The 245395-nt window shown below is 51.4% G+C and overlaps 12 protein-coding genes and 1 long non-coding RNA gene across 41 annotated transcripts in view; 7 read left to right on the forward strand and 6 right to left on the reverse strand.

Moving 5' to 3' along the window:
* CD5 (CD5 molecule) overlaps window positions 1-4561 on the forward strand; it is a 19935-nt gene extending 15374 nt beyond the window's left edge. Inside the window, exons 6-11 of the mRNA XM_048216422.2 lie at window positions 1-259; window positions 936-1061; window positions 1831-1884; window positions 2737-2856; window positions 3434-3525; window positions 4176-4561. The exon at window positions 1-259 is cut by the window's left edge and continues 35 nt beyond it. Coding sequence (XP_048072379.2) covers window positions 1-259; window positions 936-1061; window positions 1831-1884; window positions 2737-2856; window positions 3434-3522 — 648 coding nt within the window. The 3' untranslated portion in view covers window positions 3523-3525; window positions 4176-4561. The remainder of the gene's footprint in view (window positions 260-935; window positions 1062-1830; window positions 1885-2736; window positions 2857-3433; window positions 3526-4175) is intronic.
* A 3669-nt stretch (window positions 4562-8230) lies between these two features.
* On the reverse strand, window positions 8231-35571 carry VPS37C (VPS37C subunit of ESCRT-I). The gene is given in 7 exon segments (XM_026487747.4): window positions 8231-10373; window positions 10375-10563; window positions 11403-11485; window positions 12279-12450; window positions 15570-15667; window positions 26509-26620; window positions 35353-35571. Coding segments are annotated over 5 exon segments (1071 nt in total). The 5' UTR covers window positions 15663-15667; window positions 26509-26620; window positions 35353-35571; the 3' UTR covers window positions 8231-9839.
* A 12274-nt stretch (window positions 35572-47845) lies between these two features.
* Window positions 47846-56779, reverse strand: LOC125282429 (uncharacterized). Of its 2 annotated transcripts, XR_008961079.1 has the most exons (4): window positions 56617-56779; window positions 55288-55484; window positions 51671-51764; window positions 47846-48157 (listed from the first exon to the last, which is right to left on the reverse strand). It is a non-coding gene; the product is annotated as an uncharacterized LOC125282429 (long non-coding RNA). The 2 variants fall into 2 exon arrangements; XR_007189559.2 differs by lacking the exon at window positions 56617-56779 and having other exon boundaries at window positions 55288-56600.
* Window positions 54382-62224, forward strand: LOC113246924 (pepsin F-like). Its single transcript, XM_026487669.4, has 9 exons — window positions 54382-54434; window positions 55448-55610; window positions 56429-56546; window positions 56632-56750; window positions 58123-58322; window positions 59782-59898; window positions 61266-61410; window positions 61499-61597; window positions 62043-62224. The coding sequence occupies exons 1-9, from the start codon at window positions 54382-54384 to the stop codon at window positions 62193-62195; spliced, it is 1167 nt and encodes a 388-aa protein (XP_026343454.3). The 3' UTR covers window positions 62196-62224.
* A 15353-nt stretch (window positions 62225-77577) lies between these two features.
* On the forward strand, window positions 77578-86356 carry LOC113246975 (pepsin A). The gene is made up of 9 exons (XM_026487752.4): window positions 77578-77685; window positions 78127-78283; window positions 80285-80402; window positions 80957-81075; window positions 81814-82013; window positions 83498-83614; window positions 84591-84735; window positions 84828-84926; window positions 86048-86356. Exons 1-9 carry the CDS (start codon window positions 77630-77632, stop codon window positions 86195-86197), a joined length of 1161 nt encoding a protein of 386 aa, XP_026343537.2. The 5' UTR covers window positions 77578-77629; the 3' UTR covers window positions 86198-86356.
* Window positions 86357-92874: 6518 nt separating this feature from the next.
* On the reverse strand, window positions 92875-117784 carry VWCE (von Willebrand factor C and EGF domains). Of its 2 annotated transcripts, none has more exons than XM_026487751.4 (20): window positions 117412-117784; window positions 114857-114951; window positions 114644-114733; window positions 114180-114308; window positions 111908-112024; window positions 109659-109775; window positions 108633-108761; window positions 107369-107802; window positions 107193-107286; window positions 105892-105974; window positions 104431-104518; window positions 102892-102977; window positions 101499-101616; window positions 100906-100971; window positions 99515-99607; window positions 98418-98500; window positions 97237-97327; window positions 97072-97154; window positions 96673-96763; window positions 92875-93879 (listed from the first exon to the last, which is right to left on the reverse strand). In XM_026487751.4, exons 1-20 carry the CDS (start codon window positions 117519-117521, stop codon window positions 93278-93280), a joined length of 2799 nt encoding a protein of 932 aa, XP_026343536.2. In that variant the 5' UTR covers window positions 117522-117784; the 3' UTR covers window positions 92875-93277. The 2 variants fall into 2 exon arrangements, with proteins under 2 accessions (XP_026343536.2, XP_026343534.2); XM_026487749.4 differs by having other exon boundaries at window positions 99515-99611; window positions 100886-100971.
* A 3817-nt stretch (window positions 117785-121601) lies between these two features.
* Window positions 121602-151567, reverse strand: DDB1 (damage specific DNA binding protein 1). 2 transcript variants are annotated; one of them, XM_026487643.4, is made up of 27 exons: window positions 151280-151567; window positions 149930-150078; window positions 148595-148711; window positions 148023-148244; window positions 145685-145799; window positions 144657-144754; window positions 143736-143894; window positions 143049-143132; window positions 142346-142462; window positions 141654-141756; window positions 138120-138195; window positions 137924-138032; window positions 135774-135952; window positions 135516-135679; window positions 135326-135433; window positions 134974-135181; window positions 134090-134185; window positions 133859-133970; window positions 132910-133033; window positions 132374-132538; window positions 131570-131664; window positions 125402-125572; window positions 124918-125027; window positions 124483-124652; window positions 124157-124259; window positions 123025-123148; window positions 121602-122423 (listed from the first exon to the last, which is right to left on the reverse strand). In XM_026487643.4, the coding sequence occupies exons 1-27, from the start codon at window positions 151497-151499 to the stop codon at window positions 122340-122342; spliced, it is 3582 nt and encodes a 1193-aa protein (XP_026343428.2). In that variant the 5' UTR covers window positions 151500-151567; the 3' UTR covers window positions 121602-122339. The 2 variants fall into 2 exon arrangements, with proteins under 2 accessions (XP_026343428.2, XP_057173133.1); XM_057317150.1 differs by having other exon boundaries at window positions 121602-123148; window positions 151280-151563.
* TKFC (triokinase and FMN cyclase) lies at window positions 150810-164166 on the forward strand. Of its 4 annotated transcripts, none has more exons than XM_048217748.2 (18): window positions 150810-150844; window positions 152956-153071; window positions 155650-155839; window positions 156763-156873; window positions 156948-157129; window positions 158408-158486; window positions 158812-158901; window positions 159643-159677; window positions 159757-159841; window positions 159933-160022; window positions 160567-160683; window positions 160989-161108; window positions 161269-161406; window positions 162547-162653; window positions 162759-162862; window positions 163000-163033; window positions 163138-163227; window positions 163600-164166. In XM_048217748.2, the coding sequence occupies exons 2-18, from the start codon at window positions 153069-153071 to the stop codon at window positions 163759-163761; spliced, it is 1737 nt and encodes a 578-aa protein (XP_048073705.1). In that variant the 5' UTR covers window positions 150810-150844; window positions 152956-153068; the 3' UTR covers window positions 163762-164166. The 4 variants fall into 4 exon arrangements, with proteins under 4 accessions (XP_048073705.1, XP_026343430.1, XP_057173134.1 ...); XM_026487645.4 differs by lacking the exon at window positions 150810-150844 and adding an exon at window positions 151498-151669; XM_057317151.1 differs by lacking the exon at window positions 150810-150844 and adding an exon at window positions 151613-151857.
* Window positions 164167-165271: 1105 nt separating this feature from the next.
* On the reverse strand, window positions 165272-174368 carry LOC113246915 (lysosomal membrane ascorbate-dependent ferrireductase CYB561A3). Of its 10 annotated transcripts, none has more exons than XM_048217754.2 (9): window positions 174137-174222; window positions 172374-172466; window positions 171602-171709; window positions 171139-171198; window positions 170338-170536; window positions 169005-169213; window positions 168207-168361; window positions 167343-167499; window positions 165272-166680 (listed from the first exon to the last, which is right to left on the reverse strand). In XM_048217754.2, the coding sequence occupies exons 5-9, from the start codon at window positions 170519-170521 to the stop codon at window positions 166657-166659; spliced, it is 729 nt and encodes a 242-aa protein (XP_048073711.1). In that variant the 5' UTR covers window positions 170522-170536; window positions 171139-171198; window positions 171602-171709; window positions 172374-172466; window positions 174137-174222; the 3' UTR covers window positions 165272-166656. The 10 variants fall into 10 exon arrangements, with proteins under 10 accessions (XP_048073711.1, XP_026343432.1, XP_044235861.1 ...); XM_026487647.4 differs by lacking the exon at window positions 174137-174222 and adding an exon at window positions 173965-174116; XM_044379926.3 differs by lacking the exon at window positions 174137-174222 and adding an exon at window positions 173965-174116 and having other exon boundaries at window positions 171036-171198.
* TMEM138 (transmembrane protein 138) lies at window positions 174266-183711 on the forward strand. Of its 2 annotated transcripts, XM_057317154.1 has the most exons (6): window positions 174266-174583; window positions 176470-176735; window positions 178010-178181; window positions 179344-179419; window positions 179694-179802; window positions 182914-183711. In XM_057317154.1, the coding sequence occupies exons 2-6, from the start codon at window positions 176608-176610 to the stop codon at window positions 182966-182968; spliced, it is 540 nt and encodes a 179-aa protein (XP_057173137.1). In that variant the 5' UTR covers window positions 174266-174583; window positions 176470-176607; the 3' UTR covers window positions 182969-183711. The 2 variants fall into 2 exon arrangements, with proteins under 2 accessions (XP_057173137.1, XP_026343441.1); XM_026487656.4 differs by lacking the exon at window positions 182914-183711 and having other exon boundaries at window positions 174363-174583; window positions 179694-180426.
* A 6032-nt stretch (window positions 183712-189743) lies between these two features.
* On the forward strand, window positions 189744-196811 carry TMEM216 (transmembrane protein 216). 3 transcript variants are annotated; one of them, XM_044379933.3, is made up of 5 exons: window positions 189744-189832; window positions 190419-190520; window positions 191067-191162; window positions 193505-193706; window positions 193972-196811. In XM_044379933.3, exons 1-5 carry the CDS (start codon window positions 189820-189822, stop codon window positions 193985-193987), a joined length of 429 nt encoding a protein of 142 aa, XP_044235868.1. In that variant the 5' UTR covers window positions 189744-189819; the 3' UTR covers window positions 193988-196811. The 3 variants fall into 3 exon arrangements, with proteins under 3 accessions (XP_044235868.1, XP_026343466.1, XP_026343468.1); XM_026487681.4 differs by having other exon boundaries at window positions 191070-191162; XM_026487683.4 differs by having other exon boundaries at window positions 189756-189846; window positions 191070-191162.
* A 712-nt stretch (window positions 196812-197523) lies between these two features.
* On the reverse strand, window positions 197524-220217 carry CPSF7 (cleavage and polyadenylation specific factor 7). 10 transcript variants are annotated; one of them, XM_048217740.1, is made up of 10 exons: window positions 220130-220217; window positions 219395-219513; window positions 212724-212942; window positions 211787-211890; window positions 211263-211408; window positions 207956-208370; window positions 207330-207448; window positions 204927-205095; window positions 204113-204280; window positions 197524-199522 (listed from the first exon to the last, which is right to left on the reverse strand). In XM_048217740.1, exons 2-9 carry the CDS (start codon window positions 219446-219448, stop codon window positions 204118-204120), a joined length of 1389 nt encoding a protein of 462 aa, XP_048073697.1. In that variant the 5' UTR covers window positions 219449-219513; window positions 220130-220217; the 3' UTR covers window positions 197524-199522; window positions 204113-204117. The 10 variants fall into 10 exon arrangements, with proteins under 10 accessions (XP_048073697.1, XP_026343456.1, XP_048073698.1 ...); XM_026487671.4 differs by having other exon boundaries at window positions 211236-211408; XM_048217741.2 differs by having other exon boundaries at window positions 220057-220158.
* A 27-nt stretch (window positions 220218-220244) lies between these two features.
* SDHAF2 (succinate dehydrogenase complex assembly factor 2) lies at window positions 220245-233584 on the forward strand. Of its 2 annotated transcripts, none has more exons than XM_026487678.4 (4): window positions 220245-220395; window positions 223944-224167; window positions 224252-224361; window positions 232814-233584. In XM_026487678.4, exons 1-4 carry the CDS (start codon window positions 220360-220362, stop codon window positions 232942-232944), a joined length of 501 nt encoding a protein of 166 aa, XP_026343463.1. In that variant the 5' UTR covers window positions 220245-220359; the 3' UTR covers window positions 232945-233584. The 2 variants fall into 2 exon arrangements, with proteins under 2 accessions (XP_026343463.1, XP_026343465.1); XM_026487680.4 differs by lacking the exon at window positions 220245-220395 and adding an exon at window positions 220417-220557.
* Window positions 233585-245395: the final 11811 nt, after the last annotated feature.

Consider the following 245395-nt stretch of genomic DNA (forward strand, 5'->3'; position numbering starts at 1 on the left):
GGCGGCGGCTTGTGTGAAGGCTCTGTGGAGGTGCGCCAGGGCAAGCGGTGGGAAGTCCTGTGCGACGTTCCCTGGGCCAAGAGCACAGCGCGGTGGGAGGAGGTGTGCCAGGAGCAGCAGTGCGGCAAAGTCAACTCCTACCGGGTGCTGGATGCCACCGAGAAGACCACCGGCGGCCTCTCCTGTCCCCAGGAGAAGCTGTCCCAGTGCCACCAGCTTCAAGAGAAAAAAGCCCACTGCAAGAGGGTGTTTGTCAAGTGTGAGTTGACCACAGCCCCCGGGGGGCAGAGGACAGTTGCGAATTTTCCCTCTAGGACCTAATCAGTGAGCGTGTTTCTGAAGGACAGGCTGCAGGACTAGACAGAGAGCTGCGGAGCCCTAGGAAAAGATGGAGAGGTGGCAAATGGGGGTGGCAACGGTGCTCAGACAGCAATGAGCATGAGCCATAAAGAGGAGACTGGCCGTAATGGATGAGAGAGCTTTCAGTCTACCTTCTAGTCTTCCAGGATGGAAGATAAAAAAGCAAGGGAGAAACGGTAATCGAATAACGCATGAAAGAGGGATGGATGGACGGATGGATGGATGGACGGATGGATGGGAGGATGGGTGGATGGATGGATGGGTGGATGGATGGCTGGTTATTAGCATATGATGGCAAGGTTATCACTTATAAGCAACTGGCAAAGTGTAGAACGTTAAATAGTTGGTAACAAGAGTGGCCAATGATTGCTGGATGATAGGTGGTGGCCAGATGAACCGGTAGCAGAGAATTCGAGAGACGGGTAGAGGCAGGTGTGTAACTGCGTTCCAACCACGCTGGTGAATTACTGCAAGGAGCAAGGTCGGGTGGGGGAGGGGGCCGCCAGCAGCCTCCCTCTGATCCGACAGTTCCGATGCCCCAGGCAGGACCGCCCTGACCTCTCTGCCTCCCCCAGGCCAGGACCCAAACCCAGCAGGCCTGGGCGCAGGCACCGTGGCGAGCATCGTCCTGGCTCTTGTGCTCCTGGCACTGCTGCTGGTCGTGTGCGGCCCTCACGCCTACAGGAAGCTGGTGAAGAAATGTAGGTGTGGGTGCCCCAAACCCCCTCCCTTTCAAACCCCTGTGATGGGAGCCAGGAAGGGCGGAGGAGGGCACCTCTGCTTTGCCACCCGGCCCCGCCCCTCTCCTGCCCTTAAGAACAGAAAGAGAAAGTCAGGAACGTAGTAAGCGCTGATGGCCCACACCCGAGCCCCCGCCCCCAGCCCCTCCGCTGCGACTTACCCCCAGGCCGAGGGGGCGTGGTCATTTTCAAACTAGGGCACGCCCCCAGCCTCTGGTTCTGGGTTCCAGGCCTGACTCCACCCCCTGGCGACTGCGCAGGATGCTGATTGAGCCACTTCCTCTCTGAGCCTCAGTTTCTTTATCTGCCTGATGGGCGTTTGCACACGTTGTGAATCTAAGAGGCCGGTATCCTTGGCTTGCAGAACTCTGGAAAAAATTATCCAGAGACAGGAAGTGGATTAGAGAGGCTGATAAGAGAAGGCCTGGAGACGCACAGTGTCAGCCAGGTCCCTAGCGCCCTCCGAGGCTTTATTCTGGTTCTAACGCCCCGCGGTTGTTTCTTCTGAAGAAGCGGCGCTCAGCACATTCCTTTAGCCCTAGATGGGTCCAGTTACCTCTTGGGCAAGTCAGAAAACTGAGCCCCGAAGGACTTCAGGGGGCGAAGTCCAGCAGTCCCTCCTTCAGCGGCACCTGCCGCCTCCTGCCTCCCCCCCCCCATCTCCCCATCCTTCCCTCCCATGATCCCTGCCCACCCCTGTCCTCATGTGCCTTTCCTGTCTATCTCCCAGTCCGCCAGAAGAAACAGCGCCAGTGGATTGGCCCCACAGGAATGAACCAGAACAGTAAGTGTCCCGGGAGGCAAGGTCCTCCCTCAGCCCCATCCAGTATCCACGGGGGTCACAGCTCACAGCAGACCATCATCAGAGCCAGCAGCTACTTGAGACCTCTGATCTCCACCATGGTCATCTAAGGTGGGACTGTGGTCAACAATTGTTACTAGGTGGTACCTGAAAGAGGACTCCATGATCACATAGATTCAGAAATCAGTGAGTTAAGTAACATTAGACTTGGTTCTTTATTTCAGGACTTATCAGAACCTTAATTGGTATTTTTGCAAGAAGGGTCGTCCGAGCCTTTTCTCACGGAACAACTTAAAAAGGCCAGTTCTAAAACATTAAAACCGTTTGAAGCAGCTAGCCCACCCCGCACCCTAGTTCTTCATCCTCTCTCCCTCTAGCCACAGCCAGACCACCCTGATGGATAGAACCATGGCCCTCCTCCCACTTCCCACTCCACATTCTTCCTTTACTTTTGCAAGTCAAGGTGCGTTGTGAAGTCTCTTTTACAATATAAAGCCCCTCAGCTGCAGGAGGGCAGGGACGATATCTGCCCTTCACTTGAGTTCCAATTCCCTGCTTAATAAATGCTTGATGAATGACTAACTGACCGGCGAAGGCCCGCCCGTCCAATCAGATTGCTGGCCGACCCTAAGCTGCTCTAAAAGTCTGGCCCCTGCAAGAAGGAACCTGCCCAGGAAGAAAGGACAGAGGGATGCACTGAAGGAGCTGTGGGTGCCCTTGCCCTCTCCCCCATCACCCAGGGGGAACAAGAGATTTAAATTCCGTGGCCCTGTCGGGAAGGAGGAGGAGGAGAGAACAGCAAGGCTAATGACACTCTCTCCTGCCTCTGCTCAGTGTCTTTCCATCGCAACCACACGGCGACCGTCCGGTCCCAGGTTGAGAACACCTCCGTCTCACATGTGGAGAATGAATACAGTCAGCCACCCAGGAACTCCCACGTCTCTGCTTATGCAGGTAAGCGGCAGCCCACGCTTCCAGGTAGGAAAGCGGCAGAGAGCACAGGGCTCGTGATTGCCCAGAGAAGGGATGCCCCAGGGGAGAGGGGGCTCTCACTGCCCTTTGACAGTGGTCACAGCAGGGTATGGAACAGATCCAGCCTTAACGGGCCTCAGCTTGCCCCCCCCCCCCCCCGAGACCGTGAGCCACTCAGCCAGAGAAGAATACGCAGAGATGCCATTAACCACAGCACTGCTGTGACCTAACAGGCCTGTTTCTCCGCAGGGCCTTGTGGGCCGGATGGTAAATGAGGCCCCTTGGATTCCTTCCAGGCAGAACAGAGCTAGTGGGGGCCTGCAGAAGCCCTGTACTGAATGCTCCCTGACTGGCACGAACAATTAAGCCCCAGGGAGCCTGGAGTTCAGTATCATTAGTGAACACTGGCTGATTTGATCAAAACAGATACAGGACTGTCAAGCCACCAGCTCATACAGCCCCTGTGATCTTCAGACACCCGCGGGGTCCTGGGCTCTGTGGGGCTCTCTCTAGCCTGGTGGGGTAAGCCTGCTGCAAATGGCCTCTTTTCTTTCTGCAGCTCTGGAAGGGGCCCTGCATCGTGTTTCCACCCAGCCTGATAACTCTTCCGATAGTGACTATGATTTGCACGGAGCTCAGAGGCTGTGAAAGGTGAGCCCGGTTCCCTGGCCCCCTGGGATCCCTGAACAGCCCTGCAAATGGGAACCAGACCCTCAGTTCCTCATCTCCTGCCCATCCTGCCCGTGCAGAATGGGGGGGGGGGGGGCTTTGCACATCTTGACTCTTTTTCTTTTTTAAGATTTTATTTATTTATTTGAGAGAGTGAGCGAGAGAGTGAGCACAAGCTGGAGGAGGGGCAGAGGGAGAAGCAGGCTCCCCGCTGAGTAGAGAGCCAGACACGGGGCTCCATCCCAGGACCCTGGGATCATGACCTGAGCTGAAGGCAGACACTGAACTGACTGAGCCCCCCAGGTGCCCCACATCTCGATTCTTGTGAACAGAATAAGCATGAGCAATTCAGGTGACAGGTGATGATTTGGCAATTATAGGAGAAGGACTGTCAACCTTCACACCTGCTCCCAAAGTCCATCTTAGAAGGCCACCCAAAAGAGTCCCGGAGAGTTTCCCGATGGACTTACACCCCTATAGAGCTGCCAGTGGAAAGAAGCAGCCCATGACCCAGAGGGACAGCCTCTGTCCCTGACATCAAACCGGGGGCTGGGGGCCTGTCCCCCACCTCGCTGAATGATCTCTGGGGTGTGAGGTCTCCTCCTCTGACCTGTTTCTTTCTCTCTGCACAGAACCAGGCCCCAGGCAGGAAACACCAAGAGCCAGACCTGTCTCCTGAGAACACTCTGCGTTCGCCGCCGAGAAGTAATTTCTGCCCCAGCCAGAACATGGACTGAGGCAAGGGGGCCTTCAGCTACGTCCCCTGTCCCTGCAGCGGCGGGCTGCTGGAGCCTGGCCCGGGGAAGACCCCACACACAGCTGGGCTGCCCCTCCGCGTGTGGGAGACGTGAGAGGCACAGCCCAGAAACCAGACCCGCCCCCCCAAGCAGACACGTGGGGAGCAGCACCCAGAGGAATTGGTTCTCTCCTCAGACTCTGACCCCAGTGAGGAAGGAAGCTCCCCTCTGGGGCATGGGGCGGGGGGGGGGCTCAGGTCTCTAGTGTCTTTTTAATATGTTCTTTGTAAATAATACTTCTTCTACTTCCTGTGAACTAGAGGGCCTCCCCTCGTCAGTCCACGGTCCAGCCCCTGGACCCCTCTGGGGACAGTGGTACAGCCGTCGTGGCCAGAGGGCTGCACACCTGAAAACGGAGTGGCTCAAAGGCAGCTGTCCCCTGACGCGGAGCCCCGTCACCACCTTGATTCTATGGCTACCTCTCAGCCCCTCGCCCCAAGACGCCTTCCAGAACAGACAGCACTGGATCTCTGGGACCGCTGGCTGCCAAGCCCAAGGGCACCGTTCCACCCCAGGGCCTGGCACCAAGAGGGTGCCTGGTACATCCTAGACGATGTGGGGTTTTGTTTCACCCAGCAGTTTAAAGTTCAAAGCTAAAGTGCTTTCAGCCCATCACAGCAAACTTCTAAGCCGAGAGTCTGAGACTGGGGCTGGACATTCCTGGAAGTTAAATAATTCATTCCCTCAGCGGAAACTGTCTCTGCCAGTCAGGGTGTGTAGACACACACGGTACCCTGCAGAGCCCGGGTTTCCTTAGCGAGGAAGGGAGGACGAGCGAGAGGGGAATGTCTCCCTGGGAGCTTGAAGATCCAGAAAAGGCAGAGACTGGGCCAGGCCCCAGTAAGCCCTTGGGCACCAGTCCCCTAAGGAGGTATCTTGGGTCTGGGGCCTTCCTCCACGCACTCTGCCACTGTCTCCACTGGGAGCAAGAGCTCCTCACAGCCCAAGCCACAGAAGCCAACACTGGAAGAACCACGGGGAATTACTAGAAGGATATGGGGGAGGGGTGCTCACAGAATCAGGGGATCCGGGGGCATTAGCGTGTTACAAGTGTCTGGTCAGCACTCTGCCAACACCCTCCAACCCGGCCTCCCAGCCTCCCCTGCTCAGGACCCAGAGTCCTGGCAGAGCCCAGGGGCCAAGCCAGGTCTCGGATCTGCCCCAACCATGCTAGGGATCTGGAAACAGGGGCACCCAGTCACCTTCCTACACGTGCCAGGGGTGAGGGGCTCCTCGAGAGGGAACTGAGACGTGGCTTTTAGGGAGAGCCGTTGGCGAGCAAGAATTCCTGTGTCGTCGTCCCCCCCCCCCCCCCAGAAGTCCTACTAGCTGGACTAAGAATCAAATTGACGTGAGACGGAGTAACGGGAGAAAATCAAATTTAATAGGAGTGTGTACGGGGAATCCACACAGACGTGGAAATTGCGAAGACAGGCCGAATGAGGTCTATGTGTCGTTTTGAACAAAGGAGAAGGGTAGGGCTCCGGGTCTTCAAAGGGAAGGAATGCTCTTCACAGGGCAGTAAGAAGAGCAGATGTTGGGTAATTAGATGTTTGCCCTGCCATACAGACGGGCCACTCAGATAAAATTTATCTCTGGTAATAACACTCTGGAAAGACCTCCAATTTAGATTCTTCTATGTAGTTAAAGGAGGGCAACAGTTTCTCGTGAGCCCTCGGAGTCTCGATTGCCTTCAGCTCAAGAGTCCACGAGCCAAGTGGCCCCTCTTGGGGAGGCACGCCCCAGCCCCTGCAGGGCAGAGACTGTGACCCAATGTCGCCTGCCGGCACCTTTCCTGATAAAAGCTCTCTACCCTCCAGCATGGCCACCGTGCATGGCCTCAGCACAACCACGGCCCACTTCACCTCCACCCCACCCCCCGCAAAGAAAGGAGCTGCACGGAGGTGTCAGTCTCTTTAGAAAATGGTTTCCCAAGTGGTGGCAGACCTGGGTGGGGCACCCCACGAAGATGTGTTTGGTTAACAGTTGAATAGGAACCATCTGGGCCTTGGAGGTGCCTTTTGTCAGGCTCCGGCCTTAGCAGGAAGACTCAGCCCACAGGCCTGGGGTGGGCGCTGCTCCCCCCAGCGAGCCACATGTGGGCCGCCTTCCTCCCTGCAGAGGGGGCCGTGCTGAGGCCTGGGGCCCCCTCGGGCCCACCCTCTTGCCTTACAGCAAGCTGCCAGAGCCGAGCAGGGGCTGCCCCGGAGCCAGAGAGGGTAGTTGTCACTGTGTGTCCAGCCCTTGTGAGCGTGTGGCCTGATTCCAGCACATTCTCCTCCTGTTGAGTCAAGGAGACTGAGGACCCCGAAGGAAAGCTCACTTTGAGTACCCAGTAACAAGCCTGGCTTCGAGGTCCTTATGCCGCTAGACGCTGGGAGTACTGAAGGGGACCAACATGACAGCCGAAGGGACATTTCAAGTGGCCTCACCCCAGCTGACTCAACAAAGTGTCGTTCTCACTAAGCTAGGAATCTAAACTTGGCACTTAGGGCATGTCCTCGGGCAGCTGGCTCTGCAAGCAAGTGGCCCACCACGGTCTGGGGAGGGCGCCTGGGGATTTCATAGGGCAGGGGCAGGGCGGGGGGAGAGGCGTGGGGAGGGCCTGGGGAGAAGGGATAGCAAGGAGCAGCAGGGGTGCCTGTGCATGGGGGACCAGCTGAAGCATCTCTCCATCAAGCCCTTTCATAGAAAGTGGTACTTCCTCCCGTCAGCCCCTCTGTGCCCCCCTGACCCCCCATCCCCCTGCCACCACTGGGACCCGAAACAAAGCCAGCGACTGGACTGTGTTGCCAGAATGCGATTTCTCAGCTTCTTCCTACAAAGCCAAGTCGTCTTCTAACTTTCCCCAGTGTCCTGTGCCCTTAACCCTGGACACGTGCAAGGTGCAACCAGAGTTCAGGAGGGGGAAAAAGGCAGGAAAAATTTGACTAAAGCCCAGGGATTCTCAACGTGGGCTTAGATTCCACACACTTTCTTCAGGACGGTGGCCTCTGGAGGGTGGACCACTTCTGACACCACAAAGGCATGGCATGGTGGCAGAGCAGGTCAGCCAGCCAGGTGCCAGCCCGGCCCCCGCCCCTCCAGGCCATGTGACCGCATCCTGACCCACCCACCCTGCAGTCTCCTCCCTTACTTAAAACTGGGGATCAAAGGGCTGTTGAAAGGACCCAACGAGATAATGTATGTCGGGTGGCCCTGTTGCATATTCAGTACTGACGATCCACAGCAGCTCCGCACGTTGTCCACAGGCAGCCTGTCCCTGTCACTGCCTGGAAGGAAAAGCTGAAGGGTTGACTGGAGGGTCCATCGGAAGCCTGGTCTCCTGACGGCTCCGAAGCTGCCCTTACCGCTGAAAGCAGAAGACGCCCTCCCAACCTCAGGACAGAACCAGCTGAGCTCAGGGTGGGCTGGAGAGGGGGCAGGCTAGGCGGCGGCTGAAGACCACGTGGCTCACAGCCAGTGTCGTGGCTCCTCTCTATCCATTTACAAACTGGACGGGCTGATGGCAGGTGGCTGGAATGTGGCGCCGCCCCCGCTAGGCTGAGCCCCGCACGCCCCCTGGCGGGGGCCTGTGGCCTACGACGGCCCAAGCTCGGCCCAAGGAGAGGCAAATCCGCAGGCCCAGCGTGAAAAGGCCTAAGATGGAAAATCAAAGTGTAGAAGAAAGGAAAAGGCCGTAAGAGCCAGGCCCCGGGGCCAAGGAGCCAGGGAGGGCAGCCGCAGGAGAGAGGATATCCAGATAGATGAGGCTTTGTGGACATGAGGATCAAAGAGGCCTTTCAGCTGAGCGTGATCCTGACTTCCATGCCTGACACCCCCAACCCTCCAACCCCCCCCCGCCCCCACCTTCACTTTGCAAACCCACCACAGCCACCGCACGCACGACGTGGAACTCATCAGTTTATTATGGCAATTATACAAACATACCAGCGATCGTTCACCCAGTTCAGAAGCTCCCGAACCAGTCGAGTCCATTAGTGATTTCTCTTTATAAATAACTTACAAGCAAGCACGACTGGCAAGCAACCAACAGCGCGAATGGAGCGTCTCCTGGCGAATACCCACTGATGGCGCGCAGGCCGGGGGGGGGGGGCAGGCACCAGAAGGTCGAGTTTCCTCGTGGGCCCCCAGCACCCCAGGCCCACCAGATGCTGGGTACTCAAGTAGTGGACATTTCAAGGCACGTGTGACTTCCTGGCTGACAGCAGCTCCAGAGCCTACCCTTGAGACCGGGTTCACACCCCAACAATCAAGTTAATGCTTCGGTCATCACACCCCTTTGGTCTATTGCCTTTGTTATTACTGAACGTGCTTAAAGCCCCCCCGTGTGCCGGGGGCTGCGCATGGCACGGAGTCACATCCCTGCCCTGTACATTCTGAAGACGAGAGAGGAGCAAAGAAAAGGACTCCGTCCGACAGAGCGATGGTGTCTGCGAAAGCACCAGGTGGGAAGTCACTGTTCGGGCGTCCTCCGATGTCTGTCTGAGAAGGGGTGCTTGGGGGGTGGGAGTAATGCCAGGGAGCCAGAGGACAGAGATGAAGGGGGGGGCTGCTGTGGATGAGATTCAAGGCACTAGAGGAGTGGATGGATGTGGGGGTGGGGAACCCCACAAGTCAACCGGAAGTGGAGGGCCCCAGAGAAGAGAGGGTGGCTGGGGAGGTGACCCAGCCCTCCACTCCTAAATGAGTCCGGTGTGACCACTATCTCCTGGGCCAGAGCTGCTCCCTCCCCTCCAGCCAAGGCAAACCGCCGCCCCCCCCCAATTCTCCAACCAGTGCGAGCAAGGTCTGGGGTCCACCTTCACAATCCCCAGCGTCCTCACTGCTCTGGTTCCGCTGCCGCCATTCAAGCCAGCTCACAGGACACGCTTCTCTGACACCAGCCTATCACAGTTCAGTTATGGCTTTATGGGACTTAAAAATCAGCAAGTGTTTTTCCTAACCGTGCCCTCCCCCTGATGCGACTCCAGCCGTGGTGCGTGGGGCAGGCCATCCCTGACAGACAGACGCACAGTTGTATCCCTGGCTGCGGGCACCAGGCTGAACGTGCCAGATCCCAGGAGAGAGGGGTGGGGGTGAGCAGGGGCCGGGGACGAGCCCCCTCATCACTGAGATCACTGCACTTGGTTCCAGCATCCATGAGCGCAGGCGCAAGTAGACGGCCACCAACACGTGCACCCGCTCACTCACACAGACACCCGCGACGAGGGACCGAACTCCCCACCTGGCTAGCACCAGAGAAGCTGAAGCCACGCACCGGAAGAAGGCGCTCCCTTCCCCTGGGGAGGCCAGGAAGTGCTTGTGACCACAGGCGCGGGCAAGCCAGTCACACTGCCTGGTGCCTTCCAGGCCCGCACACTCCCACCAAGGTCCTCCCCAAGGCCCCCGTGTGCTGACACAAGTCCACTTCCAATTGAACCTCGAATCTCAGCGGCAGACAGGCCAAGGGCTGTGGTACAGGTACAAGTGGAGAAGGGCCGAGGGCCTGGACGATGTCTAATACCCAGGCCAGGTAGGACCCTGAGGTGGTGGAAACCCATAGGGCGGGGCGGGCCCAGGGGGGTAGGGTGGCTGAGGGGGGCCTGAGGGCTGGGGCTGGCCCGGGAAGCTCGGGAGCGGGGACTGCGTTGGGTACGGAGGTCGTCCTCCTGGCGAGAGGTAGGAGGCCTGCTGAGGATAACCAGGACTGGGGGCCCGGCTCCCCGCCAAGGGGTACCCGGGGCCGGAGGCAGCAGTGGGGGCCGCGGGATAGCCTGGCCGGGGGTGTGTGCTCCTCTGCGGGGACCAGGAGTAGCCCGCAGCACCCCGGGGTCCCGGGTGGGCTGACGGGTAAGGGGGGCCCAGAGGCCCCCTGTAGGGAAAGGAGGGCTGGGACACCACGGGGAAGGGGGCCGGCTGGAGCGCACCCTGGGCGGTGGGGCCCATGGGTATGCCAGGAGATGGGCTGTAGGGCAAAGGGTAAGGAGGCAGTACTGATGGTGGTGGGGGCGGCTCTTCGGCTACAGGGGGTGTCGCCTGGGGGGCTGGGCGAGGCGGGGGGCGGCGGGCGTGGAGGAGGGGCGTCGCCGGCCGGCTCCTGGGAAACTCTGGGCTTCCTCATCACATCCTGGAGCTTCTCCACGCGCACCCTTCGCAGATGGGACAGCATCCTCATGGAGGAAAAGTTCTCCAGAAACGTTTCCAAGGGCACCTCGCCCTCCAGGAACTTCTCGGCCATGGCCTGGAAGACATGAGGTCTGGTGACAACAGGGGCCTGCCGGAGATCAAGGCTGCCCGTGTTGCCCGGGAGCAAAGGCCAGCTGTGTGCCCCCACCCCTGCTCAGCCCGCTGCAGACACTCCCTGTCTTCTCTGGCCCCCACTTGGGACTTTCTCCTTCTGGCCCGGATCACTGCTGACACATTCTTTTTTTTTTTTTTTTAAAGATTTTATTTATTTATTTGACAGAGAGAGACAGCCAGCGAGAGAGGGAACACAAGCAGGGGAAGTGGGAGAGGAAGAAGCAGACTCCTAGTGGAGAAGCCTGATGTGGGGCTCGATCCCAGAACGCTGGGATCACGCCCTGAGCCGAAGGCAGACGCTTAACGACTGCGCCACCCAGGCGCCCCTGCTGACACATTCTACCTGCACTCGCTGGGGTGTGCTGTCTCCCTCACAAGAATGGCAGCTCCTGGACGGCAGGGGCTGTGGTGACCACTGCTGTCCCCCCCACCCCCCGACTCCTGCATGTCCGTGATGAATAAATGGATGAACACTAGCGCGGGCGGGCCCTAGGCTGGGAGGACCTGGCAGCTTCCTCCACCCAGGGCACGGAGAACTGGGGGGAGCCCGTCTGCCCACAGACTGAAGAGATGGCCAGGGAAGCAGAACAGGGAGGCCAGGCAGCCGGGGTGGGGCTGGGCGCCAACAGGGCCTCCACGGGGACTAACCGTGTCATTCGCCTTTGCTGGCTACTAAGGCCCCTCATCCCAACTTTGCAGACACCCGGTGCTCCTTCCAAAGGCTCCCGCTCCAGGGCCTGACGCTACCCACAGAAGAGGGCGTGACCACGGCCATCTTACCTCAGACTCTTCTTCGATCTTCATGCCTTCGATCTGCAGAAGGTCTAACAAGGTCTCCGGCTGCAGTGCTGAAGAAAATTTCTCTGGAAGGGAGGGCGGAAAGATCAACATTCTACAAGTGCCTTTCGATTCAGTGTTAGAGGCTGAGCTTTCCACAAAGACCCTCAGAGTGCCCTCTGTGCGCTCCGAGGCCCAGCCATGGCTCGGGGGGTCTGCTGCGGAGCCCCACGGAGCCCCACGGAGCCCAGTTCCCTGAGGTCACCTTCCTGAGCAGAGAGGGGCTCTACCAGGCCCAGCCCAGACCTTGGCTAGCCAGCCTTCCCCATGCCAGCGGCAAGGAGGACTCCCACGTCAGAGCCCACCGAGCAGCCCCAGCCCTGTGCTGCCCCACAGCGGGGAAGTTACTGCACCCTCTGAGCACCACACCTCTTCACGGTCAAGACCAGGACAGCCTTCCCCTCCCAGACGGCAGGTCCCAGGAGACACAGAGAGCCCAGCCCAACTCTGTAAAGCGCAGAGGCTGAGCGGGCCATTCCGGCCAGCAACAGTGCAGGAGGCAGGCTCTCCAGACTCAAATCCCGCATCTAGCCATAGAAGCCTGGCCGTGTTCCTGACCCTCTCGGAGCCTCATCTTCTCATCTATGAAACAAGAACATCAGTACCTCCCCTTCCAGGCTGTTGTGAAAAAGTGGATGTAAAGCACTCAGCACGGGGCCGGCACGGGGTCATCCTCACACCTGACCCTGTCCTGTCCCGGGGAAGGGAGAGGAAACCTGTCCTTCCACACTATTCCAGGAGCTCTTCCCAGGCCAACCTTGAATGGACCTCTAAGTTAACAGAGGAGCACCTTAGAGCATGCTCCCAGGCCGCCCCTACCCAGCTTCGCCTTCTGCTCCTGGCACCGCTCCACGAGCTTCCGGAGCTCCTGGTACTTGTCCGAGAGGTTTGAGCGGCTGATCTCCAGGGGGCCCTGAAACTCCAGGTTCCGCTCCGCCAGGCTCCGGTTGGTGGCCAATGCCATCTCTCGTTCCAGCTGCAGGTCCTGGACCTAAAAGAACAGGACATTGACCGTAAGAACCATCACCACCATCACCACCGCTCACCTAGCAGCAGGCTGCACCTGGGGCTTCTGGGACTCATCGCTCCCGGGGGGGAGGAGGGGGGAAGGGGGTAATACCCCAACTAGGGTCTGATGGACCTGGGTTCAAACCCTGAGCCAAGCGCTCTGACCCGGGCACCTCCCTGAATCGCTAATCTAACACCCCATGCGGTGGACACAGGCGGGACATGCTGAAGGTCCGCAGCTTGCCCAGGGCCACGTGAGGAGCGGGAGGCGGGCCCGCCATGGCCCCGCACTGCAGCCGCCACGGCCCCGCAGCGCGCCTGCAAGCAGGCGGACCAGTAATATGACCGAGTCAGAGGCTTTCTAGGAGGGAAGGGGCCAAAATCCCCAACTACTTCTCCCCAAGATTCGGAGGCAGGAGGCCTCCAGTGAGGTGCACGAAGGCGGCCCGAGTCAGACCACAGGCCGGCCAAGGATGAGGCCCCAGAAAGTTACGCCGAGGGGTGAGGAAGGCAGGGCCAGACCACGACACTGGTTCAGGGGAGACTTGTCCTTGCTTCCCAGGCCACAGGCAGGTCCCACAGAGAAACTGCGTGCAGATGAGCTAACGGCGGGGCCCCTGAGAACTGGAGGGGCCTCAGAGCCAGCAGGGGCCCCCCACCGACACGGGAGACCTGAGGCCCTCAGGCCAACCTCTGGCCCTGGCCGTGCCCCCCTGAAAGCATGTCCCCAAGCAAAGCAGCGCCTTGCCCTCAGCCAGATTAGCAAGTGAGGCGACGCCCGGGAGCCCTTCACAGACCTGCTCCGGCCTGAAGCTCCATCCCTGTGCCAGGGAGGAGGGCGGAGAGTCGGACCTACCACCCCAAGACAGGGACAGTCCGCTGGGAGCCCTGTGCGGCACGAGAAGAGGGCGCTCAAAGGCCCGCAGGGGGCTCAGGGCACGGCTGCGCGAGGGCGGCTGCCACGCGGGGGCCACCATGGTCAGCACGTGATGGACAGACCAGCTCGTCCCCCACAGGCCAGGGCTATCCCGGACGCCTGCCCTCCTGCTGATGCCGAGCCACGGGGCCTTGAGCTCCGAGCTCCGGGGCAGGCCTGACAGAGGAACGCCACACCTCCCTCCCTCCACCATGCGGCCGCTGGGGCCCAGGGATGGGGCCTGCCTGTGGTCTCCCCAGTCTCCCCACCACAGCAAGCTGCCCCCACATCTGGGCTGCCTGGCTTGCTGCCACAAACCCCTTTCGGAGCCATTCGAGAGCTCCAGAGTGGGAGGCCTGAAGCCCTCAGCTCGGCTGCCCCTGAGGGGGCCCCACTGGCCCTCCTAGGTGTCCACGGTCTCCTCCCTGGGTCTCAACCAATAAATCTAAGCTGTGCCATTCAGCCCTGCACTTTGTCCTACACGTTCCTGCCTGTTCTCCCACAGCCTCCCCCAAATCTTTCACCACAGGGGGCTCACTATGAAGCCCTCCGCCAGTCATTTAGAAGAGATCAATCAGACAGTCCTAGCACCCGGCCCAAAAGAGCTCACCAGCCTGTGTGGACCCCACCATTCACTGCCCTCTGTGGAGAGAGGCCCCTACCAGCTAGCTTTCTTCTCTCCAAGCAACGTCCGCACCCCACACCGAACCAGCTCCCGTCTCTCTGCACAGCCATGCAGCGACGAGGGTGTGTAAAATTATCTTGGACGGACCATGGTGGAAACCTCGTCCAAGGGGTTTTGCAAATCTAAGTAGCGCGCCCTACTTCGCTTCCCCCGATCCCAGAAGTGCTCTTCCCCTCCGAGAACGCAAACGGGCTGGTCGGGCTGGCCGCACGCCCCAAAATGCCAGTTGCCTCCAGCCCCAGACGTTCTGCGCGTCGGCATCGAGTCTACCAGCCTGCTCAGCTCGGAAGTCAATGCACGCTACTTACGTGAAGGCTCGCTTCTGCCAAGTGTCAAGCACTTTAGAGCAGGCCTTGGAATTCCTAGAACGCCGTGCTCACAGCGGAGAAGAAACACGTGGTGCTTCATTCGTGACAGACAAACGGAGGACGAGGAGTCCGGCACGGTGCCGGCTCGGCCAGAGCCTGGCCGCGTCATGGCCTGACTGACCACTGAGGTGGGCTTGGGGCTTACCCAACACAGGCTTTGCTTCCAGTCCTTGCTGAGCGAGGCTCAAGGCAGCAGAATGTGCACACCGAGTCCCCCTACCTGTCCTCACACCCTGCCCTCTACTCCATCCCCTACCCCCAGCAAAGACTGCTCATTTGGGTGGAGGGGCAGGTGGGGACAGCCAGAGCACAAGCTAGGAAAGGGCACGAGAACACGGCCTCGCTGGGCACCCCTTACGGAAAGCAGGGAGAAGCTGGACGGCGTGGCTTCCCTTGGGTTGAGAACACACCGTGAATCCTCAGCAGAGACACAACATACCTGTTCATCAGTGAAAATAAAAATCTATTCCGAACGCTAATCCAATGAGCTTGGCGTTGCTTGTACTTGTGTCTGTCCCCAGCATGAGGGGCAGCCAAGGTAGCTTCCAGAGCAGGGGACAGGCTGCAGTCACTGAGGGTGGGACTGCGGGTATACCCAGCTCTTGGCCACATCCGTGACCCTCACAGGGGTCACAGGGTCAAGGAGACAGGAAGGCCTTTATGAAGTATAAAGCTCTACACATTCAGAAGGCTTATTTTATTCCCACGGGGACTGTGACAAGCTAGGATGGTTAGGTGCCGGTTTTGACGGGAAGCGGAATCACACAGGAGATGAGCCCACACCACAGGCCAAGCATGGCTCCTCCCAGAGATGCAGGGCCAGACAAGGCCCTTGGGGAAAGGCAGCCACAAAACGGTACGAGTACTTTTAGAAACCACCTCTAGGGTCAGGCTGGAACAATACGTGGGAACTCACAGAGGGGCCCCGGACGCCCCAGCACTGTCCCCCAGAACTGCCAGAGAGCCCAGGAGCTGCACTCAGATCTCAGGGATTCCTCTGGCTTGGTCCCAACCAGGGGGAAGGCCACAGAAAAGGGAGAAGAACATGGCCCCAACTCCCACCACGCCAGCGTCCCGAAGCAAGGCCGCAGCCCCATCTGCCTTCCTCGGGCCCCAGGACAGCCTTGCTCTACCTCGGGGGCCTCCTGGGCCAGCCGGTGAATGGCCTCCGGGTCATTCTGCATCTCCTCCAGCTCCTCCAAGGTCTTGTCTTTCAGGGTCTCCATCTTCCCTGCGAACACAGAACGGAGGGAAAGACACACTACAGTTTCCCACAATGCTTCCACTTGGCAGGAAGCCTCAGGGAGGAGCTAGGGTCCCACCAAACACATCCCGGCCACCTTGCCATCCCCTGTTCCCAGGGAGACCAGGGAGCCAGTCCTTCCACCAAACCATGAACAGCAGGATGTGTGATAGCCCTCGGCAGCCAGAGGCAACACCACGACTCCTTGGAGTGCTAGATAAAGCTGCCCAAGGAGCACACAGGGAAGGGTGGGAGGAGAAGCCAGGCAGCCGGGGACAGAGACGAAGATGGGCTCAAGGCCGCCTGTGAACCCCGATGCCAGCAGGCCAGCTGGTAAGCGTCTATTTCTGCCCGACCCAGAAACACACCCAAACTTCACACGCGGGGGCTGTGCGGCTTCAGCATCCCAGGCTCAAGGGCATCGCTGTTTGTTACGCTTAGTGCCCCAACAACCCGTTTCCCTCGAGGGGTTTGGCGACCGCAGTCCTCTCCACGCGCTGCAAAAACGGACGGTGCAGGGCCTCCTCGGAGAAGAACAACAACAAAACTCATCACACTGGCCCTCAAGGCGCTCAGAAGGAAAAGAAAACTGACTGACCCCAACAGAACACCTGCTTGGACAGAAGAGCTGGTCTCAGCGGTCCTCCCCCTCCTCTGTCACTCTGCCAACAGGGACATCGACTGTCTGTGTGACAGACAGGGGGGTCACAGCCAAGCCCCGGGAGGGAGCTCCGGGGACCAAGAGGAGGAAGCACCGACAGAGCCAGGCCACTCTTCCTTTCTGCTGACAGCGTCCTCCGTTACCTTTTCTAGACCTGAACCCTCCAGCCCTGATGTCGAGCTTTCTCATGTCAAAAGTGATGTTCGTTTTCAAAAGATCCCAGGGTCCAGAGGGACCGAGACCGGGGGCCCCCGTCCTCCCGCGCACCAGTGCTCAACCGGCAGGAGCCCGCGCTGCTCTGGGATCAAGGACCAGCACAGCACTTGTGTGGCCAGAAGTGACCTCCGGGTCCTAGTTTCCCCGTCTGGAACAGAAGGGAATGGCCTCTCCCAGGTCATCGGAAAGATGAAAGGAGAAACTGATCAACAGGGACAGCCTCCCATTGGCCAGCAAGGTGCTGGTTTACTCCTCACATGCCAGCACGGCTGTTAACGGTGCCCCCTTTCCGTGCTCAAAACTAGTTTCGACAACAAATTATAGGGTCACCCTACTGAGAAAGAGCTAGCCAAACAGAGCTGTCACCACCGCCTCTTATCTCCCGAGGGTTGAACGTGGTCCCCAACCTCTAAGGCAAGGAATGCCGAGAGTTTTGCACATGTGGTCTCTCCTGATCCAGCCGGGGGGGGGGGGGGAGGGGGGGAGCAGCAACTGTGCCTTTACAGGTAGGGATCAGAAAGGTTTGTAAAGGGGAGTGAGAATCCAAACCTCCCTTCTGTCCCCATCTCACCCTGCCACTCCAGAAACCCTTGGTCTGAAAGCTGGCAGCCTGAACAGGCCCTGGGAAGGAGCAGAACTCGGGGGGCATGCTGCTTCCCCCCGGCAGACCGAGTGGGTCCACCATGAACAGGACCAGCAGGGCAAACAGGACAAGTGGAGCAGCGGTCTAAAGACAGACCTGGTCTGAGTCCCGGCCCTGCTACTTCCCAGCCAAGGGACCTCCCACAACTGGGACCTCCCTGAGCCTCAGGTTCTCCATCAGCAAAATGGGCTAGTGTAAGGTTCAGTGAAATGAGGCCAACCCAGTGCAGGCTTAGAACAAACCCTGGCGAAGGTCCCCGACACCACAGAAATTACTTATTACTACGGCCTCCAGCAAGGCCCAGATCCGGCACCGAGCCAGGCTCCAGCACAGAACGGGGTGTCCGCTGGCTCCTGCAGTCAGGACTGCGCGCAGAGAGCCCGGGGCCCAGGCAGCTGGCTGATCACATGCCCCCGGCGCGGTCGGCAAGGTGTCTGCGGAAGCCCAGGGCAGGTACACTCCCACACATGGTGACCCACGGCGGGGGTCACTGTCCGTGCTCGGTAAGCCGTGGATCACACACTTTCTGGTCTCAGGGCACCTTTCACCCCTAACATTACTGAGGAACCCAAAGAGGTTTCCCTTATGTGGATTTTAGGTATTAGTATTGACTGTATTCGATACTAAAAGTGAGAAGATTTTTTTAAATTTATTTTCTTTGAATGTTCATAGCAGCTTTCAGTGGAATAGCCTGGAATTGGAAACAACCCAAAAGATCTCCAGTTAGTCAAGAGTGTCACAAGCTGTGCTACAGCTGTATGGTGATGCACGGCTCTCCAGGAAGAAGGAAGAAATCCACGTCTGCAACTTGAATGGATCTCAAGGGAATTTTTCTGAGTGAAAAATCATTTATAGAACATTCTGCTTATATAACATAGCATTCTTTTTATATAACCTTCTTAAGATGAGAAGGTTGTCGAGATGGAAAACATGCTCGCGGTTGCCACGGGGAGACATTTTTAAAATACAAGACTCTGCGCGCACCCATGTGCCAGAAGCCACCAGAAGGATGATGTAATCGCGTGCCATGTGCCCTCCGAAAAGCCCACCGTATACTCATGCAAGAAACAGTAAAAAGGAAAATAACACCTTAGATTACGAGAATGATTCTGACCTCACAGGCACCTGAAAGAGTCTCCAAGACCCCAGCACCACCCAGGGCTCCTGGGAGCACACTTTGAGAACCACTGGCCTCGAGGCTAGGAGAATGGACTCTGCAGCCAGACTGCCTGGGTTTGAATCCCTCCCTGTCACTCACGAGCCCTGTTGTTAAACTTCTTTGTGCCTTAGTTCCTCCGTCTGTTCGAACAGCCGTGCCCGGAACACAGCGAGCACTGCGTTAAGTCCTTGCATTACAAGGACCCTCACCACCGGCTTATGCAGCAAGAACTGCCAACCTGACCTCACAGAGGCGGCTCAGGCAGGGGAAGTCACCTGCCCACGGTCACACAGCTGGGCAGTGGCAGGCCCCTCCCCGGGCAGGGGGGGGCGGTTCGCAGCATGCCCCTCGAAATCACCAGAGTCCCGAGTCCTCCTCCAGACCCGGAACTCTCCAGGACTCTTCATATGACTTTTAACGCAGTTTTCATTTTAACTAAGCTACCCAGGGCCAAATGTGCGTGGCATCTGTGGCTTTTCTTTCCCTTTCGTCCCACACTCTGAGGGAACTCAGCTTCCCCTGACAGAGGAAAAGCAAAGACCCCAGAGAGGAGGGGTTCGTCAAGCAGTCCATGCAGAGGCAGGGTGCGAAGGCGGGGCTCGATGTGTTGTTTCTCCGGAGTGAGAAACAGGGGAGAGTGTTTCTCCTCTGCCAGGACCCCGAACGCACTTCCGTCGGGTGCCTGTGGCTTGCCTCCTGTGGGCGGGGGGACCGGGCATGGGACAGGGGTCTCCCCTCCAGGACCGAAGCTCCCGGTCTGCAGCCCATGGCAGGGCCCAGGCGAGGCAGCGTCGGAGGCGGCCTAGCGCAGCGTCAAGAGCGCCCAGCAGGGCGTCGAGGCTACAGCTCCCGAGAACACAGCGCACGCCCTGGCCAGCTCCGTGGGGACAGCAACACGAAGAGCACGCCTGCGACACCGCCAGGCTTCTACAGGCCAGCAGACCCGCGCGACCCAGAGGCCAAGTCAGGGGAAGTCCATGGGGAGGGTCTGCGCTGGGCTCGAGGCCCACAAGGCACCGGGGGCACCGGGAGCTGGCCTGACTGGAAGGCACTGACGCAGAACCCACCCTGCCACCAACCGAAGACTGGCTTCCCTGACGGGCTCGCCTTCACCAGCCACTTTCTTCCCCCACCCCCCAGACAGGGAAATGTTTTCATTAGAGGAAAGTCACCAAGATAAAATCTCTGTAGAACATTCAAGTATGCTGTTTTCTCACGGGGGCTGACAGAAGGCTGTCACTGATACCGCTGTGGGTCTACCGTGTGCGTCCGTCCCGGCACCGGCAGTGCGTCTGGGCGCTCGATGGATGTCTGTGGAAGCAAGTCCCCCCGCCCCGGGTCACAAAAAGAGGGGCCCAATGTCCCTACAACCGGCGTGGGGCTGCCGCTGCTTTCGAGAGGGACAGGGACGGCAACAGCACCAAGCATGTCACTTGTCATCAAAGCTTGGCAGTAACTGTAGACATTTAGCCAGAAAGGGGACTTTGCTGGGTGGAAGAGTGGTGGCCAATCAGAAATAAGTAAGTGTGCTCCCCAGATAATTCTGGGGCGCACTGAAGTGCGCGGCCCCTCCACCCACCGTCCCAGACGAGAGTCTTCCTCTCCAGTCTAGAGCCCCATACCTGGCTCTGTTTGATGGCCTTGAAATCCCAGAGACACGGATCCCTGGGACATGTAGCTGGTGATCCGAATAATCACCGTCTTCAGACAGCGGGAATTCTCCCCAAAGTGGGCAATGCATGAAGCACACAGCTCTCCTACTGAGACCTTCCTTCCCCAGCACGCGTCCCTGGTGGGGGAATCCCATCCCCAGTGCTAAGGTCACCCCCACTTCCCTAGGAGGTCTGGTATGCACCTGCTTGAACTCGGAAGATCAAAGGGACGGGAGAATGTTCTAGCTCCTGTCTGTGATGACTCCCTCTGCCACTCCCTGATTGGGAAAGATGACCACCCCCATATTCAGAAAAGAAACATTGCAGCCCCGTGGTTGCAAAAGACCTCTCTCCTGTGTCAATCCCCTTTCGTGGCAGACTTCAGAACAGGCCACACACGTTTTAACACTTGAGAATTTCCAGTCTGAAACACCTCCATGTTCCAGCAGGTCAACCCCCTTAGATGGAACTCTCTAGGGCAGCCTGTATATTCTGGCATCCCGGATGCGATGGAAAGTAGGCCCCCTGCACACAGCAAGCAGGAACGGGATGGGTGCCACAGCACTTCCAACTCTGCCTTCTCTGGTCCCTAACTCAACAACCCTCCTGCTTCTACCACGCCCATTTCACAGGTGGTGACACTGAGGCCGAGTGGCATATAGCTTGCCTGTGCTGACAGAAGAGGGGACACCTGGCCTAGGAGTCTGACCCTGGCCTGCTGCTCCTTCCACCAGTCTCCCCACCTCCTCTGTGCCCTGGTCTCCTCACACTGCCTCACGGGCACGGCGGGCACGTGTAAGCCACGCATTCCCACTTCTTCCAGAAGGAGGTGTGCTCGGGATCCCACACCCAAATGTGCCACCCATTCCTTTTAGGGAGTCAACTTTCCTTACCTGGGAAATGGGTAAACAATCCCTGCCAGTCACGTGGCTCCTTTCTTCTGAGATCAAAGCCCTTTGCAAACTTCCCCATTAATTTATATAATTGCTCCAGGAACTAAAGCAAATACAGGCTTAATTACCCCAATTTCAGAGATGAAATGAAGCCCAGAAACAAATAATAAAGGTATTGCTCAAGGTCCTGTAAGCTGTTGGGGGTCAGACCACTGGAGATCCAAGTCCCCTTCCATCCCTGGTGTTTTAACAACACAAGCATCTTTGCCCCCCGGCTCTGCCCGTCACAGGACAGCCACGAAGCTAGTTTAGTTATAAGCTTCTCCAAGGTGCAGAGCTTACGATCCCACGCGAGCACGCTGGTTACCCAGGCCCATCTTCGGTCCCTGCCCCCGGCGTGGAGGTGGTTCACGTCCTCGCCCTCTGACAACAGTTCCGGGCCTGGGCTTTACTGCGGCATCGCCCACCCCTGGAAGTGACTGATGCCTTTCTTTCAGAAGTCACAGAGACCTCTCCTGATCCTTAGGGCCACCCGGTGAGGCTGAACACAGCATACACTTCTCTGGGTTCGCAATTCTGAAACGGCGGGGGAGCACAGGACATTCTGCCCGAGCCCACAAAGCAGGTGCCCCTGAAGCCTGGGCACCCGCTGCCAGCAGTGTTCTGCCTCCCGGTCACCCGGTGTGCTGAAAAAATCCAAACCGGCACCTCTCAAAATGGCCACAACCGCCAGGGATGTCACCATGCAGAGAACTGGAACATTACTGAGAAGTTACTTGGGGATCCAGGGTCCAGGGGCTCTGTTTCTAAAGGGGTTGACAAATACAATTACCAGGCCCCTCAGCACCCCAGGCCCTGACCTGCACCCTCTTCTGCTTACCCAGGTGCCCAGGAGGATGCTGGGTACTTCTCAGGTGGTGTCTGGAGAGTGCGGCTTAAGGGAGGGGACAGGAGGGAAGACACGAGCCCTGTTGAAGGCAGGGAGATAGTCTTATTTACCTCTGCCTTCCCAGCGCCTGGCCCAGCCTCTGACCTGCTGACAGCTCACAGCAGTGCTTGCAAAAAGACGGACCAAGGCAGGGAGGGAGAGACTGAGGCAGGGACGGAGAGAACAGGCCGGTCAGCTGGCAGACGAGTCAGACAAGACATGGAGGTGCGAGAACAGGGCTCCTTCCCCTTTTTCACACCCTCCTTCATTTCTCCATGCATTCATTGAGTAAACATTTATGGAGCCATTACGACACGCCAAGAACTGCACCAGACCCCACTTCAAAGGAGCAGGATGAATGAGGACGGAGGGGTGTAAATAACACCGAGTTCTTACTACGTGCCCGTAGTACACCCAAACATGCTAACTCTCCCTAGCTCAATTCTGTTTTTAAAAAGCAAAAACTTCACCACCACTCACAGCAAGTGCGGGTACGAGGGGATGTAACACAGGTGGGGGCCAGTGGAACAAGGAGCGGGGAGGCGGCCGGCTCTGAGGGCTGGGGTGTGAGAAGCCCGCCAGGCCTCACAGGGACAGGAGTCAGAGGGCCAGGGGCAGGTGACAGCGGGGCCCTGGCAGGAGCCACTGCAGAGCCACACGGCTGGGAGAAGGGGAGCGGGACGCTGCTGAGGCGGGCACGTGGCTACACAGACCTCACAGGTGCAACGGGACAATACCTCTCTTAGCGGGGTGATAACATCGACTCAAAGATCAGACGGGGAACAAAGTGGGAAAGGCGACACGTGTGTTCATCTGTGTGCCCTCTGCAGGAAGAGAAAATCTGTTTCCCTATCAATAACCCAAGAAGGAAAGAAACCTTCCTTTCTTTCTCTTTGAGCTCCTCTGCAGCTTTCCCCTACAGCAGAGGTCACAGACCTGGGCACCTACAAGGGCTGGGCAGGCACTTGCGACCAAGGCCAAGTCGCTGGGTACAGAGTGTGTCCCTCTGGAAAGCGGGGGCTCAGCCCAGCTCGAGTATATCCTGCAGGGGGAGGGGGTGGCCGGGCTTGGCCAGAAATCCAGATCCATGTGACACCTCTCCACCTTTAAGTTTTAGTAGCCAATTCAAAAGTTGTAAAAAACAACAACTGGGCGGAGTGTGGTTTGTCAATACTGCTCCCTAGACACGTGCCTGGAGGACAGATTCCATAGCAAAGGAGGCGGGGCGGGGGCGGCCACGAGGTGACAAAGAGCTTTCCCAGGCATCCTGGAGCTCACCTCCTGCCACCAAGGCCTGCGTATGGGGTCAGACAAAGCTGGAGTAGCAGCAAGCAGAACCAAGGGGGCAGGCTTGGGGGTGCGGCCGCTGGGCCTCTGTGGCGCTCACACTAGGACAGGAAATGAAGCCCCGGGCCACAGGCCCCGCAGCTCACAGTCCCAACTTCTTTCTACCACTTGGTATCTTGACTCCATCGATCTCACATGCCTGGACCATAGGGAACATGATGAAGATAGCAGGCCCAAAGGCAACTCCACTACACCCCAGGGGACTTAGGCCAGAGGCAGTGACCTTTCCCACCACTCCCTGGGGTGAAGTGGAGGGGGCTGAGAATGTCGCTGTGGAGAGGGGACACTGGGAAGGGTTCAAACTCTGGGCCGTCTTCCAGATCTGCCTTTAATGGGGGTGGGGGGGACCAACTTGTAGGGATGGTGCTTGCTCGATGTGGAACTTTGCCAGGACTGTTTAGCTCAAAATCAAATGGTCTCAACTGACATCAGATCCTTTACAAGAATAAATTAAAAAAAAAAAAAAAGTAAAGGCAGAAAGCAAAATGCAGTCTTTTCTAAGCTCAGATCAGAGTAAGGTGTGCCAGCCTTGGAGATGGCTTGCGATGCCCGGGGCCCCTTGCGTCTGTCTGAACAATCAGTGCCAGCTCTCCCCCAACAGGATGCAGAGAAAAGCACAGAATGTGGACTGATACTCTGGGTTTGTGCTTTGGCTCCACAACCCTTTAGCTGTGTGACCTTGATCAAGTCTCTTAATCTCAGCAGTTTCCTTATCTGGAAAATGGGCACCATGACGGTAACCCCGCCTTAGGGGTTGTGTGCCTTAGGGGTTGTGAGGAGCGAATGGCCCTGGAGAGGGCTTTGCAAGTTCCTGAGCACTGAACAAATACTAATTATTCTGCCTCCTGGGGGTAATCCGATGATTAGGGGAAATTCTTGACACCCCTGGGGCTCGATATTGAGTCAAGCAAATGTGACTGCTATTACTGAATCAGAAGAACTGGGACTGAGCAGGGTGCCTCTGCTTCCCCGGCTCCCCCTGGCAGACAAAGCACAGGTTCTGATCACTCCCCTCCTCACCGTTAGGAGACCACACCGACCCGCCAGCTACTTTAAGCCCAAAGTCACACTGCAAGCAGAGTTGCAAAGTTGGGCTTCTTGTAAATTTCCCACATCCACTTATGGCAGCTAAGAAGTAGTTACCATAGCAACTTGCACAGTTCAGTGTGCCTGAGTTAGAGAGACCTGGCGCCATCCTATCCCTCCTGTCAAAAACACCTGCGGTTGCCTTAGAAACCTTCCTATCCTACTGCTTAATGAGAACAGAATTGTTGACCTGATCTAGTTTTCTTTCCCTAGAATGAGTCTGGCCGTGCACCGAAGTATCAGACCGTTCAGTCACCTGACTTCCCACAGGAGTTAATAAAAACAAATCAAACCATCATGTACTCCTCACCTGGTCCAAAGCACCATGGACCTGACCTTCCCTCCCTTCAATTTGAAAAGCTGGTGTGTAAGCGCCAGAAGGAAGCCTTCTTAAGTTTTCTCTCCAAGGTATTTCTGGGATTGGGGCAGGGAATTCCTTCCCACCCCCCAGTGCTGAACAGTTAAGACAGCAGGAAGGGAAGCGGAAAGAGTTCAGGGCTTAAGAGCCAACTATTCGTGGATGACCTTTTACTAGCTCTGTGACCTTGGGCAAATTATACCACCCTTCTTACTCTGTTGCTCACTGGTAAAATAAGGCTAACACTACCAACGTCGTGGGCCGTTGTAAGGACTCAGAGAGGTAAGCGAGATAACCTCTAGAGGTGCTAGAAAAACCAGGCGCTGGGGAGCATTAATTCTCACACTCGCATCTTACCACCGTGGCAAAATGCTGCCGGACCTGGCCAGGCACCCAGCTAGGCTCGGGACGGAGGGCAGGTCCTCAGGAAGGCAAAGGGTGTAGCTTTCTGAAACAGGCTCCAAACCAATCTGAATAGAAATCCTCGAATGTAAGTACGCCAACACATGGGGGCGGGGCGGGGGGCTGGAGAGTATGTAAGCTCCCAGGACAAGGCTTTTTGAAGGCAACTGTCATCTTTACCTAAATATTTACGTAACAACCACATGCTCCTCAGGCCCACTGAAGAACTCCGTCTGACACCCCCCCCAAGCCCCCAGAGGCAAGCCACTAAGTGAGAAGACCCAAGAAGGATGAGCCCCTTTCCTGTACCGAACACGGGGACACTCGGGAGTGGCGCAAGACTGGGGCAAACTGCTTTCCCTACTCCGTGGGCTGTGGGCTGCTGGCCAGGCTGGGGCGGTCCATCACCAGAGGACACCTGAGGATCGGAGTGGAGCCAGAGGGCAGGGCTGGCAGGGCGTGGGGCCCCTGGCTACTTACAGTCCTTGGATGGCCCAGCCCAGCCCCTAAAGGGCCCCTCCCAAGCCTGCTGAACCTCCACCCCTCACCCGCATTCCAGGGGTGACTCCACTCAACTCACCCACCTTTCTCTTTCCCCAAACCACCTTCCCCACCTGACCCCCTCAGCTTCACGCCCTCACTCCCAATCCTCCTGGCCACCCCGACGCCTCTCCTGTCCAATCGCCAGATTTCATCTAGTCATTGCTCCAGCGGGAGCAGTTCAAGTTCTGCTCCAGGTGCTCCAGGCACCTCTGGATTCATTTTTGAAAACACTGCTTCCAGCTCCCTCCGCCTTCCCTGCAGCCAGCCATCTCCTCTCCTTCCCTCGTCCCCATCCCTCCAGCTGTCAGGACCTTCACCTCCACCCTCTCTACCCACTCGTCTGGTGTGTCCTGTTGTTTTCCAAGTTTTCCAGTTTTCTAAAGGAGGTCTCCTTTAAAATGTTACCCCAAGCCCCCAGAGCACAGAACAGACGCCAGGCATGGGGTGGGGATGGAGGGAGCCCTGCTCTTCCAGCTCAGTCTCCCCCAAGGCCTTAAGGGGGTCCCCAGGCCACCTTCCCAGAGCACAGATTGAAAACCACTGCCCTTACCCCCCCAACCGCCCAAGTCCCCCTCCTCCATTCTCTTTCAGCTGTGAGATCTCACCAGCACAGCACAGAGAGAGAGGGTGCTACTGTGCACTTCCAGAGCCCTGTGGGGGCCGGCTGAAGTCTCCAGCAGAAAGAGCAAGGGACACGTCCCAGAGCAGCTGACATGTGAAGGTCAGGCAGGCATTTTCAGGATGGGGAAGGCACAGGGCAGAGTATTCCAGGCAGACGGGAGGCAAGAGCAAAGCCTGGGTGCTACGGCTGGGAATGGCTTGCAGGACAGGAGTCGAACCAGGCTTTACCACCACCACTCAGCTCCCTCTGCAAGCCTCGCTGGGCCACCAGTGAGAGAGACACAATGACGGTCGCCACGCATCACGTGCAGAGCACTTACAATGTACCGAGCAGTGTCCTAGGCGCTCTGTCCGCAGCAGCTCGTGTGATCCTCACACCGGGTCCTCGTGGCTGTGTCGCCTTCGGCTTTCCTCATTTTACAGATGAGAAACCTGGGTCGAAGAGAAGACTTGTACCTGATCCCAGTCTCACGACAAGGAAATGGCAGAACCCAAATTTCATTGCGGTGGTCTGGTCCCTGGGGCCTATACCCTTCACCAGGGCACCACGCCACCCCTTAGTCAAGTGTGCGCCCTTGCGACACTGCGCCCAGCTCTGGGGACAAACTTATAACGCGGTCATTCCTGCTGACGTCTTTCCATCAGACTTCTAAAGCATGGGGGCTGGCCACACAGCGCCCCAGGGCCCCAGAGCTCCCAACGGCGCCAGAAACAGCGCCTCCTTCGGGCTGTGGCCCTGCAGGGAAAGCCCAGCCGCCAAAAGCTCTGGGAGACAGACAGCCCCACACCCTCGGTCACTACTGGCTGGGGAGCTTGTGCGGGCTACTCCTTCCCTTTGGACCTCAGTTTCTCCTCTCACACGGGGCTTTTACAGGGCTGAAATGAACTAGCGCCTGGGAAGTCCAAAGCCCGGCGCTCAGGCCGGACTCAACAAATGGTTGGGCCCTTCTTCATCAGCACGGCTGAGCTCCCACCCGGCCTATCCCCTCTGCAGATGCGGAGGACAAAGAACTAAAGATTCCTCCAGAGACAGCATCCATCAACCGTGCCACGGAAATCCGGGGGCCGGATGTAACACACATCAGTAACGCTCCACAGCAGTCAATACGATGGCCAAGAAACAGGTTATTTAATAAGTAGCCCATCCGTGAAACTTCCTGACAGTAAAACACAAGCGGGACACTGCAAAGCCTCCTCCTCTTGTGGCCCACGGCTTAGTGAAAAGAAAACCATCCTAAGCTACCCCACACCCAGTGGCCACTTGTTTTCCCTTTGCCCAACCGTTCCGATGACTCAGAAAGGACCTCAGGCTGCAGCTGTCAGCCTCCCCCCACCCCCCCTTCCTAACCGGGGCAGGGCAAGCTGAGCTAAGCAGGTTCGACCATCCCTTTAGGAGGGATCAGGATTAAGGTCAAGGCAAACACCCGGGAGTCTGTAGGAAGTCACTCAAGGTCTGTCTGTTCAAAAGCCAGGACAACGAGACCACTGTTCTCACTGATTCAGGGCCATCCTAGGCTGGTAGAAGGTGGGGCACCTGTAGACCCTCTCCCTGCCAGTGAGGTCTGACGCTAGGAACTTCTGAATCCCCCACAGGCAGGCGTGCTGAGGGCAACAATGGAGCCAGAGAAAAAAAGAGAAACTAGGCCACAGCCTTCTCGTATCTGCTCTTGACTCAAGCAGGGATCCATGAAGGCCATTATCAAACCTGCAAAGGCCATTATCAAACAGGCGACACCATATCAGCAACTACACCGGGCTCTGGACTCAGTTTTACCGTCTGGCAGAAGGCCTCATCTGAGCCAGCCTCTCCAGCAGCTACCCGCCTGGTTCTAACAGACTCCACCCTCTCCAGCCCTCTCCCACCTACCCCAGGAATCTCTAGAGAACACAGCCAATCAGAGCTCTCACATCCCTGCTAAGAACCTTCCATACCTCCCCAGTGCTTTGGTATTACACTCAAAACCTTGTGCTCCTGGGCTTGGCATACAATGCCCTGTATCAGCTGACCCCAAACCTCCCTTTTCAGCTAGATCTCCTTCCACTCCCTCAGAGGCTGCTCACTCCACCCCAACTTTCTGTTCTACCTACTATTCCCAGAACAAGCAACATGCTTCCAATGGCTTGACAAAAATTCTGCACCTACAGGGATCCTGCCCACAGGAGTCACCAGCTCTGCCACCCAACCTTTGCTCCTACTGTTCCCTCCTCCTGGAATACTCTTTCCTATGCCTTCTCTGGCTTGAAAATGCCTGCCCATCTTCAAATGTCAGTTCCTTCTCCCAAAGACTTCAACCTACCCTCCCACGGTGCTCTGTAAGTACTACCCGGCATTATTATATAGGAATTGGCATGTTTCTCCAGTCAGACTGTGAGCTGTGTCGCTCAGGTCTGCATCCCAGCACTAGATCAATGCCTAGTGGCACACAGAAGGCACTCAATGACTGCTGACTGGACAGGGACACCCACTCTGGGCCGACATAGAAGAACAGGGACCAGATTTCTCTCCTGCCTCAACCAACCGAAAAACCAGACAGAATAAATAGAACAACAGTTTTCAGACACTGGACATTAGGCATTGCAGGAAAGTGATTCTTGAGAGGGGAGAACAAATGATTGCCCCCAGCTCACTGCCCAGAAAGAGGTTCCAGGCCATGATACAGGGACAGAGTGCCTAGGCAAAGCCTGACAGTCTCGGAGGCCACCAGTCTCCCCAGGTTGGGGAAAGGAAGTTGGGAGACCTTGGAGGCCAAGGCAGGCAGACTTTACAGGGTCTATACCAGAGAGGAGATAGTGACATAAAGAGAGGACTCTGGAAATCTGCAAAGGGTCCCCTTCCATTTTTCGGCTGAGTGCTGACAGTACAGAGCAGGATTAGGGGGAAAACTCCTTGGACCTCAAGTTGAGCGAAGAATAATTTGTATCTGAGCCAGCATAGAAAAACCTAGTAATCCACAGGGCATCCGTGGAGCACTGAAGAAGGTACTGTGTTGTCAGTGGGGAAAAATTAACCCTGATCTAAAGATTGTTCTGATCCCAGGTAACAAAACTGAAGAGCAAGCCTTTAAAGGATGAAACTGTTTCCAAGTAACTTACCAGTGTCTCAGAACGATGCCAAGAATATACATAGATACACAAAAATACCCAGCACCCAATGGGATAAAATTTGCACCGTCTGACATTGATCAAAAATTACCACACATACAGGGGCGCCTGGGTGGCACAGCAGTTAAGCGTCTGCCTTTGGCTCAGGGCGTGATCCCGGCATTATGGGATCAAGCCCCACATCAGGCTCCTCCACTAGGAGCCTGCTTCTTCCTCTCCCACTCCCCCTGCTTGTGTTCCCTCTCTCACTGGCTGTCTCTCTCTCTGTCAAATAAATAAATAAAATCTTTAAAAAAAAAATTACCACACATACAAAGAAGCAAGAAAATGGAATCCATAACGAGGGAAAAATCAATCAGCAGAAACAGACTCAGAAATACAGATAACAGAATTAGCATAAAAGGACATTAAAATGGTCACTACAACCATATTCCACATGTTCAAGAAGCTAAAGTAAAAACTGAGCATGTTAAGTAGAGACATGGAAAATATAAAAAAAGACCCAAATGGAACTTGCAGAGACAGAAACTCTAATATTGAGATAAAAAGTATGCTGGAAGTAACAACAGAGTAGGCCCTACAGAAGAAAAGATTGGTGAACTTGAAGAAATAACAATACAAACTACCCAAAACAAATCACAGAGAGAAAAATAAAGACCGGGGGAGAAAATGAATGAAGCATCAGAGAGCTGTGGAACAACTTCAGGCATCCTAATATACTTGTAATTGGAGTCCCCAAAGAAAAGAGAGAAAGGAAAATAGAGAAACTATCTGAAGAATTAACAGTGTGAAAACTTTCCAAATTTTTTGAAAGCTATAAACCCACAGATTCAAAAAACTCAACTAACCCAAGCACAATAAACATGAAGAAAACTATACCATCCATCATGATGATTAAATTGTTTAAAACCAGGGATAAAAGGCGGCACCTGGGTGGCTCAGTCAGTTAAGCATCTGCCTTCAGCTCAGGTCATGATTCCAGGTCATGATCCCTGGGATCAAGCCCCGCAATGGGCTCCTTGCTCAGCGAGGAGTCTGCTTTTCCCTCTCCACCTGCCCCTCACCCCTGCTTGTGCTCTTTCTCAATCACTCTCTCTCTCTCTCTCAAATAAATAAATAAGATCTTTAAAAAAAAAAAAAGAGCGATAAAAGAAAAGCAGAAAGAAAAACGGCACACTGGAAATGGAAGAACAAAAAATAAAAAGGACAACTGATTATTCATATGAAACAATGCAAGCCAGAAGACACTGGAACCACATCTTAAAATGTTGAAATTAAAAGAAGCAACTTAAATTTCTATACCCAGGGAAAATACCTTTCAATAACAAAGGCAAAATAAAGACTTTCTTAGACATCCAGAATTCATCACCTGCAAGAAATATTAAAGGAAGTCCTCAAGTCAGAAAGAACGTGAAACAAAATGGGTCTACCCAGAAGAATGAAGAACACCAGAAATAATAAACATGTAAATAAATATAAAATATCTTTTCTTTTTGATCTCTTTACAAAATAATTGTTTACAGCAAAAATAACAATAATATTTTGTGGGATTTATAACATATGTACAACTGAAATGTGTGACAACAATACAAAGTCCAGCAGGGAAGAAATAAATGTATACAAAATGGTATAATATCATTTGATGATAGACTGTGACAAGTTAAAAATGCATACTATGAATTGTAAGGCAACTGCTAAAAAACAAACAAAAAAGTTGTAGCTAATAAACTAGCATAGGAAACAAAATAAAATCATAAAAAATTACTCAACCCCAAAGAGATCAGGAAAAAAAAAAAAGGAAATGGGAAGAAAGAATATTGGACAAACTGATAACAAACAGCAAGATAATAGTTAAGCCCAACAATACTAATAATCATATTAAACGTAAATGTTCTAAATATCCCAACTAAAAGGCAAAGATTGTAAAATTGAATTTTACAAAATGTAAAACCTATCTATATATTTCCTACAAGAACCCACTTAAAGACACATAATTTAAAAGTAAAAGGATATAAAGAAATACACCAAGCAAACATTGATTTTTTAAACACTACCCATTTTTAAATTGTGATAAAACATATATAACATAAAATTTACCACTCAAACCATTTTAAAATGTACAGTTTTATGGCATTAAGTACGTTCAGAATTTTTTTATCATCCCAAACTGAAACTCTATACCCATTAAACACTAATTCTCCATTCTTCCCTCCTGAGCCCCTGGCAACCACCATTCTTCTTTCTGACTCTGTGAACGTAACTACTCTAGGAACCTTACATAAGAGGAATCATGCAATATTTGTCCCTCTGTGATTGGCTGTTTCGCTTTGCATTATTTCTTCAAGTTTCATCCATGTCGTAGCACGTGTCAAAATTTCCTTCCTTTTCAAAGCTAGATGATGTTCTATGTATGTGCCACATTTTGTTTGGCCATTCATCTGTCAATGAACACTTGGGTTGCTTCTACCTTTTGGCCAATGTGAATAATGCTGCCATGAACACTGGTGTACCAATATATTGGTTGAGTCTCTGCTTTTACTTCTTTAGGGCATATACCCATTATGGAATGGCTGGATCGTAGGGTAATTGTGTATTTAATTTTTTGAGGCATTGCCATACTGTTTTCCACAGCAGCTGTACATCTGATATTCCCACCAGCAATACTAAGGGTTCCAATCTCTCTACATCCTCTTGCCAGTACTTCCGGCTTTTTGGGTAACAGCCATCTTAATGGGTGTGAAGTGGTATCTCATTGTCATTTTGATTCGCATTTCTCTAATGACCAGTGACAGTGAATATCTTCCTGTGCTTACTGGTCATTTATATATCTTCTTCGGAGAAATGTCTACTCAAGTCCTTTGCCTATTTTAATCACATCATTTCTTTTTCATTTTGAGTTGTAGTACTGTATATATTCTGGATATCAATCCAATAATTTTTTAAAAGCTGGATTGGCTATATTACTACGAGATGAAGTAGATTTCATTACCAGGGGTTAAAAGGGCCAATTCATCAAACAAACGACACTCCAAAATGTTTATGTACTTAATAACAGAGCTTCAAAATACATGAAGCAAAAACTGATAAGACTATAAGGAGAAATGGACAAATCAACCATTATAGTCGTAAGTTTCAATGACCCTTTTTCACAAGCTGATAGAACAAGTAGACAGAAAAGCAGTAAGCAGTTAAGACTTGAACAGCACTACCAACCAACCTAACTGACATTTATACAACACTCCACTCAACAAAGCAGGAAACACATTTTCCCCAAGTGTTCACAGAACATTTATCAGAGAACACCATATCCTGGGCCATAAAACAAGTCTCAGTAAATTAAAACATTTCAAATCATACAAAGTACATCCTTTGTTTACAAAGAAATTAAGTTGGAAATCAATGTTTACTGGACAGAAAGAGAATAAAGTCATAGTATAATGCTGACTTTGTGTCTTCTACTGCTTGTAAACCTGCCAAGGGGGGAGTGGATACATTGGCAGTGGGACTGAAAGTACTTAAATGTCTTCAATGCTAGGCATACCTGACCTGGGCTATCTGTTTGATAACGTGTTCATGGTTGAATCTCTCCTTCTCTCTCCTCTCCAGCCCATCCTAAGCCCCAGGGGCCCCACTTGTCAGCACCACCTAAATCACGACAAACCTGTTTGGTATTTGCTCAAGTCTCTCACAGAAACCAGCAAGGGGAAGAGAAATGCAGAAGGAGTACCTGCAAAGTAAACATGCCTTATAAAGCACCCAAATCCTCAGAGACATCGCCACCACAGAGATCTCTGTGTTACAGGGCAAGTATCCGGGAACAAACCAGAACCTTATAAAAACTCTAGACACCGAACAGAAACTAAAAGAATTTCAGAACAATAGAGATCCAGTGGGATTAAAAGAAGGTCTTCGATGACCTGATTATGTCAGCCTGGAAAAACCCTACTGGTACTGGCCAAAAGTATCTGGAAATGATCCACATGGCCAGCTACCCCAATGCCCTTTCAATGGCAGATTTATGCCAGATTAGCTCAAGTCACAGAAATAAGTAAAAAGAAAACAAGAATCCTTAGAAATAATCTCACTTCCAAGTACAGAAAATCTACAAACTCCTTAAGGTGGTGCTTCCCAAATTTGACTCTCAAAATGAATCATGCAGTGCATATGTAAAAAATACTGATTCCTGGGACCCCTCCAGACAATCTCCAGGGGTCTGGCTCCGTATTTTTAACCACCATCACAGATGATTCTTTTTTTTCTTTTTTAAGACTTATTTATTTATTTTAGAGAGAGACAGAGAGAGCAAGAGAGGGGAGGGGCAAGGGAGAGAGAGAAAGAGAATCCCCAAGCAGACTCTCTGAGTGCAGAGCCCAACACAGGGCTTGATCCCAGGACCCCAAGACCATGACCAGAGCTGAAACCAAGAACCAGATGCCCAACCTACTGAGCCACTCAGGCTTCCCTAAGCATCACAGAGGATTCCTAAGGTCCAGCATGAACATTAGCTGTGAAATGAGACAAAGGGGTTAAAAATCCTGACTGGGCACTTCCTGGACATGTGACCAAATTATGTAACATCTCTGCAGCTCCCTTTCTATCTGTAAAATGGGATCACCACCTACCTCGAAGTGTTCTCAGAATTCACTATGTTCAGAAAGCCCCTAAAACAGTGCCAAGAGCACATGACAGTCAGGCAAGAAATCAGAGCTACTGCTACCTCAAAACCAGCCAGCAGAAGCTGCCCAGATGAAGAAATCTAAAATGAAATGTTCTACCTAATGGAAATTACAAAGGCACCAAGCCAGTTTCCAAGATAATCGAGGAAAAAAAGCCTTTCTGGGCACTATGACCACCAAGAACAAAGACTTTCACTTCAGCAGCCAATAGTTCACCCAAGCCCTTCCTCCCACCCAGAACCACAAGGTCCAGGCCTGGGCAAGGCTGCAGCTTTGCACAACAGCCAGAGAGTCCTTCCTCCCCAGATCCCTCTGTCACTGCCACCTCCAGCTCTAGGGCCGACAGTCCTGAGAGTCAGGTGGCAGCATCCTGGGTACACCAGTAGTAAACAGGAGCCTAGGAAAGAGGCAAGGAGCCAATGAAGGGAGTGGAAAAGGCCTGAGTCAGCAACAGGATTACTGAGTGAAGGGAAGGAGTCTGTGAAGTTTCCAGGGCTAAAGGAGACATTTCTAGGGTGGGTGAGGCCAGACACTGTGTACTGAGAAAGCACTGTCTCAGGGGCTGAAACCCCAAGATGCAGGGTCAACTCTGCGAGTAACTCACAGCACAGCCCCAGGTAACTTCTCCCATCCATAAAGTGGGGAAATAAGCATCTTATTGGCTGTGGGGAAGAAATGAGGAGGAACCAGGCACCTATGGGAGATACACAGACACACATATGCCCCACTGCCCTTTGTACCCAAGAGAAACCGAACACATACTGGAGAGAGAGACAACTATATACAGATACACACACACACACACACACACACACACACACCAATGCCCTTTGTACCCAGCCGCTCCAGGGGTAGGGTTTGTTCAGGGACGCTGGGCGCTCCTAGTCTGGGTACAGAAAAAAGGAGAACAGAGCCGAGGCTGAAAGCCCCTTTCTTTCACTGTCCTGGGGAAAGGGCACAGGCAGAGAGTCAGAGACCAGAGTCCCTGTGACCCTACTCTGCCACAGGCCTCCCGTGTGACCTCTGGCTCCCACTCTTAGGCCTGCTTTCCCATCCGTACAATGGGTAAAAACTAATGTCACTAGACTTCTGCCCAGCAAGATGCTCAACTATGGGGTGGGGGTGCGGGGTGGAGAGTGGCGCTGAGGGGTGGGGCGGGGCCTGAGGCGCCACCTGCACGGGGAAGGGACGGGAGGGCGCTAGGGGCAGGGGCGCCGGCCTCCCTCCCTCCGGCGGCGAGGGGCAGAGGCGCCGGCGGCAGTCACGCGCCCCTCGCACCCAATCACCGGCCTCTGCCAGGATGAGGCCGACAGGCGGGGGCGCGCCGGGAGCCACTGCCAGCGCCACCCCCTTCCCCGTCCTCGCCCCTCCCCGGGTCCCGCTCACCTGCCCCGGCCGCCGCGCCGCCACCGCTGCCGCCACCGCCGCCGCGGGTTAAACCACGGCCCGCGCCCACACTTCCGGGGCCCGCAGGCCCGCCCCCTCCCGCCGGATGTGACACCCCTCCAACGTCCGGGACTGGGAGCGGGTCCCGCGCCGCTCGTCCCGTGCTACGCTGGGCGGCCCGCGGGTCCGAGTCACCACGACACTGCTTCCCCCTGCACCCCCCCCCACCACACACACTCGCAGCCCCCCTGGGCCACACCCACGGGAGGCCCCACGAGACCCTCCCGCGAGCGGCGGACGCCCGGGTGGGCCCCGCCCCCTAAAGGCCTCCGCCCCGCCCCTGGGGGGCACCGCCCATTGGGCGGAGACGCGACCGCCCTGAGCGAGTGCGCCTGCGCGGACAGACCCCGGGTTCTCTGGGGGGCGAGCACGGGGTAGGTCTGTTTTATCCGGCTCGGCTTTGGAGAAGCTGTTCAAAGCGGACCAAAAGGGGCCGAGAAGAAACGAATGGAATCCCAGCACCTCGGGAACGCCCTAGGTGGTCTGAGCTCAGGCTGAGGAGCCTCCACGTCAACTATATGGCTCCAGGACGGGAGTGACCACGGATCTGTGTCCTTCCCTGGCAGAGAGAAGCGCCTGTCCGTCTGGAACTGGCTGGCTGGTTCCTCAAAACAACTCTGTGTGGTTTCTCGAGGCCCTAGATTGCACTTTTAGTCCATTCTGTGTGGGTAGTGCTTGACAGAGGTCCTTATACATCCTTCCTTGCCCGGAATCACGAGACCGATGACCTGGGAAGAAGGGCCCTGATGCCAGCCAGCGCTCTCTTCCCTGGGCAGCCAGGCGAATCCCAGTCCCTGTTTTGCCTCTCAGCAGGGTCCGTGATAGCAGCTTTGCAAAAGTGGGATCCCAGGAGGAGAGCTTCTTAGATCAAGGAAACCGTACCACCCAAAATTCTCAATCTTATTAGGTGTTGAATTAAGGCCATCATTGCTAGGGACAAACCCAACTCAAACCAACTTTTGCAGATCGGAAATTATTGGGTCACAAAACCATAAAGTCCTGGGAGGCGGATGGTAGCACAGCAGTATTCAAGGCCTCATCCTCCTTATTTGACTCTGCCCTTCCTTTTGTGACGTCAAAATTCCTTTCAGCAGATAGTCTCAAAATTTCTATTTCAAATCTGGAGAGAATGGATCTGATTGGCTATGGTGATCACCACTGCCCCTATTGGGCGAAGCTTCCTCTTTCTTGCTGCCTCCTGGCTGCCAGGTAGCCTTGGATGAATGACCCTTGGGCAAGGTCAGTGATCACTCCTAGAGCGCAGAAGGGATCATGAGGAAGGCAGTCTCAGCTACTGACTTACCTGAGGGATATCATGGTTGGTTTTTGCAATCATCTCACTCCGAATATAGCGTCAGAGCGGCTCCAGTTCAGAGCAGCTGTCAGAAAGCTGGGTGAAACTGTTTCTGAGGGGTCCGGACGAGAGCGGATGACCTTCATTTTGTGTCATAAACTTTCTGTGCTGTATAATTTTTAATCTGTGCGTATGTTACTTTGGTCATAAAAAATTAGAAAACACAGGGCTCAGACAGTTGAACATCCAACTCTTGATTTCAGCTCAGGTGGTGATCTCAGGGTCGTGAGAGATCGTGATCTCAACTGCGAGATAGAGATCGAGAGAGAGAGAGAGAGAGAGAGAGAGAGAGAGATCGAGCCCTGCATCCGGCTCAGCGCTGGGCAAGGAGCCTGCTTGGGATTCTCTCCCCTCTTCCTCTGCTCCTCCCCCCTTCGCTCATGCACACATGCATGTGCACTCTCTCTCTAAAAAAAAAAAGAAAGAAAAGAAAAGAAAAAATACTACTGATGGACTAACTTGAGTTTATATTCTGCAATCCTTCACTCACTGGTACTGTGTTGGCAGGTGAAATAGGCACGTGATGCTTGGAGCGAGAGTGGTCATCTTGACCTGTGAATTGACCATGGGTTGGAGGCCATACCTGGAGGCAGGACAAAACAGAAGGAGGCTGAGCCCTGACATCCATCGCCAGGCTGCTGGATGCTCACCTCCAGACTTTCACAAGAGAGGGAAATAAACCACCTTGTGTAAGCCACGCTTGTTTGGGGTTTTCTGTCACTGGTGCCCTTTAGGTGTTAGACTCTACTTCCAGAAGGCCCCTCTTGTACCCCCAAGACTGGGTAAGTGCCCCCTTGTCTGTTCTTTAAACACCCCACACTTCTTCTTTTCTTAGCATTTACTACATTTTTGTGTAGCTGACCATGCACTCCCCCTGGATAGTAATTTCCATAAGGACAGGCAGAACCTATTTTATACACCATTTTCTGCAAATGCTAGAAACTCCTAAAACAATGACAGTAATAACTTGTGAAGGTGACAGACGCAATGATTCCACCCAGGGTGTTGAGGGGAAATGACAAACTGACTGCTACATACTTTCCTAGTCAAACGGGTCATTGCCAAGTCATCTGGGTTTGGGGGGTGGGGGTGGGGCTGGCCCTCCTGAATAACCAAAGATGGAAAATTAGGGCAAAGGAGGGAGGGAGGGAGGGAGGGAGGGAGGAAAAAGTGGCAGGAAATTTGAGTCATCTGAGGCAGCTGGCACTGGAAGAGGGTGCCCTTCCTACTTTGTTTCCGCCATTTTTCCACTCCTGGCTCTTTTCGGCTCCCCCGGGCTCTAGCCCACCCCCTTTGGTCCTGGCGTCCTGTCATTGACACTTACGTCCCTATACCGTGCCTCAGTTATACCCAACTTCATTCACATTTCAGAGCGACCCTGATACACACAAAAGAGGAGAGAGAGCGAGAGCAAGACAAGACAGCTCCTTATTCTTCTCTCATTCGTTCATTCCCCATTCATTCACTGCCAAGAACTACAGATACCAAGGTGAACAGACACCATCTCCAGCCTCAGGGAAGTTACATTCTTGGTTGGAACTGGAGAGGACACAGGAGATCTCCGTTCCCCAAGATTTCTCAGTCCTTCAGACGATCAAGAACAAAAAAACTGCAAATTGAAATATTCATTGTGTTTCCTCTCTACCCCCTTCTACAAAGTGTTTGTTGTTTGTTTGTTTAACTCCTCAGCACTGGGTCTTGTTATGCCCATTCATTGGATGGAGAAGTCATGTCCACGGAAGTGAGGAGCGCCAGACAAGTAGGTCAGAGTTTGAGGTGGAACAAAGAAGATATTTGAGCAGCTGAGGTATTGGGGGGTGAGGATTTGGGAACTGGTTGGAAAAGCAGTTTTTAAAGGAAGTGTCGCCCTGTGGTACACAGGACCCCCAATTCGGTCTTCAGGAGATCTTTAGTGAAGACTTTGTCTTATTTTTTTCTGGACTTGCAAGTCAGATTGGTCTGGCTGGTTTTCACTGGGGCTCCTTCCTCCTGGCTCCCCCTCTACGCTCAGCAGTTCTGCCTGTATGACCCAGAAGAAATTGTGCCACTGAGGCAGGGGCTGGTAGCTGCCAACAAAGTTATCCACTCTCTGGCTTTCCTTAAAAAATAGAGTATATTTTATTTTACAGCAATGTGCCCAGTAGCTAAAAAAAAAAAAATCCTGCATTTTTCAACCTCCTTTGCTGTTAGTAATGACTGGGTGACTAGGGGTACTCGGTTGGTTAAGCATCTGACTCTTGAGCTCAGCTCAGATTTTGATCTCAGGGTCATGAGTTCAAGCCCTGCAGCAGGATCCCACTGGGATTAGAGCCTGCTAAGTAAGTAAGTAAATAAATAAAAACTGGGTGACTTTGTGATATAAGCAGAAGGATTGAGAAGAGTTACTTGGAAGGCTGTTTAAAGGAGCTGAGTCAGCTGGGAGGTGAGTCCTTTTGCCTTCCTCACCTTCTTCTTAGCTGCTGCTTCAATTTCAGATGTGATAGCTGGAACTCCTGCAGCTATATTGGACCATGAGGTGACCTAGAAAGTAGAAACCATTCAAGCTCTGGATAGCCTACCCTCAGACCGATTTAAGTGGGAGGGGGGGAATCAAGTTTTATCTTTTTACGGTTACTTTAGGTTTTTCGTAATGTATCCAAACTTAAACCTGATATGGTTATGGTTAATATGGTACTACTTTATTATTATTTGGTTGGGTTTGGTAAATGAATTTATATTTTACAAATTTCTTTCCTTTATTATTTTATTAAATTTACACAGAAACCACACACACACTCTTTTGTCAATGCAAAATTGTGATTATAAACATACATGCTTTCTTAAAGTATAGCTTTTGGATTTTTTTCTTTTCATTTTTTTGCCCAGGATTTCCCTACTTATTAACAGCCTAGTGTATGTCCTCTCATATAATCTCATCCAAATCTGAATCTACTGGCTGAAAGAGGCTGAGGGGCAGGGTGGGGAGAAGCAAAGAAAAGTAAAGTATAGGCATGTGAATGAAGGTGGAGACCATTATTGCTTGTCATAAATATTCTAGCTGGATCACACTTCCCCACCGCTGTCCAGCCCCCGCCCCAGGATTGCATGACTGTGGAATTTACTTCAGCCACTGCAATGTGCACAGAGGTTACTATGTGTCACTTCCAGGTAGAAACCTTCACAAACCAGAGTCCAATTTGCCACCCATCCCTTTCCCTTTCATCGAGAGGGCACATCCATCAGCTTTTCTCCCTGCATGACTGTGATGAGCAGGGCCCCCTGCCAGGCCATGTCAGATGTGAGTGAGCAATAAATCTGAGTTGTGTTGACCCACTGAGATCTGGGGGTTGTATGTCTTCACAGTGTAACAGCTGATCTGCACTGAACTAGGAGAGCGTAACAGGGGATGTTAATTGTCTCCTTCTTCCTTTAGTAATCAAACTCCTAGTCTAGGGCCACCCAACTAACAAGTACATTTCCTAGCCTCTCTTTCACCTAAAAGTACTCCTGTGACTTCATTAGAGCAAATAAGATATAAGTGGAAATAATATTTACAACTTCTGGCTATGTCCTTTAAGAAACGGGGTATATCCTGCTTCCCCTTCTCTACTTCCTGCTGGCTGGAATGCAGATGCAATGGCAGGAGCTGGAGCAGCCACACTAGACCAAGAGACAAATATCATATGTTGAAGATGGCAAAGCAGCAAGAAAAAATTTGAGTCCCCTTCACTAGGGAGCCACCTGGAGTATTACATGAGAGAGAAATGAAATTGTATTTTATTTAAGCCTCGGTTATTTAGGCTTTGGTTACAGAAGCTGAGCCTGTAACCTAATACCCAACCCATGTGTTAGCCTTGTTTTGACAATTAGAGTGTGGAGAATAAAAACCATATCTCCTGGGGCGCCTGGGTGGCTCAGTTGGTTAATTCTGACTCTTGGTTTTGGCTCAGGTCATGATCTCGTGGTTGTGAGATCAAGCCCTGCATCAGGCTCCACACTGACCATGGAGTCTGCTTCAGATTCTGTCTCCCTCGGCCTCCCCCTCTTTCATCCCCTGCACCCCCCCCCCACTAGCTTGTATGCTCTCTCTTGCTCGCTCTCTCTCTCTCAAATGAATAAATAAAATCTTTTAGAAACCAAATGTCCTTCCATGGACTTAGGAATGAGTCAAGTGAAATCCTGGCCCTCCAGAACATGTGGTCTAGCGGGGGTTTCAGAAAATCAAGCAAGGGCAAAGCCACATGGCAGAGAAAACTTCAAGGTGCTCTTATTTCAAAGTTGCTCTCAGAGAAACCAGTGAGAGGCAGGGGAAGAAGGACCCGGAAGGGACCAAGCGAAGCCTGGGTTCTGCACAAGTCCCGTGGCGGGAAGCTCAGCCTGCTCCCACAGGGGGTGCTGGAAGGTAAATCTGGCCAAGGTAGGGGAGCTGGGCTGTCACGTGGCCACAAGCTCCTCTGAGAGCTGCCCTGTGCCCACGGGGCCATTGGAGTAGATCCTCCCAAGACAGGTCACAGGTGCTACTAGAAACAAAAGCACACCAGAGCCGGGGACATGCAACCTCAGGTAACGTCGACGTGTCATATACCCCCTGCTCTCACCAGCGTCGGCTCAAGAATCCCACCAAGGGGAAGAGCCTCTTCTAGACTCTAGAGTGAGCCGTTCTGGCGAACTAGGGAGGGGCCATCAGCTGGAGCAGGGGTGCTTATCACCGGGGCGCCTGGGTGGCTCAAGTCGTTAAGCATCTGACTTCGGCTCAGGGCGTGATCCCAGAGTCCTAGGATCGAGCCCCATATCGGGCTCCTCCGCTGGGAGCCTGCATCTTCCTCTCCCACTCCCCTGCTTGTGTTCCCTCTCTCGCTGGCTGTCTCTCTCTCTGTCAAATAAATAAATAAAATCTTAAAAAAAAAAAAAAGGAGTGCTTATCACCCCAGTGTTTAAATCCCCCCACCCCCACCCCCATGTTCATACACACACACACACACACACACACACACACACACACACACCAGTTTTTTAAGAGCAAGAAGGAGGGCATGGTATGATAGCTGATGAAGTGCTCAGCAAGCCAGGCCAGGCTCAGGCTCCAGCTTGGGCCCCCAGGAACTTTAAGCCTTGGTCTTCTTGCAGCTCCCCCCACTTCCATCCTCACCAGCCTTAGGATGGGCCATGATAAGCCCCGGTCAAACACAGCTCCCCAGGTCTGAGGGCCAGCTGGTGTCAGAATGAAAGGACAGCCGACAGCCTCTCCTCCAGGCAGCAGGGCCCAGGCAGACCCCACCAGGGGAGGGGAGGTCAGGCAGGTTCCGGCTAGAGGCCCACAACTCAACCCGTTCGTCCCAGGCTGGACAGCTCCCCAGAGCCAACATCACAGGGAATGGTGGGGAGAGGCCCAAGTCAGGGAGAGACCGACTAGGCCTCAGACGTGGGCCTCACCCTGCCTCTGAGCTCCAGTCCGTTTTGTCACTTAGTGGCCTTGGTCCGGGGTGACCTTGGCCAAGTCCTTTCTGTTCTCTGGGCCTTGATTTCTCATCTGTAAAGCCAGAGATGGAACCAGATGGCCCCTCAGTCATGACATTGCGCTAAGAGACAGCTCCCTCTTAACCCCTAAGTCTTGGACAGGCTTCCCACATACAGCAGTCTAACAAGTATGAACTTAAGTCCAAAATACATGATCAACTTTATGTAATATTCACGTAACACCTACCAAGAGTTGAAGCACCCTACACATGTGAACGCATGAGGTCCTGTTTTTATTTCCTATTTATTTATTTATTTATTTATTTATTTATTCAAGATTTTATTTATTTATTTGACAGAGAGAGAGACAGCCAGCGAGAGAGGGAACACAAGCAGGGGGAGTGGGAGAGGAAGAAGCAGGCTCCCAGCGGAGGAGCCCGATATGGGGCTCGATCCTAGGACTCTGGGATCACGCCCTGAGCCGAAGGCAGACGTTTAACGACTGAGCCACTCAGGTGCCCCTATTTCCTCTTTAAAGATGGTGACAGGTGCCTGGTTCGGTAGAACAAGGGACTCTGGATCTCAGGGTCCTGAATTCGAGCCCCACGGAGGGCATAGAGCCTACTTAAAAATAAACAAATAAAATAAATAAGATAAATAAAATAAAATAAAAATAAAATAAAATAAAATAAAATAAAATAAAATAAAATAAAATAAATAAAGATCGTGAACAGGAGGCACAGAGAGAGGAAGCAACTTGTCCAAGTTCGCGCAGCGAGTCAAGGCCAGGCTAGGATGTGAACGCAGTCCATCTGGCCTCTAGCACTGTGCTCCTAACCGCTCTGCTCCCTCCTTCTGTAAGCAACGTTTCATTTCCCTAGCGCAAGTGCAATCTTGTCTCCCTTCCCAGCCACAGAATCCAGTGAGATTTGCAGACTATTGTGGGGTCAGGAACAAATGGGGGTGGGGTCCAGACGACATGGGGATCACCCTTACAGTTAGAGCTCCCCCAGCAATGGACGGTGACATGCCAATGCCCTCTGTCTCTGGCCAGGTCACACAGGTGCCCCTCCCAGGGCCAGCCCTCAGGGGTCCCACCAGCTCCTCGGAAGGCCACCCGCTTAGCACCCACCTACCTACAATCACTGTCTCTCTCTGCAGAGCTGAGCGGGTGCAGAACCGGCCTCGGCCCTGCACGGAAGCCACCAGCCCCTGTGTCCCCTAGAGAGGGCCTCCCCCTCCTTTCCATCCTGGCATCTTCTCCTGTGCCCACCCACCCACCGGCGGGCGCTCTCGTCTAACTTCCTCTCCCAAACCGGGGCTGGGGCGGGAGTTTTCTTCGGGATGGCTCTGCAACAGGGCAAAGCTGTCCTTCCTTCTCTCCTGCTGCTGTGAGAACAGGAAGGAAATTAACATTTCCAAATATTACACACACGCTCCTTTCCGTGCAAAGTGCTTGGCAAATAGTTCAAGTAACAGGAGAAGTTGATAACAGAAGGTGTTACAAAATTCAAGTTAAATCTGTCTTCCCACAGTTTAAACTTGGTCCCGTTCCACTGAGAATATTCGCCATAGAGTAAAGTCTAGTCCCTCGTTTTGGTGAAAACCTTTTGGATTTGAGATTGGTCCTTCCACCTCACGGAAGTCTTGAGTTTCCAGGGTCAACAGCCCCCCGGGATGTCTGTGTCCTCTCCCTCTTCCCCTCCCTCCAGAGCTGCAACCTGTCCGCACACTCCCCCACCCGCTTCCACAGCCCCCCTGCTCTGTCTTAGGTACTCCCTTCCTCTTAACCTCTTCCTGCTCTTGCAGCTTCTCCTGGTCAGGCCTCCTTCGCTCTCCGCGGTCTGACATCTCCCTCACCTATGCGGCGCTCCCCATCACGCCTGATAAATTCCACGCTCTTGAATGTGGCATTCAAGGCCCACCTGTGGCCTGGTCTTTGCTCTCCTTTCCCGAGTGGGTCATTAGTGCTATCCTCCCAGATTTTTCTAGTCTTCATTCTCAACACATGCTGGATTACACTGCCATGGTCCCTTGTGGCCGTGTGACTTGCTCAGACCAATGAAATTCGAGCAGTAATGGCACGTGTCACTCCGGGCAAGTGCTGTGACAGCCAGCGTGCGAGCTGGCGCATGCCCTGCCCCCACCACTGGCACTTGCTGATGGCGAAGTCTCTATCGGTCTGCGTCCCCGAGTGGGGGCGTCTCCAATCACAGCCCCACATGCTCTGTAATGGACACACAGGAAGACCAAGAAAGAAACATTATTTTTAAATGGGGGGGTTGTTTGTTCCTGCCCATTCTGACTGATATAATGTGTCTCTTGGACCTATGACCTTTGCAATTCCACCTTGCCTGGCTACCGACCACTGCTTGGGTTCACAGGGATGCCGAGGCTGCCCTCGTTGACTGCCATTCTCTGCTCCCCATGCCCACTCAGCAAAATCCTCTGATCCGTTGAGGCTCAGTACAGTTGTCACTTCTACCGGGAAGCCTTCCTAACTTTCCACCCAAGTCAGCTGAAGGGAAGGAAAAATTCTTCTCTACCCTCAAGGTCTTCTAGCCGGACTAGGAATTCAACTTACATGAGATAGACTAACAGGAGAAAAAAAATCCTAAAGATTTATTACATGCACTCAGAGGCCAAATAATGAAATTGGCATCCAAAGAAATGACCCAGGCAGGCAGTTTTTATACTTTTTAGACAAAGAAACAATAAATCTGTGAGGAATTGACAGGACAAAGAAAACTTAACTTCGGGAGCTTTGATTAGGAATTCTAAACAGGATTTGGGCTCGGGGTAAATTAGTAAAAAGTAACAAGGCTCATTTAGACAGCCTTCTTGGATCTAAATTTCCCATCAACAGCGATGAGGCTCTCTTTAGCTCCTAGTACAGGACAGGTACCTCTCACAAGGGAGATCTCTTTTCTGCTTTCACGGGGACAGAGGAGGGTGTGAGTGTCCTTCTTGCACAGACCATCTGTTAAGTAACTTCTATTTAAAATAATATGCCAGGGCGCCCAGGTGGCTCAGTAGGTTAAGCTTCTGACTCTTGATTTCAGCTCAGGTCATGATCTCAGGGTCGTGAGATCAAGCCCCGCGTCAGGCTCCACGCTTAGCACAGAGTCTGCTTGAGATTCTCTGCTCCTCCCTGCCTGCTCTCCCGTGTGTGCTCTCTCTCGCTCTAAACAGGGCAGTGTTCACTGAAAAGAAGAGTCTCTAACATATCTAATAATTATGCCCTCCATCTCCCATCCCTCCCCGCCTGTCCCCTGCATTGTTTCCTGACCCCCATGCCCAGCATGAATTGGCAGCAGAATAGTCAAGAGCGTGGAATTTGCAGTCAGGCAGACCTGGGTTCAAATCACGACTCTACCACTCACTAGGAGCCATATCTCCTCAAGGGAGTGCTTGAGTCCTCCAAGCCTCAGTTTCCCCATTTGTAAATTGGGAACAATCTCGACCTCATAAGGTGTCCATGGGAAGCACATGGGAGAGGGTATCTAGCATCTACGGGACTCCTTGAATGAGTCAGGCTTGGGGACTGGGAGAGTAGAGTGGCCACAGAAGGTCTTGCTGAGGAGGGGACAGCGGAGATGACAGCTGAAATGTGGAGAAGGAGCCGGTCATGCAAAAGGCTGGGAGAAGAATATTCCAAACAGGGAAGAGCCCTTGCAAAAGCCCAGGGTAACCGAATTCCATAAATGGCCACTTTTCCACCTCCAGTCTTCCTCCCACACCTGGATGTCCCACAGCCCACCAGGGGCATCTAGGCCACATGGCACCCAGCATGACCTCGTCGCATACTTCACCTGCGCGTTACCAGCAAGGGGCTGCCGCAGGAGGAGACGGGAAGATCAGGGCGGTACTGCCAAGTGGGCTCTAGGCCCCGGGCCGTGTGGATACGCTGGCTATCACTGGGGGCTCAGGGGATGTCACTGCCACCAGCAGAGGCTCTGAGTCTCAGTTTGCTTGGCCTCCCGGGTGGAACTTCTAGCACACTGACAGGGCCACGAGGAAAGTAAACGCTCTTGTCTAATCTTCCCCCGTGTGATCATAGGGCCTCCAGAGGTGGCCACTCTCTGGGCAGAATCCAGGTCCTCTATTCCTTCTCCAAAGGCGGCCATGGGGCATCAGCATCAGCACCCACCCCCGAGGCCTACTGGCTGGAACTCAACTCGCAAGCGTTGGAACCGAGGTAATGCCCAGCCTGTCCTTATGGGTCTGCCCTGTCCTCCAAACAGATCCACACAGCACAGTCCCACAGAGCATGAGCGGTTCCATCCCCCATCAGGGCCCTCAAAGCTCCAAGGTCTTTCCTGAGCATCAGACAAGGTCCTTGGCCACAGGCTTGTCGGAGCCTCCGGACTTGGCCACGTATTCCCTGAAGAGCGAATAAGACATTGGGCCAAAGTTGCCAAAGGCTGAGCAGAAATGGTTCATCGCTCTGAATTCAGGCCCGTGTGTGCAATCCAGCAGGGCCAGTGTCGCATGCACGAGGAGGGGGAGCCGTGGGGCTGTTGAGCTGGCTTGAGTCAGGTGTCAAGACGGCCTCCTGGTGCCGCTCCAGCTGGGGCTGGGCCCACTGTGCCTGGCACCTGGGAGAGCCAGCTCCCCACGTCGCTTTCCTGCTGCCCCAAGAGGCAGGGCTGGTGACAGAAGCCGGCCAGACTCGAGGAGGAAGAGGAAGGACCTCAGCTCTGGGACCTGCGGGCCTCTGAGCGTTGCCCACGGAGGCGGGCAGCAGCAAGCCTTCTCCGAGCTGTCCCAGCTCAGAGCCCTCCCAGCCAGACTACCGGACACCGGGAGCCCCAACGCTTCGCTAACTCCCCTTGCAACTTTTTGGTAAGTGACACTTCCCGGCCTCCCATTTCTTCCTCTCTAGAATGAGGGCATTGGACTTGTTCCAGGGAAGCAGCCAGTCCAGACTGCGTGCCAACGCTGGTTAGAGTGACAAGTGGCTGGGGGTGCACGTTGCTCGGACCTCAAGGCCACATCGGGCGCCCAGATTGCCTGGCGGTGTCTGCCCTGCACTCGGGGTGGGAGGGGCAGAGCAGGTGCCCTGTAACTGACACCCATGAGCTGGAGGGCCTCTGGGCCCCATCCTGTGGAACATTCTGCCCCTCGGAATCTGTGGGCTGAAATCAGGTAGTTAAAAGCAGATGTTACTGACGGGAAGGTTGTGGATGCTTCAACAGAAACCCAGGTCAGGCTGATGAATCACCTCTCCTAAAGGAATGAATGCCAGGAAAAGGACTCTGGGGACAAGATGCGACAGGAAGGTCGCTAATCAGACAATATTTTAAATGTTTTGGATGACCAGCCCTCTTGCTGTCCAGCTTGAGAGGATGCCGTCAGCAAGGGACTAATTGCAGGGCCACCGAGTGTGGCTGTCCCTCTTCCCCGTGACTCACTCCAGCAGGGCAGGACGCCACCTCCAGCATTTACTGGGAGACCCAGGGGGGCTGGACCCCTGGTCGATACCTTTCTTTCTCCAGGGCTTCTTCCACGTCCCTCCTGGGTCCTGCACAAGCCGGCCCCTCTCTGTTACTCCCTCCCCCCCTTCCTTTCCAAATCTCCCCCCACTCCCACCCCTGCACCCCCAGACTCCCTCCCTACCCTGGCCTTTCCCTCACCCTGCAGATGGCACCAAAGAAGAGGGGTCCAGGGAGGGGGGTGCCCAGTTGGGTTTTTCCTAAAAAGGTCTTCATCCCTTCCACATCCAGGCCCTGGCATGGTTCCTCAAAGTCTCAAGCTGGATGGTCAAGCAGCCCCGGGTGAGAGGGAAGGGGGCAGTTCTCGGGGGAGAGCTGGAGGGATACGCGGCAGAACCTTCCAGTGACTCAGAGAGGGCCCATCCACATCTGCTCTTCTTGGGCCCCTTGGGGTAACACTAAAGGCAGAAACTTCAAAATGCAAGTTTTCAAACTTCTGATCACACAAAATATTTCAAACCTAACAAAAGTAAAAAAGGACAGTGTCACGAACCCCACAGTACCATCACTCGGCGTCAAGAATTACAACACCACTCCCGAGTGTTTCATTATGACCTCACCGTAATGAAAGACCACACACTGGAGGCTGGAGACCAAGACCAAAGCGCCGGCCAATTCCATTCCTGGTGAGAGCCCCCTTCTTGGCCCGCAGACAGCCCCCTTCTCACTGTGCCTCCACATGGTGGGGAGATTGAGGACAGCTCTCTGGGGTCTCTGCTTTAAAGGCACTAATGCCATCACGAGGGCCCACTCTCACGGCCTCAGCTAAACCCAACTCCCTCCCCACCAGCCCACCTCTTAATACCATCGTATTGGGAGTTAGGCTTCAACATATGAATTGGGGGGCAGGGAGGGAGACAACTCAGTCCACAGCGATTACACAAATCTTTGTTTTATCTAGACCCCCATTTAAAAAAAAGTTGTTACTCATTAATTTTTGCTGGTGCATTTTAAGGCACAGATTACCATTTCATTTTAAGACTTTATTGTACATCTCCAAGAGGTAAGGATTTTAAAAATATGTGTAGCCACAATGCTATTGTACCCCAAACAAAATTACCAATAACTTTAATATCATCTCATGTCCAGTCCATGTTCAAATTTCTGTAATTCTCTCAAGAAGCCTTTTAATGGTTTATTGATTTGAATTAGGGATGAGGATCTTAAGAATATAGACATGTGTTGCGTTTGGTTGTTGTTTATTAAGACTTTGAATAAATAATAGTCTTCCCCTTTTTATGTTTTTTTCTTTTTTTTTTTTGCTTAAAGAGTGGGAGTGAGGAGTGCCTGGGTGGCTCAGTGGGTTGAGCATCCATTGATTTCGGCTCAGGTCATGATCCCAGGGTTGTGAGATCGAGCCCCGTGTCAGGCTCCGCGCTCAACAGGGAGTCTGCTTTTCTCCCTCCCCCCCCTTCCCCTGCTCTCTCTATAAAATAAACAAATAAATCTTTAAAAAGTGGGAGTGGGTGGGGGTCACTTATCTTATAGAATGTCCCAAGTGTTGGGTGCAGATGATGCTTCCTTGTTCCTTTATCTACGTACTTCCTAAAGACTGCTAGTTAGATTCAGACTTAAGCTGAAAAACTTTTACCGTTCCACGGATCTCTTACCACATCATTTCAATAGGCACATAATTGATAGATGCTAGGGTCGATCAGTGGGTCCTAATGTGATCAACTTCATCTGTTGGACTTCGCCCTTCGACCTCTCATCGTATGGGTCCAATATCCACTGAGCCTCTTCCCCTAGATCCTTTGTTTTATTAGAAACTGCGAAACAGTGATTTCTTCATTCTGCCATTCCTTCTGGGTTTACTTGCTAGAACTCTTCAATAAAGAAGAACTTTCCTTCAGCATTATTTGTAGTTACCTGAAATATACCTGAAATATTCGCTCAGACAAAAACAGCATAAATATTGATGATTATTTCCCTTTCTCTATCCATGATCAGAATCACGACTTGGTGCCCTAGCAATCCTCCACGACAGCAAAGGAGACACTGTATACTGTACGGAGCTCGTGGCTTTCTGTATATTTAATCTGTTTCAATTGAGTTGATGTGATGCTCAAATTGTCCCACTTGTGGCCACTGGAAGCCTCTTCCTACTGATTCCCGAGCCTTTGCAAGGACTCCAGTGATCTTTGGAGGCTCCCAACTTTCTGCACCTTCGAGACATCCTCGGCCCCTCCTGCACATTTCTTGGCCCAGCGCTGGAATCTGTCATCTCTTCCCGAATCCCCAATCCTCTAGTGGTAAATGGTATCTAGAGGCCACAAGCTGGGCCTCAGGGTACTCCATGCTATCATATTATCATGGCTTCTAGGTTTTTCGGCTGCCAGAGCCAAGAGATAGAGTCAACTCGTGAACAGCACAGGTCTGAGCTATGCGCGTCCGTTTACACACGGAATCTTTCCAGTACATACGGTGCAGCGCTACCAATGGATTTTTCCCTTCCTCATGAACTTCTGAATAACATTTTCTTTTCTCTCCCCACCTTATTGTAAGAATACAGGACATAATACACATACCGTACACAGTATGTGTTAATCGACTTTTTATGTCATCGGTAAGGCTTCTGGCCAACAGCAGACTGTTAGCAGTGAAGTTTTAGCGGAGTCAAAAGTTATATGTGGATTTTTGGCAGCCTGGGGAGAGGGGGTCAGTGCTCGTAAACCCCACATTATTCCACAGTCAACTCTACATATTTTGATAGAAAGAGAAAAATAATCAGTACAAACTTAGACTTCCAGTTCAAGTTTTAAGACCGTGGGAGTTTTATTTAACTTTTTGTTGTGGACTTACGTCTCTTTTTTCTTCCACTGAAAGCCTTGCGTCAGGACAACATTGGCATAATTACTTCCTTACTGGCTTTAACCTCTCACTTCGGGGTTTCAAAATAACAGTGGCAACATCACCAATAATAAGGTTACTAGATGCAGTTCCAGATTTCTTGGTTTTTTCCTTGTTGTCATTATTGTTTATCCTTGGAAAGTACCCCCCACTCTGTGAACGTGGAGTCAAAATTCGGCATTTTAAAGCCATTTGAGGGGCGCCTGGGTGGCTTAGTCGGTGAAGCGCCTGGCTTGGGCTCCGATCATGATCCCAGGGTCCTGGGATCAAGCCGTGTCAGGCTCTCCGCTCAGTGGGGACCCTGCTTCTCCCTCTACCTGCACTCCCCCTGCTTGTGCTCTCTCTCTGAGTCAAATAAATATATAAAATCTTTAAAAAAATAAAGCCACTTGAGGCCATATTTTGCTCTGTGTGGCTATGTCACCAACTTGATAACCATTGGGTTCATTTGTTTTATTTTATTTTATCTTAAAGATTTTATTTATTCATTTGACAGAGAGAGACAGCCAGCGAGAGAGGGAACACAAGCAGGGGGAGTGGGAGAGGAAGAAGCAGGCTCCCAGCGAAGGAGCCTGATGTGGGGCTCGATCCCAGAACGCTGGGATCACGCCCTGAGCCGAAGGCAGACGCCTAACGACTGCGCCACCCAGGTGCCCCTATTTTATTTTATTTTTTTAATGAGCAGAGAGCCCCATGCAGGGCTCAGTCCCAAGACCCTGAGATCATGACCTGACCCAAAGGCAGACGCTTAACTGACTGAGTCACCTAGACACACCGGGTTCATTTATTTTAGTTCTCAATTTCGAGGGATGTCTTTTTGATCAATGGATTCCGTAAAACACTTACCTGGCTGCAAAATCAAACTAGAAAACAAGGGAAGTCTCACTTCTATCCCTGCCTTTCCCCATTAATACCTAGTCTTATTAGTCCTGGGTTTCTCCTTGCTCTGATTCTTATTAAGAACATGTATGTCGTTGTAGGTAAAAGCAGCAAGCTACAAATACTGTACTCTTCTGCCCCCTCCTTTTTTTTTAAACAAACAATATACCCTGGAGACCTCAACCATCTCCTTGTTTTTCCCACCTACATTATACCCAGTTGTGCGGCCCGCACTGCAGCTTACCTGACTGATGTCCCCGGTTGTCGGTCGCCTTGGGCACGCTGCTAATTTTTTGCTTTTGCAAATAACGTTGCAGGGCAGAGCTGGTGTGTGCATCCTTTAAAAAAAATCACAGGCTCAAAATGGCATCACTTCGGCCAAGTCCCCAGGCCAAGCTTAATACATAATCTAACTGCAGTTTCAACCTCCCCCAGAAATGTAATCTTAACTGGTCAGTCAGGAATTTTTCTACCCGCGCCAGTGAGTCTGCCAAATGGGCCATCTCCATCCCCTAAAGGAAGACGAGGTGATCTGCGTGATAAGACCGCTTGGTTTCCCACCCCAAGGGAAAGCAGCCTCACCTGGAAAATCTTTTTCTTTTGCTGGTAACTTTCTTGCCCCACCGTCCTTCCATGAATACTTTCCACATTGTGCCAACGCCTCGGGACTTCCCCTCTGTTTGCTAGAGAGGATGCTGCCCGAGCCATAAATTGTCTACTAAAGCCAATTAGATCTTTAAGATTTACTTGGTTGAATTATCTAACAGTAGTTTTCTATTTTTCTCAAAATGTATCTTTGGATTAGAATCCTAGAAGTAGAATCGCTACATTGAAAAGGGGCGTGTGCGTGCGTGTGCGTGTGTGTGCGCGTGCGTGTGTGCGCGTGCGCGCGTGTGCATGTGTGTGCGTGTGTGTGTGTGTCATTTGCTAGATGCCGTCAAATCCCTTCCATGAGGTTGGACCACCAAAGCTAAATTTTAACAAAGTGGAGAATTGAGGGGTAAGATGCAGCCCCCCCCTTCCATCCGCCACCCAGGCCTGGGGACCAGGCCAGCGTGTTCTCAAGGGTCAGGCCGGGACAGATCTCGCAGAGGAACACCAGGGTCCCCAGCAGTCCCGGAAGGAGCCGTAAAATGCCATTCTCCTTACTTTGGCTGGAATGATACCAGTTGAATGGGCAGCCCTGTTCACCTCAGGCTGAGCAGCAGCTCTGGATACTCTTTTTTTTTTTTTAACCTTCTTTGATTGACAACCTTAAAAATTAATTATTCCTTTCTGCATTTGGTTTGGCAGCCAAAATGGTTCAAGGTATGGATCCCATGGGAGAGCTATGTCAGGTGCTCAGCAAATGGAGTTTACTGGTAAGTTTGTTGGTTGATCTGACCCTGGTGGTCTTTCTTTACCAATGCAAGGAAAGCTCGTGTGGCTAGGATGCATTCAGTCTCTTATTCGTCCAACCGGCGTGAACTGAACTCCCCCTCACTCTGAGCTCTCCTCCAGAAATAAAACCCTATACAGCCTACATGTTGATTCCAGCCCACGTTGCTTGAGGTCTGGCTCATGCTATGTTTGGGGGTCTGTTTTTTGCTTTTGTCTTTGTTTTTGTTTTTTAAGAAAGTAGTTGCTTACATTTGAAGATAAGGATTTCACATAAATATCCAGACTCTAACATCTCTTGAAAACATTGCCCGTCTGGCATCACCAGCCAGACATGGCAACTGCTGGCAGGAGCAGGATAGAAACTGCCTCCTTGACTATGGACTATGAGAAACAAACTGAGGGCCACAGAGGGGAGGGGGGTGGGGGAATGGGATAGGCCGGTGATGGGTGGTAAGGAGGGCACGTATTGCATGGTGCACTGGGTGTTATACGCAACTAATGAATCATCAAGCCTTACATCGGAAACCGGGGATGTACTGTATGGTGACTAACATAATATAATAAAAAATCATTATAAAAAAAAAAAAGAAAAAAAAAAAAAGAAACTGCCTCCTTGTGGTGGGGCGTGAGCCTCCCCGTGTCCATGATGCCGTCCAGCCGTTCCAGTCATCTCCCTCACCTCCTGGATCATGAGTTTGTGAGTCCTGCCCTCGACTGCAAGCTTCCTGAAGGCAAAGACCACTAGTGTCTTTCTGGGGGTTTGTTTGTTTTTGTAATCTCTACACCCACCGTGGAGATCAAACTTACAACCCCCCAAGATCAAGCGTTGCCTGCTCTTCCAACTGAGCGAGCCAGGCATCCCGAGGACCACTTGTGTCTTATCAGACCTTGACTTTGCAGCATCCAGCCCAGGCCTCAGCACACAGTGGGTCCCCAGTAAGTGTTTGTTGTATGAATAACAGGTCTCTCGGATGCACGCGTCACATCTCTTCTAACATTAAAATTATGCAACTGTGCAAAGCAGCATCATGGGTGCCCCTGGTCTGTGCCATCGCACCGCCTAAAGTCGCCTGTATGCCCGTGTGCTGTCCTCGGTGTCTTTACGGCGACATTTGACACCTCCCCCCCTTCCTCCTAGCAATCTCCTCTCCAAATGAGGATAGCAATGCATCCCTCACGGGCCCTGGGAAGAGCACACGAGATCAGGAAAGTCAAGCATAGCACCTGCCACTTATTTTTAGCACGTTATTAGCAGCACCCTTATCTCCAAGATAGGAAGAGTCTCCCCACTCTTTGTTAGAATTTATGGTTGAGGATTATTTGTTTGGTTAGGCTTTTTTTTTTTTTTTTCAGCCAAGCCCCAAGGAAGAGATCACAATAGAAATCTCTGTATTCTGTGAATTTTCTAAATCCCCTCCTCACAAACACTGATGGGGGTAGAGATCTTATCAGAGAGGGTCATATGTCTTATCAGGTCCATTTAGCAGCCCTCAGGGGCACAGCTAAGGCAGGTCGGAGCACATATAACAAGCCACTCATGCTGGCCATTGCATGCTCAGAACCCAAGAAGACAGCATGAAGTGGTTTGGGGTCCTCGCGCTGGTGGCCCTCTCAGAATGCTTAGTCACGTAAGTACAGGGACTGCAGGTGGCATCAGCTCTCTTTCTGGGCTCCTTCTTGCCTTCTTATTCTTCTGCTCATTCATGGGTAGAGAAGAGACTATAATCATTCCCAGACTCTTAAAGTTCAAGTTTCCATTTATTGATCAGTAGCTTACTACGTGCACTGTGGGGTCCAGGTGTCTTGAGGCAGGCCTGCAGGGTTGTTCAGCTCCAGGAGTGCCAATCATATCAGGAGCCTTATGAAATGGTGCCCCTTGGAATTGTGCAGTGCACAACCTTTGCAACTGTAGGGATGGTCCTATCTAGGAACAGCATTTCTCCCGCATTTGTTTCTAGGTCTCCTCTCTGCTGTCACTCCATTTTCCTATGTATATGTCTCTGTCCCTTTGGATGTCTCTCTGCATGCAAAACTCTTTTTTTCTCTGCCCTCTTAATTTCTCTAATTTATTCCCCATCACCTCACTTCCTTCATAACCCCTCTCTTCTGGTTGAACCCTGGAAAAAGATCAAGAGGACAACTGGCAGGCCCAGTTTTGCCTCTAACAAGCAGTGTGACCATAGCCAAGTTACCAACTCCCTATAAAAACAGGATGATGATTTCCATTCTACCTCCCTCCCAGGGCTTCTTTGAGAAAGACACAGTAAGATGACAGTAGCAATAGTGACAACTGCCATTGTCAAGACCTCTTATAGGTCAGGTGCATGATAGCCGTCATTTTGCTTCACACCCCAAACGTTCTACATGAGGGGGTTCTTCTCATACCGCCTTTTTACAGGTGGGGAAACTGAGGCACAGAAAGTCCACATGGCTTACCCAAGATGACACAACAGAACCGGTATTCAAACCTAAGTTTATTACCGTAGTCTTTCCATTGTGATGGGCGGCCTGTCCCGATGATAAGATGACATCATAAAAATGTTTGGAAAATACGCGGTAGGATGTAGCAGTTACATTGTAACACGGGGCAGGCGAGCTCACTGTCTCTCATCTGTTTCTCTTTCCCAATGCTGGCTTAAAGAATCCCTCTGACAAGGATCAAGTCCATCCGAGAAAACCTCAGGGAGAAAGACAGGCTGAAAGATTACCTGGAGAAGCATCCTTACAACCTGGCCTACAAGTTTCTTGAGTCTGGAGACCCGGACCCGGGGATACATTATGAACCCATGAGGAACTACCTGGATGTAAGTGCTGGGGGGGGGGGGCGTTCTCCAGAGCATAGTGCTGGGGTTCATCTGTGGGTGTGAGCAGGGGTGCTGGGGCTCCTGCAGGAAGAGACACAGGAACGGGGACCCCATCCCCAGAGGAGAAGGCACCGCCACCCTCAACTCCTGGTCTGCGGTGACCAGGTCCAACGACGAGCAGGTGGCAGGTAAGCATCCACTTTAGCATCAACGATACGTCAGTGGGCTCCTGTGCGCCCCGGCACTTGGCTTGAGGGATTTTGTTCTTTCTGAACTAAGCAAATCGCTGAGTTACAGTGGGAGGGTGAGCCATGTCTGCTCCAACGACAAAGCCCACTTTTGACACCCCACACAGAGGAAGTTCAGCCTCCACCGCCCCAAGAATGACACCAGTAAAAAAGCTATTGAGCGCCCACAGTTATCATTATTGTTAACACAAGGTCTCGTCTCTTCTCCAAGAATGCATAGCCCAGCCTGAGAGACAAGCAGAAAGCAAATGAATGTCAAGTAAAAGGGCCAACTGCATGGTATTAATATTATGTTTTGAGTTTAGAGGAAGTGGTCTGGGGTGACCCAGGGGGGCTGCCGAGAGGAGGAAGCACTCAAGCTGGGCCTTGAAGGGTGGAAAAGATTTAGTGAGCAGCAGGGGGACACTGAAGAGCTTTTCAAATGGAGGCACTGGCCTGAGTAGAGACTATAAGGTAGAGTGGTTGAAAGCTGATTTCAGGAGACACGGGACACCCGATGGAGCCAGGCACCCTGGGGGTCAGGGAGGACTCGGGCAACCCGCCTTAACCATCCCTTCCCGGCCCCTGCAGCTGGCCTACGTCGGCACCATCAGCATTGGAACGCCCCCACAGGAGTTCAAGGTCATCTTTGACACGGGCTCGACTGACTTGTGGGTCCCTTCCATCTACTGCTCCAGCCCAGCCTGTGGTGAGTGCCTGCACCCCCGTCCCGTGCCCCCACCCTGTCCTCTGCCCTTGGCAGGCTAACAGATGCTCACCTCCTGTGTCTGCAGCTAATCACAACGTCTTCAACCCTCTGCTGTCCTCCACCTTCCGGATCTCGGGCCGGCCCATCCACCTCCAGTATGGCTCCGGGAGGATGTCAGGATTTCTCGCCTATGACACCGTTCGGGTAACGTGGAAACCAGAGGCTGAGGAAGGCTGGCCCGGGGAACAATGACAACTTATATAGGACCAGATGTAGGGTCAGCTGGGAACACCTGTCTTTCCCAAAGTCCCCCAGCAGCTGGCTGACTGCCTGTGGGGCTGTATCCCTAGGGAGACAGTGCCTCCCGCTGACACAGGGACTCCTAGAGTAGCTAACCCAGAGGATGGATCATCGTGCTGGCGGGGGTGGGGGCGTGGATTTGCAGCTCCCTTCCCCTTGGTTAGCTCAAGACTGATTTTCCTGGGAACAGGGAGAGGTGCAGGAAAACTGCCCACTTTTTTTTTTTTTAAGATTTTATGTATTTATTGGACACAGAGAGAGCACAAGCAGGGAGAGCAGCAAGCAGAGGGAGAGAGAGAAGCAGGCTCCCCGCTAAGCAGGGAGCCCGACGCGGTGCTCGATCCCAGGACCCTGGGATCATGACCTGAGTTGAAGGCAGACACTTAACTGACTGAACCACCCAGGCGCCCCAACCGCCCACTTTTATATTCTCAGACTGTGCCAAGCACGGTGCTGGGTGCTTTCGTTGTGAGAACTTGTTTGATCCCACACCAGCCCTACGTGGCGGGCACTGTTACCGCCATCAGGCAGATGGGTGACCTGAGGGAGACTGAGTGCCTTTCCCAAGGTCATGCGCCTGTTAAGTGGCAGAGCTGGGATGCGAAGCAGGACTCACACAGATGGGGGATGTCTTAGGGGAAAGGGCAGAACTGATATGGGGTCTCTGGGGGCTCCAGGCACTCAGGCAAAGAAGCAGGGGCCACAGAAGTGGGGGGGGGCCTGAAAAATGGGTCCTTACCCCTGGGGGCCTCTGAGACTCTAATAAAAACTATGGGCTGTCTCCCCTAAAGTGCCTGAACACACACACACACACACACATACACACACACACACACACACAAAAGCATACTTTCCAGGCAGAATTTTCATAAGAGCTCTGATGGCATGTGGTGTAACAGGCTTCCCTCCTTGAGCGGACATAGAATCCACAATGAATTGCAATGAATTCACTCCATTTCTGTCATCAGAGCATAGTCATGCCCAAAAGAAGACCATCCTCCTCTCTATTCCTTTTGTCCTCAAGTGGAAACAATTTGGTCGCACTTTGAGTCTGTTTCCTCACCTGTAAAAAAGGGATGACGTCAGCAGGAAGAGCAGGTGTTGGTTAAAATCCACAGGGTCCACGCAGACAGCACCCATATCTCTGGCTTGTCACAGGCAGCTGAGGACCCGAGGGCACAGCCACACCTCGGTTTTTCTCTGTGCTGTTAGTGGCATCTCCCAGCCCAGCCCCACTTTCCAAACCTCTCCTTAGCAACACCCTCTTCTCCCACAGTTCGGGGGCCTTGTCGACGAGTCCCAGGCCTTTGGCCTGAGTCTGAGGGAACCCGGCAAGTTCATGGAATATGCAGTCTTCGACGGCATCCTGGGCCTGGGCTACCCCAGCCTCGGCCTCAGAGGGACCATCCCTGTCTTCGACAACCTGTGGAGACAAGGTCTCATTTCCGAGGAGCTCTTTGCCTTCTACTTGAGCAAGTAAGTCTGGGTTGCACGATTTGTCCAAATCAGCTGTTAAATGCTTCCAGTTACATGAAAAATTGCAGACTACTTGATCCTGAGGTTTCTTGAGAGATAGCCTCGTCCAGGGTCAGCAAACTATGGCCTGGGGGCCCTATTTGGCCCACCACCTGTTTTTGTAAATAAAGTTTTATTGAGACACAAGCATGCTCATTTGTTTCCATCTCGTCTGTGGCTGCCATGGCTCTACAGCGGCAGCATGGAGCAGTCAGAAACTATCACGCAGGCTGCCAAGCCTAAAATCATGGTGACCTGGCCCTTTACAGGGAAACTCTGCTGACCCCTGTAGTCCAAGTCCCTCATTTGACCGGGGGGAACTGAGTCTCAGAAGGGAGCTTTGCACAAGATTGCCCAGGCAGGTGGCCACAGACAGGCTGCAGCAAAGGCCTCTCTGAGCTGAGGCCTCTGTGATGGGAGAGAGCCAGGCTTCGGAGGCCAAGTCCCAGGTAGAGGGAAAAACCCATGCGATGGTCTGAAGGAGCACCCAAGGCCCAGCGAGGGAGCCAGTGTGGCTGGAGCACTGGGGGAGGAGGGGGTGGGAATGGAGCCTGGCAGGGAGGCAGGGGCAAGGTTCCCCTGGGGTTCTGCGCCATGTGGAAGTGGAGGCCTCTGGCAGGGGTGAGGCAGGGAAGAGACATGATCCAAATTCCAGTTTTGAAAGCTCACCCTGGTTGTCCGCTGAAGAATGATGCAGTGGAGTGGAGGCAGGGAGGCCAGAGAAGAGGCTACAACAGCCTCTTTAGGAGAGAGAGGGTGGCAGCTTGGTCCAGGGAGGTGGAGGGAAGAGGAAGAACAATGTAGAGTCAGGATATATGTTGGAAGAAGATTTGCCCATAGATTTGCTCTGGAAGGAAGGAGAGGGGTCGGCAGAGACGTGTCCCCCCTCACTAACATCTTGCATGCTCCCAGGACCTACTAACGTAATTTGCGAGAACAGCGCAACATGAAAATAGGAGGCCCCTTGTTTTACAAATATTAGGAATTTCAGGACAGGGACAGCAGAGAGGTAGGACCTTGCTGAGCATGGGGCCCTGCAGCCCGCACCCTGTGTGAGCTTTTCTGAAAGAGGACAGGCCAGACCTCTCTGGCTGGCGTGGCCTCCAACTGCATAGCCAAATGCACGATCGCTGAAGGGGACTGGCAGAGGTGGTGGTCAGAGCCCGCCCTGCAGCCAGACTGTCCAGGTTCGATCTCGGTTTCATGGTCCATTAGCCAGGCCTCAACCCCTCCGTGCCTCAACCTTCCTATCTGTAGAATGGCGAGCAGAGGAGTGCCAACTCCACGGGGCTTTGTGACATGTGGACAAGTGAGCCATGAGAAGCGCGCCCTTAGACGGTGCCTGGTGTGGTGCTGAGCTTGAGAAAAGCAAACCCCCCCTTCCCCTCACAATGAGCCCTTCCTCCCCTTCCCCCCTCAGAAAGGAGGAGGAGGGCAGTGTGGTGATGTTCGGCGGTGTGGACCACTCCTACTATAGCGGAGACCTCAACTGGGTGCCTGTGTCCAGACCCTTCTACTGGCAGTTATCCATGGACAGGTAAGCCCGTCCTCTAAGGACAGCCCCAGGTGGTGCCCACACACGCACGCGCACACACACACGTACGCGTGCGCACACTCACACAGACACATGGGCACACGCACACCACCCGCAGGTTCTAATAGCCCCACGCCCCCTGACAAGGTCTTGACCAGGGAAGAGGGCTCAGGCTTGGCTCTTGGAGCATGAGGAGAGGGGAGGGGAGGCGTACAGGTCTGGGGAACTGAATTCTCTCTGGGAAGAGGCAGCAGACAGAGGTCTGCACCCACCTACTGGGGGAAGGCTAAGTGAAAAGGGGGATCAGGGAGAATTCTACCAATCTGACGGGGTCCCTAGCACACTGGACTGTCGGTTTGAAAGCAAGGAAAGTCCTGGGCAAGCCAAGATGGCTGGTCACCCTAGAGAGAAGCTACCCAGCAGTGGAGAGAGGTCAGCTTCATTCCGGAGGCCTGAAAGCAAATCATGCAAAGATCCCACCCCACCCCCCACCTTAGCCGGGGTACACGGTGGGGCAGAGGCCCTGACAGAGATAATCAGAAAGCTGGCAATCGACCTGAGCACAAGGAGGCAATAACTAATGGGATTCTGTGTGATACCAGCAGACAAAAGCTTAAAATGTCCTTTGGAAGCTTCCATAGCCCGTGTCTTGGCCCCTGGGCTAGCTCAGGCATTGTCTGGCCGGGGGCCCTGGCATCTGAGCTGGAAGCTGGTGGAGAGCAGCCTGTGGTCCCCTTCCTGCCATTCTGAGTACCTGCTGCCCAGGAGAACTCCAGCTTCACTGCGTGGGTCCCCTAATACGCCAGATACCAGATACAGGTCTCTTGTCCCTCCCTCACTTACTGGTTCATTCATTCATTCAACAAACATGTTCAGCATGTGCTGTGCTGGACACTTGAAGGAGGAACTGAGGGTAGAAATTGCTCTTACAGAGCTCATTCCCTAACAGGGCCGATGTACATGAAACAAGTCACACAAATAGTGAATTACCACTTTGATACATGCCAGAAATGAGTAAAAGTACGCCGAGGTGACCAAGAGAGGAGGCTGATTGAGTCTGGGGGCAAGACTTCCCTAAAAAAGTGAAAGGGAAGCTGGAACCTGAAAGATGAGGAGGAATTAGCCAGACAAAGGGAGCGGGGATGGTTCTAGAAAGGGGTACCGGCATATGCAAAGACCTTGAGGCACAAGAGAACTTGGGCCATTCAAGAACTGAAGGAAGTCAAAGAAGGTCAGTATGATCAGAAGAAAGGGAAACAGCTGGCAGGCATGAGTTGAAGGGCTGTTCTGGAGACAGCCAGGGAGGGGGTGGTAGTGAAGGGAGCCCCCAATGTGATCCCGGTACCTGCTTTATCTCCCCTGTCTCTCAGCATCTCCATGAACGGGGTGGTTATTGCTTGTGATGGTGGCTGCGAGGCTATTATTGATACTGGAACCTCATTGCTGATTGGCCCATCTGACGTTGTCTTCAACATCCAGAAGATCATCAATGCCAACCAGTCCTACAGTGGCGAGGTGATGGGTCATGCCGCGGGGACACTCTGGGGCTCTCCATACATAGAAGGATCAGCTGGGTCAACCTCTTTCCCTCTTTCTCTGACAGTACATAATTGACTGTGACGGTGTCAACACTCTGCCTGACATCGTCTTCACCATCAATGGCATCAACTACCCAGTGCCAGCCAGTGCCTACATCCGGGAGGTGACGACTCAACCCTGGGGCCTGGTGCTCAAATCTGGGACTTGCAGGAATGTGGGATAGCACCCGGGAGGAGGAGGCACCCTGGAGGCTAAGCCACACCATTGCAGATGCTGCAGGGTGGCCACGCAGGGCCGGCCTAGAGCGGGAAGTCTGTCTAGAGAAGGCAGAGCTCAGTCTTAAGGAGCCCGGGGCGATGAGGAGAGAAGGAAAGGCATTCTCTGCAGAGGGAACAGCCGGAGCGTGAGTCACAGGAAGGATACAGCAGAGTGTGAGGAGAGCCGCAGGCAGTTCTGGTTCCTGGATGGGCAGCCCACTTCTGCAGCTGCTCAGAGAGCCACTTGGCTCACGGGAAAGGAGGGCGATCCAGCGGAGAAGGGCTGGCTGTTGGGGGGGGGGGGCTGCGGGTGAGGGCTCGGGCTGACTGGTGAGTTTCTGTCTCCCCCAGGGTCATCAGGGTACCTGCTACAGCAACTTTGATGAAGGCAGAGGCGGCTCGTTCCTCTCCGACTCCTGGATTCTGGGCGATGTCTTCCTGAGGTTGTATTTTACCGTCTTCGATCGAGCGAACAACACGATTGGCCTGGCTCCAGCAGTGTAAACGCCGGAGCTGCTTCAGAACGCAACGACACGCCCACTCCAAACACACACACACACACACACACACACACACTCACTTGGGGCACTCCCGCTCAGGGGCCAGCCTGAACTCTGGGGCTCTGTGAAGCCCGGCTCTCGGTGGAGAATAAAAGACCTCATTTTCCATGGTGCTGAAATGAACAAGCGCCTCTCTTTGGATCGGGGGAGGTGCATCAGAATCAGGCAGGACTCCAGAATCGAGTCTGGAACACCCCCCCCCCCCCCCCCCCCCGTGAGAGGAGCCCAACGCCTGCTGGCTTCAACGAAGAGGGAAACTACTGGAAGGCTCCTGGGGACCCAGGAACCACAGCAGATCCAAAGGGCTCGGTGACCCATGAAATCAAAAGCCGTCAGCTCATTCTTTCTCTCCCTCCCTCTTTCCCTTCTCTCATCTTTGATCCTCCTTGCCTGGCAAGTTTCTGTCCTCATTCCTCAGTCTTCCACCAGCGCTGAGGGACTTTGCTGCTGCCCGCCTCAGGGCTTTCTAGCCTTAAGGGATGCAGACCCTAGAAAGAAGCTTAGTACCAGGCAGGGCTCTGATTGGTCCACCTCAGGTCATGTGTCCAGCCCTGGACCAACCACTGTGGCCCGGACTTTGGGCACTCTGACTGGCTCTACTTGGTCACATGGCCTCACCCGGGCTGTGGGCGTGATTGACAGCTTCTTACACAACCACCTGGCCGCGTGAGCTGAGAAGAAACAGTCCGCGAGAAGCGGCAGAGGTGTGTTCTAGACAAATGGGACGATTCGTGACCCCGTTCCCAATAGGCACCACCTCCACATTCAGAGGGATGGTACAGGGTCGTAAAAACAGATCTATGCTTCTGACCGCAAAAGACCCGTTGGCAGTGGCCTTCAGCTCCAGAAGGTCTCTGAGTGAGGCCCTTCAAACTCGGACGGGTCCACTCTGGCCGCCCACAGCAAAGCAGGCAAAGGACCCCAGCCACCAACTCGCTGCCACCCACACCTACCGTGTCCTTTCCGGTCCTGCTTCCCAAGTCACAGGCCCATGTGGATGCCTGAGCCCTCCCCCCCCCCCCCCCCCCGCCCCTCGGAGGCTCAGCAGGGCCCTTCCCTGGGCCTGTGAGACTGTCTTGGGGAGACTGACCCCACGTAAAAGGGGACCCAGGGTGCACAAAGCCTCCCCGAGCTTCCTCCAGGCGCACAGCCATGACGCCGTTTGGTGTGAGCTGCCATGGTTTGGGAAGTTTGGGATGAAGGCGTCACTTGCTCTCCCCTGGAGACCCCAGGTGGAGGCCCAGGATGGGGGCAGCAGGAGTCATAAGGCGGAGGGAGGGAGTACGGAAGAAGGAGTACAAAGGTGGAAAACAACATCTTGTCCCAGTGCACCGTGCTGCCATGACTCCCGTGGGACAAACAGCAGCGACAGTGACGTTTCTTCCTCCTGCGACCTTTCATTGCCACATATTTGCTGAGCACCTACTATGTGCCAGGCCCTGTGGTGGGCCCCTGGGATAGAAGGCGAGAGGAAAGATAGAGACAAATGAGAACACCCACCCGTGTGGGCCGGGTGGGGAAGACAACAGAGGTGTTAGCAGGAGGCCAGAGGATGGACGGGCTTTCTCTTGGGGAGCCAGGGAAAGGTTGGGGGGGTTGGCGTTGACCTCAGTCTTGCCGCCCCAGCCTGGAACATAAGCCCAAGCCCTACAGTAAACATCCGTGTGAGATGCGCTGTGTGTCCACAGTTACCCCAGCCCCTTCGGGATGGCAGAGGGTTACGATCACGTGAGGGGAAGCCAAAGAGGACTAGATGCAGAGCTGATGGAGGGTGAGACCAGAATCGGGAATGTTTTCAAACCAAAAATAAAATTCAGAAACTTAACGAAGACTCAGTTATGTACAGTTTGTAAACTCATTCTCCAAGTGGGTCTTCATGGAACCGCAGGCAACTTCTCTCTTGGTCAGAAGCCACCCACAAGAGCAAGAATAATGGGTGCAGTGAATTGCCTATGCTCACTGTCTCCCCATGACCCCTGCGAGGCAGGAAATGTTGCCCTGATTGTACAGATGAGGGAGGTGTCCCAGCTCCTGGCTCCAGCTCCCAGTGACAGACACATAATAGGCTCTCAAGAAATACACGTTGACTAAATGAATAGATGAATTAGTTAGCGCTCCCACTAGCCCATACTGCTGCATCCATGGCGGGAGACCTGTGTGGTATCAGCGTGGCTTACTGCCAAGATCACAACTCTAAAAGGTCGGGCTTTGTTCCCCTGAATGAGCCAAGCTCAAGGCTGGAGCTGGTGCCTTTTAATGAACCAAACTTTCCTTGAGGCTCTGTGTGTGTAGTCTGTGCCACCAACATGGGCATTAATTCTGATCTTCAAAGCAAAGATCCCCTGAACCACCACCCCCCCCCCCCCCCCCCCCCCGCCAGTCCTCTACTTTGATCCTTTACCAGCTGCATCCCAAAGGGATTATTTAGGCTTTGGTGAGAGAACGTAGGGAAAAGGGAAAAAGATAGCCTTTGAACCCTTCTTATAAGAATGTAAATTGGTACCATCTTTTTAGAGATGATTTATGGTTAAAATAAGATGAGGAGTGGGAAGCTAAGCATTATTCTATGAAAGAGAAAGTCTTCCAACAGCGAGGAGAGGCTGGGGTTGCGCCGGAACAAATAAATCCATTCCCATAGGAAAGCCACCCGGAATCAGACTGTGATGTGCTGACACCTAGTGGCCAAAGTAGATATTGCACACGCGCTCTTCCCAGTCCACGGGCGGACCTGCCCCTTGGTTCCTTCTACTTGAATGGCTATTTGGCAACATGAAACCATTGTCACATCCGCTCTCCCATCTTCAGACCTGCTAATCCCTGTTCAGACTTAGACAAATATATTCCAAATATATATATTTAGTTAAAACTTATTTATTAGCTATACATACTTCCCCAGGGAAGCTATACTAATAAAATTTGGCAAGTGGCACGTGGAGACACGTGCAGCCGGAATCGTGGGTCACTCCCTCCCTCAGCCTTCAGGTGTGTACTCCAATGGCCCCTCCTGGGGAGGGGGGAGAACTTCACTGGCACCTGTCTCTACAATGTCAACCCTCGCCGGCACTCCCCATCCCCTTCCTTGCCTTCACTTCCCTCCACCGTCACCCTGTCACACGCATGGTCTGATAAATAAGATATTTATTTCTCCTGTGATTATCTGTCACCTTCCCTGGAGTGGAAATTCTCGAGGGAGCGATTTGGGTCTGTCTGTCTTGTTTCTCGATAGATCCCCAGTGCCTAAGTTAGGGCCTGCAATATGATATATTCTGGGGATGAATGTTACATGAAACCAATATTAAGAAAACTACATCATCGGTTCACACTGAGCACAACTCTGCAAAAGCAAGACGTGTGGACATTGCCCACTGTCATCCGTTTGCTCGGGCTGCTATGACAAATACCATGGACTGGGGGCTGGGGGACTTACACCACGGAAATTCATTTTCTCACAGTCCTGGAGGCTGGAAGTCTGAGGTGAAGGTATTGGCAGGGTTGCTTCTTCCGAGGCCTCTCTGCTTGGCTTGTAGGTGGCTGCCTTATTTGGTGTCTTCACATGGTCTTTCCTCTGTGTGTGTCTATGTCTTAATGTCCTCTTTTTTTTTTTTTTTTAGATTTGTTTATTTATTTGAGAAAGAGAACATGAGTGGGGCGAGGGGCAGAGGGGGAAAGAGAGAGGATCCCAAGCAGACTCCCCGCTGAGCAGAGCCCAACGCGGGGCTCGATCTCACAACCCTGAGATCATAATCTGAACCGAAACCAAGAGCTGGACGCTACACCAGCTGAGCCACCCAGGCGCCCGTAAACTCCTCTTTTCATAAGGACACTGGTCAGATTGGATGAGGGCCACCCATAGGACCTCATTTCATCTTAATCATTTCTTCAAGGACCCTGTCTCCAAATACAGTCACATTCAGAGATTCTGGGGGTTAGGACTTCAATGTATGAAAACACTGGGGAAGGGGAAAATCATTCAGCCCATTACACAGATAAACACAAAAACTGCCAGGATATGTCAAAAGAATACGGGAGTCTGCTGAAAGGGGTTCCAGGGGCCAAACCCAGGACAATCTAGGGCATGAAAAGTAAGAATAATAATACCGGATTCTAACTCACTGAATAAAACAAGAATCTATGAGCCCATCCTGTTCAATAAATACAAACAGATAAATAAATACATAGGGTGAAACGACAGCTAGTCCTCACCACCGGCTGCCAATTGAAAAATGTAAACGAAAATTATCACTCTGCAGCCAGCACTTTAATGATCGATTCCGGCATGAATCCTCAAGGGATGCTTCAACTTGGGTGAAGGTCTCGTGGGGAACAGCCTCTTTGCACAGTCTCAGAGCACCTCCCCACAGAACACCGTAGTGATCCCAGCGCGAGAACCGCGGTGGACGATCTGGGCAGCCGGGGCCACCTCACCCAAGTCACCAAAGTCAGCTGCACCCAGAATGGGACAGATCAACACTGCCGCCTCCTGTGACATTCCTGCAAAAAAACAAAACAAAACAAAACAAAACAAAAAACAAAACCAAAAAAAACCAACAAAACAAAAACGCATAACCTGAATCGAAAAGTAAGAATACCTCAAACAAATCAAATCCAGGTACGTGCTGCAGAACCAGCCCGGCCTCTTCAGAACTGCCCACGTCAAGCGCAGCACAGGCAGGCTAAGGGGCCGTGCCAGACCGAAGGGGAGTGAAGAGACCAGGCAGCCAAAAAGAACGCATGACCCTGGATTGCATCCTGGGTCAGGAAAAAAAAAATCACCGAGAGGGACAATCTTAGGACAGCTGGTGAATCTGAATACATGCCGTGTGGAAGGTTGTGTATAGTATTGTGTCAATGTTAACCGTCCTCAGTGCGGTCACTGTGCTGTGGTTCTGCAAGCCGATGTCTTTGCTCTTTGGAGATACGCACTAAAGATTCAGGAGTAAAGGGTCCTGATGTCTGCAACTGGCTCAGATTATTCAACCGAAATAATACTCTGTGTGTGTGTGTGTGTGTGTGTGTGTGTGTGTGTGTGTGTGTGTGTGTAGACAGAGCAAAATGGCAAAATGTCACTAATGGGTGAACCCGGGTGAAATATACATGGGAGCTTATGGCACTAGCCTGGCAATTTTTCTGGAAATTTGAAAATAAAATAGTTTCAAAATTAAAAAATGGTTTCTTGCTTGGTGCCAGGGGTGAGACAGTCCCAGGACGGCGGGGGAAGGGATGGTGTCTTACCTGAGCCAGCCCCGGACAGAGAGAACAGGTGGGGGTTCCACTGCCTTCCCACACAGGCACGCCTCCAGCTGAGAAGGGTGACCGGTGCTGCAGGCACACCAGCAGCGTGACTTTCAAGCCTCCCGCCAGAGCCCGAAGCCTCCTCTCCCTGGCCTAGTGATCACAAACTCCTTCCAGAGGCTCTGTCGAGATGCTTAACCATTCACCCAACATCTACTCTGTGCCCGTTTCAAACACCTGTAAAAAGTTGATTCCCCCTGGGAAAGGGAAAACACACTCTTATGCTACTCTCATTAAGACAGCTCAAATGCCTCCTCATCCATGACGACCTCCCAGATGTTCCCTGGCAGTGAGCTCTTTTTTCTAAATGACCTATGGCACCTTGTCTCCTTTCAGTATCCCGCTCTAGTTAACTATTACGATCATTTTCTGCTGGTTATTATAGTGACTTAAGTCTGGGTCTTATGCCTCCCACACAGACGTGAACCCAATGAAGGCAAAATTCGCAGCTAGTTTGTCTCTAACAGGCCTATTGCCCAGCACGTGGAATGAATGAATGAATGAATAAATGGGGAGAGGGACCAAAGGACTCATGGGGAATCCGGGTGCTCAGGAACCAGTCCAAGGCGGGTGACGCAAAGGAGTAAGAGGGTCTGGGAGGGTGGCAGAGGCTTCCGCGTGCAGTCGTGGCCTCCCCGCCCACCACAGGCCAAGGCCAGAAGCCCCGTGTGTCCTGCAGCAGGTCCCCGGCTGGATGCGCCCACTGCTACAAGAACGGCTTTTTTCATCTGGAGCCTGAGGCCCAGGTCAAGGGTTTTAAATACCCTCCGGCCACTTTCCCAGCTCCCTCCACTGTAACCAAACATGATAAAGTCACAGGTCAGAAGCCAGGACCCAGGTCACCGCCAGAAAGAACACGGCCTTGATCAGATCAGATTGGATCAGAACAGACAGAGGACCAGGTCCAGAAGCGTGCTCACCAGGGAGTAATGTGGCATTAGGAGGATAAAAGAGCTGGTACCCCGTGGGGCAGGACTCATTATCAGCGACCTTGACCTCTGTCCCCAACAGGAGTTCACACCAGGCCACCAGGCAGATCCAGCTCCTGGGGAGGCACCCTGAGGAGGAGCGGGGGGCTGTGAGGGGCAGAGGGGCTTTCTGAGAATCCCTTTGTCCTGCTGTGGGACTTGAGGCCAACTCCTTGGTTATGCCCCAGTTCCCGAGAATTTTCCATACCCTGGGTAATATCTCCATCCTCTGCCAGCCCACTCCCAGGTTCCAAACATTTCCTTGTCTGCTTCCAGTTAACCCTTGTTCTGCCCACTTCCAAATGCCTGTCCCCCCCAGGCCCTTCTCTTGCGTTTTACCCAAAGCAGGGCAGGAAGGATCTGGACCATGCTTCTGCCTGGGGGATTCTGCACGCGCACATCCCTACCCCCAGGAACCACAGCCTCCTTTCTGCTTCCTGACCGTGCTCGGGAGCCTGGACCACCGTGCCCAGTGCCCTCACTGCTCAAGGGCCACCAAGTTGGGGCAGTCAGGGCCCCCATGCTCCCGGCCCCTGAAGGACAGCAGGCTCCTGCTGCCCTGGGCCAAGTCATTCACTCGTTCACGCGTTCATGCACTTAATCTATACGGAATGTCGTTTCTGCACCAACTGCCGGATGGCGTCCCAGCTTCTGCTTACATACCTCCCATGGGGCAGAGCTCACTACCTCTATGTTGCCTTATCCATGGTCAACGACTCCATCTGCTTGCGCAGAACTTCTCCCCCTGCCTGGGCCCTAGAGACGAACGTTGGGAGTTCTGAAATTGGGTGTGTGTCTGGGTGTGTGTCTTCCCAGGAAAGTGGTAGTAAATGCTTACACGTGTGGCCTCAGGCTCCAGACAGCCTGGGTTTGAACCCCAGCTCTGCCCCCTGCCAACTGTGAACCTGTGTAACCTTGAACCAGTCACTGAACCTCTCTGCCTCCTACCAATAAAACACGAGGAGGGGGAGCCCTTCCGCATAGGGTTGTTGAAACGAGACTTCGTTGCGTCACACATTTCACCTTTACGCCTGTCGGTCATTATCATGCTCACAGGCATCCATGCCTTACCGTCACTGGCAATGATCTGCCACCTCGTCCCTGGGGTTGGCCTGGGGGTGGGGCCTTTGTCCCACCCGCCCCAGGGAGATGGACTGTGACGGGACGAGTGTCCTCTCTCCCATGAGCCATTTGGCAGCCCTCGGAGGTCTGGAAACCAAACAGAACCACTTAGAAATTCACTTTCCTTAGTGGATAAAGAGGATCCAGAGCCAGAATGAAGGGACTACCTGCTTTTTCATTTTTTTTTTTCAATTGTGAAGCATAACCAACACGTAAACAGGCTTCAGGCATAAATACACGATTTAACACATTATCATGAAACACTTAAGTGACCCCACGCAGGCCAAGAAATGGAACACGCCAGCCCCCAGAAGCCTCTCACATTCTCTCCATCCAAGAGAATTTGCCCCTCTGCTATCCCAAGAATCTCAGGCCCAGCAGGGCAGGCAGTCGGCAGCAGACCCTCTGAGCAGAGGAGTCAAGGATGCCAGCTCCTCCTTCCACTGCTCTGCACTCTAAGCAAGCTGCTGGACCTCTCTGAGCCTCAGTTTACCAGCTATAAATCTGTGAAATGGGGCCATATAGTCCTGGATCCCTTTCCCTGGGAGATCTCATGCAGGCATGTGGGTCCCCGGCCCCACACAGGTGAGTGCTCGACACCTGCAGGCAATTACTTTTACTAACGTGAGTGGGGACAGCCGTCGGGGGGAGGTTTTCTAGGGGAGATTTCTAGGAGGACCCTCACCTCTGCTCCCCCCAAACTCCAAATCCACAAATGAGATAGACACCCAAGAGGTAAGGATGAGAAGAGCCTCTGTTTCACAGTTCTTCAAACTGTGTACCTTCGATTCCCAGGAGTTCCATAGAAATGTCTTGTGGGGTTGGTGGGTCTCCATCCCCTCTGCTGCCCAGGCAACTCAGCTGTTCTCCTTTTCCTATAATGGCTTCACATGCATGGAAGATTTTATAAAGGTATTTTGTCCCTAGACAATTAAATTACTGATGTAAAACTACTACAAGTTGTAATGAAAGACAAGCAACCTAATTGTTTTTTAAAAGAGCAAAAAACTTCAAAAATAAATGTATAAAACGGGTTTGCAAAACTATAAAAAAATAATAATAAATTAATAAATAAATGAGCCAAAGACTTAAGCAGACACAAACAGCCAATAAGCCCATGAAAAGGTACATAGTGTTACCGTTCAGGAAATGCAGATTAAAACCTCAAGAAGGAACCCCCTACCCCCACTAGAGTAGCTAACATTAAATGGCCAACATACCAAGTGTTGACCAGAACGTGGAGCAACTGGAACACCCGTCCGCTGTTGGCGGGAGCACAAAATGGTACAACCACTCGGAAAACTGTTTAGCAGCTTCGACTAGAGCTGAACCTACCCTATGATCCAGGAAGTCCACTCCTGGGTCCAACAGAAATGCATACATATATTCACCAAAAGCCACGTACTGGAGTGTTCATTGCACCACTGTTCCTAAGAACCCCCACTCTGGAAGCTACCCAAAAGCCCATTGACCACAGAAGAGGTCCAGAAAATGTATATTTACACAATGGAATAACACACAGCAGTGAAAATCACCAGTTTTCAGCTGCCCACGACACTGCAGTGAATCTCACAGACGTAATTTGGAGCCAAGAAGCTAGACCCAGAGCGTGCATGTTAGATGGTGCCATTTCCCTAAAATACAGAAACAAGCCAAATGAGTCTTTGCTGTTCGACATTAGGGCGGTGATTACGCTTGGTTTGGGATGGGGGGGGGGTTGGATCTGGAAGGGGGTCTGAGGCGGCTCTGTGGGTCCTTGTAATGTTCTGTCCCTTGATCTGGGTAGTGGTTTTGTTCGATTTATGAAATTGCATCAAACTATTCCCTATGGCACACACCTTTCCGCGTGCACCTTACACGTTAAGAAAAGCTTTTAAAATGATGGCATACGCTGACAAGATACCACCTGGAAAATACACAGACATTTCATTTTTCTTTTCTTTTCTTCTTTTCAGGTTTTATTTAATTATTTGCCAGAGAGAGAGAGAGAGAGCACAAGCTGGGGAGCGGCAGGCAGAGGAAGAGGGAGAAGCAGGCTCCCCACTGAGCAAGAAGCCCTATGAAGAACTCAAACCCAGGACCCTGGGATCATGACCTGAGACGAAGGCAGAAGCTTCACCGACTGAGCCACCCAGGCGCCCCTCATTTTTCTTTTAAAAGCAGGCTGCAAAACAGTGTGTATTGGACTATCTGGCCCCGTTTTTGTAAGAAATAAATATATTCATTTGCAACATTAATGGTGGATCGTTCTGGGTGGGGTTGAGTCACTTTAGAAGTTTTATTTGCCTGTAAGTAATCTACAAGAAGCATGTATTATTTGTAGACCTGGGCCCAAAAAATGTTATTATAAATTTAATTTTAAAACCTGTGCCCATCCCTAAAGCAACTCCACAGGTCTGGGACTGGGGAGTGGAAGTGTGTGGTGGGTATTGTCAGAAGATTGTGTGCCTGGGGCGAGGCCTCGATTGAAAGCCCCTAGGGGACCAGCCGGCCCAATGCCTATCACACCAGCTCGATAACACTTATCGTGCTTAAACGCTCCACTTCAGTCTTGCCAGGATTGGGTTCTTTAGATCTCATTCCATTGATTGATTTGATATGTTCGCGGAAAATTTCTGAACACCTGTGCCCTTGGCAGGGGGTGCCCTGCCTTGGGGATGCCGTTCCTGGGGCCCCTCAAAGCCAAGTGCCAGGCAGGGCTAATGGCAAAGTACACAGTGTTGTCTAATCTTTCTGCCAGGCCAGTCTGGCACGATGAGATTACCTGGCGTCCCACTCCTGGCAGCCAGGGAGCGGCTCTGGCTGACGATCAGACCTGCTCATGGAGGACACGTGGTCCTGGAGTCGGGGGTCCACTTTCCCTCCCAGGAGTTCCTGTGGGGACTGGGCAGAGTGGCTTCCTTGAGTGTCCCCAGGAGGGAGGCTGTGTCCGTCATGGAATGTCCACCTGACGCTCTAACCTATGGGCAGGAGCCAGGTGGGTGGGCGTAGGCACAGAGCCTGGGCCAGGGCAACGGTCTCCCAAGACCAGAGCCTTCTGTGACACGGGTTCTAGTCCCTAAATAGTGTCACTATTTAGTTATATGGACCTATGTTGACCACTGAAACCTCCCGGACTGTGTCAGTAGGGATAATGCAGGGATGATAACAATTTTTAAAAGCTCATGTATCTCAAAGCACTGAGAAAGTTTAGAGAGCCACGGAAACACAAGTTGTATGGTATGGATGGAGACTCGCATGCCAACTCCCTCCTTGTCATATCGTTCACGTTGCCTGGACAGGAAACTGCCTTGCTGAGCTCTGGAATGGCCCCGAATGGGGATGAGCAGAGGCAGCTACATCGATCTTTGTGAAATTTTCGAGGGGGTTTCTATTGTACTAGTTTCTACTGCTGGTGACAAATTAACACAAATTTAGCAACTTGAAACAACTCACATTTATTATCTCACGGCTTCTGTGGGTCAGGCATCCAGGCTCAGTCTAACTGGTCCTCTGTTTCAGTGTCTCTCACAAAGCTGTGGTCGGGGTATCAGCCAGGGATGTGGTCTCATCTGGGGTTTGACTGGAGAAGGGTCTGCGTTCCAGCTCCCGCGGTTGTTGGCAGGATTCAGCTCCTTGTGGGTTGTCAGACTGGGGGCCTCAGTTCATTGCTGGCTATTGGCTGGAGACCACCCTCTGTTCTTCGCTGTTTGGGGCTCTCCATGGGGCAGCTTGTCTCATCAGAGTGAGCGAGGGACAACATCTAGACAAGGAGTCCACTGGCAAGACAGAAGTGATGATCCCATGTAATGTCATCACAAACGTGACATCTCAACTGCTGTGTCACATCCTATGGGTTAGAAGCAAGTCATGGGTCCTGCACACAGTCAAGGAGGTGGGGTGAGTTCAAGGGCATGGACACCAGAAGCCAAGGATGCTTGAGGTCATCATAGACTCTGCCATAAGCTGAGAATTGGTGCCACCAAGCATTTCAGCCTCCCTCAGGGTGTTAAAATCTCTAATATGGGAAGACTCGATTATCTTCCCATTAGAGTGATCCAAAGACCTACCCAGTTGGGAAGGAAAGAGCCACCCACCATCCACCCTCTCTTGACTTGACCGCAAACGCCTTGAAGTCTTGGTGTATCTCCACTTTGCTCTTGGATGTACCCCCAGCCCCTGGAACATGCCTACCCAGCATGTAACAGGTGCATGATAAAAAGGTACTGAACAAATGTGTAAATGGCTCCTTCAGGTTCCTGCCTGAGGAGCCTTCCTTCTGCTTCCCAGACATATCTCTCCTCTGTCCGAAGTTCGCAGACAAGCTGTGCCTCCAAATAGACGCCCATCTTCAGACTCGAAACCCTGCAACCCTCCAGGGGAGCCCGGACACTATGGGTGCCCCCTAGAAGGACCCCCGCCACCCCACACTCACCCCCAGCATGAGGTGAAGGAGCCCACCAGCCAGTAGCCCCCAGGAGGGCTGTGGTCCCCCCTCGGGCGCTCAGGGCTTCACCACGGCAGGCCAGCTTCATCACTGCTGCCATTCGATGTGGAGGAGAAAAGCAGACTGTGACATTTTACTCGTGGTTCCAAAGGACCGAAACGGAAGCCGGGATGATGCGTGCATCATTCTTTTCTTTTGCATCTCCTTTGACAGTATTACAACATCTTATTGGAAATGAATCCTGTGTGTCCCCTCCCTCCAGGCAGAACCTCGTGCCCAATTTCCCTTCACCCCCTCCCTCCTGTGGCTGTCACTGGCCAAACGCGTCATCTGTCCTAAAGTCAGGTGCACTGCGTCCACTGCCCTAGAGTGAAACATACATTTCCGAGTGCACGATCTAGAGAGAGAGTATTTCCATCTCCCCAGAGTCATGTTCTTCCCCTGGCCTCTCACCTGTGTTCTGTTCCCACTAGTTTGCCTTTCCCAGAATGTCGTATACACCGAATCTTACACAGGTGGCCTTTGGAGTCTGGCCACCTTCACTCTGAATAATGCATGTGCGACTCATTCAGCAGCTGGTTTGTCTCTGTCGTGGAGAGCGGCTCTGTCAGGTGACGACACCACCACTGGCGTATCCAGGGAACAGCTGAAGGACTTCCAAGTTGTCTCCAGTTGTTGACAATTAGGAAAAAAAGCTGTTCTAAACATCTGTGTACAGGTCGTGGTGTGGACATATGGTTTTCATTTCTTTTCCCTAAATACCCAGGAGGGGGGTGGCGGGGTCAAATGGTAAGTGCATGTTTCCTTTATACGAAACTGCTAAGCCGTTCTCCAAAGGGGTGGACCTCTCGCGTGCCAACCTGCAGCGGCGGCCCGGCAGGCCCACCAGCACTTGGGGTTCGACAGTTGTTTCCATGGTAGCCACTGTAAGTGTGTGGCTGGTTAGGGGCGCCTGGGTGGCGCAGTTAGGCATCCGACTCTTGGTTTTGGCTCAGGTCGTGATCTCACGGTCGTGGGATCGAGCCCCAAGTCGGGCTTCGCACTCAGCGTGGAATGCACTTGAGAGTCTCTCTCCCTCCCCCTCTGCTCCCCCCGCTCGTGCTCTCGCCCTCTCTCAAATAAATAAATAAATCTTTAAAAAGAAAAAAAGTGTGCAGCTGGCTAGCTCTCCATATTTAATCCTCACAACGATCCCATGACATTGGTGGGACTATTATCCCCATTTGACAGATGAGGAAACTGAGTTTCAGAGAGACTGGATCACTAGCCCTGGGTCCTATAGACATTCCAAGGCAGGGCTGGGATTCTAACCCAGACCCTGGATCCAGAACTCTTCAGAAGATTCCTCCATGGCCTGCAGTTAACTCCGCTCAGGGGACTGAGGCAGAAGGCACAGGGAGCCACAGAGAGAGGCCTGGAGTCAAGCTCCCCCAGGCAAGTGGCGCAACTTCTCTGCACCTCGGTCTCCTCATCCATCACATGGGGATCATAATATTACTTACCATAGTGAGCTAAGAGTAAGAGGTCAGTAAATCTAAGCTCCCCTGTCTCCTCTAACTGCCAAGGGAGAGAAGCACACGGACGATGCCACTCCAGGTAAATGAGCAGAACGGCTAATTAGGGAATCATGACCCGACTTGGAGCCACGTTCGCAGCCTGCTCTTAACTAAGCCCAGCGTGCCTGGGATTAATCAAAACAGGGTGCTGAACACTCCCGGGCACCTTATAATCCATTGAGGGAAATGAACGATGAATAAAACACGTATGATGATCTTCGTGGTTCATTGCCCACACCTCAGTCCTGAGGGCTCCCTGACTCCCTGCTCCCCACCCACGTTTCCCTTCATTTCCAAGTTGAGAAGCAAGCACAGAAGACTGGTCCTTCTTTTTCTTTCTTTCTTTTTTTTTTTTCAATTATGATGAATGGTTTCAGATACACATAGCAGACTACATAAAGTATAAAAAAATAATGATGAGCAGCCAGGTACCCGCCCCCAGCATAAGACCCCAGTTACCTTTGATTTGAAGCCCTGATGAGCAGACCCTACACACCCCCACACACTCCCTCCCGCCCCGTGGCAGCTTTGAGCCACGGTTTTGTCTGGTGCTCTCAGAATTTCGGCAAGCATCCGTAGGACCGTCAGCTCCACCGTATAAGGGCCGAGATCAGCCCACAGGTCAGAGTGAGAAAGGCTGGAGGGGGAAGAAGAGAGGAGAGGAAGCAGGTACCAAAATATACGAAGCTGGAAAATACGGTGCAAGGATCCACATTTGGGGTACAAAGAGGTCTTAAGGGGTAAGTCTGAAATGCAAATGTGCTATGTACTAACCACCCCTAGTCCCAACCTTGGTTCACACTCTCCACCCCTCCACACTCACCCAGAGACACTGGGCGAAATTTGGAGCTTTCATAGAATCTGTGTCTCCTGATGCTGGAAAAACCAGCGGTGGCCCAGGGAATCTGATTTCAAAACAAGACCCACAGATATGGCTCGCTACTGACTGGCGACCTCCCACCTGCATATCTCCATCCCCCACAATTTCTGAATCCGTTTTCATTCCTCTTTGTCCACTGAATAAATCCCACAAAGTAGAGAACCCTGTGGGTTAGTAAGCATCCTCTTCTAAGAAGAAGATCCTCTTTTTTTTGTTTAAGAGGATCCCCTTTGAAGTCATTCACATGCTAGTATGAATTTGCCCAGATAGCTTTGCTCCGCTGTAGCTGATCTGGCCATGTTTTAAGCATGGAGCAGCTGGGAGAGTCAGACTCTGGTGGGATCTTCAAGGTGGAGGCTTCCAGCAACCTGAGAGGGTAAGAGAGGAGCAGTAGGGAGAGAAGGGGTGCAGAATGAGAAAGGCACAGATTCCAATGACTAACCCAGCCCGGTGCAAGTTTGCTTCCTCCAGCAAAGGAAGGCAGTATTCTCCCACTTGCTCCCCTCCTTCCTCTTCCTCTGTGCTGCACGTACCACTTTCCCAAGAGTCAGCCCAACTGCCATGACAAACCTGTAGGCTAGTTCAACACCCAACCATCCCATAGGAGGACACTTCTATGTGAAAATGTGTCCTGAGTCCCGAACCATCGACCTAGGAATGTGCTTTGGGGATAGCAACTACAGGGACACGATCCATCGCTGAGTGGGGAACTGTTCTCGCAGGGGCATCCCACAGGAGCAGATCGGGGGTACAATGAGCCCCCTTGACATCTGTTCAATGTTAAGCACACTTTGACCAATTTTGTCAAAACATGCAGCTTGTCGGGTTCTAACGAATTCCATTATTTAAGAAATCAGCCCCCGCTCCGTAGCGTGCCCCCTGCAGCTCCATCCCTACGGCAGGGTACGGTCGCAATGGAAATCTACTTGATTGGAAACTTCCCAGGACAGAGCTGAGGGGCGGGGACAACCTTATCAGGAACTGTTCTGTTTGGGGTTACGAGAATGGGTGACATTTGGAGGCTGATAAGACCGATCCCCAAGCCCTTGGACTGTATATAAGGAGCAGCTCTTGCTTGCTGCTGGACACTTCTCAGCCTTCCACCCTTCTCTGGAGACCGGACCGAGAAGAACCATGAAGTGGCTTCTGCTGATCAGCTTGGTGGCGCTCTCCGAGTGCTTTATCATCAAGTGAGTCTGGGGACACGCAGGCCCAGGACCAGCTTCCCAGGGCCGATTCCTTCTGCTGCCTGTCACATTCCTTCCTTTCCCCTCACATTTTTCTTCCTTCTTCCCTCGTCCAACTCCGCTCTGCTCCGCTGCCTCCGGCCTCCCTTCTAGTCTCCCTCTGCCCTTTAGGGGAGCCGGCGCTGCCCACGTGGGGCTCGAGTCCTGCTGGGGCTGGGTTCCCAGCTCCAGGAACCGGGCCGGGTGACTCTGGGCAACCACTCAACCTCTTTGGCTCAGTGTGCCAAAAAGAGAAGCGTCTCCCCGCTTGGTTACCCCCTCCTTCTTCCCCTCTTGGACCAGCTTCCTTTTCCTTCTGAGGCTTCCACGGCACCCCACGAGCAGACTCCTTGCCTCCGTACTCTGCCTCCTCCAAACCACCTGTTTGCAAATGCTGTGCCCTAGGGTTCCCCTGGTCAAGAAGAAGTCCCTGAGAAAGAACCTGAAGGAGCATGGGCTCCTAAAGGACTTCCTGAAAAAGCACAGCCCCAACCCAGCCAGCAAGTACTTCCCCCAGGAGGCCGCCGTGATGGCCACGCAGCCCCTGGAGAACTACATGGACGTGAGTGCCCGGGGAAGGCCCTGGAGGAGAGAAGGGCTCCCGGGGGTCTTGGAGGATGGGCCAGGGCCCCCAGGCAGGAACCCAGGGGGCTGCTCCCAGGCTCTCAGAGGCACAGGGGGTACAGGAAAACTCACCATCAGAGCCGTCGCTCTCCTTTGTTCTTTTGTTCATTCATCCAGTGTCTTTGCACACAGAGGGCCCCCCTTCTGTGCCAGGCACCGTGCTGGGCCCAGGGGCAGCAGCCACGAGCAAAACCAGGCCCGGCCCCAGCCCTCATGCAGCTCACGGTCTAGGAGAGAGAGACAGACAGAAATCAGGGAGATTCACAAACCAGGAAAAGGACAACCAGGCCGAGGGCTGCACAGTAAAGGTCTCATGCTTGGAGGGTGCGGCCAGGGCAAGCAGCGAAGGAAAAGCCGGGGTTTCCAGGGGACGGGAGAGCGTCCCAGGGGGGTGATGGCTCATGCCAGACCCCGTGATGGTGGCAGACAGGTGCATCTGAGGACAGGAGGCCCGTGCTCATGGAGAGCAGAGAGCGAGGGAGAGAGGCACAGTGAGGCCTGAGGGGTCGGTGAGTGGAGCCAAATCAGAGCCTCAGGAGGGTCTGCGGCCTAATTGCCACGGAGCTGTCTTAACCAGGAGGGCTGACATGACCCGATTGGGGCTTTAGGAAGCTCACTGCGGCTCTCCCATTTGGGACCCCATGACAACACCCTGCCCTTCCGTAGATATTGTGTCCCTACTGTGAATGGCCCTGGGCCAAGGGTAGGAGACCAGGTTGCCCGTCCCTAAGGGCTTAGCCTGTGAAATCTGCCAGCCCTGGTGCCGAGCTCGGCTCTCATACTTGCGAGCCACGTGACCTTGGGCAAGTCATTTACATTCCAAGTAAGCCTCAGCTTCCTCGTCTGTGGAACAGAACCACTAATATCTACCATCAGGGTGTTGTTGCAAGTAACGGAGGCAATGGTGCTTTTCGGAGTGCCTAGCACGGGGCCTGGCCCCTGGTAAGAGGTCGGTAAAGCCAGCCCACCTGTTCACTCAACAAATATTTATGAAGTGCCTACTACGTGCCGGAGGCTCTGTGCAAGGAGCTAAGGAAACAGTGGTGAAGAAGTTAAGTTCCTGGAGCTTATATTCTAGAGGGAAAGACAAATAAGAGAGACAAATAAATATGTAAGATAATTTCAGGGAAGGACAAGGGTCACAAAGAAAAAAATCAAGTAAGGGGAAGAAGAAAAATGGGGGAGGGGCAAATGTAGATAAAGGGAGGGATGCTTGGCGGCGACGTTTGACTGGCACTCCAAATGAGTGATGAGTCAGAGCCAGCCAAGGAAAGATCTAGAATAAACATTTCCCTAGCACAAGAAATAGCAAGTACAAAGGCCCTGGGAGGGGAATGAGCTTGTCATCATTGAAGAATTGCCAGACCAGGGGGGCTGGAACAGAGCTGGCGAAGGAGAAGGTGTTGCCACTGAGAAGAACAGTCCTGACTCTGTCCTTTCGTGTCCTTTGTTGAACCTGCTATCACACCGAGGTTTAGGAATCAGACCTCTCCAGGGGTTCCCATCGTTAGGTGACGCGTTTCTCTCTTCATCGACAATTTACTGAGAAAGCATTTCAGCATATACTCTGAGAGCTGCTGTCAGGTTTCACCCCTTTCCGAGACCGTGCATTCCCTAGGACGACGAGACGAAGACACACAAGACAAGAGCTGAAGAGGGGGACAGCAGATTATTATTGGGTGTTCATGGTGCTTAGAAGAGAATAGTCAGAGGGCAACAGGGGAGCAATCAGGGAAGACTTCCAGGTGGGGGGGAGACCCGCTGGGCCTTGAAGGATGGATGTATTGGACAGGGAGAGAAGGGCCAGGAGAACAGTGAAGGGAAAGGCGGGAGGTGGGCTGAGGGGCCCCCTCAGACACGGTCCCCGGGGAGGCCGGGCCGGGGAGTCCCAGGGAATGGTGCGCTCAGTGAACCGTGCCCCCCCACCGCGTCCTGACAGATGGAGTACTTCGGCACCATCGGCATCGGCACCCCCCCTCAGGAGTTCACCGTCATCTTCGACACCGGCTCCTCCAACCTGTGGGTGCCCTCTGTCTACTGCTCCAGTCCCGCCTGCTGTGAGTGCTGGGCCCCGCCTGCCCGGGCTCCCCGGCACCAAGCCACCTGGGAGCCCAGAACCCCCAGGGCTTCAAAGAGGTCCATTTCAAGCCTGGAGGAGGCACTCGGGGATTCAGTCTGCAAGCATTTACTGAACACCTACTATGTGCCAAGCACTGGGCTTAGGTGCCCAGGGATAATGGGGTGAATCACGCACGGTCCATGCTCTCAGCAGAGAGAAGTGTGAAGGTGCTTAGCACCATGGACGGCCATGAGCTTGCTCTGCTCAGGGGAGCAATCAGGGATGACTTCCAGGAGAAGGGAGACCAGGGGGTCCTTGGGAGGACTCTGGAGTCCACTAGGGACCTCCCATCGGGGACATGGTCCCAACTGGCCCTACTAGACAGAAGTGGAAACTGGGAATGCTTAGGCTCTAAAGTTTGGGGAAAAGATTACTTTTCTCCTCCAAAGCACCCCCCCCCCGAACCAAGGCATCCACACTAGGAAGACACTCCCAGCCCATGACTCTCACTCGGCTCTTTGAGTTTGACGTTGTTCCTTCTTGCCCTGGCAGCCAACCACAACCGCTTCAACCCTCAGCAGTCCTCCACCTACGAGGGCACCAGCCAGACAGTCTCCATCGCCTATGGCACTGGCAGCATGACAGGCATCCTGGGCTATGACACTGTCCAGGTAAGCACTTGCTGGCTGGCCACCTCATCCCGCCCAGCCCTGGAGCCATCTTCCCAGGACCCAGGGAACCGCAGTGCACCCCCCAGAGAGAGCTTATTCCAGCAATGCGGGTCTCAGTGACCACAAAAGTAACCTGAGAGGGGATGCAGGAGGGGAAAGTGGCAAAGATGACACAGACATCTCTAGGTGGGGCAGTAGTGGGTAAGGGGATGGGGTGCCAGGAACCATAAGCCAACCTCAGCACCCCCAAGTTGAATGTTAGGTAGGGGACAAGGAGCAGAAGGCAAAAAGGTTCAGCTCTCTTTCAGCACCTCCTCCCCCTTTTCACACCCCCACCTGCAGCCCCCCTGAGTCAGAAGGCCACAAGCTCCACCCCCGCCCCCACAGGGAGCAGCAGGGGTCAAGGGCTCTGACTTGCCTGGGGTCTGCCTTGTATCCAGTCATCGGAAACACACACACACACACACACACACACACACACACTGTGACCATCTGCTCTGCAGCAAATTCTCACTCTGCGTCGCAGACCGTGGCCATCTGGAGATCAGTGGCAATGGTTACTTCCAGCAGAATTAACAAGCATTGCGGGGCCAGTCCTTCCCCCTTCCTTCCAGCCTGCCGCCCTGGAAGCCGAGTCCTACTCGAAATGAGGCAGGGATGCTCCGGCCCAGGGCTGGCACCCCACAGTGCTCGGTCAACACGTGCTGATGGGGAACGTCTTGGTTTCCCCCAATTCAGGTTGGAGGCATCTCAGACACCAACCAGATCTTCGGCCTGAGCGAGACTGAGCCCGGCTCCTTCCTGTACTACGCTCCCTTCGATGGCATCCTGGGTCTGGCCTACCCCCAGATTTCATCTTCCGGGGCTACTCCTGTCTTTGACAACATGTGGAACCAGGGGCTGGTTTCCCAGGACCTCTTCTCTGTCTACCTAAGCAGGTAAGTTGGGCCGGGAGGTCACGGCCACCTGGCCCAGCAGGGGGCTGTCCAGGGCTGGGTGGGATGGACAGGGTCTTGGCAAGCAAGGATTTGAAAGGGCAAGGTCTAAGTCTCAAGAGGTAAATCTTGGAGACAATGGTGCCCAGTCCCTCCTTGACGAACCGCCTTCCTTCGTCTTGTTTCACCAGTGTGACTTTTGTCGCCTTGACTTACACAATCAAATGTCGTTAGCCATTTGCTCCCCAGCACCAGTCCCCTTGCTGCTGGCCCTCAGGAGTGGATTAAGTGAATCCACTTAAAATGGGGGCCAAAATTCCGCAGCAAAAAAATGAAAATAGGGTTTTATGTCTTGAACAAGGGAACGTTTAACTGATGAAAGCAAGTTTCTTCTGTTAGTTAACAAAACCTAGGTTCCGTATGTGACTCTGAGTTAATTGGAAGAATGAATAAAGAACAAGCCAAGGGCTGGTTTGGTTGAGTAAATGTTTATGCAAGAACATCAGAAGGTGTCATCAATTCTCTCAAGACAGTCAGCTTTCCTCTGCCACATCCTTCTCTCTCCAAGTGATTTGTCGTGCTCGATATTTTTCTTGAGTTGCTGACTGTTCTGCTGTCATCTCAGTGGGTCGCATTGCACGGTTCGATGTTTGCAGGGAGATGGGGTGGGGTTAGGGGAGTAGGGATCGTTTTATCCGTGGCCAGTTTTTCCATGGCTAATTTCCTACCATCGCCCACCTTTGCTTCCCTATCTGACCCCAAACTGCAGAGATTTAGAAAGTGAAGCTCCCAGTAACAAGGACTCCTGTAATTTACAGTGGGAGGAGCCATTCATCCGTTTCTCCTCTTGGCCACTTAATATTCTAGTCAGCTCGCACACGTAACCTGTCTTTACGGCTTTACGGCTTTTCTTTACGGCTTTTCGGTATTTCTCTTATTTCTCCAGCCGATCAGGGTTTTTCTCCATCACAGCACTCGGGACGTTTTAGACCAGAGAATTATTTGCCGTTGGGGGCTGTCCTGTGCATTGCGGGACGGTTAGCGGCTTCCCTGGCCTGTCCACTAGCTTTCAGTAGCACCCCCTCACCCCTTCCGAATCACAACAATCAAAAAATATCCCAGACGTTGGCAAATTGGAAACCGCCCGTGGCTGAGAGCCAGTGAACTACATGATCAGGTCCTTACGAGCGGCCACTGCCATGCATTCGCTTCTCTTGAGCTCCTCGCAGCAATGAGAGTGAACATAGGGTAGAAACCACACGCCTTGGAACCAGAAGGACCTGGGCACTCCCTGGCCGTGTGACCTTGGGCGAGTTTCCTCGTGTCTTTGAGCCTCACTGTACAGTGGAAATAAAAATAGTGACCTGTCTGTCATCCACTTGCCCAATCAAGGGTAGCTCTTAGGACGCGCATAGTCGATGTTCAGGCGAATGAATGAATGAATGATTGAATGAATGAATGCCTGTCTCTCCCCCCATTTCCCACAGCGATGACCAGAGTGGCAGTGTGGTGATGTTTGGTGGCATTGATTCTTCTTACTACACTGGAAGCCTGAACTGGGTGCCTGTTTCTGTCGAGGGTTACTGGCAGATCACCGTGGACAGGTGAGAGCTCTGTGGATGGCCAACATCCTGCCGTGGGCCCCCATATAGACTCGTAGGTAACTAAGCTTTCTGGAATCCCCCTGGAACAGCCAGCACAGGGAAATGTACCCCAGGGGGAGAACATGGAAGTTGGCCAAGCCAGAGAGACCCCAAGAAAGGAGGAGAGCCACTTTCCTTCTGGTCAAACAGGCAGGACAATTTACCAGCTTACGTGTCCACGCATCCCAGCACTTAGGGGACCTTGAACTAGCACACGTCCCTCCCACCCTAGAGCGAAGGGGCTGCCTTGTTTCAGGTCCTTCCTTTCCACTCTCCCCTTCGGGGCCCACCCCTGCCCCAAGCAGCCTTGTTCCCCAGCTGTTTGCCGCTCAGCTGGCCTGCCAGGGTGACCAGTTGCCCAGGTTCGCCCAGGAATGAGCAGTTTCCAGGGATGCCGGACTCGCAGTGCTAAAACCAGGACGGTCCTAAACAAACTGGCACGTACTGGTCACCTTGCGTCTGCCCCAGGCCTGCTAAAACTTCATCACGTCTTCCGCCTCCTGCCCGTGCTCCGTATCTCCATCACTCCCTGCCTGTGATGTCCTCCTCCAGCTCTGCTCCTCCTTAGCAACCTCGGGTGTCTGCCTGCCTGAGAAGCCTTCCCTGGCACCCCACCCTCCCCCTGGATTACGCTTCTGTTCCCTGGCCATGTGTCCTGCTCCCCCTGCTCTTGCTCGATCATAACCTATCTTTCCAGCCAGACCAGGCTCTCCCTGCAGACGGGAGCCATGCGGCTGTCTGGGTTTGCATCTCCCGTGCCTAGCGCAGAGCCCACACTCAGTCAATATTTGTGGAATGCATGAATGAATGAGAGAAGCTGGAATTTTATGTATTGGCCAATGGATGGGAGGGGGACCATATGGGGCCACCTGGTTCCTCCTGGGGGAGATACACCCACTGGGGACTCAGGAGACCCTTACTTGTGTCTCGTCCTTAGCGTCACCATGAACGGACAGGCCATCGCTTGTAGTCAGGGCTGCCAGGCCATTGTCGACACAGGCACCTCTCTGCTGGCTGGCCCAACCACCTCCATTGCCAACATCCAGAGCTACATCGGGGCCAGCGAGGACTCGAATGGCGAGGTGAGTCCAGCCCTGACTGCCCTGTTCTAGACCCAAGTGGTGGGTCTGCCATGCAGGAGAAACGGAAGTCTCCTAACCCTCACTCTTTCCAGATGGCGATCAGCTGCTCAGCCATCAACGACCTGCCCGACATCATCTTCACCATCAACGGCATCCAGTACCCTCTGCCTCCCAGTGCCTATATCCTGCAGGTAAGCGGGCTCTGGGCCAGTCGTCTACAGGTGCCTGCCGCAAATGTGGTCACCACCACCGCACCCCCACCCCCCGGCCTTTGCACAAGGCCAAGTGCTCTTCCACAGCCTGAAGCCGACATCTGCTCTGGACAGCCTCCAGAGAAAAAGAAGACTTTTAAAATCAATGCATGAATGAAAATGTGGATGCAGCGCCCCCCCCCCAAGGGGAAAAGTGAGGCGAAGGCCGGTAGCAGGAAAAGAGGACTTCCGGTTGGACACCTGAGGCCAAGCCCTGAGTCTCCATGACTAGCTCATTGTTTCTGAGCCAGTTGCAGCCTCTCCCGGCTCTCAGTGTCCTGGTCTAGAAACTAGAGACGTCAGCATTCCCCACCCCTAGACTGTGGGTAGGGTAATCGAGTGGGATCAACCACATCGAAGCTACAAAGGGTTGAGCAAACGGAAACCGTACCTTCCGTAGGGTCAGGGCTTGTGATGCTCTTACTGTCTCACCAAGTAACAAATCCTTACTTGGTAGAGTCTGACCACAGGACAACGGTTCACCGACTATCACAATGCCAGGTGGAAATCCAGATCTGCTCCGGGGGTTGATGTCACTGAGCAAGAAGTAATGACAGACGGCCAGGACGCTCCCCCCAGGGATGCTGATGAATAGGAGGGGGCGTGGCCTAAGCAGGGAGGGGGTGGTTCCAAAGCTCCCCAGCTCCCCAGGCAGTCAAGGTGGTGGCCTGGGGCCCTAGTAACTGAAAAGGGCTAATGGCTGATCTGCTTTGCCACCCGATGGGGTCAGAACGAGAAAAGGCTGTGTCACCAGGGCTTCCAAAATCCTTCACGGCGGCTGACTTCTCCCTAAACCTCTTAGCTCGGATGCTGATGTCAGGGTTTGTGCATCCGCCAGAAACCCTGGATCATGTCTAGTAATCCCTGGAAACCGACAGCAGAGCGAACAGCTTATACAGGCAGACCCCCGGCCAAGAAGAGTCAAGTCCCCGGGCACGAGCCAGGAAATTCCTCCCTTGCACGTGCCGCGCAGTGGCCCGGGGACCTTGATGCTTCGTCCCCGGCGCCCTGTCACCGCTGGGTCTGTGCCCCGTCTCCAGTTTTCTTCTCCTTTCCTCCAGAACCAGGACAGCTGTGTCAGCGGCTTCCAGGGCATGAACCTCCCCACCGCCTCCGGAGATCTCTGGATCCTGGGTGATGTCTTCATCCGCCAATACTTCGCGGTCTTCGACAGGGCCAACAACCAGGTCGGCCTGGCCCCCGTGGCCTGAGCCGACATCTCTCCCGCCGCGTCCCAGGAAGACCTAGCCTTAGTCGCCCGCTCTAGATGTCTATAATTCTCCTGGTTGTTCTTCCTATGGGACTGTGGAGGTGGAAGCTTGGTCCCCTCCCCTGTCATACCAATAATGTAGAATAAAAACCTTCCCTCCTGAAAAAATGTGCTGTGTGTTTCTCCCTACACCACCAGGGTCGGAACACCGGGGCAGGGGGACAAGATGACCACGTCCACTTGGACGACACCAAACAGTGACAGGGGTACACACCCTGTATTAGAGCCAGGAAGGTGATCGGCCCTCAGCAGGTCCGGCTGGGAGCATCAGAGAAAAACGGGCACCAGAAATACCAGGCCTGTTGACTCCTCACGGAATAGGGCTCCTAGGTTCTTGGTGAGGGAGTCAACTTCTTATTTCTCCCAAAGGCAGTAAGAGATAGAAAAGGAAAGAGATCAGGGGGAGGGAGGGAGCATTCCACTGATAGGGATATTCCTAAGCAGGCTGGGCCGGGGGGGTGGAAGGGTGACCAGATCTGACACCCCCACATCTAACGGGCTGCTCTCTGGGATTAGCCGGTTGATCCAGACTAACACTTGAAGACCCCTCGATGCCCTGGGTGCAGGACACCGAACTGATCCGATGCTTTTCCAGTTCCTGGGGGTGGAGGGGCAGTGGGCGGGGGCAGAGGTTGTGAGAAAGCAGTGGGTGTGCCCATTAACAAATACACCCTCGCCTGCAAACAGAAAATACTTAGAGCAGCATTTCTCCCGGTGGGTTTGGTAGCAAAAGGTCCAGTGAAAAACAAAGTTACAGAATAAGCATGCAACATGTAGCATTCTAGACCCTTCCTGGAGGTGCAAGAGGCCCGTTTCCCAAAGGCTCTGTGAAATGCTCCCACAAAGTCATCTGCTTGACCTTGACCCAGCTCAGCCTGATGCCAGTGCCTCTCTTGCTAGCAAACCTTTTGCAGTCCTGTGCTCCTTGGCTGGACTGCTGGGAAACTCCCACAGCTGGAGAGCTGGATTCCAGGCTGGCGCTGGGCCTCCCTGCGGGGAGGGAGTGACTTTGGGGTGCCCAGAATGGGATGTCTTGGGAAACTCTCTTGTCACATCCTCCTCCAGTTTGTTGTTTGTCACTCTCACAAATGTAAGTTGTTGGGCCCTAGGATGCCCCAGGTCTCCCTAATGTCACAGATCCCCTCCTTAGCCCATTTTCCAGAGCTGAACAATCTTTTTGAAACAGAAATCTTGATCACCTCTCTCCCTTGCTTAAAATCTTTAATTAACGCCTTGCACTTACACTTGGAATAAGATAATACATCTTCCACGCTCTGCATGCTCTGGTCCCTGAGTACCTTCCCTGCCTCATCTTGACCCCTCCCCACCCTAAGCCCCCACCCACCCTGGCCTTCTGCCACCTCCACGAATACCCAACCGTCTTCCCTACCTCTTGATCTCTGTACACACTGTGCCCTTTGCCTGCATTGCTGCTCCCTTTCTCGGACCTGCGACCGCCAAGCATCCTGCAGATCTCGGCTTACACAGCACCTCCCTGCGAAACCTTCCCAGACCACCCTCTCACGGAGAATGGCCCTCCCCTCTGTTAGGGCACTCGGGGCCCAGCAATCATGCATTTATACGAGTGCTTGTTTTCGATACACGAGGGCAGGCACTGCTGAAGCCCCAGCCTCAAGAGCAGGGCCTGGCATATCGCAGGTGCTCAATACATATTTGCAGACTGAGTGATGAATTCAAGATGACTTCTGGAAAGGAAACAACAAGGAAATGGATTTGCTTTCACTGAGGGCATGCTTACAACAGCAGATGGGTCCACTCCCACCCCCACCAACGTTCTGTCCCAGTCCTATTTGGTCCTGAGACAAACAGGTGGACTTCTCATGTTTCTGGGGAGGAATTTCACACTGTCCTGGCTCCTTTGCTGTGTTTGTGTTTCTGGCATTTCCCGAGCACCTCCTATGGGCCAGGCAGCGTGCAGGCTCTGGGGATACGGGCCCGTCTTCCTGGACCCTTCCTGTTCTGCTCCTGGCCCCCGCAGCTGCAGCTCAGCCCCTCCCTCCCCACCCCTCTTCCGTTTGCTCGCCCTGGGATTCCTGGATCCAGACAGAATCTAAAAAGACTCCCCTTTAAACAGACCAGTTGGACTGGGAAACCCGGAGCTGACATGTCTGATCTGACTCTTTCCACTTTGCCCCACGAGATAATAGATTCACATTCCTGTCTCAGGCTTCTCCTCCGTTCATCTGTCTCCATTCTCTGCAGGCCTCAGGGGTCTAAGCACGGCTCCATCTATCCTTCCCTTTCCCACTTGTCCAGGAGTATATTTTCATCTCCTAGGGCTCTGCTCCACTCATCTGTGGAATCCACACCCTCCCGGACGTGGGGTCTCATGCAGTGCCTATGGGAGCAGAAACTGGTACAGCCCCTACGGAGCTCCATTTGGCAACGTCTATCAAAATGAGAAATGTGTATACCTTCTGGCCCAGTAACTTCCCTTCTGGGAATTTATCTTTAAGACATACACTTGCACACGTGCAGAATGATGTAAGTACGAGGTTATTCTTTGTAGCATCTTTTGTAAAAGCAAGATTTGAAACGACCCAAATGTCCACCCATGGGGGGGACGGTTAAGCAGACTATGGTGCGCGCAAGGAGCCGCTCGGCAGCTGTGAAAACGTTAAAAACGAGTATGCTCACTAGATTCTGGGGAAGATCTTGAGAAGAGATCGTTGGGTGAAGCAAACACATGCACAAAAACAGATGACGACCGGGCTTATACCACGCTATCTGTGGGTTACAAAGAAAGAAAATACGATCTGCTTGCGCTTACGTACAGGAACCGAGAAAGGACACCCAGAATCAGAAACCGTAAAAGGAAGGAGAGGGGGGAGCAGGGTAGACGTGGGATGACGGAGACATCCCACTGAATACAATTTCACACAGTTTTATATCTAATGATGTGAACATATTACACATTAGAAATAAGTTAAGGGAGGGTGTCTGGGTGGCTCAGTCGGTTAAGCCTCTGACTTGGTTTGGGCTCAGGTCATGATCTCAGGGTCATGAGATCAAGCCTCATGTCAGGCTCTACACTGAGCGTGGAGCCTGCTTAAGCGTCTCTCTCTCTGGGGTGCCTGGGTGGCACAGCAGTTGGGCGTCTGCCTTCGGCTCAGGGCGTGATCCCGGCGTTGTGGGATCGAGCCCCACATCAGGCTCCTCCGCTATGAGCCTGCTTCTTCCTCTCCCACTCCCACTGCCTGTGTTCCCTCTCTCGCTGGCTGTCTCTATCTCTGTTGAATAAATAAATAAAAAATCTAAAAAAAAAAAAAAAAGGGTCTCTCTCTCTCCCTCTGTCCCCTCCCCCACTCTCTGTCTCTAAAAAAAAAAAAAAATACACACACACACACAAAAAACAGGGCACCGGGTGGCTCAGTCGGTTGAGCATCTGCCTTCATCTCAGGTCATGATCTCAGGGTCCTGGGACTGAGCTCCGCATTGCTTCTCTCTCTCCCTCTGCCTGCCACTCTCCCTGCTTGTGCTCGCTCTCTCTGTCAAATAAATGAAATCTTTAAAAAGATTGTTTTTTAACCTATTCTTTTTCTTTTTTAAAAGATTTTATTTATTTGACAGAGAGAGAGACAGCGAGAGTGGGAACACAAGGGGGAGTGGGAGAGGGAGAAGCAGACTCCCACCTGAGCAGGAAGCCCGACTCAGGACTCGATCCCGGGGCTCTGGGATCATGACCCGAGCCGAAGGCAGATGCTTAACTGACTGAGCCACCCAGGCGCCCCTGAGTTATCCTCATTTGAAACCTGCTATGTTTATCCTTGAGCTTGTTGATCTGAAAACCTCCAAATCGGTCTCTCTTTTTTTTTTTTTTTTTTAAGATTTTATTTATTTATGTGACAGAGAGACAGCCAGCGAGAGAGGGAACACAGCAGGGGGAGTGGGAGAGGAAGAAGCAGGCTCATAGCGGAGGAGCCCGATGTGGGACTCGATCCCGGTACGCCGGGATCATGCCCTGAGCCGAAGGCAGACGCTTTAACGACTGCGCTACCCAGGCACCCCAACCAAATTGGTCTCTTGAACTGGGTCTGACCATTTGGCCCTTTGGGAACTCCCTAGGTCCAGGGAAACTGAGACCATGGACCAGGCTTCCGGCATCCCCTCTTCCGCATCCTCTATGGCTTCTCAAAAGATTCACGAAATGTAGAATCTGGGTAAGGGACACCGAAGGGTGTGTTCACCCAAAACCAAACTCCCCCTGAGCGCTGGAGTCTGAGAATTCCGACCAGCTCCTCCCATTTGTTAAAAGCAGTCCTCACCCATCTGGAGTCTTGAAGGCCGTCCTCCGGCCTGCTGGAGCCAGACAGCCCTGGACGGGGCCCAAGCGTCCTGAGGCTTCTCTCAGGCAGAACAAGTTCTTAGCAAGTTGGATCCCGCTGGGGCCTTCCAACATGTCCCATCAACACTACCTGATGAAGGACAGCGCTGAGCCCCCCAGGGGTCCTGGGAAGGGACTATGCTGACCACCGGGTAAGGTAGTGAGAATCCTGGCCAGCCCGAAGGCCCTCTGCAGACAGCTCCCTCGCCTTTTCCCCGAGCACCTGCGTGTGCCTGGGAGCCAGTGGAAAGGAGGCAGGCTGCAGCCTTGGGCCCAGCTGGCTGGACCTGCTGGAAAGCCAACAACCTGGGAGCAAGAGAGGGACAAGAGTGGCATCCTCACGCCCTCGGGAGGACAATGCTGAGGCACGTGCCACACGGTCTCCCGGAGGGTCTGCAGAAGGACTGGGTGCCCATCGCCCATAGCTGTGGCCTGCTCTGTACTGCATGGTGATTGGTTTTCTTCCCGTCTCTGTCTTACCGCCACCTCCCTCACCCTGCTTCCTGGGATTACACCCCCCCAGCTCAATGATTCTCCCCCAAATATTTCTCTCTAGGTCTGCTCCTGGGGAGCCCAAACCAAAATAGGGTAATCACAGCACCCTCCACAAACTGTCTCTGAAACCCCACCAGAAGAATCCAGCCAGGTGTGATGCGAAGGGACAAAGCCCAGCCTGGGAGTCAGAGAAGCAGGGGCCTCCTCCCTGCTCAGACGTCACAATCCATGCAACCTCAGGACACCTCTCTGGGCCTCTGTGGTCCCCGCTATAAATGGGGAAACAGAGTCCAGAGAAGCGTTTTGTTTTTTTTTTTAATTGGACCACCTTGGGGAAAATGTTTACAGCTATCCTCTCGCCCATTTATTTTTTTCTCCCTAACATTCAAACTAAACACAATTTACTTGAGCTCTATGGAGGGGAAGCTGGTATTCAAACTCAAACTGCACACTTTATTGAATAGTGATGAGAAAATTGGCACGGACTCTCAGCCATTACCACGTTGACAGCTGGATTATTCCAGAAGTGGCAATGTGGAGGCAGCCAGCGCGCTACACGTTCTTCCTGAAATTAGATCCCAGGGGCCATTGTGAAGTTGGCCGGCTGCCCCGGGGTGCAAGCACAAACCACCGCGAGGTACGGAGGCGTTCACGCGTGCCATTGTCACAGCTCCGTGGGACATTACATTGGTGAGGGAGCCCGACCGAAGGTCCCCGGGCGGGTCACAGCTGACCAGGGCATCCCAGACCTCACTCTCCATCACATGCCTCAGGTCTTACTGGACAAGAAGGTCCCTAAGTCCTTTGCATCTCTCAAGCCTTGGGTGTCCACGCTCCTAACTAGAAATCCACTATTCCTGCCACGGCGCTGGATTAGGACCTCACGGCCACACCGGTGTCTGGCTGGATGCCCCAGATGGCCTTGCAGCCAGCGCCACTGCAAATGCTTCACCCTGGGACGTGTGCTGAGCAGCAGGACAGAGAGGAGCCGGGGGGGAGGGGGTGTGGTGCCCCGAAAATGTGGGTAGGGTCTGTGCCCTGGGGTTTGCAGAATGAACGGATTTCCATGATAGCAAGCTGGTGACCCGGTGACAGCAGAGCTCCCTGTCTTCCGCCTCCATCCCGCCCCCATTAACGATAGCACTGTCCTCTCTCCACCTGTCGTGTGAACTGGCCTCCACTGCCTAGATCCCCCTTCAGGACTGACGATTTATTCCCCCAGCTGCTGGGAAGGTTGTCGGCTAATAGTTCTCGGCCATCGGCCCTCTTAGGGAACTGCCTGGGCCGAAGGGAGCCCCCCTGCCAAGGTCACCCCCTTTCCTGGGGCAGCCCAGTTAGAATGACTGGTCAACCCGGGGGTGGGGGGCACAGAGCCCTGGCTCCTGGCGCTGACTCAGGACAACTCTGAAGGGCCATCCTAGCCTCAGGGGGGGTTGGCCAAGGCCTGGGACTCTTCCCTCACTGCTGCCCTCCCTGCCTCCTGCCCGGTGCCGCTGCTTGAGAGGGCCCCTTGGGAACTGCCCACTCCCGGTCCATCGCTGAGGCTCCCACCCAGGGAACCCAACCTGCAAAACCTCCTCTGTCGTCTTTCCCCTTTTCACTGGAGGAGCCCCCCAGCGGCAAAGGCAGCAGGTGTTTCCACAAGACGCCCCCCCAGCTTGATGCTGGTTTTTCTCCCCAGCTGGAAGGTTGAGGTGGGGTGTTAGCTTACCACCTGTGGGCTTGGAGTGACGTCTCCCCACCTTTCCAAAGGCGAGAAGTGAAGGAGCAGGGCAGTCTGGGGGAGACGGAGACAGCCTTTAATCAGGAGACCTCAGGGAGGGATGCGGGACCGCTGGTGGCACAAGCCCAGGGGAATCCTGGGCTCTCTCCGACTCTTCTCCAGAGCGGGGAGCTCAGCAGCCCCAACCTTCCGCAGAAGACAGGCCGGCTGTGGCGTCCAAGGAGGATACTGACCATGGAGAGTGCCGACTACCTGTTCTCACAGCACATTCCACATGCTTCTTGGGGACAAGGCTGCCTGGGGCCCTGAGGACTTTCCAGTCCTCCAGGAGCCCTACAGAAGTGAGGGTCGACGTCACCAGCCTCATTCGCCCCAGAGCCTCCCTGCCAGCGCCCAGGGCCGCTGGCTGTTTTCTCTGTCGGGCGTCTCCCGGGCACGGCCCTGACCTGGAGGCCTGCTTACCCAGTGGACTCTTCCTCCTTCGAGGTCCCTGCAGCGGGCCCCTGGGGGCTGGAGCTGGCCAAGGCTGCGAGGGCTGCAGCAAGTCTGGAGGTGGCGGGAGAGAGTCTGCGAGGCCTGAGGAGGGTGGCGGGGGTCTCTGAGGGGCCGGGGGCCGTCATAGAATGGGCTGAAGCTTCAGTCAGGACAATGGCAGGTGAAGAAGGCCTTCTGGTCGCTGTCTGGGCCCGAGAGGCTGAGGCTGAGGGCTCTGGAGTAACAGGAGGCCCAGGAGCTCCGGGAGAGGCTGGAGGTAGAGTGGAGGCTCCTGGAGGGATCGGAGGCCCTGCTGAGCGCTGGGAGGCCCCGGGCTCCCCTGGGAATGTGCCCCCAGGCCCCAAAGGGGGTGAGGGTGAGGCCTGCGCTCCCGAGGGGCTCGCAGGTAAAGTCTGCACGTAAGACAGGTTCGTTCTGAGGAGGCGCTGGAGGACATGGGGCGCAGGCTTCCGAGGCCACGCTGCTGGGGGGTCTGGACAGGAACTACAGTTCACGGGGGCCTCAGCATCTCCACGGGGGCTCCGAGCCACCTTGCCGACCTCCACTGCCTTCCTCTCTGCGCCATCTAGAGAGAGGTGGAGGAAACAAGATGCACTGTGGTTCTCCCAGACGGCCGAGGCGGCTCTGGGACGAGCCATGCGGGGCACAGAGGCCTCTCACTCCTGGGAAGGCCCCGCTGGGCGCTGCCTCCAGGGGGAGACCAAACAGGAACCACGAGCAGAGGGAGGCAGTCCGCCAAAGTCACTCTGCCAGGCACTGGCTGTGTGACCTTGTACAAGGCCCGTAACTCCATGGGGCTTCTGTAAAATGGGCCTCCGAACGACTTACAGGGCCACTCTGAGGACGGAATGAACGGTGCGCGAGAAATCCCAGCCCAAACCCGGATGTCAACCACGGACGGCAGCTGATAACCACGTGTGAGGGCGGGAGGCGCATTGACGGTACCAGATGTACCGTCTGGCGTAGGCCGTCGAGATGGGGAGGCTCTATCTCCGCTCAGTTTTGCTGGGAACCTAGAACTGCTCTAAAAAAATAAAGTCTATTGAAAAAAAGCCTTTTTTTAAAAATCTCAGCCTGGAGCCCGGCACATCATAAGGGCTTGGTATATGGAAGGAGAACAAGCGAAGGAAGAGGGTAGGCAAAGAGAACACGGGGCAGGAAGGAGCACAAGAAGGAAGAGCGCTGGAGAAAGCTATGCTCAGGAGAGACAGGTGCTGCCAGGCCCAAAAGCCTGGAATGACTGTATTTAGAAAATCGCCGGGAGGACGGTCACACAACTCTGAGAAGCCTGAGGGGACTGGATTGTACGCTTGGCTGTGTGACTTGTCCGGTATGTGAATTACACCGCACGGAAACTGTGACTTTTATGAAGGATCAAAAGGAACCAATTCATATTCCACTGCAACAGGAAGTGGTTTCTCCTTGTATGGAGCTCTTGTTAGGAAGAGGCGCGTGGCGAACGTCGCAGAAGCAGTGTGTTCCAGGAGAAGGGGCCGGGCTCTGCGCCTCACCTCCTGGGCCTCCGTTGCCCCATCTGGAGGCCGCAGAGCCCGGGGGGAAGGGATCAGAGAGACCTGGGCTGAGCCCAGAGCCACCAACTCGAGCGCAGCCTTAAGAGAAACCGAACTTGCCTGAGCCTCCGTTTGCCCGTCTGCAGAATGGAGATCTGATCAGCCACACTCCCACATTCCCGGGAGCAAATAAATGAGGTCACCCAGGTCACATGCTCCGTACGCGGCCATCTTAGCTAACGATTACTCTCGGGACAGCAGGGGGAATAATGGTCTGCTGAGGAGTTTGTGGTGGTTTGAGTGAAGCAACATCTACAAAGGGCTCGACGATTCTCGACAACAGGGCTGTAGGGGCTCAGGCGGCTTCCAGCCCCACCAGCCCTGACGGCAGCTCTTCTTCGGCCTCGGACCCGAAGAGTGACCCTAAATATGGAGGATCCCCTGCCCAAGGCCGAAGGAGTTAAACATGTATTTTATCCAAGAGGAAATCCAGGCCACAAATCAGTAGAAAAATTCACTGTCTTCTTCGAAGTTTAAAAAACATAAAGTAGGGGAACCTGGGTGGCTCAGTTGGTTAAGTGTCTGACTTCAGCTCAGGTCATGATCCTGGGGTCCTGGGATCGAGTCCCAAGTCGGGCTCCCTGCTCAGCGGGGAGCCTGCTTCCCCCTCTCCCCCTGCCCCTCCCCCTGCTTGTGCTCTCTCTCTCCCTCTCTCTCAAATAAATAAATAAAATCTTTAAAAAAAAAAGAAGCATAAAGTAGCCACATTGAAGTCACTTTATGGCCATGTTCAATCAGAAAAATTGAATTCAAGACACAGAACGTAGAGTTGGTGGGACTGGGGGAAGGCAGCTGCATCATGGTGAGTTTCCTGTTTCTCGAGGACCCCCGTTGGGTGAGGACCCCCATCTGGTGACGTGCTGTCCTGCCGCAGGAGGTCCCACAGGGCTCCCAACGCCCCACAACCCAGTACGCCACCTGCTAACCACAGGGCCCCAACACAACCCACAAAAATTGAAAAATAAGTTGTCTGACCCAAGATTTCTCACGGTAGATCCATGATGGGTGGAAAGAAAAAGAAGAAGAAGCAAGAAACTGCCTAAATGTCAGCGTGAAGGTCAGCGGTGAGCGAACCAGGCTGTCCGGAAGCTTTTGACAACGGCCAGCCGTGGACCACGTCAGTACTTCGAAACCACACGTCCCAGCAGGTTGTCCGCGTCCTATTTCTACCTTTGCCAAAAGATTCACGGATGGATGGACACTCACGATGGAGAAAGACAAGATGAAGATGATGGTCAGGGGTCGAGACGATGAAGGAGCGAAAGGCACCAGCTCGGGGCTCAAATCCCGGCTCTACTGCCCATCAGCTGTGTGACCTTGACCACCTCACTTCACCTCTCTGTGCCTCCGTTTCCTCACCGGGAAGACAGAGATGATAACGGGACTTATCTCCACTTAGCTCCTTGTGAAAAGGAGCCCAGCGCCTAAGGAGTATTCACCTCAAATTAGCCATTACTCTTCCACAAAGTCATTCACTTCCTAAATTGCAATTTTTTTTAAAAAAGGAAAAAAGCAGAAGAGATCAGGAAAGGAGGTAATAAGGGAAAGGAACAGCAAAACAACACACGGGTCACGGTGCGGCATAAGGAACGCTGGGTGAGGCTGAGCAAGTCCGGGGAACAGGCTTGTCCTCGCCACATGCTGGCTGTGTGACCTCAGGCAAGACACATTCCCTCTCTGAGCCTGGACTTCGCACATCCAGCCCTTTCCAAGTTCTAGGTTTCTGGGAAGAAGGACAAAGGGCAGAAAGACAGTGGAGAAGCGGCAGGATGCAGAGGCCCGCTTACCTGAGCAAGAGGAACAGCAGTCCCCGGGGGGCCCAGAGGGGTCGGAGCAGGCCGTCGGGCAGGGGACCTCCTCACAGCTCACCTCTCCCAGCTGGGGAAGCACAAGGACACACGTGAGGAAGGCCAGATCATCTCCCCTCCCAGAACAGCGCCCCCACATGCCTCCTCCACCCACAGAGAGACTCTGGGACAGAGGCTGACGCGCCAGGCCGCTTTCAGGAGCCCACAAAGAGGGAGGATACCATCAAATCCAAGGTATTCCGGCTGCTATTTAAAGTTGGGAAGGCAGGAGGAAGATGGGCTCCCGTGGGTTCAGGGGACTCGGAGTTTCGCAAAGGGACAAAAGGCAAACAGCAGTCCCCTGGCCGGGACGCTCCTGAGTCCCCAGGCCCAGCTTACCTGGCACGTGCACTGGGTACAGGGCTCATCGTCCAAGGTGAACACCTGGCCGTTCACCACCTTCCTTCCCTCGTAGTTACAGTCTGCAGGGACAGAGGAGACCGGGCGTGAGAGCCAAGCCCTCCCCGGGAGCCTCGGACGTGTGGCGGGGGCTCCCCCACTCACCTCTGCACACCGGGCAGCACTCCCCGTCGGGGTGGAAAGGGTAGGTGCAGGTGATGGGGCAGTCCACGGGGGAGCAGGCCACGGAGCCCAGCTGCACGACACAGAAAACACACGAGGCCCTTTGTTCTCGGCCACCGCCGGGACCCTTGGGAAGGACGGCCACAGAGCCCCCGAGTGCCCATCGGAGCCCCGTGGCGCGGGGAGAGGTTCATTCACTCAGTCAGAGTCTGTCTTCCTGACAGAACGCAAGCCCCACAAAGCCAAGGGCCTGGCCTCGTTCACGCAGCCCCTCTGTCAACAGGCCCCAGCAGAACGAACCCACGAAGTACCCAGGAAAGGGGAGCACCAAAAACCAAGGAGAGAGGAGGACCCAGAAGCCCGGAGCTCCGCGAAGCACGTGAATGAGCAGGGCCTCTCAGAGGCCGAGATGTTCGCCCTGCGTTCCTCTGATCCTGCAGACCCTGTCCCTTTCCACGCCGCGCCCTCACCCACTGCCAGCAAAGCAGCGTCACCGGCGTCGAACGTTTCCAGCAGCACGAGCAGGAAGGCCTTCCCCCCATCCTCCCAACCCTACATGACACGAACAATCCCACACGCTTTTTCAGACTGAGGCAGTCTGGCTTGGGGGCAAAGCGCACTTCCTGGGGCAGAGACTCAGAAAACCGGGATCCGACTCTTGCCACTTGGGCTGACTCCCGTAGGAGCTTGAGGGAAGAAGGACTTCGTCTCTCTGTGCCTCATTTTTCTGACCCACAGATGGCGATGACGGTGTTCCCACCTCACCAGGTTCTCCCGGAGATTTAATTGGGCTCATGCAAGGAGAGGGCCGAGAGCCAGACGGGCACACAGCAAGAGCTCCTTAACGGGAGTCTATGGAAGACCGCAGCTCCGAGCGTCCGGGTCGAGTCCCTCCCCTGCGCCCTCAGGGAGCGCCCACGCGTTATACTCTAAGGAGCCCCCCAGACGCCCCCTGGTCACCCAGAAGCAGAGGACTGTTCGCCGGGCAGGCTTAAAAAGATTTCTCTGGCCCTGGGTAGGGCTGGAGGGAGCCACCTTTCACCGTGACCCAGAGTGACCTTTCTCATGGAAGGCTCTGGATGGTGCCTCCAAGGTCCAGGAGCTGGTGTGTCAGTCCCTGGGGAGTTTCCACAGACAGGGGGTCAGGGCCGGGTGGTCCGTACCAGGCAGATGCAGCTCAGACACGGGTCCAGCACGGACGGGAAGGTCTGGTTGTTGTAGAAGCTTCTGCCCGTGTATGTACAGCCTACCAGAGAGAGCGCGGGGGTGAGCGCCGGCCGGGCGTGTGGCCGGCGACCGGGCTCCTGCCAAGGGCGAAGGTCCGAGAGTTTTCTGGGTAGCAAAGGTCAGGCCAATTGCCTCCCCAGGCAGTCACCCCGGGGTCTGGGGAAGGGATAAGACACAGGTCTGGATTGGGTGCGGCATCTTTTTTTCTGCACTAGATTCAGCAGAGGGATCAGAGTGTCTCCACTTCCAGGGAAGGGAGCGTCTCCTCCTCTGCCCCTCTCTGGGCAGGATCAGGCCAGAGGGACTGGCCCAGGCACCACAGTCATCCTCTCTGCTCTTCCCCCCCCCAACCCACTCAGCCAGTCCCCACCTTCCAGAACATTCCCCCACACCTCTCCCCTCGGCTTCCCCAAGCCCGCTCAGGCCTGCTCTGAGTGCTGCCGCCTTGATGACATTTATCACATCCTAGGAAGTATGAAAGCAGGTGATAGGACAACAGGGAAATGTTAGATATAGATACATGTTACAGACATGGGACATAGAGACTTACTTCATGAAAAGAGATTAGAAAAACAAAACCATGAGGCTAAAAGTGAGAAGGGGCCCTTTTTAATTGTTTTTATTTTTGCTTTCCATATGTACTTCAATAAAATGTTACTTTTGAAATCATGCAAAAGGGGCACATCAATATAAAAAAAATTAAGTAGCATCGGTATGTTCTCTCACTGTTCCCTAATTGTTTCATAGGTGTGTTTCCTTGGTCACCCCATCCAGGCTGTAAGCTCAGCATATCTATCTGCTTCCAGCACCCACACAGGGCCTGCCTCGGGCAGACTGCTTTGTGCCTCCGAAGCCCGGGTCCCTCATCTGTGCGATGGGCTTGCCCCGTGCGGCCGCGGGCATGGAGCCCACGCGGTCCGTCCTTTGTCAGGAGGAACCTGGTGCAGGGTGAGCCCAGATGCAGGGGGCGGGAGTCAAGGACCCCGCCAAGGGGAGCAGGGGGTGCTGTGTAGCCCCCCAAGCAGGAAATTACCTGCAGAACAGTCCGGGCAGCACTGTCCAGGGATCCGAATTGGGTGAGGGCAGGAGTCCACGCAGTCCGTCCTCTTGCAGCTCACTGAGCCGTCTGCCTGAAGGAAGGAAGGACTTCACCAAGACCCCACCTGTAACACCGGGCCCCGCCTCCCCGCCCCGCTCCACCCTCCCAGCACCGCCAGTCCCCCAAGGAAGGGCAGTGCTGCAAACTGGCCGAGGCTTGCCCAAAGGGCGCCCCGATGCCGCTGGGAGGTGGCAGGTCCCCCACAAAGAGGACCGGCTACTGGGGAAAGGGGGTGTGAGCCTTCCCGATCTAAGGAGGAGGAAGGTCAGAGAGGGGCTTTGGTGTCCGTGGCTTCCTGTCCCTCTCCAGCCGCAGCCAAAGCTCACCACCACCCCATCCAAATCCTTCTCTCAGCTTTTCCCTGGAACCCTCGCTCACCCCAAACCTATGGAGTACAATAAAATCCTATTTTTATAGAAAACTATTCCACCGGAAATGTCTATTTCAGAAGACAAAAGCGCCACATATGGTTTCTTTTTTTTTTCCCCTCTAAGACCCTGAATGTTGATGAAGCTTTTGTGTTGCTTTCTCATACGACGAGTGCCCTGGATCCGTCATAAAGGGGAAAGGCAGCGGATGTGTCCTCCTCCCCACTGTAATTCCGATGGAATGTTTCCAAGTTTTGCAAGGGTCTAAGGCTTTTTCCCTAACCGTGCGTCCGAGACACTTGAAGGCTGTGTCTCTCACACGCCAGCGCGCACACCAGAAACCGGGGGATTAAAATGCAGATTCTGAATCCAGAGGTCTGAGCAGCCCGGAGACTCTGCGTGTGTCACACGCACCACTGGGGCATGGGCCTCATTTTTGAGAAATTAAGCTCTAAGCTCCCAGGGACTACAAGCTCCTCTAAGGCAGAAAGGAAAGCCAACGTGAGCTTAAAGAATGAGCCGAAACGAGAGTGTTTGTCTGCCTCTGGGCTGATCTGACTCTAAGACTCTCGCACCTTCTCCTTGTCTGTTTCCGACCAGCCGAGGTCAGAGATTTAGGTTCAAGAAGGAAACCCTGCAGTTTCGCAGGAAAGGCCCGAACCATGGAGCCTCAGGCCATCCCCCTCCTTCGGTTATCTGTGCCCGGGAAATCCTGCTCCTGGGACCCCGGCCTCCTCCCAGGCAGCAGGCCATACCCCCATTCTGCACACATGGAAGCTGCCGGCACAGGAGGGGGACAGAGGGTGGGCTGAGGTGGCCCAGCTACGGAGCGGCAGGGAAGCCTGGCCAGGAGGGCCGGGGCAGGGCCGAGGGGGCTGCTCGGGGCGAGGCAGGGGCAGCCGGGGGAGCAGCTGAAGGCGTGCAGGTGGCCATTCACCTGGCAGATGCATAACTCACAGGGGTCACCGGGAGACCAGATCTGTCCGATCGGAAACTCGACCCCGTTGTCGTCGAGAGAGCAGCCTGGACAGGAGACAGCGAGGGAGAAAGCACGGGTGGGCACGAGCCCCAAGGAGGGCCCTGAACGCCTGCCCGACCTACAGCGTGCCCCCCACCCAAGGACAGACGCCTCCGCTCACTCGTGCCGCGCAGACGGTCCCCCCGAGTGTCCATTCCACCACCTGCTGGACCCAGCGGCTGCCCGCAGCTGCCAGTCCAGCTCCCTCGTTCAGTGGGTTTTCCCTCCAAAAACGTGCCTGGTCCGCACGGGCAGCCTCATGCAAACAGACGCTTACCCCCGAACCCATAAATGCACACACTCACACACAGGCACGCTCGCACAAGCACGCACACTCACAGAGACCTACATGCGCAGATGCCTCACACACGCGTGGATGTACGCTCACACACAGGCACACTCGCACACACACACACACACACACACACACAGACACACACGGTCTCGGCAGGTGAGGCACAGTCTCAGGCCTGCAGGGCATCCAGGCCCCGTGTGGGGCAGAACGCGGGCATGCAGGGCTGGGGGCCCTCACCTGTCATGGGTGTGGGCTCCCGGCAGGTGAAACAGCACTGTCCAGGGCCCAGCCACCACTCCTCTCGGGGGCAGTCCAGCTCTGGACAGGGTGTGAAGGAACATTCCACCTCCCCATTCTGGAAGAGAACCAAGGGCACAGGCCAGTGATGGCAGCTCCCCAGCCTTGGGCCACCTGGAAGCTACAGAGGAGGCTGGCAGGCTGTTGTCAACCTCCTAAAAGTGACAAAGAATCTCCAAGGAGTGGGAGGAGTGGGAGGAGTAGGAGGAGGGAGAGTTGGGGGGAGGGGGGCAGGAAGTGTAGGGGGGAGGCTGGGAGCGTGTTCTGGGATGTCCTGGCTATTGGGCTGGGGGTCCCTGCCTGCCCGGGCTGCAGCCCCAGCACCTCTTCCCCTCACTTCAGCAACAGCCTGCTGCTCTCACTCCAGTCTGCCCTCACTCTGCGGCCAGAGAAAGTTCTCGTGCACCAATGGGATCGCATGGCTCCAAAACTAAAACCCATCAACAGCACTGCCAAGCCCAGAGCCCTCAGCCTGGCTGGCAAAGCCCTTCATGACTGAGTCTGAGGCAGAGGCCATGGGGCCCCCTCCTCCCCAAGACCCCTTCCCCTAAGTACTGCCCTTGGCTGACAGGGGACGGGCCCTCCAGGTACCTCTCCACTCCACTCCCCGGGAGCCGAAAGAATGCATACCATGACCGATACCCAGCGAGGGATCAGCATGAGACCCAGTGGTCACCTGGCTCCTTCCCCTGCCTGTCCTGCTTCCCTGGCTGGCTTCTCCTGAGAATCTTCGGAAAATCGCTTACGCAAGAATCCTGCCCCAGGCTCCGCTTCTCAGACTGGACCCCAACCCAAGCACCATCCCTGTCTGCAGCCTCTTCTCCTGCCTGACTCCAGTCTCCCACATTCTGCGCCCCAGCCAGAAGGGACATCTTCAGGCCCCGACAACAGGCCGTGCGCTCTCGCCTCCTGCCATCTGCTCAGGCAGGGCCCTCTGCCAGCCACATCTGCGTTGGATCCTCTTCTGATTCGTCCCTCACCCCTCAGACCTCACCCCTCCCTCCAAGAAGCCTTCCCCTCCGGTCAGGAGCCCTAGTCACCTGCCCAAGGCCCACCTAGGCTGTGGGCCCCCTGAAGGAGGGGACGGGGGCTGTCCTGTGCTTAGCTGTGTCCCCAGCACTCAGCATTGCTCCAGGCACACAGCAGGTGCTCTATAAAGAGCTCTATTGAAGGGTGAGCTTCAAGGAGACTGTGGGGAGCCCTCGGTGAATGCAGGTGCCCATCATGCCTTTGCTGCCTCAGTGTCCCTTTTGCTGCATGGCAGCTCCTATTCTCCCAGTCAAGGCATGCCAGGGAAGCCCTGTGGCCGGCCCTCTCTCCCGCACCCACCTACCTGGCAGACGCAGGTGGTACACTCGTCACCACCCCCACTGAACACAGCCCCGTCTGCGTACCACCGGCCGTGGAAATAGCATCTCGCTGCAGAGGAGAAAGGGAGAGGCAGCTCAAGGTCTTTGGGCTGGGGCAGCTAAAGAGAAAGGGCAACAGTGGGTCGGGGGGACCTCGGGAAGCTAACACACTCACACCAAGCTCCATAGCACACGCCACGCTCAGGGAGCAACCACTCCCCTCTAAACCTCGACAAAAACTAAGCTGTTGCTTAAAAACTGATGGAGAATGAGAATGAATCACATGTAAACTAGGATCCTTAACCAAAAAGGGAGGGGACTCCCTGAATCACTAAAGAGTAACGGAAGAGCAGAAATGAAAAGAGACTGCCCCAGGGGCGCCTGGGTGGTTCAGTCGGTGAAGCATCTGCCTTCAGCTCAGGTCATGGTCCCGGGGTCCTGGGATCGAGCCCTGCATCAGGCTCTCTGCTCCTCATGGAGAGGAGCTTCTCCCTCTCCCTCTGCCTGCTGCTCCCCCTGCTTGTGCTCTCGCTCTCCCTCTCTCTCTCTGTCGAATAAATAAATAAAATCTTAAGGAAAGAAAGAAAAGAGACTGCCCCAGATACCTAAGACCAGGTCTGGGACCGAAGCCATCCCCTAGAGACCAGGAGGAGTCCATGAAAACCTCTCATCTGAGGATCCCCCCACCAATAAAACAGCCCGCAAGCTGGCCCAGGCTCACGTGGCTTAGTCAGACTGCCCTGGATTCAAATCCCAGCTATGCAACTCACTAGGGAGGGATTTGGGGCAACTTCCTTAATTTCTCTAAGCCTCAGTCTTCCCATCTGCAGAATGGGGTTGATAAAAGATGGTAACGGTTACTACTTCATAGGCAGTATACCTATTCAAAAATGTCTTAACTAAAAGCAATACTTAAAAATAAAGAAAAACATTTTTTTAAAGAACACCAGCTTTGCAATCAGGTAGGCTTGATTTCCAGTTCTGTTCTTGTATTAAGTGGTTATATTTCTCTGGGCAGTGATGACCTTGGTGAGCCTCGGTTTTGTCATCTATAAAATGGGGCTATGAATAGTACTCCCTCAAGGCTGAGACACACGGATTCAATGAGATCAAGGGCTGGCAAGCAACAGCACAGAGCCGTCAGGGAACATTCGTGATGATGATGAGGTCATCCCAGGAAAAGAGAACCACATTTTTAACAAAGGACCAACTCATTAGTGGGGAAGGGGAGACGCCCTCCCAGTCTCAAGACAGAGCCATGCCAAGTGTGGACTCACACCCTTTCCTGGCTGTCTTGAAGGCGCCTCCTGAGGTAAGGGGCCAGCTGGGCGGGGAGCCCAGTCTAGCATGCGAACCACTGTGCACATAGTAGGTCCCCAATTAAACCGGCACTGTGAAGTGCTCCACTTGATCTGAGTTTCTGAAGCCAAAATCAATCTCCGTCCTCTGCTCCACTCACCCTGCTCCCAAAAACACACAAAAAAGCTAACCCCCCCACACCCGAACCCCAAAGAGTCACTGACCTGGAACGCAAGTACAGCAGTCTGACTTCAGGGAGGTCTGACAGGGGCCGGGAGGACACTCGGGGGAGATGCAGGACACATTTCCAGCCTGAGGAGGGGAGAGAGGGTGCTGGGTGGGGGCAGAGAGGAGAAGGACCAGACCCTGGAGCCCCCAGCTCACTCCCTATTTCATCCACCCCTGTCTAACACCAAAGCCTCCTATAGTAAGCCATCCAAGACCTCTGAATGCCACCACGGTGACAACAGGGACAGCGTGCGGGGACCCAGGTCCTGGCGTTTACTAGGGTGTGCCGAGGACATCCTCCCACAGCATACAGAAGCTCTGGAAGGATGCCAAGAAGAGGCAAACAGGGGTTACACCCCCAGAGAGACCTTCTGTGCACGTGAGTTTTGAACCAGGTGACTCTACCAGCGATTCAAAGAATTAACTTAAAACTTGAGAATTAACTGAAAGAATTAACTTAAAACTTCAAAATTTGAAGTTAAGGCAAAGAACAGAAACAAAAACAAAAATCCGCCTCTGGAGCCAGCCGGAGCTGAGAAGTAAGTAGTGTTTGCTCCTCCACGAATGAGCCACGTGACTTTGGCCAACCTACATCAGCCCGCTGAGCCTCGGTCTCCCTGCCTGTGAGATGAGCTGGAAATGGCACCTGCATCCGGGATTCTGAGGATTCGTGCCACAATATGTCCACAAAAGTGCTCGGCCACTGCAGGTGCGTGGCACACAGGGGCAGCTGGTGGCGCTAGCTGTCTCCATGCCCCGCCCCCCTTCCACGGTGGCCGCCACCCTTCACCGCCAGGCCAGTGATGGTCAGAGGGTGGCAGTGAGGGGCGGTGGGCAGAGCCCAGGCCATGGACACGGCGGGACTTAGGCTCAAATCCCAGCTCATGCCTCGGTCTTTTCATCTGTAGAACAGGGACAGACGAGCTGCCAGGAGCCTCGGGTGAGGCGACAGAAGAGCCCCAAGCCCCGAGCCTGGTACGCACGGAGTGCTCTTAATCAAATCTGTGTGACAGCACCTGGCTGTTTCCAGAACACAGTAGGTGCTTAATAACTATTCTTAGAGAAGCGCATTGGCCTACAGCAAAATAATACTCCTAGCAAGCCGCGTCTGGTAGTACGCCTCCTCCTTCCCAAATGCGGATACCTTTATTGTACTGGCAAATATTTTGCCTGGAGAGGAAAACAGCCTCCCTGGTGGGAAGTTTCCGAGGGAGTTCCATCCCCTCCCCTTCCTAGACAGATGGACCCTGTTTGCCTGCTGGCTCAGCAGAAGGCTCCTCGACCCCACAGACCCCCGCGCCTTGATATTCGACAGGTTCTGACCAAAATCCACACCCTGGGACCTCTTCCTCCGTTTGACAAGCTCACCCTTTAACATCCGATCTTTCCCTCTTCCTCTAAAACCCCCAAAGGTTAGGAAAACAGCCACGAGGCTTTGGGGCCCTTGTGGTGCTCACCAGGCAGACACAGACAGTGCAGTTCTCGCTGGGAGGCGAAAACACCTCCCCTTCGGCTCGGATGACGCCACTGTGAAAACAGCCTTTGAAAGACAAACAGGAGTGGGGGCATCAGACCTCTTCAAAGTGGAGGAAGCTTGAGGTCTCATTACTTTTCCAGGCGTAATGTACCTGGAACCTTCTCTCACCGGCCAGGATGCCCCAGGAGTGGCAGATCCAGGTACCCAGAACTGGGCGGTCCTAGGACCCCTGGAGAAGTAAGCAGGAGACACCCACAGGAGATGGCCCAGGAGGGTTCCATTCATGTCTGTAAACCCCAACTCTATTGAGAACATGGCATTTTATTCCTGTAAGGCAGGAGAGGCAGCCAGGCAGCCCTGGGTTCAAAAACTGGGTCTGTCAGTTCAGTTACCTAAGTGACTGTGGATATGTCACTTAACCTCTATGGACTCGGTTGTCTTTACTGTAAAATGGGGACACCACCATGTGCCCTGCAGGGGCCTGGAAGGATCCACAGCCTCTCATATAAGGTGCTCAGCCATTCACATTCAGGGCTCCGTGTACAGCAGGAACATGGTAAAAGGTCACGATTATCAGGAAGAAACCGCTAAGTCTATTCTCATTCTAACCCTCCGGAAGATGTCTTGCCCGCTGCTCCAAGCGCCGCAGCCCCAGCATCTCATTGCCAGAACTTCAAGGAACACGGAAGTTCAGGCCCCTCCCCAGATCTACGGAATGAGAAGCTGTGTTTTAACAAGACCCCAGGGATCCCCATGCAGAGTGAGTTTTGAGAAGCTCTGTCAAAGGACTCGTGAAGATTTAGGGTCTGTATCCTAACAACAAGGGGAGGCAAATAAAAAACTGTAAGCAGGTTATGGGAGTAAATTGGAAAGGGGACAGAATTTACAAAGGATTACTCCTCTGGCTGTAGGAGGGGAGCTGGGGCAGGGGAGGGGGACTACTGGGTAGATCTGGAGAAACTCACTGAATGAATGAATGAATGAATGAATGCTCAAAAAGGATCCCCAGAAGAGGAAAATCTCCCCCTGAGGGCTACCACAGCAGAGACCAGTGGTTCGCAAAGTGTGGTTTCCGGTCCAGCAGCATAACCCTGGATCTTGTTAGAAAAGCAAATTCCCAGGCCCCGCCCACACCTGATAAATGAGACCCAGGAATTACCCTTCAAGTGATTCTAATGTAACCCAAAGTTGGAGAACAGCCTTTCAGCTGCAGAAGGGCTGGGGAAGGGCAGAAGTAGGCCCATGTGGGGAACTCACAGCCTTCCCCAGACCAGCTCCCACCTGTACACGATGGGCAGCACCCCCCATCTTCGGAGGGAATCGGGTGGGAACAAGCAGCTTCACACGTCACCTTTTCACAGGTCACCTCCCCACTCTGGAAGCAGAAGCAGGAGTTCCAGCCATCACAAGGCCCCGGACACCAGACCGGGGCAGCCCCCCGGATCCCTCCCACCTACCTGGCACCAGCACTGGGAACACCCAGGCTCTGTCCAGCGGCTCCCTGATTCATACATGGCTCCCCGGTGCCAGCAGGCAGGGGACCCTGGTGCCATCTGTGTGGCCACTGGGCCCCTGGGCAAGGACGGGGTCACCTCCTGTAGTTGTGTGGGAGGTCCAAGCGTCCCCAAGAGGGAGGCACTAGGCACAGGGGTAGCCACCAGGGTGGCCAGCAGCCGAGTTGGGGCAGAGGGCAAGGATGTGGCTGGTACAGGGGTGGGAGATGGCAGGCTGGTGGTCCTGACCCCAGTGGGGAGCCCCGGGGCCCCGGACGGAGGACTGTGTCCGGGGGAGAGGGCAGGCCGACCCGCCTCCGGGAGCCGCAGTAGCATCTTGGGCGGGTGCTGCAGGGGCTGCAGGATGGCGGACGGGGCCAGCACGGCTTTCGGGTAGGCTGAAACGGAAGCACAAGGTCTCTTGAGGAAGGCAGTGGGGGGCAGAAGGCAAGATTGGGGGACTTGAATGCAGCTCCCCGACCACCAGTCACGGAACGTCTCTGGACCAGTTTCTTCATCAGCAAAACAAGTCTAATACCACCAGTTCGACCCAAGACCCTGGGGGCTGCAGCGACGATCACCCGAGGTGGATGGAAGGAGCAGGCCCAAGTGACAGGTTGGGGCTGGGTCCCCTGCTCCCCCACCGAGATGTGGCTTCCCAGGACGGGATGCTGAGGCTCGGGATGCAGGAACAACGCAGGGAGAGCTGGCCGTGGGCTAGAGAGAGCATGCTCCGTACTCAGATGACCTTGCACGCATGCTGACAGGCACACTGCTGAAGTAAGGCAGAGTGAGCTGACAGCACATTGCCCAAAGTGACCCTGGGAGCCCAGGGTCCTGGGACTCCTGTCACAGGCTCCTCTATCACTTGTTTTTCCCTTTTACCACTTGCAAGAAAACAAAAGGGGTTAGGCAAACAGTAAAATGACAAGGGACAAATGGATGAGAAGTGGAAAAGGTAAGTGAGAAAGAAAGTGAAGAGTTGGAAATAACAAGATGAATTGAAAAAGAGTAGATGGAAAAGGAAGAAGGCCCAAGACCAGGAGGGCGGGGGCGGGGCCGGGCGGGGGCGGGGCCTGGATGGTGAAGGGGCGGGGCCTTGGCGTGCCGAGAATGGCATCTGGGCGGGGAAGGGGTGGGGGTCTGGGTGAACGGGGGGACGGGGTGGGGCCGAGTGTTAGGGCGGGGCCCGGGTCCCCGACGGCAGGGCTGGTGGCTCACTGCTCACCTTCACAGGACACGCGGTCAGCTCGGAGCCTGAAGCCAGGTCGGCATGTGCACAGGAAGCTGCCCACGGTGTTATGGCAGGAGTGGTGACAGACTCGCCTCTCCAGTGGCCTCCGACACTCGTTTACATCTGTAGGAGAGCCTCGCTGCCAACAGCTGCCTTGTGGGGGCGACTGACCCCTTCTTCCTCCAACCCTGAGCCCAGAAGGCTGGGGCAGTCCCCTTGCTGTGTTCTTATAGGGTCCATCCCTGCCTCAGGGTGTGGGACGTGACTCAGATGTCTAGGAGTGGGGCTGAAATCTACTGCTAGTCCCCTAGGAAGGTTCATACATCCGGTTGGCATTTAATGGATGCACCAGTGACTCATCCCCCAGCACTACGCAGCGATGGTTCCGCCCTGTCTAGTGGGGATGAGCCCCGCTGGGAATCTCATCTCCAAACCTTCTACCTTCCCACGTGTGGGTGGGGGATGGTGTGGCCCCTTCTGAAAAAGAGTCTCAGGAATTATGGCACTGCTCAAGGTAGGCTTTGGGACAAATACCAACTCCACCAGAACAAGGTCTGTTTTCAGGCCCATGGGACCCCACCTTCAACCCATGAGCCAAGCTTAAGCCAAACATGCCAATCCCTTTCTGGAAATTTCTGCTAATGGGCTGAGAAAACAGGGGTCTCCTTCTAAACCAGAGGAACCAAGACATAACATGCTTTATTTACCAAGGGGAGCAAAGGCAGCCAAGAAAATGGGTGAGCAGAGAGGAATCCTTGGGGTGTATCTGGGAGAGGGGTGGAAGAGAAACATAACAGGATGAAAGTGGCATGTGGCCAGGGAAAGTCCAAGACGGGGTCTTCCATGAGGAGCCACGCCAACCCCAGGGAAAGGCAGGCTCTGAGCAAAGGCTCAAGTGCTTACAGGCTCCGGGCGGCCAGGAGGTCGGGACCGCTGGCCTTTCCCTGTCCCTGGGCTCGCCCTGTCCATCTTCCTGATGGGCAGCCTAAGTGTGAAGACGACAGGGTCCCCCCACCTTACCTACACAGGAGTGCCGGTTGCCATGGAGATGGAAGCCGGGTCTACAGGAACACCTGTAGCTGCCTATGCTGTTTTTGCACCTCTGCTGACAGGGGGTCCCGAGGCATTCGTCAGTGTCTGCAAGGGACCAGGGCAAGGCTGCAGCTCATTTCCCCGTGGAGTGTCAGAACTGTGTGCTCCCCTCTTCCTCTCCCATTGTCCTTCCCTCCCCCACTCAGGGCCCTGGGAGACCGCCCTAACCCCTCTCTTTCTCACCACCCACATTCAGCCTGTCAACGACATCCTCCCTGGACCAGCCCTCTTCTCTCCATCCTCACTGCCCTGCCCCAGCCTGGGCCACCTTTGCCTCTGGTCTGGAGAAGAGCAATGGCCTGGTGCGTCTCCCTGTGCTCCTCCCAAGCCTTCTGCTACAGTGTCCCGGATATTCTGACCAAACATCCGGGCCACTCCCTGCTCCCATGGGCACCGATGCCGCATCACAGCTCACAAGCCCTGGGTGGCCTTTCCCACCTCCTTCCCTGTCCCTCGCTTTGTTCTGCCACCTTCCAGATGTACCATGTTCTTATGGGCCTCCCTCTTTGCCCATGTTCTTCTGTCTGCCTGGAACCCCCGTCCATCTTGTCTGGGGGAAAACTCCTACTCATACCTCAAAACTCAGCTTCTATAGCACCTCCTCTATCAAAGCTTCCCCGTGCCATTGTTTGAAATCGGGAAAAACTGGAAATCATGTATATGTCCATCAATAAGAGAAGAGTCAGTCCCCTGTGGGAGGGTGGCCCTGCAGAGCCCCAGGCGGCAGTTAAAAAAAGCAAGGCGGGTGCATTTACCCTGACGTGGAGAGATCTTCAAGACAGATTGCCGAGAGGAACAAGAAAGCAGAGGCTCAAATCTCAGCGCTAACATGATCTCGGGCAAGTTACTTAATTTCTTTAAGCCTCAGTGTTCCTATCAGGAAAATGCAAATAAACAGTGCCAGCCTCACAGGATCATTATGAGAAAGAAATGAGAAAATGCATGTCAAGCGTTCAGCATGAGGCTGGAATCCAGCTCTGCACCTGTTAGCCGCTCATGCTATCTCCGTGCACGTCGTGGGGACAGGCCCGGAGGGCACCCTTCAGAGCAATAACCAGGTGCTCGGCTGAGCTGTGTTCCCCCAGATGCACGGGTTCAAGTCCTAACCCCTAATGTGGTGGGATTTGGAGGTGAGGCCTTCGGGCGGTGATTGGGTTTAGATGAGGTCGTGAAGGGGGTTCCCTCATGATGGGAGCTGTGCCCTTATAAGAACGGCCATCAGAGCTTGCTCTCTGTCCCCGGGAGCAGACAGCAAGGAGACTGTCTACAAGCCAGGAAGGGCCCTCACCCGAAAGTGAACGGGCTGGCACCTTGACCTCGGGCTTCCCGGCCTCCAGAACCCTGAGAATAGATTCTGTTGCGTAAATGGCCCAGTCCGGGGGATTTTGTTACAGCAGCCCGAGCAGACTAAGACATCAGGGCTATTCCCGAGGGAGAGCAGAGCGCAGGAGTGGCAGAGAGGCTCTGCAGGTAGCAACTTCGAAAACTTATTTTACAATTTATGACCACTTCAAACAGTAGAAAATAATACCACAGTGTCACGGGGGGTCTTTTGCCTTAGCTGCCTTGCTTAAGACAGAACGCTTCCTTCTGTAACTAAAAGCATCTTCAAGGAAGGGGAATTATGTTAAAAGATCTCCCTCATCCTGCTCACTCAGGAGCAGACTCCTTCTCTTCCCCAGGCTCCCCCAGCCCTTAACCCTCACCCCAACCTCCTTCTGCCCCTCCCCACCAGATAGGGCAGCCGGGGCGCCATCCACCAGGGCAGGTGGAGCTAATGAAAGCGGTGGGTGAAGGCCCACAGCAGGCAGGCCTCTCCACGGCCCTCCCTCACTCAGTGGCTTCCTCCGTCCTGCCCCTGGCTCTCCCTTAGGTGTCTCCAGAACTATCCACCTCCCTGCAAAGCCAGTTCAGCGCAGGGGCCCTAGACATGCCAGGATTCGAGCTGACTCCAGCGCCTCCTGCTGGAATGGCCTTGGGTGAGCCTCAATTTCCCCATCCGTACAGCAGGGATGATAACTGGGTCTCCCTCAGGGGACCATGAAATGCAGTAACACCCTGAGCGCACACATTGAGCTGGGGGCGGTGGGGGGGGGGGGGCACCAGGGTTAGCCTTCGACTCAGAGCCCGGCCGCAGTGGCAACAGCCTCATCATTCCCTGTCCCTGGGCCACTCACCTTGGCAGCTGTGGCGGTCGGCAGCCAGCTGCATGCCTGGCCCACACTCGCAGACAAACCCGCCTTCCGTGTTCACGCACTGGCCCTCGCAAGAGGAGCTGAGGCACTCATCGATGTCTGGAAGAGAGAAAACCTGCTTGCACCGACCACTCTGCACGTTGGTCGGGTGCAGGGGAAAAAATCGGTCCCACGGGGATGCTGTCCCCTGCCCTCAGCAGGGTGGAAACCACCTCCCCACCCCCCAACCCGACACACCGGAGGAAGAAAGACCAGGTACCACCAGGAAAGTCATTGGCCAAGAGGGAACCACCAGAGAGCAGAAGCCGAGGGGCCAGGTTCCTTCTTGGTGACCCACGCAGACCAGAGGACAGAGAGGATGGCTGCGACAGAACCATCTCCAATGGCCCCACCACAGGGCCACCCTAACAGAGCAGGGGAGAGTGAGCAGGAAGGCTGATTCAATTCCATTACGTGCTTATTGAGCACCGCCTGTATGCAGCAGATCTGGAAGGCGGGCCGCTGCGGACACAAAGGTGGCGAAGACATGGCACAGACTCTCCAGCCGGTGACATTGAAAGCCATGCCACCCCATGCCCACGAGGCCAGCGCCCGGCTGGGGGATACGTGCCCCACCAGGGAATGCCTGGAGGACAGATGGGCAGAGGACCAGGAGGCAGCAGGAGGAGGAGGGCCATGAGCAGAGACAGCCTGAGGAGCTTAGGCTGGCCGGGAGCTCAGGTTCCAGCCGGGGCAGCGGGAGGCTGGAGCAGTGGGTTGAGGCTCCTGCCCAGGGCAGGGTGACTGGATCCAAGTCGTCCTTTGGGGAAGTTCAGGCCTGTGGGGTGAGGGGCACTGGGGGAACAGAACTCCCCACCCTGGCTTCGGGGCATCCCTTCTCTAAGAACCACGGCAGCTCTCGAGGACCTACATGATCTGGGCTGCCCACTGCAGTCTGCATTCCAGTCTCCCGCCCCCTGACCCTGTGGCCGCTGGATACCTCCATTTTCCCTGCTTGCTCTCCCCACAGTCGGGACCACATCCGCTGCCTCCAGGAAGCCCACCCTGACTCACCCCATCCCACCGGGATCCCTTGTGGTGGTGGCCCATGCCCCCCTGCCCGGTGCTAGCTTTGACACTGTTCTCTGGCTGCTCCGAGTTCCAGTTTGCCTCCGCAACGAGAAGTGTGTGCAGAAAGTGCTCCCCAGGAAACATTCAGGGGAGGATGAATTGCTTCAGCCTTCCCGAAGAGGGTGTTGCAATGAGCCCCGAGCACCAAAACTCCTCAGGGAGACCCTTGACCCAATGGTTCTCCTTCTGCGAATAATGAGAGGCCAACGAGAAGCCTCTTTACTGCCGCGTGACTTACGGTAGTGAAACACTGCGGACCACCTATGTGAGGGGGACAGCGCGTTACCGCGGTCACAGACGCGGCCGCTAGAAATCCTGTTGTAAGGACTATTCCCCACCCACAGTACGCAGTGAGAAAGAGAATGAACAGAAACGCGACATGAGGTATGAGGCCAATTTGCAAAACACACAGATATGCACACCTAACACACACACACACACACACAGGTACACACACAAACACATGCGCTTCCAGGGAAAAGGGCAGAAGAAACATCATTTTTAGTAACAAATATCTCTGGGTGGGGACTTTGGGGACATGTTTGTTTTCATCTTCTACCCTTCTTTTACTTTCCAAATGTTCCAAAATAAGTTATTTTTTACTTTCATATTTGGGGAAGAAACACCATTTTTACAAAGCCAAAACTCAAAAAAAAAAAAAAAAAGGCTTTCTTTCAGCTCTGTGGAAAGATACGCAAGAAACTGGTCCCAGTGGCTGTCTCTGAGGAAGGGAACAGACTTTGCCTGTAAGAACTTTTTAGAATCACACACACATAGCACTTTTACAAAATAGTTATTGAGGTTGGCTTTCCTCATTTTTCAAACAGCACGATCCCAAGGAAGACTTCCGTGGTTAACCCGCCTCTGTGGGCCCGGTTCGGGGCACTTGGATGGGACCGTGGTTATCCTGACTTGTCTCCCCTTCCCCTGTTCAGAAGCAGGGACCAAGCCACCACTCGTCACTGCAGCCCCTAGGCTCAATGCCTGGCCCATAAGAGGTGCTCATAGCAGAAGGGACCCATGTCTCGTATTTGCCTCGGCCTTGCTGGGCCTGGCCTGCATCTCTCTGGAGACTTCCTGGCAGGAAGGACCGAGGAGACAGAATTCCCCCCCCCCCGCCCCCCAATTCGCCCAGTTCTCTCACCTGTACACCTGATGCCGACAGCCGTCTCTGTCATGGAGAAGCCCACAGGGCACACTCGGGCCACCTCCTGACAGCCACCATGGTTACAGGTGAGGTCACAGCCGTACTCTCCACAGGGTCCGTGGGCTTCTATAATAGGCACCACACCCGTGAACACACAGCACACCACAGTGCCGGCTGCCCCCCGCTCACCGGGGCTCCTCCTAAATTCTGTTGGGAAAGTGGCTCTGGAGGCAAAGAGGCTGGAGCTTAAATCCAGCTCTGCCCCTTCCTAGCCAGGTAACCCTGGGCGAGCCACTAACTTCTGTGCCTCAGTTTCCTCATCTGTAAACTGGGGATGAGAAGGCATACCTAAATGGGTTACTGGAAGATGATATTCTAAGTAAGACACAAGCCCCGAGCCTGGCACATAGTCTCAGTGCTGAAAGAATTCTTCCCATCAGCTGTGGTCCACCCCCAGTTACCTGGGCAGGTGGCTCCTTGCTCTCCGTCCTGGCAGGAGCAGACGTTGGGAGCAATGCAGATGCCACTCCCGCAGCCAAAGGAGCAGAGGGCTGAGAGGAGAAATGCAGGTGAGGGAGTGGGGGCTGGGGCCCCCAATCCGCCCTACTTAGGCCAGCCCAGGGAGCGAGTGCCCTGCTGGGGAGGGTGTCTGGGGCACGGGGACAGGCACTTACGCAGGGTGCAGTGCCCACTGCCCATGGAGGGGGCCCAGCCAGGGCAGCAGCCACTCCCGAAGCCTGAGAGGCAGACGTGGGGGCCCAGCCGGCGTCTAGAAGAGAGCAGAGCGCACTTTCCACATTTCTGCTCTGGGCGAGGGACTGGTCTGCCATGCAGTGCAAGCCTCCCAGCCAGTCAGTAAGTCAGTCAACAAACAGTTCTTGAAACCCACCAGAGGGGCAGTGGGAAGTTCCCAAAGAAAAATGACCCAGTTCCCCCTGGAGGCAGGACAAAGACAAAGGTGTGAGAGAACAGACAACAGCCTCCTACAGAGACCTGCCACATGAACTCAGAGCAGAGTGGCTGGAGGAGTGGGGGGGAACCTCAGAGGGGCCTCAGCACTGAGGGGGAAAGACGGCAATGGATGAAGAGCCCCAGGCACGGCTGCCACAGGGCCTTTGCACTTGCAGTTCCCTCTATCAGGAAGGTCCTTCCTCAGAAACGTACCCAGCTCACTCCCTCCTTTACCCAGATCTCTCTCTGCTTGCACCTTCGCAGAGAGATCCACCTTACCCACCCTTATCTTGCTTTATTCTTGTTCTTAACACTGACTTCTTAGGATATTAAATTATCTATTTGTTGATTCGTTCATTGTCTGTCTCCCCTCTCATTCTCTGAGGACCAGGGCTTCATCTTTTTTGTCCCCCCCCAGTGTCAAGAGCAATCCCTGGCACATAGTAGGTGCTCACTAAAGGGCTTTGAGGGAAAGGTTGAGAAAGGAAGCCAGCAGAAGAGACAAAGGAGGAGGGCAGCCCTAGAGGAGCCAGAGATGTCATTCCGCAGGTGACCTCGCTGTGGGGGGGGGGGGGTGCCAGTAAAGGGGAGCCAGTGTGCCTGCCACTGGGTGAGGCGTGGCAGTACGGCCATGAAGGAGCCACTTTCCCCACCTTCTAGGGACGCTGGGCAAAGAACCAGGTGATAACAAAATAGTGTGACCAGTGCCACCATGGGACAGGCCTTGGAGTCCCGAGGAGGGTCCGGGGAGATTTCCTGGAAGGCCAGGGTCTAGGCTGAGACAGGCAAGAGAAGGAGCAAGCTGTGGGAGTGGAGGAGGGGAGAGGGTGCTCCAGGCAGAGGGAGCAGCAGGTGCAGGGTCCCGGAGGGGGTCGGGGACGGTGACTAGACCTAGTTCGGTGATGGGCTGTCCAGCCCGGTTTCAACTGGGAATCCTGGCACAACGGGAGAGGGACAAGAAAACCCTCCCCAGTCGTGCTCTCGCCCTGCTCAGAGGCTGCGGGGAACATTCTGCTGGTCAGGTCAGGCCGTGTACGGAGCACCCCCCAGGTGCCAGGGCGGCAGCAGGCACTGGAGGACAAGGATGGCAAAGGCAGACTCACTCCACGTGGGGAGAGCTGTCAAACGGGACAAGTACTCTGGAAAGAGAACTCCGGGCACATGGCAGCAGGGAACCATCTGCAGCAAACTGGGCCTGGAGCCTCAGAGACTTTTCCTTCTCTGAAGTCATCACAGAAGAAGCAAAGAAGCGGGGCCCTGGGGGGTGGGAGGTGCTGGCAGGGCTGTCTCACCCGCTGCCCCAGCCAGAGAGCGATTATGGCAGCAGCCCGGGAAAGAGGAGCCGGCAGCTCCTGCTCCTCAGCCGGGGCTCTGAAAGGGACTGGGGGGCCCCCAAAGCGGCAGACGGAAGGATGTCCCGGAGGCTGGTGGAGCCGCACCCTCAGGTGGGCGGGGGCCGAGCGCCCCCAGGAGCCTCCTCGGGCGGGCGGTGACGGGGAGACAGGTGGCTGGAAGGCTGTGGAGCGCCGCGGGGCCGGGCCCATCTGGGCAGGAACTGGCGGTGGCTGCGGAACGCACGTGCGAGCTGCGAGCCTGGCGGGGCCGCCCCCCTGCGCGCCCCCCGAGGCGGTGGCCGCGGGCCAGACCGCCCGCTGACACCGTGTTCCCTCGCTCGGAGCATCACGCACACACGCGCTCAGCCCGCGGCGGCCCGGAGGCCAGGAGGAGACTCGAGGGGAGGGTGGCATCAATCGGGAGAGAGCAAAGGGGCAAAAACCCCACCCCCGCCCGCGCGCGCACACACAGGCGGAAACCGAAACGTAACCCGGGGAGAGCCCGGCGGTTCCAAGGTCCACAGCGAGCGTGCAGCCTGGAAGCAGGGGAAGCCCCCAGCCCCAGAGCGGCCGGCGCGGCGGGGGAGGCCCGTTCGCCAGCGACGGCCAGCCACTCCGGAGACCAGGTGGCACGTCCCGGGCTGCCCTCGCCAGGGGTCCGCGCCCCAGGGCAGACTCAGAGGGGCTCACCCAGCGCCTGGATCTCCCTCCCCACCCCACCCCCGGTCCTTGCCAGGACAGCCCCCTCCAGGGGCGCAGGACTGGCTCCCGCCCAGAGAACAGGCTGCTGTCCCTTTGTCCAGACCCCCTGGGCTGCGCCCGCGCGCGGACAGCGCCGCGGAGGGGAGCCCCGAGCCGCGGCTGCCGGCGGCTCCCGGGAGCCCCTCTGCCCCACGCCGGGAGAGCCCCCGCGGCGGGACAGAGGAGGGGCGCGAGGCGCTTACCTCTCGGCGGCGAAATGCCCGGGCGGCTTCCTCCCGGTGTAGCCGCGGGCCGGGGCCCCCGGCAGGAGGAGCGCGACGCAGGCGGCCCGGAGGAGCAGTCCGGCCCACATGACCGGCGGCGGCGGGTCCCCCCGGCTCCGCTGGGCTCCGGCGCCGCGCGCGGGGGAGGGGGCTGCCGGCCCTCGCCCCTCCTCCTGGCGCCGCGGGGAGCGAACCAGCGAGCCCCGAGCTGGCACGCGGAGCCGAGCAGGGGGGCTGGGGACTCGGAGAGGAGGGGCCGGGGGCCGCGAGGGGACGCGCGGGACGGCTGAGGGGTCTCTGGCACCTCGGAGCGAAACACACAAAAGGCAGCGCCGCCCGCCGGCCAGTGGCCTCTCGGGGAGGCGCGGAGCCCGGGGCGGGGGCAAAGATCAGGGACCCCTGGGGGCGGGGTTTCAGCTCCGGCCCACACCCCCTGCCCGGGTTTGGGAGTCGGCTTCCTGCGAAGGGCTGTGGGCGTCAGACTGAGGCCCGGGGAGGAAAGAGACTCCCGCAGCAAGGCTGGCGCTGGAGGCCGTGCGCCTGGGGCATTGCTGGTCTCGGGGGAGCCGGAGTTGCCAGTGTTGTCCGGAGAAGGTGGGACGCTGGGTCCTTTTGCTGCCGGGCAGTTGTAGGCCAGCTCCCCGCCTGCCAGCAGGTCTGCACACCAGTCCTGGGTGTGCGGGTCAGTGGATCCACCTGCTCCCTGGCCAGGGGGCACTAGCGGGTCGTGAAGCCAGAGGCTCCTCTTTGCCCCCTTCGGCAGCTGCCCCAGGTCACAGAGACTGGTAGGCGGGGAGATGGTGAGCAGGTGATGAAGGAAAATCAGGATCAGCCAGTGGGAGGAAGCGGGAAGGAGGACCCCCTGCCTTGTGTAGGAAGCCTCCCTAGGTGCCCAGATCCAGTGAGTCAAGCTTTTGCTTAAACACTTCCAGGGATAAGGAACTCACTACCTGGCAAAAGGCAGCCCAAGCCAGTTTTGAATAACGACACTTATTAGGAAGTGCTTTTATTTCTCAGCTAAATAATCCCAGTTCCCTGGTTCTGCCTCTGCAGCTGCCCTCCCACGGGCTACCTTGGGCTGTCACTGAGCTCCTTAACACCGGTGACCACAAATGGCCACGGGGTGCCAACAATGGTCTGGACTCTAGTCTCCTTCCTTCCAGATACCATGCTTTTATTAACACAGCCTAACAGGACTTGGCTTTTCTGGCAAGCACATGATGCTGGCGGTTCATAACACAGTTCCCGCTGGAGGTGTTTCGCTGTCATGCTTTTATGTCTTTGCTGTTGTTTCCTAAACACAAGCTGCTAAGCCAATCTCCCCACCTGAACCTGTGTGCTTGAGTTTTCCCAGATGTTCAGATTTAGGCCCATTATCTCACCTTGTTAGTCCTGGTCCATCTTCTAATTTAAGCAACACATTCTCAGTAAGTCGGTCACCAAAATATTCTGTATTGTAAGAAGAGTGCAACTTTCAGATGTATGTCATCCTGAGTCCTACGGACCATCAGGATCCTACAGTATCTTTCTTTTACGCCTTAAACATCCAAAGGTTCACTTTCTCCCTGCCCCGCTCATGCTGCTTTCCTCACTGTTACTTAAAGTGTTTGGGTGTCTGGGCGCCTGCGTGGCTCAGTCAGTTAAACATCTGCCTTAGGCTCAGGTTGCGGTCCCAGGGTCCTGGGATCGAGTCCCTACATCGGGCTCCCAGCTAGTGGGGAACCTGTTTTTCCCTCTCCCCCCTGCTTGTGCTGTCTCTGTCTCAAATGAATAAATAAAATCTTTACCCAAAAAAAAGTGTTTCGATGTCCATATCATCGGGAACCTAGCCCTGATGTATACAAAAATAGGGAAAAACACAAAGTCCTTCCTTTACTTGAGCCCGCAAACTCCACCGAACCACGGCCCTTCATCTTCGCTACCCAGGCCACCACTCAACGCCAAACGGGTCCTGGGTCCTTCCTAGAAGCCACCCACTAATGCTCAACACAATTACGCTGGACAAAAATTCCCTTTTACACACCTGTCCCACCTCGTGCCATCCTCTCCCACACTCCAGCACACCCCGGCTCCCTCCTCCCTGAACTCTGCTGCTCTTTGCCGCCCTCCCCCCCATCCGTGCCTCCTGCTCTCCAGACAATGGCAGGGTTCGCTCCATATTGGTCAGTGAGCAGGGGCCTTAGTTGAGATGCAACTTTGTGCTTGAAGAAAATCCTCATTTTCCCTCAAGAGGAGCTCAGGGTATTTAAGGCTTAGTAAATGCCTACTGGTGAATTTCAAAAGACACCACGGCCTTCCTAAATAGCCCCTGGCATTTCTTTCCTTCCCCTGGGTCCTTTTGACCTTAGGGCATTCACCTTGCTCTTCTCGCCATCAGGTTGCTCCCTGTCTGCTTTTTTTTTTTTTTCTTGTCTTTTGGTGTGGTAGACCTCGAGGCTTCGCAAAGCTTGAGCTCTGACTCTAACTCAATACTGTTCATCTTCAAAGACTGCTTTAGGCATATCCCCTGGTTACAGCTCCTCCGTGTCTCCTTCCCACTTCTGTGGCCTGTGGCTTCTCCGTTAACAAAAGGGACCCTCCACTGAGGGCGGAGGATCCAAGTTGTTGTTGGCTGCAGAAAGGCGGCCTCTGGCTTGTGACCCTTCCAAATGGTCATGTGATGAGTCAGTGTTTCTATTATTCTCCCAAAGGTCCATTCGTGCAGAGGCCTGGAGTGAGCAGCTCACCAGCGCCTACATGGAAAGGAGCCATTCCAGCTGGCTGCAGCAAAGCTCCAAGGGCAACCTTTCACCCCTGGAGAGGTGATTAATGGTTTCTAAGAGGGGATGTGGGAGTGTGGCAGGAGAATGTCAGTTTCCAAAGGATTGCTGGAATTCAATCCTGAGTGAATATACCCAAGATTATAGGAAACAAACAAAAAACCTACAAGGACCCCACAACTCCCTAAGTCAAGACTGAAGCCACTGGTAAGTAATAACCTTCTAGTCCACGTAGCAGGTCTCCGTGGTGCGGGTCAGACCACGGAAAAGGACCAGAATAATCAGCCCACCACCTTCTCTTTCTGATCTTAGCACCTTACAGGCAATCCTCCATCCAGGATTAACATTTTAAAATAATCACAATCTGGAGCCCGTTGCTTGCCTGCCCCATTAAAGCTGGTCTCTGGCAGGGGGGCAGGCCTTTTCAATTCAAACCATGACTTGAAGAATTCAAATCACAGTGTTGAGTTTCAAGTTCAAACCGTGGTTTTTGAGAGATGCTGATGATTTTTTCCCTTTGAGACCCTTATCCCCCACCCTCAGAAATCCCAGAAGAGGAAGGGGAAAAGAACAGTAATGAAACACAAGGAATGCCTCCAAGGAAAGAAACTTACTCCAGAAGACCCCCAAAGCAGAGATGCTTCCTTGCCCTTTCTCTTTTAAGCTCGAATCTCTCAAAACCACAGTTTGAACTTGAAACCACAATTTTCCTGACACTGTATCAAAGGCTGGTCTTAAAGGAGCCTGCCAATATGCCTAGGATCAACCCTACTCCCCACTGTTGGGACAGAGCAGCCTTTATTCCCACTGGATCACTGGTGGAAATGTGGGCCCAGGCACTCTGACCCACTGAGCTGAAAGAAGACAGGCTCTGTTTGCTGGACAGAAGGTTGAACCCCAAATGTGTCCTACTCCTGTATTTTCAAACCAAAGGCGCCAAAGGTTTACTTGATTAACCAGAGGAAATAAAATCAGCCTCCAAAGGGCATGTGGCAACAGGAAGCTTGGAGGCGCATGACGAGCTACTTGCCCTGGCCCAGGAGCGGTGCCTGGGGGCTGGCCAGCTGGGCGCTGGACACACATCTAAAATGACATCAGGAAAGGCAGCCCAAGGAACTCCCAGGCTCGGCAGGTTACTAACAGAGGCAACTGGGAATCACATGGTGGCTACAGAGTCAAGAACCAAAGGCCACTGAATTTTGAAAACCCAACACTCGTGATCCTCAGGATCCCACCAAAAACGATCGCATGGCAAAGGAGAGACACACATGTCATTTCACTACTTGAGAGGAGCTGTGGCGGCAGCCACTGCCCTAAAGGACAGAGACAACTGTGCCCTGGGGGGGGCGCCGTGTGACCCGGATGCTGGGGAGCTGCGCAGAAAGGAAGGAAAGCAGAGGCAAATGGATCTTTCTTCTTAGATTCTACTTTATTTGGTAAAACTCAGAAACTAACAACCAATTCACGGCCCCCCACCTCCTTCTCTCTGAAGGCGGCAGTTCCCCAGAGACAAAAAGGCTGTGGTGGCTTGGGTATCACCCACCATCTCCAGGTTTTAGACTCGGGCACCTCACAGCCTGGTGGTCAGGCCTCCAGACCCAAAGCTCTCAGGCAACAGAGAAAGCAAAAGGAAGCTCTCACTTCAGAGACAATGAACCCGTCCCGCCCCTCTTCCCCCCTACCCACAGCCTCCCGCACCCCCAACCTAAATAAAAAGATAGCAGAAGACAATGCATGAGTGTGAGATACACACACACACACACACACACACACACATACATACACACACACACACACAGCACACACACAGAGCTTCCTTTCAGCCCAAGAGCTGCAAAATCCCTCCCTGGAAGGAGGACAACTGGCAACACCAATCAAGGCCTGGTGTCCAAAGTGATGGTTGGAATCTTCTGGGACTGGTAAAAATCCAGGGAGAAAATATTCCACCTTCACCCCATTCCCAGGTCTCCAGTGAACTGGTTTTAGTTCAAAGAGATCCCCATTTCCACACAGGTAGACTGTGGCTTCTGGGACAGCTGGCTTAGGGAAAGGCTTCCCATGGCCAAGAAGACAATGGTGGGGGAGGGGAGCAGGGCAGGAGAGCAAAGCCTTCGGGGAGGGCCTGGAAAAGGGGCTCCCAGCCCTGGACTAATGGATCCGCGTCAGCTCCTCCACAACCTTGATGAGGTCGTCTGCCGTGGCCTCTCGCTTCATCCCGCTGCCATCATCATACTGCAAGGAGGAAGGGGGAGGGCTGTGAGGGCCACGAGGGCGCTCTCCCTCCCCAGAGGAAGGGGACAGTCACAGCAAGAGGCACCTGGCCCGACGACTGCCATGGCAAGGAGGAAGGTCTCATCAGAAACCCACACCCCTCTCCTGAAAGGTCCAAGTCAGCAAGGTCTACTGATGGCAGAGCTGGTTCGGAGGCCACCACCTGGCATACATCTCTCTCCCTTCCAGGATGTTCCCCAGAGGCACCATCTCCAGCGAGCAATACCCCAAAACTCCACACTGTGGACACTTCTCTTCCCTGCAGGATCCTGACCTGATCCCTGTGCCTGCCATCCGTGGGCTGCCAGAGGTCCCACACATGGCCTCGCTGCTGCAGCACAGAGGTCACACGGGCAAAGCTCCTAGTACAGCGCCATGCCCTCAGCTACATCCCCTTGCCCTCAGACTCCACCTTCCCACAGGGGAAGGAAACTACTTAAGAAGGGCCACCAGGACTTGGGGATCGAGGCGGGAGGCACCCGGCGCTCCGAAGCTCTCCAGCACACCCGGCCCCGCCGTGGACTCGGGTCACAAGCCCAGGGCCAAACACTGCACAGCTCACCTGTAGGTTTGCCACAACCTCCTGCATCTTGGGCCTGCTGATGTCCAGGAAACTCTCAATCAAGTCTCCATCGATGAAGCCCGTGGCTGGTTCTGTCTTTCGTTCAGTATGAAAAGATCTCCAGGTGGACAAGTGAGTCAAGGAATGTGTGATATCTGCAAACAGCCTTATTCTCGGTCCCCCCCACCTCTGCACAGACCACAGTCTAAAGCAATCATCAGGATGAGAACAGGACACATTTTCAACTAAAAATCACATTGCTTTTTGGACAGTTTTGGAACTGAAAGACATTATTAGATAGAATTATTACCCAATCTAATGATTCTCAACTGGGATGATCTTCAAGACAATGGTTTTAGAACTACAGATCAGACACTGCTTAGCCTCCCACCTCCTGCCTGGGGAGGACCCTTTCCGTCTTCTGGGACAAGCAGATGTCCAGAAATACTTGGATCCCGGGTTTCCCAGGGGGCTGATCCCTGGGCTTCTGGAGTTTCTGGCTTCTTCACTTTTCCCCTCCTCTTCCGCTAGCCTCTCTCTGAGGGTTCTCAGACACTGCTATCCCCAACAAGATCTCCGAAAGTATGTTCCTACCGTGGTCATCTAAACTTCCTGTTTGACACATAAGGCCAGAAAGACCAGAGGTAGACCGTTTCAAGAACAAAAGCCTACATCTCCCAGATGAACCAGGTAAGCTGGGTGACGGTACATGGGGATTCACTGTATTATTCTCTCCACTAGCGTGTGTTTGAATTTTTCCATGAGAAAAAGTGTATTTAAGAAACAGCACAGGGGCGCCTGGGTGGCTCAGTCGTTAAGTGTCTGCCTTTGGCTCAGGTCATGATCTCAGAGTCCTGGGATTGAGCCCCGCATTAGGCTCCCTGCTCAGTGGGAAGCCTGCTTCTCCCTCTCCCAACGCCCCTGCTGGGGTTCCTTCTCTCGCTGTGTCTTTCTCTGTCCAATAAATAAATAAAATCTTTAAAAAATAAAATAAAAAACAAAAAACAGCACAAAAGCCTGTTCCCCACAAGAAGCTAGTCAAGACACTACCTAAACGGACCGCAGTTTCCAGAAGCAGCTTAGGGTAACACGGCGGTCTACCTGTGCTGGGACGTGCCTCTGGGAAGGATATAAGGAGTGCTCGATCTTGCCCACACTCTTGATGACTTTATTGAGTCGATTCTGCATGTCCAACAGGAGGTTGTACCAGCTCTCGGACAGCGAGGTCACCAGCCCTGAGGCAGCAAAGGGAGCCAGGAGCTGCAGACAGCTGCAGCGCGGCCCCCGGCACGTGCCCTCTGCCAAGGGCAGGCCGGGCAAGCAGTGCGGGGAGGGACCTCCGCGGAGCCTCTGCTAGCGAACTCCAAGGTGGTTCCAGCTGCTCTCCCCTGTCCCTCAGGACGGTGGGCTGAGGAAAGGGGCCTGGGTGGGAGGGCGCCCCGCAGGGGCTAGCCTTACCAATCATGCCGTTGACCGTGCCGAAGAGCACCGAGCCCTGTGTGGGGGTGGAGGTCTCGCCCAGATTCTGCATGACCAGAGAGCCGTGGCAAAAGACGTTGACGAATTCGCCCAGGTGGAAGAGACCCACCTCCTGGAGGTGCTGCCGCTCCTCGTCGGTGGTGGCGGCACTGAAAGGCAGTGTGAGAAACTCATGCCCCGCACCTCCTGGCCCCCCACGAGGCCCCGCAAGGGCCGGAATGCACTGGACGCCACGTGCTCAGCCTCCCTGGTGAGCCCAGAGCGGCGGGGCCGGTCTGAGAGGCTGACTGTTATGGCCTGGACTCCCTCGTGAGAGAACTCCACCTCCGTGAAGAGGAGCACCCCTGCCTGAGAGAGGACCCAAGGCCCTCGTCACCAGACCCAGGGCCCTGCCCCCGCCGCACCGCCACTCACCTATCCTTCTGACACACAAACAAGTTAAAGGCATTTTCGGCCCCCAGGAAATTGTCATCATCCAAGATTTCCACAGCACTCATCCAGTTGGGATTAAAATCTCGAGCGATCTTAAAATGGATAAGGTACGACAAGAAAATATAATTAGCAGTTGCCCGGAAGCCAGGTCTGGGACTGGCCTTGGGCCGGAAGTCGAGAGCCTGCCCTGAGGAAGACGCAGCCCCGCGTTTCACAACCGCCACTCCACAGGGAGTCTATCCCCCGATCTCTGGCCCACATCCCATTTGGCTGCAGTTGGCCAAAAATGGGGCCTACTCAGATTCAAGCTGGGGGACAGGGGTCTCTGAAAATAGCTCATCAGTGCAGAATGTGTGCTCCAGGGAAAACCTGCTGCCCCCACTGGGCTCGACTGCCCCTCACCACCAGAGAAACACTTGCAGGGCCACATCCTAAGTGAGAAGTCTGCCCCCGTCCCCCCGACTACCTCTTCAAAGTTCCCCTCCATGGGCTTGTAGGCAAGCAGCAGCACTGAGCGCATCAGGTCGCCCACCAGGATGAAGTCGCCCTTGGTCTTCAGGTAGAGCGCCATGATGTTGTTGTAGTGATTGCACTCGGTGCGCAGCTCCTTTTCTGTTGTCCACTCATAGAGCCGCACCTGGGAAGGACATCTCGTTTCTCTCAACCCGAGCGGCCAGATCCTCTCGGACTGACCGCTGTCCCCCTCCTCCATCCTTCATCTGCAGCACCATTTCCCAAAGTGCAGCACGGGATGTGACGTTGTTTGCTGTGGTATCTGCATTATTTTGGCATGATATATTTATGAAATATGAAAATAGAGCAAGCACATCAAACTGGTGACACAAAGTTTCCCTTTACATAAAAAACGAGTCAGTGTAAAAATATTAACAGACAGGGACGCAAATAATACTAAGGACACAACAAAAGATGGATTTCTCATGACTGAAGGCTGATAACTGACCTAGAGAAATATTTCTCAGAAAAGAAGATCCATCTCCAGTTTCCTGATCAGAAAGGAACAAGATCACCTCCCAATGAACCATCTTTTCTGAGCCCTTCTCAAAAGCTACACTTCCAGAACATTCTGACGTGAACCCAATAAGTAGAGAAAATGGAATGGAAATTCCAACAGAAACATCGTTAAATAACTAAAGGACTCTTCAAGCACTAGAGTTGGTGGCCACCCCTCTAGCAAAGGGTTCTCCCCCCTTTCTGTCTTCTCCTCTGAATGTTTCTTCAGTTACGACCACACCTCCAAACGAACGAAGATGCTTTACAATCAGCAGATAGACAGATATCCAGTCAGAGGAAGACAGACTCAACTCCCTGGAGAAGCCTGCCCTGGCAGACCCTTCAGGATCCCGGTGGTCCCACCCATGGCTTCCGCACACACAGGAACTCCTGGGCAGAATGTATCAAGCCATGATTTCTCAGGGTTGTGTAAAGAACCCGAGCTCCAAAGGGGTGTCCTCCAAGAATTATGCATGACAATTACATTGGCTACCACACCTCCACTGGCAGGGTCAAGGGTGTCCAGAGCCCCCCATGTTTGTTAAGCCCAGCCTAAGAGTGGAGTGAAAATGGGGCCAAATGTTCCATGTGCTATTGGCTACACCCACTACCCCTCCACTCCACACTCTCAGCCTATCTGCTATGGAGACAGTCAAGGCCAAGGTAAGACACTACCAAAAACCTAAGATGCCCACTCTTAACCCAACAGACTCTACATCTCTGCTGCCTAATATGGCAGCCACCAGCCTCACGTGGCTACAGAACACCTGAATGGTGGGCGCTTGGGTGGCTCAGCCAGTTAAGCATCCAGCTCTTGATTTCCGCTCAGGTCACGATCTCAGGTCATGGGATGGAGCCCGGCTTCAGGCTCTGTGCTCAGCAGGGAGTCTGCTTGAGATTCTCTCTCCCCCCCTCTTCCCTCTCCCTCTGCCCCTCCCCCAGCTCACATGCACGTTCTCTCTCATATACATCTTTAAAATAAATAAATAAAAAGGGGCGCCTGGCTCGCACAGTCAGTAGAGCATTCAACTCTCGGTTTCGGCTCAGGTTGCAATCTCAGGATCCTGGGATTGAGCCCCATGTCGGGCCCCACACTCGGCACAGAGAGTCCTTGGGATTCTCTCTCTCCCTCTGCCCTTTTCTGCTTGTGCATGCCCAAGTGCGCGCGCTCTCTCTCTCTCTCAAATAAATGAAGCTTTAAAAAAAACGAGAAAGCAAAAAACACACCTGAAATGTGGCTAGCCCAAACTGAGACATGCTGTGAGTATAAAATATAAATCAGATTTTGAAGTCTTGGTATGAAATATACCTACAAAACATCTCCTAATAATTTTTGTATTGATCACATGTTGAAATAATAGTTAGCTTTTTTTTTTTAAGATTTTATTTATTTATTTGACAGAGAGACAGCCAGCGAGAGAGGGGACACAAGCAGGGGGACTGGGAGAGGAAGAAGCAGGCTCATAGCGGAGGAGCCCGATGTGGGGCTCGATCCCACAATGCTGGGATCACGCCCTGAGCCGAAGGCAGACGCCCAACCGCTGTGCCCCCCAGGCGCCCCAGAAATAACAGTTAGCTTTACTGCGTTAAATAAAATACATTCCTAAAGTCAATCTCATCTGCCTTTCCCTTTTATTCGCATGGCGACAAGGAAGACTAAAAGCACACCTGTGGCTCCTATGGTGTTTCCATTAGACAGCGATGGCCTAGACACCTCCTACCCAACCGCGCGCCCGACCCTCCCAACTCCTGAGCACGGGCTCTGCCCCCGCTGGAGCACAGTCACTGGCACCCTCTGCTCTGGCCATCCCCGTTCTCTAACCCAAGCGTGACTCTTTCACAAGGCCCCCAGGCCCCCTCAGCTTCTCCCTGCCACTGTCCCTGTACAGCTGGGACTAGAAGAAAGACAGCCCTCCGCGCACTTCTTGCCAGCCCTTCTCACTTCCATCTCGCCTTCTTCACTAATATGCCAGTCCCGAAGCTCGCCCCACCACACTCTGCCGGCCCCGCCGGCCCCACAGCAGCCATGCGCACCCCCACCCCGCCACGTTCTCCCCCACAGCCTTCCTGTTATTCTTGGTGACTTCTACATTCAAAGAGAAGACCCACTACCAACCTCTTTCCTTTCTTGACCCCCTTTACCCCCGCGCTATCTTGTCCATCCAGCCGTCACCTATCAGAGCCTGTCATTAAAAATAACCCCAGAATCTTGTGTCCTCAGTTTCACTGTTTCTCAGATGCCCCGAGTCCCTCACCATAAGCCTTGCAGATTCTCAACCCCACTGCCCTCTCTGTCTTGATCATGCTCACCAGACATAAGCAGACTCTGGCATGAATCTAGTCTTTAATGAAGGCTGAAGAAACACAATGGATAGCTTGACCTTCGAGACCACTCACGACAGTGAGCTCCCTGGACTTCCCAGTAACTGGATACTTTCCCGGTCCGTTACACTCCAGGTCCTGAAACAAGGAGCCATACCTCCTCAGATCTCTACCACCTCCGCTTCCACCCTTCCTCTCAGCTCCTTCACAGAGGGCAGACACAACCAGGAGAGGACCTCCAGGGCTTCTGCCGTCAGAGGCCCACACGGAGTACTGGGTCCCACCTCCCATCAGTCTGTTCAAAAACATGGCTCTGAGGGGCGCCTGGGTGGCACAGTCGTTAAGTACCTGCCTTCGGCTCAGGGAGTGATCCCGGCGTTCTGGGATCGAGCCCCACATCAGGCTCCTCCGCTAGGAGCCTGCTTCTTCCTCTCCCACTCCCCCTGCTTGTGTTCCCTCTCTTGCTCGCTGTCTCTGTCTAATGAATAAATAAATAAATCTTAAAAAAAAAAACCACGACTCTGGCACCTCCTGAGGGACCATTCTCATTGGCACAGAAACAGGCAGCTGTGTGTCCACGCTTGAAAAGCTAACAACTCTCTTGTCCTGCCACCCCCCTGTAGTCACCCCATGCCTCTCTCCTCCACCGCAAAACTCCCCGAGAATGTTTTCTAATGCTAGTGGTCCTCTCCTCCCAGTCCTGATCAAACCCCCTTCTATCAGCTTTCCACCCCACCACTCGCGCAAAGGGGCTCTGGCCAAGGGCAGCACACCTTCCCCGCTGCCTTACGTTACCTGACTTCGGGCAGCACCTGCCACTTACCAACTCCCTCCTACCTGAAATGCCTTCTTCCTGTAGCTCCCAGAAGTTTTCTCTCTTGGCTCCTCTCCTACTTCACTCGTCACCCCTTCTCCGTTTGGCACAATCTTCCTCATCACTCCAACTTTTAAAAGTGGGAGGGTCCCAGGGCTCAGCCTTCCCATCTCTCCTCTACCCGCTCTCAGCGCACAGGTGAGCTTAGGCCACCCCACCCAGACCGTTGGCATTAAACGTTATGTTGTAACAGCCGGCCTGCCAGTCCCCAGCCCAACCCTTGCCTGGATTCCAATGCTCTCATCCAGGGACCACCTTGACATCTTCACTCACCCCCACTACTGAAACGACCGACACCGTGTCCAAAATCAGGCCTCTGGTTTCCCCCCTGGGACCTACTAAGAACGATACATTTGGTCTCTGCCCCCAGTTCCTAACCCAGAGCTCCTATTGCAATCCCCTGGAATTCCCTGGGTGATAGCAGTCCTTTGTTCTGATGAGGTGGCTCTTGGTGGTTCCTCGATAGTGCAGGATGTGGGCTGGTCACCATGATTAGAAGCCTGGACCTGTCCCCTCCTCCCCCATCCTCCGGGGAAGGGAGAGGCCAGAGATTCAGTTAATGCTCGATCAGGCCTGTGTTGACAGAGCCTCCATAAAAATCCCTCGAGTTCAGGTTCAGAGAGCTCTTGGGTTGGTGAAGAAACCCACACGCTGGGAGGATGGCATGCCTCAACTCCACAAGGACAGAAGCCCCCGCACTCAGGACCCCTGTGGACCTCACTCGATGTTCATCTGGCTATTCGTGTGTACCCTTTACGATAAGTCAGCAAATGTAAGTAAACGTTTGAGTTCATGAGTTGTTTCAGCAAGTTATCAAACCTGAGAGGGGGCTGTGGGAACCCAACTTTGTAGCCATGTTGGACAGCAGTCTGGGTACCCTGGAGCCCCACTGCTTGGGGTGATGTCTGAGGTGAGGACAGTCTTGTGGGACTGAGCGCTTAACCTGCGACATCTGCCACCAACTCCAGGTAGCCAGGGTCAGAACCGAATTAAATTCGAGCACACCCAGTTGGTGTCAGGAATCAGAAAACTGGTTGGTGTGGGGACAAAAACCCCACACATACCTTGTCACAAGTGTTTTGAGCAAAGAAACGTTTCCCTTTACCTTCCAAACTTGCTCTACTCAGTCTTACCCCATCAGTAAAAGGCCAAAACTCCCTTCCTGCTGCTCAGGCCAAACTCTTGGCCCTTTATTCCCCCCCTCACCCCTCATCTGTGCAGCACAAAGCCTCTCCGTGCTCATATGCACAGAAGCGGACTGCGCCTCACCTCCTCCAGCAGCACCATGTTCCCAGCGCCCAGAGGCTGCTGTCTGTGTTACCACCAGAGCCTCACCGATGTCACACTTCTGTCCTTTGGCCCCTCCAGCCATTCCAAGGTGTAAAGTGATCTTTCCAAGACTGAAGTCCAATCACAGCCAAACATTTGCTCAAACCCTCCAGAAGTTTCCATCATCCTCAGAGTTAAAACTCAAAGTCCTTGAACAGCTGGTACATTCAGTCCCCTGGCTGCCCCTGACCACCTCCCTGCACCCTCCAGCTCGCTCCCACACAGACAGCAGGACCGTCCCACTTCCGACTCCTCGCCCTTGGCATCTCCCTCCCTTCCCTCAGGAACCTGCCCAGAAGTCATGGTATCAGCAGGACGCCCTGACCCTGTGACGGAACAGCCATCCCCACCCTGCACTCCTCGTGACACTCCTCCAGTCCCTGCCCCATTTTTATTTCTCACCATCTTGAGAACATACGTGTGCTATTTGCTCCTAAGCCCCGGAGCGCAGCTCTTTGTCCATTTTTTCCACACTCATGTCTCAACACCTAAACAGCACCCGGCACACGAGTGTTCAATGAATTGGTTGTAAACAAACACAACTAGTGAAAAGCCTCGATTTAGAGTACTTAACTGATGCTTGCTTACTCCCAGACCTCTCAGCACTTTGAACATCCCACGATGTGCTGGGGACCGCCAAGAGGGAATGGAGGACACGCTATTTCCTAAACATATTTGACTACGAAACTTTTTAAAACTTTTTTGCAAGGGAGGAGGAATCACGGCAGAAGAGAAGCAGACTTTCCTGGGACCAGTGTTTCAGGGATATACTTAGGACAAGTGGTTTGGCCCACCTCGTTCCATATGGATGAAGCAGTCCCCCGCCATGACACACTCAGGAGTACAGGGGACGTGGCTCTCACCCTTTCCTCAATACCCACAGTACTTAGGATCGGGTTTGCAGGGGAGGGTCTTCCATAACCAAGGCTAACACCTGGGCCAACCTGAGCTCCCCGGACTCCCAGCTCCACCCTCCATTCCCACCACTGTCATTCTTAAAATCTGACACATACGTGGCCTCAGGAAACATAAAGGAGACATGCTCTGTAAACAATGGTGTGCAACCTAGGGCGCGACACCAAGTGGTGCAGGCCTCACCGTGCTGTTGATGCTGGCTAATAGCTTCCCATTAAATTCCACCATAGAGTACACGGCTCCTTTCACTTCCTTCTCAGCCACGGTCTGTAGTTTTCCTGAGGGGAGAAAGACAGTCTCTGAGTCTCCTTTATAAGCCCACACTTTCACTCATCAAAAGAAGCCTGATTTCCCCTCTGGCTTGAATCCTGCTCCCAATCCACCCATCTGAATGCAGGAAAGAGTCCGTGTCTACTGGGCTTAACCACCACCACAACCACAAGCCCCACCAGAACATGCAGGGACTGCAGACTGTGTCCAAGGTCTGCCTCCCCCCAGACTGCGGCTCCAACTCTCAAGCTGGAGACCGGATTCCGTCTCAGCCATCTGAGCGGAGATTTGGGGGCTGCCAGTGAGTCTTCAGAACCATTTTGCACAGGGGAAATGAGAAGAGACGGATATGAACACGAAGTGCTCAAGCTGGAAACAGGACCTACATGGCTGAGCAACCAAGCGGGAAGCAAATCTAGGATTCCTCTGATCCTGGCCACTAGATTCTCCAACCCATAGTTCACCTCTCCCCTCGTCTTCCTTTCAAAGAGTAGAAAAGCAAGAAACACAAGCCAGAGTTTACTTGTGTGTCTGCTCGCTCCCCTCCCCCAGAACTCATTGAGACCGTCAGCAGCTTGAGCGGAAGGAACAGAGAGTCCCGTGTCACGGCAATTAACCCAAGCTCTTCCACCGCTTAACGAAAGCTCTGAAACTAAAAAGATCTGTTAGTTACCCAGAATTTCAAATCTCTCCAAAGCTGGGGCTGTGCCCACTTACCGTCAGAATACTGAAAGACCACGATTCGACCCTGCTTGGGCTCCGCCTCTTCAGGATACACCATGGCCGTGCCCACGATGAAGTACGTGTTGGGGTCTTTGCCCAACTTGCAGGAGACCAGGCTGAGGGCATACTCATTCTGAAGAAACTGGTGGGCATGAAGCACTGGAAGGAGAGCCGGAGGTGTGACTGGCTGCTGACCCCCATGCGCGCGCGTGCGCGCACGCGCGCACACACACACACACACACACACACACGTGTAACCCTGCCCTCCGGGGGGCCCCCAGCCCAGGTCCAAGCCCGGTGGAGCCCTGCTCTTTGTCTCCTCACCTGTCCGGCCCTCACCAGCCCGCGCTACCAGGAGGTGGCCCAGCACGCTGGACTCCTGGCCGACCCTGAGGTCCCACCCCTCCCTTCGACTCCTCCCAGGATGGTCTGTCACAAGGTCTATCAAACTGTGGAATTTATCAGAGCCCAGAACAGGCTAGTTCAGGGAGGACGTGGGCACGAAAACGACAGAAAGAGCTCATCTGCACCTTCGAAGGTGTGCTGGTCAATGATGAGGAGATTGTGCACCTCCACCTCTTCCCCAAAGGAGGTCTCATGTGGCGCCGTGCTGCTGGAGAACAGCTTGCTAGAGCTGACGCTGCTGGACAGGGCCTGGGCACAGAGAACACACACACCCCCTCTCAAAAGCAGACCAGCTGCTGGGAGCCTCTGGGTGAAGGGCTCAGCCACAATCGGGGAACAAAAGCCGAGTCTGAATGAGGAAAGCTCAAGGTTGGCAGCTCAAGCAGAGCCTCAAGAGAGTTCTGGAGGATAGTAGACTGAGCATAAAGAGCCAAAATCTGCATACAAATTGACGCAGCAGTCCAAGACAGAAGACTCTAAGGGCTACTAATGACCATTAAAGCAATGACGCCAAGTCAATCAAACAAAGCTAACGAGGGACAAAGGCAGCCTCAGAAGGGGACAGACTCCATCTCTCTCAACGGGAAGCACGGGGAGCACATGAAATAAAAAGCGAAGTGTAAAGACTGTATATTCTGGATTAGGGAAAGAAGTTTAGATTTGCCCAAGGTCACACAGCTAGCGACTAACCTTGAGGCCAGTTGTCAGACTCCAAATCCCACCTCTTAACCTATAAGGCTATGCTGTCCCAATTACACATACCCTACAAAGTGTCCAAACTGATGATGAAAGAGAATTATTCTCCTGCAAGGCTACAGAGCAGCAATCATTGGCTGCCACACTTATCCCAAATTCTTCCCAACTCTCCAAAGGCGGGCCGAAGCCAGCTCGCTGCCTGTGTTTACAAATAAAGTATGACTGGAACCCAACTATCCCACCTGTTGTCTATGGCTGCTTTTGTAATGGCCAACCGGAGTTGTTTCCCAATGGCTGACAAAGCCATACCTATTATATGATCCTTTCCAGAACAGTTTGCCAGCCCTGCTCGAACGCCATCTTTGTCTGTGCCCTCACCTGGGTGCTGGCACTGGGCCTCAGGGCCGTTGTGCCACCACTCGTGTCCTGGACTTCGATCCGGCTGGAGAGGACCCCGAAGCACTGGGACACTTCCTGATAGCAGATCTTCCTGGGGACCAAGTGTGAACAGTGCCTCTCAGGACAGGTCTGAGAGGGGACGCGCCCCACACCCGCGCCCATCGCCACGCTCCGCAGCCCTGCTCCGCAGCCCTGCTCCCCGGTGCTCACCTGGGAGACTCGTAGAGCGGAACTGTGCGGATATGCAGCTTCTGGATCTCGTCGATGGTGCCGATGGTGAGGGTGCTGTTGTTGGCCAGGGCCAGGCTGGAAAGAAGGGTCTGGGTTTAGACTGAGTAGACCCAAGGAAGGAAAGGATTCTACGAGGCAACTCCGTAAGGGGAAGAAAAACAAGGCAGAATTACACCAGCTTCCTCCAGGCGGTGGCTCTCAACTCCGACTCCAAGCTAAAAACCAGCTGGGGAGATGTGACCTGCTCTGATGCCTGGTCCCACTGCCACCCCCCCCCCCATCTTATTTAACAGGTCTGGGTGAGCCACAACTGAGGTATGTTTTTTAACTGCTTTCTGTTTAATGCTAATTGTGGCATTAGAATCTAGAACTGGTGATTCTCAAATCATCGTTTGCATCAGAATCGGCAGGAGTGCTTGTTGAAGCAGACTGCTGGGCCCCACCCCCACAGTTTCGGTGCCCCCCCTTCCCCTGAAGGCCTGAGAGTTTACACTTCTAATGAGTTCCCAGCTAGTTTGGTGGCTGCTGGTGGGGGACCCTGCTCTAGGAATACAGAATGATCTCTAAATCAGGGGTTCTGAAACTTGACTAATCATTTGAATCACTTGGAAGGTTTTCCTGAAAATACAGATTCTATGGCCCAAACCCCAGATCTACTGAATCAGAATCTGAGAAGGATTCAAAAAAATCCGTTCTTTTTAAAGTGTCCCAGGGATTTCGAATGGGCAGCCCAGCTGGGAGAACCTCTGCTCTACACTTCCCATCTCAGCTATTTATACTGATTCGACACTGCGGAAGGGTTCGAGGAAAACATCATGCTGCCCTCAATCAATGGCTCTTGCTGAAAAGAAAAAGAGGCTCACCTGTCAGGATAGCCATCAGAGTTGAGGGGACACATGTAGTTGACTTCCTTGAGGTTGACATTGGAGAAGACCAATTTGTGGTTGCTGCTGTAGATGACGGTGGGGCGGTCGGAGCAAGCAAAGACGTTGGTGGTAGAAAGAGAACGGAAAGTCCTCAATACCGTGGGCTGGGTGCCCAGAGTCACCTTTTTACGGTCGCTCAACAGGCCTACAGAAAGAACGGCATTAGGAGAAAGTAGGAAGGAAAGGCTGCAGGACAAACAGCTGGGTCGTGAAGGCTCAAAAGCAGTACCCTGAGGCTGCCACACTCCTTGTTTCTCCGAGAGCCCTCCGTTCACAGGGTTATTCTCACCTGTCTCAATGTTGAGCCCGAAGTAGAAAAGCGCCCCATCTCCCAAGGCACAAAGGAGGTAGTGGCTACTCTCAAATGTGGTCATCAGGATGGAACGAGGAATGATCTCTGTGGGAGAGGAGCACTTAAGATCTTGTTCCATGTTCTGACTCTGATCCCAACCTTTCAAAGGTCCTTACGGGACACCTACCTCCACCCAGCATCTCTTTGTGCAGTAGCTCAAAAGAGGGCAGCTTCAGGATACGCGCTGAGATGTCTGTCCAGAGGCCAATGGCACAAAGAGGGGACAGCCCGTTGCTGTCCCCCAGTGGGGTGATGTCCAAGCAGGCCACTTCGTGTTCCATCTCTGTGTGGCTGAACAAAGAGGAATATGGCAGAGGAAGGACGCCAAGGATGAAAGAAGTCCCGGGGAACGGGGGAGGGGGGGAGCGGACAGGCGGGCACACACCTGATCTGCCGGAGCTCCTGAGGGTGGATCTGCAGGTAGTAGAGGGCCCTCCCCACCGCCACCACCACCTGGCTGCTGTTGCAGGAGGCCACGCTGATGTTCTTGCCCTGAGGCTCCTTCCACTCGCTGACCAGGGCTTTGGGTTCCTGAGAGACCAACCTCACAGATGCTGAAGTGATCTAGAAAAAGAAGAGAAAGGTCTCCAAGCACCTGCTGGGATCCAAACACTGCGGGAACAGGTGGTGAAAGCCGCCCTGGTGTATCCGTAAAAATAAACCACCGACATCCTCTCTGCCCTGGGTATTTCCCCCAAACTCCTGCGGCGATCAGTTCTCACAGATGCCCTTGTGCGCTGAAGCCCTGAAGACTGGCTTAAAGCCGCTGCCACCGTACCTACCTGCAAACAGAAAAAAAGGCAACCTGCTTCATTCGGATGAAGTCCTGGGAGAGGTATCGATGGAGGAAGACCTGTGACTACAGTCTAGCAGTTTTTCTCAACCCAAAAATCAGTCCTCTAAAATAGCCAAGTTCTTTACTGTGCATGAACCATGAAAATTACTTAAACTTTGTGGGTGTCCAGCTGGCTTGGTCAGTGGTTTGAGTGTGTGACTCTTAATCTCAGGGTCGTGAGTTCAAGACCCACATTGGGTGTGGTGATTATTTAAAAATAAAACCTTAAAAAAATAAAATTCTTTTTTTTCAAGATTTTATTTATTTGACAGAGAGACAGACTGAGTACAAGCAGAGGGAGAGGTAGGCAGAGGGAGAGGGAGAAGCAGACTCCCCGCTGAGCACAGAGCCCAACAACACGGGGCTCCAACCTAGGACCCTGGGATCATGACCTGAGCTGAAGGCAAACGTTCAACCAAATGAGCCACCCAGGTACCCCCCAAAATAAAATTCTTTAGTAAAGGCTATGAAATTATCTTGAAATATGCTTAATCAATCAATTTCATCACTGAAATAAAATAAAAAGCAGGTCGATGACACTGTAACATACATGTCAATTCATCCTACTCTATCAAAGCTCAGCTCCTATTGGAAGAGGAAAATCCTTTCACAACAGATACATGAGCTGGTGCCAGTCTTTGGGCCACTAGTTAGAAAAAACAGACAAAGCAATGAATCAGTACCTGGGCACCTCCCACACTTGGTCCACAAACCAACAGAATCTTCCCTCTGGCTTTTACCAAATCCACAATTGCCTGTTGGCTAAAAGGAAGACCCACGTGGATAAAAAGATGGAGAGGATTCATTAATCCTCAGGCACACAAGTGCCACACCCGACACTGGCAAACACTGACTCCGGCCACAGTTAAGAGAAGTTCCAAAGGTTGAAGAAGGTGTGCAAAAAGTGAAGACTGCCAGGGGTCACTCTGAACTAGAAACAACCAGGGGATGGGCAGGTGCTCAGAAATCAGACTCTAGGGGTGCCTGGGTGGCACAGTCGTTAAGCGTCTGCCTTCGGCTCAGGGAATGATCCCAGCGTTCTGGGATCGAGCCCCACATCAGGCTCCTCCACTGGGAGCCTGCTTCTTCCTCTCCCACTCCCCCTGCTTGTGTTCCCTCTCTCGCTGGCTGTCTCTCTGTCAAATTAATAAATAAAATCTTAAAAAAAAAAAAAGAAAAAGAAAAAAAGAAATCAGACTCTAGTGGCTAACAAGAGCCAAAGGGATATCTGACCCCATCACGCATATAGATTTTTAAAAACCAGAACAGAGTAAGAGCTCTGGTTCTAATAATTAATGTGGAAAGTGCTACCAACAGTCATATATGGATGGGAGCACTAGAACTAATTAGGTATGTATTACTACAACAAGTGAAAACACGTGCCTCAGAAAATAGGGCATAATTAGTGCGAATGACATCCAAACCATAAAAATACTATGATCCCAGTCTGTAAAAGAGAATGCGAATGAATACTACATATATTTACAGAAGAAAAATAAAGCTGAAAGGAGTAACTCCAAAGTTAGGAGCTGTTAAGTTGTTTTCTCTGAGTGGTGGGTTATCGGGTCATTTTAATTTTTTTCTAGGATTTGTTACTCTGAGAACCATAAAAATGGACTGCTGCAAAATCCTGCAGTGCTCTACACTGCACTGGAAATCAAGTTCAAGGCAACGGGGCTTGCCCCTTTCTGAGTTATTACCTGGATGAGTTGCTGATGAGCCACGTTGCCACAGAAGAAGGTCTGCTGATCATCCACGAAACCCATCAGTTCGGTTTCTTCCACCTCTTCTCCGTTTAACATGAGAACTCTGCGGGGGAAGGGAAGGCCTGGGTCAGCCAGACCAGCTCCCCCAGCTCACAAGAGCACCCCAAGCAGGCGCCAGACTCACCCTTACCTTGTCTGGCCCACAAAAGAGAGCACGAGCGTGTCATCAGTCTCCCGGTTAGGGTCAGACCGCAGCGGCCACAGACCTAAAACAAAGATCAAGGATGAAGATGCAGAGCGCAGCCCAACACGTGGCTCCCCACGTCTAAGGGAAGGCCGGCGGGCCTCCAGGAGGAGCAGGAACTTTGTGGAGTCCGTCCTGAAGCTGAAATAGCCACCCTGTTCTTTCCTGGCTTTAAGACCCTGAAGAAGTTATTTTTAAAACTGTTTTGAGCCTAATATCTTAAAGTCTTTCCTTTGATTTTGGATAGGATGATACATTTCTATGACTCAAAACCAAATTTTATCTTTAAAATGTGTACACAGAAGTTTCACTCCTATACCTCTCCCTGAAACCTATCCCCCAAATAAATCAAGTCTCATTCATTTAAAAAAAAAAAATTTTTTTTTTTAATTTAAGGAATTCGGTAGTCACTGTTTTATAAACAAATACTAATATAGGGGCACCTGGCTGGCTCAGTCGGTGGAGTGTGCAACTCTTGATCTCAGGGTTGGGGGTTCAAACCCCGCGTTGGGTGTACAGCTTATTTAAAAATAAAACTTAAAAGAAAGTTACACACACACACACATATATATATCAAACAGCCTATCATTCATTCTTATGCACTATGCTTTTCCATTTTAAATTAAAGCCCTTATCACAACGGAACAGTACTTTGTTTTCAAAAGCTACACAGCATTTAATGACATAGATGTACCAGTTTTAAGTCACGACTGAAGCACAGACACTTTTTCAGTATTTTGCATACAGTACCACAACAAATGATCTTGTATTTACATCACTCTGTCTGTATGAAGGTCTGGGGGTAGATGCTTAGAATTAGGCTTGTCCATAAATCACTAAATTAATGCAGGTGAAGTTTTGGCAGATGTTACAACGAGCATGCTTATTTCCTCTCGGCCTCACCAACACTGGGTTGTTAAACTTTTGGATTCTGGCCACCTGGTAAAGAATGGTATCACTAGTCGGTTTTGATTTGCATCTCCCTTAGTATAAGTGAGGCCTGTTACCTGTCCCCGCATGTCTTTTGCCAATTTGGGGGCAAGAATTTCGGTAACCTTCTTTGTAGAAATGTTTCAATAAATTGGGTAGATGAGGCCTTTGTCTGTAAGATGAACTACAAATGTTTTTATCTGAATGGCATTTCTTAGAACTTAGCTTACAGTGTTTTGTTTTTGCCATGCGGAAGTGTTTCATGTTGTTGCACTAACCAATCCTTCCCTTCGCTTCTGCACGAGTCAAAGTTTAAAAGGCCTTCCCCACTCTAAAGTCAGAAAGGAATTTCGACAACTTTTTCTTTTAACTGTTGTATGACTTTCGTTTTACATTAAGTCTGATCCATCTGGGTTCTAGCAAGGTATACATAGTACGGTATGTACAGTATGGATCCAAACTTGTCTTTCCCTGTTGATAACTGGGAACACCATTTATTAAAGACCATTTATTTTAAAAAGTCATCTTTATCTCACTGAACTGAGATACCACCACCATCATACACTAAATTGCTACATGCAACTGTGTCTCTTTCTGGACTTTTTGTTTTTGAGAGAGAGAGAGAGTGAGCGAGCGCGCGCACGAGTAAGCAGGAGCAGGGGTAGAAGCAGAGGAAGAGAGAGAGAAGCAGGCTCCCCGCAGAGATTCTCCCAATGTGGGACTCGATCCCGGGATCATGACCCAAGCCGAAGGCAGATGCTTAACCAACTGAGCCACCCAGGGACCCAGGACTTTTTTTTTCTTTTCTTAATTTCTGGATTTCTGAGTCTGCTCAAGGAACTCTGCCTATCAGTGCACCAAAACCACACTTTTATTTGCTACAGTTTAATGGTACGTTTTAATATCTGGTAAAGCTAGTCCTGTGTCACTGATCCTTTTTAAGTCTTCCTGGCTTTTCTTGCTTCTTCCTTTTTCCATTTGGACTCTGGCTTATCTAGGTCAAGAAAAAAACCTCGGGGCGCCTGACTGGCTCAGTCGTTAAGCGTCTGCCTTCCGCTCAGGGCGTGATCCCGGCATTCTGGGTTCGAGCCCCCCATCAGGCTCCTCCGCTGGAAGCCTGTTTCTTCCTCTCCCACTCCCCCTGCCTGTGTTCCCTCTCTGTCTGGCTGTTTCTATGTCTGTCAAATAAATAAATAAAATCTTAAAAAAAAAAAAAAAAAAGAAAGAGAAAAAAAAGAAAAAAACCTCGACATTTTTATTGAAGTACATTAAATACAAAAATAAATAAGTCAAAGAGGGGCACCTGGATGGTCAGGAGGTTAATCGTCTGCCTTCGGCTCAGGTCATGATCCTGGGATGAAGCCGTGCATCGGGCTCCCCTGCTTCTCCCTCTGCCTGACACTCCTCCTGCTTTTGTGCGCACGCTCTCACAAATAAAAATCTTCTTAAAAAAATTTATTCTTTGATGTTTTGCCTTTTTATTACTAACGTAAATTAGCTCCTTTCCTCCACTATCCTTCAAATGGACTCCGTTTTCACATGAACGCTACTGATTTCAGTACATTAATTTTATATCCTACTGCCTTAATGAACTCTCATTGTCTAGTTTTCAGTCGATTCTCCTGGACTTTAAACTTTCAGAATCTCTTTCTTTCTAATTCATAAATCTCTATTTATCTGCTCCCATGCTCTCTCATCTCCTGATAGTCTAAATAACCTTTTATTTCTGATGTGCCTTCTATTTATACCTATGTTTCGCTTTATGATTCAATCGGATCATCTTTTTCTTGGAACAGGTGAGTTTAGCCCATTCACATTTACTGATATGACATGTCAGATATATCGGACCCTTGTGCACATGTCCTATCATTCTGAGTCACGTCTACTACTCATAATATCATAAAAGCCTTTTTTTTTTTTTTAAGATTTTATTTATTCATCTGACAGAGAGAGAGAGAGCCAGCGAGAGAGGGAACACAAGCAGGGGGAGTGGGAGAAGAAGAAGCAGGCTCCCAGCGGAGGAGCCTGATGCAAGGCTAGATCCCAGAACGCTGGGATCACGCCCTGAGCCAAAGGCAGCCGCTTAACAACTGAGCCAGCCAGGCGCCCCATAAAAGCCTTTCACCATGTACTCTTTCTTTGATCTTTTCGATTACTACAGTTCTCCTGGAATTTAGCTTTGTATTTTTGTTCTACAAGTTACTACCTTTACACTTATACCTTTGTATGATAGTCTCAGTCTCCTCTTTTTTTCAGGAATTCTATCAATTCCTTTATAAAAACATTAAACTTAACTTACAAACTTTTCCTTTCCATTTCTCTACTCCATTATCCAATTATACCAATAATATATATTTTCAAGTTTACTTTGGTACTTTTAAATATGTTTAAGCTCCTACCACTTATTTGTCATTATGACTTTTTTTTTTTTACTCTTCATCTGACCTGCTTTCCTCTAGCTCCCATCCACGTGCCTTCACAACACATAATGAGGCCAAAGGCCAAGGTCACTCAAATAAGATTTGCATCCTATGTCTACCAAAAGGTTACCTTTAATGCCTGGTAAGTCAATGCTGGCATGCTCATGGATTCCAATTCCGTTCCGGATGATCCGCAAGGAACCTTCCTTAAAAGCCCCAGAGCAAGTAACCAGCTGCAAACAGAGAAAAGGTTTCTAAGTAACTCCCTCCAGAGCCTGGGGCCATCATACCGATGCCCAGAAAATAAACAAGCCATATCTAATCCCAAGGACCCTTTCAGTGGAGGTAGGTTTGAGGAAGCAGACTTAACAGGGGCTGATTTCCAAGCCCCCAAGTTTACCAAGCAGACAGGATGTTCTGTCCAAGATCCAAAGGTAACTACCACTGCTCCTAGCAAGCTGGCTTCCATCCTTAGAACCTAGTTTACTAGAAAGAGCACAGGCTCTGGAGTCAGACACACCTGTGACTTGGAGGTTACGTGACCTTGGACAAGTTACTTGATCCTTCCCAGTCCCAAGCCTCCTCACTTCTGAAATGGTCAAGAATTCCTATCTAATTAGGGTGCTCATGTGATCACAGATGATGCAGATCTGTATCACAGACCAAAAGATGGTAGCTGTCCTTGCATCATTGGGATTAGTGAGTGAGGCTCTTAAAAGTTATCTTCAGTGGGCACTCCTCACTCCGAACAGACAAGCCTAGGAGGACACGGTTTGAGTGGGCGGGTATATCAACTATCCATTTCTGGGATGACCCCCTTACCTGTCCCTGCCCCTGCCTCTCCAGGTCCACCACGCACATGTCCACAATGGGTCCTAAATTGGTAAAGGTTTCCATGGCCACTACATAGGAGCCTTGTTCATTGCTGTCAACATTGAGCTAAGAAGAAAAAAACAGTCAGTCCTGGAATGCTCCTAAGAGATCCACCCTAACGAGATGGTTATCGTCCAAAAGAAACTCTCAGTCCTATTAGATCTGCCCTTCTTGTGCTTCACTGCATGCTTCTAGAAGGGGACTGCTGACTAAGGAACGTGGTTGGCCTACAGGCGACCCACTAATCAGTCAGGAATTTCTAATCTGTGAGTCCCGCGGATGGATTGCAAAGCAACAGTTTGGAAATGAATGCAAAATGCTTGCATGCATTTTTCTGCAGAGAAGGTCCAAAGTTTTTGTCTTCTAGAGGGGGTCCGGCACATTAGATTATGACATATTTGAAGGTAGCAGCTGGGTCTTGTTCATAATTGTATCCACTGCGCCCAGTACCTTGCTGGCACATCTACAGAATGAACCTTTAACACAAAGAGCTGGTGAGGGTAGGATGTGAACTCAGCCAAGGAGAAAGCTGCATAGTACGGACATGGATGAACTGAAGAAATTCTGTGAGGCTCCAAACACAGAAGAACCCTGATGAAGAAGCAGTAAAGATGGCAAAGAAGCACCCAGAAAGAAGAAAGTGTCTTCTCACCTTCACAAGCTGAGAGTCCCCAAGGCGAGACCCAACGAACACAACACCGTTATCGAGGTATGTCAAGCATTCAGCAATAGAGGTCTAGAAGAGAGTCAATGGCATGAGAGACGTCAGAACGAACACCCCATGGGAGACTGACATGTCCTACCCCCTCCTTGACATCTGCTAAGAAAATGAACAGCTGCAGCCATGAGTCCTGAAACAATTCTCCATTTCAAATCCCCAGGTCACACTAAGCAAATGTTCCTAAATCTCTGAAGCTTGTGACTCCATTTATCACATCCTTACAGTCAGAAAAAACTACACTTTCTCTTGCGGGTGTCTGCTCCAAATCATTTTAATCCCAATGGCTCCGATCTCCTCAAAATAATTAAAACCTCTAAAATTTACTGCATAATTCTTAAACTTTTTAGGGAATCTCTTCCTGGAATTGAGTATCAGCATTAAACTAATCTTTAATTCTGAATGGCATCATTTTCCTCTTCCTTTTTATGCTTGAGGTAGTGCCCAGCTGTCTGTGAGATTCTCTGACATCTCACTTACTCAAAAACCAACTTCCACAGCAGGACTGACCATTCGTGGCTGGGTGCTAAGGACTACAAATCTCACACTGCTCACACTGAGCCACATTCCCACACTCGCTATACCCCTAGGAGAACGCGGCAGAGCAGGGACAAGCCCTACCTCTCCAAGGAGCTCCACACGGAGATCTTTGAGGGTGACAGTGCCGTCCATCTGTTCCTCCTTCTCCAAAAGCAGCATGAAGAGCCGTCCTTCCATGTCTCCCAGCAGATAGCGGGAACCATTGGGGTCCACACGATTGTGACAGACAATCGTGCTTTGCTGCCAAGAGGGAAGACATGGTCATTAGAGATTAAGGGTCTCCCATAATCAAAGAGCAAACCTTTGCGAACCACTCCCTTTAGCAAATACAGCCATTTCACAAGCAAGGAATCCACTTAGCTAAAACTACATGTGTGAGTGAACATGGGGACACTTTTATTCTGAAGACAATTTTCTGAGGAACTCAATATACCTTAAATGGTTATTTACACTGGAACATGGAAACATACAGAAAGTAGGAAGCAGCTCTAAGTATTCGCTGGACTATGGATACTACCACAAGTTTGGTTATTTCTCCTATCACTAATTACCTCCCACTGCTAATGCTACCATAGATTTTGTTATTTACTCTTTAACTTAATTTTGTATTAATTCTTATGACTTGAAACATTAAGGTTTGAAACTTTTAGGACTAGTTTTTAAGTCTATACAACTGATTGCTATGTCACCTTCACATGACCTGAGCTCTGAAAACATTCAATAAAATGGAAAATCCTTCCCTTCTTAAAGTTGCCCCAGTCGATGGAAAGGGTAAACCTACTTTGATTACTACTTCTTTCTTAGTTAGTAAGCAAGCTCTCAGTAAGCAAAACCAGGCCGGTCTTTGTATTCCCAATAACCAACACAGTATCTTATGTACACAGTAAACAGGACAACAGACATCTGTAAATGTCTGTCCCTTTGACAAACAGGGAGAAAGACAAGAGCAGGGTAAGAACAAGGGCAAAAAACGGGAGGGAAAAGTAAAAGACCGCTGCTCACCTTGATAATAGGAGGGGCAATTGCCAGGTATTTGTCACCGTTGTGATAGGTGATTGATTCCTGTCCAATGATGATGGCCCCTCCGAAGGGCTCTGGGACTGCAGGAGAGAGCGCAGCGTTAGAATGCTCAGCACTTTGGACCTGCCAAGCCTGCAGCAGCAAGGGCACCGATCCAGCCATCTCTGAGGCAAACCTTAAGATAATCATTCTTTTTTAAAAAGACATCAGAGTCCAGGGAGCATGATCGCCTTTAATTGAGACTGCTGTCTGAGAAATTTCAGGCTGGCATTATCTAACCCTGGTGATATTTTTATTGTCACTCTTCTGGTGTTTCTGAGTTCCTAAGGGTGGGGAGTCTTCTCTTGTGTTCTTCTGCCTGCATTCCTCCCCTTTTCTCCTAAGCTTTGGTCCTTTCTAACTCAAGGCTTTTTTTTTTTTTCCTTGTTCCTTAGCTTAATTTCCCCCATTATCAGGGCCACCATTTAGAAAAGCCAATTCTCACTTGGGAGTTTTAAAATTTCTCTCCTAGATGAGACACTCGACACAATGTCGTGGGGAGGATACAGGAGAAGGAGCAAAGAGGCCTGGAGTCCGGCCAAGGCTTTGTCAGTGCGGCACAGGCACGGGCAAACCCCTCAAGCCAGGCTTCCTCATCTGTGAAACAGTCAGATTAGATAAACTCTATAGGTCCCTCGCAGTTTTTAAATGTTATGCCCAACAGTAAAATGAGAAGAATTTCTGCACGCCACTTGGCAAATCAATCTCAGCGGTTCGTAGTTAACCCCTCCACCCCCAAATAAAGGAAAGTTGTACTTTTTGGAAGGAGTAAAAAAAGAGATAATCCCAAAGACAGAAATGGGAAAAGCAAAGAAAAGCACATTTAGAAACAGGAGACCTCAGGGCTGCTGAGTAATGAGTGTGCATAATAGCACCTGAGCACCGAACTGAAGGAGCAGAGGTAAGGCAGGAACGAGTAAGGAACGGGCCCAGCCCTGGGGTCGGGGGACAAATCCCAAACCCCAACCAACCTGCAATCACCATGGAAGCTTCAGCTTCTACATTCTCCTGTTTCCAAGGGCCCTTATTGAACTCCTTCTCTCGGAGAGACACCTCATAGGTTTTCACGTGCCGCCCCTGAGGGTCCTAGGTGGGGAAAGGTGGGAGTGGTTAGCCCTTAGGACAGGTGAAGCTTGGACTGGAAAGGAGTCCTGAAAGGGACAGGCCACGACCACCCAGCATCTGACCACCCTGTCACGTTGGTCTTACTATCCTGACCCATGAGTACGTTGACAGCCATCAACTAAGCCTGTGACTGGGTAGACTGAGACTCAGGCCTACTGTTTTCTCACAATGCAACCAATCAAGAAAGGCTTAAGAATTAGAAAAGCCAATCTGACATGCCATACTAATCACCATAAGAGATACAACATATACAGGTACATTCGCTGGTACTTATATATATTTTTTCTATGGCCTCAAGGAACTTATGAAATAGCTTTTTAAAAAAAAGCCAAAAACAACCATACATTGAGAAGCCAAATATACATCTAAGAGATTTAAAAAATTTGTTTGAGGGGCGCCTGGGTGGCTCAGTCGTTAAGCGTCTGCCTTCGGCTCAGAGCGTGATCCCGGAGTCCTAGGATCGAGCCCCGCATCGGGCTCCCTGCTCTGCTGGGAGCCTGCTTCTTCCTCTCCCACTCCCCCTGCTGTGTTCCCTCTCTTGCTGGCTGTCTCTCTCTCTCTGTCAAATAAATAAATAAAATCTTAAAAAAAAATTTTTTTTTTTTTGTTTGAGGGGGTGCCTGGCAAGCAACTCTTGATCTCAGGGGTCATGAGTTTGAGCCCCATGTTGGGTCTAGAGATTACTTAAAAATTTTTTTGTTTGGGGCACCTGGGTGGCTCAGTCAGTTAAGGATCTGCCATCTTCTCCTCCTTCTTTTGAATCATGCCTCGAATCAGTCATGAGGCTGTCAAAGTTACCCCTGAGAGACTAAAAGAGCAGGGACGGGGAGGATACAATCAGCCAGTGGGAGACGGCCTCAACAAAGACCAGATGAAAGTCAAAGAAGTTATGGAAAGAATTCAACACTGTTTGGAGGCAGGGGCCACAGCTTAATCACTGTTAATAGCTCCTGACACACTTAGAATGACTACCTTTCACATTGTAAGTCCCTAAATATTCACAACAATATTTGAATTTTGGGCACAAAACAGGAGATAGTCATTTTTAGTTGATGAAAGATCTTCCCATCAATGACCAGGGGTAAGACTGAACTTCACGAGAAGTTCAAGCTGGGGGTCTGACTTGGGCCCCTGAGACAGACAGACAGACAGACAGACACACACACACACACACACACACACACACACACACACACGAATGAAGATCGTTCACAACTGGCAGCCCTGAGACTAGGAACAGACAGAGTCAGCCTTAAATAACCAACATCAGTGTTTTAATGACCTGGTATTTACAAAACTGAAGAAGGGAAAGAAATTCTAAGTTTTTATTTCAGTAAAGCACAGTGAGCAAGATCAAACAAAATCCCCTGAAGTACTTTCAACCTTATACAATTGAACTTCATTCCAACCAGCCTCTGAACTCTAGCACTTAGGGTGACACTAAGAAACACACAAAAATACATTAGTGTTTCCAATACTTAACACAGATACCAAATGTGCCCACACATAGCACTTGGACCCAGACTATGTTTCCTTCCACCATTTATTCAACCATACGCAAGTGAAATGACCTCGTGCTGTATGGCTCTTTGTTAAAAGGCTGAGATTTAACCAAGATACAGCAAGTTAGTCTGATGCTCTGCCACCCCACCCCCACTTAACAAATCTGGCTCAGAGAACAGCTGCCCAGGATCAGCTCTGCTGAAGTTTTAGGCATAGACTAAAATAGAAGTCAACAGCCAACAAGTCACCAGAGAGTGAGTGCTGGACAAAATGCAAACCCCTTCTTAGAAGACATAAGTAAGTAAACATCACCAAGACGTTTTTTCTTTGCTTATAAGGGCAATTTCTAGATCATTTCTCTACAGCTAAGTTTTAATAATCCCCTAGCATGCCGTTAAGAGACTCAGACAAAGTATAAACTGGGTCACCCTATAAAATCTCCAAGGTCCACAAGAATGTAATCTCAGGATTAAAACCTGCTACCAGCGCCAGAGAGCTTCCTGCCTCATTAAGCACTACTGCAACCGAAATCTGACCCGTATTAATTATGCCATACAAAGCATCTCAGGACAAATACATTAAACTCTCTGCCTACGCTACCAAATCCAGTCCAATTAGTGAAAATCAACTCCCACAATGTGAAACCACATAGCTTTTCCCTCTCTCCTCTGGCTTCAGTACCTGGTAGACAAAGCAGATGGTAGGTGCTTGGCAACCATATAGGAACTTGACATCGATGACATGCAGCTCCTCGAGGCGGATGTTAAAGGCCTTGAGCTCTTTATTGTCCCGGTCTAGCGGAATAACCTTGAAAAGGCCATCATAGAGTCGCAGGCCAATCATCCTGCACTCAGGGTCGATGATGCCAATAATGCCAGTCTCTGAGGGGCGGCCAATCCGGTCCTGAGAAGTAAAACTGGGGTTAGGGAAGAATCTCAACACTCAGAGGAACAGAGGTCACCAGGCACCTTTTCCCCAAGATGATTTTAGGGATGGTAATAAAACTAGTGACATCCAACTAACACTCCAGGGAGCCCAGATGTCAGTGTGTACCTTCTTGCAAAACGCTGATTCTTAATGAATTAGTACCCTGTCCCTTGGACTCTTCCTTTCCTATAAAAGCTTAAACCCTTAGTGTTTTCTCCCTGTTTCTCTGATCACAGAGAGAGCTGCCCCCAGCAGTTCAATTTTCTTTATCACATCATGACAGCTCTATCCAAAAAACTCTCATAAGCCTGAAGCAGCCACCTCACCTGGACATTGCCATGGGCTCGCGTTATGATATCAATGCTCTCGCCACTCTGCTTATATTCCAGGATGCAGGCATTGTATTTAGCTGTCAGGATAAACAGCAGGTCCTTGCTCTCCCCCTGGAAACCAAGGTAATAACATCAATAGAAGTTCTTTTTGAAACAAGAATACCTATCCAGCCTCTAAGCATCTTTCTTTAAGCATGCTAAATTCTTTAAGAACTTTCTTTTCTCCCTGAAGAGAAAAATCCATAGTGAGTAGGTAACACACCCTGAGGGTTTGTGCAAAAGGCCAGAACTGAAGCTGGTAAACATCTAGTCTGCACTTTGATGACTATGCAGCTCTTTGCCCTCCCTACAATAATGTCTTGTCTATTTCCATCTCAAGCTAATCTCACTCATTCCATTCAAATTCTGAAAGATGAATGTAATGCCTCCTCTAATCCTCTCCAACTATTGGAAGAAAGAAAAAAACATGAATAACAATGAAACTAAAATGGACCTACAAAGTCTTACCTACTTCTTAACAGAGACCCCAAAACAGTAAATATTTTGTTCAAAGGTTACAATTAAAATTTTGAATCCACTGCTTTCTTGTCAGATTCAATTAGAATGTAATGAAGCAATATGGATGAAAACATCTGAATTATAATAATGATGATAATACTGTGAAAACAGTTAACAGCAAATGTTTGCTATGTAATAGCTCCTGTGTTATTAAACATTTCATCTTTGTAATAACCCAGAGATGTTATACTGTTATCCCCATTTTGCAGACAGGCAAATAAGGCTCTGAAAAGTTAGGTGGTACCCAAAGTTAAAATTAATACGGAATAAAGCCAGAACTGCCCTAATCTAGAGCCTACTCTCTGAATCAGTATGGTGACCCACATTTCAATCTACTTTAATTTCCCCTTCTAAAGAAGTCAACTCGATCAATTTTTTCCCTAGTGACTCTTCTGCCTCTAGGAAGTTTGTTCAAGAATATCAATTGAGGGATGCCTCAATGGCTTAGTCGGTTAAGCAACTGCCTTTGGCTCAGGTCATGATCCCAGGGCTCTGGAATCAAGTCCTGCATCAGGCTCCTTGCTCAGCGGGAGGGCAGCTTCTCCCTCTGCCTGCTTTCCCTCTGCTTATGCACGCGCGCTTTCTCTGTCAAATAAATAAATAAATAAAATCTTAAAAAAAAAAAAAAAAAGAATAAATTTGAAACCCACCACTCAAAAGAAAGAGACTTTCTCTCCTAAACCTCATTCCACCCACCCCAAGCAAAAGTGTAAAACAATGTATGTAAAACCATCTAAGTTCTCGTTGCTGGGCCCAACCCAGAGCACTTACCTTGGGCCTGAAAAGCTCCATGACCGCAATCTTCCCATACATGCCCACCTCTTTGACGGGCCGAAGCCCCTCAGCAGTGACCACATAGATCTCTAATCTCGTGTTTTTGGCAATCAACAGGTTCAAGTCTTCAGCTGAAGTAAAGTGTCCTGAAAGGAACAGATCCTCTAACTTTTGAAGCCAGAGCAGGATCTAAATAATCCTCACTTCTACTTAAATACCTCCAGAATTCTCATTTACTTCATGTATTTCTCTGGCTCCCTCCATTCACTTCCTTCTTGCCAAATCCAGCACCTCAAAAAGTCTCACTTCATACATTCAAGAAAGCTACTTCCTTAATCAGACTAAGAAAACTGGACTGGGCCTAAGAGCAGCATGTCCTTCAACTGACAATGACTGTGAAAACCTTTCAGATGGCTCTGTGCCCTCAAATTTGACTTTTCCTACTGCAGTGGCAGACTTATGTCATTAAGGGATGCTGGAAAAAGCGTACATCTCCATTCGGCACTTCTCTAAATTTTCACAAACTCTTTACCAAACAGAGCAGAACGAATGCAAATTCTCAAAGCTTTATATGAAAACATTGCTTTGTCCACATCTCTTGCCTTCCCCGCAGTCTACCAATACCCCGGTTCACACGCCTTCAGAGCTTTCCACTTCACAAACAACAGAGTTTTGTTTTGGAATCATGATTAGGATTTACATAAACATACAAATTTGAGGTCTTCATGTTCTGCTGAGAACGTGGATCAAGATGATTATTCCCGGGTTCTGGACATCTGTGCCCTTTGTAATCCTTGCATAGTCAACAAGGCAAACCCAGCACTGGGCTGGGCCATCCAAACCCTCTTCTCCAGCAGCTCCCTCGAGTAAACAACAGCCCCGGGCAGGGCAAAGAGAACTCGTCTCCTTTGGGTGAGTGCGTACATTCCTCACATCCCTCCACCTCCTGCACGTCCCAGGCTCTCCCACAAGAAAATTCTGACCCTCCAAGTCGCCACCACCACGGCCCCTTCCCCTAACCGCACGAGGCCAATCTCGGGGTCCAAGCACCACCGCACAATCAATTCACACTTCGCTCTCTGTCCCAGTGGGCCCGTCCCTGTCCCCGAGGCCAAGTGACCTCCCAGGACGAAAGGGGACCCTCGAGCGCAGCTTCTGCTCCCCAAAAGGCGCGTGCTGAAGACTGCTTCTTTAAAGTCGTGGGCTGGGGGGAGCTCCGTCGGCCGCCAGCACCTTCCATTCCCGGGACTCGGTCCCGCCCGGCCGCCCCAGGAGCCACGGGCCTCCCTAGGCCTCGGTTCCCCCCAGCTCCCTCCCTCGCGGGGTCTCCTGCCCTGGCAGCCTCACCGGTCACGCAGCCGTTCACGGCGGTGGGCTTCTGTGCCGTTACCACGTAGTTGTACGACATGTCGAGGTCTGGGACGGCCCGTCGGCACTCGAGGGCAACGATAGAGAAATGGACACAGGCGAAGAGACAGGGGCCCCCACCCGCGCGCGGCGAACTCCACTGCCGCTGCCTCCGCCCCACAGACACGTTGCAGGCCAGAGCGGCCGGGGCGCGGGGCATCACGGGACGGCCTCACCTGGCCTCTTGGAGGACTCACGGCGCCCTAGGCGGCCAACCAAAGGAGGCCCCGCCCTCCAGAGGCCCCGCCCCGTCTCTTACCGCCAGAGCCCGGAGTACCCGGATGAGGGCGCGCCGTCGGGGGTCGTTGTGAAGCGGCAGCGGCTACGGAGGTGGCTGGTGCGGGTGTGAGCGGGTGGGGGAGGTGCGCGGACACCCCCTCCGCTTTCGGAGCCGACCCGCCGCCCTCAGCCCCAGTTCGCGCCCTTCGCCAATCCACAGACGCTGTCCTCTTCCCCCTTCCATTGCCCTGGGAGGTCTCGGGGCTGTTCTCCTTTTTGGAACCGGAAGTACTGCAGAGGTCTAGAAGGGGAAGGGGGTGACAGCAATTTGTGCGCCTCCCAGACTAGAACCGAAGTCAGGACCTCCCTCTCCTTAGCACCCCCAGTTCATCCAAACTCAGCCGGTACTCTCACCTGGCCCTGTAATGGTTGATCACCCCGCCTCACCTCCTCTTCCTTTTAAACTATGTTTCATTTTTCAGACTTTGAAGGGCCCACTGGGCCACTTCCCCAGCATTATTCGTGCCCCTGTTGCTGTACAAATTATGACCTCAAACACAAAACCAGAAGTTGCTGGGTGAGACCCTTAATGGCCCAAGAAAGCAGTCAGCCCCGCAGTTTCCAGGCCACTCCACACCAGAGAGGCTTTGCAAGGAGTAAGGGAAAACCACGTGGCTTGGAGTACCTTCAGAACGCCACAGAGAAGGCAATCCCCATTTTACCGATGGGGAAGCTGAGGTTCAAGGGAATTGGTCACAGCATAAGCCCTTGGATGACCCTAAGAGACCTCTGAACAAGGCTGAACTGCGGGGAGCTAAAATGTCATTGTAGTTTACCTGTGTGGTTTCCCACACCAAGGACTCTGCCTGACTTCGGAGGCACTGAATTTACCAGTAGAAAGAACACAGGCTTTATAGAAAGACTGGGTGTGGGTTTAAGCTTTGGCTCTTACCAGTGTGACCTTGGACAAGGCACTAGAGCTCTCTGAGTCGTTCCCAGAAGTAAAATGGGGTCACAGACTCAGCTGCCTCCTTCCTGGTATGGTGCCAAGACCAAGTGTGTGAAGATCTTCGTAAACTTAATTCCCTGCACGTGATGCCCACGTAAGAGATGAAGTTACTCTGTGGGTACCTGCCCCTTCATGATGAGGTGGGGTGCTGTTCCTGGGCATAAAGGCAGCCCTGTGCCCAACATGGATCGATCTGTCTTCTGGCAGCCAAGTGCAGGTGTGAACCTTGGTCAGCCCCATGCTCTTCTCCATCCCCAGTGCACGTACTAGAGTTTGGACTTGGATCAAAGTCTGGGGCAGCTCCCTCATTACCAGGGCTCTGGAAGCGTGATTGTGCCAGTAGGCTGCCAGTGCCTCCAGCAGCTCATACTGTTCCCCTCTTCTGCAGGCGCTGCTGCCACCTTCACTGTGCTGAGATCCCCATAGCAGCCACAGAATTGCCCGTCCTCCGGCGCCTCAGTGTGAAGGTGTGAACTCAGCGTGCTTCAGAGCCTCCTCACCATGGTGAGTCCCATGAGAGCCAGGGCAGAGGAAGGATACCGTGGTCTTGGAGCAATGGGGGTGCCAGCCCTAGGAGTGCTGGAGTTCCTTACACCCTGACGAAGACATGCTGCTGCCTCCTGAGGTTCAGAGAGGTTAAGAGAGAGGGTCATCCTTCCTCTCAGGGCCGGATCATTGCTTCTTTCCATTTCCCAGCTGGTCCCACCCGGGCCCGGGGCTGCAGTCCCTGAGTCCCTGCAGGGCCCATGTGGCCCTGGTCTCGGTTGTACATTTAGAGTAGAACATTATTAGTTACCTACTCTGTAATAGACACTGTACCAGTCACAGAAGGAGCCACGAGGGTTCTGATGCCTTTTCCTGAGCCTGGGACAAGTGTGGGCTGGTCCCAGAGGTGGGATCTGCACTGTGGGAGGCTCAGCATGCCCCTGGGGGCATCACTGCAGGCCCACTCTAGGCTCAATCTGAACCAAAGCAGGTTTTGGACAGACCTGGGTTCAAATTTCAGCCTATCACCAACCAGAGACCTTCTTTCAAGAGACTTGATCTCTCTGAGTTTTTTTTCCCTCTCGTCTGCAATGTGAGGCAGATAAAGGCCCAACATCCGAGTGTCTGTGAGGTGTTAATCAGACCAGAATCCTGGGGGCCTCACTCAGTGCCTAATCAACTTCCTTTCCTTTTCTATCCTCTCAGGCCACTGGGAGCCAGGGTTGGCACTGGTTCCGAGCCCTCCTCTGGCTCTGGTTCAGAAGTGGTTGCAAATCTCAGGCAGGACTGACTGTCAGGGATGGCGGGGGTGGGGTGGGGGCGGGGGGTACATTCTTGGAGGGTGGTGGCGCTGGAGGCCAGGCTTGAAGTTGAGACCAACTCATAATTTCTTTGCATATTTCAGTCCCTGGAGGGCTCCGAGAGCCACAAGCCCATGCCCTTACTAGGGCAAGCCCTCTGCCAGGCTCAGCCTCCTGGGGAAAGCAGCATGATAAGGCTATAGTGGAACCATCTTTGGAGCCAGACTGACCCGGACACTTGCTTGCTGTGTGACCCTGGGAAAAGTTATTGAACTATGCCTTAGTTTCCTCTCCAGGCTAATCTTTCCTCTATGGGGTTATTGGGAATATTGCGTGAAACATGCTCAAAAAGCACTTAGACCCTGGGCCTGGCTCTCAGTCACTACTTGGGAACAGAGCCAGTGATAACAGAGTTGTTATTCTGCTCGCTTCCTGCTGACCTCGGCTGCTCTCCTTGGAGAGCTCCCGCAAGGCCCAGGGAAGGCCAGAATTTGCTCCAGGGAACCAGGTGCCTGCAGGTTTGGGGTAGGAGCCTCTGGGAAATGCACCTTGACAGGCTCTGACTCAGCTGCAGCTGCCCTGGGCCACCAGGCGGCGCTGGGAGCCTGCCCTCTGGGCCCTTATTGGGTCCTACTGGTCCCTCTCGCTTTGTGACAGAGGCAGAAAATGCCGCCTCGTCTGCAAACCTCGTTCAGCTAGCACCAGCTCTTCGGAGCCTGTTTGAGAAAGGGAATGACTGCCTTTTATTCAGTTCTTACTCTACAATAGGAATAAACTCTAGTTTATTAAGTCCCCGATTCACTGAGGAAGACAAAGGTCAGAACAACAAGGTGTCTTCCCTGAGTTCTCACAGCTGGTGAGAGGCAGACAGGGAATTTGAGCCCAAGAGCTCATGACTGTGACCGCAGAACCCAAAGCGTTTGCTACTCTAGCCCCCACGCTGTCTCCTTCTGCCTGCACCCCGTGTCAGCTCAGCTCTACCCTCAGGCCAGCTGCCCGAGACCCTCCCACCGAGGTTCCCTGTGGCCGGGTTCCACCTTCCGCTTGTGAGGACCTGCCCACCTCTTCCTGGTGGTCACTGGTTGCTCAAGTCATCCTAACTTGCTTCCTGGCCCAGCCACCGTACGATTTCACACACCCAGACCCTGGTGTGTACTTTCCCTCTGCCTGGACCGTCCTTGTCCTTTGTCCCTGTCCCCGGGCCCTTCATGCCCTTTGCTTCGCTAGCTCCTACTTCTCCTTCACGAAGACTTCCAGGATCCACTGAGGAGATGATACAGGTGCGTTCCTCTCGTGTAGCCCTTCCCCCAGCACGTGGAGATGATCGCTTTGTGTGTCCGTCAAGGGCAGGAGCAGCATTCTGTCTGGACTAGCGCCAGGCACACCGTGAGGCTCAGGAAATGTTTGTCCAGCATCAGAGGCCCAGTTGGAATAGCAAAAGAGTGCGGGGCCTGTCTGCCGCCTTCTCCTGGGACAGGAGCCTCAGCCTGGGACCTTCTCCTCCTTTGACAGAAGAAGGCTGTTGGGTCCTAATTTTATTAAATTTTTCTAGACTCAGGACTCCGGTTCCCTTCTTTTATCTATATTGAAGCCACTTGTCCAGATGAATGTAAGCCATAGTCCAAAACATTTCATAAATTTTGCCCTCAATCAACAGTCCCAAATTAAGAGAACTCACAGAAACTTCCCTGGGGTCCTTATGGCTAAGTGCTCTCCACCATAGCAGTGTGGCTGGGCAGGATGGGAGCGTCCCCACCAACCACACCGGGGACTTCCTCCCACCTCCTCTCTTGCAGACCTCCAAGAAGCTGCTGAACACGGTGGCAGGCTGTGCCGACGATGCCCTGGCTGGTCTGGTGGCCTGCAACCCCAGCCTGCAGCTCCTGCAGGGCCACCGTGTGGCCCTCCGTTCCGACCTGGACAGCCTCAAGGGCCGGGTGGCGCTGCTGTCGGGTGGGGGCTCTGGCCATGAGCCTGCCCATGCCGGTGAGTAGTCTGGGACAGAGGTGGGAGGCACAGTGGATGGGGGCTCCTGGGAGATCCTGCAAGCTGCCAGGAGGTTTAGGAGAGAGCCCAGGTCGGGTCCTGGTTCCCGCTGTCAAAATCTCTCAGGCTGTGATCTGGGGCCAGTCATGGCCTTTCTCTGGGCCTCAGTTTCTACGTCTTTAAAAACACAAGGTTGGGCCAAAGGATCTCTCAGGCCCTTCCAGCTCTGAGAGTCAGTGATTTTGTGAATCCTGGCTTTCCAGGCCCCCCTGAGTCCTCCCCCTCCTCCGTGAAGCCTTCCTGACTTTTCTAACCTAGAGTAGTATCCCTCTTCTGAATTCCCACCCTGCATTTTCACATACATCACGGACAGCCCTGGATTGTTTCCTGCTCAGTGCCAGGCACCTGAACTGTCCTCGAGAACTCCTGGGGGGCGGGGATCAGGCTTTGTATCCTCTGTACCTTTCCTGTCTCCCTCGGCAAATCCATCCGTCCACAAGCACCCTTCATGAGTACCTGTCGTCACCTGGCACTGTTTGGGGCACGAGGGCTATAACAGTGAACCAGAAAGACAAGATGCCTGTCCTCACAGAGCTTCTGTTCTCCGGGGTGACTGTAACCAGGTAAACACGTAAGTGAAAGAGAGTGTTCACCAGAGCGTGTTAAGTGAAGTAGCAAAGACAAGAGAGCAGGGAAAAGGAACAGGGAGTCACTGGGGATGGGGTGATGACTGCCTCCGCTGGGAGGGCAGGGAAGGCCTCTCCAAGGAGACCGCTCCCGAGGAAAGGTCTGTGGAGGGTGACCCCGGTGCTCTTTCAGCACCAAGCACACAGCAGGGTTCACCAAACTGTGAAGCCCAGCAGCGTGGGAAGGCCTAGGGACTGCAGGCACGGGTCCCCAGCCAGCATCTGCTCCGTCTCCAGGTTTCATAGGGAAGGGGATGCTGACGGGGGTCATCGCGGGAGCTGTGTTCACTTCCCCGGCAGTGGGCAGCATCCTGGCAGCCATCAGGGCAGTGGCCCAGGCGGGCACAGGTAAACCTGGCAGGCGGGAGGGGCTTCTGTGGGGAGGGCAAGCACTGATGGGGCCCTGCTGGCTGCTCCCGCAGTGGGGACCCTCCTCATCGTGAAGAACTACACTGGGGATCGGCTCAACTTCGGCCTAGCCCGGGAGCAGGCCCGGGCGGAGGGCATCCCCGTGGAGATGGTGGTCATTGGGGACGACAGTGCTTTCACCGTCTTGAAGAAGGCAGGCAGGCGGGGGCTCTGCGGCACAGTGCTCATACACAAGGTGAGATTTCCCACCTGGGACACTGGCTGGCCGGCGCCCCCCACCCCCAGCCTTCTCTTTCCAGGCAGCATCCGGGACCTGGACCTTTCTAGCCAGCACCCCACCCCCCACCTCCCCAGAAGCTACTCCTTCCCCAGTGCTCCCTGATCCAGGAAGGCCCACCATGCCCTCAACTCTCTAAGCCCAGAATCTAAGCATTTTCCCAGACCCTTCCTCCACACGCAGCCAGTTGCTTTGTCTTCAGGATCCAGCTCCCGAACTGCCCCTACAATGCACGTGCCTCTCCGAGCCCTGCTCTTCCTGTCCCAGCCTTGGTTCAGTGCCCATGTGCTCATGCCCAGCCGGCTGCCGCTGCTTCTCACAGGGCTCCCCGCCTGCTTCCTGCCTACCCCTCCAGTATGTTCCCCATGCTGCCCCAGAGGTGCCTTTCAAAAATGCATATCTGACCAGGTTGTTCGCCTGCCGAAAGCGCTCTAGGGTTCCAAGAGTCAACCTAGGCTCCTTGGTCAGGCACCCACCACACTCTTGCCCCTCCTCCCCGACTTTCTAAGTTCATCCCTCTTAGGCTCCATTAACACCAGTGCACTGCATGCCTGGGCTACAGCTCCCTTCCGGGGCTTTACTGATGCTTCATATAAGGCTGTGAAAATCCTTTCCCTGTCCAGCCCCACTTGGGCCTGGCTACCTCCTACAGTCCCGTAAGGGCCCACCTCCATGTCCCTCCTGTGGGGAGACTTCCCTCCTCGGTGCTCCCATGACATCATGTTGTGATGGACCTCACACTTAGTGTTCGGTTTGTGTGTGTTTGCCCGACCCCAGCCTAGATTCCGATTCCTCCGAGGTAGGGACTGTCACTTATTCACCTTTTTTCCTTCTTAGCACACATTAAATGCTTGGCAAAAAGTGGGTGGGTGGTTGGCCGGGTGTGTGAGTAGACAGAGACAGCCACAGTGTATATGCCACAGAGAACCAATTCTAGGCTAGTAATCAGGAAACTGGCCACCGCCTAGCTGTGTGACATTGGACAAGTCACCTCCCTTCTTGGAGCCCATTTCTCCATTTGTGAAGTCCCTTCTGGCTCCCACAGATTGGGGTTCTTGAAGATTCCAGGCAATTGCCCTATGAACGCAGAGAGTGCGTTGTTCTGCCCTAAATGTGGTGGGCCAGGCTGATGTGGCAGTCCTGAGATGCCGTCTTCCCAGCTAGAAACTCAGCCCTGGCCCCTCTCCTCCCCTCAAGCTGTACACTGACTCCTTCCTCTTATCTGTGTGGGTGCAGGTGGCAGGTGCCCTGGCGGAGGCAGGTGTGGGGCTGGAGGAAATCACAGATCGGGTGAGCGCGGTCGCCAAGGCCATGGGTGAGTGCCGGCCCAGGGATTTGGAAGGGGAAGGCGGGAGGTTGAGGCTGGCCTTGGGACTGACTAGGCGCAGGTTCCCTGGGGCCGCATAGGAGGACTTTCCAGGTGATTCCCCAGGGCCTGAGGGAAGGTCTCCCTGGGGGAGTTCCTAGGGGCTGGCAGCCTTGGGTCCCCAGGCTGGGTTTCTCCTTCACCACTGAGGTGACAAGTGTGGCAGCCTGGCTCAGTGAAGACGGTGCACTGGGCAGGGCCCCGAGGCATGGCTGCTGCCTGAAGCCTGACGCCAAGAACAAAACAGTCACCCTTTCCACGTCACTTCCCGTAGGGACACTGGGAGTGAGCTTGTCCTCCTGCAGCGTCCCTGGCTCCAAACCCACCTTTGAGCTCTCACCAGATGAGGTAGAGCTGGGCCTGGGTAAGTTTGGGGGCCCCCGTCCTGGCCCTGCCTGTGCCCTGGCTTTTGCCCACATCTTATGCCCTTGGAGCTGGTGCCAAAGTAGCCTTAGTAGGTTTTTTTTAGGCTTTTTTTTTTAAGTTTCTGTATTTAAGTAATCTGTACACCCAATGTGGGGCTCAAACTCACAACCCTGAGATCAAGAGTCACATGCTCTTCTGCTGAGCCAGCCAGACGTCCCAGTGTTAGTATTTTTAAGTGGGCATTTGAGGCTCTTCTGGCCCAGCCTGTCTGGTCTCTTAACCTGCTTTGCCGTCCGTACCCAGGGCTCTGGCCATGGGCTGTGTGCCCCACCTACCTCCTTGCCTTTGCTCACACCCTTTCTGGGCCCCTGGGCCCCTGCCAAAATGCAGCCCTTCTTTCAAAGGCGGTTCAGAGGCTACCCAGCTCCCTTCTTCCTCCCCCCATGCTTCCAAAGCGATGGCCAGAGGCCTCATGTGGCCTCGCTGTGATTGCTTCTAGTTGAAGCTACTTAACTCGTTAAAAGTTAAGTAGTTAAGGCTCTGGCTGTCTCCACCACCCAGCCATAAGCTCCCAGAGAGTGGAGACTGTGTATTTTTCATCATTCTGTGCATTGTCCCCCACACTGCTCACATCCACAGCGCTTAGCTAGTGCTGAGCACTTTGTAAATCCTTGAGAAAAACACGATGAGTGAATCCCCTGGCCCTGAGTGGGTCAGCAGTGACTGAGTCTGTCCACAGGGATCCACGGGGAAGCTGGTGTGCGCCGGATAAAGGTAAGTGGACTCCCTGGCCCAGGCTGGTCTTAGACCAAGGCCTTCCAGCACAGCTCACTCCTGGCTCTGGCTCTGGCAGATGGCAAGCGCCGACGAGATTGTGACACTCATGCTGGACCACATGACGGCTTCCTCCAATGTGTCCCGTGTGCCTGTGCAGTCGGGTGAGAGGCTGTCCCACTGTCTCCCAGCCTTTCCTCCTACTCTGGGCAGAGGGCCTGGAGAGTCTCACGTGGGTATCCTTCCTGCCCACAGGCTCCTCAGTGGTGTTGATGGTCAACAACCTCGGTGGCTTGTCGTTCCTGGAACTGGGCACCGTAGCCGACGCTGCCGTCCGTGCTCTGGGTGAGCCTCGCACCAGAAAGGGACTGCCCTAACCCCTGGGGCTCCTTTCCCTGCAGCCCTTTGAAGCTGGACAAAAGAGAAGCAGCCACAGTGGGGTCTTATGATGGCCCAGAGCAGGGGCTGTGTGGGCAGACGAGCCCAGGTCAGACCATCCCTGTGCCCGCTGATACCTGGGGACCTTGAGCCTCTTTCCTTGTCTGTGAAGAGGGGGCAACAGTAGTTCCTGCCTTTTAGGGGTATCGTGGGGATTACATGAGATTAAACAACGTATCACACTTAGCGTGGGGCCTGGCACCCAGTAAGAACTCAGAAAAGGAGACTTCTGATTACCTACCTACCTATAAAGGGGGCACTTCCAGGGAATATGGTAATTCGGGGCATCCTTGAGGGATGGCCAGAGGGGATCTGGCCATCTCCCTACTAACCTCAGGGTCCTAGCTTCCAAAGTCCTTGTGTTCCTCTTCCTGTTTCTCTCTCTCATGCTGAGGACAAGTGCCCATCCTCCGCTCCTTCCCTCATGGACTTCTATGCTCTGGTATTGCAGAGGGCCGCGGGGTGAAGATCACCCGTGCCCTGGTGGGCACCTTCATGTCAGCCCTGGAAATGCCTGGCATCTCTCTCACCCTTCTGCTGGTGGATGAGCCTCTCCTGAAACTGATCGGTGAGACCTGGAAGCTGGGGTCATCCAAGCCAGGCCACAACCATGGGGGACTTGGAGAGACCCCATTAGGGCTGACCATGACTTCTGTAGAGACACCCTTCATGGCTTCTCCAGCCTTCAGCTCTCACTTGAGGACTTGGTATTAGGGTCCTCCCCAGGGACTCTCCACGCTTCCCTTATAGACAGTAGGCACTCGGTACTTGCTTGTTGATAGGGTGGGAGCCAGACACCAGGTGGGGAGTCCAGGTCCCACTTAATCCCTGACTGGCTGACATGTGTTTATGAGATATCCTGCTGTCCCCTAGATGCTGAAACCACCGCGTCGGCCTGGCCTAACATGGCCAAGGTCTCTGTGACTGGGCGGAAGCGGAGCCGGCCAGCCCCTGCTGAGCCTCTGGAGGCCCCTGATTCCACCACTGCGGGAGGTACCAAGCCCCGCTGTTGGGGAAGGTGGCCCGGGGCTGTGGCTTGTGCTCTGAAGGGTGTGCAGTGGGCGGGAGCTCTTGTACCCACACCTCCCACACCGGTCAAGGTGGGTTGTGAAAAGGCCGGGTGGGCCTCTGCCCCACTGTGCCCCGTCTCCAGGTTTGACCTCGAAGCAAGTGGCGCTCGTGCTGGAGCGGGTGTGCGCCACCCTCCTGGGCCTGGAGGAGCATCTGAATGCCCTGGACCGTGCTGCCGGCGATGGGGACTGTGGTACCACCCACAGCCGCGCTGCCAGAGGTGGGTGCCAGGGTCCCTCTGGGGTCAGGAATATGGGTCCTGAGATTTTGGCATTTCATGAACCGGAACAGCTTCAAAAGCATGGGGGGAGTGCTTACATGGAAAGGCCAACATTTATTTTGCGAAGAGAGATCATTCACAAACCGGGCCCCTCTTTCCTCTTTTTTGCTAAGGAAAGGCTCTCCTAATACTACAAACGTAGAAGGGTGGTTGTTGCAAAAAAAAAAAAAAAAAAGTAATCTTTTTAATTTTTTTTTAAAGATTTATTTTGAGAGAGGGAGAGAGAGAACGGGGGCGGGGGCGGGCAGAAGGAGAGAGAGAATCCCAAGCAGACTCCACACTGAGAGTGGAGCCCGACACAGGGCTCCATCCCCCAGCCCTGAGATCGTGACCTGATCTGAAACCAAGAGTCGGATGCTTAACCGACCGCACCGCCCAGGTGCCCCAAATGTAATCTTTTTTTAAAAAAATTATGTATTTACATAGGTATCTACGTGCGTATGTATGTACCCCAAAAATCAAAGAGTTGCGTGTTCTCCTGAGCCAGCCAGATGCCTCAAAATGTAATGTTTTACAATGAACAGTAACTTCAGGTTCAAGGGAAACTCCTACAGTTGTCCTTATTTTTCTCAGCTTAACGGAGACTAATGAAAAGCTCTTAATTATCCCGCATAGTTCTGTCAAGAATCGGGGCTACCCTGGGCCTGGCACCGCTCTTTGCTCTGAATACAACAGTGAGCAAAGCAGATAAAACTCCCGGCCCCCGTGGCTTGTGGCTTATGTTCGGGTGGGGGAGGCACACAGTCAACAGGGACCATCAGTAAAAGACAGAGGATGGCGGTGCGCAGGGCTGAGGAGAAATGAAGCCGGGAAGCGAGGCATGGTAGGTCAGGTTGAGGGTGTCCGGGGCAGGCCTCACCTTCTGGGTGAAGGCCAAGGTTCCTGTCAGTCCCCATTTCCCACCCCTCCCTAGACCGCACCCAGGATGTAGAAAGGGAGCTTTGGGAATCGCCTAGGTTGGTCCCCTCAGCCTCGGCCAGGGGCCATGCCTTCCACCTGCAGTGAGGCCTGGGTGCTTGGTTGGGGCACAAGCAGATGGGAGGGAGGATCACTGAATTATTCCTTTTTCTCTGCCTGCAGCCATCCAGGGGTGGCTGAAGGAGGGCCCACCCCCTGCCAGCCCTGCCCAGCTACTCTCCAAATTGTCCCTTCTGCTCCTGGAGAAGATGGGAGGCTCCTCTGGGGCGGTGAGTGCCAGCAGCCCCTGGGACCAAAGGGCTAACACAGAGGGATCCTGGGATTGGCTGAGGCCCAGGCCAGCCCCATGCGCTCAGCGTTCTGGTCCTCCCCAGCTCTATGGCCTGTTCCTGACTGCAGCGGCCCAGCCACTCAAGGACAAGACAGACCTGCCAGCCTGGTCTGCTGCCATGGATGCCGGCCTGGAGGCCATGCAGAAGTGAGCCAGAGCCCCATGCCTTAGACCAAGGGTGGGCTGGGGGCAGTGGACAGTGTCACCTGCTCCCAGCCAGGCCCCATTCCCCACCCTAAAGGGAGTCCCTGCAGGGAGTCTTACTCATCCTCTTTCCCTGCCAGGTACGGGAAGGCTACTCCAGGGGACAGGACTATGGTGTGTATTCAGCCCAGCCCTTCCCTCTTTGGAGTACAGAATCCTTGAAGGCCACCCTCAGTGGCAGGGCCTGTCCTTACTCCCCTCTCCCTCACCTTGTCCAGCTGGATTCCCTATGGGCAGCCAGACAGGTGCTCCAAGCCTGGAAGAGCCCAGGAGCCAATCTGTTCCAAGTTTTGACCAAAGCAGTCCAGGTGAGTGAGGCTGGACCCAGTGACCCAGGAAGACAGGCTTGGAGTCGCCAGGCTCCTATGTCTGTGTGACCTTGAGCAAGTTAATGTTTTTCCTGTCCCTGTTTCCTCCTGCAAACCTGGAGAGCATTACTGGGCTCAGAGGGTTGCTGTAAGGCTTGAGATATATGGAGCCCCAGGGCGTCTAGGACATAGCAAGCCCTCGGTAGATGGTAGCCTCTTGCCCTGCTAGAGGTAGGCGAGAGGTGACCTCTCCACCCGGGTGACAGTACTTAGGGTGCTGGAAGGGCTGGGACAGGAGGGTGTAGGGTCCATGGGAGGAAGGAGGCCTGCTGGCTTGTCCTTGAATCTGCTGTCATGCTCCCACCCACTCAGAGTGCAGAAGCTGCAGCTGAGGCCACCAAGAACATGGAAGCTGGAGCCGGACGAGCCAGTTACATCAGCTCTGCGCGGCTGGATCAGCCGGACCCCGGGGCAGTGGCAGCCGCGGCCGTCCTCCGCGCCATCCTGGAGGCCTTGCAGAGCCCGGCTGTGTGAGCGCCTCCTGGGCCTTGGTGCCTCTCTCACCACTGTGCAGAGGTGGCCACTGTCGCTTCCTCCTGTCTTCCAGCTGTTACCCTCCCTCACCTCTTGCCCCCAGGGCCTGTCCTGAGTTCAGCAGGGAACCTCTACCAGCCTCCAGAATTCCTACAGACACCATAGGCCAAGTGGGTTGTGTACAACTTTGGCCCGGCCTTTTCCCTCTTCAGGGAGGTGGAATTCTGGGGTCACCCCGCTCTGCCCCCAGCCACTTCAGGGGCTCCACGATAGGCATTTTCCTTGGGTGGCAACATGGCTTTTAACTGGCCATGCTAATTCGGTTTTAAGGTTCCTTGTGAAAGGCCTTTTGACCTTGAGCGAGTGTAGAAAAGCAAGCGAATAAAAAACCACATTGAAGCTAGAGCTGCTGCTTCTGCTGAGGGACGTTTTTCCAGGGGTGTGAACCAGGGGGCCCACTAAAGCCCCAGGCACTAAAGCCTCAGCCCCTGGTTGAAATGATCATGACCCACCGCTTACCACCTGAGACCCAAGGGCAGGGTCTGCGCCGCTGGGCTGGCTCCACTGGGAGCCCCATTCCTGTTTTCCAGTACACACACCACACCTGATAGGTGTGCTTTTCTCAGCACTAAACTAACAGAATTCACGTATTCTTCGGGAATCAAATGGGCAAAATATGGGACACCCGAAGAAACCACCACATTCTAAAGCTCAGCGGTGGAACAGAAACCGCACCCAAGCCAAACCCCAGGCCTCTCGAGAGCCATCATAGATGGCATGAGGGCAAGCAGGGAGGGGCTGCGGAGTCTGGTACACGGTGGAGACCGTACAGCACACACCTGGCCCATCCTCGGTGCAGGGGCGCAGCGAAAGGCACTGGCATGGACTCGAACAAGGACTAAATCCTGATTCTGCTTCGAATCAGCTACGTAAACTCGGGTCCACTATTTAGCCTCTTGGAAGCTGTGGAGTCAGAACAGCACCCATCTCCTGGGGACGTGGATAAGCACTGAACTGAACTGAGTTAGGTGAAGCCCCCGTACAGTCCAGGTGCGTACTGACCGAGGGTCACTATCATCACCAGTGTCCACACCCAACTCCTGGGCCGTCTGCTCCACTGCCAGGTGTCCACAGCTGGTCACCATGGCAAGGGGGCTTTCCAGCACGCACTTTGCCCAAACTTGGCCTCAGGCTCCCTCAATCCCTGGGCCGGGGTCCCCTGTCCCCCATGGGTGTGCACCACGAGTCCCGGATCACTAGGTACGGTTATCAGTACACAGCTGGGAAGGAGACTGGCATAAACATCTGGCCTGTGGATCCCGACTCTACCCTTTCCTGGCCGAGGGACCTCAGTCACCAGTGACCAAGTCACATATCCTTTCTGAGTTCTGGATTATAAAACTGGAAACAGTTCCTTCCTTGTGAGATAACCCAATACTCAGGAGCTTTTCGTTATTAAGGACACCCACACAGACCACGAGTCACATACGATTCCAGGAGGACAGTCACGGGATCTTTGGTGCCTTTTGGTTTGTTCCTTCCCAGGCTGAGGGTCAGAACTGTCCAGAGGCTTTAATAAGTTTCTCAGAGCTCATGTAACCACAATGTCAGTAGAGTAGGGAAGGCTTTGATTCTTAAAAACATGATAAATGAAAATCAAGCTTCAGGTTATAGGCCCACCCACATGGAAAGAGGGGGCGCTGGTCATGTTGACTGAGGTGTCTGGCAGTCATCCCAATGGCTTTAAAGGCTCCATCCCCTCAGGAAATCCACTCACAGTCCTGCCATCGGGGCATGTGGGGTTGGGGTGGACAGTTGGCCTCATCGCCACCTGCCAGGGGCAAGTGCACTCCGACCCCCGGTGTCCTGCTGCTTGTCACTGAGGATGGCAGTATGGTGCCTGGAACCCAGCAGGGCTCATTTGGAGAGGGCGGGAAAAGCCACAGCGCCATCACGGAAGCGAGGAGCAAGAACCCCAGCTTCTCCCAGTACCCCAACCCCAGCTTCTCCTCGAGAGGCGAGCAGCTGCTCACCCTCTGGCCTAACAGGAGACTGGGATTGGCCACGCAAGCCACCCGAGGGGGAAATGAGGCAGCCTGACACTCAGCAGGGAGCACCCTGGAAAGTGGCCGCGGCCCCAGGGATCTGCTGAGCACAGTGCACCACAACTCTGGCTTGGTTCGTGGTGAGCTAGAGAGTGAAAACCAGTTGGGCTGGGGCTCTGCCTGCCTGTCCCCGCGGAAGGGGAGGCACACCGTCCCGATGCAGGCAGACGGGGAATGCGGCGACATGACACAGAACGGCAAAGGGCAGTCAGCCCCTCCGCTCTGTGCAGGAGCTGCTCTGCTGCTGTTCTCCCCGCTCTCCTTCCCCTTCCATCACCTCGAGGTTCCTGCCCAGCCGCACGTCTGGGTGGGCTGCCTGGAGGTTAACGGCGGATGGTGCCCACCCCACAGTGCGGGCGGCCCAAAGGAAATGCATGCCTTTAAAGGGAAAGCTGCTGGACACCGCGGCCTCCCTCTCTGTTCACATGCGGATTGCACTTGGGTCCTGGCTCATCTGAGCTGTCGAGATTTTCTACCATACCCTTAGGAGTCTAAAGGGGAAATCAGCTTGACTTCACACAGACAGCAGGAGCAGCTGTGGTGGGGGCAGGGGGGCCGTATGTAAATGAAGAACCGAGAAGTTGAGGCCAGGAAGGAGTACAGAAGCCGAAGCCACCAAGCAAAGCGGGCGGGCGGCCCACTGGTGGAGGGAGCAGGCCCCACATGGAGGCAAGAAGTTTGGGCCCGGAGCCCAAGGCAAGTCTGTTGCTGAAACCAGACAGGAGCCCCAGGCAGAGCAGAGCTTCTGGGGGGAAGCACCTCCACCAGCTTGTGGGTACCCCTTCCTGCTTCACTCCCCATCACGCAACAGGGGCTGGAAAGACAGGCAGAGGCACGGGGGTTAATGGCATCACATCAGAATAGCCCCTAACGTGCAGGAGTCCCACCGGCCCGAGCTGTTCAGATAGACCCCCCAACCTGCAGAGTGGTCCCCACCCAAGCCACCACATCTTTCAGGGAAGCCCCAGAGCCCCTCAGCCTGATACGCACGCCATCTCACATCCTTCAGGCGCCTGAGTGGCCAAGAACAGGCAAAACCTACTCCAAGCACTCAATCCTTCGGCAAGCACCTGCTAGATAAGTTCCCGCCCCCCAACACTAGCCCCAAGTCTGGAAAAAGAGAAATTACGACACCCTTTCATCATGCCCAAGCCCTTCTGTGGGGGAGAGAAGGCCACACTTTCCCCTCGTGAAACCACAGGAATTTGGGGAGGGGCATAACTGGTTACCTGTCCTCTCCCAAGAGACGAGCCCCTGGAGGCCCTCTGCCCGAGCAGCTGCATTTGCCACGATGGCTGGGGTGTCCTGCTTTGATACCAGTGCTCCCCATCAGCCAACCTGCCCCCACCTTCAAGCTACTTGGTTTCCCACCACGTCATTGAGTGGTCTTCCTGGCAAGGCCCAAGCCTTTCCTGGGTGACCCCTCTCGAGACCTGGCCCTACCCCAACCTGGAATGGGAGGCCAGGACCCCATACCTGTCCTTCAGTCAGGATCCCTGGCTCTGGGCGTTTCCAAGACGAAACCAGGAGGATATAGAGCACCAGGAGCCCGAAGACGACCACCAGCATCCCAAGGCTGTTGGCAAAGATAGCCTCACCAGGCAGACTGGAGTATGGCTGGGTGGCATTGTTCCTGAAGATGACAAAACAATATGGACCCTCGAGAGACTTTCTGTTTTTGCCCAACACCATTAGCAGATGGTGAGAGAAGCTTCCAAAGACCATCTGTGACCTGGAAGGTTAACATACCCAGTCCCTACCACCACAGCAAATATCTGGAGACTGCTTTCTACCTCAGAGGGAACTGAAGCTCAAAGAGGCGGAATGAGCTTACCCAGAGTCAGAGAACTAGTAAATGGCATAGCCAAGACCTGAACCCCAATGTGACCTCATAGCTTATTTGCTTTTCACCTGCCTTAAAAGAATGGGGGACGGTAGTGGTTAGGTATGCAGGCTGTAATCTTAACTCAAACCCCAGCTCTGCCACTTACTGGCTGTGTGCCCTTAGGTAAGTTACTTAACCTCTCTGTGCCTCAGTTCCCTTATTTGTAAATGGCAGGGACAACAGTATCTATGTCGTAAAGTGATTAACGGATTAAATTTAAGGTGCTTAGAAGAGTTTCTGACACACAGTAGCTACTAAGTCAATTTGATGGTACAGAAATGTTTGCTGACCAATTTACCGATGTCAACCTAAAGCCTCCATAACCCTCCAGATCAGGAACAAATCCAACCCCAAAAGCTCCCCTCCCTTGGCTAGGTCCTGTGATCACAGGGTACATCTTTTGAAGACCCTATGCTTTCCCCTCCATGTTAGAGTTGGGGCCCCATCCCACTCACAAACTGAAGAAAAGCTTCTCATTAATGCCGGAAATGACAGATGCGATGGACAGAGAGAGGATGATGACTCCGAAGAAGAGGTGGATGGGCTTAAGAAGGCTGCGCAGCCACACGGACGCCCAGGGCAGCAGGAAGACGACAAAGCCCAGGAACCACTGTGGACACGGAGGAAGTACCTGACTGCCCTGTGCTGGGTCCAGAGGGGCGGTGGGCCATCCCGCCCCGCCGGGGCCTCCTACCTTACAGTGGCCCCTCACCCTTCTTTCCCAGCTCACACCTCCCACCAGGTGCCACCCCCGGCTTCTGCACTGTGGTCGTTTTCTTAGCCAAACCAGAATGTTCCATGAAATGCTTAGCTACAAGCCCAGTCTCCCAAAAGCCCAGCCATCCTTGTATGTGTCTGCTTCCTTCCAGTCCTGGCCCATAAAACTCCTTGCTTGTACGGGGCAGACGTCAGAATGCGGAAACCACTTCCAGAATTGCTTCTGGCTCAGAGAAAGGTGGGAACGGGGAAGGTGGCAAAGATGGCCTAGAGTCAGCATGGTATGTGCTTGATCGAGTCAGCTCAGTGTGCTCTGGGACGACAGAGGGGCAGCGTGACGGGTAAGGGCAGGAACAGACGGGTGTGGGAACCAGCAGTCTCCTACGGACATTTAAGCTGCCGATGCTATGGGATGTGCCCTGAGGGTCCGTGTCTGGGTGGTGAGCAGACGGAGTGTGTGACGTGGGTGCAAGGGAAGCCCCGACCACAGCCCGCGGCCACCAGCCGGTAGTGGGACCCCGAGGGACAGAACGCACCTGGCAGGCAAAAAGGAAGACGGTGACGATGCCCAGCCAGCTGTGCAGGGAGTAGAGGTTGGTGATCTTGGAGCGGCGGTGGAGCTGAAAGACGGCGACCAGCCCCAGCACGGTCAGGACGAAGGCCAGCAGGTGCAGGGCCGCGTGGCCGATCTTCCATGGCAGCTTGGGCCCCGTCCAGGACTGCGGCAGGCGGTACAGCAGCGAGGCTGTGGGAGAGAACGTCCCAGGGCCTGGCCTCTTCCCCTCACACTCCCCCAAACGTTAGGGGCACTAACATTGCCTCCCAACCAGAGGAGGGGGAAACGCTCGCACACGGCACCCCCTCCCAGCGTCTCCTGTCCCTGAGTCATTGCTGGGGTAGCAGCCAGCCGTGATGGCGGGGAGAAAACACAGTGATTAAGAGGGAGGAGCGGGTTTCTGGGATCTGCCAGTCTGCCATGGCGTCATACACACACTCGTGTGCAGTTCTGCAGGTGAAAAAGAAACGTCACGTTCGATATTTCTTTTAAGTGAATTCTCACAACTGACGTTATCGGTCACAAACGCAGGCTTTCAGCAAGGTTAGATGACCTATGTCCACATCCGGCCTCTGCCTCTAGGCTATTTGGTATCTTGTTTCCAAATCTCAGTTTCCTCATCTGGAAAATGGGGATAACGGCAGAGCCCATCTCACAGGCTTCTCGGAAGAACAAAATGGGATGAGGTATCCGAGGTACACAGGATGAGCTATGATCAATGTCGTCATCGCTCCCATTTTACAGGTGGGGAAATGAGGTTCACCTGGGCCCCAAGGCCCAGCTCTGAATGCATGGAGCAAAGATGGGTCTGGCAGGAGTAAGCGGCTTCCTCGTGTAAGGGCCCGACTAGGGCATGAGAGGCTTCAGTCTTGTGCTCCCTAAAGCAGAAGTTGGCAAACTACAGCTCACGGGCCAGATCCAGCATTGCCACACATTTTTGTAAGTAAAGTTTTATTGGAACACAGCCACGTACATGTTTTGGGGTTATCTATGGCTACTCACAATACAACAACAGAGACAAGCAGTTGCGACACAGGTCATATGGCTTGCAAAGCCTTTGCCACCTTGCCCTTTACGGAAAAAAGGAAAAAGTCGGCCAACCCCTGCCCTAGAGTATCTGTAAAGCTCCCTTCCTCAGATGCCCCCATTCTCACTACTTCTTCCTGCAAATGACCCCGGGGCCCAGAGACAGCCCGACTTACCCCACTCGCAGAGCCCCAAAGCCAAGACTGACAAAGGCCAGCTCCGGCCAGGGAGAGCTCTGCCCCAGCCAGGCCCGGGTCACAGTACGTCTCCCGTGAGCTCGCACTTACCAGCACTGTAGAGTACCACCAGGCCGACAACCATGAGCACTGGGTGATAGTTGAACATGAGCACGGTGCCATCCCAGGCGAAGCCACCGTGCCACAACTGCATCCAATAGATGGTAAGGATGATGGACATCAAGCCCAGGAACCACAGCGCGTAGAAAGACAAGTAGAACCATCGCACAGCCATTCTGATCGGGCGCTCCTGGAAGAAGCAGAGGTCACACGTCCCTGCTGGCTCTGCTGGCTTGAGTGCGCCCCACATACCGACTAAAGGAGGGAACACCGAGCTCGCTCTTGCTGGAAGCGTGGACGCTTTTCACTTTAGCTCTCCGGCCACCAGCCTGGGCACTGCCCCGTGAGACCTGGAGTACTGGGTAGGCCTGGCCTGGGGTTATGGACAGTAAGGATGGCCCCACCCCAGTACCTGGCAGCACACAATGCAGCCAGCTTGGGCCTGGGGTCGGCTCTGGACAGGGGCTGGACGTCAAGGCTCTCGGCCCAAAACCCTGGGATCAGCCTCCGTTCACAGGACCAAAAGGTAAAGAATCCACCCCACCATACCCCACAAAAAAAGGGACAAGAATTCAAATCCAGGTGAGATCACACAAAGGCCTAGCCCTCAGTTCTAACAGAAGGAGGCAAAATTATCATCTGCAAGGAACCAACACACCGCTATAAGGCCAGCTGAGAGGAAGTCCTACTTCTACAGAAAAGTTCTTCGCCAGATGGTGAACTCTGTGGGGCCAATCCTCCCACTGAGGAAGTAAGGTCAGGCCTTCGCTCTGGAGTCCCCACGCTTCACACCTTGAATTGGACGGCAGCCCTCAGATGTCCCTAGGCCTGAGACTTCTGCTTTCTCTTCCTCTGAGGAAAGTTTAGAAGAGAAAAGAGGAACCAAGAACTCATGGTCTAGAAAGCAAGTTTATTTTGAGATTTCTCTACGTCCTTGATAAACTCAGAAACCAACTCTGGTTTCAGACAAATGTCTAGGGCCCTGCGCAGCTGCTCATACAAACCAGGCAACTGGGCGGGAGGGCTGGCACGCAAACATACAAAACCACAGGACCACCTCTGCTTTCAGCTGACATGTAGGCAGCACGGGCCCGGCTCTCAAGGTAGTCTCCCTGTCCCCCGGACTCACGCCAAGGAGGGGACACTGTGGCATCCTGCAGTTACGATCCCTCAATCTGAACCAGCTAACAGAGAGAAAAGGAAGTTCCTGAAACAGCCAAGAACGCCCACGGAGCTAAAACACTTGATTCCTCACCTATAGACTTAGTGGCAAACTGACAGAGTGGTGGCTGAGGCTCCAGCTCTTATGAAGTGGGGCACCTTAAGCAAATCACTTAGCACTTGTAGGACTCGGTCATCTCATCTGAAAGAAAGGCACGGTAATAAGAACATACTGAAAAGCAGCTATGAGCAGACACCCGCTAGAACCCATGAACATATGATCCCACTTGCTCCTGGGAGGAGTTATCATCCCCATCTTATAGATTAGGAAACCAAGGCTTAGGAAGATGACTAGCAGCATTAGGACCCAGGAAATGGGCAGGAAGTTTCAACCCCTTGTCTGTTTGGCTTCAAGGCTCCTGTTTTTTCCTTGACCATAGGCTGTCGGAAGGGTAAGTGAGAAAATGTCCATAAGGACGCTGTGAGAGCAAAGTATTCTACTTGTCTTAGTGTTGTGACATCAGTTCATCCTACCTACAAACTGCAGCCTGAAGCTCGTGGCCCTCATGCCAGCCCAGGCCTCTTGGTGGCCCTGATACTATGCCATGAGAACTCTCCCATGGCAGGTGTCCTCCTAACCAGAAACAGACACTGAACTCTCACAATGTGACCCAAGTTGGCGGTAATCGCTGAGAAAGGAAGATCCGAGGGGCTGGGGGAGAAACAAGCTTCCATAAGGCTGAGGGAAAATAATGCCACCATTTCCTAGAAGTTTCATGACTCAACTACCAAGCTCAGAGATTTGCTACCCAGCCTCAGAGGTGTCCCCTTAGTCCCCATAAGAGCAGAGAAAAGTTTCAGGTCACCAGATGTTCAGTCACCCCCCAGTGAAGTCAGCATGAAGCACTTGGTCAGCAGGCTCCATCCATCAGACAATTATCTTTCATGACTTCCTTTTCCTTTGGAGGAGAAAAAAAACAGAAGTAAATATAATCCAAAAGGGCTGTGTCCACCCTTCTAAAGAGGTCCTGGATTACTGCTCTGGGACAGACTTAGAGTCATAATGGGGACACTCTTCTGACAAAGGGCTGCAATGTTATACTGCTCACAGGACACAGATGACCCCTTCCTCTGCGCGAGAGTGCAAAAGAATAAAGAAGAATGCAGTGAAAATTGCAACCTTAACACTGAGAATATTCTCTCATTGATTCCAAGAAAAGTAGGTTGTGCTATGATTTCAGGATGTGCTCACCATTGTTTGGTCTCTGATTCTGCCCTCACTTTGCAGAGCCCCATGCTAAGGCAGAAGTCAGCATGGCCTTCTATGAGGGCCAGGCTGGTAAATATTTTAGGCTTTGCAGGCCATAGCCTGTCTCCCAACTATGTCATCGAGTCTTCTGATGTAGTGCAAAAGCAGTCATAGATAGTACCTTCACAAATGAACACAGCCATGTTCCCAAAAAACTTTATTTATGGGCACTGAAATTTCAGGTTCATATCATTTTTACATATCAGAAAATATTATCCTTTTCATTTCTGTTAATCTTTTAAAAATGTAAAAACCATGCAGGCAGTGTGTCATAGTTTGTCGACCATGATCTAAGAAATGTACTCTCCAACCTAATATTCTCCTCAGTCATTGACAAAAAGGATTCTCCCTGGCTGCAGTAAAAGAGATCAGGCCCCAGTGTAAGAAATGGGTAAGTTTCCATTCAGCCCTTGATCTTAGGAAAAAGCTCTATTCCAAACTCTTACAATATTACTTTTATAATTTAGAAGTACAAATAGATGAAAGAACAGAAAGTCAATTTGTTGCCCCCACTTCCAGGATAAATGGTGGGGATTTGGAAATCCTGAGAATCAGACTTCGTGTTCAAGTCCTAAACTCTTCTCTTACAGATCAAAACCACTGTGACCCAAAGAAGGAAAGCGACTTGGCCACGTTGAGTGGCAAAGCTGGTACAGGAACCCGGGTTCGCTTCCCTCAGGTCCAAGGACTCCTCACGTTCAAACGTGGTTTCTGTAAAGTCAGGGATCAGGAGTGAGGACCCCTAAATTGCAGTCAGGAGGTAGACAGGCAAGGCGTTCCTTAGCGCCACAGTGATTACAGACCCGACCTTCCAGACTGCCTCGGTCTGGCTCAGGTGTCTGGAGAACCGTTCCAGGAACCCGGAGCCCCAACCCCGACTCTTCTGCGGGGATGAAGGTCTGCTGGTCCTAGCTAACCTTCGGTGACAATTAGGGCGAGGGGCTCCGCCTGCTGACTGCGGCTTCCGAAGCGCTTTCGTGCCTGTACCACCACACCACGCCTGTAGAAGGAACGGCGCGGACAACGGTGTCCATTCCCTACAAGCGAAAGCTAGGGCCGAGCGAGGGGTAGCGACAGCGCGAAGAAAGGTAGTAGCGGAGCCAGCACTCGAACCCAGATCCCTGAACTCCCCATCCGAGCTTTCTCACCCCCGAACCACAGTGGGTCGCAGGGGTCTCCGAGACCCGCCTCTCGCCACCCGGCGCCGCAGCTACCAGGACTCCAAGCTGATGGAATCACGGACTGTCTGGCAGGCACGCGACCACGCACGCAGCCCGCGCTGCAGCCCCAGTGTCAATGACCCGGGCCGCCCCTACTCACTTATAGGCTCACAGCACTTTCGGGCGCGCGCGGGGCCGCCTGGGAAATGAAGTCCGAGGTTGCAGACTCCCAAGTCCAGTTCCTCCGCCGGCGTTTCATCCCCAGGGAGCGCAGTCGCGGCTCCGCCCGGTCCCTCACCCCCATCTCGTGTTCGGGCGGACGCGAAGCCTCTCGCCGGGGGCTGGCCCTCAGCAAGGCCGCGGGCAGCGGCTGGGAAGGTCAAGAGCTGGGCGCGGCGACGCCGGGAGGGCGGGAGAAGAGCGGGCCCAAAAAAGCGGTAGCCAAACATGGCAGCCGGGTTGGCCGCAGAGCGCGGAAGGAGAGCACAGGACCGGTGGGTAACAAGATACCGACGGAGCCCGCGTCCGCCATCTACTTCCGGGATTTAAAACCGATTTCCGGAAGCCAGGACGGCGTCCCCATGACAACCGACGTTGGGTCTTTGAGGTGAGAGTGGGTGAGGTGACCAAAGTCGGAATTTTTGTTGTTACTGTTTTGGGTGGTTTGTTTTTTGGTTTTTTATGGGTTTTTTTTTTGCCAAGGCAGCCGCATTTTGAGGTGGATTGGGAAGGATTGGGAGGAAGACTGCCCTGGGGACAAAAGGAACGCGGCAGGGAGCGGTGGACAGACCGAAGACGGCTTCGTTACCTCGCGAATCTCTGCTGCCCTAAAGCGGAGGCGACGGGCCTCCTTCCCGTAGAGTTGGCGGCGGGAGGTTCTCTGTCACGGATCCTCACGACCGCCCGCCGCGGCGGCCCGTGAAGTCGTGGTTTAGAGCGTGGGCCCCCCGCCTCCGCTGTGAAGCCTGGCTCTGCTCCCCTGCGACCCGGAGGCACGACTTGAACTCTGACCCTGTGTTCTTGCCTGTAAAACGGGGGGGGGGGGGCTCATTCTTTCCCCCCTTGCAGAGTAGTTGCGAGGGTTAAAGGAAATTGTCCTGGTCGCCCCGTTTCTCACGGTGCTGGTAGTAGGTGATAGCTATCGGTATTATTTGGCGAATGCGGAATCTCCGCTCAGGGAAAGTGCCATCATGCAGCCACTAGGCTGGGACTTCTCGGCCAGGTGAGCTGGATGCGGTCGCTTAACCTCTCAGAGCCTCCGTGTGATCTGGGGATTATATTCATCCTAAGGGCAGCTTCTCAAGATGGGTGTAGGATTAAGTAACCCGATGAATATAAAAAGAGTTTGTAAATTGTAAAACCTTTTGCAGACGTTAATTTGATCTCACCCTCTTACACTTCAGAGCATTTTGAAATTTGTTTATAGATTTGACCCAGCTGGAGGGGTCACAGGACACCTGCAGAGCGACTTCTGGGCCTTGGAATGTATGAAAGTAAAGGCCCAGCTCCCCTTACCCGGTGCCACTGTGTTCCTACCACCTTAAATATAGAGTTTTGCAGGAGAGCGCCGTTTCCTCTGCACTGCCTGCACCACTTCCCACTTATGCGCCAACATCTTTCACACCTAGTTACATATCAGCCCGTCTGTTATAGGAGAGGCAGCTTTGCCCAGTGTTTAAAAGCACAGACGCTGGACCTAGGCTGCCTGAATCCCAATCCCAGCTGTGCCACTGCTACGAGCAGTGTGACGTAGAGCAAATCATTTTACCTGTCTGAGCCTCAGTTGTCCTATCTGTGTAATGGGTAGAGTGATTATAGTGTGTCTTCTATAGACTTCATGGGGTTATTGTGAGAGTTACAGAATTTTAGTGCTTAGAATAGTCCCTGGCAAGGGAGGCCTGGCTGGCTCAGTCAGTGGAGCATGTGACTTGATATTAGGGATCAGGGTCATGAGTTTGAGCCCCATGTTGGGTGTAGAGATTACTTAAAAAAAAAAAAAAAAAATAGTCCCTGGCATATTGTGAGTGATATGTAAAGGTTTGCTGCTGCAGTTAGTATTAGAATTAGTATTAACTGCACGACCAGACAGGCACTCTTTGTAGTGCTCCTAGATTCCTTTGAACTCAAAAGTGGTTAGAAAGAGCTCTGCGTTGGGGCGCCTGGCTGGCTCAGTTGGAGGAGCATGTGACTCTTGGTCATGACTTCGAGCCCCACATTGGGTGTAGAGATTACTTAAAATGAATACATTAAAACTTAAAAAAAGAAAGCGCTCTGCATTTAGAAGTTTCCAGGCATGGAGAAAGTTTGAGGGTGACGGTCCCTAGGAGTGACTAGTTGGGTTTTTTGAGAGGTGGTAGTGGTTTTGGTCACTGATGTATCCCAAGCCCCTAGAATGGTGCCTGGTGTGTAGTAGGCCCTCAGTAAATATTTACTGTGTTAATGGATTTCTAACCATCTCTCTCTCTCTCTTTCTTTTCCTTTTTGCCTCAACAGGCCCTTGTCTTAGAGCAAGGAAAGCAGCTCCGATTTGAGGAATTAGTGCTTCTCCACCAGTGCTGGGGAGAAAGCCAGGAGCTGTCTTCTGGGGAACTGTGGAATGTGCGCCTGGGGGCCCAGTAAAGCAGAAGGAAGATGCTCCAGACCAGTAACTACAGCCTGGTGCTCTCCCTGCAGTTCCTGCTGCTGTCCTATGACCTCTTTGTCAATTCCTTCTCGGAGCTGCTCCGGATGGCTCCTGTCATCCAGCTGGTGCTTTTCATGTGAGTTCAGTGGGTGGCACTGGACAGCTGAACCCAGGCAGTTTGAAGGCCCTGACAATTGTGATTTAGCTTTTTAAAGTTATTAATAGAGAAATCTCAGGGAAAATAAAATTTCGCATGTCTTGGATACTCCACAGACATGTCACGGGTCCCATATTTATACGCTTCTAACAAGGGTCTGGGATCCAGGGAGCAGTCAGACGGTCATTTTCTCCATCTGTGAGTAGAAGTATTGTCTTACATTGCCGTGGAAGAGGATTGCAGAACGGCGGGCTGAAAGGGCAGTCATATCAGTTATATATTTGGGACGGAAGCTATTGGCATTTTTCTTCCACAATGATTTATAGACTCCACGAGGCAAGTTATCAACAGAAAACCAGTCTTCGACACTGTCGTCCTTCATTCAGCAAGTGTTCGTTGGCCTGCCAGACAAGGTTCTGGGTGCAGGGGTAAAGCTGACAATTTCCTGCTTTCTCAGGATTTCCACTCAAGTGGAAAGAGACAATGAATACATTCTTTTTAAAGATAGTTTTGAATAGTAACAAATATTTTTTTTTTTTTTTAAGATTTTATTTTTGTTTTATTCGACAGAGATAGAGACAGCCAGCGAGAGAGGGAACACAAGCAGGGGGAGTGGGAGAGGAAGAAGCAGGCTCCTAGTGGAGGAGCCTGATGTGGGGCTCGATCCCAGAACACCGGGATCACGCCCTGAGCCGAAGGCAGACGCTTAACCACTGTGCCACCCAGGCGCCCCTGAATAGTAACAAATATTGTACAGTGGATGGAAGGCGGGTGGGGCGGAGAGGGGAGGGCTCCTTGAGGCAGTGGGGATAAAGGAGGGTTTCGGAAGAGGAGACATTGGAACTGAGACTTGAAGGGCCCTAAGACACCGGCCGTGGAAAGATCAAGGGAAAGGCATTGCCGGCTCTCTAGATGGAAATGTCTGGCAGGCCCAGGTTATGTGACAGACAGGGCTGGGTTTTTCTGGATATAGGAAAGAAAGCAGCTTCTCCTCCCAAGCATCTAGAAGGTTAAGAGCACCAGAGCAGGAAAGTCTTGTCTATGGGCTGCACCTCACTGATGGGGCCAGCAGGTAGTTTGAGCCTCATGTCATTTGGGACCCAAGGCCCATGCCACCTGGTTGGCGGGTGGGTGGTTTCAGAGGCCTACAGCACAGGGAAGGCCAGACTTCATGGCGTCCCTTAGAACTTAGGGCCAGCTCTTGGGTCGTCACACAGACCTCCATTTGGCTGTGTTCTGTTTGATGTCTGCAGCATCCAGGATATCGCAGTCCTCTTCAACATCATCATCATTTTCCTCATGTTCTTCAACACCTTCGTCTTCCAGGCTGGCCTGGTCAACCTCCTGTTCCACAAATTCAAAGGGACCATCATCCTCACAGCTGTGTACTTCGCCCTCAGCATCTCCCTTCATGTCTGGGTCATGGTAAGAGCGGAACTCTGCGTTCCTGAATCCTTAAGGGGCTAGAAGTATCTTTTCTCTAGGAACCCAGCATCATTTTTTTCCATCTCACAGAAACCTTGACAGGAAACAGGTGTGGATGTTTGTGGTGCCGCCTGGGCTCGGGCATGTGCAAGTTGCATAAGGCCCTTCTGCCCAACCTTTGGTGTTAAAGAACTGCCTTATCCAAGAGTCAGGGGACACTTCTGGAATACTCTCTTCACCTTTGCCCCAAACAGTTCTGCCAAAGGTAAAACAGGAAGGTGACTGTGTTTCATCCTTAGCTGTCTGGGCAGGTGGGTGTTGGGACAAGGTTTTCTTAGACATCGGTGTCTGATGGGAAATGGCCAGGTCAAGAGTGCCACTTGCCCTTTAGCGCTTCATGTCCTTTGCTCTGTCCCCATCACACCAGAAGGACTCATCTCCAGGGTGCCGACACGGCCTTATAGCAGATCCCAGTTTTCACGGTTCCAGATTTCTCCTGCTTCACGAACTGTTCCATCTCTTTGGGTATCGCCTGTGTTTCTCAAGTACTCATTTTGATAGGACACATTAAAACCTCAGGGTTCTCTAGTCACTTCTCTACCAAAGCCGCCTGCCTAGACTGAACCTTCTGTTAAGCTGCCCTTGTTATTCCACGGAGAGAAGTAGAGCTCACAGGAAAGAAATAGCAGTGCCCGAGTCTCTAGGTGCTTCCTGAAGAGGATTGTCTCGGCTCTGGTTCTTGGGACCAAAATAGGTCCTGGCTTTGTACTTTGTACTATAAAGCTGTTAATCTGATTAAACCCTGAGTGCACTAAGCCTTTATCTGACCGGAACTGAGCCAGAGATCTTGAAGGCAAGACAGTGACCACACTGAACTCCTGAGATAATGTATATCACTTCTCCTTGGAAAAGGCAATGGAATGAAAGGGAATAAATAGCTTAGTTCAAACTTCCTCCTTCAGCGTTAAAGAATGCTTCCTTTGCACAGAAAAGGGAGTTTGAAGCTCCTTTGAGAAACACTCCTTGGGGTTGTGGGAAGAAAGAAGGAGGGTGAGATTAGCCTGATTTAAAACCGAGGGTCATTTCTGCAGCTCACCAACTCGGAGATGCTAGGGCCTCATCTGGTCCCTAACCTTTCCCTGTCTACTCATGTCTCCTTCAGAACTTACGCTGGAAAAACTCCAACCGCTTTGTCTGGACAGATGGACTTCAAACGCTGTTTGTATTCCAGAGACTAGGTAAGGACCAGAGCTACCTCAGGCCTCACTTCGGTCCCACCAATGGCTCAGGCAACTAAGGGCTGTGATCCTGGCTTTCCCAGTCCATCACTGCCAGCATGGGATGAGTGAAACAGCCATGACAAGAACAGGAGAAATGACGGCCCACTGCCCTTGCTGGGAGTCACTGGGAAATCATGAGGCAGGGCCCCTCCGCCTTGTTAGGTTGTGTTCTTAGCCTGAAACGAATGTTCGGGAGCATCCCTGAAGCTTCTTTCCTACTTATTGTCCACAGCGGCAGTGTTATACTGTTACTTCTACAAACGGACAGCTGTGAGGCTGGGCGATCCTCGCTTCTACCAGGACTCTTTATGGCTGCGCAAGGAGTTCACACAAGTCCAGAGGTGACCGCTTCTTGTCACACTGATGGGTGGATGCCTTTCCTTCCTGACGGAGACTGTATTTGTGGCCCTGTGGGGTGGGGGTTGGCCCTATGCACAGGAAGCACCTTGACTTTCCTAGGACAGGCTCAGGCCACTCGTGTTCAGCAGTCAAGAAGGAGGATCTTTCCTCTTGCAAATTAAAGTGTTTCCCAATACAGGCTTCAGTACACAACCCTCCCTGGCCTCCTACCTCAGTTCTGCCCCTTTTCCTTTCTTGCTCTCTACCCCTCTTCTCACAGAGGGCTGTGGGGCTTGGTCCTTGGGAAGCTATCACTTAGCCTGGTGCAGGAGGGGCTCCTGGCACCTGCTTTCTTTGCGCCAAACATAATTAATGGATGCAAAGAGGGACATTTCTGAGCTCCTGACTGATCACACCATAGACATTTAGATTTTATACCCAAGGGATTTTTTTTACATTTTATAAATGGGAAATAAATTGAATTCTTTTTCCGTAAATGGTGGAGTATGTTTGTGTAGCTAGATCTCTTGGCAGATAAGAGGCATGTCAAGTCCTGGCCTTAGCGTGTACTTGACGCAGGGAGCAGCTTGAGCCACAGAACAAATAAAGATATTTATCGAGTGCCATTATGAGTACAAGCTATTTTTGTAGAAATTCAAGATGCAATCTGATGTCCCACTTCAACCCTTGGAGTTCCAGACTTCCGTGCCTTTTTTTTTTTAAATATTTATTTATTTACTTACATGAGAGAGAACGGGTGCCTGGGGACGGTGCTGGGGGGGGGGGGGGGCGGGGATGAGGGAGGACAAGCAAAGTCTGCGCTGAGCAGGGAGCCCCACATGGGGCTCTATCTCAGGACCTTGAGATCATGACCTGAGCCGGAGCCAAGAGTTGGATGCTTAACCAGCTGAGCCACCCAGATGCACCTGAACTTCTGTGCTTTATTCAGACTCTCCCCTCCTTCAGGGCCCTAAACTGCCCTCAGAAGAATAAAAATTCTTAGCCTGTTTTGGCAAAAGAAATTTTTAAAATTCACATGCCCGTGGTATCTGTTTTCTTTTGCCAAAATAACGTGTGACAGACCACCACCAGACTTCAGCAGCAAGTACCGATAGTTACATGGCTCTTGAGCCCTGGGGTTCAGCTGATTGGGCTAGTTCAGGTGATTTCTGCTGTTTTTGCTCATGTGTCTGTGGTCATCTGTGGGTCAGCCAGGCAGCTGTGATGATCTTGGGATTTGGGGTGCTGAGCTAACCTAGGCTGGTCTCAGCTGGAAAGACTGGGCTGATCAGTTCTCATGAGTCAGCCTCCAGAGGACTAACTTGGGTCTATTCACATGACTACAGTGGCAGAGGAGCAGAAGAATGAGCCCCATTGTGCAATCTTCCTTCAAGCCTCTGCTTATATTGTGTCTCTTGGACTCCCATTGGTCAAAGCAAGGCATACAACTGAGCCCAGAGCCCAGGTGGGAAAGCACTACAAAGTGTCCTGGTTAAAGGCATGGCTGCAGGGAGGGCCATTAATTCAGTCTAACCACGTCACAAAGCTGCTCTGTGAAACTCATCATTCGGGGGCATTTTAGCGCAGGGGTTGGCAAACTTTTTCCGTGAAGCTCTAGATGGTAAATATTTTAGATTTTGAGGGCCGTATGGTCTTTGTTGCAACCATAAACGTACCTTGCTTCATTGTGCTTCACAGATACTGTGTTTCTTACAAATAGAAGGTTGGTGGCCACCTCGTGTTAAGCCAGTCTGTCGGCACCAGTTTTTTCAAAACATTTGCACGTGTCATGTCTCTGTGTCACATTTTGGTAATTCTCGCAACATTTCCAACCTTTCCATTGTGATTAGATTTGTTACGGTGCTCTGTGATCAGCGATGTTTGATGTTGCTGTTGTAATTATCGGGGGCACAATGAACCGCGCCCGTGTTGATAGCAAACTTAGGCCATAGATGTTCAGCATGTCGTGACTGCTCCACCGACTGGCCCTCCCCATCTCTCTCCCTCTGCTCTGGCCTCCGTATTCCCTGAGACACCACAGTATTGAATTTAGGCCAGTGAATAACCCGACAATGGTCTCTGAATGTTCAAGGGAAAGGAAGAGCTGCGTGTCTCTCACTTAAATCAAAAGCTGGAATGACTAAGCTTACTGAGGAAGACCTGTCAAAAGCCAAGATGGGCTGAAAGCTAGGCCTCTTGGGCCAAACGGCCAAGTTGTGAATGCAGTGGAAAGTTCTCGAAGGAAATTAGAAGTGCTGCTCTGGTGTTCACACAAAAAAACAAAGCAGCCTCATTGCTGATACGGAGAAAGTTTGAGTGGTTTGGATAGAAGACCAAACCAGCCTCAACATTCCTGTAAGCCCAAGCCTAACCCACAGCAAGGCCCAAACTCTTCAATTCTCTGAAGGCTGAGAGAGGTGAGCAAGCTGCCCAAGAAAAGTCCGAAACTAGAGGAGGTTGGTTCCTGAGGTGTAAGGAAGGAAGCCGTCTCCGTAACACGCAAGTGCGGGGTGAAGCCGCTGCAGCGACACCGAGGCAGGACCCTCTGCCAGCAAACAGATCACGACTCAGGACACCCGGGTGGCTCAGTCGGTGAAGCGTCTGCCTTTGGCTCGGGTCATGACCCTGGGGTCCTGGAATCGAGCCCCAAATCAGGCTCCCTGCTCAGCGGGGAGTCAGTCTCCCTCTGCCTTCCATTCCCCCTGTTTGTGCTCGCTTGAGCTCTGTGTCAAATAAATAATCTTAAAAAGAAAAAAGATTACAACTCACTCAAAGCTCAGATGATGGTTAGCATTTTTTAGCAATTTTTAAATTGTTTTTAAGTTCATTTTATTTTTTTAAGGATTTATTTTTTTTTTAGAGGTGGGGTGGGGCAGAGGGAGAGAATCTCAAGCCAACTCCGCGCTGAGTGTGGAGCCTGACGCAACACGGGACTGGATCCCACCACCCTGAGATCATGACCTGAGCTGAAACCAAGAGTCAGATGCTCAGCCAACTCAGCCACCCAGGCGCCCTAGCAATTATTTTTAGTTAGGCACATAGGTAGGGTTTTTTTAGACATAAAGCTGGTGAACACTTAGTGGACTGTAATGTGGTGTAAACACGACTTCTAGGTACACTAGGAAACCAGAAAATTCATTCGACTTGCTTTATTGCGGTATTTCTTGACTGCGGTATTCGGGAAGCAAACCTGCGACATCTCAGGCCTGCCCGGACGCCACTTGGGCATCGCAGCGTGAAAGCAGCCGGAGATGCTACGTCAGCGAATGAGCGCGGCTGTGTTCTAATAAAGCCAAGGACACAGGTTTGAATCTCATGGCATATTCGTGCGTCACAAAATATTTTTCTTTAGACTTTTTTTAACCATGTAAAAATGTAAAGCTGTTCTTAGCTCAAGGGCTGTGCAAAAACAGGCTGGATTTGCCCCAGGCCATAGTATACTGAGCCCTGGTTTAGAGGGCTGGAGTACAGTTCTGGGGGAAGAGAGACTATATAGGTAATCAGCTGTCAAGATTTTAACGGTTATTAAAAAAGAAAAGGTACAGTGTGAAACCGTGTAAGGCCCCATGTCCTATAACTGGAACAAGTCCTCTAAAAAGACCTAACAAAGCAGCCATCATCTGTACTTACTCTACCGTCATCTATAAAACAAATAGCCCAGTTTTGAACTTTTCACAAAGGCTTGTATAGGAATACTACATTCCGGGCGGCGCCTGGGTAGCGCAGTTGTTAAGCATCTGCCTTCGGCTCAGGGCGTGATCCCGGCGTTCCAGGATCGAGTCCCACATCGGGCTCCTCCACTGGGAGCCTGCTGCTTCCTCTCCCACTCCCCTGCTGTGTTCCCTCTCTCGCTGGCTGTCTCTCTGTCACATAAATAAATAAAATCTTTAAAAAAAAAAAAAAAAAAAAAAGGAATACTACATTCCCCTTTGCTCACAACGATTCCTGAAAGATGCAAAATTTTTGTGCCCCAGAATGAATCCAGCCTAGATTGTTCTCTGTGGTCTTTGCAGTTAGTGAGTACAATCAAATGCCTGTTTCCTCAAAATATGTGTGGCACTTCGGGGCCCTGTGAGTTCTGGGGTGTGTGTGTGTGGGTGTGTGTGTGTGTGTGTTTACTTTCCTTAATAGTTAATATATTCAAGTGACACAAAATTCAAGTTACAAAAAGGTTTATGTGATGAATCTTCCTACTGCTGCATCTCAGCCACCGAGTTCCTTTTCCATCCCCTCCCTGAGAATCTGCATTTACCTGTACACTTCTTACAGTGTAACATCTCAGAAACATTTTTACCAAAAATAGACAAACATACAGTTTGCCACAATCCTCTCCCAGTCATTTATTTCAAATCTTTGACAGTATGTGTATATATTTTATATGCAGCTGTGATTATGGGGAATATGCCATAAAACAGTTTGCTTCTCCCCGCCCCCCGCCCCTTAGCAGCAGGAATGTGGATTTAAGATGAGATGTTAAATTAACTCCCTGGGGACAGTCAGCGTTCAGAGGAAAGAAAAGCATTTTACAAATGCTTAGAGAGTTTTAGTAGGAGAGAGTTGCTTCTGTGCTGACCAGTGCTCCAGTTAGTAACTAGAAAAAACAGATAAAACATAAAAATCATCTTTTTAAAGGGCCTCAGAGAATTACTGAAGGAAAGAGGAGTGGGGGACCTAAAATTCTAAAGTAGGGAGATTCATAGAGAAGTAAGCTGACAGTTTGCAGCAGGTTTTCCCCTGGGGGCATTTGCTGATTCTGGGTTTGAGCAAGAAGCTAAGAATCCTGGCATTGCCCAGATGGAGGGTTCCAGCCAGGAGACAAGCCGGCTGAGCCAGGTTGTCTTACAACACTGGAGAAACAAAACACGGCTGGAGGAGGCTTAAACACAAAACAATTACCTCCTCAAGATATTTACCAGATCTTAGGGCCAGAGGCTATCAGAAGCTAAGCCTCAAAGCTCTGAAGAGCAGAACAGAAGTTTTGGCAGATTTACGGTGCTGATAATTAGAATTCAGGACCCGCCAGCGGGAGGGAACTGGTGAACAGATAAAAGCCTCAGGACTCCTTACTAGAAACAAGATGTAACAGGTAAACTGACGCTTATCAAAATCGCAGTGCAGCCTCAAACCATCTAGTTCCTGAGTAAGTTAAGGTAGCAGTCCCCTTCTATCTGTCTTTCAGAGAAGAGTGGAAGAAAAAACATCTAGAGCCACTATATTTTTTATACACAAATTCTGGATCTAGTAATAATTACTGGCAAGTCAAGAGATAGATTCGTATTATTTAAAACCAGAGTAAAAGTAAAAAATATAGAAACAGGTGATCCACATATTGGAGAAAGGAGACAAAGCGTTTAAACTATGATTGATAAACTCATGAAACAGAGGAAAACATGGAGGAAATAGATAAAATATTTAAACTATACCTAGGGACTTCTAATAATGGCTGAGATCCTATGGAAATGACCCCTCCACAGATTACTGTAAAGTCTGGACATAATATGAAAAACAGCTCCTTGAAGATACTGGAGAATGAAGGGAAAGTTTGATGGGCAGTCCACACTCAAAAGAGGAGAATTATGCAGAGAAACTTCCCTATTTTTGCTGCTTGTGACTTGGCAGAAGGCTAAGTGGCATGTGCATATGCTGGTGGAAAATCCCAATACCAGAGTCCCGAGCTGGGGCAACTGAAGGCATGGGAGAGAAAGATGAGAATCTCAGAAAGGAAGGAGCCAGGGAGGCGGGAATCCCCAGATTCTGTCTGCCCACATCTGCCCAAGCCCCATACCGTGCATGCACAATGCAGACTCATGGCAACTCAGCTAATGACAGAAGATCTAGACTGAGATTGGAGCTGCCACTCAGCAAGTGTGGCCTCCAGTGTGTATCCAGCCAGGCTGATTACCTGATGCAACCAAAGATTGAAGAAACCAGAGTCTCCACTCTTTACCATTCAAAACAGACACAGAGGGGTACCTGGGTGGCTCAGTCGGTTGAGCGTCTGCCTTGGGCTCAGGTCATGATCCCAGGGTCCTGCAATCGAGCCCAGCGTTGGGCTCCCTGCTCAGCGGGGAGCCTGCTTCTCCCTCTCCCTCTGCCTGCTGCTCCCCCTGCTTATGCTCTCTCATTCGCAAATAAATAAAATCTTTAAAAAAAAAAACACACATGGACATTGAGATGAATCAGGTATTGGAATTAACAGACAAGGATATTAAAGCAGCAATGAAAATACATTCTCAGCAAAATGATAGGTGACCTCAGCACAGAAACAAATGATTTTTGAAAAACAGAAATTCTGGAAATAAAAATGACAGTAACTGGGAATTTTTGAATTAAATGGATGGATTTAACAGCAAAAGTGGAGATAACAATGAGTCAGTGAACTAGAAGACAGACCAGTAGAAATTACCCAAGCTGAAAAACAGAGGGGAAAAAAGATTAAAAAAAAAACCTCCATAGGGGCGCCTGGGTGGCACAGCGGTTAAGCGTCTGCCTTCGGCTCAGGGCGTGATCCCGGCGTTATGGGATCGAGCCCCACATCAGGCTCTTCCGCTATGAGCCTGCTTCTTCCTCTCCCACTCCCCCTGCTTGTGTTCCCTCTCTCGCTGGCTGTCTCTATCTCTGTCGAATAAATAAATAAAATCTTTAAAAAAAAAACCCTCCATAGACTAGTTATATCATATCAGACAGTCTGACATATATGTCATTGGAGTCCTAGAAGACAAAGCAAAGGAACAGCAGAAAAAATATTTAGGGAAGCAATAGCCAAAAATTTCCCTAATTTGATGAAAGACAGATTTATAGATTTAAGATACCGCACAAACCCACCTTGAGAACACAGAAAGGCCTCCGCTGGGACATCCTAGTCAAATCACTGAAAGCGAAAGATGAAAAGCAAGTCTTGAAAACATCAAGAGAAAACAACACACTGCATAGAGAAGAATAACAATTGACGGCTGGCTTCTTACTAGAAATTGGAAGCCAGGAGAAGAGAACACAACATCTCTAAGATGCTAAAAAACAAAACAAAACAAAACAAAAAGTCAAGTCAGAATTCAGCATTTACCAAAAATAGACCTCCAAGAATGACGTTGAAATAAAAGACATTTTCAGATCAAAGAAAACTCAGGGAATGAGCCGCCAACAATCCAGCGTACAAGAAACGCTACAGGAATTCTCTGGCCTGAAGGAAACGGTAACAGATGGAAACTCAGATTCTCAGAAGGGAATGGAGCGCCTCAGAAATAGTGCCCAGTTAAATAGGAGGACTTTTTACTTACGTCTTTTTTCCTATTAATTTCTTTATAACATACATGAGTGTAGAATGCAAATTTTTTCAAGGACACAGAATATTGACGAGTATATACCATAAAACAATTGGGCATAAAACAATTTTCAATGAATTTTAAAGTATAAAGAGTATGTTCTTTGACAATAATGGGATTGAGCTAGAAATCAGTAACAAGATAGCTAGGTGGCTCAGTCTAGGTCCAATCAGGAGACAGAAAACATACGGTAATTTATACACGACAAGTTTACTACAAATTAATTAATAACTACATTAATAAATTAATTATAAAGTAATGGCAAAAATTATGGCAAAAGAATATAAAGATGTAAAGAGAATTCTAAACAGGTGCCTGAGAGCTGAGGGAGAGTACCCAAGAAAGGACAAACGTGGCAGGGTCCCCCCACCCCAAGACGGAGGTTCAGACCTCACTGCAGCCCACTGGGCGGCAGACAAGTTCACGGGTTTGCCCAGGCCAGAGGTGCTTCGCGCTGCCAGGCAACACACCGTCCTCCAGGACGCAGGTGAGCGAGGCTGGTGAGCAGGTGCACAGGGAGCGTAAGGACACCACCTGCAGGCCCCAGGCCCTGAGCATGCAGTACCCACAATGGGAAGATCCCAGGAAACGACCTTCCAGGCCACAGGTGAGCCAAGACTGTTGGGATGGTGACCAAAGGGGCTAAGCGTGTCCCCTGTGCACGAGGCCTGGAGTGCATGACCTCCACACAAGGCCTGCAGGGCCACGCGAATCAGGCCTCCTGGGAGCAGAGCTAAAGTTGGTGAGCAGATGTGCAGAGGGAGTCGGGGCACTGCTGTGGGGTATATGGTGCCCATGCCTGGGGGCTCTGGGAAAAATGGTCCAGGGCAGAGGTAACAAAGGCTGAGGGTGCAGGTGCAGAGTTCGGGAGTTGGCCCAGGTGCAAGGCCTGGAGCACGCAGCATCCCTGCCCGGAGGGCCACCGCAAGGTAGTCACTGGGGCTGCACCCGGTCTGCAAGGTTGCCGAGGGAGTGCCTGCCCCCCTACCAGTCCCCGCCGTCCCCATGCACATGCACTGCTCATAGACCTTGGCACAGGAGCAAGGAAAAGCAAGCCAGAGCTCCCTGCAGCCAAGAAGACAAGTCCTTTCCTTCCTCCAGTGTCCCTCCAGTGCCCTCTACTGACAAAGCCAACCTCAGGCTCACTGTAAGGAAGAAGTGCTGAGTCCAGTCCATTATCAAAGAACAGGTACTAAAGGGTGAATCTGGAACCAAGAGGCAGAAAATAGATAACAGAATCCATCTTCTTGGCCACTCGGAATCCAGATGTGCCCTTCTACACATACTTGAACTTGCCTATCAGTTATATTCCTACCAATAAGATACATCTATCCTTAAAAGTGATGTTCTCACCCTTCTTCCAAATGAGAAGTCACAGTCGTAACAGTCACTATATCCAGAGCTGGCTATAGTAATTACTCCACAATTTTCGTCATGGTTCCACGAAATAGTCTATTACCTAAAGATTAAATTATAAAGCTGACCTCCCACAATTTGTACATAAAAAGGGAAGCAAAAAGGAGAAAATGATCAGTATATACAGATAAACATACACGAATCAAAGAAACACATGCAAAGCTACTACAGCCCTTGTTTTTGTAATTGGTCATTTTTGTAACTGGTCACAAGGTCAGAGCTGATATCCATGACTTCCTTCTTCAGCTACCCAGTCTGTATTTCCCTTGTCCTCAACTGAGATTCTGCTGCTCTGGGCTCTTTACCTGGTACAGTGACCTAAACCCTCATTCTAAAAGATCTTAGTCCTTAATTGCCCTGCTTTTGGGGGAGCATGGATGTACTGAGAGGTAGCCCCAGAGAATCATCTGGGTTCTAGACCTAGTCTTCCTTGCCTCCATTGTGTAGCAGCAGTGGAATTAAAGTTAGTCACTTGATTCAAATTACCTGTTTCCTGCCCTGCCAGGACCAACTGCAGGTTAACAGGCTTGTCAGCCTGGGTCCACTGAAAACTGTTTTTCTTTCCACCCCCTTGCGAGAAGTGACACACTTGTACTACTCTAAATAGTATTCAGGCTTCAAAACCCAGTTCACAGGCCATTCCCTTGGGAAGTTCTTTCAGTTCCCACCCAGGAGTACTTTGTCCTCTCAATTCCCCTGCACGTTCTGGGTCACGTGGTCATCACTTTTCATCTTTGTGTCTTCTCTGTGCTTCTTGGAGGGAGCCTCTAGTTCTGACTCACTTTCGTGTCCGCTAACTACCTGGTACATAAATGACCGATGCTAAGCCCCACCCGGCATTCGCAGAGCACTAACGGTCGCTCAAACCGTTTCTCACTGTTAGGCCGTTGTTAGAAAAGAGAATCGTGGGGCCAGGGCCTATTTACTAATCCTGTGGTCACGCGGCTACAACTGACCACGTCGGCCAATGCACTGTCACCTGGGGTTGGGGGAACCCGAGAACTGCCCCTGCCCCGGGGCCCCGCGAACGACCAACTCGCCCCCTGCCACTGCTCCCCTAGGCTCAGAGCGCCGAAGTCCCTGCGAAGGCGGTCTCCGCCAGCGCTCCTCCCCGCGCACGCGTGGCCGGCCTCTCGCCGGCCCCGGGCCCTCGAAACCATAGAGTGCCGCGGGCGGACAGAGGGGCCAGAAGCCGGGGTCGCTCCATCCCCCGCTTCCGGCCGCGCCTCGCTGCTCTGGGAGCGGCTGTAGCGGCGTACGCAGTTTCCATGGGGACTGAAGATGGCGCCGCGAGGTGAGATTCCGGAGGTGTGTGAGTCTCTGGTCCTGATGCCTTCAGTGTCCCTGTCTCCCCCGTTAGAGCTCCACCTAAACTCTTCATTCTCGGGTGTTAGGGACCTCGCTCCTCACCTGTCTAGAGTGGGGTTTCGCAGCGACCCCATCCCGAGTGCCTGAAGGTCTCGAGGTGCAGGTCTCAGAAACCCCCAGATCCTGGGCTGGGCCTATTCTAGGCCGGCTCAGTTACGAATTTGCTGTGTGACCTCGAACAGGCCAGTGCTGGCCTTTGCGCCCCAATTGCCCAAATAGTGACGGGGTTAGATCTTAGAGCGGCCTTGACTTTCACCCCCAAGATAAGAGTCGGGTTTGACGGTGATTCCGGGGGAAGGAGGAGATTGAAGGAAGCCCCCTACACACACGCGCGCGCGCGCACACGCACACACACACACACCCTTTCATTATCAGCAGTAAGAAGTACCCCAAGTGGAGTTTCCCACTAGCTGCGACCTCGTGTTTTCTTCAAGTTAGGCACAGAACCATTCAAAAAACAGAGATTGAGGTGCCGTCCCGCCCATCTCTCTTATTTGTGCTCATCTTTTCAGGTAAACGGCTGTCCTCCACCCCCCTGGAAATCCTGTTCTTTCTCAACGGGTGGTATTATGCTACCTATTTCCTGCTGGAACTCTTCATATTTCTGTATAAAGGTAAGGCCTGAGGCTTGACTACCCTTGCCCCAACATCCCTTCCCCACTTCAGCCCAGAGCCAACTCCCATCAGGAGCCTTCTTATTTTTCATCCTTCTCTGTAGCTCCTCTTCACTTCTTCATCATATGGTTTCTTTGAGAATGATTCACTAGGAAGCCCCTCAGCAAGAATTTCCTCAGTTTGGAAAATGTGGGCTTCTCTGTCCTTACTCTCCCTCGCCACCTCTTTGCTAAGCTGCTATTTAAGCTCATTGGTGACCCTCAGAAGCTATTCAGTGGCCAGTGTACTCATTAGATCCAATCATTTTGGAGAGTGGCGGCCTCAGACTTGAAGTTAGGGATGAAATCCCCTAATAGTGAACCTGCCTCCAACAGACACAGTCACACTGTGAGTGAACGTGTCCTGCAGCAGGTTAACAGACCTGGCCCACATCTCACTAACTAGTTCATGGAAAGTTGATAAGACGCATGCCCTGTCTATCCCCAGGTGTGGGGGAGTTCTTGTGGGTGCCTTTACATGTTTGCAAACTCTGGCTTTTGTGTCAGCAGCTCTCCTGCTACCATATCCAACAGCCAACCTAGTACTGGATGTGGTGATGCTTCTCCTTTACCTTGGAATTGAAGTAATTCGACTGTTTTTCGGTGAGTGTTATCCAGAGAGTATTTTCCATTCCTTCTCAGACAGACTGCTATCTGTAACTTGATTAACAAGTACATAACCTAGTCTCACAATAAGAGACCGGATCTGGTGGAATGTCCCATTACTCCCTCTCTCAAGTTTCAAGCTGCTTCATATTTTGGGTCAAGCTTTACTTGTTTGTTGCTCTGTAGGGCCAGAAGTGGGCAGTAGCATGAGATTTAAGTAGTTTCTTCCTAATATCCTAAGTGTTACGAGGGCCTGGTTCCTCTCACTGGCTTGCTTGGGAGAATAGATCTGACTGTAACTCTATGTTCAGAGCGGTATATGTCACATAAGTTAGCACTAAGGTCCTCTCCACTCTCTGAACAGGGATTTCTTTAGGACAAGTTGTTTTTGTTTGTTTGTTTTGTTTTGTTTGAGATTTTATTTGACGGAGCAAGAGAGAGAGAGAACACAAGCAGAGGGAGCAGCAGAGGGAGAGAGAGAAGCAGGCTCCCGCTTAGCAGGGAGCCCGATGCTGGGCTCGATTCTCAGGACCCTGAGATCATGACCTGAGCCGAAGGCAGATGCGTAACCAACTGAGCCACTCAGGCACCCCCAGGATAAGTTTTTTATCCTCAAAGATGCAGAGCAAATTCCTTATTAGTTAGAATATCTCATCCCAGAAAACAGTGTTAAAACACAAGCTGAGAAGAAATAGTTTTTGCAACACATGTAACAAAGGATAAAGAAGGCTTACATGAGTCACCATCATAAAAGATTACCTAATTTTTAAAAATCGGTAAGGGACACTAATAGACTGTTCACATAAGAATAATTACAGAGGATCAGTAATCATGATAAAGTGCCCAAACTCATTAATAAAAAGCAATTGAAGCAACATAGTAACTATTTCATCCATCAGATTAAACAGATTTCCAAATACCCAGTATTGGAATGGGTGTGAGGACCAGGTCTCTATTCCCACACTGTTTGGGAATATAAATTAGAACAACTGTTTTGCTAATAGTTTTGCCATGTAAAATTTGTATTCTTTTTTTTTTCTTAAGATTTTATTTATTTATTTATTTATTTATTTGAGAGAGAGAGGGCATGAGTGGGGTTGAGGGACAGAGGGAGAGGAAGAGAATCTCAAGCAGACTCCCCATGGAGCATAGAGCCTGATGCAGGGCTCGATCTCACAACTCTGAGATCATAACCTGAGCCGAAATCAAGAGTCATACAGTCAAATGACTGAGTCACCCAGGCACCCCTGAAATTCATATTCTTAGTCCTGATAATTACACATCTAAAGCTGGTTGAAAAAAACAAACACTTCCACAGATATGCGAAGGTACCTATAGGAGAAAGCTTATAGCCACGTATTTTGTAACATCAAAACATTAGAGGGGGCCCCTGGCTGGCTCCGTCGTGGAGCATGCAACTCTTAATCTCTGGGCTGTAAATAAATCCAAGCCCTACGTTGGGTGTAGAGATTACTTTAAAAAGTAAAATCTTAAAAAAAAAAAAAAAGAGGGACATCTGGGTGGCTCAGCTCAGTTGGTTAAGTGTCTGACTTCAGGTCAGGTCATGATCTCACGGTCCTGGGATCGAGCCCCATGTCAGGCTCCCTACTCAGTGGGGAGTCTGCTTCTCCCTCTCCCTCTGCCCCTCCCCCTGCTCATGCTCTCTCTCTCCCAAATAAATAAATAAAATCTTAAAAAAAAAAAAAAAGGAAAACAACTTAAACATCTGTCAATACAAGATTAGTTAAATTATGTATTTGCTTCAATGAAATCATTCATAGCCATTAAAAAAAGAATAAGATAGTTATCTGTGGAAAGATGTCTAACTTACATTAAATGGGGAAAAATAAGTTGAAAACAGTATGTAGAGTATGATTCTGTTTTTATAATAATAACTAGTAATATGTAAATATACACACATAAACAAATCTGAAGCAATACACATCGTGCTGTAATAATGGCTATCTCTAGTGGGGAGTCATGGGGCCTTTGAGTTTCCGTATTTTCTAAAATTATTTTCTGTATTTATATTGGTTGAAAAGCTTTCAGTGATTATATATGGTAATTAAAAAGATATTTCCCCCAAGTAAAGAAGTCACTGTCCCTTGAGTGGGAGCCACACTTGAAGCAGGACCTTTGGAGTGAATGACTCCATCCTGTGGCACCTCCAAAGCCCTCACCTTTAGCCCAGTGGGGCCCCATTTACAAATCTGCCCATCTGCATTCAGGATCATTTTTCTCTGCCTTGCCAGTCCATCCCATCCTGTCCCCCCAACCTTTTCTCTGAGCCCAGGGAAAGCAGGCCACTTAGAGGTGACCCCGTGGGCTGTGTCTGACAGGTACAAAGGGAAACCTCTGCCAACGAAAGATGCCACTTGGTATTAGCGTGGCCTTGACCTTCCCATCTGCCATGATGGCCTCCTATTACCTGCTGCTGCAGACCTACGTGCTCCGCCTGGAAGCCATCATGAACGGCATCTTGCTCTTCTTCTGTGGTTCGGAGCTGCTGCTTGAGGTGCTCACCCTGACTGCTTTCTCCAGGTACCGCTGCTGAGGGACCATTTCCTGTCACCTGAGGGTTGGGTTCCCATCTCATCCTAGGGAGGGATTCATTGTTCTTCTGAAGCCTGAGGGATCTGAAGGGGTGCCTATGGGATTGCTTTTCCTATTCAGGGTAGACAGTTACTCACAGAAGACATTCTTGTTCTTTGGTGCCAAGAGGCTTGGAATATGCAACAGTTCAGGCCAACTCCTCTTGTTCACTGGTCTTTTAACATTTTCTTTCTTTCTCTCTTTCTGCCATCAGTGTGGACAGGATTTGAAGTACAGACATTTCAGCCAGCAGCCCTTGTGGGCTGAGACCACAGATTCTTCTGGTCTTTGGCTACACCAGTGAGAGTTGGTGGGTCAAGTTGTCCTGGGAAGGGTTGCAGCTTTTCCTCAACACAGACATTTGGGCAGCAAATTGAGCATGAGGCCACTGGGCATCATCTTCTAAACCAGGACCATTAGCCCAAGAGACTGTTCTACACTCCAGTGTAGGGAGGGGCAAGGCTGTCCCATCCTGGCCCTTCTCCGAACCAGCTCCCTGCTGAGCTCCAGTTCTCCTTGATCCTCGTGGCCAGAGCATCTTGCGTGGACCACGTAGGCTCCTTGCGCTTCCAGCAGGACCGGAGCCACATACTCCTGCATGTGCTGTGCCCCCCAGCACACGAGCACAGAGAGCCTCAGGGCCGTCTGCTCCCAGGGTGACGCACAAGCCTCTCACCTCGTTCCTCAGAGACTGGGCTCCAGAACTTTTTTAGCGGCTCATAGTGTTATTTTTCTACTCTCATCATGAAACAAACATTATTTTATAATAAACGTGTATTTTCTGTCATGGGAGTTGCAGCCTTTTCCTGTGGCACCTGTCCCTGGAACTTCATCCACTCCAAGGGAAGGTAGGGACCATCCCAGCGGTTTGTTCTCAGGCTGTGCTTAGCGATCCTGTGTGGACACAAAGGCAGTGATGATTTTCTTCCCCCAGCTCTAGCCTAAATTCATGCCTAAAGGCACTGCCGACTTCTGTATCTTCTTCAGGCCTGTCATCCTGTGAAAGATGGCTTATATTCTTCACCTCTGCCCCAAAGCCAGCATCTTGTCTCTCATTCCTCTTACAGATAATTGTCAGCTTCTTTCCAGAGTGAGGCATGAGTACTTGGAAGAAGCATATTCAAAACTTGCCAGTATTTTTTGGTCGTTTATTTTAAAATTTCAAGTTAACGTAAAAGGATACATATTTTTCTTTTTTCTTTTCTTTTTTTTTTTAAGCTGCAGAAATGTTGCCCTACATGAGTATATCATTCCCTTTTCCAAGTAACCGTCTTTAAAACTTTCTCATCTTACTCAGTAGGGGCTTTTTTTCTTTCCCCTCAAGAATCCACCAGGAGCCATGACAGAATCCACTTTAGAAAACCTTGAGCCATATAGCCCCTCTGCTGTCAGATGAATTCGAGAATATCTGCTCTTGTTAATTGGTCTTTAAGCATTTCCATGCTGGCTTTTAATTCTGCTTATTTCCTGTGATCGAGCTCGTGCTCATCCTGTGCAGGTCCCCACTGTCCAAAGCACTGATCATTTTTCTTGTTTTCTACCCCTTCTGTGTCCTTGCCTCCTGATTGCCTTTGGAGTCTGTCCAAAAACTGTAGTAGACAGGCCTAATCCACCATGAAACGGTAACAGAAATCCACTTGGAACCTCCTTGATGTTTCAGTCACAACCCCCACTAATTCCCTGACTTTCTGCTGCTCATGCTGTTGCTTTCTCTAGCTGTGAAGAAGTTGCTGGCATCAAGCTAGACAGGACTCGTTCTCCACGGCCTCCCTCTTTCTTTTGGAGGTTCAGTCACTCTCCTGGCAACACAGATAAATGAATGAAAGGCTCAGTTGGACGTTTAGAGGTGGTTTATAACTAAAAGGGACCTTAGAAAGGAATCTAATTCCCCACTTTGCAGGCTTAGAGATGAGAAAGGAACAGCCAAGCATCACACAACTGGTTACTAACAGTTGGATCTAGAAATCTTGCCTTAGGAGTCTCAGTCTAGATCAAGTAAATTCCACTCCTCAACAGGTACCACCTGAGGAGAATGAGAAGTTGGAAATGGGGATAGGATTAGAGCAGGAAGTCCTCTCATGTACTTCATGGTTCTCCGGGAGCTTAATGCATCGTGCTTCCTGTGGATGGCTCCAGATGTTCATTCTTCCTGGTGCTTGCCGGAGCCACACGCGCGGGTGTAGTCACACCAGAACAGAATGTCATCAACAGAAACTGAGGCAGCAGGGAATGGGAATGAGCATAGCCAGTCTTTCAGGGTTCATGGGGGCAGACGCTATACTCGAATGCCAAGGAAAGTCACTTTACCGCCCACCTAGACCTGAAGGATCAGCTTTCTGCAACAGTGGAGAGGAGCTGAGTGAAGGTGTAGGCCTTGGTCACACGGGCCGGTAGAGACCTGCTCAGATGTGCACACTCATGGCTAGAACTTGTCAAGTGACTGCAGTGGCCATCTCTGGAGGCTGAGGTCTGGCCCAGTTCAGGAAGCACTTGAGACACACAGATTCGGGTTTCTGGCTGCATACCACGACAACAATGTATATGAGACTAATAGTCATCCCGTACCTGGCAGAGTAGATTTAATCCACGCCTTGATCCTTTGAGGCAGAAGAAAATCAACTCGAATGTTAAGTCACTTCGTGTCTGAGGGCATTTAGCTTAAAAAGTGAGAGTTGGGATTTGAACCAAGAGTAACCCAAAGATCATTCCCTTTCTGTTCCACCATGGTAGTGCTTTGATGAAGAAATGTGTTGACTTCTCTAAACTACCAGTCCTCACGCTTTAGTTTACATGCAAGTCATCTGGGACATAGAAAGTATTTTTCTAGACCTCACGTAGAAGTGGATGCAGCCCAAGAACAGGCATTTTACTTAGCAAGCATAGCACATAACCGAGATGCAGGGGACCACGGAACTTGCCTTAAGAGCCCACTCCTATTTCACTCATGCTGTGCATGGTCAGAGAGCTCCTGGGGCTCTCCCTCCCCCGGAAGGTTGCTTGTTTTTATGCTGATCTTGCCTTTGCAGGTCCCAATACACATTATGTATCACCTGGTCTCTGGTTCATCTTTTTATACATGTAAATCTCCTCTTGGTTTACCTGGCTTTTTGAAAAGCCAGAAGCTTTCTGGAATTCCAAGGAGCTCACCCACAACACTCTGCTAAACTTTCTAATCTGTACTTCCCGATGTTTAGACAGCAATCCAGTTTCCAAAACATGTTCATATTTGCTCTCTCGGATTCTTAAAACCCCAGTGTGTGAAAGGCAGAATAGCTACTGCTCAGCTCAGTGAGGTGATGCTGCTGTCCGCAGACGGTGGGAGGAGGCACTGGCAAGTAGACTTCCAGACTCCGAGCAGAGGAGTCTCCCTTCCTGACCTTGAGAACATTAGACCTGAACTGTAAGGGGAGGACATTTACTCGGAGAGTGAATCTTAGGAACCTTGAAGGACAAAGGACAACTTGGAATTTTTCTTCCCTTAGTTCAGATGGCTAAGGAAGCAAGCTAACCCCTCAAGGGGCACTTCCAGAGATCTGCACTAGAAGCCCCCTAGCGTCCTACAGGCCGCCACATGCCCGCCCTGTGATTCCAGCTCCAAACTCGGGGCTCAGTGACATCCCACAGGCTCTACACATCAGCCCCAGCCCATGTCCCAGACACCTCAACAAAGCTATTCAATGCAGAATCCATAAAACAGCTCACACCCCATTTATTATTTAAAAATATTTTGTTACAAAAGGAAAAAAATACAATGCAGTATAAAAGATTGACAGCGTCATCAAGTTTATTACACAATTTTCAACCTATCAGAAAGACAAACAAATCACCGACAACAGGGGGACGGGGCCTTGGCCTTTTTGAGGGCTGGGTTTTTTTCCTTTTGCTATCAGGAAATAAAACTAAAATTTGTGTCATTGAGTAAAAACAAAACAAAAATGGGGAGAAAAAATTCTCCGGGTAAACGGCTTTTCTGGTATTCTATATATTTTTTTCCTTAAACTGTCACCTTACTCGGTTTTCTCTACATTTTAAAAAGACACCCGGAGCTGCTCTCGAGGATAAGCACATCACTTAACACTTGGCCAGCTGGGCGGGGGGCCATATTCTGAAGTGGAGGTGGGGATGGGGTTGGGGACAGGGGAAAAAAAAGCTACAAACGTGTAGCCTCTGTCCCAAGGGAATGTGCCTCTCCAACCCTGGGGGGACCCCTCACTCACTGACTGAGGGCTATGTCTGAAACGTGCAGGGAACAGAGGAAGGGTTCAGTCCAACTCAGTCTCTCCCCTCTGAGCCAGAAGGGTCTCCAGTGACCCTACGTCTCAATGCCACGTCTCGTCTCACATGCCACGTCTCTTCTCCTGCTAGATGTCACACGCCCTGTACATGCATGCAGAAGCAGCAGCCATCGCCCCACGGGTACCGCACGACCCTGTTGCTGCCGCCGCTGTCAACAGCAACCACACAACTTGGATGTTATGGGAAAAGCAATTCCATTTGCCTGTGTAGAAAATGGCCCCCAGAGTGGTGGTCCTTAGAACTCTGAGCTGAGCTCATGTGAGTCTGGCTCCACTTCCTCCTCGCTCCTCATCAGAGGAGGGAAGCACCTCCACATAGAGCGAGGGGAACTATTAATACATCAATAGTCAAAAGGTGGAAAGACACCAAATCTGTGACTTCACCTGCCTACTAGTGCCAGGTTCTCCCACAGTAAGTAAAAGTATGTACCTGGGGGATGCAAGCCCATGCTCACATCGAGCTTGAAAAAAGAAAAGCCTCTATGGAAGTAGGCCACAGCCTGCCCAACCTGCCTCGTTCCCCATCCCCTCCTGGTAGTTCACAAGGGTTCTTCATTGCTGAGGTCCGACGTCCCCGTCTCCCAAGGGCAGTAGCCTCCTCTAAAACAAGGAAGCAGCCTTCTTGGGGGAGGGGCTCCGTGTGTGAAATGGAAAAGCCCCAGGGAAGGGAACACCTAGTACAGCTGGTTATTGCAAGAGGCAACCAAGCACGAAGCAGCAGAGGGTGGTAACTGGCTCTGCCAGGCTCCCCAGCAGCAACCTCATGGGCCTTCTCTGCCTAGGAGGGGCAAGTCCACTGAGGCGGCTGAGCAGCAGGGAAGTAGAAAGGTTCAGCCCTCTGGGGGGGGTCAGGGAAACGAACCGTCAATATGTAAGAGGGAAAAGCAAGAACAGGAGAAGCTTCTCATAAGGGAATTTCTGTTCTCAGGGTCCCTCCTCAAAGGGCTGGGAAGGTAAAGGAGTTAAACAAAGAAGTGGTATGTTAGCAAGGGGTTTGGACCCTCTTGGCCCCATCAAACCTAGTGCTGAGGGCAGGACCCTGGGCATATTTTGGCACACCCAGTCACTCTCCTAGATCCTGCACGGAGGATCCATTTTCTTTGGGAAGAAAGTCTTCCCATCAACCTCACCACTGAACTGCTCCTGGAGAATCAGAAACTCCTACGTTTCCTTGGACAAAGCACCATTCTCTATGGAGACCAGGGGCCTGGACATATTTTCTTCCTGTCTGCCACCCCTCCCAACCACACAAAGTCTTTAGGTTCCTTCCCCTGACAAACAGGAGGTGTGGGATGGGGAGGGCTGCCAGGCAATCTTCAATCCTGTAGGGCAGAGGGTATTCCCTGGGTGTCTGAAGGGGGTTAGGGGTTTGGAGGAAGGGGGAGGGGTGGAGTGGCCTCCGTCCTTTAGTCCTGATCAAGGTGAGGAGATGCAAGTCCATTAAAAAAACATTTGCTTCCAACCAGACTCCTGCAATGAAAACATCAGAAGAAAAAGAAAACACACGTTAGAGGTTACCTTCTGATTGATGGGCTTACACTAATTACACTGGCATTGTCTAAAGTTACAATGTATGAAGAAGGGTATATACACAGACAGAATGCAAGCCTGGGAAAGTGAAGGAAAGAAAGCAGGATTGTCTGGGGGTGTCTGGCACTGTGCGTAGTGAGGGAATGACTGCAGGAGCTACAGTGAGTAGAGAGAAAAAAGCAGTGATATCTCACTTTAAGGTTAGGGGGAAACAGACGATGAAACAAAGTCTCAAAGCAGTTTGACTGAAAAGGAGACTTTGGCTGGAAAGTATGGAAACTACAACAATCCAAAAAGAGTTGCGGTAAGGAAATATGGGGAGTTGAAATACCGTTTCAGAAAATCTATTCTGAGCAAGTCAGAGCTTACCTTAAGGGGAGGGGTAAAAATCTGGAAATGGGAGGTACAATGGTAAGAAAACAAGTGTGCACATAACCAAACCCAGTAACCCCCAAATACCCAAGAGGCCCTAGCAGGGAGCAGGTACTTACACAGGAAACTCCTAAATTTTTCTGTTCAAGAAGCCCTGTTTAAAACAGATTCCAAACAGTGCCCTTACGAGTATGTGTGCGCGCACACACACAAAGAGCTGGGGATGTTCCACCCTGTACTAAAACTCAAGGGATCTTAAGTCTTTCCCCAGACAACAGCTTTGTGTGAGGGACCAAGAAACAGCCTAATACCAAGCAAGAGTTATCTGGCCAGGCCCGAAAGAAAGCAAGCACGGAAATGAAAGAATCAGCAGTCACCGTTCAAGAAACCTAAAAGCACAATTAAGAACTTCTGCTGAACAGTAAGGCACTGTTAAGCCACTCACCCCATCTCTACCAACTTAAAGTCCCTAGTACGCCCAGCCCTTTTCCAGTATTGCAGCATCACTAAGCAGGGCAGCAGCCTGGTCAACCTGACCGCATAAAATAGAATTAATAGCTAACAGGAAAAAGGAAGATTAAATTCAGGCTTAGGACTTCTACTAATGGCCAAACCCACAACATAGCCTACACACAAATGCTCACTCTTTATGTACGCTCTTCTGTAACCCGGAGGAGCTATCCAAGAAAAAACCACATCCACAAGCTGCCCGATGCTTCAACATTCTGAAATGGCACGATTTCAGAAAGCTGGGGATCCTCAGAATCTGTTACAGAGGCTCTGCCTTCCAGTGGCGTCTCTAAAGACCTGGGCTGGCAGCCGTTTGTCTCGTTTTCTATGAGGGAAAACTGAAGCTCTCGGTGCCTCTCCACTTCACACCATTTGGGTTTCTGAATCTTTGCACTGGATCAAAATTGAACAGAATGTTTAGTTTTCACTGGACCACGAGGAAAGGAATGAGGTGAGAATGACTATATCTTAAGTAGGATAATATCCTCAAATAAGAGCTGAGAACTACAAGTTGAAGCCAAAGCTGCGCGTTACCTAAGGATATCCTCAAATTCCAAAGCATGCACACATATACTCTGAAAGAGATGTAATTCGGGAACTGTCCATTCAAAACAAAACAACAAAGGATAACTAGTGCATTAAGAAAAGTCAACTACAGCACCCAATTCTTAGAGCCTGTGGTTACACGGGGTGGTGATGTTTGGATGCAGGCAGAAGCCAAAGTGGCCGATGAGACTTTGTGCCCGTGGTGGTGCCCACCGTGAGGAAGAACGGACAGAAAAGCTTGCTGTTTGTATTGCTGCCTCTAGACGGCACACACCTTTTGGCTCTCAGGGAACACTGTCCATACAGTATGAACACTAGTATATTCTAACTGAAACGTGTCGTACACAGAACTCACACAGTTCAGCTAAACAGGCCCACGTACCATCTCCCCAAAATGAGACCTCCTACTTCACGACTTGGTGACTGCAGACAGAATGCGGAGTCCTTAAGATGAGGATGTGAGAAACCAACATTTTTGGGATGGCTGATTCGATTCTTTTGGACTAGTTATTTGGGTAGAATAACCAACATATCTAAGGGATCAAAAATGGGGACCTGGAAAACCTCAGATCCTCCTCCTGTCATAGGCCCACACCAGCCAAATGACGGTTTTCTGGGAACTACTGGGTTATAGGTTCTTCAGAGTTATCCAAACTGCATCACCCTCATAATGGAAAAACAGGCCCATTTTCTAGGTGGAAGAAATGAAGCAAAATGACAGCTAATGTTTCAGGTTCAGATGTTCAATTCCCAAAATACTAATTATCAGTGGATCTCACAATTTCTCTGTCAGAAGGCTGTTAGAGGCGAAGCCACCAGGAACGGTGACATGCAGTTGTATGGTTTTTTGGTTTTTGTTTTTAAGATTTTATTTATTTGACAGAGAGACAGCCAGTGAGAGAGGGAACACAAGTAGGGGGAGTGGGAGAGGAAGAAGTAGGCTCCCAGCAGAGGAGCCTGATGTGGGGCTCGATCCCAGAATGCTGTGATCACGCCCTGAGCCGAAGGCAGACGCTTAACGACTGCGCCACCCAGGTGCCCCTGCAGTTGTTATGTTCTAACTGCTGAAGGGAATGTGGCTCCAGAGACTGTAATTCATGCTCTGCATGGACAAGTACCTCCCTGGTCACTCTTCTAGTCTTTTCCACTCTGAAGGACCCACACTGTGAGGAGCAGGATTAGGGAAGGGGTGGCACTGACCCACAGCAACACTAGCAACTGTGCTAGCTCAAACAAGAGCAGGGAGATGCTGTGACTGCCACAGAAGGCATGGGACAGAACAAGGTCTACCCTAACGCCCACCCTCCTGCCCACTCTGAGGCCAAATGAGGCCAAAGCTATTTGTGAGTTCCACCTCCCCTAGAGTCCTGAGATATATGGGTACCTCCCCAAACTCAACCTGTTGCAAAATCTAGAAAGAAGTATCTAGAACCCACAGCCTAACTGTTGATTTTATATGATTATCTTAGATTTCAGTGACGTCAAGCACTCTGAAATTTTGTTAAATAAATGAATGGTTTAAGAACAGAGAAGGGAAGCAGGTAAAAAAATGTTAGTTAACTTTTCATTTTCCCACTCATTCGCATCCTGAAGAAGACAAAAGAAATTTCCAGCTATAACTGCTTATATTAATGGCAGATAATGTCAAAGTAGAGAGCGGTAGCCAAATATAACAGAACTCCTTTCTTGTTAGTAGGCCGTCAGTAGGCCAAATACTGCACTTTCCGACTGTTTACGGTCCAGCTACTGCTGGTGAACTATAGGCATTCCTAGGCAGTGGGAGGGTCTCTTTTCCCATCCTCATCCAGTCACCCATCTAGCCACCCCAAAGACACAGCCAAGAGCCATTCCTAATCCTCACTCTCTTGTTCAGTTACCATTACTTCAGACCAACCAAACTGGCACACTAAAAAACAAAAAAGGAGGACATCTTCATAACACACCTGATGTGAAACCAAAGTCAAGAAGAGACCCGAAAGTCATCTAGGTAATGCAGTAGCTTCCAGGAACCATAAACAAATCATCCTAGCCAGAGTCCAGACTACTTCTAAAGGTCTCCAGAGAAACAGAATCAAAACCACTCTTGCTTACTCCTATACTAGAAACAATCTTTGCTGGAAGCTTTCTTTCAGTTGGGATAGCTAAATTGGTGGGATGTAACGATGGGGCTGCTGTCGCCTTCTCCCACCCCTCCCCTACCCCAACCGCTGAGGCCTGTCTAAGGATGAAGACAGAGAAAAAGCAGAGCTGAGGGATACGGAGGGCTTAAGTCCTGAGGACACAGCTGGGGCCCCTGGATCCAGCCAAGCCTAACTCAACTTCTCCATAAATACAGTTCTCCTCACAACTCTTCTGCTTTTATTTTGGAAAACAAAAAACAAACAAAAAAACCCAAACCAAATAATCACTGTAAGTTTTTTGTTCCCAAAACAAACACAGCCTTCCACTGATGTATCCTCCACACAGTCTCTACATTATTAAATATGGCTTTTTTTTTTCAGATCAGCTTTCTCCTAAAGTATCCTGAGTTTCAAAATCCTTTTAATAGATATTAATTCTTAAAATCATCAATGTTGCACCTCAAAAACAAGTAGGCAATGGTCTTACTTTTTTGTCTTAGTCAATTTCCTGAAAAGAATCCTGAAAGTTTGATGGGGTGAAAATATAGTTGGCTACTGTCTACTGAGAACTTGGTATGTGACGAGTACCATGAGTGCTAAATGCTCTGGACGGACTGTCTCACTGAATTCAGCTAGACAGCTGCTTTTACTGTCCTCATTTACAAATGAGGAAACTGAGGAACAAAGTAATACGGCCTGCAGACACTGTGCTCTCAGCCCAGATGCCACGCTGCTCTCAGATACCAAGTCAAGGCAGACAAGACAAAAACAAAACCAGCTCAATCTCAGGTTCATGTCAGGGCGAGACTTCTCCAAATGAGCAGGAAGAGCAGGAAATCTGCCCTCCTCAATGTTCTGTGACCTCAGTCAAAAGTCCTCCCTTTCCCTTTCTTCACTTTAAAAAGAGAGAGCAGAATCTTCACGATCGGTATTTTTTCTTTTATAAAGATCACCCACAGCCGGGCGTGGGGCTTCGTCCCACCTTTCTCAGTGGTGCCGGTCCCGTTCTCTATCCCGGTGTCTCTCGTGCTCCCGGTTCCTTTCTTGGAAATAGTCATCATGCCGATCTTCATTATGAAGCAGGTCCCGATGCCTCCTGCTGCTCTCCCGGGACCGGCTAGGTGACCTCTCTCGGGACCGGTGTCTTTTCCTATTAGAAAGATCCTTCAGCCTCACTCAGAGGGCCTACCACATGCCTTCCCAGAGTGTTGTGTTTTTGGTGTCTTCCAGTATTGTTTGAACCACTTTTCTATTATGGGCCCGATGTCTGAGAATGTTAGCTCTTTGAGGACTAGTCTTTTTTGGAAAAATAGTAACAGTCAAATGTGTTGAGATCTTACTAATGTATCAGGCACAGTGCTAGGAGCTTTACATGCTTATCTCACCTAATCTCTACAACAGATCTATAAGAGAATTACAACTATTGTCCCTTTTTTAAAAATGAGAAAAATAAGGCTTAGAAAACTGAGCGACTGCTATACTCAAAGCCATAGAAGTACTTAGAAACAGAATTGGGATTCAAATCCAAGCACATATGGCTTCAAAGCCCATGTTCTTAACTACACCAGTCTATCTTTATTCCTAAATAGCCCATTGCCTCACCCAACACGGATTGCAGACATTACATTTGTTAATGCAGATGCTTGATTAATTCCTTCCCCTTAAAGACATCAGGGCTAGGCCTGCTCTTCCAGCCAGGGCCTTGCCAGATCCCCTGGGCTCTCTTCCTCCCCCTGCCAATCCCTGGAAGAGTGCTGCTCGGGGCTGGTAGGCCACTGAAGCAACCAACAACTCACCTGGACGAGCTCCCGCTGGCACCCACACTGTAGGACTTGGCTTCAATACCATGAAGACAGTCCTTAAGAGAGGAGATGAGGACACGGCAACGCTCATCATTGGCGACCCGGGACTGTTTGATAACAGCAATGGCTGTGAGCAGCGTCTCAATCGCGTCACTGTAATCCCCTGACGGGGGACGGATGGGAAAGGCCAAGGATGAGCAGAGGCAGTAAACTAACTGGACCAAAAGGAGAATTCAGGAGGACACAAAGCAAGAGTAACTAGTTGTCCCACAGAACCATGGTAAGACGGATGAGGCCTAAGTGGCAAGTAGAAAAGCCGACGGCACCTAAATTCCGACAGTCTGCAATCAGACAGAAGTTCTCAGATGTTGCTAGTGGATGTACAAACTGAGGCAGGGTGGTCTGAGGGCGATCTGATAATATCCATTATAATAAACAAGGTGCATACTTTTTGACCCAGCAATTCTAAGAATGTTCTACTTCTGTTCATGAGTATGTATGCTTAATAGTGTTACGTTTCAGCATTATTTTATCGAAAAATTAGACACAACTTAAAGTTCCTTCAGTCGGGTGCTATATAAATTATGGGGCGTTGGTTTTACAAAATACTACATAGTTGTTAAGAAGCACACGATAAATCTGTAGGTAAACAAAGTAATCCACGTAAAGCGCTTAGCACAGTGCCAGGCACACAGTAAGGGCTCAATAAATGTTAGGTATTATATATTGACAGATGTCCAGAATATATTAATTTCTAAAAAGTTGCAAAAACAGTATTCCACTTTTGTAAAAAGAACAAAAACTATATATATATATATATATATATATATATATGTATGTTATCATATGCACAGAAAAAAAAAATCTGAGGGGTAGACACTAAATTATAGAAGGTGGTCTTGGTGGTGGTCCTTATATAGAGGACTTTTATTAATTACCACTGCACATTTCTAAGTCTGAATTATTTTAAATCTATAATCAGATGTGTATACACATATATGTAACGTGTATCTAACACATCTATAGATGGAGTGTATTTATATATGTATTTTAAATTACGCTGCCATCAAGAACTATCCCCTTCATTCACCAAATGTGAGCAATGCCCGGCTCAGGGATTGTTGTCAGGGGCTGGGTCCTTGCACAATGCTTTTCCAAGCTACATCAAGCACATTACAGACAGAAGATAATGCAAGGAAAGCATGAAACCAGACAGGGGTCCAGTGATGAGGACTGGCAGCTTCCTCTGTGCACGGCATTAAGAACAGAACGGAAACTGTGGAGGAACTGTGATTCTGCAGACCGGGAACACCAGGAGGTCAGCTCTACCAGGGTGGGAGTTTTTGCTTATTTTGTAAGCATTCAATTAAGTATTTGTGGTTTGAATGACTGGAATGAGAACAACAAAAAGGAAGGGAGACAGAGATTCAGTTACTGGTCATCTCAAAGTGAAGGAGTCGGTAAGGAAGGACAGTGACTACTTCCTTTATACTCCTCTGTGTATTGGACTTGTTAAAATGAGCACAGATTACTTTCTAATTAAAAAATCCTTCAGATGTCAATGAAAGTTTTCTGGAGGAAAAAAAAAGAGAGAGAGAGAATACATGTATTTCCTGTCTTTAACCTACTCTGTGGATTCAAATTTTGCAGCCAAAGATGAGAAATTACAGAAAACAGATGGTAATATTTAGTGTTAACTTATTTCTTAGGAGATCTGACAGTCTACATTTACATTAATGTGGGAAACTCGCAAGAAGGAAGCGACTATGACTCATACCATAATGTGAAACCTGGCCCAGAACCCTACAGAGAACCAAAGATTCCAGGCCAGGGCTCTCAAGAGTCACAGCTTCTGTTCTGCCCACTCAATACTGACAGCAGGGCAAAAGTTAGCTGTAAGGGCATATTATGTCTTACAATGACACCCAAAAGACTTGCTTCTTTCTAGGACAGGCTATGGGGAGGCCAGCAGTTCTGTCTAGACCCCCAAATGTAAAGAGATTTCATAGCAAACCACATCTAGTTGGGGCATCAATCCTAAAAAACCTGGGACCTACACTAGGCACTACATAGACACCAGATGCCCTGATCCACTACTGAGATCTCCAAAACGCCAGGAATCTCATTCTACAGTAAACACTACAGTAAGATACTATTAGGTATTTCTAATCTAGTCACTAAGTTTGTTTTCACGGGGCAGGTCTGAATACAGGCTAAATAACACCACTGGAGCTTCCCCAAAGCCATAAAATCAGGTTGTACACTATTCAAAACGTGCCACTCCTGAGACTCTAATAGTGCTCCAACTGTACCCTGCTGAGCTGCTGGCCAATGGAAACGACAAAACACGGAAAAACTGAAGGTAAGGAGAAGACAGCAAAGGTAAGGGTCAGTTACCTGCACTGGCTCCAGATACCGCTTTGGAAATGGCACTGCTGGAAATTGCTCTATTTCGCTTCATGATCTCTTCAAATTCTGCTTCACTCACTGTAGAGGGCGGAGGGCCCGAATCTCGGCTGCACAGAAATAACACCATTTCTGATTGCCCACACCTCTTATCATCTTTACCATAGCCTACTGTACAGTCCTACTTAATCATGCTCTCCTATATAATGCCTTAAATGGTTCTCAGCCTGTTGACGTTTTATGTGCTCACACTCTCTGCAAGGACAGGATTTACAACACATTCTTTTGTAATTCTGGCGTGACCCAATAGCACTAGACATTCACAGCATCCCTAACAGCCACATATGGCACTCAATTTAATCAAGTTCCTTAAAAAGGGATGTGAAAGACATGGTTTGGGTCAAGAGACTTAGATGCAAATGAAACACCAAATAAAAAACATTATCTAACAGATGGTTAACTATTTCCCAGGACTCAACACTATGACAACAGAGTTTCCACAAGGGAGCACACAAGAATTCACACTCACTCACTTTCTCAGGGAGAACAAAATGCTTAACACATGGTCTACCCTACTATACCTGGCTCAGATCTGAAAGGAACAAGATGGTCCTTACCTGCCATGGTGGTTATAGGGTGCTGAGGCCTTCATGTAAGTATCTGGTGGAGGCCCCACTGTCGCATTTGGTGGGGGGAAGAAGGCTGGATTGAGGTGAAGGGCAGGTGGGATGGCCCCAGGGGGAGGTACAGCCAGATGAGGAGGTAATCGAGGAGGAGGGGGCATGAGATGCTGGTAGTGGATGCCAGGAGGAGGAGGAGGGACCCCAAAGCTTGAGGAGAGAGGAGGAGGGGGTGGAATTGGAGGTGGGGGCAGACCCATCAGGGGGAGGGCTGAAGGAGGGCGATTGAAGTAGGGCAGCACACTGGGGGGCTTATCCACACGGGCAGATGAGGGTACAAGGTTCTCAGAGGGTGTGGCCCGTCCATCAGCAGAATCACTAGAATCCCGGGAATGGGCCCGTGGAGGTATTCCTATGAAGCAAAACAGAACTACCATTACTGCCCAAGGCTTTACACGTACCCATGGGACCAGATCATCGTTCAGCAAGAGTCTCCTCTGACACCGTACTGAAGAAGGCGACAGGCAGCTGAGAAAGAAGGTAAAATCATCTACTCCCTTTTCTTTGGTCTCAGAAAAAAAGGGCAGAGGCAAGTTAGTTAAGTCATAAACCGAGAAAGCAGCATCACCCCAATTCCACGTCGAAGAACGCTCTTTATCTAGAACTCTTTGTGCTTCACACTTAATTTATCCTTAGATTTGTTTTCTATTTCTAAATGTAGGATCCTAATTAACCCATGAGAAAATGACGCTGTTGAGAAGTACATTGATTGCTGGATTCACACAGACGTGAAATCACCCCTTCCTGATTAAGAGGTTCAGGGCCTTTCTTCTGAGACCAGCACTAGCTGACCTGAAACCAGTACTATGCCACCGTGCACCTGAAATGTTCTCTCTGCAATGGCACTTTGGCCAGGGAATTTGGGACGAGTGAGGGAAGGGCAGGGGATAGATACTTCCTCCATCCACATACCAACACTGGTCACTGGGATGGGGGAGAGACATACACCACAGAAGACTAGAGGTCAAGTGAGAAGTAGAGAGAAAATGGGAGGTAAGCCAAGACAAGATGTGCCCACAGAATGAGCATGTGGCACAGCTGACAGGAGGGACTCCTAGTAGAAGCGTAATAAAAAACAAGCCTCAGATCTGGGGAACTCCCACTGTATTTTAATGGCCCAAACACTGCACCCCACAGGAACATCACCATAGCACCTTGGTATGGTGTTGTGCACAACAGGGGCTCACACATGCTTGTTTACAGCTGGGAACGTGGCTATCCATTGTCAAGTCACTCAGTTAAACTTGTTCCCTCTCTCCAATTTAATAGTCTACTCCAAGCCTGGTTAATGTGGAATCCAACAGAACATGACCCCATAGCCTTAGGAGTCTTGGAGGCAGAGAGATGCTGTTATCAGTCAAATGTGGACAGAAAGGTGAGTGCTCCTTAAACTAAGACTTGCTGGTAAACCCAACTCTGGTTTCAAGCACGGGGGGACCCATCAACTTAGCAAACCACCTTGCTTTCTCCATTGTAGTCTACCACCCGTGCCAATCACGGCACACTTGTGCTTCATGTCTCATTCACATGGCAACTTGTTTCTTCCCTGAGTTCTCTCACACCAAAGAAAGAGGTATTAGCAAGTGAGATCCTCTGAAAGTTAGCCATCTCCCAGCTACTCTTCCCACTTCTCCAGTTCTGTTTTGTATCTATGGCTACAATCCCAAGAGGAGCAACCATTTTTAAGCAGAGGACGTCCACCAGCTGTACTTACTGAATTAACAGAACCCAAGTCTGTCAATGTGACAGAGCAGAAAAACACCACTCAGTCACCACCATCATTTCAGCAAAGAAAAGGGAACACTGAGGAGTAAACAGCTAAACGGAAGTAGGAATGTTATCCCTAATGCAACTGTACATTTATGCAGCTTGGGAAAGCCAGAAGAGGGCTGAATTATACAAAGGCTCCAAAACAGAGGAACTTGGAAATTCAAGTTGTCAAAGAAGAAAAGTGTGTACCTTTTAACCCAGAGCAATGGGAGTTCACACTATACCCATCTAGGCTCTCAATCTAGTTAAAAGAACAGTTGTTCCTATGCAAGAGAGAAGTGGCCATATCTCCACCTTCAATCAATCAATACAAGGTCCCAGTGGACCACCCAATCAATACAAGGCACTATTTTGAGAGCAGGACCTAAGAAATGACAGAACGCAGGTGATGACACTTTCCCACCACCCCCACCCCATGCCCCCACTGTCATAAAAGAAAAATAAAGGCAGTTGGCTGCTTCAGGCAAAGCCTTGCAGGGTGGCTGCACCTTGTGAGGTCAGGACAATCCAAGGTCTGGTCCTCAGGTTTCGCAGGTTCAGAAACTCGACTTTTAACAGTTCACCCAGGGGTGATTGTACCCTAGGAAATTGATTCACGCTAACCAAACTCACAAGAGACTGATTCATAAACCAGAATGCCAATTTATTAATTTACAATGAGAAATATAACTGCCAAGCAGACCGGAATACTTGTGTCGGCTGGTCAGCGCATTCTCTTCCCAGTAGGAGAGCCTAGTTGGGAAACCAAATTAGTATCAGAAGGTGGCTTGGTGAGTACAGAATCAGAACAAAGGGAGTAAGGTGAACTCAAGGGACACTACCATCAAGCTAAGGTAGCATGATCCAGCTTTATTAGTGGGAAATACTTGCCAAGCAGACTAAAATATCAGGTCATTGAAAGGGCACCCTCTCCCCTGTACAATGCTGGAGAACATTGTTAAACTCTTCTTTTCCAGCACTCCTTTTGGTTGATTCCTTAGAGAGCACCCTTCCAGCACATGTTCATGACAAGATTAGAGCCATCTTTACAAACATTACCTGCACGTTAGGGCGGCTGCTTGTTAATTTATAAAGAGCACGTGTTACAATTAAGTCCATTCGCCATACACTGATTTTTTAGATAAAACCACATAATTTAGAGTTGACAGAAACTTTAAACATCATGTATCTACTTCAGAGAGGGGACGAGGCCCTCAGCAGTAGAGTGACTTGCCCAAGGTCACCAATGAGTCAGTGGCAGAACCAGACTATAACCGGAACCTACCTGACTCTCATCACTGTGCTCTTTTTTGTACACAGCCTCATTTTGGGGTCTACTAATCGACCATGCCACCACCCATAACCACCACCACCCTCCTCCCAACCCCCCCGCATTGTAGGCACAGCCTACGCCACAGACAACAAACCCACAAACTTGCCCCCCTTCATACAGATGGTCTCCACGTACCCCCTCTTGGGACTCGGACGCACTCACGTTTCCGAGCCTGAGCCTCAAACTGTGACAGGTTTTGCCGGGTGGCCGGCCTCACGTCCACTTTTTCTCCATTAAGAACTTTTCCTGGAAGGAGTTCCAACAATTTGTGGACAGAGTTTTCAGAGGCTACCACCACCTCAGCATACCTTGGGGAAGAAAAATTAAAAATGAGTGAGATCTACCAGCCAACCAAGAGACAAACAAAGAAACTCTTCCATTTTTAATGAAAATGGGTAAAGCAAAAGATGCCTTGCTAATACAACATACACAAAACTACCATCAATAAAAAGGTGTCAGCCTATAATCTTCCTACTTATTTGGAATCAGAAATCAGCTCCTTTTGCCCCTCAACAGATGGACATTGTTCCACTGCAGCTAGGTCTCCATTCTAAGGCGGTCTGCCAAAACCAAGGCAATAACTGGGCCGGGGGTCAGAGGGATTAAAATCCAGGGCCAAAATACAGTGTAGATCTGTTATGCCAATGATGACAAACTAAAAGGGGCTTCTCAAATCCAGACCTCACCCTTTGGACTGGCCATTTGCTCGATTCTCTGCAAATTTCAACTCCACCACATCATAGACTCCTATAGAGCGAATAACCTGGATCAGCTGCTGGTCTGTGGTCCACTGGGGCCGGCAAGATGGAAAAGGAAGAAATGTCAAGAGCTACACCCCCTCCCCACCTAAGAATGTCCCAAACCCTTTCCCCAAACCTAGGATTCTAGTCACAACCATGACCTCCCACAGAAACCCAAGAGCCCATCAACATTTCAATTAATGCAGGCTTTTCTTATTATCCTCACCCATCCAGAATTCTAAAACCCCCCACCCCTACCCAATCCCTACTTTTGAGATAAAAAATTAAAACCTATTTTAACTTTGACTGCCATTTGGGCTGGCTGGTTATCAGTTCAAAAGATGATTACTACTAGCTTTTAATTACAGACCTGACAGGCTATAGTTTGACCACTGTCAGGAACTTTTCCCTCAGTATGTACATTTCCTAATTTGGACCCTCCCTCCACCAGCCCCCCAACATGTCTGTCACACAAGAACTTTTGCAGAACAACAATCACCACCTACTCTGAGTGTACTAGAACTATCAAGGTCTTTGATCCCTGTCACCCATCGATATCAAAGGACCATCGAATGACCACCAGAGTTCAAGGTGTTCACTCTGAAATCTCATCCCACAGATGACCCTGCTAGACATAAAGCCCCAGGGTCAGGGGCATTAACAAGATGGCAGAAAAAGCAACTACCCACTTATTGCTTTCTTCGGCACCAGTACGTCCTCAGGATAGTTCTCTTTCAGAGATCAATCCAACCTGATCCCAGGAAAAAGAAATCCAACCCCATCAGAGCACAAAACAGTGCAACAGTGGTTTTTGAAAATGCCATCACCTCCCAGCGCTCTCCCTCCAGCCTACCCAGGCGGCTTTTCGGTTCCCCATGCTCACCCAGGAGAAGCTGCCCACGTAGACAGCAGCTCGCCTATTGCGGAGGCCACTGTACGTGTACAGGATCGCAGGACTCTTGTTATTGGGCTTAGGAGACGGCTCCTGGCGAACAGGAGGCGGCGGCTCAGTGCTACTGCTTCTGTCATCTGAGGGCTGTGAGGTGGCTGTCAACACGTCATCATACAGGTCAATCTGATCTGTATTGTTGAACTCCGGGTCCTAAGAGATGAGGGGTTGGCAAAGGTAGGTTTGCAGACCTTCCACTGGGTTCATTCTCATTCTACTTTACTTAGAATCCACAGTCAAATACTTCATAAAAGAACGTACAAAACTTCCCCGTTCTACTCTAAGAAGCTAGGTAAGAATAATTTTTTACTTAAAACCATTTCACTGAATTATGCTTCTGTAGGTTTTTCTCTCAAGACCCTGTTAGTAGTCTGCAATGTTTCCAGCTTCAGCCAACTGTAAGAATCCAAAGGCACGTTATGATTACACAAGCAAACTGAGAACACGTAAAGATGCACCTGCTACTGATGTCAATGAGGTCAGCTTCTAAAGACCACACCTAAGACAGAGGAACGAAAACTCATTTTCCATAACTTATGCTATTTCCAAAACCAAGAGTTTCACAAAACTTACTACTCTACTTAATAAAAAAGAGAGCAGTATATTCATTTAGAAATAAAAAGCAGGGGAAAAGCAAATTAAAGTGGGAATCCAGAATGCAAAAAAGAATTAAGAGTTACTGGTTTAAACTTTTAGATTTACGCAAATGATTCAGAGAAGCTCTAAAACTCATAGTACTCAATCCCATCTTTTAGTAACCATCAAAGAAACATTTTTAAAAAAGGGAAAAGAGGGGTGCCTGGGTGGCTCAGTTGTTAAGCGTCTGCCTTTGGCTCAGGTCATGATCCAGGGTCCTGGGATCGAGCCCCAAGCTGGGCTCCCTGCTCAGCGGGAAGCCTGATTCTCCCCCTCCTACTCCCCCTGCTTGTGTTCCCTCTCTCCCTGTCTGTCAAATAAATAAATAAATCTTTAAAAAAATAAGAAAAAAAAATTAAAAAGGGAAAAGAATACCTCTGGGAGATTTTCCCTTACTATTTCTCAGATGACAATGCAGCTCCAATACATTACCGTGACGCTTATATATATATATATATGAGAGACTTTCGGGAGCAACACCAGAGATGGTTCAATGATACACAAAAACAGTGAAGTTCTCTCAAAGCTAAGGGTCAGAAAACAGGACAAGCACCCACACCGTAAGCTATATCACAGTAAGTACTTACAATGTGAACGTGTACTCCAAAACATAATGTGAAATATACTTTTTATGTGGTATGTTTACTTGTTTATTGCTGTTATGGATTGAACGTGTCTGTCCCCCCAAAATGCATATCCTACTCCCCAGTGTGATGGTACCAGGAAGTGGGGTCTTTGGGACATAATTACAATTAGACCAGGTTTTGAGGGTGGAACCCTCATGAACAGGATTACAAGCTGGCATTCTGCAACCTGCAAAAGGGCCCTCACCAGCACCCAAACCTAGCTTCAACCTCCCGGTCTCCCGAACTGTGAGAAATAAACTTGTTTTTGGTGTTTTGTTACAGCAGCCAAATTAACGCTATATACTCAAAACCCTAAAACCACAAGAACTGCTACCAGGAAATCTTAATGTCTCAGATTTGCAATGTTATCTCAAAGAAATCTTTTTATGTTAAGGATCACACAGTATTTTTTCAGATAATATTCTAAGATATACCAACAGTGCTAAAGAGGATGCTGCTGAAATGAAAGAGAGAAAGAAGTTCAGTGTTTTAAGAGAACTACAGCTCATTCACGTCATTGCTGTGTTTTTAAAAGGGGAATAAAGGAAGAACCTATGTTAGGTAACTTGTCTAGTTCCCTGAAGAAAGAGAGCATTTCCTCTAATGCAACTCAGGGCAGGAAGCTCCGCTAACTCTCTCTGTTAAATGCCGTCATAAGAACTACGGATTCTACAGTGAGACTAGAGAGGGGACTCCCTACAAAATTCATTCCTAGACCTACATACCATCACAAACTTCTGGAAACCATCTTTTAGTTTCTCAGTTCATCTGAAGTACAATGGAAGAACAGGCACACAAAGACAGCATTATTGGACTGTTCTGATAATGAAGGGGAAAGGATTCTACTTCCTGAGGCATATAAGTAATTTCAAATACTACAAATACTCTATTAAAAAACTCACGAGAGGAGTTTATACCTTATAAAAATATCAGAGAATGGCAAAAGAGAATTTGAAAACAAGAAAGGGGGGGTACCCAGGTGGCTCAGTTGGTTAAGAGTCAGATTCCTGGTTTCCGCTCAGGTTGTGATCTCAGGGTCGTGGGACTGAGCCCCACGTCAGGCTCTACAATCAATGCGGAGTCTATTTAAGGTTGTCTCCCTCTCCCTCTGCCCCTCCCCCACTCGCTTGCTCTCTCCCTCTAAAATTAAATACCTAAAATCTTAAAAAATCAAACAAGAAAAGGAATCAATGAAGACAAATAAGCACAGGTGGACTGTTCTAGGTAGTCAAACTTATAAATAAATAAGCATCTTGCATAAAAAGACTGTAAAGAATAGGAAGAGAAGCAAACACTGGCCAGCACGGGGTGGATAATAAATTGAGTAAAGTGAAGTGCAAAAACTTGACAAACATAATGGGCGTAAAACACTTCTTAGCCCTTATGTCTTGAAGAACTGCAACAATAAACAAAATCATTTATTTACTTATTCATGTAGTAGGTATGGGGATATGCCCTTATGGTTCAAGGTAAAAGAAGAAGATGGAAACCACTAGATCCTCTCCAATGTTCTAATCCTTAGAGAGCACTACTTCACACCAGGGTGCTTTTTAAATTTAAACCAAGGATTCTGAAGTAGAACCTAAAGGGGTATGAGGAAACACATCATCTTGGATACTCAGTGGAACCAACCTGGAATTCCTTCTAGACAGTGTCTGTGATTCAGAGATGCGTGTCCAAAATTTTTAATACAAAAATTACCACTGATAATTGGATAGTGAACTAACACGCAGATCAGAGACCACACACGTCACCCGGAAATCTCCCACACTGCAAGCCTAGGCCAACAATCTACTCTTTCAGGGACCCTCAGAGAGCACGACAGACTCAAGTCCTGAAAAACCTTGTATATGGGTTACCTTACCACTTTAAGAAGCACAAAAGGATTCAATGAATCCAAAATTGTCACAAGATTCAAATGGTTTCTCTGGGCCATAGAACCTCGGGTCAAGAAAGGTGGTGGGAACTGTTCTGATGCACAGAGCAGGCCTGTTGAGGAGTCTGTTGGAGAAACAACGTATCAAGTTCTGTTCGGATTTAACTCTACAGCAACACCAATTCATTCTAACTTCTTCAGCTGGTAAAGCAGAAAAACAGGTAAGGGCCTGAGGTTTTTCTGATTACCAAATGAGCTGGTGATTTATGCAGTGATGGATTAGGTTAAAGCAAAATCTAATTCTACAGATTAAGTGGAAAATACAATGTTTTATGTGCACTGATGCTGAAGGTTTCATTCCAGGGAGATTAAAAAGTAAGTATGTATTTAAAACTGAATGAAGATCTCAAATAGAATTTTGTGTTTAATAGCATAGGAAGGACTATCTCTGAAGCTTTTTAGGTAAAAAAGAACTTGCATGATTTTGAATTTAAATAAGAACTTCTCCACCTATATGCTCAGTGTTTCTACCCTCCAACCCCCTTTTCCTGATATCTGAGGAAAGTAAGAAAGGCTAGAATTCATTGTTCTCAAAGCCACCTACTCGATACCATTGTTCTTTTAACTGTAACTACAGTTCTAAGTTTTTGGCTTTAAAATGACTATATCTAAGTCCTCACCTTATACCCTCCTTCCCTGCCATTGTCCACTGCCCTCAACCACCAGGAATGGAACCTCTTCTAAACACAGGGATCCATTTCTTCCCTGTTCCCTCACTAGTCCTGACACTGTGCCTAGCAAATAGAAATTGCTCAATAAGTACTTGTTGACGGAAGTAGCAAACAGAATTGGGCAACGTGCAAAGCGCCTTGCTTAGCACAAGGAACAGAGGCCAAACACTCAGCAAAGTGGCAGCTCTCACTTTTCCAGAGTACCTCTCCCCAGTCCAAGAGAGCAGCTATGAATTTCGACTCCCAGTGTGATAGGAGTCAAGTGGCTCTGAAAGAGGCTTTTACAGCACATGTCCTAAGAGATTAGGGAGTTAGTACCGTAGGGTTCCATCCAGGAACGTGTTCATTTTGCTTGGGGAGCAAAGTACCTGTGACAGGGTTCTTGTGCACAGGTCAACTTGGGATGAATCTTTAATATTACTAAAACATTCTAAAATCTGTACAATCTGTAATGGCTGTCTTCAGTCTAACCTTGCTTTTAACAAACCTTGCCAAACAGAACTTTAGTCATTTCTTTAGCAGCCTCCAAATTACACTAAACCCACCTTTACCAAAAATTAACTCATGATGGGGACAAGGGGAGGGCAGTGGGCAGCACCTCTCCCTGCACCTTCCACAAATGGACATAAAACATTCAAAATCTATACTTCTTTCAACTTGCCAACCATTAAATATTATCTGCTTGGTATAAATGTCTACTAGATTCCACATACCATCTTTGGCCTATCTTAAACCCATAAAAAAAGTCTTTTCTAACTAAAGAGATAGGAAAACAAATTGAGGCGAATGACTTCTACCCTCACAAAGCAGCGACCACTGGCCAAGGCCTATGCCTTGTCTGGAACTTCCCAGTTATACTGCTTAAGAAATTACTGATTTCCATTTTCTCAGACCAAATGTGGCTAGACCTGCCCTGTTCTGCCCATTTCTCAAAGTGAGTCAGCAGCATTGTTATCAACCCACAGAGAAGGAAATTAAGGGGGGAAAAGGGGTTTTATTAGTAAAGAACTACGAGAACCTTTTCTTCCTGTCTTGTATTAAAAATGAAACAAAGACAAACCACAACTTGTAAAGAGCAGTAAAGGTCTGATTCAAAGTTATACAGAAAACAATGATGTGGAACTAAACTAATACACTAAAACTTTCTTTTCATCCGTAATTATTTGACTTGAGCTTAAAAAATTTCTTTCATGTATTTAGGGCAATCGGCAGCCACATGTAGATGACTCCAGTTTACCTGAGGAGACATGGGAAAATGACTATTAAGCAGTCTGACTGGTGAAGCTGATGGGTACAAACTCACTATACTATTCTACTTTTGTGTTCTTGTTAAAACGGCACAACGTGTTAAAACATTTTTTAAATGTAAACTTGTGCCAAGAAAATGACATGTATAAAAACCTCTGTTGCTTCGTATAAAAGTCAGCTCCAACCAGGGCACCTTCTTTCTCTAATCTGTTCTTTTTTTCCTCTTTCCAGGTCCTTATGTGTACTCACTGAAAGATCCTAGTGGGAAGACCAGTTTACTCAAGTGAAATGGTGCTGAAAACAATCTGGGCAAGATATTACTAAGTTTTAGATAGAGACTATGGAACATTCTTGAAATTGACTTCAGTATGTTAGATTATTGTTTCAAGAGACATCACTACATAGTAATGTTCCTTTTTTTTTTTTTTTAAGATTTTATTTATTTGACAGAGAGAGAGAGCCAGTGAGAGAGGGAACACAAGCAGGGGGAGTGGGAGAGGAAGAAGCAGGCTCCTAGTGGAGGAGCCTGATGTGGGACTCGATCCCAGAACGCTGGGATCACACCCTGAGCTGAAGGCAGACGCTTAACGACTGCGCCACCCAGGCGCCCCTACATAGTAATGTTCCTTAACATAACATAAAGCGATCAACAAATCCAGGGTATATGAGGGGGTCTATACATGCTTTTTAACTGGTTTGTCCAACACTTTTACCTCTTCCCTCAAAACAACTAGATTCATCAACAAAATGTATTACACTAAAATGTCTATGTACCTCTCAAGACTAGAGTCAAACTACTTACAGGGGGAAGGAAGGAAGATCCAGAACAGTTAGAACGAAGCTGCGATTAAATGCTAAAATATCTTTTATACTGTGTTTTTGCACTGCCTTATAGAGAAGGGGACTACATTCTCCAGCTGCCCTTTCAAAGCACTGCAAAGGGGGGCGCCTGGGTGGCTCTGCATTAAGCCTCTGACTCTTGATTTCAGCATAGGTCATGATCTTAGGGTTGCGATCTCAGTTCTGCACTGGGCATGGAGCGCTTAAGATTCTCTCTCCCTCTCTCCGTTTCCCCCTCTCCAAGAAAAAAAAAAAAAAAAAAGAACCGCAAAGGAACAGGTATGAACACTGTCGTCATGAATACTACAGCAAACATAAGTGTGATTTCTAAGTGTGGTTAGTCTTTGAAGACTGACACCCAAGTTTGGCCTCCTGGGGGAGCAAGTTCCACAGGTTGATTCACCATTCTATTAAACCTGATTTTTATTTGCTCTTAAGGCTTGTAAAATTAAGCCTTGGGAACTTAAAATTAACATAAAGCGGAATGATCAGACGTCTTGAAAGTCTGTGATAGAGTAAAATTTTAGACCCGATAGAGGGATGTTCAGGCCTAGCAAGTACTGCAATAGCTTGGAACCACTGCAAGTTTGGTGAAAGTGATTCTTCAGCAGATCCAGGAAAATCCCAATGCTCCCGATGACCCCTCACCTGATTGAACTCCTCGTCAGCATATATATCAATCAAGTCCACTCCTTCTGACATGGCTCCGGAAGGAAGATCACGAGTCCAGAGAACGGACAAAGTAAGGAAGATGCCACTGCGGTATCCTGAAAGAGGCAAGAATTAGAAGGCGTGAGGGTCCCGGGCTGGGAGGAGAGCAATGGTAGCCAACCTCCCGTCTCCAGAGACGCAGCATCCCGACAGCCCAAGCTCGGTCCCACCCGCTCCACTCCGCCCCGCCCCCGGCCTCGCGCCGCCCCTCGCTCTCCCAGGCCGCCGGGGCTCGCGGGGCTCGCTGCCCATCACCCTCGGGCCCGACCCGAGTTGCGCCGCAGCTGCCCGTGGCGCGACGGCAAAGTCCAGGCCTCTGCTCCTAGGGGCCCCGAGACGGCGCTGCGAAGAACGACCGCGGCGAAGCCTGCGGCCCTAGCCCGCCGCACCTGCCTAGGCCCCAAAGCGGCCCCGGCTAGAGTCCCCGCGGGTCGTGGAGCTCCAGCCGCCTCCGCTCCCCACCCAGGCCTAGTCCTCGCCCCCAACTAGGCCCGCCCCACTCCCTCCCCACAGACTCGGCCCGGCGCCCTAGGCCTCCTCCCTCAAAGGCCCGCACCTCCCCCCGCCCGCCGACTCCGGCTGCCCGAAACTCAACCGACCCCCTCCCAGTCTCAGCGCTGACCCCGAGCCCTCTTCCGGCCCAGCCGGCCCCGGGCCGCGCGCCCCCGTTACCGGGAATATGGCGGCGGCGGCGGCGAGTCCGGACTAGGCCCGAAGCGCGCGAACCGCTCTCGGCCCCAGGTCCCGCCCCCCCGCCGCTGGCGTCACACGCACAGCCACTTCCGCCATGCGCAAGGAGGCATCTTCCGGCTCAGGCACTTCAGCGCTGAAGTCCGCACTTCAAGCGTCCGGAAGTTCCCGGAAGTGGCCGGGCCGTAGGCTTCCGGTGTGCGTCGGGAAGAATGGCGGTGGCCACCATATTCCCGGGTCTAGTACGGGTGAGGAGAGTGGAGGTTTTAGGGTCTTGGGCAAGCCATAGTGGGGACTGAGTTTCGTATTCCAACGCAGTCGTGGAGACTGCGAGGAGCATCCGGCTGCCTGATAGCCCAGGGCAAGGGCGGAACCAAGGAGAGATCGGCCTTGCAACATAGGAGATTCAGGTCACATCCACTCTTTTCTGAGCCCACTGTGTGCCTGTCTCGTCCGAGACCCAGTTCAGATTTTACCTGTTTCCCAGGTGTAGCTGGCTGCACTCCCTCTGTGCGCCGCTTCTGCGTGTTCTTAAGTCTGTTTTTTTGTCTAATACCTGTCACGATTTCACATCTTAAGATCATTTTTTTTTGTTGTAGGCTTTTCACACTGTAAACTTCTCTCAGTACTACTTTTTTTGCTGCTTCTCTTCATTTTTTGTAAGTTGCGTTTTCGTTTGTCTCAAGATATTTTCGAATTCCTCTTTTGATTTCTTTGACCCATTTGAACTATGGGTTATTCATGAGCTGGAGTGTGTTTAATTTGCACATATTTGTGAATTTTCCAGTTTTCCTTCTGCTGTTGATCTCTAGTTCATTTCACTGTGGTCACTTATATCATTTTAATCTTTTTTAATTTGGTAAGACTTGTTTTGCAACCTAAGGTGATCTATCTTGGAGAGTGTTCCCATCCAGATGTGCTTGAAAATAATGTATTCTGCTGCTGTTGGGTGAAATATTCTGTACAGGTCCGTTTTGGTCCATTTGGCCTATAGTGTTGTTCATATCTTCTTTTTATTGATCTTCTGTCTGGATGTTCTGTCCGTTACTGAATGTGGAATATTGAAATCTATTTTTATTGTATTGCTGTTTATTTCTCCCTTCAGTTCTGTCAGTTTGCTTCCTATGTTTGGGTGCTCTGGTGTTGGTTGCATATATATTTATAATTGTTTTATATTCCTGGTGCATTTACCCTGTTATTATATAATAATGTCTCATATATCTCGTGACAGTTTTTGACTTAACGCCTGTTTTGATTGACATAAGTAGGGCCATCTTTGCTCTTTGGTTACCATTTGCATGGAATATCTTTTTTCATCCTTTCGCTTTCAACCTTGTATTCTTTTTTTTTTTTTTTTAAGATTTTATATATTTATTTGACAGAGATAGAGACAGCCAGCGAGAGAGGGAACACAGCAGGGGAGTGGGAGAGGAAGAAGCAGGCTCATAGCAGAGGAGCCTGATGTGGGGCTCGATCCCATAACGCCGGGACCACGCCCTGAGCAGAAGGCAGACGCTTTAACCGCTATGCCACCCAGGCGCCCCTCAACCTGTGTATTCTTACATCTAAAAGGAGTCTAGTAAAAGCATGTAGTCCGATCCTGTTTTTTAATCCATTTAGCTAGTCTAGTGTTTTGGTTGGAGATCTTAGTTCATTTACATGTGAAATAATTACTGATCAAGACGTTATTATTGCCATTTTGTTAATTGTTTTCTATCCGTCTTACAGCTTTTGTGTCCCTTTTATCCCCTCCTTGTTATCCTTTGTGTTTCATTGTTTTGTTTTTTGTTTTTTGTTTTTGTAGAGACAAGCTTTAATCCCTTTCTCATTTTCTATTGTATATCTTCTGTGGATGTTTTCTTCTTGGTTACCATGGGGCTTACATAAAACATAATCATCTATTTTAAGCCGATAACAATTTAACTTCAATCACGTACCAAAAAACCTACCCTTTTACTTCTTCCAGTTTACATTATTGATGTCATAATTATATATTTATTTTTAAAAAGATTTATTTATTTCAGAGTGTGCATGTGTGCAGAGCAGGGGGTTGGGGGTTGGGGAGGAAGAGGCAGAGGGAGAGCATTCCAAGTGGACTCCACACTGAGCACAGAGCCCCAGTGCAGGGTTGGATCTCAGGACCCTGAGATCACGACCCAAGCAGAAACCAAGAGTCGGACCATTAACCAACTGCGCCACCCAGGCACCCCCACAATTACAGATTTTTATGTTATATATCCATTAGCTCATATTTTTCTATTTTAACTTCTATACCAGAATTAAAAGTGATTTATGTACCACTATTATAGTATCTTGTATTTGTTATATTTATTTTTACCAGTGATCTTTATGCTTTCACATGCTTTTGTGTTGCTCTCTGTTGTCCTTTGGGTCCTTTGGGCTTCTTGAATTTGGATGTTCATTTCTTTCCCCAGATTTGGAAAGTTTTTGACCATTTCTTTGTGTTAATGTTTTATTTAAGTAAGCTATGCACCCAACATGAGGCTTGAACTCATGACCCTGAGATCAAGAGTTGCCTGCTCTACTGAGCCAGCCAGCTGCCCCTGGCCATTTCTTTAAATAAGCTTTCTGCCCCTTTCTCTTCTTCTGGCTTCCCATAATATTTATAGTGGTCTGCTTGTTGATGTCTTATAAGTCCCCTGGGCGCATTTCAATCTTTTTCATTCTTTTTTTTTTTTTCCTTCCTGTGATTGGGAAATTTCAAATGACCTGTGTTTGAGTTCACTGATTCTTTCATCTGCTTGATCAAGTCTGCCAGTTAAACCCCATAGTGAATTTTTTTCATTTGGTTATTGTATTCTTCAGTTCCAAAATTTGTTTTGTTCTTTTTAATATTTCTTTCTGTTGATATCCTGTTCATACATTGTTTTCTTGAGCTAATTGAACATCTTGATGACAGTTGTTTTTAATTCTTTGTCAGGTAATTCATATGCCTTTGTTTCTCTAGGGTTGGCTTCTAGAGATTTATTTTGTTCCTTTGATTGGGCCATGTATTCCTCTTTCTTCATGTCCCTTGCAACTTTATGTTGGATCCACACTTTCGAAAAAACAGTCACCTCTACCAGTCTTTTTGGACTGGCTTTGTACAAGGAAAGACCTTCACCAGTCAGCTTGGCTAAAGATTCTGGGAGCCTCTCAGACTTTTTGTGTGAATAGTTCTTCTTTAGGCTTGTGCATGTAAATTCCCAGTTGGAAGGATTTGCTGGCTTCTTTTTTTGGGAGAGTCTTACCTGGTTTCTGGATTTCTCATAAAGGGAATTGGTCCATGTATGGTTGAGCTGGTGTCTCTGTGAGAGAAGGAGAGTGTGGGACTTCCTGTTTCATCATCTTGCTGGTGTCACTACCTTCTCATTGCATCTTGATAGGTTTTGCCCTTCTCTGTATTGGGAGCCTTTGGGGGATTAGGGACCATGCCATCACTGTATGCTCAGATTTTAACACAAGCAAGTGACTAAAATACATACCATTCCATAATAATTTTAAGGGAATATAAAGGAAGGAGAAAACATTTCTGCTAGAGAATTTCTGGAATGGTACTAGTTAAGAGCACATTTGCAGTTAGGGCTGGGTTCCAGTCCTAACTGCACTTACTATTTGGGTGACTTGGTAAGTTATTTAACCTCTCTGAGCCTCAGCTTCCTACGCGATAAAGTGGGGACAGTATCAACATAATTTCTTAGGAACTAAATGAGATTGAATGCATTTAGCACCTAGTAAGTGTTGAGTGAATGACAGTGATGGTAGTCCTTATAAAGATGTTTGTGGTTTATTTCAGATGCTTCCTCTGTCAAGGCGCCACCTAGCGTCTCCTTTGCTCAGCATACCATCATTCAGCCGTTTCTACAGAGGTGACAGCCCAACAGATTCCCAGAAAGACATGATTGAAATCCCTTTGCCTCCATGGCAGGAGCGAACTGATGAGTCCATAGAAACCAAAAGAGCCCGGCTGCTCTATGAGAGCAGAAAGAGGGGCATGTTGGAAAACTGTATTCTGCTTAGGTAGGGAAATAAGAGACTTGGTGTCACTTTCTCTTTTACTGGATATAGCTTTTTCAACTTTGTTCTCTCTCTTTCTCCTTTTAGCCTGTTTGCTAAAGAATATCTGCACCACATGACTGAGAAACAGCTGAACCTCTATGATCGTCTGATTAACGAGCCCAGTAATGACTGGGATATTTACTACTGGGCCACAGGTACTGGGCATGATCAGCATGCAGCATGATGTGAAAAATAGGATGACTCGTGCCGATTTGAGTCTGGAATTGTGTCCTAGGCAATTTGTTTCTTTTGTTCATGCAGTCGACATGCAACCCCCGCATGCTCCAAATTTTTCAAAGTGTGCAAAATTTTTTTATTAAAGTTCTTTGTTTTGCAAGCAGTAGAATCCTGTTTAATATAAGCAAAAAGGGAGTTTAGTGGAATGGTGTGGAAGAGCAGAGTTAGGAAAACCAGGCTGGGAATGGTGTGGAACCCGACAGCCCTAGAATGCTGCATAGCAAGTGTTCCTCAATAGTCTCACTCCAGCACTGCCTTTGGGAATAACAGTTTTCACTGTGTATAATTAGGATTAGCTTTGGCCGTGAGTTAAAAAAAAAAAAAAAGCAATACTAGCTTAAACAAATCAGGATTATATTTCTCTCTTATAACAGCAGTCCAGAGGTAGGCCTTCCATTCAGGAGTCATGATGCCCAGATTCCCCTCGATGTGCTCCTTCCGCCGTAGCACGTGCCGTCTACCTCGTGGTTGCTGCGGCTGTGTCTGTCAGGTAATTCTGTTTCAGTCAGGAGAAAATGTGTAGAAGTGAAATTCCCCTTATTTTTTATGACTCCTTCTCAGGAGAATACCTGCACCACACTTCACTAGTTTTCCATTGGCCACAGTTCAGTCACATGGCAATGCCTAGTCATGATGAGAAAATGATATAGTCCATTTTGTGCGTCCAGTTACATTGGGAGTTCTGTTATCAAGGAAAAATGGGAGAATGGATATTAGGGGACGTCTCATCCATTTTCGTCACACTCTGGGTCTTCTGGTTTTATGTTCCCAGTCCAGATTTGAGTCATAAAGTAGAAACCGTTCTGTAGGTTATGAGTATAAAGTGTGATAATACAGAGTCTTGAGGTTTATGTAAACATTGGAAAGCCCACGAAGTGTAAAATATTTACCCTCTGGTCCTTTAGTGCTGTTGAGTAAAATCCCATCATGTGACTGTACTCCACGGTTTTTTATCTGTTGACCAGTTGAGGGACATCAGGGTGTTTCCAGTTTTAGGCGATTATGAGGAAAGCCACTATAAATATGCAAACTCTAAACGTTTGCATATTGCTTTTTGTGGATGTAGGTAGTAGTTTTTCTTGGGTAAATACCCAGGAGAAGGGTCACTGAGTCACATGGTAAGAGTTATGACAAACTTTTTCTGTAGTAGGGCAGGGAGTAAATATTTTAGGCTTTGCAGAGCATACAGTCTTTGTCTTGAGTCTTCCACCCCTGCCATTGGAGCATACAGACTGCCACTGGACAGTAGGTAAATGCGTGCTACGGTGTTGCAATGAAATTTTATTGACAGACACTGAACTTTGAATTTCATACAATTTTCATTGTCACAAAAAATCCTTTTAACTTTTTTCCTCAACCATTTAAAAGTCATTTTTAATGTACTGGCCATACAAAAACAGGCAGCAGGCCATAGTTTGCTGACTCCTAGGCTAAGTGAAAGAGGCCAGACTCAAAGTCCGGCCATATATACCGTATGATGCCGTTTTTATGATATTCTGGGAAGGGCAAAACTATAGGGGCAGAAAACAAACTAGCAGTTGTCAGGGACTGAATGTGAAGTTCCCCATCCTTACCAGCACTTGGTATTATCAGGATTTTATTTGTTTTTGTTTTTAGCCATTCTAAGAAATAGGCAGTGATATTCACTGTAGTGAATTATCGTGGCTCTGGTGATTAAGGGTATTGAGGATCATCTTTAAGTGGATCTTTGCCATTCTTACATCTTTGCTAATACGTCTCTCCAAATCTTATCCCACCTTTGTTTTTTTCTTAATTGGGTTCGTTTTCTAATTGAGTTTTGAGTGTTCTTTATTTATGTCAGGTTCAAATCCCTTGTTAGATCTGTGTCTTGCAAATTTCTTTCTCCTTGCTTATGGTTTGTCTGCGTATTCTTAACATTGTCTTTCAAAGAGCAGTTTTTAATTTTGGCGAAGGACAGTGTTTTATTTGGTGAGTTAGCGGGTTGTGCTTTTGATACTGTGTCTAAGAATCTGCCTTATCTGAAGTCACAAAGATTTTCTCTGTTTTCTTCCAGGAACTTTATAGTTTTAGAATCACCTGTTCAGTTTCTCAAAAAATTGGAGTTGTTTTGGATCAGTAGATCAGTTTGGGAAAATCTTTTGTCTAATCTATGAACTTGCGGTATCTCCATTTATTTAGGTCTTTGACTTTTTTTTTTAACATTTATTTATTATTTTAAAAAATTTGTTTATTTGAGATAGTGAGTGCACGAGCTGGGGAGAGGGACAGGGAGCGAGGGAGACGCAGACTTCCTTTTGAGCAGGGAGCCTGACGTGGAGCCTCACATGGTGCTCGATCCCAGGACTCATGACCTGAGCCAAAGGCAGACACTTGACCAACTGAGCCCTTAGGTCTTTGACTTCTTTATCAGTATATTATTTGTCGTTATATCACAAATTACCCCAAAACTTACTGGCTTTAAACAAACCCACCTTTATTATCTCAACCTTTCTGTGGATCTGGAATCCAGACATGGCGTAGTTGGGTGCTGTGCTTTCGTCTGTCATGAAGTTATAATCAAGGTGTCAGCTTAGGGCCTGGGGTTTCATCTGGAGGCTCAGTTAGGGTAGGATCTGCTTTAAGTTCTCTCTGGTGTTGGCACAATTAAGTTCCTCACAGGTTCCCCACCTGCAGGCCTAAGTTCCTTGCTGGCTGTCATCTAGAGGCTGCCTTCTGTTCCTTGTCACAAGGGCCTCTCCTACTTGTGAAGCTTGGTTCTTCAAAGCACGTAAGCCGAGAAGACAAGAGAGGAATCTGCTAGCAAGATGGAAGTCTCAGTGTTTTGTAACCTAATCACGGAAATGACATTGTGTTACCCTTGCCATATTCTGTTGGTTAGAATCAAGTCTTTAGGTCCAGCCTGTGTTGGGTTAGGGGTGAGAATCATGCAAGAGCATGATACCTGGAGGTGGAGATCACTGGAGGCCATCCTAGAAGTCTGACTGCTACAATCCATGTTTTGTAGTTTTCAGCATATTTTGGACATATTCTGCTGGATTTATACCTAGGTATTTCATGTATTTTGGTGCTATTAATAAGTGGTACTTGAAGAGACATTTTCACTTTCTCATTGTTCGTAGAATGTAGAAATACAGTTGATTTTTGTATACTGTGACCTTGCTGAGCGCACTCAGATCTAGAAGCTGTTTTGTAGATTCTTTGGGATTTTCTGTGTAGACAGCTATGTCATCTGTGAACAGAGAAGGTTTTCTTTTCCAATCTGTATGCCCTTTATATCTTTAATTTGCTTTATTGCACTATCTGGGATCTCCAGTGTAACGCTGAATAGTAGCAGTGAGAGGAGCATCCTTGTCTTGTTCCCAGTGTTGGGGGAAAGTATTCAGTCTTTCACTGTTAATATACAGTTAGCTCTAGGTGAGTCGTAAATGCCTTTTATCAGATTGAGAAAATTTCTTTCCATTTGTGTATTGAGCGTTTTTTCATAAATAAATGTTGAATCTTGTCAGGTGCTTTCTAGGCATTTCTCTAGAGACGATCATTTGTTTGGTCGTATGATTTTTTTTTCCCCCTTAGTTTATTGATATGGTGAATTTTTCATTGATTTTTTACATTTTGAGCCAACCTTGCATTCCCATGATAAACCTCACCTGGTCTTTATGTATTGCTTGATTTGCTTTGCTAATATTTTGGAGATCTTTGTATCTGTCTTCATGGGGGTATTGGTTTTCTTGTAATGTTATCTGGTTTTGATCAGGGTAATGCTGGCTTCATAAAATGAGTTGTGAAGTGTTCTCTTTCATTTTCTGGAAGAATATATGGAGTCGGTGTTATTTCTTTATTAAATATTTGGTAGAATTTCCTGGGGAAGTCTTCTGGATCTGAGGTTTTCTCTGTTGGAAGTTTTTAACTGTAAAGTCTAATTTTTTTTAATAGCTATAGAACAATTCGAGTTATCTCTTTCTTCTTGGATGAGGTTTGTTAGTGTGTCTTTAATAAATTTGGCCACATCATATAAGCTGTTAAGTCTATGGATATAAAGTTGTGGTCATATTCCCTTTTTCTTTGATTGTCTGAAGAGCTGTAGTGAGGTCCCTCCTTTATTTCTAATATTGGTGATTTGTGGGTTTTTTTCGTTTTTTCTTGATCAGTCTGGCTAAAAGTTTATCAGTTTTATTTATTTTTTCAGATAACCAGCTTTCAATTTATTTATAGTTTTTTCTCTATTTTTCTTTTTCATTGATTTCTGATCTTTATTTCCTTTTTTTCTGCTTGTGTTGGGCTTAATTTGCTCTTACTTTTTTAGTTTCATAAGGTGGAAGTTGAGCTCATTGATTTGAGACCTCTTTTTCCATTGTAAGCATTTAGTACTATGAATTTCCCTCTAAGCACTGCTTTAGTTTCATGGTGCAAATTTCTGTTATCATTTTCATTCAATTCCTAATTTCCCTTCTGACTTCCGCTTTGACCCATGAGTTGTTTAGAAGTTTCTTTTTTTTTTTTTAAGATTTTATTTATTTATTTGACAGCGAGAGAACACAAGAAGGGGGAACAGCAGAGGGAGAAAGATGAGTAGACTCCCTGCTGAGCAGGGAGCCTGACACGGGGCTCAATCCCAGTACCCTGGGATCATGACCTGGGCTGAAGGCAGATGCTCAACTGAGCCACCCAGGTGCCCCTAGAAGTTTCATTTAAAATATATCCAGATATTTTTCTGTTACTGATTGCATTATGACCATAGAACTTACGTTGTGTAGTTTCAGTTCTTTTAAGTTTCTTGAAATTTGTTTTATGGCCTGAACTATGGCTATATACTTGATAAATGTCTCGTTTGCACTTATTTGAACATAATGTGCCGTCTGCACCTGTGGATGAAGTGTGCTGTAAATGTCAACTGGGGCAACTTTGTTGATGCCGTTCTTCATGTTCTCTATATTCTGACTCGTTTACTCTGTAATTGTTTGTTGATTAATAAGAGAAGAGTGCTGAAACCTCCAATTATAAATGTGGATTTGTCTATTACTCCTTTCAATTCCCTGTTTTTCCTTCATATGTTTTGAAGCTCTATTTTGTGAAAACACATTCAGGGTTGTTGTATCTTCTTGATGAATTGACTCCTTTACCATTCTATATAATGTCTGTCTTTATTGCTGATAATATTCTTTATTCTGAAGTGTCTGCTAGTAATTTAGCCACACCAGCTTTCTTTCGATTAGTGTTTGCATGGTATGTGTTTTTTCCATCTGTGTTAGTTTTCTATGCTACATAATAAATTACTAGAAACTTAGTGATTTTAGGTAACATAGTTATGCAGATTTACACATATATTCATAGTTCTGTAGGTGAGAAGTTCTGTAAGCCTAGAACTCAGTCTGAAATTGCTGTTCGCTGTTCTCCATTCCTGTCTGGAAGCTCATTCAGGTTCTCAGAATTCATTTCCTTACAGTTGTAGGATTGAGGTCCTGCGTGTCTTGCTACCTGTCGATCTCTTAAAGCTCCTGGAAGCCACTTGCAGGTCCTTGCTACAAGGTTCCTTCCATCCCAGCAAAGAGATTCTTCATCACATGGCGTCCCTCTCAACACTTCAGATCTCTCTGACTTTCCTTCTGCCACCAGCTGGAGAGCACTGCTTTTAAAGAGCACATGTGGGACGCCTGGGTGGCTCAGTCACTTAAGCATCTGACTCTTGATTTCGGCTCAGGTCATGACCTCAGAGTTGTGAGATGGAGCTCTGTGCTGGGTGTGGAGCCTACTTAAGCTTCTCTCTTTTCCTTTCCTCCCCATTCCCCCTTAAAAAAATAAATAAAATAAAGAGCACATGTGATTAGGTCCGAACCACCTGGATAATTTCCCTGTCCTGAGGCGGCTGTGCCATCTAACATAACTTACTCATGGCAGTGAAAATCTTCATGTTCACAGTCCCGAGAAGAATGCAGGGCTTGTATGCCAGGGGAGTGGGAAGTATTGAGGGCCAACTTAGAAGTCTGCCTCCCACACCATTCCTTTACTTTTGACCTATCTTTGTCTTTATATTTAGATCGAGCTTCTTACAGATAGCATATGTAGTCTCTTTTTTATTCAATCTTACAGTTTCTGTCTTTTCATTGGTGTGTTTTGGTCATTTGCATATATTCAGTGAACAGTGTGGTTGAATTAAAATCTGTCTTTTTGTTTCCTGTTTTTTCCATGTCTTCTTTTTTCCTTTTCCCCTCTATTTCCATGTTTTTTCAAATTAAGTATTTAAAATTTCATATGACCTCCATTGTTGGTTTATTGTTTATACTTCCTGTTACCATTTTTTTATGATTGCCGTAGGCTTTACAAGATACATCCTTAATTACTCAGTCTCCTTTCAAGTTATATTTTACTGCAGGTGCCCTAACATATTAGTTATTCTAAATTCTGTAACAGTTCTAACATCTGGGTCATCTCCGAGGCTTTTTCTGTTTGCTTTGTCCCTTCACAGTGTGTTGTGTTTTTCTTCTTTTGTGTGCATGTGTGTCTCATAATTTTTGATTGAGTGTTAGACATTGTGAGGAAGACAGTAAAGAGCAAAGTAAACAGTATTTATGCCTAGAAATGGGCGTGCTTCCAGTAGGCTGTTAGTATGGGGATCAAGTCAGTCTAGTTAGGAGCTCAGCTCTTGTAGATTCTGTTACTGCTGTGCTTGCCTTCACTGTGCCACAAGCCTCTGTTGCTACCATCTGCATAGAGTAGGGGCTGAGTTTCCGGAGGGTATTTCTCAATGTTCCTGTTCTTCCCTCAGCTTTCAGCCTTCCTCCTATTTCTGTGCCTCAGAGGGAATCTCTCTATGCTCTTGCCCTTCCCCAGCAACAGATTCCTGTTGCTTCCCACTTGGGGGACGGAAGGTTGGGAAGGCATTCTCCGTTATCCTGGTTCACCTTCAGTCCCTGTGGCCCCAGGTCTCAGGGGTGGGCTTTCTCTGTGGCTCTGACTGTCCCACAGGATGAGAAGATTTTTTTTTTTTTCCTTTTCTCTCTTCACCATCCCAGATGGGTCCTCACATGTTCCAAGTAGGAGATGGGATTTGCAGACCTACCCCCAGTCTCTTAAGGCTTTTATTTCGCAAAGAAGGGCAGGCTGGGCTCTAAGCTTTTTTGCGGTCTTGGCTGCTCCGCCGCTCCTGGCCTGCACCACTGAGGGATGCGGTCTCCTGCCTCTTGCTCTGAACCTAGTCTTGGTCAGCAGCATGCTCTGGAGGTTTGCTGCGAACAGCCTGGAGGGCGTGCACTCCCCCGGTGTCTGTGGCTAGCCCACGCTTGGCTTGTAGCAGTTGTTAAAAATCTTAGCTGAACTCTTCTTACCTGTTTGGATGGCGTCCAGTGTCTCTTCTTCCTGAGCCCTGTCTCGGGCGAGCAGGTGCTCATGTGCACTTTCTCCTTTGGGGGGCTTCTCTTCCCTTAGATTTTATTCTGCTTGGTTGCCCCGTGACCTTGCTTCTCGCATGACTTCACGGAAAGTCATGCTGTTTGTAGATTTTCTGGCTTTTCTTGTTAGGATGAGCACGGTGTTCTTTCCAGTCTGCACCGTCCTTGGGGGAAGCCTAAACCGCCTGGGCTTTATTTCGATGATCACAGAAAAAAAACAGATGCCGAGCCCACTAGATGCTGGGCTTCTGTGCTCAGTGAGGGGAAGTTAAGTTTTGTTTGAGGAATTCTCCCTCCCAGCATTGTAGTCTTGATAGGACGTTCCCTAAGCTTCCCCCGTGGGAGGCTTTGCTTGTAATTGGCATCTTAAGCAGGTGTCTCCAGGTGAAGAGGAGGTGGGAGGTAAGCAAGCATACTGGGGCCCCCTCGCCCACCCCCAAGACGACGACACTCTTGTGGCTTTGCTCTCCGTGCCATTGTGGCCTGTCCCTCCACATCTGGTTTTCCAGGTTCATGTCCATTTTGTGCGCCTCTGATAGCCTTCTAATGAATTCCTTTTTGCTGAAGTTGGTAGAGCTACTTGTTTGCCATGTACACCGAGGACTTCTGCCTCGGGAAGTGTATAGGCTGGAAGGGGAAACGCAGTACCCAGAAAACACCGAAATACCGAGTGCGGAGCAAAACAGTGCCCCCGAGCTTGGACAGGCCAGGGGCCAGTAGGCTTGTTCATAAAAGGCCAGACGGTAAATATTTTAGTCTTGTGGCCATACAGCCTCTGTCACAGCTACTCATCGCTGCCGTCCTAGTGCGAAAGCAGCGGGACAGTATGTGAACAGATGGGGGCACCTGCTCCGACAGGGGTGACGCACGGCCGCCGCGCTCCGCCGGCTCCCACTATAGGCTGCCGTGTGTATTTGGAGACAATCTGTTGGTTCCTTTCAAAGGCCAGAGTTTCAAGTTTCAGGGTCCCTCTGAATTTTCTCTGCCCATTCCTCTCTTGCAGAAGCAAAACCAGCCCCAGAAATATTTGAAAACGAGGTCATGGCATTGCTGAGAGACTTCGCTAAAAACAAAAACAAAGAGCAGAGACTACGCGCCCCGGATCTGGAATACCTCTTCGAAAAGCCACACTGAGCTGTGTCCCATCGCCTGCCCTGGGGGCTCAGTCCACGGACTCGAACTTAGGATGGACGCTGACCTTGACTTCCTGCTTCTCCGGAGCCACTCAGCCCACCCAGACCGTTGGTCTTGCTGCAAATGATGGACCCATCTCTCAGGACATGTCAGTACTGGCCGTAACTCATTCTGACACTTTTTTGGTTCAGTTTTAAGCCTAAAAGCGCTTGCTGGTGTTGCCGGCCCTCTGGCCTCTTTCCCTGGCTCCTGTCCCCGGAGGCGGGCTCGGCCACAGGAGGGCAGTGTCGGGGAGGCCATGGTGCTGGCTCATTGCTTTAACCAGAAACGTGTGCTCCGTGAAGAGAGGCAGCCAGCTGCGGGGCTGTGTGGTGAGCTTCCCCGAGCAGCCCAGGGCTTTGTTCAAGTGAAATCCCTCCCCGCTTCCCCACCCGCTAGGGTCCCTCCTGCCAGGGCAGCGGACCCTAGCCCCCTGAGCTGAATCTTTCCGAGACACGGCAGGCAGAACGAGGGCAGCCAGCAGGGATGTGTGGGCATGCTGCTGATGAGTCCACATCCTCCTCATGAGATCTTCTCTAAAACGTTCACTCTGTAAACGGAAAGATAATTAAATATTAAAGAATATTTTATGAAGGAAAAATCACAGTTCCCGGCCCTCACACAATTATTTTAATTCTGTCTGTCCTCATATAATCCATAGTCATTTGTCTCTGGAGTGATACGAGGTGACAGTCACGGGGTTTATTCCCACATGGCATGACGGCAAACTTCTGTATTTCTGCAGTCTTCCCAGTCATTGCAGTTGACGAACTGACAACATAAGCAGTAACATCTTAAAATGAATCAGTTGGAAGTGCTGAGCTCTGGGCCCGGAAGACTAATGTGTGGCTAGCAGTGGTCTCCCTGGAGGGATTTTGCCCTCAGACCTGTAACCCAGTCAGGGCTGTTGTCACCCGGGCCGGGACCATCTGATGGTGTGGACCTTGGAAGGCAGGCCAGGGGGTGGATAAGCACAGGGTGGTGAGCACAGGAAATGCACGCAGAGAGAAAGTGCCTGCCTCCAGCGTTCTGGAGCTGAGGGGTTCCCGGAGAGCCGCCTCCTGGTCCTTCCTGCCTCTGGTGTCCCCGGCTAAGGAGAGAAGAGAAGAGAACCAGCCTTTACTTACATGACCCTGTGAGGGCCTCACGGTACTCCTGCGGACAAGGGCTGTTACGCTGATTTTGTAGATGAGAAAGTGCGCTCAGAGAGCAGTTTGTCCAAGGTCGAGTAGCTATTTAGTCAGAAAGTGACAGTCTCCGTTCGTTCTGCCTCCAAAGCAAATGAACTTTCTACTAGACCACTCTTCTTTAGTAGGAAACTTAGTAGGAATTCGTGCTTTGCAAAGTTAGGGCAAAGATCATTCTGAGACGGTGAACCTGTGTGTCACGAAGGGGGCAGGTGGCCGCCAGATGCCTCCCAAAGCCCGTGGCTCCCCAGGGCAGCTCGCGTGAGTGAGGAAGCAGCGTCGGCACTGGTTTCAAGTTCAGGGCCTGGTTCTGCTGCTCATTTGCCGGCTGACTGCATCGGCCTGAGCCCCCATTTCCTCATCCGTAAGACAGGGGCGATGACGGTCCTTATCGTACCTGACTATTTCAGATGAGAAGAGAAAACTCACAGAGCTCTCACCCGGCCCCCAGCACACTCAGCTCTCGGTAGATACTAGGTGTCAGCTCTTGGTCGTGACCTCAGCCCGAGACTTAAAAGCAGTCTCCTAACGCCAGTTGCCTGGCATGTCACTGAGGTCACCAGAGCTCGTGCGGGGCAGTCTTCTGTGCAGGTGGGAAAGCCAAGCACATTGGAGAACCGCGGGGCTGTCGGGGAAGATGGAAGAGCCCCTGGGGGTGAGAAGCAGGCGTGGGCGTGACAGCTGGGAGGCAGAAGCAGGGCCCTTGAGAGGACGAGAGGACGTCCCCTGAGGCTTCCCGCAGACTCTGGCCACTTGGGGCCTCATTTGATGTGCTGGGCGGAGGACGTTAGGCAGCGGGAGAGCTCGTGAGCGAGATGGGGCTGGACTGTAAGATGTGCACACGAACCGGGGAGCGACTTGCCCATCTACTCTGGGCGCTCCTGCAGCCCACCTGACGGCCTGGTGGGCAGTGTGAGCCTTCCCCCCGCCGGGGGTTCGAGGTCTCCTGACCCTGATTTTGTCTCATTTAACATAATGTTCAACTGTTGCCACCGTCACCTGGGACTGGCGTGCTTCTGAAGAATTGTTTTCCTCCCGGGCTGCTGGCTTGTGTCATCTCGGAAAGTGAAGGATCTTGCTAACTTCAGCTGCTCAGTGTCAGACCCAGGGGTGCTATGTAAACAGTTTTTCCCTTTATTAGGCATTAACTAAAACTAGGCTGGCCACAGCGCATTTTTAAAAATTAATAAACATATAGCAAGGGCCAGCAGCCCCCTAAGGATCTGTGGGGAACAGGAGCCGGCCCCGTCGCTCTCAGTCGGACACATCACTGCTCAGTGACCTCATTCCGAGCCGGGGCCGGGCAGATGAGCGTCTGGCCCTGCACTGCCCCGTCTGAAGTGGTCTCGTGAGTCCTGCCGCCCAGGCTGCCTCGTGACCCGTCACACTGGCTCACAAAGGCTGTTCTCTTCCCATGCTTGCCTCTCTTAATCATTTCGAGTCTTGAGAATGCACCAGCCAAACCCCTTTGCCCGAGCTCCGTGCCTTGGAGTGGATCTGTTGGGGTCATTGCAAAGGTGCCTTGCTCTGGCTTTGGGCATATCTGGTTATCTGGTCTGTCCCGTAGCTCCAGCCAGGGTGGCACACTCAAAACCTGGTTCGTGGTTTTAAACATCACCAGGAAAAGAGATTCCGCTGGCAGAGTGGAGGGTCTCACATTTATCTGTCCATCCGTCCACCACACTGCCGTGGGTTGAGGAAGAGGAAGGGTTCACGATACAGAAGCCGCGCAGGCTTAAGGGGCCAGCAGGTCTGGGAGACTTCGGAGCCGACAGCCCCCTCCTCCCCACGGCTGACAGCCGGCGGTGTCCGAGGGGGTGGGCCTGCCACCCTGCAGCTCTCAAGTAAATGGTGCCGATCAGCTTCCAGTGAAGCCACCTCGGGACACTTGAGTTTCCCAGGGAGCCCCCTGGGAGCGAGGAGGGGTGCCAGATCATCCCCAGTTGGCTAAAATGGCATTGGTGGGACAGGTGGCCTGAGGCAAGGGGTGCTCTTGCAGCTTTAAGAAACACCTGTCTGTCAGCACTGTGACATTTTAGGGTGGATTACCGAAAAGTGGAAGCTATCCGAGATAAGAGGGCTTGAAAGGGAAAGACGTGCGGAGAAGAAATCCAGCACCTTGTAACCTATAATCACAGGAGAAGAGTCTGTCTTTTGCTGGGTCCCAGGTCCTGCCTGAATCCGGATACTCCCGCCGAAGAGGAGGATGTTGATATTCTCCTTAAAAAGGGCACCGTGAACACATCTTACATAAGGACACATCAGAGCCTGTAGTTTTAAAGCAAACGGTGATGTTAAGATGGGCATTTTGTTTGCCAGTGGATTTCAGGGGACTTAGTTTGTATCGAGTGAAATGCGCCCCCTTGGCGATGCCCTGGGACACGGTTAGGGCAGACAGAGCAGGGCAGTTGAGGCAGCCGCTGGAGAATCAGACCGAAGGGAGCCTGCCCATCTCCCATTCCTCAGCAAGGTGGGCGCGTTCATCGAACCTCTGCACAGCTCTGTGTCTTTTTTTGTAAAACGGAAAAAAAAAGAACCTCCCCGCACGTGTGGGTGTTAGGACCAAATGAGGTCATGCATGTAAGGCGCCTAGCACGGGACCTGGCACCTTGGCAACACGGTTGCTAGGTAGTCCTAGCAACGGTGCTCTGTGCTGATGGCGGGCCCAGCGCTGCTGAGAGCCCCACCTGCACTCTGGCTGAATGCTCATGGTGACGTAGGGGAGAGGCACGGTTGTCAGTCCCCTCCCGCAGATGAGAAAAGTGAGGCGGGTGAGAGGAAGCTGCTCGCTCCAGGTCACGGAGGGGAAGCAGTAGAGCCAGCATCCGAAGCCAGGCCTCGGGTGGGCCCCGTAGGCTACCCGGCCTCCAAGCAGGAGCGCTGTCGCCAGCACCCCCTGCTCCTGGCTTCTGGTCCTGGGTCTCATCTCGGCCGGTGGAAGACTGCTGTGCGGACTTTGCAGAAACCCTCCCTTGGTTCCCCCAGGACCCCGGGGCCCTGGCTCTTGCAGACAGGACGGCATGGCCTCAGCAGCTCCGGCCTTAACCTCCTGAGCCCTCCAAGCAGGACCGGGGCCACCTCCAGAGAGAGGATGGTGTGGAGTTGAGAGACACTGGATTTGGGGGGCGGTCAGAGGGCAGGGCTCCATCTGCGCTGTGTCAAGGGTTTTATCCTTGAGCAGCAGAGAAGAGGTGTGGAGCTTTCTGGATCTTCCTGTCACTATCTGTCCTTTCCCTCCGAGTTGGAGGCTGGGTCTGGGAGCTGGACATGGCTGGTCAGGAAGGCCACGCAAACCCCATTTCTGGGTACAGAGATGAGTTGCCCAACCTCCCACACACCCCTGGCTCCCGTGCGTAGAGCACGTGACTCTTAATCTCAGGGTCATGAGTTCGAGCCCCACGTTGGGTGTGGAGTCTACTTTAAAAAAAATTTTTTTAAATACATAAAATGTTGTGGAATTTTTCTAACATTGTATTATAAAAAAATTCATATATATACAGCAATGCCAAGAAGAGTTTTGCAGCAAATGACTGTATGTCCTATCCACCACTTAGATTCTGCCATAAACTTTTTCCTTACTTGATTCATTGCCTATCTGCCCATCTTTCCATCCCTCTCCACCCATTAATCCATCTACTTTTTTTTTTTTTTAAAGATTTTATTTATTTATTCGACAGAGATAGAGACAGCCAGCGAGAGAGGGAACACGAGCAGGGGCAGTGGGAGAGGAAGAAGCAGGCTCATAGTGGAAGAGCCTGATGTGGGGCTCGATCCCAGATCACCGGGATCACGCCCTGAGCCGAAGGCAGACGCTTAACCGCTGTGCCACTCAGGCGCCCCTAATCCATCTACTTTTTGATTCATTTCAAACAAAATTATAGATCTCAGAATGCTTCCCCAAAATATTTCAGAACACGTATCATTAACTAGACTTACACATTTATTTTAAGTAGTTTTCTTTTGCTGTAAAATTTACATCCAGTGAAATGCCCAAATCTTAAATGCACATTTGCTGCATTCTGGCAGATGCCCACACCAGACTCCTATCAGGAAACAGGAGTTACCGTCACCCTAGAAAGTTCTCTCATGCTCCACCCCAGTCAGTCCCCACAGCACACCTCCCCACACCCCAGGCAACCACCTCTGACTTTTTCTTTCTCCATAGATTAATTTTGTCTGTTCCAGAATTTCATAAAGACGGGATCAGACGGTATGTACTCTTCTGTATGTGTCTGCTTTCGGTCAGCATGATGTTTTTGGCACTGCCCACACCGGTATTTGTCCTGGTTTTTGTTGGGTCGAACGTATCTCATCGGACGACTCTACCCAATTTAGTGTATCCATTCCGTTGATGGGTACCTGAGCTCCTTCCGGTATTGGGCTCCAGACAATTCTCTTTGTGATCGAATGTTTTTACTTCTCAGTATGTATCTAGAGGTAGAATGGCTAGGTCAAGGTAGGTGTATGTCTGATTGAAAAACGAGGGCCAGCGCGTTCTCCAAAGCAGACATACCATTTTACGCTCTCACGGACAATGTGTGAGACAGCCAGCCGCCCTACAAGCCCGCCAGCATTTGGTGTCAGTCCGTCAAAACTTCGCCATCCTCGGGGGTAGGAACTGGCACTTCCCTTTGGTTTTCATGTGCAGTTCCCTGACGATGGGTGATGTGGAATATTTTTTTTCACGTGCTTATGGGCCATTTATGTGTCTTCTTTCGTGGGGTGCCAGTTCAAGCCTCTTGCCCGCTTTTGAATTTGGTTGTTGTCATTTTATTATTGAGTTGTAGGAATTCTTTATACATCGTGCATACCAGTCCTTTGCCGATGTATGTTTGCAAATTTTTTTTTACCCAGTCTGGGAGTTGTCTATTCATTTTCTTCACACTTTCTTTGAAGAGCCAAAGTTTTACATTTTGATGAAGTCCAGTTTACCAGCTTTTCCTTTGATGGTGTTATCGCTTTTTGTGACTTGTTTCAGAAACCTTTGCCCCTCCCTGGGTCACAAAGGTACATTTATATCTTGAAAGAATTTTTAGATACACCATGAGGTAAGGTTTGAGGCTCTTTTCTCCTTCCGTAGAGATGTTATTCCAACATCATTTATTAAAAAGACTTCCTGTCCTATTGGCTTGCTGTGACATCTTTGTCAAAAATCCTGTCTGTCACTGTGAAAATAAAACCACATTATTGAATTTTTAAATTTTTTAAATAAAATGTTCAAATGAAAAATGCAGCTGAAAGTAATAATTGAATTACAAAAATTCATATTTAAAAATAAGTTCCTAAAAAAAAAAAAAAAAAGCTAGTTCCTCCCTGAGAAAAATGGGACTGGCGAAGACTGGTTTATCATAAAAGATTTCTTGGCTTCCCAGTATCGTTTATATCAAAAATGAAAATCAAGTTCTCCATCAAAAAGCAATTCTCTTTTTAGACCGTGATATTAACCAGCTTTGAGAATGCCAACAGCCCATATGTATGTAGGTGGAGGGAGCAAAAGATGTTAACTGTCTTTCTGATACAATTATTTATCCGTTTGTCACATTAAAAAAATGGTTGTCAGCATCCAGGAGGGTTTGTTGTGGTGACGCGTGTATACATTCAATGCTTGGAAAGCCACACCAGTGACCCCCATCACCTACAGTGCCCGTCATCGGTGTGGCAGGAGGGTCACGTGGTCGCGTGGTCGGCGTCCTGGTTAGTGTCAGGAGGACAGCCAAGACCACGCTGCTTTTAGCTTTATCCTGAGACTAATAATAGCGAGATGTGCTTATCATGGGAGGCACGCTTCTCATTTAGCTCCCTTACTCCTTCTAGAGCAAGGCAGAAACACCCTGGTCATCCCACCTTTACTGGGAGCCAGCGGTGCCGAAAAGCCACGCCACCTGCCCAAGGTCACTCAGCTGGGGAGCTGGGGAGGTCGCACGTCAAGCCGGGCCGCCCGGCTCCATGCCTGTCCTCCTAAGCCCTCTGCAGGTTTGCCTTCTCGTAAGAAAAGAGCTTGGCACGCTGCCTGTAGGCACTGTTCCCGTTACTCGGTGATGTCGGTTCATAAATTGTTAAAAACCTGTCTGTCTCCATCCGTCCTAAAACATCAGGGAGTGTGTCCCCTCTGGGAGCCCCACGCTGATCCTTGGGTGCCCACTGCCTGTACCTCTTGGAGGCCACTGCTGGGGGCGCAGCAGCCAAAGCACCCTGAATCCACGTCCTGCCACGCAGGCAATCCCCACCTGTACCACACTGGCCTCGCTGTCCAGGGTTAACTCCTGACACCGCTGGATGACATGGCCTTCATCTCTGACGACGGAGCCGTCTCGTTCAGCTTGGGAATGATCTCCTTGAGCGATCTTAACAGAGAAGTGGCTTACGTAGAGCCGGGCTTTAGGAAGACCACCGGGGCGGGGCAAGGCACTCCAGGCAGAGGGGAACTGCGGGGGTAAATGAGCCCTGGACAGAATGCAGGGCATGTTTGTAGAAGTCTCGAAACCTCATGGTGAGGCTGGAGCCGAGGGGCCCCTGGTCAGCTAGACTACGCTCATAAATAAGCCTCCCAACCCCAGTGGCTTCACAAAGCCAAGTTTATTTCTCTCACTTGGAGCACTGCAGGTCCCAGGGATGCCGGACAGAGCACCGCAGCTCTCCATGTCGCTGGCCTCTGTGCGGCGACTCGGCGACCCACGCCGCTCCCATCTTTTGCTCTTCTGTGCCAACACGGGGGCTCCACCCCCAGCCTCTTCTGACTCCCTCTGGCTGGGAGTGGCGGTTCTCAATCCCCCAGAACGGGCCCCACTGTGTTTATTGAACCGCGGGGGAGGCTGGGGAATATAAAATCATCCCAAACACGTCCTGAGTGCTTTCTCTGTGCCAGGCTGTGTGCTAAGCACTTAAATGTGTCTCTTCTGAATCCCTCGGCCCCTAAGTGCGTGAGTTCTGCTGTGGGACCTCACCGCTGCGATCTCATCACTCAGCTAAGGGAACAGCCTTGGAGAAGTTAAGGGCATCCGACAGAACAGCCCACATAAAGACAGCGCTGGAGATGTGAACCCGGGTCTCCGTGTATCCAGAACCCCTGCTCTGGGCCCCCTGCACTGAGTTCCTTGCTGATCACTGCTGAGAATATCTTCATCCCACTGGAGCCCCGGGACTGGGTTCTTATTTTCTGCTCCGTCTCATTTCAGCTTCCCCGGGAGTCATGAATTTTTAAACCTCGTGCAAGATCAACCAGTTCACCCAGAGGAGACAGTAAAAGAACAAGAACAGGCAGAAACAGAACAGCCATCAAATAAGCACCGGAGTTCTTCCAGGAAATGTCCACCTGCGGGGGGGTGGGGGGGTGAACCCGAAGAAGTTGTGCAGGCATGGCGGGACGTGCAGAGAGCGTGCTCAGGTCATCAAGGGAATTGTGGCCTTTTAGCAAAAGAGAGACAGAGGGAGAGTGGACTTAGGCTATCAGCCTTGGGCTATTTCAGTTTCTAATGGAACAGAAGGACCTCGAGAGAGAATGAGCTGGGCGACCGCTCTGGCCCAGATGACGGGGGGAGCCAAGCATCATTTCCAGGTCTGTTTGAAGAAACACTTCCAAGGCCCTGAGGCCAAAACAAACACCACATCTCAAACTTCAAACAAACAAGCCAAACCTTCTGTTCTGGCCCAGCCCCCTCTTTTCACAGGCCGCCAGGACCAGAGAGGGGGGGTTGATTAAGGAACGTCACACAGCCCTATTTGTGCCGGAGGTGGACATCGAAGCCAAGTTCCAGAAGAGGCTCAGAAAGGAGCAGGAATGTGACCTGGTCTCACTCAAGACAGGAGCCCTCCTGCCCTTTCCTCTCCCACCAAGTGGGATACACCCCAAAGAAATTCGAGCAGGCACTCAAAGGGACCCATGTGCATAGCAGTGTTATTCACAATAACCCAAAGTGGAAACAACCCAAGGGTCCACGCACGGCTGACTGGTTAACCAACATACGGTTTAGCCACACAATGGAACACTGTGCAGCCTTTTTTTTTTAAAAAGGAAATTTTGACACAGGCTACATTGGGGAGAAAGCTTGAGGACATGCTGCTGAGTGAAATAGACCAGACACAAAAGGACACACACTGTATGATCCCTCTGACAGGCGGTCCCGGGAGCAGGCCAATTCAGAGAGACAGAAAGTAGCACGTGGTTGCTGGAGTCTGGGGGGGACGAGAGCATGGGGAGTGTTTCCTGGACAGTTTCAATTTGGGAAAATGACAAAGTTCTGGGCTATCACCAGTCGTGCAATATCGTGAACGTATTCAATGCCACAGAACTGCACACTTTAAAATGGTTGAAATGGTAAATTTTATGTTACATGTGTTTACCACAATTTTACCACAATTTTAAAGCAAGGAGAACCAAGTCCCCTCTCTGTGTGGCACCCCCAGCCTCCCGCTCAGCTGCACCCCAGAGGCCCACTTTCTGCTTCTTAGTCATCTTGGCCGAGTTGGATGATTTTAGACTTTCTGTGGATTTTCTCCCTGAGGCTCCCGCACTGACCAAGGAGCTGAGTGCGGGAGAGGGCAAGGGAGGCACAAGTTTCAAAAAAGAAAACTGCCATCAAAGCTCAGATTCTGAAAATAGCTTGGAGAACCTTCTAGTTCAACCCATGAGGCAACATCAAAACAGCCACCAGCTTGCCCCTCGGGGCCAGCCTGCCTGGATTCAAATAATGACTCCTCCCCCATTCACTGTGTGACCTCAGATGAGTGAAGCAGCCTCTCTGTGCCTCAGTTTCTTCATTTGTAAAATGCAGGTGCTGACGCTACCCCCCCCCCCCAGGAGCACACCTCACTGGGTGGTGAGGTTTGAATGTTTTTTTTTTTTTATTATTTGACAGAGAGAGAGACAGCCAGCGAGAGAGGGAACACAAGCAGGGGGAGTGGGAGAGGAAGAAGCAGGCTCCCAGTGGAGGAGCCTGATGCGGGGCTCAATCCCATAACGCCGGGATCATGCCCTGAGCCGAAGGCAGACGCTTAACGACTGAGCCACCCAGGTGCCCCAGAGGTGTGAATGTGTAAACACACGTGAAGCACTTAGAACAGTGCCTGGTACCAAATACAGCCCGAGAGAGAGCTTGCTATTATTGTCATCCACATTCAAGTGAATTCAAACTTCTGTTTGAATGCCTTCTGGGATGGCGAGCTCACTCCCCACCAGGCACCCTATTCCCCAGTTAGAAGGTTGGGTGTTTTAGGAAGCTTTTCCCTCCTTGAACCTCTCTTCCTGACAAAGTTGGCCCTGCCCTCCAAGGCCTGCCATGAAGACACACTTCAATCAAAGTCAAACGGCACCTGCTCAGTGGTGTGCTGCCTCATTTGCCCAAGTTGATCTTCCTCTGGGGACCCAGAGCTCGCAGCCCAGAGCCCAGAGTGCAGATGTCTGTCCCCGTTCAGGACTCAGCAGTCAAAGAGTGGTGCACGCTAGCCCCGGACGCCCGCCGGGCCCTCCCCCATCAGTCCCAGCTACGGAGTTCTGTGCACCAGGGCCCCCAAATCCTCTAGCTGGTTCCTGAGCCTCAACCTTCCAGGCTTCAGAGGCGAGGCAGCTGCTGGTGTCTGGGGCCAGCCCAGCTCCTTCTCGCAGGAGGGAAATAGGGCTGAATCTTACTGCTCAGGACGGGGCAGGTTTAGAAAGGAGAAAGTGGTCACCCACCTGGCCAGCGCAGTCTGTCCCTTTGGAAAATCTCTGAGCTCCACCAAATGGTGTTAGAGCCTACTGCTACAGTCCCAGCACTTTACAGCAAATTTGCCAGCACGTTCTAGCAGGCTGGGCGTGGATTCTGGAGTCAGAGCTGGCTTTACCCCTTCCTGCCCGTGAGGCCTAGGCAGTTTCCTCGTGTGTGAAATGGGGGCAGTAACAACAATCTCTGCTTGTAGGTCTGGAATGAAGAGCGAAGAGTTAGCACAGCTCTGCCCCTGCATGGAAAATGCTTAATCAATGGGAACAGTTATGGGAAGAGGGGCTGAGGTGGGCCCTGGATTTCCCACTTACAATCTGGAAGGATCATTTAGTCTGTTGCTTCATTTTACAGATAGAAAAACAGGCCTCGAGCCAAGAGGTCCAAAAGTCACACAGCAATTTGGCTACCGCCTGGACCAGCACCCAGTGAGCAGACCCTAGGCTCCTGTTCCTTGTAGGTTCCAGCCCTTGCCCTCCCGGAACACTTCTTGCCAGGTCGGCCCCTTGGGATCTGGATAGCTGGTGAGGCAGGGTGGTCTGTGGCTGGGGGAGGATAGTGGCTCTGCCCCTCCTCAGTTCCCTCCGGGAGCCCCCCAGCCTTAGGAGGGCAGCACCTGCGGCATCGCTTGCAGTTCCAAGGGACAGCCGCTGGGTGTCGCCACACAGCAAAAAACAAAAACAAAAACAAAACCAAAAAAAAAAAAAAAAAAAAAACCAACAAAAAGCGACAGGCCACCGGGAGCCCAGACCTAATGGGAGTTCAGTCTGGGAGCAAACATCTCCCAAAATTCCCCCCCCCCATTCTCTGTGGGCTGCAGGCCAGGCTGTCCCCAGCAGCTCCAGAGTTTCCGTCACAGTGCTACTGACGATGTCAAACCTTTCACCACTTCCTTTGCCCTGCCAGCTGCTGAAGGGAAAACCTGGCACAGCCTCTCCCAGCTGAGCGCCTCCCCACACAGTGCTCCGGCCACCTGGGACCCATCACCACCCCCAGCCTGCCAGCGCTACCCACCTTTGCCCTGGCAGGGCCCTCCAGGTGGGGAGCCCTCCCTCACCTCCACCTGGTGCAGGCCTGCCACCTGCTAGACACTGTGCGCAGAGTATTTCGAGTGCTTTCTGTGTACCACAACCCCACAGGGAGGCACCGTTTTCCAGAAAGGGAAACTGAGGCACAAGTAACACGCATCGAGTCTTAGTTATTAAGTGGTAGAGCCAGGGCTTATGCCATCCGGCTTCAGAGTCTGAGCTCTCGCACACTTTGTGCAGGGCCACTCTGTCCCTCCGTCCCGGCCACCCAGGCAGGGCTTACTCTCTCTTGCGTGTCATGGGAGGGGCTCACTGAGCCTCTGTCAGTAGACGGGGAGAGCAGGACTGTGCGCATTCACTGCTGGCCTTGCAGCTTCCGATCCCCGAACAGACTCCTTGCTCTGGTGGGTCTCCCCATGGCCCCGGTCACCTCTGAGTCCAGGGCCTCATTGGGGGGGCCAGGCGTGGTCGCAAGCTCCGACCCTGGCAGGCCAGGCACGCC

This window comes from Ursus arctos, unplaced genomic scaffold (assembly GCF_023065955.2).
Source record: "Ursus arctos isolate Adak ecotype North America unplaced genomic scaffold, UrsArc2.0 scaffold_23, whole genome shotgun sequence".
NCBI lineage: Eukaryota > Metazoa > Chordata > Mammalia > Carnivora > Ursidae > Ursus > Ursus arctos.

Bases quoted from the DNA above. Each gene is read 5' to 3' on its own strand.
- LOC113246924 (XM_026487669.4), top strand. From the start codon at position 54,382: ATGAAGTGGTTTGGGGTCCTCGCGCTGGTGGCCCTCTCAGAATGCTTA. The intron at 56,751-58,122 runs GTAACGTGGAAA...CTTCTCCCACAG, and splicing joins TCGCCTATGACACCGTTCGG to TTCGGGGGCCTTGTCGACGA. The intron at 61,411-61,498 runs GTGATGGGTCAT...TTTCTCTGACAG, and splicing joins ACCAGTCCTACAGTGGCGAG to TACATAATTGACTGTGACGG.
- LOC113246975 (XM_026487752.4), top strand. From the start codon at position 77,630: ATGAAGTGGCTTCTGCTGATCAGCTTGGTGGCGCTCTCCGAGTGCTTT. The intron at 80,403-80,956 runs GTGAGTGCTGGG...TTGCCCTGGCAG, and splicing joins CTGCTCCAGTCCCGCCTGCT to CCAACCACAACCGCTTCAAC. The intron at 84,736-84,827 runs GTGAGTCCAGCC...CACTCTTTCCAG, and splicing joins GCGAGGACTCGAATGGCGAG to ATGGCGATCAGCTGCTCAGC.
- VWCE (XM_026487749.4), bottom strand. From the start codon at position 117,521: ATGTGGGCCGGACTGCTCCTCCGGGCCGCCTGCGTCGCGCTCCTCCTG. The intron at 109,776-111,907 runs GTGAGTGGCCCA...GGTCCCTTGCAG, and splicing joins CGACCGCCACAGCTGCCAAG to ACACTGACGAATGCCTCGGG. The intron at 101,617-102,891 runs GTAGGTGGGTGC...GTTCTCTTCCAG, and splicing joins GTACCACCTGCGTCTGCCAG to AATGGGGAGGTGGAATGTTC.
- DDB1 (XM_057317150.1), bottom strand. From the start codon at position 151,499: ATGCCCCGCGCCCCGGCCGCTCTGGCCTGCAACGTGTCTGTGGGGCGG. The intron at 142,463-143,048 runs GTGAGAAGACAC...TTTTCTTCTTAG, and splicing joins GGGACTCTCAGCTTGTGAAG to CTCAATGTTGACAGCAATGA. The intron at 124,653-124,917 runs GTGAGTGGCGGT...ACTGCCTTTCAG, and splicing joins TTTGTGTGTCAGAAGGATAG to TGCCGCCACCACCGACGAGG.
- TKFC (XM_048217748.2), top strand. The intron at 160,023-160,566 runs GTGAGCCTCGCA...CTGGTATTGCAG, and splicing joins CGCTGCCGTCCGTGCTCTGG to AGGGCCGCGGGGTGAAGATC. The intron at 160,684-160,988 runs GTGAGACCTGGA...GCTGTCCCCTAG, and splicing joins GCCTCTCCTGAAACTGATCG to ATGCTGAAACCACCGCGTCG.
- LOC113246915 (XM_026487652.4), bottom strand. From the start codon at position 170,521: ATGGCTGTGCGATGGTTCTACTTGTCTTTCTACGCGCTGTGGTTCCTG. The intron at 168,362-169,004 runs GTGCGTTCTGTC...CCGTGTCCACAG, and splicing joins TCTTCCTTTTTGCCTGCCAG to TGGTTCCTGGGCTTTGTCGT. The intron at 167,500-168,206 runs GTGAGTGGGATG...TGTCATCTTCAG, and splicing joins GAGAAGCTTTTCTTCAGTTT to GAACAATGCCACCCAGCCAT.
- TMEM138 (XM_057317154.1), top strand. From the start codon at position 176,608: ATGCTCCAGACCAGTAACTACAGCCTGGTGCTCTCCCTGCAGTTCCTG. The intron at 178,182-179,343 runs GTAAGAGCGGAA...TGTCTCCTTCAG, and splicing joins CCCTTCATGTCTGGGTCATG to AACTTACGCTGGAAAAACTC. The intron at 179,803-182,913 runs GTGACCGCTTCT...CACGACTTCTAG, and splicing joins GAGTTCACACAAGTCCAGAG to GTACACTAGGAAACCAGAAA.
- TMEM216 (XM_044379933.3), top strand. The intron at 190,521-191,066 runs GTAAGGCCTGAG...CTTTTGTGTCAG, and splicing joins CTTCATATTTCTGTATAAAG to CAGCTCTCCTGCTACCATAT. The intron at 191,163-193,504 runs GTGAGTGTTATC...TGTGTCTGACAG, and splicing joins AGTAATTCGACTGTTTTTCG to GTACAAAGGGAAACCTCTGC.
- CPSF7 (XM_057317155.1), bottom strand. From the start codon at position 215,987: ATGGCCCAGAGAAACCATTTGAATCTTGTGACAATTTTGGATTCATTG. The intron at 207,449-207,955 runs GTAAGGACCATC...ATTTCTGTGCAG, and splicing joins CCCTATAACCACCATGGCAG to CCGAGATTCGGGCCCTCCGC. The intron at 205,096-207,329 runs GTAACTGACCCT...GTCCCCCGTCAG, and splicing joins GGTATCTGGAGCCAGTGCAG to GGGATTACAGTGACGCGATT.
- SDHAF2 (XM_026487678.4), top strand. From the start codon at position 220,360: ATGGCGGTGGCCACCATATTCCCGGGTCTAGTACGG. The intron at 220,396-223,943 runs GTGAGGAGAGTG...GGTTTATTTCAG, and splicing joins TATTCCCGGGTCTAGTACGG to ATGCTTCCTCTGTCAAGGCG. The intron at 224,362-232,813 runs GTACTGGGCATG...CCTCTCTTGCAG, and splicing joins TATTTACTACTGGGCCACAG to AAGCAAAACCAGCCCCAGAA.